The sequence below is a fragment of the Ovis aries genome, chromosome 9, assembly GCF_016772045.2.
Source record: "Ovis aries strain OAR_USU_Benz2616 breed Rambouillet chromosome 9, ARS-UI_Ramb_v3.0, whole genome shotgun sequence".
In the NCBI taxonomy this organism is placed as follows: Eukaryota; Metazoa; Chordata; class Mammalia; order Artiodactyla; family Bovidae; genus Ovis; species Ovis aries.
In genome coordinates, this window is record NC_056062.1 from 60808132 (window position 1) to 61096489 (window position 288358).

Consider the following 288358-nt stretch of genomic DNA (forward strand, 5'->3'; position numbering starts at 1 on the left):
TACCTTGGCAAAGCTTCAATGGGTTATGTTTATTTTATTTATTTATTAAAAATATTTTATTGGAGTATAGTTGCTTTATCATGTTGTATTAGTTTCTGCTGTACAGCAAAGTGAATCAGTTATCAGTTCAGTTGCTCAGTCGTGTCCGACTCTTTGCGACCCCATGAATCGCAGCACGCCAGGCCTCCCTGTCCAGCACCAACTCCCGGAGTTCACTCAGACTTGCATCCATCGAGTCAGTGATGCCATCCAGCCATCTCATCCTCTGTCGTCCCCTTCTCCTGCCTCCAATCCCTCCCGGCATCAGAATCTTTTCCAGTGAGTCAACTCTTTGCATGAGGTGGCCAAAGTACTGGAGTTTCAGCTTCAGCATCATTCCCTCCAAAGAAATCCCAGGGCTGATCTCCTTCAGAATGGACTGGTTGGATCTTCTTGCAGTCCAAGGCACTCTCAAGAGTCTTCTCCAACACCACAGTTCAAAAGCATCAATTCTTTGGCGCTCAGTTTTCTTCACAGTCCAACTCTCACATCCATACATGACCACAGGAAAAACCATAGCCTTGACTAGATGGACCTTTGCTGGCAATGTCTCTGCTTTTCAATATACTATCTAAGTTGGTCATAAGTTCTTCCAAGGAGTAAGAATCAGTCATACATATACATATATCCCCTCTTTTTTGAGCATTGCTTCTTATTTTTTTATTCAAATGCCAACAAGGGCAACCCAGATAGTAGGATTACACATCACCGTAACTTTGGGCTTTATATTTTTTTCAATGAAAATCTCCATAAATATTATTGAAATTTTAAAAATATTCTCAAGAAAACAACAAAAAAACAAAGGATAATGGGCAGCATGTATGTGGAAAGATTTAGTGGTTTATGGTGAACTATCATTGTTTTCAGTGTGTTGTGATCTATCAATGATCTTAGGGGGGGAAAAAAAACTTCTATTAAGTTTTGTAACCCACTTCCCCACTTTCCTGGTATTGTTTTGCTTTGTAAAGTTTTCTTGAAGGTTACCTATTTTAGGGAAATATTGTACCTTCTCTTTACTACAAATAGGCTGAAAAGAATGAAAAAGAGGTTACTATCAACTCGTATCTATATTCTGTTGATCTGCTTTAGGGATTTAGACATAGCCTAGAAGGAAATGGCAACCCACTCCAGTACTCTTGCCTGGAGAATCCCATGGAGGGAGGAGCCTGGTAGGCTACAGTCCATGGGGTCACAAGGAGTCGGACACGACTGAGTGACTTCACTTTCACTTTCACTTTATTGTTAATCACAGCCCACTTTCTGTTACCAGCAGTTCCCTGAGTCACCTCAGATCATCAGCCTGTTCATTAAATGTCAAAGAGTTTAAACATTTGTTCAAAGGCCATGTAATGAGGAGGGAAACCTACCCCCAAGGAGAAGCCACACACCTTCCTCTAAAGTGAAATCTCCACCATTTTTCCACCGCATACTGCTGGGTATCGACATGCTCCTACTTCCCTTGAGGAGTGAAGAGGTCTTTGAATGGGAATAGTTTCCGTTTTGCCCCCGAAGGAGAGGAGAAGAGGAGGAAGCGACATGTATTGAGGGATGACCATGCGCTATTGCTTGACAGATTTTTCACATCACTCACACAGCCACCCAATGAAGTGAGTGTTACTATTTCCCACTTACAGATGAGAAAACAGAATCAGAGAGGTTAAGGGACAATGTCAAAGTCTAACGGCCGTGGTATGGGTGCATCCAGGCTGCATTACTAAGCCTATGGATTCAGAGGCACCTGTTCATCCCAGCTGCTGCCAGTGGTCACGACCCGACTCTGTAGGGCCTTTGAGCTACCAGGCTTTGGGGAATGGTGAGATGCAGCAGGACAACAGGACAGGGCCTGCCCTTTCCTTGGACACAAGACAAGGGAGAATCCTCACTCAACCCAAGGGAGGTGCTAGTTAGATCCTCCAGTGCTGCTGCTAGAGGTCTTTCCCTAACCCCTTCCTTTTACAAAAGGAAGCTTGAGCCCCAGCCTGGGCCCAAGCTTAAGCTTGAAGCCCAGCAGGCTTAAGTGAATTTTACTCTTATTTCTTATACCCCCAATTTCTTCTTTCTTTTCTCTTTTTGTAGTTTTAACAAATGAGCTCTGCAGTGCAGGGGAATGGTTTGCCAGTGGGTTCTCTGTGGGGTATGTGGCCTCATTGTCTTTTAATCAGTTGATTGCCTGGATCTACTTTTGCATCACCCCATGATTTTCTCTCCAGTTTTCATTAAGAAATGAAACTTTAAAAAGGCTCATTTATTTTATCATATATATTCTCATGGTAAAAAGTTAAAAATATAAAGAAATGAAAATCAAAGTGAAATTCGATATAATTTCCCACTCTAGAAATAAAAGTGTGGTGTGTAACCTTCCAGATAGGTTACTGTGATATGGACAGACTCCATACTGAAGCCTGAGGCAAAAAAAATCAATGATACTCAACTTGACTTTGTTTACCATTTTGATATTCTGTTCTTGGATTTTTTTTGGCATTACTTTGATTTCTAAAACATTATATTGAAATATTATTTATCTTGATCACTGGACTTTTTGGTACCCCTTAAATTTTGCATCTGAAATGAATTCTACTGTTCTCCTGTCCAGCCCTGGCCCTTCAAATACAGACATTATTATTAAAAAGTGTTCTGGGGGGCTTGTTTTACAAAATAAAACAATTATACTATAATAAGATGAATTTATACATCTATATAGAACCTACTATATAATTCTGTAGAATCTTTGTGCTTGACATGTGTTAACACACTATTAACACACTATTATTGGACTCATAATAGTCCAATGGTGTAGGTATTGTTTATATCACTTCCATTTTGCAGATGGAAAAACTGAGGCATCCAGAGTTAAAGTGCTCAAAGCCACACAGACCATAAGTGCCTGCATGTGGATTTGGACTCAATTGGTGGGGCTCCTGAAGACTTCTCTGGTGGCTCAGATGGTAAAGAATCTGCCTGCAGTGCCAGAGACCCTGGTTCAATCCCTGGGTTGGGAAGATTCCCCTGGAGAATGGAATGCAACCCACTCCAGGAGAATCCCACGGACAGAGGAGCCTGGCAATCTACAGTCCATGTGGTTGCACAGAGTCGGACACAACTGAGTGCCTAACACTTTCACTCTCAGAGGGGCTCCTAGGGTGTTTGCTCTAACCTACCATGCACTTCTCTCTCTTTCTCACTCTCTCTGTCCCTTTGCGCACACCGTCCTGTCACCTATATACATTTATTTCTGACTGTATCATAAGCATATTTCAGTTTCAGTATGGAAGACACTACCCCATATTGAGTTCCCAATATAAATGGAAATAGCAAGAAAAAAACCTGGAACGTCTCTCCACAGCTCCTTGGCCACTCGTCCCCTTTAGGCAGCGGCGTGCCCCTCCAGCCCCTTGACCATCAAGACCACTTCTCTCAAATGGACTTCTGACCACTGTGCTTTGTGGCTTCGCCTCCTCTGTGCCCATGCTCGTATTCTGAAGATAGTTCCCTGGTGCCGGCTGTCTGGCTGCTGTGTACTCGGAGCAAGCCACCTCTTCACGAGCCCAGGGGAAACATTTGGAGCACAGATTGCGAAGCACCTGAATCCGAAATGTTTATTTCTTGGCTGGCTTTTATTTTCTTCCAACTATCAAAGGAACTCTGGCTGAAGTTGACACATTAATCACTTGTCTAATTTCATTTCTTAAAACCTAGTTATTTTTAAATGATAAGTAACATGATTTACTGCCCTTTTTGATTTAGAAACCTGTGCAAAATGTGGAGTGGTGCCTGCCTCTTTGTTAGCAGAGCCTTGAGATGCTTTTTCCTTTGCTTTTTTTTTTTTAATTGGTGATAATTAAGTGCTTATGCTTCTTTCATCTGAAATATACATGTTCGTTATTGATATAGTTCATGCACTTCAGAATCATTTAATTTAGATATTGGTTATTTCTAGTAAAAGGAGATATGGTTGGTGTTTCTAGATAAAGAGGTTAAGAGGAATATCCTGACGTGTTGTGATTATTTTGCAATAGGCTCCCTTTCCATTTGTGGGTAGTTAGCTAATCCTGTGAACAAGGTCACCAATTCAATTCCTAGAGGACTCAGTTCCACGGTCAAAGTTGTGCTCTGTTTTTGCAGTGTGGAACACAGATCACAAAGTATGTGTGTGTGTCCCTTCTAATCTTTCATCACTTCTTATGGTCTGACTAGGTAGCAGGCCAGGTCATATTCTGTCCCTTTAAGCCAGGGGGTAACGGCAAAGGCTGATAAGTTTGGGTGGATTACCATGGGAGAGTGCTTGGGATGGAGGTAGTGGGTAAGTTAGGGGCTAAATTATGCCCACCCTCCTCACCCAAATTCACATGTTGAAGTCCTACCCCCAGTACCTCAAAACGTGACTGTATTTGGAGATGGTGGTCTTGGGTGCGATGACGGGAGGGAGGCTCCAAAGGAAAGGGATATATGTATACTAACAGCTGATTCATGTTGTATGGCAGAGACCCACACAACATTGTAAAGCAATTATCTTCCAATTAAAAATAAATTTAAAAAAGAGGCAATTAAATTAAAATGAGACTACGACTGGTGTCCTTAAAAATATTGATCAGGACACAGACACACCCAGAAGGAAGACCAGGGAAGACACAGGTAGAAGACGGTTCATCTACAAGTGAAGGGGAAGGGCCTCAGAAGAAACGAACCCTGTCAACAGCGTGACCTCAGATTTCTAGCCTCCAGAATGATGAGAAAATAAGTCTCTGCTGTTTAAGTCACCCAGCCTGTGGTGCTTTGTTATGGCAACCCTAGGAATCTAATTCAGGTGGAAAGTGGGCAAAACAGGGTGGACTTTGGAAATGAGTTATATACATTTTTGGTAAGCCGGTCAAGTGAAAGGGCTCATGAATTTTACTGTCCCTATAATTTACCCACCTGTAAATAGATTTCCTGTCTTTGAGTTGTTGTGATTCCCCATGTTATAATGAAGTAGCTTTTGTAGCCTAAGTGGACTACGTGTACTAAGTGGTTGGAAAATCCAGTGAATCAGCTCTGAGGAATGGGCTGTGGAGGGCTGACGCCAGGGCTCTCCTTCTAAGGCTGCCGCTGCAAAAGAGGGCACCCCTCCTGTCTGAGCGGGAGGGGAGGAGAATCATGGCTCTCATGGGACAAACCTTGTGGGTTCAGCTTGACGCACATGGTCTCCTTTCGTTTTCACTACAGACTTGCCTGACATGTCATACTATTTTTATTTTACAAATGAGAGAATCAGGGGCATGGCAGTGATAAGAACTTGCGACTTAAATAGTTCTGCCTGTATGCAAACTCCGATTGCTTTTTTATTACACCATGATGCCTCCAATTTCTTATTTTTTTTTAAATGTTATTGCTTTGGTCCCTATAATGCTAATTTTATGTGTCAACTTGGCTAGGATACAATGCCTAGTTGTGTAGTCAACACGAGTCTCGGAGTTGCTGTGAAGGTATTTGTTAGATGTGATGAACATTGTAATCAGGGGATTTTGAGTGAAACAGATTACCCTCTCTTTATTGGGTGAGCCTTGTTCAATCAGATGAAGGCCTTAGAGCAAAGACTGAGGTTTCCCTAAGAAAGATAAATCCTGCCTCAAGCCTGCAGCATGGGTCTTCCCTGGTGGCTCAGTGGTAAAGAATCTGCCTGCCAGTGCAGGACACATGGGTTCTGTCCCTGGTCTGGGATGATCCCACATGCTGTGAATCAACTAAGCCTGTGAGCCACAACTATCGGGCCTCTGCTCTAGAGCCCGCGAATCAGAACAACGGAAATCAGGCGCCACTACTACTGAAGCCCGTGCGCCCTAGAGCCCGCGCCCGCAACAAGAAGCCACTGCGGTGAGAAGCCCGCTGCACCACGACTAGAGAAAAGCGCCCTCTCCCTGCAACGAGAGAAAACCCCTTCTCACTGCAGCTAGAGAAAAGCCTTCATAGCAACGAAGACCCAGCATGGCCAAAATAAACAAATAAATAAAATTATTTTTTAAAAACGACTGCAGCATGGTAAGCTGCTTGAGCTTCCAGCCCACTCGCTTGCTTTGTGGATTTCAGACACCGAAATGCAACATCAACTCTTACCTGAATTTCCAGCTTGTCAGCCTGCCCTATAGATTTGACGTTTGCCAGCTCCCACAAGCGTGTGAGCCAATTAAAAAAAATTTCTCTCTCACAGTTCCATTGGCTTGGTTTCTACAGAGAACCTTGACTAATACAAGTCTTTAAATTAAATTGAGCTTCAGCTTGGAAGGTAGGAAGTTTCACTGTTGTAAACAAACAATTCCCAAATCTCAGTGGGCTGGACTCAGTTAAAACTTTATTTCCCACATATCATGATTCAACAGAGTGTTGGCGGGTTGGCCATCTCTGTGGTGATTAGAGAACCAGGCTTCTCCCCAGTGGCCCTACCATCTTTCAGGGGTCCTGGGTACTCCCTGGATCCTTTGCATCTGGCTGGAAGGGGAGGCAGTGGACATGGAGGTCCTCACTAGGAATGTTCGAGGCCAGACACACACTTTCTCCGTATTCTAGTGTCCCAGAGTTCTGCCACATGACCACCCATGGCTGCAGGGACACTGGAATATGTCTTCCTGGGAGAGTCCAGAATGGAGAGCATGTCTTGGAGAGCACTGGGCTTTCTCATCACACTTGACAACTGCCAACATGGCTGCAGACACAATAAGGGTAGGAAAAAAATCAACAGAATGAATGGACACTCTTTTTGAAAGGGAACACAATGTTTCTATATGTCTATTATTTTTAAAGTTACTTTGTGGATTTATAATTTTAACATATGGGCTTCCCAGGTGGCTCAGTGATAAAGAATCTGCCTGCAATGCAGGAGATGGTGGTTTAATCCCTGGGTTGGGAAGATCCCCTGGAAAAGGAGATGGCAATGCACTCCAGTATTCTTGCTTGGGAAATCCCATGGACAGAGGAGCCTGGCAGGTTACAGGCCATGGAGTCACAAGAATCAGACATGACTTAGTAACTAAACAACAATAACAACAATTTTAATAGATAACACAATTCCAATCAAAATAACCTAGGATTCTTGCCCTGGGAATTTTCCCCAGAATTCATTTGGGAAAATAATGGAGCATATAACCAAAGACAACTTTGGGCAGGAAGAACAGTTAAAGTAGAAATCTGTTTCCACTAGATATTAGAAAGGATAGAGAATAACACATTGCACCTGAGATACCATTTAATACCAGATGGTAATGATCGGTGCTGGTGACCTTCTAGAAAAATGAATAAGTGCATTCTCTGCTGGTAGCATTGTTATCTCATACAAGCCTTTCAAAAAGCAATGTGAGGAGATATATGTTTATTATATATGTTTATCTGGAGACATAAAAATGTTCCTACTCTTGACCCAGTAATACTGATGCTAGGACTTTATTCCAAGGAAAAAATTCAGCTCAAAAAAAGCTAGATATAAGAATATATTCATTGTATTGTTATGCTTAATGGGGAAAAGGTTGGTGCTAAATTTACAAATACCTGATAGTTATTTTAATGAGAGTGCTCCTCTTTTTATAAATACCAGTGTCTCACCAGCCCCTGGTAGAATAAGAGCTGAAAAACAGAATTTGGCTTTCAATTGATGGGAAAAAATTGAGGTGGAGCATGGTTGTAATGGAATATCTGCTCACTACTGTGAAATCATATCGCCTTTGTAGATCTAAGCATAAGATTCTTTTTCTCTCCCTGGTCTGGAAAACACACCATGGTCATGATTAAGACAATTTTCTTAACTCTAAAAAGCCTCAATCCTGCTTGCCTTCGGAGATTCTCTTGGGGGAACAGAAAAGAAAAATGAGATGAAAGTGAAGCCCAGCCTCACTCATGTTTGCCCCTGGCAAACAGAGATGCCCCGGGAAGGAACCCAGGTGAGGATTAGATAGACCTGGGCCGTGATTTGTGTGTGTGCAGAAGACCCCAACAGTGAGAGAACAGTCTAGCTGCTTCCTGTATGTCACAGACATATCTGTGGCCTTACCCTTTGTCCTAAGATGTGTGAGGTGGGATGCTTGCGACCCTCTGCTGGGAGCAAAGAGACTCTGGTCCCCCTTCCCTCCTCCTCCTCACCTCTTGATGGAGCAGAGGCTAACATGCAGAGGGCAGTGGGGAGGGTTCTGAGTGCACTGGGACACCCTCTGCCTACAGGATGTCCGTGACAGTGAATCCACTGCTTGATCAACTCAGTCAGTTGATCCACTGATTGAGGTGCTGGTTGAGCAAAAGGACAGTGGGCGGGGAGGGCAGCAGGGAAGTCCGGGCCTTGCTGAGGAATGCAGGTCTCCCCTGGGGGCGTCTGTCTTCTCCACCATCTCCTGAGCCACCCCAGGGAGACCAGCCCCTCCGAACCCCCAAGGTTCTTTGCAGAGTCAACCAGGCAGCCCAGCTATCTAATACATTTTTTGAAAACAGGTCTCTCTGGAGAAGACACAAGTGGGAACAGATTTACCGAGAGCAATGGCAATAGAGACAGAAATCACAACAGCAAGCACAGTAATTATAGGATTGCCAAAGACACAATAACAGCTCTTTCCCAATGCCTCCCACTGTCCTGGCCGGACTCCCTGGTTCCCGGGCCCCGAGGCCTGTGCTCGTGAGGACAGCGGTCCCGCAGGCAGTGACAGGCCTGTGCCCTGACCCTCCTGCCTGACGTCCTGGGCCCGCGTGCACACACACACACCACACCCCCTCCAGCGGCGGTGGGAGCTTTAAATAAACAGGCGAGGGGAAGAGAGGGAAATAAGCAGCCTGTGTTCTCACACCGTACACAACAGGCCTCCTTGTGGCTCCAGGTCAGGGAGCTCCCCTCCCTGCTGCCCCAAACATTTTCTCTTCCAAGAAAGCACTTCACAAACGATACCTTGGACAACATGAGTAGTTTTGAGTCACCAGCCACACAGGGAGCTGGAGGTTGGGGAAAGTCCCTCAGTGCGGGTGGAGGCGAGCGGCCACTCGGAGGCCGGGACAGGGTGTCCCTGTGGTCTCCAGGGAGGATCCAGGTGCTGGCTTTCTCTCCTCTTCTCAGGAGAGGGCTGGCATGGTGGTGGGTCCTGGCCGCCCAGCCAGCCCAAGATCTACGTGGATGTCTTAGCTTTCCCAGTTTAGCCAGACAGTCTTTGTTCTCTCACTTCCTCTTTCCCACTTTTTATCTCTTTCTCCTTCCATCTTATTTCCGTTTGTTGAGTATTTACTGTGCACCTAATACTGTGCTGGGCTTCCCTGGTGGCTCTGAGGATGAAGAATCTGCCTACAATGCGGGAAACCTGGGTTCGATCCCTGGGTCAGGAAGATTTCCTGGAGAAGGGAATGGTAACCCACTCTAGTACTCTTGCCTGGGGAGTTCCATGGACAGAGGAGCCTGGCAGGCTATAGTCCATGGGGTTGCAAAGAGTCAGATGTGACTGAGCAACTAACACTTAACTTTCAATACTGGGCTGGACATTTAGGAGGCTGCAAAGCAAAAGGCATGCTTTCATCTTCCAAAGAGTGAGAGCCTTGTACCTGAGACGGTAACCTGCCCTATCTAGGAAAAAGGAGTCCTTGTTTGCAGGACTTCTCTGTCACAGATTAGTGGTATGACCTTGGGCAGGTCACAGAAAATTTTCTGACTTCAGTTTCTCCCACATAGGGGGTCATACAAGGTTATCCCATCCTTTCCTAAGCTCTATTAATCTTTTTGGTGAGCGTCAAATAAGTAGTTTGTTCACTTGGTGAAGAAAGCTGTCATTGCAGAGTTCCTAGAGAAGGCTTTGTGGAAGAGGTGCGACTTGAGTTAACTCCCAAACAATGCATAGGGAATAAGTGCAGAGAGAAAGATAACCTACACATCCAAGAGACTAGTGGTGTTTGGGAGGAGGAAGTCATGAGGAAGTTCTAGGTTAAGATGTGTGCGGAAGGAATTAAAAGGAAGGGGCAGAGGAAGCAAATATTGTGAAAGGCAGATCTTGGCTACAGGGTAATGAGAGAAAAAGTCACACCGAGTGGTGAATTGATTTTAAACACAGACCCTCTTAATCATGGTGGTATCACTGATGGAACTAGAGGACAGTTAATAGAGTCAGTCTGATGGAGCTGATGGAGAAGATGCTGAGTTAACTTTCAGATGCACTGAATTTGAGAGGACAACAAGACATCCAGTGGACATGTCCGAGGTGCAACTAGCCCTTCGGAGGAAGGTCATGAATTACAAAGACGGGAGTCGCCTGGTTAGAGGTTCATGCTGAAGTGATGAGACAGAATGAGAACTTTGACAAAGCGTGAGAAGAAGGAACAGCAGAGCCTTGAGGAATGAGATTTGGGGACTGCCCACCAGTCAAGGAGAAGCCAACCAAGGAGACAGGAAGAATGGGAGACAGGAGCAGAGTTAGGAGGGGGAGGAGGGGCCCGATTTCCAGGCAGGTGGGGAGTCTATCTAGTGCCACCCCAAGATAAAGGAGACCCTAGAAAATGCTGTGAGATGGCAAACAAGTGGTCACTGTTGAGCTTTCCTGGTTTTATTATTAATTCTGTCTCTTTTATGGAAATGTCTGATGGACATTTAGGAAGTTTGGTGGAATTAGTTGCTCTAAAGGTCTTTTTGCGTGTTCATTTATTTTTAAGAGAGAACCTGGAGGAAATTGAGTTGGAGCGTGGAAAACTCTTATTTTAAAATATTACTACTAGATTTATAGTCAGTTTAGTGTGACTCCTTCATTCCTTAAAGATTAATATCTAAGTTGAGACTAAAAAATATAAAATATTTTAACTTTGGAGGAGAGGGCATGTCCACTTTGGGTATCTGAATCAAATATGACCCATGTTGCCTAAAATACATACACACACACATACATATATATATATAAATTATCATGTGAATTTAGGTGTAGATTCCCAAAAGCCCCTATGAGACCACGTACCCAAGTGAAGAACTTTTAAACATGTTCCAGCTCCCTACATTATGTAACCTGAGTCCATTTTTCTTATTTAATAAAGACAATCCCTTGTACAATGAGGATTAAATGAACAAATACAAAGCACTCAGAACAAAATGTATCACATGGTGAGCATTCAGTAATTATCTGTTATGATTACATTATGTTCTTAAACAAAATTTCTTCAACAGAATGACTGTTCTCTGGACAAAGCTCTTTTTTCTTAAAAGATCCTTTCACTCATGTACTCATTCACTCATTTATTCATTCACCTGGTCATTTTCTTTCTTACTTTTTATTAGTATGTCTTAAGGCCTAGGAAGTAAAAAAAAAAAAAAACAAAAAAAAAAACCCAACTAAATCTCCAATGCTCATCACCAAGATGCTCTCAGCCTAGTGACATGTAAGCGGATGCTTACTTTCCTCCAAAGGTTTCAGCATCAGGGTTTCAAGTAAGGAAAGGGCAAAGAGGTAGATTTGGAGCAAAAGATACTTTCTTTGGGGAAGATTTTGGAAGAAGATGGGTGTAATATATTACACGCATTGAGATTTTAATGTGTTTGGAATGTGCTAACTTGGAATCAATGAGAGTGAAATTACATCTTAGATTGAATAGTAACAGGACCTTCTACTGTTATCAAGTGAAATTTATTACACAAAGTAACCCTATATAAGAACTAAGGAGATAGTTTCTTAGGTATTCTGTTGATAAGACTCTGGTTTTACTTCTGTTGTAGCCTCTTGAAGCATATTGTCATCTGCTTACATTGGACTATGATCTCTTGGAGAAGAGGGAGTCCATCTCATTCAGCTTTGTGCCTGTTACTGACTAATTGTATGTATGATTGCATTTAAAGGGAGAAGGAACTTTTCCAGTCATTCTTTAAGTCATTGTAACAGACTACATCGAATCATTAAGGTGTCTACCTGGCAAACACCTTGACAATCTATGATTTAATGTATTATTCTAGAAATTATTAAGATAACTTTAAAAATACTGAAAAGTTCAGAAGTTTCACTAACTCTAAATGACTTCTGCTGTTCAATCGCTCAGTCGTGTCCGACTCTTGGTGACACCATAGACTGCAGCACACCAGGCGCCCCTGTCCTTCATTATCCCTACCCGTTAGATTAAAATAAGCCTCACATTCCAACTTACTCTTTTAGAAAAGCTTTTATCTTGGAAGGAAAATGGAAGAAAAGCCTAAGAATTCACTTACCTTTGGTGTCTTTGGGGCTCATAAGGGGCTTCCTTAAACACTTTTTAAATGAAAATTCCTTTGAAATAGTTTCATGTACCACTTGAGTGCCATTATGTATTTTTTACATTAGGACTGAACAAGCTTCTGAATAGAAAATCAAACTGGGATTTGCTCCTGAACAATATGAGGGGAAAAACAGATGTTTTTTCATGATTGTATCTGGGTTTATTAGGAAAATGTACTTTGAGTTAAAACATTTTTCATAAGAACTAAAGACAAGGTGCCCAATTTTACTGAATAAGTAGAATGTGAGACAAAACCCAAACTTCTTGGTCTGGCTTCTGGGTCTGGATCGAGTGTCCAAGTTCAACTTACTGTTCTAATCTGTCTTTCCATGTCTCCCTAATCATATCCTCCAATCTACCCAGACATGTCCGTTTATGTTTCCCCAAACTCATGAGCTTCTCAGCCTATTCTCCCTAACTCTCACAGCTCACTGAGTTCCTCCCCTAGTCCCAGGAGTTGACATTCAGATACAATCCTTCCATCCTCTGAGGAATATTCTCACTCCTCACTGGAACCCTTTTGGAAATTATTCACCCACCCACGCTTCCTTTTTAATGAATGGTTATTGAGTGATTTCTCCAGGCCAGTCACTGCGCTAAGTGCTTTACAGGCATTATCATAACAACCCTATGAGGTAGGTCATGTTATTAGCCCCATTTTCCAGGTAGAGAAACAGGTTTTGAATGGCAAATTAATTTTCTAAAGATCACATAGCAAGGAAATGACAGCCAAGATGTCAACGCATTTCCAAGCGATAATTTGGTGTGAGAGGGTGGCACAAGGGGAGAGAGCCAAGGCAGAAATGGGGAAAAAAAAAAAAAAAGGATCCTAACATTGATCCCTGTGGACCTAGAATAGATTAGGTTACAGTACAATTACAACCCCGCCTTGGTCTCAGTAGCTTAATGCTGCTAAGTCACGTCAGTCGTGTCCGACTCTGTTCAACCCCATAGACTGCACCCCACCAGGCTCCCCCATCCTTGGGAGTCTCCAGGCAAAAACAGTGGAGTGGGTTGCCATTTCCTTCTCCAATGCATGAAAGTGAAAAGTGAAAGTGAAGTTGCTCAGTCGTGTCCGACTCTTAGCGACCCCATGGACTGCAGTCCACTAGGCTCCTCCATCCATGGCAGTTTCCAGGCAAGAGTACTGGAGTGGGTCGCTAGTGCCTTCTCCGCAGTAGCTTAGCTTAATGGAACGTGTCCTATTTCTCAGGCGACATGTGCAGTGCAGCCAGCAGGGGGCGCTGTAACCACTCAGGGCTTCTAATGACAGAGCTCCACCTTGATAAGCACTTGCCAGATCATGGGCGATAGGAGGAGACAAAGAGGTGAATTCTGGACCAGCGCTTGTTCACCTGGAAGTGACTTACACCACTCCGGTTGGCATTTCACTGGACAAAGCAAGCCATATGGCCAGCCTCGTATCAAGGGGGTGGAAAGTGTAATGAGCCATCTTTTTTGGAGGGAGAAGAACCAGAAGTAGTTGCTGCATAGGACCCAAACTACCCCGGTGCCTGGACAGGCTTCATCAGAGCGTGGATCCTAACTCAGCAATGGGATGGAGACAGACACAAAGGACAGTTCTTCTGTTGCAGACACAAGTGGGGCTACCACGTCCTTTTCCGCTCAGGGATCACTCATTCCAGTGGGGAAATGCAGAGAATTCACCGAGAAGATGTCCAGAAAAAACGCTATCATTTAAAAATACTACCATAAAAAGGATCTCCCAGACAACTGATTACGCAGACCAAGAGCAATTATGTGGTTGTGTGTTATCATGGGAAGCAAACTCCCCTCGTGTTTCTGTCCAGGCTTGGGACACACAAGATTTCGGCCCATTTTCATTTCCAAAAATGTCCAAATGCAAGATCTCTTATTCACAATCCACAGTTAATAAAACTTTATCAAATGCCAACATTAAAACCAATTTACCTGTTTCCCTTTAAGTATCATTTGTGGCTTTTTTTTTTTTCTCTCTACAAAGTTTGAATGAAGAACCCTCTTTAGTTTGATAAGAAAGCTTTCATTTTCAATTTGATTGTTGTAGTTCAGTCCCTCAGTCGTGTCTGGCTCTTTGCAACCCCATGGACTGCAGCACACCAGGCTTCCCTGTCCTTCACCGTTTCCCCGAGCTTGCTCAAACTCATGTCATTGAGTCAGATGATGCCATCCAACAAGGCAGTCAGGTGCTGGGACCACTGAGAGTGCCCCAAGGATTTGGCCCCCGCCTCCCCCAATTTGATTAATAAGTGCTTTTTCAGTTATGTTTCTTTAGAATTGGAAACTATATTATTTAGACAGTTTCTGATGCTTCCTGGCTTGTCATAAAAGTAAAAAGTAAATGGATTTGAATCCATTTTCTCCCCTTTTCTTCCTCCTCTCCTTTTTTTTTTTTTTTTAAATTATATTCCAGGCTCCTCTGTCCATGGAATTCTCTATGCAAGAATTTTGGAGTGGGTTGCCATCCCTTCCCCAGGGGATCTTTTGGACCCAGAGATCAAACCCAGGTCTCCTGTACTGCAGGCACGTTCTTCACTGTCTGAGCCATCAGGGAAGCCCCCAAATTAAGAAGAAAGTGGATTTGAATCCATCCTCCTCCCTCCCTTTTCTTCATCTCCTCTTTTTTTTTTCTTTTTTTACTGTTTACTTATTTGGCAGTGCTGGGCCTTAGTGTTAATGGGGATCTCCGATCTTCATTGTGGCCTGTAAGACTTTTTAAATTACAAGAACCTTTTTTCAGTTGCTCATACGAACACTTAGTTGCAGCACGTGGGATCTAGCTCCCTGACCAGGGGTCGATTCCTGGTCTCATGCATGGGGAGTGAGGAGTCTTAACCGCTGGACCACCAGGTACACTTCCCTTCCTCTTTTTTTTGTTCCCTCATCTCCTTCCCTTTCCTGGCCTCATGCACCTCCCCTCCTCACTCTCTCCCTCCACTCCTCCATCCCTCCCTATCTCTTATACAGTCGCCATTTACCAGCTCCAAATCCACCTTGTACAGACCAGCTCTTGTTTCTTCCTAAGGTCAGTGCGTCACATCATTTCCTTGTCTCTTCATGCCAATTTGTGTCCCTGGAATAAACTTCTACAGTGTCAAGTACTTTCTCTTCAGAGCTGTAATGGAAACGTATTTCTCTGATTATTTGCGGAGTTATTTGTTCGCCCTCTTTCTCCCAATAAAACTGTCAGCTCAGGCCCCAGGATCTCGTGTTTGTTTCTGTGTCTAGAGATCCAACCACTACACCTGGATTGTGGCAGGTGCTCTGGCACGGTTTGGATACCTATGTAGTCAGCAGTTTTCTTTCTTTGCCACCATCGTTATGTTTGGGTGACCTAGTGGCTTTTTTTGGAGGGGAGTTGAGACCTGCAGGCAAACTCTGATGGGCATGAAGAGACAGCAGAGAACCCTAGTAAAAGCAGAGCAGCAGCAACAGAAGTACCTCCCGGTGTTGATGTTTGTGAATAGTGGTCAAGAGACAGTTATAAGCTTATGGCTTCAAAACTCTGAAATTTAAAAGTGGCATTGATGGAATGGTACCTGGGGTGGGGAAAGAGGGAGAAAACCCCATTTTTTTCCCCACTAGTTACGTAAGGTCGTTTTCTGCCTGCCAGCACGTCTGATATGATAGTCTGAAAGCACCATTTTCTTGGTAAAACAAACACAGACTTCTCTTTAAAAACACCTTTTGATACTTTATGAGTAGGGCTGGTGTATGTAACCGATCAAGACCAACATATGGCTTATTATGACATTTAGCTGATTAAAATAGTCTAGACATAAACTTGAGATTTCAGAAATGTTTAAGTTAAGTAAGAAATACATTTTAATGTACAGTAGATGTGTACTTAGTCCGAGACCACCTGTATCCCTACAGGAATTACAGAGCAGGAAGTACTTTTGACTCAAGAAGTGTGTCTGAAAATTAAGGTTGTAAATTAACAACAGCTTGTCTATTAGATTATTTCGGCCATAAAGGACTCAGTATGTTTCAAAATGCTCGTGATTTTTCAATACATTTCTGCGGTTCGATTTAATAAAGAGTGATGCTGGGAATGGCTTTGGCTTGAAAGTCTGCAAAAGCACATTTTTAGAAAATCCCAGAGAATAAATAGTAGCTGCTAGTTAGGCTGTGGTAAAACACACCTGTGGCTAATGGAAAAGGAAAAGTTTGAGCCGCCCTTGGCAGCGGCCTTGGAGCCTGAGCCTCCCCGGGGGGTGGGGGGGCATGGGGGGAGCTGCTGTGGCTTCGTGGTCAGCGCCTGCCTGGCTTCAGCCCCAGTGCCAGGAGGGCTGGCGGGGGGTGGTGGGGGGGTGTGTCTCATCCTACCTCGTGGGCCTTGGGGATGGCAGCCATGCTCCCTGGCTTTCTGGTTTTTGTTTTCCTCACCTATAACTTGTGAATAATGAGGTCTAATTAATACACGGGGTGGCTGTGAGGATTAACTGGCTAGTGTTTGGGGCCAGGCACTTTGAAGTGAAGTATCTTATGAGTGGTTGTAGGGCAAACCTGAGGCTGGGTTTGGGCTGTGATCTGTGACTCTTTTTTCTGTCAGTGTGACCTCTTCTGGGTGTGTAGGAGGTGGGAGAGGTCAGGGAAAGACCTGGGGTGGGGTGGTCAAAAGACCTGGGTCTCTGGTTTTTTGAGAGAGAGAGAGATAGGGATTAAAGAAGAAAAACTAGGAGGAAACAGAGGAGGAGGGAGAGAAGTAAAGAGAAGAGAGAGTAAACACTTCTTAGGTCTCTGAGGGCCCAGTTCCCAGGTGGTCTCTGAGCTTGGGAAATACTGGAATTGACTGGGCTGAGGCCAGGGTAGAAGAGAACGTGGTATTTTTGCCTTTCTCCTGCAGCCAAACTATTAAGTTGGCAGGAAGACATGGAGCTCACACTGACCTGAAGCCCATTCCCTATGCTTGTTTGGCCAAGGTATTCATTCTGTCCTTGCATGTGAACTCTGCTAACCTTGTCCTTGCTGGAGCATTCTGTGGCCAGGATAGCGGCATGGTGGCCAGGAGAATAAAGGCCTTCTCCTGGTTTCTGAGTTACCATGTGACTCAGTGGTACTCTATTCTCCTCACGGGTTTCCTCCTTTGAGAATCGAGGAGGAGTGGATGAGATGGGGCAGTGTATCGGTTAGCTTTTGCTGCGTGACAAACCACCCTGAAACGTTGTGGCTTCAAACAGCTAACATTTATTTAACTCGCAGTTCTGTGGGTTGGCCTTTAAGATTGGCCTCCTCTGGATGGTTTTGCGGGTTGGGTCTGGGCTTTGCTGACCTCAGCTGGGCTTGCTCATGTGTCTGTGGTCAGCTGGGGGGGCAGCTGGGGCCAGCTGGCTCATGATGGCCATGTCTGGACCATGGGATGACTGGAGCCTTTCTTCTTGAGCTTGCTCATCCTCCAGCAGCCTAGCCCAGGCTGATTCACGTGGTGGTCAAAGTTTCTATAAAAAAAAGTGGAAACTACAAGGTCTCTGGAGACTAGGCTCAGAACTGGCATGTTGGAGGCACACTCTAGCCCAGATTGGAGGGCAGGGAAATAGACGAAACTTCTCAACGGGCACAGCTGCAGAGTACTGTGGCCAAAATTTTCTCCAAGCTACCACATCAAGACAATGAATAGGAATTAGAACTAATAAGTGAACAGCATCTATTTTTTTTTTTGAGTTCGGTTTTAAGAATTTGAGGTTGCAAGTTCTGGCTGGTGTTTTGCATTCGTTAATGTGATTTTAAATGTTTTCCCACCTTTTTGTTGATTTTAACCACTGTACTAGGCTTCTTTTGCTTCTACATCCCTCAGAAAGCAATGTTGAGTAGTTAATGAAGATTTTATGGGGTAATTTGCATATCCACAGGCCCGTTGAATAATGGACATTCAATAAATAACTATTGCACACAAAATTGATAATGTATTAATACACAGATCTTTTAAACATTTTTTGCAACGTAAAAATATTACCTATTGTAGAAATTTAGAAAAAGGATACAAAGAGATGGCAATAGAAATCATTTTTTACTCCATCACCAGTGGTAATTATGTATAATTGTTCATTTTTGGTTGTAGTTCCTTTAGGATTTTTTTTTTTCAGTGTATATGTGGGTACTTCTGCTGCAAACCTGGAATCACGCTGTGATGCTGTCTTTATAATCTCACCTTTCACTTTGATAAATCGACATTTACTGCCTCATTTTTGATGACTGCACAGTATTCTAGCGCACACATGCACCATGTTTTACTGACCCTATCTCCTCTTGCTGGGCATTTAAATATTTTCTGCCTTTTAAACACTATTTTTAAAAACACCAGATGAACATTTTAGTGTTAAATTCTTTGAAAATCTTTGTGGTATAAAAGAAGTGTATTTGGTCTTTGCCTCTGGCTCCTGGCACAGGACTCCTAAAAACCCTTGGAATTTCCTGAGGGACAGGAACATCTTTATTCGTAAGGTGGCCCTTTAAAGCACACTGGACTTTATGCTGATAAGGTGAGTTAGGATGGGGACCCTGCCTAGTTTCAGGATGGAGCTGTTTACCAGAAAGACCAAGTGATTAGGATGTTGGAACTTTCAGCCCTACCCACTGACCCCTGAAAAGGGAAAGGGCAGGGAGGACTGTGATTAGCTCTATGAAAACTCTTGAACAGTGAGATCTGATGAACCCCTGGATTAGTGAACAGCATCCCCATGTCAGCAGGGCGACACACCCTAGTTCCACAGGGATAGACACTCTTGTGTTCTGGACCCTTCTGGATCTCATCCTAGGTACTTTTCATCTAGCTGTTTATTGATAGGCTTAATGATATCCTTTGTAATATTTTAAGGATAATAATATTTTTACTAGATTAAAAGCTGGTAATCTAGTAAGCAGTTTTTTTTTTAATTTTTTTGGAGTTGTATGAGCCATTCTAGCAAATTCATTGAATCTGAGGAGGAGGTTATGCGACCCTTGATTTATAGGCAGTGAATCAGAAGCACTGGTAACAACCTGGACTTTTGACTGGCATCTGAAGTAGGGGATAGCCTTCCGGTCTAGAAGTGGTGTTTCTGTGTCAAAGGGTAGGTATGTTTTTAAAACTTTTCATTCATTCTAAAAAAACTCAAGAAAATTCGATCATTTGTTCACACATGACTTACCGATAAGAATGCTTACAATTCTTTGACCTACCACATTCAACACAGATTTGTAAATGGTTCTGAATCCTTCTGTGATGACTCTATATCTCATCGGAGGTTATACAACTCTCAAGATCAACAAAGTGCAGAGCTGGAAAAAATCCCAAAGGTCATTAAGTCTAACCCCATAGGCAAAGCTCAAATGCTCGGCACCTTCTCACTGCATTCACCATGAAGTATTGGGTTTAAGAAACACAACAGCCATAACATTGAGGTGTATCTGACAAACATCAGCCTCACTTAGAGCTGCTGAGCGTGACTGAGTTTCTGCTCTGTCTAGGGCAAGGGAAGGAGGGAGAACAGACTTCCAAATGGCCCTCCTTTCCCAAAAAGAGCAAAACAACTTCTGTAGCCCAGTTGCTCCAGTCTCCCAACCCAGCAGGCTAAAATCATTAGCAGAATCTCTGCTCAGGGCTGGGGGTTTGAGAGAAATTACAAATGGAGAGCTAGAGCATTCTTCTATCAGGAGGGGAAAATAATGAAAAATAAATTAAGCACATCTGGAACAAGTATAAGAAATATATTAATTCCACTAGAACTTTTCTGCCATCCTTTGCAAATTTTAGAAGCTGGGACACCAGCAATTCTTAATTCCCTTCAGCATTCAGAGTTCTAATCTGTGTCTTTTGGTTGGCATGCAGTTTGAGCTCAGAAAATGGACTTACAAAAGCAAAAACACAGAACCATCCATCCTTCAGTCCTACTTTTTCCTGGACTCTGCTCCTTCTTTCAAAGGGAGGAGAGATCCCAGGTTGGTAGGGACACGTGACACACTCCAGTGCATATGTGAGACTGCCCATTTCTCAACAGGTCAAGTGACAGGTTCACACCTGGCAATTGTTCATTACCTCTGGAAATCGAAGCATTTTGATGGGGCCAAACTTATTATCCTGACTCCTTTTCCCCTTACAATGAGTTCTCTTCTAGAAGACTCTCATCCAGTACACTTTTCTGATGGGTTGACCTCACCAGATACACCAAAGTAGATCTGAATCATGCTTGGTGGACATGATTTTGCCTCAAGCTGAGGACTCTGATGTTAACCAAACGTTTTTGACCCCATTCCCATTTTCCCCCGGATATCCCCACCAGCATTGCCTTAGGGGTTCTCTTGTTTTCTCAGGAAACTCACTGGGGGAATGGAGACTTGAATCACTTATATTAGTGACCTGCTTTGTTAACAGTCTCTCCCATTTTTTAAATAGCAAACATATAGCATAAACAGCAACCGCAGAATTTTATGTGATATATTTTAGGTGCTATGAGATTATCATCTGCTGACACTTTCTGATTCAGCATGGCTAAACCTCTGTCTGTGGTTTCTCTGTCTTACTTGAATGAGATGAAAAAACCCTTTTTGTTTTCTTAAATACTTCTAGGTGTAGTTCACTCAGACTATGTTCTATGGCAGTGTTATTATAAGATTATTAATCACAACAACAATAGCAGCATAATAGTGGCATCCCAACGCTCCCAATGTCCTAAAGTTTATTAACATGGAGAAGCTCTGGATCTGCCAGAGTTGGCAGAAAATGTCTCCGGGATTTGAAGATAAACTTTGAAAACATGGGAAGTGAACTTGGTAATGCTTTGATTAAAAATCTCCCAAGATCAGGGCACTTTAGTTGTAAAAAATGGCTGGAAAAATCTTTTTTTGAGGGGAATTTAGAGAACATATATGTGATTTAAAGGGCTTCTCTGGTGGCTCAGATGGTAAAGAATCCGCTTGCAGTGTGGGAGACCTGGGTTCAATCCCTGGGTTGGGAAGATCCCCTGGAGGAGGGCATGGCCACCCACTCCAGTATTCTTACCCAGAGAATCCCCAAGGACAGAGGAGCATGGTGGACTACAGTTCACGGGTTTGCAAAGAATCAGACACAACTGAGTGACTAAGCACAGCACAGCAGCATGTGATTTCAAAACCCAAGGCCTTGTGTGAACTGCCCATAGTGAAAAAGGAACAAGATAATGCAATAAACTGTATTTTAGAACTTGTTTTTCAAGAGGAAGAGGAAAAACAATTTTAATGAGATGAGGGGCTAATACAGATCCCAATAAAGACATATTGATATCAGGGAGACCATGTGCTTGCTATATATGCATATATATAACTTTGCTGTATGTGTGCTGTGCTCACTTACTCCCAGTTGTGTCCAACTGTTTGAGATCCCATAGACTGTAGCCCGCCCAGCTCCTCTGTCCATGGAATTTCCAGGCAAGAATACTGCAGTGGGTTGCCATTTCCTCCTCCAGGGGATCTTCCCGACCTGGGGATCGAACCCTCATCTTCTCCATTTGTAGGCAGGTTCTGTACCACTGCACCACCTGGAAAGCCCACTTTGCTGTATATCAAACTCATTTTTATAGGTTTTCATCCTGAATCTCAAATCATGTAACTAATAATTTGCCTGTTCATTTATGACATAAATTGTGATTCTTTTATTAATGAAAGGTAATGGAAAAGGAAAGAAAAACCCAAGGATGGTGTTTCCTGACTCTTCACTTTGGATGTTTTTCTCTCCTCTCCGACCCCTCAGGCACTTGGTTGCACTTCTTACATGGTAATATTCCCTCAGTTTTGTTTTAGGATTCGTTGAAGCGTGCATCTTGGCTCACTCCGTCTTTCTATCCCTAGCTCATAACAGCGTCTGGACACAGTAGGAATTAATGCTTGCTGAATGAAGGAATAGAATGGAGAAGGAAGGGCTACTAGCACACACAACTTAGCCAGAGGCAAGCTCTCCAGGATGTAAATAGGTGTGTGTAGGAGACATAGAACAAAAGAAATGAGAAGGAGGTGAAGTCGTGAAAACATCAAGTCCACACCTTCTCAGCTGTTTTTCAATGAACTCAGTTTGATTTAATCTGTCGTATATTAAACATCGTTAGTGGGAATGATTGAAGGCAGGAGGAGAAGGGTTGAATGGCATCACCGACTCAATGGACATGAATTTGAGTAAACTCTAGGAGTTGGTGATGGACGGGGAAGCCTGGCATGCTGCAGTCCATGGGGTCACAAAGAGTCAGACATGAACTGAACTGAATTGAGTGGTCTTCGCTGTGTGGAGTAAGCCTGTTAATAGTGACGCTATCATCTAGGAATGCCCAAAGCACTCACCAGAGTCTATACTAGTTTGAGCCCCTGGTGGACATCCCCCCACCAGAGCCAATGTTGTGGCTGGACCAACCCTGTGGTTCTTATTATAAATGCAGGACACACCTTAGCAACAACCATCAGGGAACTCTGAAGAACAAAATTTATTACTTGCAGGTTCTGGAGGGTACATGGCATGCCCAGGGGCCACACAGTGAAGTCATGGGTCCAGCAGGAGTGTGCCGATTTGAGGCTCTGTTTTTATTAGTGTCTGAGTGTGGGGTGTCTAGGGTTTAGCAGGTTCACTCTTTATTGGGAATTTAAAATATAATTGGGGCTTCCCAGGTGGTGCTAGTGGTAAAGAACTTGACTGCAGTTGCTGGAGACATAAGAGACGTGGGTTCGATCCCTGGATCGGGAAGATCCCCTGGAGGAGGTCATGGCAACCTTTTCCAGTATTCTTGCCTGGAAAATTCCATGGACAGAGGAGCCTGGTGGGCTACAGTCCATGGGGTCGCAAAGACCTGGACACAACTGAAATGACTTAGCATGTGTGTACCCACAAAATATGAGTGGAAATTAGGGAGGGGGAAGGGAGAAGTGGGATCATTCAAGTGGTCAATTATCTGGGTTACTAAGGGCTTTTAAAAAGGGAGTTTCATGGTGGGGGTGGCGTGGCTATTTACCTGGTTAGTTTGCTAGTAGATGGGTCCTATGGCTGGCAGGGTGCTTCTTTGAGATGGGTATCTTTGAACTGGATGCCTCAGCAATCATAAAGCTTAAAGTCAGGCCACAATACTATGGGGGAATATCAGTTCAGTTCAGTTCAGTTCAGTTTAGTCGCTCAGTCGTGTCTGACTCTTTGCAACCCCATGAATCGCAGCACGCCAGGCATCTCTGTCCATCACCAACTCCCGGAGTTCACTCAAACTCATGTCCATCAAGTCAGTGATGCCATCCAGCCATCTCATCATCTGTTGTCCCCTTCTCCTCCTGCTCCCAATCCCTCCCAGCATCAGGGTCTTTTCCAATGAGTCAACTTTTCGCATGAGGTGGCCAAAGTATTGGAGTTTCAGCTTCAGCATCAGTCCTTCCAGTGAACACCCAGGACTGATCTCCTGGTTGGATCTCCGTGCAGTCCAAGGGACTCTCAAGAATCTTCTCCAACACCACGTTCAAAAGCATCAATTCTTCGGCGGTCAGCTTTCTTCACAGTCCAACTCTCACATCTATACATGACCACTGGAAAAACCATAGCCTTGACTAGATGGACCTTTGTTGGCAAAGTAATGTCTCTGCTTTTGAATATGCTATCTAGGTTGGTCATAACTTTCCTTCCAAGGAGTAAGCGTCTTAATTTCATGGCTGCAGTCACCATCTGCAGTGATTTTGGGAGCCCCCAAAATAAAGTCTGACACTATTTCCACTGTTTCCCCATCTGTTTTCCTTGAAGTGATGGGACCACATGCCATGATCTTCATTTTCTGAATGTTGAGCTTTAAGCCAACTTTTTCACTCTCCTCTTTCACTTTCATCAAGAGGCTTTTAGTTCCTCTTCACTTTCTGCCATAAGGGTGGTGTCATCTGCATATCTGAGGTTATTGATATTTCTCCCGGCAATCTTGATTCCAGCTTGTGCTTCTTCCAGCCCAGCGTTTCTCTGCATATAAGTTATGTAAGTAATAAGTTATATGTACTCTGCATATAAGTTAAATAACCAGGGTGACAATGTGCAGCCTTGACGCACTCCTTTTCCTATTTGGATCCAGTCTGTTGTTCCATGTCCAGTTCTAACTGTTGCTTCCTGACCTGCATACAGGTTTCTCAAGAGGCAGGTCAGGTGGTCTGGTATTCCCATCTCTTTCAGAATTTTCCACAGTTTCTTGTGATCCACACAGTCAAAGGCTTTGGCATAGTCAATAAAGCAGAAGTAGATGTTTTTCTGGAACTCTCTTGCTTTTCCGATGATCCAGTAGATGTTGGCAATTTGATCTCTGGTTCCTCTGCCTTTTCTAAAACCAGCTTGAACATCTGGAAGTTCACGGTTCATGTATCGCTGAAGCCTAGCTTGGAGAATTTTGAGCAGTACTTTACTAGCGTCTGAGATGAGTGCAATTGTGCGGTAGTTTGAGCATTCTTTGGCATTGCCTTTCTTTGGGATTGGAATGAAAACCGACCTTTTCCAGTCCTGTGGCCACTGCTGAGTTTCCCAGATTGGCTGGCATATTGAGTGCAGCACTTTCACATCATCATCAGTAAATATAAAACCCTGTATATGTCCTCAAAGTACCCACAGTCCAGCAGAGTGGATAAGAGTGTCCACATTATTACAGGACATCAGAATTAGCTCTACATAAGAGGTTCAAGGCTTGGAGGTAGTGCAGAGAAAGGCATGACCCTATGATAGGGAGGTGAAGGGTCTGGAAATTTTCACAGACTCATCTCTTTGGGTTCTCTGGAAGTTTTCTAGGTAGGCAAGAAATATAGGTTGTGTGGTGTGTGGTAAACTTGTTCCAGGAGGAGTTAACAGAATAAAGAAAGGCACAGAATCATAGATCAGCATGTAGTGTTTGGGGAAATAAAAATAGTGGTTGGAACATTGAGTACAAGTTGAAGAATATCAAAAGATGGAGCTTGGGAGGAAGGGAGAAGTTGGAACATGAAAGCCCTTTTGCTTCCATAAGTAATTTAGCCAGTAGTTTTCAAATTGTTCTTCCTCTAAAGCAGGAATTTAACCTCTGTAAGCTGATATGACTCACTCTCTTTTCCTATATTGTGCTATAAGAATTATTTAAAAATCAATTTGTTCATCTTTTTCCAGGATAAAACTTCCCTGAGCGTTGGAGCTTCCCCTGTATCGTGTGCAGTCATGTGATTTCTCATCCCGTTTACTGGTCTTGTGGATGCAGGATAATCTTTAACTTCCTTTGTGAGAGAACTGAACTGTATATAAATTCCATAGACAAAAAGTGGTGATGCAGACAAAAGGCAAATTTGATGTTAAAATAGAATGTATGCTGTTGGCGGGATTTTAAAATGATACAGCCATTATGGAAAGCAGTATGAAAGTTCCTCAAAAAATTATAAATAGAAACAACATATGATTTGAGCAATCCCACTCTTGGGTATATGTCCAAAAGAATTAAAATCAGGATCTCAAAGAGATATCTGTTCTCTCATGTTCATTGCAGCATTATTCATAATTGCTAAGATAAGGGCTTCTCTGATGGCTCAGATGGTAAAGAGTCTGCCTGCAATGCAGAAGACCTGGGTTCACTCTGTTGGTTGGAAAGATCTTCTGGAGAAGGGAATAGCTACCTACTCCACTATTTTTGCCTGGTGAATTCCATGGCTAGAAGAGCCTGGTGGGCACAGGGTTGCAAAGCATTGGACCCAGCAGAAGCAACTGAGCATGCATATCAAGCAGATATACAACCTAGGGCAGGTGATTTATTCTGAGTCTCGGTTGCCTTGTTTGAAAATGAGGAATAAGAATACCTGGGACTAATAATATCTGTTTTTCATGCTTTAACGTGAGGGTGAAACACGAAAACACGTATGAACAGACTCAGTGTCCTCATGCAAAACTATAAGATAAGTTAGGAAATGCTAGTCTTCTTTGAAAATTCTTTGTTCTGTTTAAGGGTGGTAGTAATTGCTAACCATCTAAAGCATTTTTAAAAAGTGCTTGGCTGCTAGGAAATTACTAATTCTTATAAGTCTCTTCCTTTTTGTAAGTAATTCTAAGTCAAATAGTTAATTCTAGTAATCCAATTTGTTGTTGGATTACGTGTCCTGGAGAGAAAAGTAGAAAATCACCTAAATGATATAGCTGATTCACATTGTTGTACAGCAGAAACTAAGACAACATTGTGAAACAATTATGCTCCAGTTAAAAAAAAAACCCTATGATAAACTGTTATGGAAAAGCATTAAAAAAAGAAGGTATATTTAGGTGTAACTGAATTACTTTTCTGTATAACAGGATTAAAAACATTGTAAATCAACTATACTTCAATAAAAATAATTAAGAAAAAAAAAAGTTAGAGGTTGCCGGAGAACACTTTGTTGGCCATTCTGTTCACCTATCCATCCATCCACATTCATCATTTATCCATCCGTCCAGTAGGGACACACGCACACACACACACACAGAGCTCTTTTTCTCTATTTTCTTTACTGGAAGTTATTTCCTTGTGTTAGGTAAGATTTTGAAAGGCTCAGGAAAGAATTTTCGATAAGAGAAATAGCTGGAGAGGCTTTTGAAGGGACACAGAGTTGATTCTGTTCAGTGAAGGAGGGCTTTCTGACAATAGCTATGATGAGACTTGTCCTGATTCCCACCTCTCTCTGGCTTTGAAACCCTGGGCAAATTGCTTAAATTGCTGATCCTCAGCAATCTCCGTCTCATAAATCGGAATCTGGGTAGTAAAGCTATCTGAATGCTGTGGAGAGGGTGAACTGAGCTAGTGTGTGTGTGTGAAGTCCCTGGCAGAGGGATGAATATAGGTGCAGTGTCACTTTGGTACATTGGTTCGGTTCAGTCGCTCAGTCGTGTCCGACTCTGCGACCCCATGAATCGCAGTACACCAGGCCTCCCTGTCCATCACCAACTCCCGGAGTTCACTCAGACTCACATCCATCGAGTCAGTGATGCCATCCAGCCATCTCATCCTCGCTCGTCTCCTTCTCCTCCTGCCCCCAATCCCTCCCAGCATCAGAGTCTTTTCCAATGAGTCAACTCTTCGCATGAGGTGGCCAAAGTACTAGAGCTTCAGCTTTAGCATCATTCCTTCCAAAGAAATCCCAGGGCTGATCTCCTTTAGAATGGACTGGTTGGATCTCCTTGAAGTCCAAGGGACTCTCAAGAGTCTTCTCCAACACCACAGTTCAAAAGCATCAATTCTTCGGTGCTCAGCCTTCTTCACAGTCCAACTCTCACATCCATACATGACCACAGGAAAAACCATAGCCTTGACTAGACGGACCTTAGTCGGCAAAGTAATGTCTCTGCTTTTGAATATACTATCTAGGTTGGTCATAACTTTTCTTCCAAGGAGTAAGCGTCTTTTAATTTCATGGCTGCAGTCACCATCTGCAGTGATTTTGGAGCCCCCCAAAATCAAGCCTGACACGGTGTCCACTGTTTCCCCATCTACTTCCCATGAAGTGATGGGACCGGATGCCATGATCTTCATTTTCTGAATGTTGAGCTTTAAGTCAACTTTTTCACTCTCCTCTTTCACTTTCGTCAATAGGCTTTTTAGTTCCTCTTCACTTTCTGCCATAAGGGCGGTGTCATCTGCATATCTGAGGTTATTGATATTTCTCCCAGCAATCTTGATTCCAGCTTGTGTTTCTTCCAGTCCAGCGTTTCTCATGATGTACTCTACATATAAGTTAAATAAGCAGGGTGACAATATGCAGCCTTGATGCACTCCTTTTCCTATTTGGAACCAGTCTGTTGTTCCATGTCCAGTTGTAACTGTTGCTTCCTGACCTGCATATAGGTTTCTCAAGAGGCAGGTCAGGTAGTCTGGTATTCCCATCTCTTTCAGAATTTTCCACAGTTTATTGTGATCCAACTTTGGTATATATGTATGTCCAAATCTATGTCTGTCTATGTATCCATCTATAAATAAGATTTGAATAAAAATTACTTTAGCCTCTTCAGACAATTATTTATCATCAGTAAAATCCTAAGTTTTAGCATGAATTTGGTAGCAGTGCTTGCTTTTAAGATGGTCATTGAATTTACATAGAATGTGCTTGTATTAATTTAACATAATTGTTGAAAGCAAATAAAATTTATTTTTTTTCATAGTTCTCAAAGGCCCCTAGAAATACATTCTTCAGTTTATGAACAGTCAGTGTTTTGCATATGAGAACACTGAACTAAATTATTTTAAATTCTTCTTTCAGTAATAAGATGCTCCCTTTTTTCCTCAAGGGCCTGAGGTGATAGTGAAGGAAAAAACAAAAAAGAATAAAGTTCTTAGGAAAGTAGGAAATGAGTGTTCTGAGTAACATGTATTCACTGTCATGCTTGTTATCTTGTTTAACACTTAGGACAGTCTCTGAGAGAGGTATTATTATTTTTGTATCTTAAAAATGGCACAATTTGGGGTTTACATTGATAACATAGCTTGCCTTCAGTGAAAGCTAAGGAACTTGTATTTTAGAGAGGGAGACGGAGGAGGGAGGGGACATACGTGAATCTATGGCTGATTCATGTTGCTACATGGCAGACACCAACACAATATTGCAAAGCAGTTATCCTTCAATTAAAAATAAATAAATTTAAATAAAGAGCTTGTATACGATTGATGTGTTTCGTAACTTCACTGTTGCATTTGAAAAAGAAACTTGCATCGTGATCATTCACTCATGAGTTCGAGCAGCAAGTCTTTATTGAGAAGGCACCGTGTGCAAGGCAGGGAGAGAGTGCCAAGGGATGTGCTGGCTCTGTGTTCTGCCTTCCAGAATGCAAACGGAATGGAGGTCTTTAGAACTGCGTGATGTGGTGTCCTCACACAGATGCATTTGCCTTTATGAAATAGAAAGAAGGGATTGATTAACTTTAATAAAATTTTTGTTTTACATTGGAGCATAGTTGATTTACAATGTTGTGTTAGTTTCAGGTGTACAGCAAAGTGATTCAGTTGCACTTATATCCGTTGCTTTTCAAGTTCTTTTCCCATGTAGGTTATACAGAATATTGAGTAGGGTTCCTTGTGCTGTACAGTAGGTCCTTGTTGCTTATCTGTTTTATGTATGTATGTGTATATTTATTTATTTATTTTGGCTGTGCTGAAATAAAGATCCATGCAGCTTGCAAAATCTTAGTTCCCCAACCAGAGATTGAACCATGCACCCTGCGGTGGAAGCTCAGAGTCTTAACCACTGGATGGGCAGGGAAGTTCCTTGGTTATCTATTTTAACTAGGCTCCTCTGTCTGTGGAATTCTCCAGGCAAGAATACTGGAGTAGGTTGCCATTCCCTTCTCCAGGGTATCTTCCTAACCCAGGGATCGAACCTGGGTCTCCTACATTGCAGGAAGATCTTTACTGTCTGAGCCACCAGGGAAGCCCTAGTGTGTATAAGAAGGGACTGATGTATATCATGAAGGATGAGAGATGAAGAATCTGTGAAAGCAGAAAATGACATATTTTACTCAGTCCTGCAAATCTTATCTATAAAAGCACTATCTCCCCAACACTGTTCTATAATGTTGAAGATATCTGTCCTCTTGGCACCACTTTGTCCCTACATAACAGCACTTCATTGTTTTGGGGAACAGCTTCGTTCTCCCCCAACCCTAAAACATCTGCGTGTGATGAGAGCTGGCATGTTCTTACTGGACTCCACGTACTTGACCACAGAAATTGTCCTAGGAAAGACAGCTAGCCCAAACACAGTGTCTCGGCCTCACTTCCTGCCACAGGGAGTAGCCGAAGGCTGGCCATGTGATCAAAGCCCAGAGTCATCCTCTGGGATTTTGCAGCTTGAAACTAAGAGAATAAGGACCCTTTTCTCTCTCATGACAAAACAGGGAGAAGTGAGCCAGGAACTGCTTGCTGGTGGCCTTAGTTTCTCCCTCCTGAGAAAACCAGACTGAAGGAACAAAGCCATGACAGAGAGAAGCAGAAAGTGAAGAAAATGCATTTTAGAGATTTGCCTAAATCTGTGGTCCAGTGGTCAAAACTCTGAGGTTTCAATGCAGAGGGCGCTGGTTCTACCCCTGGTCAGAGAAGAATTACTAAGATCTTACATATCATGTGGCCAGTAAAAGTGAAAGTGAAGTCGCTCAGTTGTGTCTGACTCTTTTCAACCCCATGGACTGTAGCCTACCTCGCTCCTCCATTCATGGGATTTTCCAAGCAACAGTACTGGAGTGGGTTGCCATTTCCTTCTCATAGCTTTTAGAGGAGGATTAATGAAGAAATTATTTGCTCCTTTTCCTTTCAGATTTCTTTTTGATACTCCAAACACACACTCCAAGGAATTTTCCATAATAACAGCTTTCTCCTTCCCCTATCACCCTGCTCTCCATGTTGAATATTTCCCTACTAAGAATGTCCCGTTTGAAAAGTAGCATTGTTCCACATACTACTTTCTCAGGATCCAATTAGTTAGAGCCTGCTGACTGTGGGACTTGCTATGGATAATTTTAATGTATGACTTTGTGTTTATTTGCACTATGGGATCAGAAAATAAGCAGTTAGAAGATGTTTGCCCTTGAAACACATGTTAGAGAATTAACTGCTGGTTTGAGATGTTATCTGCCACATTGGAGCCCCAAACACATTTTATACCTGAGTTAAGTCTCTGAAAACAGGGTTTTGGTCACTGAAGCGCTGACCTGATGTTATCTCTGATAATATGCAGACAAGCCCAGCTCTCTGAGCAGAGTGAATTTACAGACCTCAGCGCAAAGAGCTGGGAGATAGTGGAAAGTTAGAAGAAACATTCTTTTAGGCACATCCGTGTCCACGCCCTCACTTGTATGAAGTAGTTGCATGGAGTCGTTTCCTTTTTTTTTTTTTTCCCTTTTGAGCCTGTTCTTCTTTTAACATCTTAATCTGAAAATTATACCATTCAAAATAAAATTCAGAAATCTATTCACCAAAACAGCAACACAGAGCCGTGATTGATGAGAAATCCGAAGGCCTATGTTTTGGTTGCAAAGTTTAATTCTAGGACTTTACTTTTATTTTATTTTTTACAACTTGTGTTTTTACTTCTTTTCCTTTCTCGCAGCTCTCCCCCCCTCAAAACTAAATTATATCTTAGGATTTTGAAATAGCTTCAAAGTGAGAGCCTGTGTTATTTAAAAAAAAAATAACTCCATCTTCTTTCTCTGAAGGTGGGGTGTTCAAGTTTATTTCAGGTTTTGAGGTGGGACACACCTCCGGGCCACAGGAGGGAAGATGCCCAACCGTCTCGGCAGTTGTATCCCTCCTTTTTGTTGTTTTGTAGATGTCCACTAGGACCCCGAGCTCTACTTCCCCTTCCCCATCGTAAGAACATGTGTTACCAGTGATAAGAGAACAGACTCTGTATGATTTCAATACCTTTAGACCATGAAATTTCTGCACCTTGTTTTATGCGCCTGGATATGTCCCAGTGTCTCCTGGTTTATAGTCTATGGGAACTTGACTAGAATTTGTACCTTGCTTTTATGTGAAAATTGTATAAATCTTAACTGTGTTGAATTACTTCATAGAGGTTTCCAGGTCTACTATATCCTTCTACGTTTCTGTCTGTTCATTCTATTAATTTTTGAGAGTTTGATACTTAAACTCCAACTAAAAATCTTAATTTATCTACTTACAAAATTAATTGTAATGCATAGTGGAACTGGGCTTTCCTGGTAGCTCAGACAGTAAAGAATCTGCCTGCAACGCAGGAGACCTGGGTTTGATCCCTGGGTCAGGAAGATCCCCTGGAGAAAGGAATGGCAACCCACTCCAGTATTCTTGCCTGGAGATCCCATAGACAGAGGAATCTGGTGAGCTACAGTCCATGGGGTTGCAGAGCTGAACACACCTGAGCAACTAATATCATAGTGGACCTATATGTAATTTTGTTCTATATTTTTCAAGTCTCCTGTTCGTGTGTTTTAATACTTTCATAATTGAAAAAAATAAAGTTTACAACTTATTCAGTGGGAAAAAAAAGAGCATGTGTTACTTTTATTCAACAGGACATATTGATCGGCCACAAGTGTGTGGTATCCGCTGCCTTTGTGTATTTTCATTAGCTTCAGTATTTTCACTCTGAATGGACATCTCTGTGACAGACACTTGCCACTCCCTGGGGACTGCCTGACAGGTTGGAAGAATCCTGCCTCACTCCTGACCCAAAGTGCTCCTCTCCTTGCTTCCCTGATGCCCACTGGAATTTTGCATCTTATGAGCCAGTCCAGCAGAAGCACCAACCAGCACCTCAGGCCTGGCAGCTGGCCAGAGGGGCTGAAGCCGGGCATGGCAGACACTCGGTTCCTTGGCAGCCACTTCCCACAGAGGGAAGGACAGCAACCACCAGCCTCCAAATGGGATTGTCCAAACAAATAAACAAACAAACAAACAAAAAATGCCAAATACAAACACAAGTGAAAGAAACCACACACACTCAGAAAGACACAAAGCGAAGACTCAAGAACGCCGCTGTCTGGGGCTTTCACCAGCCATGCGCCTGGTGTCCCAGAGAGCTGATGGGGAGGACGGGTGGTTTTGGGATTCCTGTGGTCTGAATCCACACCCTCATCACCAAGATGTGCCTGGAAAAAAGTGGTCACGGTACAGACCTCTGATTTATTTCCTGATAAAATAACCTTTACTCTCCGAGGCTAAATGTCCCTTCCCAGCTTTCAGAGAACCAGTCTTTATTCTTGTCCACCAAAGCCTTCTGCAAATTAGGTCATTCCGTCTGTGTCTGAGGACTCAGCTCCCACCCTGCCTGCCAACACTGCAGTGCTTTCTTCTACGTGCTTCCCAGGCTCCGCCAAATGTCGACGTGGAGGATGGTCACAAGCAATTAGAGAACTTCTTTAGGAGGAGGGAATGAGTTGCCATTTGGAGCCATCAGCAACAGCAAACCCCGCCCCCGCCCTTGTTCGCCATTGGAAATGGGTAGATTTTGATATGACATCACCTTCCTACCCAGTTCTCCACCTATTTTCATTTCTTTTAGGGAATATTTCACATCTAATTGGAAGCCTGTCCTGAATTATCTTGAAGCCTCAAAAGGTGGCTGGGGCTGGCTGGACCTCACAGTGCATTCCTGACCTCTCTTGTCATGTCAACACCCTTTAAATTAATGCTACTTACTTTCTCGTTGCAGGCATATTCCACATCTCACGAAAGGGGTGGAGATGGAAATTTCACTTGGGCAATGAAAAGTGTAGATGGTTTCAGTCCTTTATTGTGTCAGTTTAACCAAGTATAGAAACTTTAAGTATTACCATTGGGCCAGACATCTCTAACGACACCAGAGTATTTAAGCATAAGTACTTGAAAATGCAAGTTTCTGTGCCTCTTCCCTAAACGCTTAGGCTATTGTCTATCTATCAGTTACAGGAGAAAATTGCTAGTTTTATTATTTTTTAGAATTGAAGTATAGTTGCTCCATAATGTTGTTAGTTTCTACTGTATAGCAAAGTGAATGTCATATATATATACATGTATATATGTTTGTATATATATCTCACCTGTTTCTGGAATTTGCTTCTCATTCAGGTCCCCACAGAGCACTGAGTAGAGCTCCCCGTGCTAAAAAGTAGGTTCTCATTAGTTACCTACCCGGTACATAGCAGTGTATTTTTGTCCATCGGAATCTTCCAATCCATCAATCCATCGCCCCCACCTGCCTTGGTATCCATGTTTGTTCTCTATGTCTGCTTCTATTTCTGCTTTTGCTTTGGTTCGTCTGTACCATTACTCTAGATCCCACGTGTGTGTTAATATATGATTTTTGTTTTTCTCTTTCTGGCTTACTTCATTCTGCATGATAGTCTCTATGTCCATCCATGTCAAAAGTGCCATTTTTGATCTCCTGTGACCTCCTAGGGAGACTGAATCTTGGAGGGCTCTTTCCTAAGTGTTTGTGTAGTGTGGTACACATGTTTGGAAAGGCTAGGGTAAAGGGGAGGATAGATACTAGGACTGGGGTGATGATAGGGATCCTGGGATCAGAAAAGATATGTATCTATATATCTATGTACCATGTATCTATATCTCTTATCTACCTACCTACCTATCTACCTATCTATCTACCTATCTAGTATGGTATCTCAGAGAGGCTTAGGAGAGGAGGTGTGTTGAATGCATGAAGTTGTAGGCTCTGGGACATGTGATGTAAACTCTTTAACCTCTCACCTCCCACCTCTCTCCCTGCTTCCCATGAATTTTGTAGTAAAATTCACATGATTCACTAATATCCCTAGTGGGGGTTGGTTACTTGGCAGGATGTGAAGTGCTGTGAGTTTGGACTGCAGGATGAAGGCTGGTGTTCTCCGGCCCACTCCCTTCTCCTTTGCCTCTGTCTCTGCTCTCCGGCTCCCCGTTCAGCTTCCTCTCTCATCCCCTGTCTCTTTCTCTTCGCTGATTTAGAGGTTCTGGAGCATTAAGTTGCGTTCTTCTTTGTGCTGCATACTTCCTAAAGAGAATATAAATGAAGATCTCATGGCATGTAAGCTCATGTATCATGGACACCTTCACTTGTATTTCTAACAGGAGGGTAATAAATGACAAGAAAGGAGAGGCTAGAAAGGAGAAGGAGAGACTACAAAGAAGAAATGTGGTTAAGTTAGACTTTTCCCCCTCTTTTAAGCAGTTTTTGGAAGGAAATTGGTGGAAAGATGGCCGAGTAGACAGTGGTCGGGCGATTTGTACTATTGTGGAGTTACTCCTGGCAGAGCCAGTATGCTGGAGAAGGAACAGAGCTCAAGCAAGTGTGAGGAAGAGCACTGGGACCTCTGTCCTGCGGTGGCCCTGGGATGTGTCCCTGGCTCCACGTTGGATCACTGTGTGTCCACCAGAGATGCTCTTCGAGAGCTGGCTTTAGTGGGATCTCCCCATGGCTTCAGATAGTACCACAGCTGATCCTGGAGGAACTTCCAAAACAGAATCTGGAGGAGCTTCTAAAAAGAACCTAGAAGAACTTCCAGAATAGAGCCTGAACAAACTTCCAGAACAGACCCCAGGAGAGCTTCCAGAACAGAACTTGGAGGCAAGAGGAGAGGGAGCACTGAGGAGCAAGGAGACAAAAGATGACCTTTGTGGCTTGTCATTTTGCCTCAGGCATCATTAGTTGACATTAGTCTAGGCCCACTGACCACACAGTGATAACCTCTGTGTGCCTTTTTTGGAGGGGGGCCAGGAGAGAATGAGAGTCAGGCCAGCACTGAGAAATCTGGACTCAAAATCCCAACTTTTTTTTTCTTACTAACTGTGTGATCTTGGATCATTTAAGCTCTTGGAGCCTTAGCTTTGTACTATATATTTCTTTCAGTGAAGAGTTTCCATGACCTATTTCATGAAAAAGTGTCTCTGGTTCATAAATGAACATGTAAGTTCTGCCACAGTTTTAATAGGTTTTCACTATGTTAGGTTTTCCCTATGCTGATACAAAAGGAACTCCATGATAACAAATTACTATTACAATTTCATTACCAAAAATATCAGTAAATAATTCTCAGAGCTTTATTAAAGCTGGAAATCTGTATTATTTTTCCCTATGAAGAAAGACTTATTGGCCTGTGTTAGAAAATTGCTACTGCTGAGATTTTTTTTTAATAAAGCACATATTAAAAGAGCATGCTAATTACTACACGCTGAAACTCTGAATCTGTTGTACTTTGAACAAGAGAAATTGCTCAGATGTGCTGTAGAAGCAATCTTTTCTTCTCAATGTAAACAACTCCTGGCTTCAGAGCAGCATTTGGGCTGAATTGCTAAAAGCATCTTTGTTAATTTTTCTCTGCAGAGACATAGTTAATGAGAGCACTGAGGACTGGGGCTTTGACCAGGTCTGATGTTAACCCCACGAGGCTAATTTTGTATCTGAAAGCTCATTTCATTGGGTCCAGAATCTTGGGCCTATATTGGAGTCAAAGATATCACTTTGAGAGCCAGACTTGCTGTTTCCAGAAAACTGATTAAAGGAGAGCTTTAGCTAACACAATCCCCTGGTGGCTCAGAGGGTAAAGCGTCTGCCTGCAGTGCAGGAGACCTGGGTTTGATCCCTGGGTCAGGAAGATCCCCTGGAGAAGGAAATGGCAACCCACTCCAGTACTTTTGCCTGGAAAATCCCATGGACAGAGAGGCCTGGTACAGTACAGTCCATGGGATTCCAAAGAGTCAGACACAACTGAGCGACTTCACTCACTTCACTTAGCATGTTCTGAAAGGTTGGGGGTGGATTCGGAGGTTGTGGCCACTTCATGGCCTTGTTTGGATCTTTTGGGTCTTGTTTGGTCTTAGAAATGTGTGACTTTTTTTTTTTGTTTGTTTGCACAAGCTGGTTTGGAGGAAAATACAAACTCAGTGGCGTTCATTAACATTTTAGTAAGAATTCACTTAGATACATGGCTTGAGAAAGAAGGCCCCTAAGGAATGGGTCAAAGGAGAGATGATGTGGAAGGAGGGTCCCACACCTGGAGAAAAGCTTCAAGGGACAGGTGGGTGCACTCATTGGCCTGAGCACCATCATCACGGGACCCCCTTAAATCCTGGAGCCAGAGAACCTGTGTGCAAGGCACAAATTGCTGCTTTTTCCTAGGAAACTTTAGTAAGACACTTCACTTCTCTGGGACTTAGTTTTCTCATCTGTAAGGTGGAGATACTGTCTCCTCTGTATAACCTTCAGGGCGGTTGAGGACCTCGTAAAATGATTTATATGAAACTGCCTCAAATAATCTAAAGGACTAATCAGGCATGTTACATTTATTTGAATCGTAATAGTGACTGTTGGAAGTGATGAAAAATGGAGTGCTGTTGGAGACAAATCGCTTACTTTACAGTTTTGCTCTGGACTACAGCTTATGAATGCAGAAACTGTCTGCTCAATCCTTATCTATATGGAGAGTTTTATATCATTATGCAGATAAGAGGAGGAAAGTTAAAATGCATGTGCACAGTAGTAAAATGAGTCCATTTGTGGAATATTATTTTATTAAAAATAAATTTAATATATGAGTGGTTTGCTTTATTGCTAGGATATTAAACAACTAGTTTGGGTGATTTTTTTCTACCTCCCACCCCTTCCATGGAATTGATACAGTTTATTTATTTTGGCATGGGGCATACTCAGAAAAAAAATCACATGTGCCTAAGGCTGGCAGATTAGATTGGTCTGGGGTCATTTTCATTTTTCCGCTTTATCCTTCTTTGACTTGGTTGAGATATGGTTGATCTCTGGAGAGTGGGGCCACTACGGAAATAGGACAGACCTGCATCACTGGCTTGGTTCATTTATATCAACCAGATGAACTTTAACTGAGTGAACAAAAAGTACTGAAGACATCTATCTCTTTTGATGATTTGAATATGCACCTTCCTTTTGTTAGAAAGAAAGATCTGCTTTGATTTCCCAGGTGCAGGCAGAGTCATAGCATGTTTGACTAGTACAAATAATATACTCCAACCTCCTCACTTTATGTTTAGGGAAGCTGAGATATAGAAAGATTTAATAACTTGTTCAAGGTCGTGTTGCTGGTCGGTGGCAGAGCTGTAACTATAAGCTGAGTTCTTCCAGTCCTCAGTCAGGGTAACTTCTCTGACCCTCTTCTGCATCTAAGGGTGCAGAAGTGAGAAATATTTTTACCAAACAATTGCCACCTTACAGACTTACATACAAAATATATTTACTGGCTTTGATAATAACAGCTTGTACTTTTCAAAAGACAAGAATCCAGTAGACTTGGTTCTTTGAGGCTAGTCCCAGTCTGTGCCTTTGGAGGAAAAGGAACACATAGTATTCTTGGGTAGAGTAGCTGGTCCTCAGTGGACGCTCAACCAGTGCTTGGAGTTGAGTGTTTGGTCTGTGACAACGCAGGCCAGTGGTGATGCCTGCAGTGAACCCTTACATTAGAATCTCTGGGATGATGGTTAAAAGCACAGATCCTTGGGTTTTATCCCAGTTCTATTGAGTAAAGCTTACAGGGGCTATCACCTAGAAGTATGTACTATTAACACAATTCCTAGGTGATCTTTGTCTCCTAAAAATTATTGCTCTGAGATGTTCTTCATTATAAGTTCCTAAAGCTTCAGACCAATGCATTCCAGATGGACATGTAGTAAGAAAACAGTTCGATTTTTGTTTACATTTTTATATCTGAAAAATTAAGGTGGAAAGAAAGCTTTCCTTACATTTAATACATGGGCTGGCACTGCTTGCTTAGGTCATAGAGTCTCGTTTCATGAGTCACAGATGGCAGTCATGGTGGGAACCTGTCAGTGCATACAGACAGGTGACTTTTATTTGCTTCCCATGTATGGCCACAGAATTCACATTAATGGGGAGTTGCATCAAAGTATTTAATTTAATAAAGTTACATGTACATATACATGCATTTATAGAAAATAAAATGACTTCTATACGTATAATATGAATTTTGTGTGTCAACTTGGCTAGAACATGATGCCCAGTTCTTTGCAGTGATTTTGGGGCCCCCCAAAATCAAGTCTGACGCTGTGTCCACTGTTTCCCCATCTATTTCCCATGAAATGATGGGACCGGATGCCATGATCTTCGTTTTCTGAATGTTGAGCTTTAAGCCAACTTTTTCACTTTCCTCTTTCACTTTCATCAAGAGGCTTTTAGTTCCTCTTCACTTTCTGCCATAAGGGTGGTGTCATCTGCATATCTGAGGGTATTGATATTTCTCCCGGCAATCTTGATTCCAGCTTGTGCTTCTTCCAGCCCAGTGTTTCTCATGATGTACTCTGCATATAAGTTAAATAATCAGGGTCCACAAATTGTGTGAGCCATTTTCTCAAAATAAATCTCTTTCTCTCAATGTATTTTGTTAGTTCTCTGGAAAACCTTGACTAATACAACACAGTAGAAATTTAACATTTTTTATTGAGATGATGAATGCCCATATTTTGTACTGCAGAGTTTCAACAATTATCATATTACAAATTTTTTGTTATCAATTATAAAGATAAATTGCTGTTTGTTTTGTTTTGTTTGTTTTTACTAAGTCATATGAGTTTCAAATTTATATCAAGTTGCCCTCACTAAAATGCTACCAAAGAGATATTTTTGGAAATATATTTGATATGACCCTTTAAATAAGTGTTATTTATTTTGAAAGTAAATAAGAAATAACCTATTTTCAAAATAAATTCTTACCATGGAGTGTTTTAAAGATGCAAGTTTAGAAACTAGATTGTTTTTGGTATGTTTTTGTCTCCAAAATGATTATATGTTTTGTCTACAAAAATTCTTATACGTGCCTATTAAACAACATTTAAAACAGTTTTCTAACCTGCTTGAAAGTCTAGAGTTTCAGTGGGTTTTAAACCCATTTGTGAAACATAAAAATGAAGTATCTTCCAATTAGTTTGCAAACAAAAATGAGTGGCATCAGGGAAGATGGAAACTTACTAGCTGAATTTCAAGCAAAACCTTTGTATAATTAATACCATAAATAATAGTCATAGCTATACAAGTATAGTCAGTGATGCCCTTTTTCCACTGGGATATATGTATCTTTAGGAGGCATCATTTTCAGCAATAAATTAGGAACCCAAATACCCAGAACTGACAAACACATCATTGAATTGCAGTATCAGCAAAATTTTAAAAAGTAGTGTCAGATTCTCAGTCCCTTTGCTTGCATTAAAATATTAATAATAATAATTTGTCCTATTATTAAAATAAAACATATTAAAATACTATTTAATTTCTGTTTTTCATTATACTTTATAGAATCATACAACTTATGGGAGCTTCCCAAGTGGCACTAGTGGTAAAGAACCTGATTGCCAATACCAGAGACATAGAGAGGCGGTTAGATCCCTAGGTCGGGAAGATCCCCTAGAGGCAGAACGGCAACCCACTCCAATATTCTTGCTTGGAGAAGCCCATGGATAAAGGAGCCTGGCGGTCCATAGGGTAGCAAAGAGTCGGACACGACTGAAGCCACTGAGCAAAAACATGCAACTTATTTGTATAGGATGTAGTTCACAAGGATGTAGTTCATAAATAAATATATACATGTTGAAGTTGTGTGCTCAAAATCTATTTATGTTTGGAGTGAGGGATTAAAGAAGTTTGGAGTACAATGCTTATATTATTGACTAGTACATGTCTGAAGCACGCCCCCCAGTGGTGGGGGGAATGGTCACAGCCTCGTAGCTGCAGCTTTAGGGCAATACTTCCCCTACTTCCGGACAGGAAGTAAGGGAACAGTCTGTGCCCAGTGGAAAACCCCAAGGGGGTAAAGCGACGCCAAGGGCAATTATGCCAAGTGGAATCTGTCCAGGAGGCTAATACCCCTCTTCTTGTAGAAATACCCTGGGACTCAGAGAGGAGGAGGGAGGGAGAAGAACTTGGAAACCTATCAGGAAATACAGGAAATTTAATTTTAAAATTAGAGAAAGTTTTCATTTAATGGGATTAAGGAGAGCATTGGGTAAGTACTGTTTAAAAATGTAAAAACGTGCACAGCGTGGCTGCCTGCCAACAACCTATAGTAAGTATTCTCCCCTCCCCCTTATCTAAAATGGCTCTTTGTCTTTTTTTTTTTTTCTTTTTCCCTCTGAAATATTAAACTGTTTGGCTAGTTTATCCATTTTAGAACATGCTTTCAAATGAAAAAGATATAAAATGATAATGTGAATTTTTTTTTTTTTCTTTTTCTTTAGACTATAACATTAGTTCCAAGTTCTGAGGTCTGGTTAGGATTTGAAATAAAACGTTCCCTTCCTCAGTTAACCACGGTGTTTACTAAGGAAAAAAGAAACTGTGAGGACCAAAAACCAGATAGGGATGTAGCTAGTTTTTGTTTTTAATCTCTAATGCTAGAGTAATTACTGCCTATGAAGCGCCTTGATAAAGCAGATGTCTGCAGTTGCATCCTTCAGAGGGTCGTGGGCAGGGGATAGAGTTTTCAAAGAGTACATTGTATCTTGTTGCACAGTGCTCTCCTTCCTCTTGGCAAATGTTTGATTATCATGCAGGCAGTGGAGATGGGAGAGACAGAGATTATACAGGGCGCTTCAGGTAGCATTTCTCCTCCAGGACCTCTGTGCGTTTAAGTAAAAGCAATCGAAGAGATAGAAATAGCTTCTCTCATGCTTGTCTTTATATTTGGCAGATGGTGTTACACAAGTCAGAGTTTGAACCTTTTTAAGGCTTGTTTTTTTTCCTCCAAGTTCGTTTCTCAGGCTCTCTCAGCCATGAGGACTGGGTGAGGGGCAGCCGAGCTCTGCGTCCCGGAGGACCATAGAAAGGGCCGCTCTGCCTAGAGCGTGGCTTGCGGATTAGGAAGACACGGAGAAACACTGGTCATGTCCTGGAGGGGTGGGTGAAAATCAAGGGTAGAATTTAGTCTCTCTCTCAGCTTATAGGTAATGATCAACAGACTGCTTATCTCTACCTTCATAATATTTCCAGAAGCCAACCATTTTTCAACCTTCCACCATTACACTGCTGTCTGAATTTTTTTTCCCTCCATTTATTTGTGGCTGCGCTGGGTCTCCGTTGCTGTGCTGTGTTTTCTCTAGTTGCAGCGAGCAGGGGGGCTTCTCTTGGTGCAGAGCACAGGCTCTAGGGTGTGCGGGCTTCAGTAATTAACTGCAGGGTGTGGGCGTGGTAGTTGTGGCGCATGGGCTCAGTTGCTCCGCAACGTGTGGAATCCTTCTGGACCAGGGATCAGACCCGTGTCCCCGGCATTGGCAGGTGGGCTCCTCGACGGCGGACCACAGGAAGTCTCTCCTATCTGGACCAGTGCTTCCCCCACCCTCAGCGCTTTGTGGGCGCCACTGCTCTGTTCCGTGCCATCTAGGCTGCTAGCTTGGAAGCCCTCTAGAAGGCAAGTTCTTGCTCATTTGTGTGTTCAGTTCAGTTCAGTCGCTCAGTCGTGTCCGACTCTTTGGGACCCCATTAATCGCAGCACGCCAGGCCTCCCTGTCCATCACCAACTCCCGGAGTTCACTCAGACTCAGGCCCATCAAGTCAGTGATGCCATCCAGCCATCTCATCCTCTGTCATCCCCTTCTCCTCCTGCCTCCAATCCCTCCCAGCATCAGAGTCTTTTCCAATGAGTCAACTCTTTGCATGAGGTGGCCAAAATACTGGAGTTTCAGCTTTAGCATCATTCCTTCCAAAGAAATCCCAGGGCTGATCTCCTTCAGAATGGACTGGTTGGATCTCCTTGCAGTCCAAGGGACTCTCAAGAGTCTTCTCCAACACCGCAGTTCAAAAGCATCAATTCTTCGGTGCTCAGCCTTCTTCACAGTCCAACTCTCACATCCATACGACCACAGGAAAAACCATAGCCTTGACTAGACAGACCTTAGTAGGCAAAGTAATGTCTCTGCTTTTTCATATACTATCTAGGTTGGTCATAACTTTTCTTCCAAGGAGTAAGCATCTTTTAATTTCATGGCTGCAGTCACCATCTGCAGTGATTTTGGAGCCCCCCCCCAAAATCAAGTCTGACACTGTGTCCACTGTTTCCCCATCTATTTCCCATGAAGTGATGGGACCAGATGCCATGATCTTCGTTTTCTGAATGTTGAGCTTTAAGCCAACTTTTTCACTCTCCTCTTTCACTTTCATCAAGAGGCTTTTAGTTCCTCTTCACTTTCTGCTATAGGGGTGGTGTCATCTGCATGTCTGAGGTTACTGATATTTCTCCTGGCAATCTTGATTCCAGCTTGTGTTTCTTCCAGTCCAGTGTTTCTTCCAGTCCAGCGTTTCTCATGACGTACTCTGCATAGAAGTTAAATAAGCAGGGTGTACTCCTTATCTTCTCTCTGCCCCTTTTGAGATGATTCCCTGATCCTTAATGTCCTGCCAGTCTGGATTTATTTTTATGGTATCAGAAGGCATTACTGCTCTGAGAACTCACTTTGTTTCACTTTGAGGTTCTCAGCAAATGTCATTTCAGATGTTGCTTCTTTGCCAGTGCCTGTGGTCTCTACTTTGTGGAAGTGAAGTGAAGTGAAAGTCGCTCAGTCGTGTCCAACTCTGTGCAGCCCGATGGGCTGGACCCTGCCAGGCTTCTCTGTCCACGGGATTCTCCAGGCAAGAATACCAGAGTGGGTTGCCATGCCCTTCTCTAGGGGATCTTCCTGACACAGGGATCAAGCCCAGGTCTCCAGCATCGCAGGGAGATTGTTTACAGTTTGAGCTGCCTGGGAAGCCCCTCCTTTGGGGACTGCTGTTAAATACTGGAGACTCTCATTCTCTTTTCAAAAGCTCTTAGTTGTCCTAATTTTAAGAAAAGAAAACATTTTGTCTTTCTGTGTCATCTTCTGGGTGACTCGCTCAAGACCGTCTCTTATGAATGAATTCTCTCTTCAACTAGGAACAGTCCAAGGCTTATCCTGTGATGGCATTCTTATTTCAATGACCACAATTTTCATTTTTTAGGCTTCAGTGGTCCTTTTTCATAGCTTCTTACTCTTTTTTGATTTCCGGCTGCTTCTTGGGTCCTTATAGTTTTTAATGGACATGTTGGCGTCCATTTTCTTCTCTAATGTACTTCAATTTAAAGTCTTTGATATTTCTATAAAATCATTTTCATATTGGAGTACATTTGTATTCAAGTTATTTATCTGTTGGCTATCATTTTTGGCACTGTATTTCCCCACGCACTTTGAAAAATCTTTTTCTGTGCTCTTTCTGAGTAGAGGGGATTTTAGTTTGGTTTATTTCTCTCTCGTGGTTTTGCAGTTTCCTTCATTCATTTCTTTGAGTCCCCCAGCCATAGCCAGGCCTGATGAAGGCAGTTGCATGGATTCCTGCCTCATGGTGTTTTGTGAGTAAAACCATGTGCCCTAAGAAGATATGTTGGAATCCTAACCCTGGTTCCTGTGAGTGTGGTCTTACTTGGAAATAAGGTCTTTGCAGATGTAATCAAGATGAGGTCATCTAGTAGCTGATGTTTTGTTAGAGAGAGGCAGATTTAGACACAGAGACACTCACAAGAGAAAATAATTATGTGAAGATGGAGGCAGAGAGTGGAGTTATACCACCATAAACCAAGGGACTTCGGGGGCCACTGGAAGCTAGAGGAGGTGAGGAAAGAGTCTTTCCCAGGGCTTTCAGAGGCAGCAGACTCTGCTGACACTTTGGACGTCTAGCCTCCAACACCGTGAGAGAATACATTTCTGTTGGTTTAAGCCACCCCGGGTGATACTTCGTTATGACAGCCCTAGGACCCTGGGTTGTTCTTGGGGTGATGTTGGCAGTGTTGTGGCTCCATCGCAGGGGCAGAGGGTAGGTGAATTGGCAGCTGCTTCTTCCAACCTTCTTGGACTCACATTTGTGGATATGCACTTGCTCCAGAGTTTGGCCTGAACTGTTCCTTTTGTGCCTCCTCTGGAGTGAAGAGATTGAGAGAAGCCACTCTAGTCCATCCCTGACACCAGCAGTGAGCCTGACTTGTGATCCCATCCCCCTGTACCCCTAAGGAGACAAACCTCTACCTACTGCTGCTGAACCCGGATCCCACCAGACCTATGATTTCAGTCCCTCCTAGGACTGCATTTTGCATTTCTGCACCATCTGTAGACCACAGATATACAAATGTCTTTATCTTGTTTTTTAAGCATCTTTGCCTTCTTGATTTTCCTTTCTTATATTTTATTAATCATTTTATACATTTAGAGCACAGGCCATGATGAATGGACTTACCATGGCATCTTGACCAGAAATCTATCTTTAATGCATAGATTTTATTCCTTAGTAAATATACATCATTGGTTTTTGTCTGCTTGACAAAGATAACATTAGCGTAGTTCCATGTCATTATAAACTCTTTATGAACATGATGTTTCTTCTTTTTGTCTTTTGGCCATGCCATGCATCATGTGGGTTCTTAGTTCCCCGGGCAGGGATTGAACCCATGCCCCCTGCACTGGAAGAATGAAGTCTTGACCACTGGGCTGTGAGAGAAGTCTGGAACACAGTGTTTAATGCCTGTGTAATATTCCATCAAATGGAAGTGGCGCAGTTCTTTAGGGAGATACTCTAGTAATAAAAACCTTTGCCGTAAAATAACAGCTTAAAGAATCATTATAAGCATCTTAAAGCTGAAGTTGGAATGCCACGTGGCCTCTTTGGTGTCTGAGGCAGAGAGCAGGCAGTAAAGTTGAGTGACTAACTTAAGAGAAGTGTTTCTACTTGTGTTCTAAATTCCCTGAGCAAGGAACATTTGTTTAAGGGAGGCTTCACCATCCACTGAGCGGTGTGAGTGGCTTCCGTGGAATTTCATTTGGTTTCTGAATATAGCCTCAGGTTATGTGCTGCGAAGATAGTTTTGACATTTTAAGTGATGGTAACTTGAAATCAAAAACATTTTCCACCGTAGGTGGGAACCAGGCAACAAACAAACTGCCGTCTCCCACAATAGCCAGGATTCAGGGTCTGATGCTTAGAACTCTCTCCTGAGATTCTAACAGAGCGCCCTTGTGGGACTCCTTCGCCTCATCCTTCTTGAAAAAGGCACTGAAAGCACTTGGTTGTGTCTGGGAGAGCAATGTGAGTTTCCACCCTCCTCACAATAGCAACTGCCCTGGAAATGAGCGGCACTCCCCAGCATGCTGAACCCTCTTCATAAAAAGAACAAAAAAAAGATTAATTTATGAAACGTTGCACCAATAAGGGGTTTTATTGAATTGTACTGTTACCTGTTAGCTGAAAAGAACAATTTCAGTATCTAAAATCACAGTATTGCAAGGGTTGAGGGGGACTTAGTTGTACTTAGACCAGTTCTTATTTGATTCTTCAATCTCTTCTACAACATTCCCCAGAAGTGGTCATCAAATATTTGCTCGAATATCTTTAGCTATAGGGAAACATTACTTACAGCGGCAGCATATTCCACTGCCAGACAACCATAATTACTAGAAAATTCTCTATGTTGAGTAAAGGGCTGTTTCCCCCATTGTTTCCGTCCACAGCCACGTGCGTGCCTGCTCAGTCGCTTCAGTCATCTCTAACCCCTTGCAACCCTATGGGCTGTAGTCCGCCTGGCTCCTCTGTCCATGGGATTCTCCAGGGAAGAATACTGGAGTGGGTTGCCATGGCCTCCTCCAGGGGAATCTTTCTGATCCAGAAATTGAACCCAGTCTCCTACATTGTAGGTAGATTCTTTACTGTGAGCCACTGGAGAAGTCAAGACTTTCTTCCATTCAGTAGCCTTTAACTTATCTTAAAGACAATGGGCGTGGGCTCCTTGGACCCTCTTTCCTCCAGGTATTATAGTACATCTGTGTTTCTTCAACATTTTTCCTGTTTCTATAACTTCAACTGAAGAGATGATCCAGGTTGGGTCTGGAACTGAGGCCAGAGACGGTATCTTAAAACACAGTGGAAAGCCAGACTTGCCAGAGTCATACAAGGGCCCATGAGTGACAAAAGAGAGTTTAAAACCAGACACCATTAATTAGGAAGGAGTTCGTGCCAGGGAGTTGCTAGAGAAGCAGGGAGAATTCTCTCTAAAGGAGCGTTTAGCAGAAGAGTCGAGTCTACTATTTAGGGAGATGGCAAGTAGCCGAGGTGAGTTCCAGATAAAAGGATTGGTTAAGGCACAGGCTGAGAGCATCCAAGAGACCCTATAGAATCAGGGCAGGGGGGATGAGAGCTTTCTGGAGGCCGGACAAGATCCCACAACCCAAGAGAACAGCTCTACCTTGTGTTACTTGTCTGGCCTGCTTCTAAATGGGAAACACATGTGGCCTTTGATAATATGAGATGGCTTTGTGGCTCTTCACCATCCTCTGCTTTCTCCAGGGGACAGCCTTGAGTCTAAGTCACTTTGATTCACATCTAGCAAACAGCCTGTAAAAGAACATTTTGCCTTCTGCCAACAGCTGCGGCAAATACCGGAGCCTAAATCTGTGGCTTATTGAAGAACAGCTAGAGGTCGTTTTTATCGGCAGATTCATATCTCCCAGCTCCTTCCACCCTTACCTACATCATAAACACAGGTCTTAGAGAGATGTGGTCTGAAAGAATCTAAAGCTATTTGCCTTTCAGTTTGAAATAGAATTTTCTCCTGGTTAGAACCTCATGTTTTTGTAATTCAGCTCAGTTTCCTTCAAATTGAGGCCTGTGGATTTAGGCTACAATTGGAACTTCTCTCAATATCCATTTTTTTGGGTTGAATTTGCTCAGATCATGAGCTAAAGAATGTGAATTTGCAATTTTGCCATGATTAATCTGTCCCTCTGCTGGGCAGTCAGGTAGTTGTGGACTAAAACTCTGACTTCCAGCCAATGGGCTGGTTTTGGGTGAGTTCTCTAATCTCTTTAAGTCTCAGTTTGCTTATCTGCAAAATAGGAATGATCATGGCCTGTGGGATTTAAGTGAACTGATGGATGTAATGTGTTATACAATACCTGGCATAGAATACATGCTTTATATATGTAGATCTTAAATTCTAGCCCAAATCACAATAGTTTACACATAAAAATGTATATTTATTAGGTAATAAGTAAATGAATATCCTTCCTGACCAGCACCCATGATGAAAGCTGCACGTTGACCAAAAATGTCTCTATAATATTGTGAAAATGACTTATCCAGATTACAAGACCAGTCAGTGTAAATGAATTGGTCTCTCTAAATTAAAATTGCCTGTTAATAGTAACATCACTAACTGAGAGAATTCCAAGTGACAGGAACTATTCTAAATGCATATAAATATTATCTTCAGTTCTCACAACATACGTATGAGGTTGGTATTATTATCCTTTCTGAAGAAGAAGCTCAGTAAAGTTAAATAGCTTTCCCAAAGGATAAAAAACTAGAAAGTAAAGTAGCTGAGTTTGCATTTGAATCCAGATCTAACTTCAAAATCTCTTTTAAATCTCATGGAGTGGATCTGTGGGAAGAATTTGAGGTTTGCGTTTAGGTTGCTTATTTCTAAAAGAATGTGTCTTCTGGAGAAGAGGCTCCCTGGGCCATGGGACAAGCAATGCTGGATTCCAGGGTTAAGAAACAGTGAGCGCCAGAAGAAGATGGACCGGGCGGGGGTGGGGACAGTGGCGGGGGGTGGGGTGGGTGGATACAGGTCAGAGTCAGTGCAGAATGGCCTTGAAGCAGGTGAGAGAGAGCTTGTGAGTGTTCAGAATAGCTCTGCACTCCACTGTGAAAGGAGACCCAACATCAGTCAGGCATCTACAGGAGCTGTCGTAGGACCTGAGCCACCAGCACGCAAACTCCATTAAAGGTGGAGTCTTTGTGTTCATGCTATGAACTGTGCGTGGTCTAGAAAGAGCATCCAGTAAACAGACGATTGACTAAAAACATTTATTCTAATGCTTCGATTCTGAAATGGAATAAGTACCTGTTGCAAGACAAAGGCTCCAGTGCTCTTTGCCCCCTGTTGTAGGCACCCTTCTTAATACTATTAAGGAAGATAAAGAAGTAATGAGTGGTATCCACTCTGGCTTCAAGCAGAAACATCATGTGGGTATGATGTTTACCTTTACCATCTCTTTGTTAAGTTGCAGTTTTTAAGACCGGCCTTTATAAGGTGGTTTATTTCATGTCGAATCGTTGGCCTCCACAGTAGGAAAATCAAAACCAAAAATCAATCCCTTAATGCAGTGTATGAATTTAAGTCTTTAAATGGGAGCAGAGGGTTCTTTGCTAAAGTTGGAAGTGATTCAATCGAACTGGTGAATCTTTACCAGCTGAGCCACAAGGGAATCTAAGAAGACAAAATAAGCTAAACATGTTGTGATGCATTTCTTCACTGGAGATTTCTGCACTTGTCCAAAGTGTAGTTTAGAAACCCAGATATGTCTAGTTACATTAAGAAGAGTCAAATTCCACGTTAATTTCCAGAGTCTCTCTTTCTTAGGCTACTTAGCACTGGCCACCATCTCTTAAACAGCATTTCGTTTTCGTGTGTCCTTGGCCTGTCAGTGTTTCTCATTTATGCCTCAGCTTGGTAGGTTTGGAGTGGGGTGGGTAGGGAAAGCAGAGATAAAGGGATAGAAAAGGTGGTTTTTGATTGGAAGAGCTAGTTGGGCAGTTAGGTCCCCTTTGACCCTTTCGCTTTCAACCTGGGATCCTGTCTTTGATATCAAATGGCTCATTCTAAGCAACATCTGAATGTTATTGTTTAGTTGCTCAGTCGTGTCCGACTCTTTGTGACCCCATGGATTGTAGCCCCCCAGGCCCCTTTGTTCGTGGGATTCTCCAGGCAAGGATACTGGAGAGGGTTGCCAATTCCTACTGCAGGGGATTTTCCCACTTCAGGGATCAAACCCGCATCATTGCAGGCAGATTCTTGACCACTGAGCCACCAGGGAAGCCCAGCACCTTAATACTTTAACATAAATGTGTATTATAAATAGAAGAATTTTTTTTAAAAAAAATCTCTTTTGTTGTGTTTCTTAATAACAAAAGCCTTTTCCTTAATTTTTTTCATGCTCAACACACAATCGATGGGGCAGACAATGTAAAACTTTTTTTTTAACATTGTCCCAGGACATCACAAGGCAGGGCAGCTTGTCACTGGTGTATATTTAACTAGCATATTAATGAAGGGAAAATCCTCAGTATTATTGTGGTTAACACTGTTCTTTAAAGCTTCACAGCACAAAGCAACGTGTTTCACATTACTGTTTACCCCCTCGAAGGAAACGGTGGTTTTAAGGGGACATCGTGAGACCAATCTCATTATGTGCCACCAGGGCCGCTCACATATCTCCTGGAAATCTGAAATGCTTTAAAGGCATCCACATATTTCCATGGTGAGAATTTCCATGTGCAGTGCTGCCAAACCCTGCTCTATTTACAGAATGAGATTAATGATTTACTGGAGATCTCTGTTAATTACTAAAACAAATAACTTACCACCTTTTTTGGACAGGCAGGACAGTATGCCATCATGGATATGAGAAGCCTTTTGTCACCTACAGCTTTAGATGTTTCTATTTTTTTAAGAGCGGGACCTAGGTCTTTTATGTCTTTTATGACATCTGAGTCCCTCTGCCCAGAGAAGCTGGAGTTGGTGGATGGATGATCTGTTTGGGTGCTGAAATGGAGCAATAGAGGCCCTCATGGCCCACCCTGCCCACACCCTCTTTGGCATTCACCTGTATTCCAAGAGGCTGGGATGTCTGTACTGGGGCATCTGTGCACTCTCTGCTTGGGGACTTTTTTTCTTCTGGCTGCAGAAGTCCTCTTATGGTCTGGAGGGTAAGTTGAAAGTTCTAGGGAGCTGATTTCCCCAGAGGCAGCCTCAACCAAGGAAGAAGGAGGAATTTGTGGATAAAAGCCACAGCCTCCTTGCTCCTCAGTTAAGATAACTCTCAGGGAGAATGCTCCCTGTCTGCCAGGGTCCCGCATAGGATCAAGCCCCAGATGCTGCCTCTCCATACAAAGCGCTCTTTATGCTTCTTCCCTTTCCCTGCCCTAGTTCCCAGCTCATGACTGATGTTTTCCCAGCCACTCTCCTGGCACTTGAATCCCAGAATCTGTTTCCGAAGAAATCTAGAAATCCTCAGGAACATTTTCTGAAGTAATTTGGGGATTCAAGTAGAATGTATCGGAGTTACACTGAACCAGCCAGCCCAGACTGTCATGAAGAAATTCTATGACTCTGCTTTAAAAAAAATAGACTATATTTTTGAGAGCATTTTTAGATTTCCTAGTGGCTGAGATGGTAAAGAATCCACCTGCCAGGTAGGAGACCCGGGTTCAATCCCTGGGTTGGGAAGATCCCCTGGAGAAGGGAATGACAACCCCCTCAGTATTCTTGCCTGGAGAGCTCCATGGAATGGCAGGCTACAGTCCATGGGGTCGGAAAGAGTCTGACACAACTGAGTGACTTTCACTTTTCATATTTTACGTTCACAGAAAGATTGCACTGAAAGTAGAGTCTCCCCACTCTCAATAGCCTGCATCAGAGCAGCCCATTTGTAACATCAATGAACCTACGTTAGTTTGTCTTCATTACCCAAAGTCCAGAGTTTACCTTCAGGCTCGCTCTTGGTGTTTTGTCCATTCTGTGGATTTGGACAAACGTATGACAACCTGTGGTTCTAGTGGTAAAGCATCCGGCTGCCAAAGCAGGAGACGCAGGAGACCAGGTCTGATCCCTGGGTCAGCAAGATCCCCTGGAGGGGGGCATGGCGACACACTCCAGTATTCTTGCCTGGAGAATCCCCATGGACAGAGGAGCCTGATGGGTCCACGGGGTCATAAAGAGTTGGACACGACTGAGCGACTGAACATGCACATGTGTGCCGACCTGCACCCACCATCCTCCTTGCTTCTCCTTAAGGACTGAAAGCATGTTCTTTTTCAAACCCTAAATTAATATTTAAACTTCACTCCTTTAGCTTTCCATCCTGAGCTGCTGCCGAGTTGGGAGTGTCTGGTGGTAATTTGCCGCATTTCACGTGCGTGGCAGTGGAGGGAAGCCATCCCTCAGCAGGTCATTGGGGGCGGCTGTGCATACCTAAATGTGGAGGGGTCGTCGTCTGCCTTGGGATCTTCAGTTGAAAAGGGCTATGTAAATATTATCTATTATTATTGCTAATAATGACCCGCGGCTGTAACGGTGATAGAACGTGTGCACGGTGAGTCCCAGATGTGAACCTCCAGGGCCCTTGTGCTCAACGGTGATGTGAACTGCAGTGAACTTGTCTTGTCAGACTGCATTTCCACGTGGGGGACGAAATCTCTGTTGCTCAGAAATGGTGGCCTGTTGTGCTTTATTGCAACTCAGTCCTCATTTGCACTTCCGAGAAGTTTCCTCCCCGCTTTTTTTTTTTATGTAGAATGGAATAATCAGCTATAGTTCTTGGTGGGAGGTCCCCTGTGTTCTGCCCTAGATTTTCAATCTGGCTGTCAGGCCAAACCAGATTGCAGATGGGGAGAGGCTTGTTTTTTTGTTGTTTGTTTGTTTGTTTGATTGATTGATTGGTTTTGTTTTTTGGTTTTGGAAGGGGGGGCGTTGGCACTTTTCTATCTCTTTTTCTCCCTGTCCCCTTTCCTTTTCATCTTTTCTCAATCACAGTGCTTGCAGCTGCAGCTTCAAAACCTGAACATCCTCCCTGCTGGGCTACAAGCAGTGAATTATCTCCCTGGGTTGAAGGAGAAAGTGACAGCCTGGGACCAGCTTAGTATCTCAACAAGTTTAGTTTCCCAGTCTGTTTCTGTTCATGGTTTTTGGGAGCATTGTGGAGTCACAGATCTGTTTCTCTCTCATTTCCTCTTAAAAGCCCCTCTAGGTACTTTCCTGTGGTCCAGTGTTTAAGACTTCACCTTCCAACACAGGGGGTGTGAGTTCAATCCCTGGTCAAGGAGCTAAGATCCTACATATCTTGTGACCAAAAATCCAAAGCATAAGACAGAAGCAATGTTGTAACAAATTCAACAGAGATTTAAAAAATAGTCCACATCAAAAAAATCTTTTTAAAAGAGTCCCTATATATTTTATTGAAAACAGTTTTGATCGGGTAAGGTTGTGTTTGTCGGTTTGTTTATGTTATCAAACATCCACCTGCCTTACTGACTGTTGGGGCCACCTCTCTGTGTCCGGCACCCTGCCTAGCACTTGGGGAGGGCTCAGCAAATTCTTGTGTTGAAAGATCTAATGAATGAAAAGCAGAAAGGAATCCTAGCTGTCGAATGGCCCAGTGTTCTCCCCCTGCAGATGAGAAAAACTAAAGTTACTTGAGGACAATGACTTCTGAGAAGTTGCAGAACCAAGATGCAAACCTGGAGGACAGTGCTTTAAACCTGTAATGTGCCAGAGCGTATCATGCTCCTGGTGAATGGGGCATGGCATCAGGGTGTGATGATGAGAGAGTGTGGAGACCCAGACATGATCCCCATCTAGAGAAGTGTCTCCTACACTTGTCAAGCCTTGCGACTATTTTTCCCAGTCTACCAGGCTGCAATGGCTGGAGTCATGGGATTTTAATAGGCTCGTTTCCTGAGCAGGAGGAGGGCACCTCCATTGGTTTTCCAGGCCAGCTTCCCATCGCCTTTGCTTCCTAGCCAGCTGCATGTCCCATTAGCCATCTTTTAAACAAGCACCTTCAATGGCTGCTGATTTCCAGGCAGTTAGATTTTTATTGACGGCCTCGCTTCCTGATGTGGGGCTAATGTGTTCTAGACAAATACTGGTTTCTATGAAATATGGTTGGAGCAGTGGTCACCTGATCTGGGGGTAAGAACTACAAGCATGGAAGAATATTAAAAATAGTCTAAGGGCTGGCTGTGTGCAAGGCAGAAGTGGCTTCAGTAAGGCTACTTTATTGAAGGGAGGTGGGGTCTTGTGGGGTCAGATTAAGGACCAGGTGCCAAGGCTTAGAATGCCAATTAGAGAAAGAAAAATGTATTAGCCATGACTTCAGCCTGGCAGGCTCTAGACAGACATGTAATAATGACATTGCTGTACCCTTAAGCCAGTTACACGCTGAGGAAGTCAGTTCAGTTTTGGGAAACCATCCTTCTTTCAAGGTGGATTTATTTCCTTCTCTGCAGTGTTCCCCATCTATGAAATATTAATACATGCTTTTTAAAAAAATCTAATATCTGGGTCAAATACACTTTTAAAAGGGAGGGTTCAGTGAACTTAAAGAGCTTAAAATGGGGTTTTCATGGTTTTTCTACAGTAGTGCTCTTCTGTTCTTCGGGCATTTCCTCTGTTGAGTATCCTGGTCTTACAAGACCATGAAGCACTTGATGGGAGAGTGTGGTGGAGGATCCTTGTTCTGAGGAACACAGGTTTAGAAGCAACATTTTGGTGTCCTCCCGGCTTTAAGCATGCACCACTTGAATGTTTCCTTGGCTTCCTTGGATAATTTTTTCCTGCCTTGAGAATTGAATTCTCATGGAAACTTTTCTGTTGGGTTTGTCTTCCTGCATTTATCAGAATGAGCCATTCTGTAGTAGTCATCAATAAGACAGAAGCTTTAGACACATGTAAATATTACTTGGAACTTAGGGAAATGAACACCCAGGTAGAGTCACATAATTTGCCCAAAATCACATCTGTTTTATTTTATTTCATGTCATTTCATTTTATTTGCGAATATGACAGCAGCTCCATTGAAGATCTCCCCCTACACCTTTCATTTTCTTTTCCCCTGAAGCCTTTCAGAGCATCTTTGTGGTAATGTCTTCCCACTTTAGAACAGAGTAGGTCTGACTCTGGGGCTTCCAAGGCTGCACAGTGGTAAAGAATCTGCCTGCCAGTGCAGGAGCTGCAGGAGATGGATGTGGGTTTGATTCTTGGGTCAGGAAGAACCCCTGGAGGAGGAAATGGCCACCCGCTCCAGTATTCTTGCCTGGAAAAAATCCCATGGACAAAGGAGCCTAGTAGGCTACACTCCATGGAGTCACAAAAAGTCAGCCACGACCAAGTGCACACACACACAGAGGTCTGATCCAGAGGCCTGGGCGCTTTTGTAAACTCAGCAAAAGTGACACTTATTACTGAGGACTTTTTGATTTTGCAAAGGAGCTCTTAGAGTAAAGTGTTTTTTGTTTGTTTGTTTGTTTTTCACCCTAATTCCTTTTGCATCATGAGCAATGCAGAAACCAGAATTGCCGGAGAGGAGAGAGAGAGAGAACACAGAAAAGCTGGGCTCCTTGGAATAATGAGCCTACTTTTCCATAGCCCAGTTGCTGGGACCTGAAGACAGGAAAGCTTTCACCTGCATGATGGAAAATGCCAGGACATGGAGTTTTCCGTTCCATTCCTGCGTGGTGGGAGGCCCTCCCAGCATACACTTCTTTCTTGGCAGAAACAGGAAGAGCCTGAAACATGGCTTTTCAACTTTGTTATCAGCAGTTGTTTTGGGAGGCTGTGGTGAGTTTGGGTTTGGTTTTTCAAATGTATGATTGCCATCTTCCTGGGAAGGTCAGAGAGAGAGCTTCCCAGGGGCAGGGGAAGGACAGATCTGACATAGGTGTCTCTTCCTCCCAAGGAGGGGAAGCCCCGAAGGGCTCAGAAGTCCATCAAAGTGGGAATTGCCAAAGTGCATGGTCAGGAAACTTCTGGACAAAGTTTTGTTCAGAAAACTGGATTATAGAATGCCATTGATTTGGTATGTGGGAGCCTGGATGGGAGGGGAGTTTGGGAAAGAATGCATACATGTATATGTAGGGTGAGTCTCTTTGCTGTTCACCTGGAGCTATCACAACATTGTTAATCAACCATACCCCAGTACAAATAGAAAGTTGAAAAAAGATGCCATTGACTGAGTAACAAGGTTCAGCTTGCCAGGAGTCTATGACAGGCTAATTTTTGTTTTTTAAATTCTTTATTTATTTCATTGCACTGGGTCTTCATTGTGGCATGTGGGACCTAATTGCCTGACGAGAGATTGAACCTAGCTAGGCGCCCTGCATTGGGAGCGTGGAGTCTTAGCCACTGGATCCAGAGAAGTCCCCAGACAGAGTTATTTTGAATTGAAATGGCTTGTCAATGGCTTCTCCCATTGTCAAGAAAGTGGAATGTCTCAGATGTGTAGTAAATACTGCAGAGGTAGCTACACATGCTTTGTGCATGTACCTTGCCCATTAGCTAGCTCACTTCTGTGATAACCCTAGCACTTAGCCCACTGACTCACATGAAGTAGGGAATTAGTGATATTTATTGAATGAATGAATGAATAAAGTGATTGAAATTCTGATGTTGTAAATTCCCGGTTTAGAGATGGTTAAGTCAGCCCCAAAGCCTTTGAGCCTCTCTTTTCCTCCCATGTCTTCTAGTAAAAATCTGATAATTCATGGTGCTTTTGTTCAGTACAGGAATCTGGCAACCTTAGCATCATTGCAATTATAAAGATGAACTGGATGTTCCAAAGCAATTGAGAACAATGGTGAGGCCACAAAGGCCCCGTCTGTGTGACAGAGAAGCAGCTCAAGGGAAGGACCCTGTTGGCTGAACTTGCAGCAACTGTTTGATAAACTAGTTACTGGAGACAGTGCAGCCAGATGCTCGGGGGAGAAACTCTTCTGTGATGTGGTTTTGAGAACGTTTCGGTTTTTCATGGCACTTCCTCCTCTGAATTCCAACAGCACCTTCTTTGTACTTTGCTTATATCACCTCACTTGGGAAAGAGCAAAGGGTTTGGGGTTGGAATTCCTGGAATCAAGGCTGGTTGCTATTGACTGTCCTCTTCTTATCAGGTAGCGTTTTCCTAAGGATTAGATGAGATAAATGAGGAAATGCTAGTCATATCACAAAGCATCATGCAGATATTAGTTGTGATGGTGGCATCTCATTTTATATTTAATTTTGGGTAGGTTTGCTAGATTGTTCATTCCTGAAAAGCAGGAGGCTATGGATGATCTCTGTGTGTGTGTGCGTGTGTGTGTGTGTGTGTGTGTGTGTGTGTGTGAGAGAGAGTACCAGCAAGGGGAACTTAAATAAAATAATTGAAGAGTCAAATCAATACCTTGAGAGAATTAACAAATGAGTAATCCTTAAGCTGAGAGCAATCTTTCTTTTTCAATTCAAACTAATGATCATAAGGAGGGGTCCTTAGGAGATTGGGGAGGTTGGGGGGCATGTAGGGGTGGAGGAGAGACGAGGAGAGAAATGGCATCAGAAGTTTAGGACGGTCTCTGTCATCCCCTACTCCAGGGATAAACAGAAAAGGGAAGGCTGGGAGGAGGCCTAGTGGAGGGTTGAGAATGTAAGCTCCTTCTTTCATGGTGGCCAAGGGTGCATCCAAACAGGTCATGAATGTTAGCACTGGCTCAGAATCCCCAGGCTGAAAAGCCAGCGGTGCAAAACAAGAGGAATAACCTGAAGACTTGAAAGAACCGAAATGCCTAATCCCCATGGAAGTCTGATGGAGAGTTATAGGTCCATTGGCTAAGAGCACGTCTTACCTAGAGAAGAGGGGGACACCAGGAAAGGTAAGGAACTGCCATTGTTTGGCAGAATTTTATCTATATTTGAGGGCCAAATATGCATTTGGAAGATCTAGTGATTTTGCCAAACCATTTGCAGGGTCATATAGATATGTTTTAAATTAATTAATTAATATTTATTTGACTGCATCAGGTCTTAATTGTAGCCTGCAGGATCTTTAGTTGCGGCATGTGGGATCTAGTTCCCTGACCAGAAACTGAACTTGGGCCCCCTGTGTTGGGAGCATGGAGTCTCACTGGACCAACAGGGAAGTCCCTGTTTTTAGTTTAAATGTGGGTCACTGTGATGTGTGAAAGAGTTGGTGGCTTAAGTGTTCCTCTCATCTCGCAGGGCAGCCTGGGGATGATTTCATCCTTGTTGATAGTCACTCCCCAAAGCCCTGGATGAGGCGTTGCTGGCTTTGTTAAAGCATGTCCCGGCCACATCTGCTGACCAGCCCTTTCCTCTTTCCCTGGAGTCTTGTTTATGTACCTACTGCATTGTCCTTTGTGTCTGAGGTGAGTCCCTCTGCCTGGGAGTTCTCTCACTGCGGTTTTAGGTGTGGCTGCAGAGACAAAGATGAACATGACTCCTGGCTCCCTCCTGTGCTTCACCCGGAGGTAACAGGGTAACACCTGTGGGAAAGTCGTCAAAAGCTACACAGGACCCAGAAGGAATAAGTCCATCTCAATGATTCCCCGCTCGAGCTTTCATTCCGCTCTACAATCCTGGAACCCACTCTTCTCGCAAGATCATCACACTCAGGGTTTGGTCCCAAAGGCTAAACCTTCTCTTGATATGAATGCATTGAGGTTGTCAGCATTTGTTGTGTTGTTGCTATGTCCATTTGTGTGTTAAGTGAATATCTTCTCTTTAATTATAAGTCCACAGCCAGGAGGATAATTTTTGATTTGATCGTATCTATCGTAATGAGCTTGAGAGGAGTGACAGAGGCGCATTCATGATCGCATCCATGGGACCTGGGCATGGAGTTACTGCGCTGGTGCTGCATTGTTGCTCAATGAAGACTCAGAGGATAAGAAATTGAATGATGCCAGACTTCTAGGTGTGCCAGGAAAGTGAAAAATAGTGGTCATGAATCATGAATATGTTCATTAAAGACCAAGGTGGAAATTCACATGAGTACAGGGCTACTGATGAGCTGAGTTTCTGCTTTGCTCTTGAACTTTCTTATCTTTGACCTCCCCCCCATGTCAGCTGGTAGCACATGTAGGCTTGTGATTGCCGAGTAGCCAAAAGCAGGCTCTGAAGAGCTTATGTCTTTGGGAGACCAAGAAGGTTGTCCAGAAGTGAGTGTGAAGCCTTGAGACTGTCTTGGGCAACGTTTTCCATAGTTTCCCTGCTGGCTCAAGAGTTCTCTTGTCAGCTGTGTGTTTCCTTCTAATAAATCTGTTCATTATGTTGTGTACACATAGTTCTTTTAATTTCTGACTGGCTCAATTACTCCTCAGAAGGTTGTCTAATTTCTATTGTGAATTGTTATTGCTTTTAGAGAGTCTGGAACTCATTTGTGTCTACACCCTCTGTAAGCCAGTGCCACCCTGACAACACACCACTAATTTATGACTTTTTTTTTTTGTCAATGCCATCATGCTGAGGTCAGCTGCACCCTAGGCCATGGGCTATGTTCTTCTTTATACAAGAACTTAAGGAATATATTAGGGGCCCAGGAAGATAAGGGGAATCCTACAAATTCTGACTCCTCTCTCTATGTCCAGAGTTGGCATAAATGGGTTGAATGTTTATAATCAACAAAGCAGTCAAACCTAAAGGAAATCAACCCTGAATATTCATTGGAAGGACTGATACTAAAGCTGAAGCTCCAATACTTTGGCTACCTGATGCGAAGAGCCAACTCATTGGAAAAGACCCTGATGCTGGGAGAGATTGAGCGTAGGAGAAAGGGGAGGCAGAGGACAAGGTGGTTGGATGGCATCACCGACTCAACGGACAGGAGTTTGAGCAAGCTCCTGGAGATGGTGAAGGACAGGGAAGCCTGGTGTGCTACTGTTCCTGTGGTTGCAAAGAGTCAGACACAACTTAGCGACTGAACAACAATGTAAAAGAGTGTTAACACAAGGAGATTAAAGTATAACATTATAAGAAAATACTTTCTGAGATTATTCTAGGCACAGTTTACTTTATACCAATTAATACTGGAAAAATGACAGCTCACAAATATCTACATTTCGATCAGATTGAAATGTGATTTAGACCAGTTCAGTCTGACATATACTAACTGAGCACCTACTATAAACCCAGAAAGCTTTCTAGGCATGTGGTATGCAGAACTGAATGACAGAGGCCATCTTCAAAGACCTCATGAGAAGCTTTGTTCCCAAGGATGAAATATTCTACATGTAACTCTTAACATGGTTGTGAGGGAATCTAGTTTTCAGGTCAAATGTATGTCACAGTTGCTACCTTCCTTCGTTTTACTGATTATTCCTTGTGCTTAGTTGCTCAGTTGTGTCTGACTCTGTGACTTCCTGGACTGCAGCCCATCAGGCTCCTCTGTCCATGGGGATTCTTCAGGCCAGAATATGGAGTGCGTAGCCTTTCCCTTCTCCAGGGGATCTTCCCAACCCAGGGATCGAACCCAGGTCTCCCGCATTGCAGGTGGATTCTTTACCAACTGAGCCACCTTCAAGGATTATTCTTTTTTTCCCTCACTTTAGTGTTCTCATAGTTCCCATAAGAGCTACAAACTGTTTACCTGGCCTTGGTCAATCTCCACCTATTGTTTTTCTTTTCTTTATTTCTTTTTTTTTAAACATTCATTTATTTATATTTTACTGTGTTAGATCATAGTTGCAGCATGCAGGGTCTTAGTTCCCCGACCAGGGACTGAACCTAAGTCCCCTGCACTGGAAGGTGGATTCTCAGCCCCTGGACCACCAGGGAAGTCCCTTCTGCTTACTGTTGATTGACCTGAAGACTGCTTGCCTTTATAGGGGCATAAACATATCATTTTATATTAGGTTTAGAGAAAAGAAGAAGATGTATAGGCTTTAACTATTACAATGTCAGATTCAGCAATAACTTTTTTTTTTTTTAACATGTTTACTGCTGTCATGAAGGTCTATCCTCTTCTCCTCTAGTCTGAGTTTTCCTCCTTTGCAGATTCAGCCCAGATCGCAAGTGTTTTCTTGGGCCTTTCCTAACTGGCCCTGCAGGCCCTTTTCCAGCTCCTAAAACGCTGGTTTGTCTGACTGTGTTTTTGGCACTTAGCGTATATTTTATTGTCATCATCTCTCATCTCTGTTCTTCAATTAGCCCTGTGAGAAACTCGGGATGCGGCTGCGTTGTACGTGTGTTTGTGTTCTTTGCGCATCTGGCCTAGGACCTTGCACATAGTGTGCAGTTAATAAATAGCTCCTGTTTGTTCATTGATTTTGCTTTTTCCTACGTGAGGTGTTGGTTACCCAGATTAATTAACGCCCAAGGCAAAACATGTGAGAGCTACATGTGCTGGTCTAAGAAAAATAAAAATCAAAGCAAACCCTTGAAATCGGAGCGCCTAAAACCTCATCTTGATAAGAGAGAGAACAGTTTTATGAGCTCAGCCATCATTTAGGATTTTGGCTTCCCCTGCGTGAATTGGCATGGTACCACACCGCAGAAATGCTGGTTTACTTCTGAGGACCCTGAGCCGAGGGGCACAGTGCCACTCTCCCCTGCCTGCTTTTGTCTTTTTTTTTTTTATGTTTGGCAATTGAAGCTGATCCAAATAAAATGTTATTTGCAAAAAAAGTTAAAAGTGGAATGATCACTGAAAAGACATTCTTTGAGTAGGGACTATCTCTGTATTTCTTGTTTGGTTTTTACATCCAGATTGGCAAATTACTGGTTTATCAGTTCTTGGCTGTTCATCATGTGGCATCTTATTGGAACAATTAAAATGGTACAGAAAAGTCATGGCCGTGGAGCCCAAGCTGGGAGTTCCCTGGGAACCATTTAAGATACTTGGCAGATTATGCCCAACAGGCCTAGGCCATATGTAGGCAAATAACCATGCATTAAATAACTTTTTCAAATCTCCAAGTAATCTCTCTTGGACATCTTTTTTTCTTTTGTTTCCAAAAACACAAAAAGAAAGAGTCAGTGCCACTGAGCATAAATCATCTTGAGTTGCTCAAGGCTGACATAATGTGGGTCTAGGTTCAGTGCCCTGGAAAGATGGAGTTCAGTATAGCGGGAATCTCAGACTGGTCCCAACGTCCTCCACATATTCTAGCCAGAGTGAGCTGCTTCCTTCTGGTTCTGATATGTATTGTATACAAGTTTTTACCCTCTAAGACCTACACCTGTATATACATTTGACAATCTACAGAGAATCTTTTTATTAGGGTGGTGGGAAGAGAAGCTAAATGGTGAATCCAGTCACCCCCTGTATTATTTTTATAATTTTTACATTAGAGGAAAATGACAGTATTGTGATTGTTTTTGTCATACATCAACATGAATTAACATTAGGTATACCTATGTCCCCTCCCTCTTGACCACCCCCCCTTACCTCCCCACCCCGTCTCTCTAGGTTCTCACAGAACACTGACTTTGGGTTCCCTGTGTCATACATCAAACTTCCACTGGCTATTTTACATATGGTAATACATATATTTCAGTGCTCTTCTCTCATATCATCCCACCCTCTCCTTCCCCCAATGTGTCCAAAGTGTCTGTATCTCCTTTGCTGCCCTGCAGGTAGGATCGTCAGTACTATATTTCTTGATTCCATATATATGTGTTAATATACAATATTTGTCTTTCTCTTTCTGACTTCATTCACTCTGTATAATATAGCTACCTCCTTTAATACAAGTCCTCTTTCTACATCCTTGCTTTGAGAATTTTTTTAGAGTTGGAAAGCAGTAGGGTAGAATCCTAGACCTGTTTCTTTTCCAAGGGAAAAAAGCTCTCATGGAATCAGAGGCTTTGGAATTTATTTGTGGCCACAGGGATAATCCTTTTTATAGGAAGAATGAACCAGCAAATAATTCCCAGCCTCGAGCATGCTTATCTCTTGCCGAATCCCCGCCACCCCCCCCCCTTTCAAGTTAAATAGAGTGTTCTTTATTGAGAAATGTGTTTGCTTTTTCAGTGATTCTATCCTTGTGCCATTTTTTTTTTTCCTTTTTGACTTTGAGGTTCAAGGTTCTCATCTGGTGGAGACTTGGGTTATTACCAAGCTCATCCAAAGATATGGAGGCAAGATCTCTGTTAAGTTCAACTGCATTTGCTTGCCCACAAGTTCACATTTGCATCTTTGCCAGCCTTTGTTTCTTGGAAAGCGTTTTTCACACATGCTGAGCCTTGGTGGGAAAATATAAACTCCTGGCTTTGAAGGGTGCCACGTATGCAAATGTAAAAATGTGGTAGGATAAAATATATCTCTGTGCTGGGCCAAGGTTGGCTTTATGATTTCTCGTTTCAGTTGGCATCCATGCCTTTCACTCTTCTGAGAGATATAAGTGCAGCCCTGGGTGGGGTTTGTATGGATAGCATTACCAGTGGAGATCTATAATCTGAATCACCCAGACTTCTGAACTTCCATTTTGATCCTATAGGAGCCTTGAGCCTCATCTTTTTGTTTTTTTCTTTTTAAACATTTTGCTTGTCAGGAAGCAGCTTGACTGTCTCTGATGGGCTCCTCTTACATTTCCTTAGGGGTATAAAGGTTCTTTCAACACCAAAGGAATGGAACCTAGGAATGAAGCACGAAACAGTGGAAGCGGTTTTGGGGAACCTTATTTTCTTCCCAAGTGTAACTGAACTCCTGAAAGTATGGAGAAAGGAAAATAACTATTATTAAATGGTATACTGCAGTCAGGTATTTTCAAAAGACAAAGTGACCACTCAGAAACTTTGAGTCCTAGCCAGTCCTCTCAGGAAGTCCTAACAAGTGACTGAAACTCCAAGGTGGAGCCATGGAAAATCGTGGCCAAATAATGAAGTGTCACAAAAGATCATTTAAAGTAACCCAAAATGTTCTGAGATGAGGAGAGAATATTTTCATTCTACCAGAATAATTTTTCTGGTCATTGACTATAATGCTCCAAAGTATCTATATATTTAAGACTTTCTGTGTTATATTTGAATTATTCTCAGAATTGGGCCCTCCATATTAGTCTAGGCACTGGAGCCCAGTTCATGTTACTGGGCAGTGTGTGGGCAGCACAGATGTGTTTCCATGAAATCTGTACTTCAGAGTTAGTGGCATCACTTAGGGAAGGTGCCTAGCATTGTGCTGGGCATATAACAAGTGCTCAACGCAGTAGTTACTGTGTGTGCATATTCAGTCACTTCAGTCATGTTGATTCTTTGAGACCCCATGGACTGTAGCCTGCCAGGGCTCCTCTGTCCATGGGATTTTCCAGGCAAGAGAACAGGTGGGTTGCCATTTCCTCCTCCAGGGGATCTTCTCGACCCAGTGATCAAACCTGCATCTCCTGCACTGGCCGGCAGATTCTTTACCACTGAGCCCCCTGGGAAGCCCTGCAGTAGTTTCTTGTACATTTCAGAAAAAAAAATCTTTGTCATCCAGGAGCATATAGTCAAGTAAAGCGAACAGAAAAGAGACATGAAGCTATTATTAATAATGCAAGGCAGTGTATGGTTATGTATCTGTTTTTAGAGTCAATCAGACTGAGCTTTAGTCGTCCAGAGGAAGGAGACATCAATGTGGACTTTGGCAGTGGGAAAGGTCTTGTGGAGTAGAAATGACCTGAACTGGAACTGAAGTTAGGGAGAACTGGGACAGGTGAAGAGAAGGGGAATGAGAGGCTGGGAGTAAGAAAGTGATATGGCATGATGAGGGGGCAGTGAGCCCCAAAGTTGGTAGGGTAATGGACTAGATTTGCTCTTTTTTTTTTTTTTTTTTTTTACAATTTGGAGTATAGCTGTGCTACAATATTGTGTTAGTTTCTGCTGTACAACAAAGTGAATCAGCTCTAGGTATCCATCCACCCCGTCCATCTTTTGCTCGCCCTCCTACCCCATCCCACCCTTTGTGCTTTGTGCACCAGATCCCTAAAAGGAACAATATTTTCCTCTCTTGGTTAGTCATAGTCACATTTTTTTTCTTTGAATAGAAACGTAGGCTTAGCCTAAATACCTTGGATGAGGCTGAGGTACCAACTTGCCTGCCAACTATGCTTTAAACGGAGCAGCTTTCCTGGCTACGCAGACCAAGGCGAGCTATCAGGAGGAGATTGTGCGTGTAGATTTCCCAGAATATCTGACCATTGTCTGGGTCACAGAACTGATACTCCAAGTACAAGCCAGATCATTTCCATTCATGGACATAATAAGCGAAATGCTTCTCCGTTAGGTAAGTTGTTTGAAAATGCTGGTTCCTGAGCACACATTCTTAATTTTTTATAGGACAAATGTTGTATGCCCACAGCATAGGGTAGGATGTCATAAAAGGTTCTTGTTCGGAGTTTAATTATTGTACACAAGACTCCAGCAGAGTGATTTCAAAGCCTTTTTGAATGACAGAATATTCAGTTTTCTGAGCCCACAGCTGTCTAGTCTTATGCTTTACTGAGGCCTTCCCTTCCTCTATTTGTTGAAGATATAAAACCACATCTCAAAACCCATGTAAAAATACTATAAAAAGCATCCATGATTAATAGGATGTTTTCTACATTAACTGTCTTAACCAATTCTATTAAAAGAAATTTTAAAGAATATCTTCCCCCCTTTTTTCTCCTTCCAAGTTTTAGGGGATGTTCCAAATATGGATGCCGTCTGTCAAAATTCCCTCAAATTGACGGGGTGGCTTGATGACTGTGATATAGAAAGATAGAGGTTTCTTCTTGTTCCCCTCCACCGCCCCCCCAGCAAAGCCATTCAACAACTAAAAATGTGCCTAAGAATTTGGTACACTGATGAAAATGGAGGTCATATACTTTATCTGAGACTGTTTCCTTTTAAAACATGACAGGAAACAGTTAAGGTGCTTTTGAGCTTAATATTATTAACTCATTGTTTTGGATGCTCCTTTCTCAGGGACTGTGCCTTGTCTGAGAATCACCTCCTCTTCCTCTCTCTCTCAGTATTTTCTTCTCCAGAGTCCCCTATGCTAACTTTTCTGCAGATTTCATTTTACTTACGAGAAATTGAAATGATAATGTAACTGAGATGGTGATGGTCAGTTTTCAAAGAAGTAATCCAGCACGTTGATGAGAAAGAATCACCAGAACTCAAGCACTTGTAAAAAGCCTAAGATAAAAGACTCTTGTTTTCTTGGCAAGCCCGATAGATGTTCTGCAGTGACAAATGATATAACTGTTATCTTGACACCATACTCTCCCATGTTGAAGCTGTTTATGAGAAACAAACATCATATGAAAAACAGATTGCCAGACACTAAGTAAATCACTATAAAGGGTGGTGAGTCAAGTATTGCCAGCTTTACCCACATTGTCATTGTTATGATGTAACACATTCCTGGAGACTGATATTGTATCCAAATTTGGGCACAAAACCTCCTCTTGATCAGTTGGCTGAGATTCCCTGCAGTATAATATGTCACATACACACGGAGACACAGACACACACACACACACAGACTTGGATGCACACCCAACCTGAGTGAGGCTCAAAGGACAATCGGGAAAGGATGGAATATTAAAAAGGTGTGCAGAGATTATACAAACTGTAAATTTCAGCCCTTGCCCAGGCAATAAACCCAGTAATCCTCTAAGCTCCGCTAGCAGTGATTAATAAACAGTGGGTGTGCTAAACATATGGAAAAATCATCCCATCTGGGCCATTTAAAACTAGGACATAGACTTTATCTTTGTTTATTTCATCCTTAGCTAAAAGGCTTATTATGAATTGCAATAATCCAAGAAGCCAACCATGGAAGACAGACAAACTCTTTAGATAAAACCAAAAAAGCAAGTTCTGTAACCGAGGACCAGATGTATTTTTGGGTTTAGCCCTTGTACATATTTAGCCGAGCTTTTCAAGTGGTGAAGATTTGCATGTTTGTTTTGCAATACTAATGAATATGTTTTTGATTTACATTTTAGAAAATGGAAACTTTTATCTTCTTGGGGCTTTGTAACTTAATGACTTCCAGAGGGTGGCTCGGTGTCCTCTTTTAACCCTTCACCACGAGAAACATATCTTTTTCAGAGGCCCAGGGCTCTATCTTGCTGAATGAAACTCTGAAGATAATGTGGTTCTGTCTTTTGTTGCCGGAATGGCAAGGGTTGAAGAGCTTTCAGCTTTCAATCTAGTTAAAACGTATGTAAATGGCAAATTATTTTTAAACTGGCTTTAATGTGAATTCTGGGGGTATACAGAATGACTCCACAGATGATATTTATATGAGATGAATAAGGACAACTCTTTTGGAAAAACATTGCTTTGAGAGGTAAGATCTTGAGTATTGGTTCAATTTCCTTGGAGATAAAGATTGTTTTAGAAAGATGAGGAGAATGTCTTACTGAATTTTTTTACTTCTGGAAGATATCCTTAGGAACAGTTCTTTCTTCCTTTCAGTTTCTTTGAAGATGTTACGTGGAAAAATAAGTAAACACATTTTCCCCCCGGAGACTTCCTTTGCTTGTAATTTGAATTGGACAAGGACCTTATCAGAAATGGAAAATTTATCCTTGAGGGATAACAGAGTATTTTAGAATAAGAGATAACTAGAGCTTTGAACTCTTGTTATTTGACAAATTGGACCAAAGAGATAGCTTTTCTTCCAAATTCTTCCAGTAGTTTTTAAAAATAGACTGTGATAAAATAATAAGTATGCCCTTAAGAGCCTGTGTAGGGGCCATGAAATCTTTTAAATGCTTAACTTTCTGGGACAAACAAGTGAAGGTGTAGTATCACACTGAGCATGAAATGGGGGATGTTTTACATTAGTTCTACGTGATTAGCTGCGTTGAGGTTCAATGAAAATGTGCTAGGGAGGGCTGAGTAGTCCTTTGATAAGGAACCAATGGCGTTTTTATTATGTAATATCTGAAAGGCTTATGATCAAGAGTCCCTAAGCAGAGTTCTTCACATGGGAAATCATTTCACCCCTAGAGAATATTTTTCCCACCCAGACTCTCTTAATAACTAGTTTTAACTTTCCAGAACAGTTTTATAGTGTTGTATTAAAATTGGATACATATTTGCTGTGAGTTCTTGGTTAGCAGGCATTTTCTAACACAATTTACTTAAACCAAAAAAAGGTTGAAATACGGTGTAAGAATTCCTTATTTTCCCTTAAAAATTCCTCCAAAACTTTCAGTTCTTGTCTATTTTAAATCTGAGAGAAAAAATACTTAAAAAAACCCAACCTAAATGTATTTTAAAACTAGTCATTTTTCTCATTATTCAGAATCCAAGTCTAGATGGATCTTATTAAAGTGTGGTCTTAACTTAGGAGATCTTATTTTTAAAGTATTTATTAATAATTTAGCTCTTAATTTATCCTTGCTCTTCTTCTATGATAAAAAGGAAAGGAACAGATAACCAATTGATTGTGTAAACACTATGTGCCTGGAAGTTTGTCTTTGCTACTTTATGTTCCTACAAGTAGATCTCTTTACAGAGGAGAAAATCGAAGCTTGGAGAAGCTGACTAATGTAAGGTCATAGAATTAGGTTGATGCAGACCCAAGAATCAGAATCAGGTCTTTCTCCTTTTCAAAATGATTTTCACTGCCCAGCATCATACTGTCATAGCCCTTATATCTCAGAGTCACTGACCCCAAATCTCAGTTTTTGTTGGTGTTCCTTAAAATGAATGATTCCAGCAGACCAAGTACCTTGAGTAATGTAAATCTGCTTAGGCATAGAAACCCAGCTGCTGGTGGGATTGCTGAGTGAATGGTGTGGAACAGCCAGTGGGACAGAGTTGGGGAAGAAGACCAGAAGGAGACATGGAATAGAACAGTGGAAGCCTTGGCCAGTGGTTCCTAACCTTTGTGTAGGGTCATTTGAGATGGAAGTTAACAGACCCTGTCCCTAGAAAATTTGCTGAAAACCTCAGACCTGCTGAAGCTGCTGAGATTGGCAGATTCTATGCTGAGTTTTTGCCCTTAGTCCCTGATAGTCTAAAGCATGGTCCATGGACCACCAGCATCAGTGATCTCTTTAAGCTTTGACAAGAGAAGGATCTCAGGCCCCACTCAAGACCTATCAAATTAGAATCTGCATTTTACAAGATGCCCAGATGAAGCCAGAGCACATTACAGTTTGAGAAAGATTAGTCTAAATAGGCAGGAGCCAAGAAGGAATGAATGTGTGTGGCTGTTGAAGTGTCAGAGGGTGAAGATAGTGAGGACTGTGCTTAAAGAGGAAGAATGGGATAGAACAGGGTCTCAGATTTATCAGGAAATGGGCAGATGGCTGGAGGCTGGACCTGAAGCAATTAACTGTGAATGTTTCTCATCTTTAGTCATGGTCAGTGGGCAGGGGCCTGATTCTTCTTATCAACCACCTATACTTACTGAGTTTCAAATTACTAGAGTAGTTTTCACATAATAGCCATAAAGAAGTCTTAGTTTAAAAGGAAGAAATAGAAATGAGGAAATTGTTGATTTAACTATTAGTCAAGTAAGCTACTGAATTTTGAGTTTGTTTGATGATATTAAATCATTATTGCTAATGGATGGCTTCCGTATCCTGTGGAAAAGTGGTTTGAACTGTCTTCTTTTAGTGAAGAGTCTTAGATGGGTGTCCACACACTCCTTGCTGTTTTTGACGTATCCATGTGAGCCCCAGGAGAGAGCTGCAGGAAGTACAAGCAAGGGGTCTTGTACACAACACCCATCAGAGCATTTTGTGATAAGAGTGGTAGGTCTTTGTAGGGCCTGGCCCTGGCAAGGCAGCATGAAGATTCTTAATTAGAACCCTGCCCCCTTAACCCAAAATGAGAACCCGGGTCATATAGATGGTGGCCATAAAGATAATTTTGCTATGGATGGGCTTAAATCACTTCATTTAGTGGCCTTTAGACTTTATTTTTGGGGGCTCCCAAATCACTGCAGATGGTGATTGCAGCCATGAAATTAAAAGACGCATACTCCTTGGAAGGAAAGTTATGACCAATCTAGATAGCATATTAAAAAGCAGAGATACTACTTTGCCAACAAAGGTCCGTCTAGTCAAGGCTATGGTTTTTCCAGTGGTCATGTATGAGTGTGAGAGTTGGACTGTGAAGAAAGCTGAATGCCGAAGAATTGATGCTTTTGAACTGTGCTGGAGAAGATTCTTGAGAGTCCCTTGGACTGCAAGGAGATCCAACCAGTCCATCCTAAAGGAGACCTGTCCTGGGTGTTCATTGGAAGGACTGATGCTGAGGCTGAAACTCCAATACTTTGGCCACCTCATGCGAAGAGTTGACTCATTGGAAAAGACCCTGATGTTGGGAGGGATTGGGGGCAGGAGGAGAAGAGGACGACAGAGGATGAGATGGGTGGATGGCATCACCGACTCGATGGACGTGAGTCTGAGTGAACTCCGGGAGTTGGTGATGGACAGGGAGGCCTGGCGTGCTGCAGTTCATGGGGTCACAAAGAGTCGGACACGACTGAGCGACTGAACTGAACTGAAGCATGTGCAGCCTTAGCAAGTAGTCATTAACAGCTTTAGCCCCAAGATGCCTTTGTAATAGGACAGTGCACAAGTCTATAGCATACAGATGGCTGTTCAGTCGCTAAGTTTTGTCCTACTCTTTGTGACCTCATGGACTACAGCATGCCAGGCTCCTCTGTCCTCCACTATCTCCTAGAGTTTGCTGAGATTCATGTTCATTGAGTCTATGATGCTATATAGCTGATAACCATGTTCTATTACTTCTTGGGTGGGAGAAGGACTTGAGACCCATAAAATAGAGTAACTGAGTAAGATAAAGTATCTCTTGTGTAACTCTAGATGCAGTGGATTTCTGGGGAAGACACAGTAGGGTTTTCAGTAAGAAAATATTGGGTTGGCCAAAAATTTCATTCGGGTTTTTCTGTTACATCTTATGGAAAAATTCAACCAAACTTATGGCCAACCCAAATACTTTGGCACACAGTCATTGAGAACTGGCTATGCTGTAGGCCTTTTGCAGGTGCGTGTGTGCTAAGTCGCTTCAGTCATGTCCAACTCTTTGCGAGTTTATGGCCCATAGCCTGCCAGGCTCTTCTGTCCATGGGATTCTCCAGGCAAGAATATTGGAGTGGGATGCCATGTTCTCCTCCATGGGGTCTTCCTGACCCAGGAATCGAAAGTGCGTTTCTTGTCTCTTGCCTCGGCAGACAGGTTCTTTACCACTAGCACCACCTAGGAAGTCCCTGTGTAGGTGATGGATGTACAGTTATGACAAGGACATGTTCCCTACCCATATGAAATTGTAGTCCCTACCCATATGAAGAGGAGGTGCTATGGCAGCGGAGGGGTAGAGTGCCATGAATGCATGCTGCAAGGTGCCTTTACCTAAATTTGTTGGGACAGTGAAGGCTTCCTGGAAGGAAGTAAAGGAAGTGAAAAAAGTGACATCTAAGTTCATGTTTGAAGTGGTAAGGGGTTGGAAGGTCCAGGGAATGGGCTGTGCAAAAACCCCAAGGTGAGAGATAAGATGGTGCATTGGACAACAAGAAACATGCCAGCACCATTAGTGTCTTGCCTGGGGATCTGGAATAAAACATTAGAGCTTAGGTCTTTTAGGTCAACCAGTCTCAGCCCCTCAAGATGTCGTATCAAATGATCCCTCATCTCCTCTTCAGCACCTCCTGTGATGGAAAGCTGCCCACTGTAGTCCTTCCATAGGAAGAAATGGAATCCATTTTCTCTTTTCATCACTGGTCCTAGTTTTGCCCTTCCTTGTCCCCTGGACAATTGGAAACTTCTCTAGTGTTTAGCAGTCACTGGTCAGGGTACTCAACACCCTTTTGGGGACTGCATTGCCAAAGGAGACAAGGCAAAGTCCAACTGGACACGTCACACATGTAGCAAATACTTGCACTTCATGCATTCAAATCTTGCAATATCCCTAAACGGCGATTTTATATAAGCTCCCGGTAAATCATGATATTTCACGGGGGAGGTGGGAGGAGGCCAAATATTTGGCTTAAAGAGCTCACATTATTACGATTATATTAAGGATTCAATTTTGTGCAAGCCTTCCTGTAAATTTCCCCTTCCCATCCACCAAGTTTCATACCACGCCACTGTTGTGCTGGCTTGAATTGTCAGCACACCTGTACTTTTTTAATGATGACGGCTAAACCTCAGTGCCAGCTGGAGGGAAAGGTCACATTTCATGGTGGTGTAATTGGAGAACTGTGTTTCTTAGGGATAGAGGTAGCAGAGCCTTGTTGGAAAGTTTGAGAACATAGACCTAGTCTAAAGCCACTTACCTTTGGTAGTGAATCACTTCTTCAATAACTGATTGGACCTCAGGTTTTTTTATTGTGACTGCTCCCTCATATAGCTAGAGGATTAAGTGAGCGGTCAGAATTAGATATGTCCAGAAACCAAAGTAGAATCTGGGTCATAAGAAGGGAGAGTTGCAGGTAATTGGGTCCAGTGTGTAATATAGGGTCCATAATACGCTTTCACACCTCCTGCATTTATGATTGAAAGGATGATTTTCCTCAGCAACTGGCCCTGAATCATCTTTATTAGTTAAAGCCCTGTTTGCTATTCTAATAATAAAAAAGGAACTTTTATTTATTTCTATAGCCTGCCTGTTCCCTAATGCAGAATGTTGATGGAATACAGACGTGGGTAAGCATTGTCATAGTGCCTTTTGGACTGTAGAAGAATGTCCTTATAAGAAAAGATTGCATATATATATAGTCACAATGCCTGAATTGTACACATGAACTTAGTTTCAGAGGAAATGAGTGACATTGAAAAGATGAAACATGCATAGCATTTGAGTTTAGAAAATTTTAGTTTCCTTTGCAGCAACACAGTGAAAATATCCAAGATCTAAGCTTAAAATAAAACTTGGCTCTAAGAGGCATGTGTAATAAATTAGCAGATTAAAGTTGTTTACACCTTTGGCATTTTTAATCTCATATTTATGCTTTAAATAGCTTTCCTGGCAATTATATACTAGTTTTTTTTCACTATATAATTCTGAAAGTTGCATATTGGACATACTTTTGATAATTACTTCAACCATTTCTTTCTGCCTCTGACTGTAAGATGACTATTAGCTAATGATAATAACACACACAATATTCTCACTTATGTTTAATTTACTTTTCATATGAATAAATATGAAAACATACTTTTCATATAAGTAAATAAATTTTGTAAAACTATTTCCTGTTTCTTTTGAAAATGCCTTCATGAGGTGTTACTTAGATACTTTGAAATAATAACTATTTAAATTAATTCAACACATTTGAAGAAATATTTATGTGAGCCTCTGGTGAGTTAGACATGGTTCTACATCCTGGACTGCAGTGGTTCCCAATCTTTTTGGTACAGGGATCGGCTTCTTGGAAAACAGTTTTACCACAAGGGTTAGTTTTGGGACAATTCAAACATATTACATTTATTGTACACTTTATTTCTATTATTATACATCAGCTCTACCTCAGATCATCAGACATTAGGTCTCAGAGGTTGGGGACCCCTACTGTAGAGGATATCAAACCGAGGAAGACCTTCTTTGGCTCCACATGGGGCCTTACAAGCTTGTAGACAATTTAGGACCCAAATGACTATGATGGAAGGGCTGTGAATCAAATTCACAGCACAGTGAATCCAAAGAAGGAAAAGGTAAAATAATTATATGTTACAAATAGAAGATTTTTTTTTAAAATTTTGGGATATTATCATCAGATACATTTTTTAAAATATAAATTTATTTATTTTAATTGGAGGCTAATTACTTTACAATATTGTATTGGTTTTGCCATACATCAACATGAATCCACCACAGATATACACGTGTTCCCAATCCTGAACCCCCCTCCCTCCTCCCTCCCCATACCATTCCTCTGGGTCATCTCAGTGCACCAGTCCCAAGCATCCAGTATCATGCATCAAGCCTGGACTGGCAGTTCGTTTTATATATAATATTATACATGTTTCAATGCCATTCTCCCAAATCATCCCACCCTCTCCCTCTCCCACAGAGTCCAAAAGATTGTTCTATACATCTGTATCTCTTTTGCTGTCTCACATACAGGATTATCATTACCATCTTTCTAAATTCCATATATATGTGTTAGTATACTGTATTGGTGTTTTTCTTTCTGGCTTACTTCACTCTGTATAATAGGCTCCAGTTTCATCCACCTCATTTGAACTGATTCAAATGTATTCTTTTTAATGGCTGAGTAATACTCCATTGTGTATATGTACCACAGCTTTCTTATCCATTCATCTGCTGATGGACATCTAGGTTGCTTCCATGTCCTGGCTATTATAAACAGTGCTGCGATGAACGTTGGGGTACATGTGTCTCTTTCAATTCTGGTTTCCTCGGTGTGAATGCCCAGCAGTGGGATTGTTGGGTCATAAGGCAGTTCTATTTCCAGTTTTTTAAGGCATCTCCACACTGTTTTCCATAGTGGCTGTACTAGTTTGCATTCCCACCAACAGTGTAAGAGGGTTCCCTTTTCTCCACACCCTCTCCAGCATTTATTGCTTTTGGATCACAGCCATTCTGACTGGCGTGAAATGGTACCTCACTGTGGTTTTGATTTGCATTTCTCTGATAATGAGTGATGTTGAGCATCTTTTCATGTGTTTGTTAGCCATCTGTATGTCTTCTTTGGAGAAATGTCTGTTTAGTTCTTTGGCCCATTTTTTGATTGGGTCGTTTATTTTTCTGGAATTGAGCTCAGGAATTTTTAAGGAAATACATAGAGATCTTTAAGAGCAAGGGAATCAGATCCATTTTAAGGGTGGTCAAGAAAGTTTCTTTAAGAAAGTATCTGCATGGAAAAAGATACTCCAACTTTTCTTGACCTCCCCTAAAATGGATCTGATTCCCTTGCTCTTAAAGATCTCTATGTACTTCCTTAAAAAAAAATCAGCTTTATTGAGGGATAATTCATATACCATGACATCCACCCATTTAAACATCCATCCATCTGTATGGTTCCAGGTGTGTGTGTGTGTGTGTGTGTGTGTGTGTGTGTGTGTGCACGAGAATGTATGCCTGTATGCACTGTGTGCACTAGACTAATTTAGGTTTGGACTTCCTCTGAGCCTACCACTCTCCCTGAAACCCTCTCTGGTTATAACTCTTTTTCTCTATCACCTCTTGGACCATTGGACCTGGAGGTGCATCTGGGTATCTCCTTAGTTCACAATTTCCACTTCCACACCATTAATTCTCCCTCTCTCTTCCCTAAATCCCTGCAGTTTTGACTCCCTTGTCATCAGACTATCCTAGCCACCACCTTCTTGTAAACCCCTGATCACTCCTGTTCATTTGTTGAAGACTTGAACTCCTGTTGGCTGTCATTCTCTCTTTTCTTAATTCTCCCTTAATTTAATAACCAGATGCTTCTTCTAACATCCTAGCCACTCAATTCCTTGACCTTTTCTCCAGCCATCTCATCCTAGCACTTTTCCTCTAAACCACTCCTTCCCATGATTCTATTCTAGGATTTAGGCTTCCAGTGACCTGTCCATAATTTCAGTTTCAAACATCCTACCATCTGACCACCAGTTCCTATCTTTTCAGCTTAATTCCTCTGACGTCTGATGCCATTACTCCTTGAACTCTCTGGGATCTGCAATCTATTGATCTTAACCACATTTCCCCCCTACCTCCCTTCTAATCCTAATTCCTCTTCAAACCCATGCATCTTACCGCCTTTTCCCTTACCCTCCTTTCTAATCACTTTCCTCTCTTCCCATCTTAAATCCTGTGCTCAGTCATTGTAATCATACGTTTGTACTTACTCTCAGTTCTCTTGCATTTCTGGCTTCCTTGAGCTAACTTGGAAAGAACCTATCCTTGATTAAATCCAACTCTGCCTATTGGACGCCTATACCCATGCATTGAATGTGGCTGGAAAATACACACACACACACACACACACACACATAACTGGTCTTACTGTTAAGCTTATAGCCATAAACCTTATGTGAATATGTAATACTTCCCAATGATCATACTACATTTTCTTACTCTTCTGGACAACGATTTTATCGTCCTTTCTTTCCTTTTCAAACCTCTAGCATCTTCATGTCACCAGAGATGACTTTGCTTCCTACTTTTCTGGAAGCCGAGAAGCAATCAAAAGATAACTTCCCACAGACTACCACCACCATATTTACCTGCCTCTCAGCATGTGTACCAACCTATTCTGGCATCTCTGCTGTTAGCATAGAGAGGAAGTATCTACACTCCTATCTAAAGACAGCCACTTCAGGTAGTTTTGGATTCCGTAGCCTCTTACATTACTGTACGTCATTGCTCCACTAGTTTTCTTTCTCATATCATTGTTTTCTCCCCTCTCTTGGGTTATTCCCATCAGTATACAAGTATACTGCTATCTCTCCAATAAAAGCCTCCATCGTGCCACAGAAACTGTTGTCCTCAAAATGGCCAGTGTCCCTATATTGCTAAATCCATTGGTCCTCTTCCAGTGCCCATGCTTACACACAGTGGTCCCTTGCCTTTCCTTGAAACAGTTCCTTCACTTGACTTCTCAGATCCTGCTCATCTGTGGTCTTTATACCACTGATAGCTCCTCCTGTTACCTTTGCTGCCTCTTCATTATCTCCCCAGCATAGAATGGGCTCAGTGCTTGTTCCTCTTCTCAGTAACCCACATCCGTTCTCACTGCTCCCATCCAGTTTCATCACTCTCACTATTGCCAATCTGCAACTGCACCGTCTCCGCGAACTCTAGATTTATACGCTCAGCTGACTCTGGGCATCACCTCTTGGTGATGCCTAATAGACATCTCAAATGAAACATTGCTGAAAGTGCACTCCCCAAAGTGCTGCACCTTCCCTCTCTCCCACCTTGGGAAATGACAGTTCCATCTTTCCAATTGCCCAGGCTGAAGTGCTTGGAATCATTTTCAGTTCTTCTCTTTCTCTCATACCCCATATCCAATTTGTCAGCAAATATTACTGGCTTTTCCTTCAACACATAATGAGAATCCTAATACTTCTCCACCTTCACCTCTGAAGGTGATGGTGCAAGCCACCGTCATCTTTTATGTAGATGGTTGCAGTCACTGAACCCTTGGCTTCCACTCTCACCTCACAGAGAGATTTCTTTAAATTCTAAGATGATGTCACTGCTGTTTTCAAAAATTCAAGTTTCTCTGCATCTGATACAGAAGGAAAGCTACGGTTCTTAGTGACCCACAAGACCCTACTCAATCTGCCAACTCCTGCTCCACGTTTACCTCTGTGATTGCTGCTTCTCTGCCCTCACTTTCTCTCTTTCAGCCACACTCTAGGAACTTTAGATTTCCTTCTGACTCAAGACCTTTATTCCTATAGCCCATCTTCCTAGACCATTCCTTTCTCTCATTCCCCCCTCACTTCCTTCAGATCTTTGCTCCAACATCATTTACCATATGACCTAGCAATCCCACTACTGGGCATATACCCTGAAATAAACCATAATTCAAAAAGACACATCTATCCCAGTGTTCATTTGCAGCACTGTTTACAATAGCCAAGACATGGAGGCAACCTAGATGTCCAACAGCAGATGAGTAGATCAAGTTGTGGGACATATATACAATGGAACGTTACTCAGGCATGAAAAAGGAATGAATTTGAGTCAGTTGAACTGAGGTGGATGAACCTAGAGCCTGTTATAAAGAGTGAAGTAAGTCAAAAAGAGAAAGACAAATATTGTATATTAACACATATATATGGAATCTAGAAAAGTGGTATTGATGAACCTTTTTGCAGGAAAGGAATGGAAAAACAGACATAGACAACAGACTATGGACACAGTGGGGGGAGGAGATGGTGGGACGAATTAAGAAGGTAGCATTGACATGTAGACGCCACCATGTGTAAAGTAGCTAGCTAACGGGAAGCTGCTGCATAACCCAGGAAGCCCAGTCTGGCACTCTGTGATGATCTAGCAGTGGTATGGGGGTGAGTGGGAGGGAGTCCCAAAAGGGAGGGGATATATATATACACACACATACCCACACATACATACATATGTATTTATTCACACACACACACACACACACACACTTATGGCTGGCTCAAGTTGTATGGCAGAAACAATACAACACTGTGAAGCAATTGTTCACCAATTTAAAATGTAAAATAGATGACCAGTGCAAATTCGATGCATGATACAGGGTGCCCAAAGCTGGTACTCTGGGACAACTCAGAGGAATGGGGTGGGGAAGGAGGTGGGAGGGGGGTTCAGCATGGTGGGATACATGTATACCCATGGCTAATTCATGTCGATATATGGCAAAAACCACCACAATATTGTAAAGTAATTTGCCTCCAATTTAAATAAATAAATTTAAAAAATAACCTCTCAGATCTCTAGCCCTATCTCCTGTTTTATTTCTTTCCATAGTCTTTAGTTCATTCTAATATATCATATAATTTGGTTTAAAAAATCTGTGTGGATTACCAAATTTCCCTTGACTAGAATATATACCCATAAAGGCAGAGATTCTCCTGTTTCATTCATTGCTGTAGTCTCTAGAACAGTACTGCCTAGATAACTACTCAGTAATATTTGTTGGGCAAACGGATGGAGCCCACGTCAGCTTGGCTGAGACGAAGCCTAGCATGGCGACTTGAAGGTTTGATTATTTTTGTAGGTGCTCCCTCCAAGGGCATGATTTTCAAAGCCTGCATCCCTGCTGAACTTCTTCCCATCATTTTCTCTGAGGACTATTCAAAGGAAACCAGATATAATCTGACTTCCGGTGCCAAGGGGGAAGAAGATGTGGGATACTAGAGGAGGGTTACAGCGATTGAGCGAGGCAAAGGAGGAGAGAAGAGCAGGTCCCAAAGGAGGGGCTTTGTTTCCCTGGAGACGGGCTGACGTGTGAGTGGCTCCTGTTCAAAAGATCAACCCAAGCCCTCCTTTCAACTCAGGACCTCCACATCTCCACTCACCTCCACTTCCCCAGGCACCCCAAGTTTGTCATGCTCGCACGAGAGCCTTTTCTCATAGTTGTAAAGTCAAGCTTCTTCATGGGTGGTGGGAGATGGGAAGGAAGTGTAAATCATTTTTACAGAATCGTTCTGAAATTCTTGCATGAAAGGTGCTAAACATGCAAACTGTTAGATTTTATTTTTAAATTGTGCAAGCTATATATTTCCCCCATTAAGTGTTCACTTGCCAGTTATCCTCTTTCTGCTTGAAAAAAATAAAATTTTATCGCATGCAATTACTGAGATAAATTTAAAATAGAAAAAGGTATTCTTTCTTGCTCCTATGAGATGCTTCCAATCATTTAAAGGATAATATTAGCCATAATGGTTTCTGTATCATCATTCTTAATGTAAGTATTGTTCAGTTATAGACTATGATCTCTGAATCAAATAAGAGTTGTTGGGTGTGAGAGCAGCCTGTCTCTCCCCTAACTTGTCATATTAAGTTGCTTGACTTTTCCAAAGCCAAAATACTTTCCTACCATCTTTAAATCATCTTAACGTATTTTAATTTAAAAAGAATAATTCTCCGACAGTGGGAAAATTAGTCCCCCTTTCAACACTTAAGGGGCCTCCCTGGTGGCTCAGATAGTAAAAATCTGCCTGTAATGCGTAAGACCTGGGTTCGATCCCTGGGTCAGGAAGATCCCCTAGAGAAGGGAATGGCTACCCACCCCAGTATTCTTGCCTGGGAAATCCCATGAACAGAGGAGCCTGGTGGGTTGCAACTCCATGGAATTGCAGAGTCAGACACGACTGAGCGATTTTCACTTCCTATTAAGAAGATCCTGGAAAAAAAAAAAAAAAGAAGATCTTGAACCCCATCTAATTCATCCTGCGGTTTCTTGACAGTTTTTCTTGCTCAATCATCAGTGGAACCCTACTCAGAATATGAGCACCCCTTAAGACTAGGATGCAACTGGGGCATTTCTAAGGTTGAGCTTTGCAATAGAACAGATGACTTTCAGCCCATTCTCTGTCACTTGCTATGTGGAGGATCTTGGGTGAGATAACTTAATCGCTCTGAATCTCTGCTGTGGAACAGAGGTAATAATGCATGCCTTACATTGTTGTTAAAAAATGAACACACTTCAGCTGAAGACTACTGGGAAAACATCTGTAGTTACGCAGGTTGGGTTTATTATTTGTTGCACCGAGGAGAACACACACTTGAGGCAAATGTGGGATTGCTCAGTAGGAGGGCATTAGGAAGAAACTGTCATAGAATTGGGGCTTTAAATGGGTGATCTGGGGAAGGGTTCACTCTGGATTATATGTTGTCAGAAAGCAGAGATAATACACAGTGTGACTATGTGGCTCAATGCAGGGAGCAGAGACCAGTGTGAGTATAAATCTGTGATGGGTAAATACATAGCAGGCTCTCCTTTGGGGATAGAGGAGGATGTTGTTATTTTTAGGGTTGCACAATGACCTTGCTTTTGTCTGCACTTGGATGAAGTTGTGAAGTGGCTTTGCTTTGTCTCATTTTATCATGGTCTCCCAGCAACCTTGTCTGAGGTTGGAATTCTGTAAGATGGTTTATGTCTAATAGGAGAATAACAAGACCTTGCTCGGAGAGCCAGGCCAGCTTCTGAATGTTGGAAGTTGCATATTTTTCCTCTTTTTTAAACATAAACCCTTGGCACAGCATCTTGCCCCCAAGGATTCAATACATTGTGGCAATTTTCATGGTAAGAATCTAAATTACACACTCAGCCTTCTCAATTCCAGAATAAACAATTCCAGTTCCTTCACCTGAGCCTCAGGGTACTGGAGAGTAATAAAGATAACTGCTATTTCTTTAAACCCTATGCCAGCATCATGCTAAACACTGTGAGTAGATGATCATGTGTAATCTTTACCATAATCTGGTAAGAGCGGTATTATTATTTTTCACATTCCACAGATGAGGAATTGAGTTTTATAGGTGAAAAGACTTCCCCAAAGTCACACATGCATAAGAATAAGTGAGGGGATGAAAGATCCTGCCCATAGGAAATCTTTCTTTAGAACTCAGATTCTTTTTAAAAAAAATTAATTAGGCTGTGATGGGTCTTAGTTGTAGCATATGGGATCTGGTTCCCAGACCAGGGATTGAACCCAGGCCCCCTGCATTGGCAGTGTGGAGTTTTAGCCACTGGATCACCAGGGAAGTCCCTAGAACCCAGACTCTTAAACCTTATGTGATGCTTTCTATTTCCCGACTCATTGTGAATGCTCCAACCCGAAGCTTCTCTAGTACCAGTTACATTTCTTATTCCTCATCTGAATTGCAATTAACATCGTATTTCTCGCTCTTATTTTCCAAGGATTCCTTTCTAGTATCCATTAGCTGATAGCAAAGCATGCAGCTTTAATTCAAGACAGCCGGATTATGCCTTCAGCATTAATTGAGGGACAAATCTGGTAGTTTTATATTGGAAAATTTTTAATCTCCTTGGACTGGAGGAGAATGGCGATCCTAGACTGTGCATTCAAAACACATTATGGTCCCCATGCTACTTTTTCATAAACGAGTTTACAATGTTCAAGCATAATGGTTTTGGGAGTTTTAACAAAACGGCAACACAAGGCAATATGTACCAGGCTGGAATTGGCATTTGCTCGGCCTTACTATAATGTTGCTGTATCAACATAGAGTTGATGAGAATTCTGGCATTCACGCTTACACGCATTCTATCTGCCTCTTAGAGCGCTTTGTGGAAATAGAGATCTCTGCTATAGCAGAGAGTTGGAAGAAGAGAATTAAAATATTTTGAGCCTTCACTCTGTGCCAAGAATTGTCCTAGGTACATTACATGAGCTTATTTATTCTTCGTAACAACTAGGAGAACTGTCTGTGGCTCAAGTCACCATTGCCTCACCCTGGGTTACTGCATATTAGCTTTCTAATTACTTCTTTGCTCTCGCTTTTGCCCTCTTATGATTGAATCCAAAGCTAAAATGATATTTTAAAATTGCAGTTTGGAAGCCATTGCTTTCCTGCTTAAACACTCCCCCTGGCTTCCCATTGCCCTTGGAATAAAATCCACATCCTTACCTTGGTGTCTAAGCCTCCTCTGGCTTTGTCTCAGTCGCTGTGCCCCTTGCTCACCGTGCTGCAGTCACACTGGTATTCTCTTCTTTAACACCGCAAGTGTGTTCCTGCCTCAGGGCCTTTGCACCTGCTGTTTTCCATGCCTGAAGTTCTCTGCCCCAGTTTTCTCTGTTTCCGTGTTTTCACTGAGTTTTTAGCACAAATGTAATTTTTTTTTCAGTGAAAACTTCTGTGATTATAGAATTTGTAGTAGTTCTGCATTTCCAGCCATTCTCCAGTACACTGCCATGTTTTTCTTCATAGCGCTTCTCCCCAGCTGAAATCATATTCTTCATTCATTTCTTCACCTGATTGTTGTCTGTGTCTCTGCCTTTGAAAGTGACTTCCAGGCTAGCAAGCATCTTGTTCACCACTGGATCCCTGGAACCTAGTTCAGTGTTGATTGAATGAATATACCTTTTTACAGATAAAGGAACTGAACAACCTCACTAATAATCACAATAGCAACCACAACCACCATTCCTTGAGGGCCTTCAAAGTGCTAGATGTTAAGCAAAGAACTTGAAAAATATACTTTCACTTCTTTATTGAATCTTCAAAGCTGCCCTCTCAGGTATGTACAGTTAGCTCCACTTCTCAGAGAAAGATGCTGAATCTTAAAAGCTAGAACATGGTCAAGCTCACTCAGCAGGTGATGGGTACCTAGAGTGACACTTGCTTGTCTGATTTTACTGTTCTTTATCCTGTAGCGCGTGAGAGAGCAGGGCTGTATCAGGAACACATGCAATGTAGGAAAATTTCCCTCTGCAGTGAAAAGACAGATGAAATCCCATTTTCTGTGTGATAGGGATGTTGTGGCACAGAGCAACGATACATTGCAGAAAGTATTTTATGCAAAGGGACCAAACGCTCTACAAGCCAAGTTGGCTGGGCCTAAGTGGAGGAGCAGGACCCTGTGTATGAAGCCAAGCTGGAACTGGTTCTAGACTGATGACAGATGAGTTGGTGTAAGACCATGGCCATCCCAGGCCCTACTGAGCTCCATGTGTGTGCAACTGAGAGCAATGGTAACCCACCCACTGCCTTATTGAGTGCCAGTTGCCATTAGCAAAGCAACATGCTGAGACTCGCCTAGGAGGATCATTTCAAAAGTTCTTCAGCAACAATTTCCCGAGAGTCCAGGTTCCTTTCTTCAGGAAAGTGGGACTATTTGGAGGTTTCCCCCTCCAAAAAAATTTATAGTTGACCTGTTGGGGCCTGATGTGGCCTCACTAGCCCAGCATATTTATTCTGCCGGATCTTCAGGGCACCTAAACCCTATCTCTCAACTCCAGGGTCTAATTGCTTCTATCCTTTGGACTTTGACCTGGGCCTGAATCTGTCTACAAAATCCTAAACTCATCTTTGGTTAGTTTCAGGGTGACTCTGGTGGATGCTCTGAAGATACAGATCTTGTTGGAGGCTGTGGGATGTTTGACTTCTGGGCTGTACAAAAATAGAGAAAAAACATCATGAAAAGGCTGAGGAAACCTGAATAAAGTCTGTAGATTACTTAATAACATCTTATCAGTGTTAACTTATTGGTTTTGACAAATGTATCCAGGTTATGCAAGATGTCAACCTCAGGGGAAACTGGATGAGGGGTAGATATGTGGGAACTCTATACTATTTTGTAATCTCCTGTAATTAAAATTTTTTGAAATAAAAAGTTTATTAAAAAAAAAACAAAAACAAGACACATTGTAAAGCATGGCATGCTCAGAAATGAGAAAGGTGGAAAAAAGGAAGAACAGGTAGGAACTGCTTTTGTGAAAAATGACCACGTTTTCTGTGTCCTGTGTCCCGTCCTTCAGATTGTCAGCGTGTGACCCCAGGTTTTAAATCAAAGGGGATATGTGGAACTGTACAACTCAGGAATTGTGTGGCAGTCTAGAGGAGGGAAGTTAGAGTCTCAGTTCGTTTGGGATGCTGTAGCAGAATCATGGTTTCTCAGGTGGCGTTAGTGGTAAAGAACCCGCCTGCCAATGCAGGAGATATACAAGATACGCGTTCAATCCCTGGGTTGGGAAGATCCCCTGGAGGAGGGCATCTCCACTCCAGTATTCTCGCCTGGAGAATCCGCCTGGACAGAGAGCCTGGTAGGCTGTGGTCCATAGGGTTGCAAAGAGTTGGACATGACTGAAGTGACTTAGCATGCGTGCATTCAGCAGAATACCTGAGTACCTGGCTAGCTTATAAACAGCAGAGGCTTTTTTTGTTTGTTTGTTTTCTTAGAGCTCTGGAGGCTCAGAAGTCCAAGATCGAGGTATTAACCAACTAACTCAGTGTCAGGTGGAGACCTGACTGGTTCTTGGGTGGCCGTCTTCTTGCTGTGTCTTCATATGGTGAGAGAGGTTGAAGGAACTCCTGGAGTCTCTTTTATAAGAGCATGAGTCCCATTTATGAGGACTGTACCTTCATAATCTAGTCACCCAAAGGTTCTGCCTCCTAATACCATTATATTAAGAATTAACCTTCACTAGATTATTTCAATATTTTTCCAAATTTTATGAAAATGCAATGATATAATATGTGCTTTTCCTCCTCAGCATGATTATTTTGAGATTCGTCCATGTTGTTGTGTGTGTCAGTCACTCAGTCTCTTCAGTTGTGCCCGACTCTTTGTGATCCCATGGACTGTAGCCCACCAGGCTCCTCTGTCCATGGGATTCTCCAGGCAAGAATATTGGAATGGGTTGCCGTGCCTTCCTCAAGGGGATCTTCCCGACCCAGGTATTCAACCCGAGTCTCTTACTTCTCCTACATTGGCAGGCGGGTTCTTTACCACTAGTGCCACCTAGGAAGTCCTGTTGTGTGTACCAGTGGCTTATCTTTTTTGTTGCTGCGCAGTATATTGTCTGGTTTTGCCACGAACTGTCGCAGAGTCGGACACGACTGAAGCGACTTAGCAGCAGCAGCAGCAGTGTGTTTAGCTACTGATGCATATTTGTGTTGTTTCTAGTTTGGGGCTATTACAGAGAAAGCTGATATGAGTTCCTATGAAAGGAGGGATGGAAAATGAAAGGAATTTGCCATTACCAAGGAACATGAAGGTTTTGAGAGTGATGGATATGTTCATTACCTTCATTATGATGTTGATTTCATGTATGTATACATTTGTCAAAACTTGCCATATTGTACACTTTAAATATGTATGTCACAGATGTAGAAAACAAACTTATGGTACCAAGGGGGAAAGAGGGGGAGGAATAAATTAGGAGATTGGGATTGAGACATACATACCACTATATATAAGATAGACAACTAATATGGACCTACTGTATAGCACAAGGAGTCTACTCAATACTCTGTAGTGACCTATATGGGAAAAGAATCTAAAAAAGAGTGGATATATGTATATGTGTAACCGATTCTCCTTGCTATACAGCAGAAACTAACACAACATTGCAAATCAACTATACTGCAATAAAAATTAATTAGAAAAAAAGAATTAACCTTCAACATATGAATTTGGGGGCTTCTCTGGTGACTGGTAAAGAATCCGCCTACTATGAGGGAGATGCAGGAGACATGGGTATGATCCCTCGGTTGGAAAGATCCCCTGGAGGAGGGCATGCCATCCACTCCAGTATTCTTGCCTGGAGAATCCCCATGGACGGAGGAGCTTGGCAGGCTACAGTCCATAGGGTCACAGATTTAGACACAACTGAAGCAACTTAGCATGGCACAGCATATAAGTTTGGGGGACTGGGAGGGGGCACTGACATCCAGTAACTAGATGAAACAGTTACTGACTGAAAACATGAAGGGGCCAAAAGCGTGGGTAAGACAGCAGGCATCTTGACTCTTATCCTGGGCTTGTTCAGGAAGGCGATGGTTTGGGCAGCAACTAGCTTGAGAGACAATGTGGTGACTTGTCGTATCACTAAAATTGTTGACATAACTTCATCATACTAAATCCACTCCACTTATGTTTATTTTAGTCACTTTGACATGATTTGTAACTTGGGAAAGTAAAACCCCTCCAGAATAGCTATCAGTTTTTGGGGGGAGGGGTGCATGGACAATTTATGCATCATCTCAATTATTATAACATTCCTGCAAGGTCAGTGTTTTTATTTCCACCTAAGGACGAGGATACTGAGACTTGGCCAAAGTGACACTATCAATTAAGGGGAGACCTGGGATCAAATACAGGTTTGTTCAGTTACAAAGCTTGTATTCTAGCCCTTGTACTTAAGAACTTTCCTCTTTGAGCTGCTCTCCATAAGCCAAATATTTTTTTTCCTGCAGTGCCTTTATATAATTTAAATTATACCCTATAGGTTGATGTTCTCTTTCAATGGGTTGTCTTAACCTGTATCAGTTGTTCTCAACACTGGCTCTACTAACATTTTGTACCAGATAATTCCTTGTTCAAGGAGGATGTCCTTTGTATTGTAGGATGTTTATTGGCATCCTTGGATTCATCCTACTAGATGTAAGTAGCATCTTCACACCCCCAATTGTGAACATAATAATTGCTTTTAGGCATTGCCAAATATTCTTTTAAGGGCAAAATGTCCCTGAGTTGAAATCACTGATCTACAAAATTAAGCGATATACTTCTTGAAGGTCAAATCTCAGTCATGTCCAACTCTTTGCAACCCCATGGACTGTAGCCCACCAGGCTCCTCTGTCCATGGGATTTCCTAGGGAAGAATACTAGAGTGGGTTGCCATTTCCTCCTCCAAGGGATCTTCCCAACCCAGATATTGAATTTGGTCTTCTGCATTGCAGGCAGATTCTTTACTGCCTGAGCTACCAGGGAAGCCCTTTATTTTATTGGGGCTCATGGGAAGGGCACGCAACCAGATGAGTCCATTTCCAAGGCTTCCTGGCTGCTCTTTGGGAACTTAATCATGAAAGTGCTCTCCACTAGTGAGTTGGTTCTTTCAAGAATAAGCCACTTTAGTAATGAAACCAAAATGGCCAGGAAAGAGCTAAATACTTGAGGTGACTTTCTCACTTATTACTTCATTTATTCCAAATGTTTAAACAAGGTTTAACAGCAAGCTTAGCATGAGCTGACTGAGCTGACACCAATTGTATTGATAGCAAAGCCATAGCTGACATTCCCTGGCTGGGGCATCAGAGCTATGAAGACTGTGAGATGAGTTCTTTATGAATCAGACAGAAGGGCTTCCATATGCTTGAATGTGGTGCGGGTGCATGCATGTGTCTTTGGGGCTAGGAAATGGGCTCTTCTAACTTCCCTTTTTCACGTTTGAAATTTTATTTATTTTTAATTAAAGGATAATTGCTTTACATTATTGTGTTGGTGTCTGCCAAGCATCAACATGAATCAGCCATAGGTGTACATATGTCCCACCACACTATCTCAGCATTCCAACAAGCACTCTGTGTGTTAATTTCTCTTGCTAGCACCCAGCAAGACTCTAAGGCTCTTTGGAAAAGCCTTAACTGTTAATCAAATCCAATTTCCTCATGTGTCAACAGTCTAACCAGGCCCAGAATAATGAAGACTTTTGCCTGATGTTTATGGAATATCCGAAAAGGACAGCTACTATTTACTGAATTAACTACATGTTGAGCAGTTTACCTACATTGTTCTAATTTTTTCAACAGCTTTGTAAACTAGCTATTATTATCATCACCATTTTACACATATGCACATGCATTAAATAAAATGGCCCAGGTCCTAGAGCTAATGAGTTCATGAGCTTGGATTTAAACCAGGTCACATAGCTCCAAAGCTTCAATTCTGTTGCCCCTGACCTGTATGCTTGGCATCCTGATTCTCTGTTTCAGCTTAAGTCCTGGCCTCATTGATCCAGATCCCCTTCTTTCCCTTCAAGCATAGGGAAGCCCTTCTCTCATGTTCCCCTGAGTCATACAGCAGATTCCCATTGGCTATCTATTTTATATTTGGTAATGTTTGTTTCCATGTTACTCTCTCCATACATCCCACCCTCTCCTTCCTCCCCCCATACCGTGTCCTTAAGTCTGTTCTCTATGTCTGTGTCTCCTCTCTAACTTCTTGATTTAGCCAGAGAACCCATACATTGAGATTCTTCCATGTATTTGAGAGAAGGGTCATGCTGCTAATAAACACATTAAATTCACAGGATTACATGATTTTTAATTTTTTCCTCAGTTTTAAAATTCTAATGAACATATATGTGTGTATATATACATTCATTTAGTGTGTGTGCATGTTTATATAGTGTGTATATACATAAAGAGTGGGTTTATGTATAGTGTATATATATATATATATATATATATATATATACAGTATGTATGTGAATATAGATGTTTGGACACATATATGCAGTTAACATTTACTGAGTGCTTTCTGTGTGATACAGAAAGAACTTTCCGTGGAATATTTTATTTAATCTGCACAAAATCTAATGAAACAATTCCTGTTGTTATCCCCACTTTACGGCTAGACTGAGGCTTAGCAAGATTAAGTCACTTGCCAGTGTTACATAGCTAATAAAGAACTTCAGGCCAGATTTGACTGACGTCAGAGTTTGGACTTCTTCCTCCTCTTTTAACTAATTATCTGTTCATCTACTGTTATATTGCTTCTCTCTCATCTTAATATTCTGAGTGGAATTCAGTGATTGAAAACCATAAATAAAATATTCTAGATGCTAATCCTTACCCTTAGCCATCCTGTCTATTTTAAATTCATAGTTGCTTGTGCTGGTTCAAGGTGGATGGATTTGATTTCCACATTAACTGTGTTATGTGTGTTTATTCTAGTTTTCCAGCATAATCTGATCACTTAGCAAATAGTCATGGAATAGCTATTATGGGGCAAGCACTGGGTTAGATCCTGAAAGCATGCTTGTATGGAATTCATACTAGAGTAATGTGCTGGTTATAGGGTATTGATTTTTAAACAATTCAAAATAAAAGTTAAAGCAATATGACAAAATAATAAATTCTGATATGGGATCTAGTATATAAAAATCAATGAAAGTGAAACTACAGGGGTGATTGAAATAGAGGCAGGAGTCTAGAAACCTGCTCTCAGGGCCTAGCCCCCAAGGCATCTTTGTAGAACCCCCAGGGTGACCAGTTTGAAAACCACAGACCTTGTGTAAGGTATGCCATTCTTGGGCATGCCATACTTAGACATCAGCTGTCATTGGATCTTCTTGGATCTCCTCATAAATATCTGGTGAGCGTTGCCCTGGAGGCCAGGACTATACAGGTGATGGTGATATGCAGTCCCACCCTTGAAGAATTTGTTCTTTTTTATTTTAGTGAAAAATAATCTTCTTAATAATTATTGCTGCGTCCTAAAGAAGACTCTTCTGAGTCCCTTGGACTGCAAGGAGATCCAACCAGTCCATTCCAAAGGAAATCAGTCCTGGGTGTTCACTGGAGGGAATGATGCTAAAGCTGAAACTCCAGTACTTTGGCCACCTCATGCGAAGAGTTGACTCACTGGAAAAGACTCTGATGCTGGGAGGGATTGGGGGCAGAAGGAGAAGGGGACGACAAAGGATGAGATGGCTGGATGGCATCACCGACTCGATGGACATGAGTTTGAGTGAACTCCGGGGATTGGTGATGGACAGGGAGGCCTGGCGTGCTGCAATTCATGGGGTCGCAAAGAGTTGGACACGACTGAGCGACTGAACTGAACTGAACTGAACTGAATTAGTGTTACTCTTCAAAATCCTGAACTGAGGTCAATTATGCTTCAAGACACTTACGGAATTGCCTTTAAAACTCTTTTCTGAGAAACTTTGCCTTTTTATTTTATATTCACACCTTAAATTAAAAACATTCCTTAGTGCTGGATATTTGCCATACCAGATCCCATCAGTATTATTTTAAAGATATAGGATTGATTAGACATCTTTGCCTCTTTATTTTTCAAGACTGTTTCATCAAGAGCAATGTCTCTTATATTAATTAACATTTATACATGTACATGACATGTATAAATTGCATCCCAGACCCTTTCTGAGTATAGACTTGTCGAGGTTACTCTCATGTAATCCTCATAGCAGTCCTATGTGGTAAATACTGATAACGTCTCGATCTTAACAGCTTTTTCAAAAGCACAGAAAGGTTGTGAAACATGTTGAAAGTTACAAAACTGCTAATGGGGGCCATCAGAATGTGACTGTAGAAAGAGTGACCCCATAACCTCACTCTTGTTCACTCCACCTTCTCTGCAATAGCCGAGGATTGTCTGAACCACAACCACAGCTTTTGGCCTGTAGATGCATCATTAAGTCACCAGCCAAGGTGAAATTGATTTTCAAATAATCGACAGTTGATTAATATTATCAAGTTGATAATATTCTTATTACCTTACAATGTGTTCTTACAGACAAGAAAATAAGTTCTTACACTGTGTTTCCTAGAAATGAAATGATGGGATTCCCTAAAACAACCTGAAAGAGCTTTGGATGCGAGTGAAATGCCAAAAATATTGACGAAGCCACCGTCTCAGTGGTTACCCTGTCTATTCTAACGCAAATTTCCCTTCCTCCCAACTCATGACATTTCATATCTCTCCTCTGTATTTAATATTTTATGTTTTCTCCTCAGTACTTAATGCTCCCTAATATGCTATATATTTTGCTTTTTTGCATCTTGCTTGTTGACAGTGACCAAACAGACGTAAATTCCTTAAGAGCAAGATGTTTTGTCTCTTTTGAGCCCCATTATATCTTTGACACCTAAAATAGTGCCTCAGTTCAGTTCAGTTCAGTCTCTCAGTCATGTCTGACTCTTTGCAACCCCATGAATCACAGCACGCCAGGCCTCCCTGTCCATCACCAACTCCCAGAGTTCACTCAGACTCACGTCCATTGAGTCGGTGATGCCATCCAGCCATCTCATCCTCTGTAGCCCCTTTTCCTCCTGCCCCTAATCCCTCCCAGCATCAGAGTCTTTTCCAATGAGTCAACTCTTCGCATGAGGTGGCCAAAGTACTGGAGTTTCAGCCTTAGCATCATTCCTTCCAAAGAAATCCCGGGGTTGATCTCCTTCAGAATGGACTGGTTGAATCTCCTTGCAGTCCAAGGGACTCTCAAGAGTCTTCTCCAACACCACAGTTCAAAAGCATCAGTTCTTCGGCGCTCAGCCTTCTTCACAATCCAACTCTCACATCCATACATGACCACAGGAAAAACCATAGCCTTGACTAGACGGACCTTAGTCGGCAAAGTAATGTCTCTGCTTTTGAATATGCTATCTAGGTTGGTCATAACTTTTCTTCCAAGGAGTAAGCGTCTTTTAATTTCATGGCTGCCTGCTAGCAAAGTCTCAATAAATATTTGTTGAAAGAATGAGTGAGTGGATTGCATGCCTCCGTACAGGACTCAGCCTCGGCGTATTTCATTTTATCCTCATCTTCCGCTGCACACACAGGATTGAAGGATGGCAGTGACATGGGGTGTGACTTAGAACCCAGTTCCAGTTAGGTTCTGTGACCTCCATAGACCATCAGTCCCCCAGCCCCAGTTTCCACAAATGTGATGTGAAGATGATTAATAGCTGATTGTTATGAGAATGGAGTTATTTAAAACTCTTGCCAAAAGTATGCGCTTAATTAATAGATGCTGGATCTGAAGAGAGACTCTTGTAAGGGTATTAAAAGCTTCTCTCTTTTAGAAAACATTGATTTTAGCTGATGGATAAAAGCTAAAGGCAGTGTGATATTTTTATTCTCCTAAGGGGGCCCTAAAACATTTTAGCAATTTCCCTTCTAGCAAATGCCAGAATAAAAACCGGCTGTTTGGCATACCCCCTACCCCCTTTACTCAGGCCCACATGAGCCTGGTGAGCTCTGGGGAATCCAAAACAATTTCATAGAAGCTTGGGGATTGCAGGTGCCTTGTGGGGGCTTCCACAACCTGTGGAGGCCAGAAGAATATGGAGCTGGATGCCAGAGGACCCAGGTGATGCTCTTGATGGAGGTAGCCATGAGTGGGTTGTGAGCAACCTTTCCTTAGCAATTGCCGAGCAAGGCTGCATGTAACAGCAGATTTTTATAATTCCTGTACATGCAGTGGTAGTATTAAAAATGGAAACCCCCATGAAATCCATCAGGATGCAGACAGTGTTCAAGGTACAGAAACATAATGGGTCATAAGACCCCATGTTTTCAAATGAATCTATTTCATTCCTTTGTACAATGCTGGTGATTAGTTATGAATTATGGAGCATACTTAAGGAGAACCGTTCTTGGTGGAAGACTCTATGAACCGAAAAATGACAGTGGCGGGGAGAGGAATCACTGTGGAGGTGAAGCTGAGAAAGTGGTTTTGTTTATGCGTATGAGGAAATCACCGGGAGCCTTCCTCGTTGTGATAAGAAGAATGAAGGGCATTTATTAACCCCCACCGGGCCAGACGAACAGAGTAAACTTGATTTCCTTTGGTTCTAGAGGAATAGATGACTTTATACTGCTGTCCTGAAGGACTGTTTGTTAGCATCTTTGAGGAAGGGCTTTCAAACAGTAAAGGTGACAATGGGAGGATGGACATAATTAAAAACAATAGAAGTATCCTCTTTTCAAGAGAGTGACAACAGAGCCATTTGAAAATACATTTAGCAGCCTGTCTTTAAGATGTCTTTATATAAAGTAATGCAAAGTAGAGCAAGGGATTGAAATTACAAATACACCAGGAGAGTGTTTCCAAGATTGCTCTGTCTCATTGCATTTCTCTTGCAAATGTTATGAGAAGAATAGTTGAATAAGGAAGGCACAATTCCAGTTCCCCACAAAAAGACTATAGGTTGATGACCATCACTTGTTTGTGGGTGTGGACCTGGAGAAGGTACAGAAGAGGATAGAAGGAAAAGCATTTCAATAGGAATCAGAAAGTCTAGGTCCCACCTATTCTCAACAGCAGGTGACCTTGGCCAAGTTTCTTGATTGTTCTGAGTTTCAGTTTTGTCTTCTATAAAATGCCTAACCCACATTCCACAAATAAATTTCAATAATGTACTGTCTATGAAAGACACCAAAACGTTCTAAAGTGAGATACAGATACAGAAGAGAACAATATTTTTTTAATATGTTTTGGATCCCAATCATCTCTAGCTTCTGCCAACAATTCCCGGGGACCATTTACCCAAATAGAACCATTGATGGGGGGAAGGAAAGGACAGGACAGGGACCTGAGCTTTGAAGGTACTGAGCTGATAGCATCGAAGAAGAGAAGGAACAGGCTGAAGAGTGGCTTGCCATCACTGACAGCTTCATGGTGGATTCCTCCTTCTTCCAGCATTCGTTTGTATTATTGTTTCATAGTTAGAATAGGAAAAAGGAGTCCAGAATGGCAGTGGCTAAAAGACAAAGAAGGGAAAAGCCCGCGAAAATAGAACAAAGGAAGATCCGAGGCCTGGCATGAGGACCGCAGGTGGAACAAACAGCACTCCTGGCTAGCCCAGTTTACACAGGGCAGGCCTGGGGGAGGAGAAAAACATAGAGAAAGAGGAGCCAAAGGGCCGGGGGTCTCTCTCTCCTGCTCTCTCTCTTTCTTCTCTTTGGGTCTTTTGCGTCGTCATGCCCTCATGCCTCGAGGGTGTATTTTCCTTTATTTTCTAAATAAAACTGAGCTGCAACACAGAGCTGTTTAACACTGATCTGTTTGAGAGCTGTGACATGGTCTGTCCGAGGGCTTTAACGCCGGTCCGTCGCTTCAAATTTTTGTTGTGATGAGACAGAACCGAGGAAATTACACGCTCCCCTGACAGAACACTTTTGCTTTTGTTGGTGATGAGCCATTATCTTTTTACATTGTAAGAGCAAGTGCCGAGGTCCTCATGCCAGGCCTCGGATCTTCCTTTGTTCTATTTTCGCGGGCTTTTCCCTTCTTTGTCTTTTAGCCACCGCCATTCTGGACTCCTTTTTCCTATTCTAACTATGAAACATATGGAGACATCTTTGGAACAGTAATATAAAGAAGGGAATGGGCAGGAAGCTATATTGACTGAGTATGGGACTGGTACTATACAGACTGGCCATTTGAATGGCAAATATGAGTTTGGTTAGCCCTCATTCATCATCCACCAGAGAGGGCCAGCCAGTGATGCAGAGGGCAGTGCACCCTCTGGGAGAGAATGCTGGCTCCTGCCATGCTCCTGGGTACAAGGCTGAGGCTGTGGCCTAGGGACAAGGGGACCAGCCAAAGTCCTGAGTGGTTTCATCTTCCCCAGGCTCAAACCTCCAGCTGGAGATTGCTGAACCCTGCCTGTGTGTCCTGTGTACACCAACCGGAGCTCATAAGCATCTCTAAGAAAACAAAATCTTTGCTATCTTATGAATGAAAGCATTCACAATGATATACTTTTTGAATGGATAAAAATGAAGATATTGTATAGAATATATAACTATGAGATAGAACCAAATGAAAGGAAGGGGATAAGAAATTCTGGATAGTGATTTCCTCACATGGAAGACAGGAGGGACAAATGGGGAGGGAATACTTAGATGTGAGTTACTGTAAATCTTTTAGTTCTGTAGTTGAATGTTGGGGTTAAGGGAATTCATGCGTCATTAGAAGAAACCACCAATAACAGTAGATGAAATAGCATTGTATGTGACAAGGATGATGGCAGGTTATGAACTGAAGGTTAGGGTTGATGCAATTCTGTGCACCTGATTACTCCAAATATAAACAAAGAAACAAACAGAAGGAAAATCAATGCAGTGAATGATCGAATAGATGAATGCACTCTATTTACAGCTCTTGTAGCATGATAGTTTTTTATTCTAGTGACTGATCAGATGACAGTGGTCTTTCCTGGTGTAATTCATTCGGGGCAGGCAAAATCTAATTTATGAAGATACTGACATGAGGAAGGATGTTGTGATTAAAGAATAGGGCAGTTCTAACCATACTGAAAATGTTTCGTCTGTACTGGAATCCTGACCAATCTTTGGCTCACTTTCAGGGTCCCAGAACCACAGCTGCTGATGGCAATGAGTGACATCAGTGGACAAGACCACCTGAAGACATGAATGTCAGCTGCAGGTCCAGTTTTTTTTTTTTTCAATACTGATTTCTTAATGCATTACACATTTAATTAGCTCTACAAGGAGACAGACACTGTTCTATTTCTTTTTAGGCTGAAATGACCCAGATTTCACAAGTGGGTTTGTTCCCTTAGTCCTGTTGGAGTAACATATATACAAACAATTCTTATCTAGTAAGGCTCGCAAAGATCGGACACAACTGAGTGACTGAACTGAAGATGTGAAATACATCATAAACCAGGTGAAGGATGCTGATGAAAGTCTAGAGAGGAAAGATGAGTAGCAAGGATGAGGGAAGTTCTCAAGGAGAATGTTAGGTGATTTGGGGAATGAATGCATTTTGGGATTTAATCCAGCTGAACCCATTTTTATGATATAGAAATGACTGGGCATCAGTTCCTTCAAATAAGTAAGGATTGTGTTAGAAAATCAGGTGAATGTTAGGGTACAAGAAAGACCTGGTCCCCAATTCTCTGAGCAAGGAGGAGACTTCTGATAGTCAAGACATAATTTCCTTTTACTGTAAATTTGTATTGATTCTTTTCTACTTGTTTTTTTTCCCTGTGGTTCGCTTACTCCTCCCTCTCCCTGCCCCACTTCTTCTTCCTCTTCTTACTGCATTCTTAAGGACCAAATAGATTATTTGTGAAACTGTGATTGGCCCAGGATTCATCTGAGATTCTCAAGAAAGTGAATCTACTTTGCATGAATTTTAAAAGGTATTTTCAGGCAAAACTGTGAAGAACTTGGCTGAATTATCTAATTTTAATATTTTGGCACATTTCACAAGCAAATAAAGGTCTCATTTTCATATACACAGAGTCTCTCTATATAAAATTCTACTTGTCTGTATATAGACACACATATGTGTATATCTATAAATGTATGTGTAATAACTGAAACTTTATTCTGGCAAGTAGTAGTATGCATAATATACTATAAGAGCAGTATTGCAGTGCCAGCTAATGTTTATTTTTGAATAAATCTGTGCAAAAGCAGCCAGTTATCTCTTTGGGTTAAAAAACATTGACATGTGTGTAAGATGACCAAAACAATCATGCTTTAGAAAGGAAAGAGCTCAAGGAACAAATATATACAAGACAGAAAATTCACTATAGTTCCATAGTTTACAGTTTTGGAACATCTAGCAGGTTATAGTTTATTAAATTTGGAAAAAGTTGGAGAGAAATTTGGCAGTTATCTGATGGAGCAGGTTTTGTGATTTCTCTATAAAAGTAAAGAAACTTCCATTTGATATATTGCTCATTTCTTTGTTGATTTTACTGAAGCTATTATTTATCTAATCTCCACAGAATAGTGTCCATTTAGACTAAAAAGCTTGAAGAATTTTATTCATATTTAACTTTTCTCTCTTTCTTTCTTGCCTTACCTTATTTAAAAGTCACCACAAGTCAGCCAACTTTTTTAACAAAATATCTTCTTTAGTTCAGAGTGTTCCCCGTGAAACAAGCATGATTAGAATCATCAATCATACCAAAGGCATGAGCATAATTCTACCTTTGGTGACAAGTGATAATTTTAATTCTATTTTCTTTATAACATGGCTGCTAAATAATATGAATACATTGTAATCAACATGGTACTTTGGTAAATCTGAAGTCAAATTTTTCTCCCCATGGGCAGAAATCACTATTTTTTTTAGTGTTAAAGGGCTATTCAGTCAGGGATACTTTGTTGATATTTGTGACGTTGGGGGACACTGAGGACTATTCTAGAAACTTGGGTTTGTGGTAAGGTCTTGAAAATAAGGTTGAGGGATAAGCCATCCTCTGATCCTCACTTTGGTTGGGATCAACCCTTGTCCAGACATAAAGTCATCTGGTAAGGGCTGTGGTGAGAGCAGCAGTGGAGCTGGGTGGGGAGATGGGCACTGTCCGTCCATTGCATGAAAATGACTGGCTCACCTGTACCACCCTTCCCTGGTTCCTCACCTTAGGTGGGGGAGTTTCTCCTCCTGTGGGTGAGTTCCTTCTCTGTACTGATGCTCTGCAATCTGCACTTTGCCCTGAGAACTGATTAGATAAAGAAAAATACTTGGGCTGAACATTTTCCCACACATGACTAGTACATTTAAAAAATCCTCTGAGTCATAGGGACCTTGCCAAAGGAAATCACTTTCCCACAGAGTGAAGTCAGTAGATCCTGATAGAGCTTCATTAAGATAAACAAGTTGGAGTACCTCAGTCACAGGGCACTGTCACTCTTGGACTATATCAATATAACAGGCAGGCAACTATTGTAAGGAAGACAGAAACTGATCTGAGTGTGGACAAGGCTCACCACATCTTGGAGCTTGCTGATGATGGCTTCATTTAGGTTTCAAGGGCAGAGATGAGTTCCAGCCACAGCTGCCCGCCTTTGCTCCTGAGTTCTGTGGAGTGAAAACAGTTCAGCCACCACTCTCACCAGTAGGCAAATGGCTCAGAACTAGGAAGGAAGTTTGGCAGTGGTGAAACATGCAGGGAGAAATTAATAAAAGAGTGAATCAGTGAGCCACATGGGTCAGTGGGAAGCTGGAAGGAAGATGAGGATAAAGAAATTGGGGGCAAGTTCATTCATTCATTTAATCAGCAATCTTTCAGTAAGCCATTCCTAAGGTTATCAGACACCAGTAAGGACAGCCAGTTCAGAGACAAATGAGATGGATCTAGCCCTTTTGGAAATCAATCTGGTGGCTTTAGTGGGAAAAATGAGTAGGTTGAAAGAAGACTGGCAAATATAAAAAATGGCAATATAATGTGGATATGGGCTATGTTGGGGCTTTTCAGGGTGGCAGAGATGATGAAGATCAGTGGGTGATTGAAACTAGTTCCCAAAAGGGATGACATCTAAGCTGACTTCAGCTGAGGTCAGGTGAAGGGTGATGGTGGTGGAGTCAGGGGAAAAGAACAGAGCATCGTTTATTGAGAACTCACTATGTAACAGGCAATATGTTAACCATTTTATATGTGTGACCTCATTTAGTCTTTATAGTAACACACATAACACAGGTATCACACATCCCATTTTACAGAAACAAAATTGGGTGTAACTATTTGAGGAACTTGCCCAAGTTCACACAGAAAGTAGGGAAGGTCTGTCTGGTTGTAAAGTGTGTGCCCTTCACATGATGTCATTATACAGAGGCCAGAAATGTGATATAAAGAAAATACTAGAAAGGAAGTGACCAGCATATTAGGTGTTTTGACTCATTCCTGCCTGACTTTTCAACTTCTGATCTGTTCTAGCTCCACACAATTTCCCCCAGATCCTGCATTACTGTAGAAGCCACCACATTATGGATCTGTGTGGGCAGTGGTCTCCAAACTGACATATGACTGTTTATTTAAACATTATATACATATTCCCTGGATAACATATTGCATATGCTTTAAAACATAGGCAAAGTGAAAAAAAAAAGTTTAAAGATTATGATCAAACATACCCATTCTCAGGTTTCCTTAACGCATCACCTGCTAGAGTAAATGGATTCGTTTGCAGACTCTATTCTAGACCACTCTAGACAGATCCTCTTTCTTTTATCTCTACCGAGACCTTCCTTTTCCTTTAACAAAGGTATGGTTACATTTATTTGCAAAATCATACGGGCTTGAAAACTAAAAATTATAATAAACATAAAGCATAAATCTCTTAACCTGACTTAACCAAAGTCCAATAATAACTAGCTTGGCCAAGGTAATTTACAGGAATAAATCTGGAATAAAGATTCCAGAACCTTATTCCTTTTCTGAATTTTAGACTCTTTGATAGATAGGGTGGAGGGAAGGAAAAATTACAGATGGTGGAGGTCTCATCAGTTATACCAGCTATGCCTGTCTACAATACCTACTTTCAGTTAACACTTGTGTGTTCTGCAAATGTTTTGAGATCTATACTTTTCTGCTTGTTTTCTTTACTCTTGGTTTTCTAAGTTCCTCTTTTGAAAAATTCCATTATAATCTTGCTAAAATTAATAGCCTAGGGGATTTCTTCTACCATGATCAGCAGGGGATGAGCAGAAAGTCAGAGACATTGACTGTGCTGATAGCAGCAGCCAGTTTGGTTCAAGATGGCAGGAGCTATAGGCAGACTTGGAGCAGATTCAAGCAGGCAAAACCTGAGTGAGGGCATGAAGCAAGCTGATATGGCCACAGGGCTTTCTCTCTAAGCATCCTAATTTTGTCAGAAATCCTGGTTCATCCTTGTTCATCAATTTGCATTCCCTAATTATCCCCCATAATTTCTGGAAGGCAGCATGTGTGTGTTAGTCGCTCAGTCATGTCTGATTTTTTGTGAACCCATAGACTGTAGCCCGTCCAGTTCCCCTGTCCATGGGATTCTCTAGGCAAGAATACTGGAGTGGGTTGCCATTTCCTTCTCCAGGGGATCGTCCCAACCCAGGGATCAAACCCTGGTCTCTTGCATTGCAGGCAAATTCTATACCATCTGAGCTACCAGGGAAGCCTCGGAAGGCAGCTTAGTGGAAGGATGAAAATTTGGATTTCAATTCTAAGAAAGCGTTTTTGTTGTTGTTGTTGTTGAAATTGTAATTGAAGAAATTCACTTGATAGTTTTTCATTATTAGGCAGTTAAGAACATATAAACAAAGCTGAGGATCAGAAAATTCTAAAGCAATCATTATTAAAATGAACAAAGATGTTTATGAAATCAGACAAGCAGTTAGAGGGAGTGAAATGATTAGTTCTCTGCACGTGTAGTCATCTTTTATATCTGAGGATGAAGAAGCAGATGGTCTTGTTATCAGTTTGCATGTTTGTCTGAAAAAAAGCAAACACCACAGGTGTAAGACCCACATTCCTTTCCACATGGCACGCATGTGAGAGTCTGGCTCTGAGTCTGTGATTATAGATGCTGCTTACAGAGCTTGACATGATTTCACTGCCTCCCAGAGTGCACCGAATCCTTGAGCAAGACACCACCCCACTTCTAGTAGCCACACTCTATATTCATTTGTCCAAGAACTTGTTGATGTTGCCCTTAGAGGAGCCCTTTAATAATTATTTGGCTTTATTGATTTATCAGAAATAATTATAGAATGATTACATTGCCAGCCACTGTGCAAGACACCTGCTTGTATCGACAACTTTTTTAGTGAAGATAATTAAGCACACATAACCTTGATTATTATATTTGTATATCCACCAAAGCCTATATTTGTATATCCAGTATTTGTGTATCCACCAAATATGATTTTTATACATCATTTGCAAATACTTTTAGAAGAGAGTTCTCTAAGATGACACCTCATGATTATAATTCAAACTCAGGCATCAGCAGCACAACAGTACCTGAGATTTGGAACAATGAGTGTATTCTTCTGGAAGGAAAATATACAAGATGGCTGCCCATATGCCAAATCCAGCTGGCTGATGTATTTTTCTTTGTGTGTGTGCATGTTAAGTCACCTCAATCATGTCTGACTCTGTGCAGCCCTATGGACTGCAGATTCCTAGGCTCCTCTGTTCATGGGATTCTCCAGGCAAGAGTACTGGAGTGGGTGGGCATTTCCTTCTCTAAGCGTGTGTGTGTGTGTGTGTGTGCGGTATCTTGAGTATTTGTAGACAGAACATTCTCTAGTTTTCTACAGTCTTATCAATCAGCCCTTGTTTTAAATTTTTATTTATTTAGCTGCATCGCGTCTTTGTTGCATCATGCAGGACTATCAATCACTCTTATCTTATTCCTGCTTGATTCACATGTTTACATTAGTTCACTGGTCTATGGGTCTTCAACTCTGTCAGTTCTGATAGACACAGCAGTTGGTGGGAAGGAATAGGAAAAAGCAATAGGAACAGATAGGAAGAGTAAAAGAGAGGGCTGGACCTGCCTATAGGGGATTACATAATGCAGAGGACAGGGAAGCCCAGGCTGAGTGCTCGCTCTAGGACAGATTCCCCACGAACAGTACAGGGCATCAGTATGGGGAGAGAGGAAGAGACTAGAGAGACAGTTACTGATACTTGTTAGGTATCACAGTCCAGGCATTTAACCCTCATTCTCCCTTTTAATAAACCTAAAAATCTCCCACCAACTGGGTATTCATATAATGAAATTACATTCAAAGATAAGGAAGTTTGGAGGTTAAGTAATTTGCCCATGATCATGAGAACTAGCAAAAGTGTGGGGTCTCAAACCCAGGACTGTGTGACTCCAAGTGTGACATAATCCCACTTTTCTACAGCACTAACCATCATACACTATACACACAGACACACAGACACATGCACGCACACACATAAATGCATGAAAGTGAACACGTAGTCACTCAGCGGTGTCTGACTGTTTGTGACCCTATGGACTGTAGCCCACCAGGCTCCTCTGTCCATGGGATTTCCCAGGCAAGAATACTGGAGCTGGTTGCCATTTCTTCCTTCAGGCCACCTTCCCAACCCAGAGATTGAATCTGAGTCTCTTGCACTGACAGGTGGATTCTTTACCTCTGAGCCACCTGGGAAGCTCGTATTTAGCCGCTAAGAATATGAACCCCTCAGATATAGAAATACAGGTTAAAGAGCCGATCCATTTGAGTTTGAGAGAGGGTTACTCAACATCTACAACATGAAATTACAGGCTGAATCCATAGTATATCCCTGATTCTGATTTTTAATCTAAAAACAAAGTTAAAAATGAAGCAGCAGAGGAGATAGGTCATGGCTTTGATTGAGGTATTTTCTCAGAAAAGCTGCTGATAGTTTAAGAGTGGAAAAATGATCTTTGAGTGATCTAACCTGGGTTGTCAGGGACAGAGAGAATGAGTTAGTTAATCATATCAAAACATCAATGTAGGGGCGAGGATGTCTGATGAACAAACCCAGAAAGAAATGGTATAAAAAATGAGAAAAAAAAATAGGCTCCATTAATAAAACCATAGGATGATAAAATTATGTCTAAAATTGCAAAGATAGAGAAATTCCTTTTGATGCATGGTTAATAAGGCACTGTGATAAAGAAACATATAAACAATTAGGAAATAATTGAGCGCCTGTAAAAGTAGCTCTTGATAAAAGGTACTTAAAAAGCCCACTTAGCATGTTTGGACATATGTACAAGTGGGACATATGTGTTTCTATAAAGATGTTGGTGACAACGGTAGTTAGCAGTGGTTGTGGGCCTCTGAGGACTATTATGAAAATCCATAAGAAGTGGGAAGTGGTAGCGAGTTTGTTTTACTGGTGGGCTTTATAGTAGCCCAGGAACCCATGAAAAGCCTGTTTTCCATCAAGCATTCCTTCTGATAAGTTAAGTGACTCGAGTAACCCCCTTGTGCTGGATGGTCTCTGCTTGCCCTCCAGATCCGCTTTCCGTCTCCTTCCCCCAGCTTTGTGCCCTGGGAGCCTGGCCTGTATGAACAGCATCTGATAGCTTGCTTTCTGGCTTCTAGGGCTTGGCCCATGGAGGCAGCAGTGTGTGAGAGAGCAGGAGAGAGAGGGCAGCAGCAGTGAGAGGGCAGGAGAGTGTGTTCAGGGAGTTGATTCCTCTGGTTACCCTCTACTGGGTTGTCCATTCTTTGTTTCTCTACCAGGGGGGACCTCTGTTCCTGTGTATGAAGGAGAGGACTGTGGTTTTCATGGCTGGAAACAAATTCATGCCACCACCCAAGGGTGGCACAAGCTGTTGTGAGTTCCTGTGGGCTTCACATTAATTCTTCCTGCATCTTTGCATCACATCCCTTTCTCAAAGTGCTCCTCAAGTTCCCTGTTAGAGTATGCCTTGAGAGTGCCTGTTTCCTGACTGATACATCACTGAGCTTCAACTCTGACCTTTGCACGGTGGGTTTTTGAAGGTCAGGTGACTTTATGAAGTTCTTCCAAAGGCTACAGAAATAGTTTTAAGTAGCATTTCAAATTAGAGTAATTAAAGTATTACAAATAATATTAACCAAAACGCAAATATGGAAATTGCTTTAAATGAGAAGAAAGAAAAGCCATAGGAGTGTTTATATTAGAGTGTCTGCAGAATGGACTGTCACAGGAAGGCCCCAGGAGGACTCCAGTGGCAGAATTTTCCTGATCCCTTTAGTTCTCTTTTCATAGATTAATGTTGGGTTGGCCAAGAAAAGGCTCAGGGTCAGGCTTCAAGGCCATGCCACGGGGCAAGGCCAAAGGTAAGGTTCTGGGCAAAAAAAACTTCAAATAACTCACACTTCCTATGGATAGTGGTAAGAACCTGTGTGCATGCAAATTGTGCGTGCTCAGTCTCTCCAGTCCTGTCTGACTCTTTGTGAGCCCATGGACTGTAGCCCACCAGACTCCTCTGTTCATGAGATTTTTCCCAGCAAGAATGAACCCCAGGAGACTGAACCCATGTCTCCTGTGTCTCCTGCTTGCAGGTGGATTCTTTACTGCTGAGCCACCGGGGAAGTCCCCCGTGTGCATACACAAAGTCTTATTTTGGAAATATTTTTCATTTAAAGGCATCCCTAGAAAAGGCCTTAAACTTATGTCTCAGTACCAGGTCAACACACTCAAGTTCATGCCTCATTTGAAGAGCCCGGCTGAAAAACTGCATTCATTTTCACATGGGGTGGACAATGGTGACCTCAAATTGTCTTCAGTTGCTTTCATTCAGCAGGGTTCCAAAAGCTTTCCGCTGGAAACAGGAGAATGGGGAACACACAGGTTTTTTGAGGTGAAACAACTTCAGAATCAATGCCAGCTGTTTAAGGGCACATCACAGATCACAGCACTGCTCAATGAGAGAGAAATGAGGTCTGGAAAGAAGAGTCCCCTCTTTTCCCAACCTCTGGAGCTATAGACAGAATCAGACAAATATAGCATCTTATGAATACTTAACTGGTCCTTGGCCAGAGCACCTGGGCCTATACCTCTTTTCAGTGCTTTGGGTCACTACAGTAAACCCCATAAATGGCCACTTCCCTGTTTCTGTTCCCTCAGCCCCAGCGTAATGTAGTATTAGTTGCTCAGTCATGTCCAACTCTCTGCAACTCCATGGAGTACAGCCCACCAGGCTTTTCTGTCCATGGAATGCTCCAGGCAGGAATACTGGAGTGGGTTGCCATTTCCTCTTCCAGGGGATCCTCTGGACACAGGGATCGAACCCAGGTCTCCTGCATTGCAGGCAGATTCGTTACTGTCTGAGCCACCAGGGAAGCCCAAATTACCATCAGCCCCAGGGAAGACCTCAATTCTGGCCGCTCCCATTACATCACAGGGTGGCCCCCGGGTTTTGTTTACATATAAGGCCCCATGTTTAATATGCTGAGCTCTGTGTAATGCTCTCACTAGGAATCATTAAATATAAAATGTCAATTTCCCTAGTTTAAAGGCAGCCATAAAAAGGAAAATCCAGTTGTGTTTTGAATGCGCTGAGTGAAGTTGCTTCCCCAGGCAAAGAATTTCAATGTCTCAAGATTTTCAATCAACTATTTCAATAATAGTTTAATTATTGCAACATGTAGGAAGGCTCCTGGAGAAGCAATCCATCAGTGTTACGAGATGGCCCGAGTCAGGCAAGGCCTCATTAGCTTCCACTATTTTTCACACAACAGGGAGGCCAGTGGGCAGACATTAAAATCCTAGGGCTCATTCCAAAAGAATCATAATAAGATATATCCTCTAGGAGCCTTAAATTCAATGCCTTCCTCAAGGGAACAGGAGGCAGACCAGGGAGAGAAAATTTGTAAAGGTTTTTAGGTCTTATAAACACAAACTATATGAATAATAGCATCAATGTTGGGAACCACGTGTGTGTGTATGCTAAGTCTCTTCAGTCGTGTCTGACTCTTTGCGACCCTATGGACTGTAGCCCACCAGGCTCCTCTGTCCTTGGGATTCTTTAGGCAAGATTGCTGGAATGGGTTGCCATGCCCTTCTCCAGGGAATCTTCCCCACCCAGGAACTGATCCCGCGTCTCCTACATTACAGGCAGATTCTTTACTTCTGAGCCACAGGGGAAGCCCATTGGGAATCATACAATCCCATATATCCATATATATATTTTTTTCCTCTTCTGGAGAAACAAGGGCATAAAAAGGCAGAGAAATTGCTAGTTATCGAACAGAAATAGTGTTACATCCAGCGTTTCCTTCTCAGAGGCAGTGTTAGCTCTGTATCTTTCCAAGTCTTGCTGGCTTGACAGAATGCTGCTAAGAAATGAACAGTCTGTATGCAGGCAACGTTCTAGCTATAATCTTGCATTTAGTAGGAAAATAAGAAATTGCTTTTGCATGATTTGGTAGCCTCTGCCATAGTATCGTATTACTGAAAAACATGGTATAGTTTCCTTTTCATAGCCCCAAATTGTCTTGTTTAACAATTTAAGGAGGAATTTAAACTAGGTCTTAACTCAAAGTTAAAACAAATATTAACCTAGTTATGATTTAAAGCCAAATAATCTGTCCTAATGCATTTCCCTTGCGGGGAGGTACAGGGCAATTTAAAGAGATCTTACAAAAATAATAAATTCTACCTAAGGGAAACGGAAATCTACGATTCTTTTAAAAAGTGATTCCCATTTTCAAGGAGCTGAGTGATGGGGTCTCCCTTTGGCAGACTCCATTAGCGACAGGACCTGACATGGTAGAAGCAGCCCAACAGAATATGTATATTTCTTGTTTTGATGTAATCTGAGATTTTTTTTCTCTTTGAACAATAAGCGAATCAAGTCACGACCGAATGGATATATTGCTCTGGTATTTGAATGTATTACAATTTATGGCAGTGTTTACTTCAGCCCTTGGCTTGCTGACACTACAATTATCTTAAAGAGAAATTATAAAATTAGATTAGATATACTTCAACAAGTTTATCTCTAACAATAAATATATACAAATTCTGAAATGAAATACCCTGCAATTTTCAGCCAGTGCTTAGCATAATTACACATTCTGTGGTGATAACACATTCCTTTCTTTTATTGTGCCACAAGCTGGTGAGATACCTCTACAGCGCATGTTAATGCTAATTAGCAGATAAAGTGTAAATGTGAGGGAGCCTCGAATTCTGTTGCTTTGCCAGTTTGCTCCTGATTGGAAATTGCGGGCCGAATCTCCGCTCATTCCGGCTCGGTCTATTCAGGCATTGCCTGAGCTGTCTCTCTGCAGTGTGTTTTAATCCATCAGATCTGTTCGCCGTTGAATGCCTCACTGTTTGTTTTCAATTCAGCAGACTCAAACAGTTTCCTCTATAACTGCCTTTTATAATCAATCGTAGGAGAATTTTGACTCTGCAGAACAATAGGTGGGAATGACATGTTTATGCCATGCTCCTTCATCCCTGTCGAAGAGGTGTTTTTGTTTAGCTGCTAATAAAGTGGCATTTTGAAACATGTTCCCAAACCAAGAGGGAGGGAGGGAGATTGTGTACAAGCTTTGTTTCCACATTTGCATCCGGAGCCCTCAGCCTGGAGGGATGTGCTCAGAGAGTTCAGTTACAATGAGCCTTCAGAGGGATGCTAATATTTGGGGGAAGAGGGGTGTCCACCCTGTCCTCTAGGGTGGCAGAGACCAAAAAGGTGTGGTCGGCAGTTTCCAGAGTTCAAGTTCAAGTTCACATTTAATACTTATCTGTTGATTCTATGCAAAGCTTTAGGCACATTCCATGACCTCTGCCTCTCTTCCGGCCCAGCTCTACCTTTGAAGTTGTGGGAGATCCTGTAGGAGGAGTTTTGGCTTTGAGCTGTTGGGCTTGATTTAATTCAAATTTACATTCTTGCCTACAGCAAATACCTTTGGGTTTCATCAATTAGAATATGCTCATCAAGGCCCTTCCACACTTTTTAATTTCTACCCACCTTTTTGATTTCTACCTTTTTTTCAATAAAAAAGTCTTCCCTGCGACTCCCACCCATCTGTGTGTCCTCAACTCTGGCCCTGTCTGCTAGATGCCTATTGAATTCCTAACTGACCGTGTGTGAACCACCAGGGTCCCAGCCATGAGCATGATGTGTCTATCAAGCACAAAAGACCTAGAAGCAGTGGTTCAGGAACATTTGGAATCCACTTGTGTGTGTTGGAGAGCACTGCCACTTCTTCCATGTCTGGATAACAATGGGTGAGGGTTACCAAAATGATATGATTGCCTCTCAAAGTAACTATGATGTTAAATATTTCTGCAAGATAATAAAAATGACTGTTGCACCATGATGTTTGCATTAGTCAGCTCAGGTTGCCATAACAAAACACCGTGGACTGAGTGGCTTACACAGTGGGAATTAGTTTTCTCATTAATTTCTGGAGCCTGAGAAGTCCAAAATCAAAGTGCCTGCAGATTCAGTATCTGGTGAGTTCCCTCTTCCTGGCTTGTAGTTAACCACCTTCTTGCTATGTCCTTACATAATGGGGGTGGGGGAATGAAGGAAATGGGGTGAGGGGTGAGAGAGAACTCAGAGGGTACTCTCATGTGTGTCTCTCTTTTTGATAAGGACACTAATCCTTTCAGATCAGAGCCTTACCATTATTATCTTCTTTAACCCTGGTTACCTTCAGAAAGGCCCAACCCCAAATACAGTCACACTGCAGGAACATCAGAATATAAATTTTGGGGGGAATGCAGATATTCAGCTCAGACAATGTTTCTTTAAGCACCAAAAGCACAGAGGAAGGAGATAGTAATATAGACCCTGAATACAAAAAAAACTATTTTTCTGGACATGCGGTGAGATGTTTAATAGTTTGGAGTTATGTTTCTATTTTTACTAAATTTTAAAGGAAAGAACACTAAGTTTTATCTTTATTAAAGTTCTAATGTCTTTTAGAGAAGATTTTTGAAAATATCATCAAGAAAAAGAAAGAAAAAATTGTCTCTAGAAAACTTGGCACCCAAAGAGATTAACTGCTAAGATTTTGGTGAATATCTTTCTAGAATTTTCCTGTTCAAACATACACATGTGCACATACACACACACACATACTATGCATTCTGTCTTTCACTATGGATTCATGTTGCATTTGCATTTTAGAAATCTGCTCTTTCCCTCTACCAATATATCTTGAATATTTTTCCATGTCATTAAATGTTCTTTTATAACATGTGTTTCCATTTTTTTTAAATGAAAAAAAAAGTGGTTTCTGCTGCAGGATTTCATGGTCAACTTGTTTAAATTTATGGCAAGAACATTTTTAATTGAAAGTGTATCAGAATGACATGCCCAGTCCTGGAGAGGAAGTAGAGCAGTGGGGAGGGAAAGAGTGTAACCCGAGGACCTGGAAACACACAGAGGACCAATCACCATGCAAATCAATACTCTGGGATGTGCAAAAGTCACTGTGCCCCAGTTTCCAGCAAAATTCATCCTGTCTCTTGAAGACATTATTTGCAACATGCCTGGAACTCAATAAACTTTGTGTTCACTGATGGGATATGAAGTTGATTTAATAACCAAGGACCTGGCAATTGATTCAGTGGGCGTAAAAAAAGCTGATCCTAGAGTATAACAAATGTGTGAATCTGTTGGATTATATAGGAAAGTAGCAATCAGCTGCTGTTTAAATACTTGTAGGGATTACTTGCCATCTCTTAAAATCAGTTTCATAAAATCACCTTGTAAATTTACTTTTTGAACAGCCCCTGTGTGTTTGATGCAAGAACGTTGATTTGGTGATGGACCAGAAAGTGACTTGGTAGGAATGTCAGTGAGAGGAGAGCAGACAAGTTGAGGCTAAGGCTATCTTTTGGTTTCAGTTCAGTTCAGTCGCTCAGTCGTGTCCGACTCTTTGCGACCCCATGAATCGCAGCACGCCAGGCCTCCCTGTCCATCACCATCTTTTGGTTTAGAAAGTGTGAATAAAGACATTAAAATGTAGGCAAAAGAGAAAACCAGAGGTGAAGGAAGAACTGGGAGTCTGGTTAGTATAATTTAGGAAAGATGACACCCAATGGGCTCTCCAGTCATGTGTCTGGAATATCTTATCCATTTGGCAGGGGTCAAATTCTTTTGAGATCATGACAAATGGTGCACGTTCAGCAGAGAGGAGTCTGAAATGGTGAAGAGTCTGCAAACCATGGTATATTAAGAACATTTGAAGAGCTGTGTGCATTTACTAGGTAGAAAGGAGAGCTATAGTCAGCTACGTGTACTTAGTTTGAGGTCTGATGACGTGTGTGCATACATTTATTCTGTTTTACAACAGATGGCTCAGGAGTTTCTCATGTTGATGTGGTGCTGGCTGGTAACTGTTCTAGGGTGTTTGAGGCAGATCGGCGCTGTGGCTTGTTGTAGTAGAAGATCTATGTGTGTGCGTGTTTGTGTTAGTCACTCAGCCGTGTCTGACTCTTTGTGACCTCACGGACTGTAACCCATCAGGCTCCTCTGTCCATGAAATTCTCCAAGCAAGAGTACTGGAGTGGGTTGCCATTCCCTACTCCATACAGAAGATCTCTAATATTCTTTTTAATTGGAGGCTTCCAGGGCCTCACCTTCCAGCGGATTAGCTAAAAGTTCTTTGGTAGATATGGATGTGAAAATCGCTCAGTTGTGTCTGACTCTTTGCGACCCCATGGACCATACAGTCCATGGAATTCTCCAGGCCAGTGGGTAGCTTTTCCCTTCTCCAGGGATCTTCCCAACCCAGGGATTGAACCCAGGTCTCCCGCACTGCAGGCAGATTCTCTACCAGCTGAGCCACAAGAGAAGCCCGACAAGCCACTAAAAGTTAGGGTTCTTCTTGCATAGTAGGGAGCAGTTGCTGGGGGGAAGGTGCCAGTCAGAGGCTCATCTCCCATTTCCCTTTTAAGTGTGGCCACATGGACTTCTCACCAATGGAAGGAGACCAGAAAGAATGGTGTTCACTTCTGGGTCAGGGTCAGGGTTTTTAAGATACAGCCTGGGCTTCTTTGTTCTCCATCTGCCTGCCTGCCAGTTGAATGCAGAATCCTGCAAGGCCCAGGGGATGGTGAACTACAGATGGAGGGAGCAGTTCCCTTAATCACCTTCATCACTGAGTAAAACTACGTACCCATCAGAAACACCAGCTCTGGACTGTGATGTGAGAAATCAGCTTTTCAAGTGTTAAGCTGTTAAAACTGGGGGGTTTATTTGTTTCAGAAGCCCACCTAATGTTTTCATCTGGGCCTATTCTGGGTGGTCTCCTGTACAAACAAGGATAGAGAAAACAGATCAGACTTCAAATAGAATAACTATAGAATTAGCATGGGGATTGTACCTGGACCACTGAACATAAAGAACTTTGCCTAGGGCCAGAGGGAGATGAGGAAGATGAAATAATGATAATAATATAATTCATCAGAATTATTTAATATAGTAATAAATTTAATAATAATAATTATTATTATTATCAGTTAGTATGTGCCAGCACTGTACTCTGTAAATTACATTTGGTCCTCACAATAGCTCTATGAGATTACCAATCCTTTCCCCATGACAAAAATGAGGAAACTGAGATTCAGAGAGGTTATAGAACTTGCTCAAGGTCACCCAGCAAGTACGTGTCTAAAGCAGGATTTGAATGGAGTCTGTATAATGGCACCATTAAATTCTGAGCCTATGACTTAAAGAAGAAAAATCCTTTTAAATCCTGAGGTCACACTAGCACTGGAGGGAGAAAAACAAGCAGGAACCTTTCTGTTTTGCAGAGATATTGGAACTCTATGCCATGGTGCATCATCAGTCTCTTCAGCTAATGTAAGACTGCTTGCTTTTTTGGTTTTCTTAAAACATGGCTCCAGCAGAGCATCCTATGGGCACATGAAATGCAAATTCAACTGGAGCTTTGCAGTGCATTCTAGAAGGGAACTTATCTGGATTCCTTTCACTGAATACCAAGTGTAAATCTCAGCCAGAAACTCTGCCTCTCACTGCCGAGGATTCCACACAGAATCCAGAATATTCCATTCACCTGACTCTTCACTACGTGTCTTAAACCTGGAAGAGTGATTCTCTTTGTGTGTTGAATTGTGATGAACCATACAACTCATGTGTGTCTGTAGTATTGCAAACCTGTGATGTGTCGTTGGCTTCTAAAGTTCTCTTTGCTGTCCACCTGAAACTACCACAACATTTTTTCTTGGCTCTGCTCCAGGATGAAATAAAAAGTTTAGGGAAAAAATAAAAGCTCAGATGAAAGGCCCCTTTTCTTACCTGCATTTAACTGGCTGTTTCTCATCATTTAACCGGCTGGATTCTCATCTCAGATATATAGATTGGGTCATTTTGTTATTTTGTTCCTGGATTGTACCAGGCACTGGAGAAATCTGTATAAAGTTGCTGCTGAATCAAATTGAAATTTCCTGAATCTGAAAAGGCATAGGAACCTACATATTTAATAAGCTTCTTATGCATATAAAAATTTGAGAATAGTGCTTTAGACGATTGTAGAAAACATATTTCTATAAAATCTGAGTCTTTCTGCTTAAACATACAGATAATATGATATTTTCTGAGCATCTTTCTAATGATCGAGTGAATGCTTCTATTACATTTACCAGGTCTAGAGCTCTGTTGTAGGAGCTCGAGATAAAACACTCTCTTGATGCTTTTAGTCTACTTTGAGAAGCAAAGCCAGCATTTATAGTGCAGTGCAGTAAATTATTGCTATGTTTTGCTCTGGTCAATCTAATAAGTTCCTTGATTTCTGCCACAGTACCCTGACTTCCTAGTTAAAAGTTCCATTACAGATAAAGTGTTGGTCGCTCAGGCGTGTCTGACTCTTTGCAACTCCATAGACAGTAGCCCACCAGGCTCCTCTGTCCATGGAATTCTCCAGGTAAGAATACTGGAGTGGGTTGCGACCCCTTTCTCCAGGGGATCTTCCTGACTCAGGGATCAAAATCGGGTCTCCTGCAGACTCAGAGAAGACTTTAGAGGGGTGAGTATTATCTCAGGAATCTTTTCCAGGGTTTTTCAGCCCTGGATGTCTGTTAGTGTCACCTGGCGAATAAAGAGAATCTTAATACAGCCTGGACCAATTGAATCTGAGTCTCTGGGTTGGAATCAGTGTTTTCCCTCAGGTTTTACTTTCAGTTTCAGTCTTAGCAGGAGGTTTCTCTCTGCCTTCCTGAGGATCTGTGCTTTGGGCGCTATGAGGGTGCCTGTTTCCCAGAACCATCCACCATCAGCGGACCAGGATTTTCATTCAGATCTGATATAAGGCCACATACTTGGCTTCCCATCTGGGAGGCGAGGTTCAGCTCTCTAATTAGGCTTCCCCCACGTCAGCTATTGTATCTCCTTGTAATTATAACAAGTTGGCACGGCTTGAGTTCGGGCAAGCCCATGAGTGATGTGGGCCTGTTTTCTGACATTTAAATTAGAAAAATAAATTTGCGGAGAACAGAATGTAGGGACTACCAGAGAGCCTTGGACCGAAATGTCTATCTTTAGAAATATCATTTCCTATTTGTTTGTATAAGCATTTCAGGAAGTCTTAGGTGTTGGGATGATGAGAGAGGTGTAAAGCAATTCCACCAGCCACCCACAGGTAAGATGTTAATTACGTTGGGTGAGAGCCCAACACCAGTTGAAAACTAGATCCATGAATACGAAGACGGGTGATTTTCCACTGAGAAAATATTTTTCCATTCTGGGGGTTAGGCTGCCGACCCAAGACAGTGATTTAATAGTAGGGCCATTGAGCAGATCTTCCATCTCCTCTTTGCCCAGGACTTTGCCAAAGTCCAGGCTAAGACCAGTGACAGAATCTCTGGCGCGGAAATGCAGGCTCTAACGTTCTCCATTGTTTGCGCCTTCCTCCAGATGCCGGTCCACTTCGGCCTGGGTGGTCCAAGCTTGTGCTGCAGGCAGCTGCGGAGGTTCCAGCAGGCTGCAAGCCTCTGACGCAACCTTCCTTGTGAGGACTGATTGGCCAAGAGCTGGCAGCCAGCCACGGGTGCTTCTTTTTTTTTTTCCCCTTCGCAGCGTTTGCACTTTTATGTCTAAGCTGCTACCTCTGCTGAGCTGAATGGAAGCAAAGTGTTTGAGCTTTGTTTCCTAAACTGAGAAAGGTTTGTGAGAATTGGATTTCTAGTAGAAGATGATGACAGTTTATTAGTTTTTCTGGGGGGCATTTATAGATTCAGGTATCTCAGCATTTAGGGATTTTTAAATTTGTACTTTTGATTCTTAGAGTATCACTGATTAAAACGATCTAAAGGATAATACAAGGAGGCACTTTGCTAGTTATCTTTTGCCTTCTGCATCACTGGTAGAAGACTCAAACATAAATGGAGGAGTTAATTTAAAGGGAGCCCCACTTCGTTTTCAGGGACAAATCAAAATGATCACCCCAGTAGTCTTGTCTTTACAGGCTTCCATTATCCATTGACGATATTTGGACTTGAACCAAGGGAGGAAGAAATTGCTTTTTGTTGAGTGGCATCCATGTTCCTAGCGCTTTCAATGATCTGGACCAGCTAATGCTCACAGCAGTCCAATAAGGCAGGCACATGTCCTGATTTGACAGCAGGAGGAATTCAAGCTCAGAGAAGTCAAGCAGTCTGGCAAATATTACAATATAGGGACACCAGGAACTGAACCCTAGTTACTGAGATTCCAAAGTCCATGCTTTACCATTGTCTCCATTTACCTGCTTGGCCCAGTTGAATTGGCAGCTGATAATTTGAGAGGCTGGGGTTCAATCCTAGAATCAACTTAAATAGAAGGACTGCTTTGAACCAGGAGTGCTTGTTGTCTTCACCACCAAAGGGTGGAATTGAGTTATATGAAAGAGGTGAAAGTGTTAGTAACTCAGTTGTGTCCAACCCTTTGCTACCCCATAAACTGTAGCCTGCCAGGCTCCTCTGTCCATGGGATTCTCCAGGTGAGAGGGTAACAGGCAGGAAGGCCAGGGGTCTCCAAATGGAGGAAATAGCCTGCAAGTGTCAGACATTTTTATCTCCCTTAAGCGGCAGGAGGAAACAAACTAGTGATATTTTTTTCCTTCTCTATACAAATTTAAAAGGAGGTTTCTCTTAAAATTCTGTGTTGCCATGACACCTGGTTTCACCTGAAGTTAACCAAAGCCTTTTTCTTATGGAGATGTTTATCTTAAGCTATGCTAATGTACTATGCATTTACCCCAAACTCTGTCTTCAAGTCGGTTCTGCCTTTTGGGCTCAGAACCTACTGGATAAACCAGTATGTTATACTCCGATATTGTTCCTCTAATCTATGTAAATGACACTATTTGTATGGTGCTCTGCCCTGCTTCAAGATTCAAGTTAATCCTTTTATGGCCCAAGATAAACCATTTGGAGCCAAGATTATCCCGAAATACATCCTATGGGTGAGGGGCCTGGTGCCATTCTAAGTTTTGAGACATTCCTTTCTTTCATTAACAGACTGCTGGTGACTATATAACATCCAGCTGAAGACTAGCAGCGGGGTACTTTTTCTGCCCCCTTCTGATGCCTATGTCAGAAGCTTTCTCTATCTCCTTTATACTTTAATAAAACTTTATTACACAAAAGCTCTGAGCGATCAAGCCTCGTCTCTGGCCCCGGATTGAATTTTTCTCCTCCAGGGGCCAAGAATCCCGGTGTTGTGATTCAACAACAACCTTTCACAGGCAAGAATACTGAAGTGGGTAGCCATTCCCTTCTCCAGGGGATCTTCCTGACCCAGGGATCAAACCCAGGTCTCCTGCATTGCAAGCAGATTCTTTACCATCTGAGCCACCAGGGAAGCCCTATGAGAGTTATATATGTAGTCACATACACACATATATAAAATATATGGTAGATGCTCAGTGATTTCTAATCAATTAAACACTTTTTAAAAAACCTGAACTCTTACAATAGTGTTCTTTAAGAATGTAAAATTTTATTTCAATTATGCTGTTTTTTCTTTTATAGTCTTTGAATTATACTTTGAAGAAAATGAGAGGCCCTAGTGTCTGGTTCTAAGTGGTAGAACCACTTCAGCAACTTAAGCCCTTTTTGCTGCTCATGAGGAAACCAACTATTGGACACGTGCCTCCAGGGGAAAAACACAATTTATGTCTCACCTGATTCAGAAAGCCTTGTCTTGACATTCAGAAGCAAACTGGTGAAGTCCAGGCACTGTCATATTTGGTGAGCTCTGTTAAAATGCAAAACTTGTTTAAGGAGACGCTGCTTACACTAGAAATGCCAATAGCCAATGGATATAAGGCCAAGTTTGTCAAGATGCAATGTTTTCCTGCCTGATTTTATGGAAATGCATTATACCACATGTCTCAAGGATTGTAGAACCTATGATGGCATTGGATACCTAAATTATATCAAACTGCTCTGGCCTAAGAGCAGTTAGGAAGTTAGTTAGCAGTTACTTAGTGGAAAGTATAAGGTAACAGAGTAATTTAAATTATTAGTCTTTTCTGAGAAGCAAAATAATCAGTCCCTTTGTATAGTATTTTTCTTTTGATTAATCTCATGAGATATGAAAAGGTAGTTATGGTAAAGATACTTTTGCAATTCATTGAAACAACTTCTAACCTCATTTTATAAACTATTTTTTTTTGCAAGAATATTTAAGAGATCATAGAGGAGTACCTTTATAATAATAATAATACAAACAAAAGATCTTTTTTGTATCAATTACCATTATCAAAAAGAACTTTATCTGAATTATTTCAGAGGTGGATATTTTAAATCTACATCACTGTGAATATTGCATTTTGAGAGGCTTAAGATCACATAGCCAGGAAGATACAGAAATGGGTTTTGAGTTCAGGTTTATCTGAGAAACAAGTCCATGGCAGGCTCCTATCTGCTGGAAACACTGCTTCCGGTGATGGAATGAAAACTTTTTGGTTAGTGTGATATCCTTACTATTGTCTTTCCTGAAGTATTAGCATGCTTCTGGTAGATAGGAACTACATTTCTCTAAACATTAATTAGTTTTGTATTTATTAGTTAATTACTTGACTCTGCATACTGAGGGAGGCTGTTTGGATAAGGACACCCTATTGTATTTGGTAGAGGACAAGCAGATCCAGAAACCCAAATAACACTTGGTAAAGGTATGATCAGATCTTAGGCCAACTAGGCAATACAGGCCATATATTTAGGAGGGGAGCTATGGTGACCAGAACCAATATAAGATGTCCTAATTCATGACTAACAATGTGATGACCTGACTTGAGAATGTTTTATGGAGAGTTTTCTTTCTTGTGTTGAAGTTTGGTCTAGTTCTGTGTGATGTTGGGTCAAATTTCAATATCTGTAGAATGACATGGTAAAGAAGAGTAGGGAGTCCAGAGTAAAACTGCCTAGGTTTGAATTTTAGTTCCATCATTTACTATCTGAACACATTCCTTTAACTCTCTCTGTCTTGGTTTTCTCATCTATAAAATGTGGATAATGTCCATCTCACAGAGTAAATGGGGAGGCGAAAGTGAGATGATCTTGACGGTTATTTTTGCCTAACACAGGGCAAGTATCAATGAAAGTTGACAATAATTGTTAAAACTATATTTCTTTATTATTATAGTTACAGAGAGTGTCAGATGAATATGGTGATTCCAAAGTCAGCTGGATGTTTCTAAGCATTATCGTCACCAGATGTGGGAAACTTAACAAATGATTTTTCTCCACTATAGAGAAATGTCAAAAAATCAGAGTCTGGCATGAAGTTCCTGCTTCTCTTACAGGAGCTCAAAACTATACCCGTTGTGGCTTACTTTCCAATTTGCATTTCCTGACAGGTTTGGTGTGTCGGAAACTATGTCTTCCTGTGTTTCTCCCTTATTCTCCTGCTATGACCAAACTCACAACCTTTCTAACACCAGATGTTTAAGGTTTTTTTTTCCCCACACCAAGCAGTTCTCTCTGATATTAACTGGGTGTCCTACAAGTCAATTCAATTCTGACACTAACCAGAGTTAGTACAGATCCCACATGTGAAGGGCTTAGCCCCATGAGGCCACCCCTCACTTCAGATACCAATCCCATGTCACCAAGTTTCCCACCACGTCTGTTCAACTTGGCTACAAATTTGAGATTCCTATGACCCACCTCCTTGAATTTGATCAGAATCTTCCCTCAACTTCTGCAAGGAGTTGGTTCTAGGAATCCCTGTGGATACCAAAATTTGTGGATGCTCAAGACTTTTGTATAAAATGGCATAGTATTTTCATATAATCTATGCATATCCTCTCCCATATTTTAAATGGTCTCTAGAATACTTTTCAATGTAAATACTATGTAAATACAATGTAAATGTATGTAAATATTTGCCAGCACTTAACAAATTCAAGTTTTGCTTTTTTGAACTTCAGGATTTTTTTTTTTCCCTGAGTACTTTCCATCAGTATCTGGTTGAATCTGTGTATGCTGAACCCATGGACTCAGATCCCATGATAAGAAAGGGCAACTGTATTTGCTAGAACAAACTCATAGAAACACTTACTTGTATCAGTTTATTGTATAATAAAGGATAGGATAAAGGACAGAGATGGGGCTTCCCTGGTGGCTCAGATGGTGAAGAATCTGCCTACAATACAGGAGACATGGGTTTGATTCCTGGGTTTGGAAGATCCCCCGAAGAAGAGAATGGCAACCCATTCCAGTATTCTTGCCAGGGGACAGAAGAGCCTGGTGGGCTACAGTCCATGGGATCACAAAGAGTCAGACATGACTGAGTGACTAACAAAGGACAGTCTGGAACTATACAGGGTGAGGTCTGGAAGGGTCCAAAATGTTGGAACTTCTGTCCCCATGGAGTTGGAGTGTGCCATCATTGGTTTTACTCACCAATCTGGAAGCTTCTTTTACCCCATACTATTGGGATTTTTGTGGAGACTTCATCATTTAGGTGAGATCAATTACTATCTCCACTTCCAGCTCCTCTTCCCTCTCTGGAGGATGAGGGGTGGTGCTGAAAATTCCAAGCTTCCAACCATAGCTTGGTCGGTGACCAGCCTCCATCCAGGAGTGCACCAAGAGTTCCTACCTCATTAGAGCAGAAGACACAGCCATCACCCAGGAAATTCCAAGGGATTTATGAGCTTTGTGTCAGGGACCAGGATCAAAGATTAAATGTTAGAACACAAGATTCTCCTAGCACCACTATTGATGAAACTTTTAGTTGCTTTTTGTCAGGAACCAGAGAGGGGGCAGTGGTGGGGGATAGAGACCTGTTTGTGTGTGTGTGTGTGTGTGCGTGCATACCTGCACATTTGCACACGCTTAGTTGCTTAGCCATGTCTGACTCTTTGTGACCCCATGGACTATAGCCCACCAGTCTCCTCTGTCCATGAGATTTTCCAGGTAAGAATACTAGAGCAGTTTGTCATTTCCTTCTTCAGGAGATTTTCCTGACCCAGGGGTCAAACATGTGTCTCTTATGTCTCCTGAATTGGCAGGTAGATTCCTTACCACTGCACCACCTGTGAAGCCCAGAGAGACCAATATATTAATATATTTCTAATTATTTTACACTGGGTCAGGCTCTTTTTTAATATTAGTAGCCAAGTGAAATTCTGTATTCAGTTTCCAGGTCTCTGTTGTCTGCTTTGCCTTATTTCCTGTTGCCATGCTGTTGCGTCTCTAGTTCATCTTACGTATAAATTCATTCTCATTGGTGTCAGATATTTGTTCCTTTTTGACACCAACAGAGCACACACCTTACTGTGGATGTATAATGACTTATTGCACAGTCAGAGAAGTTGCGTACCAAAGTAACTTGTTTCTTGTATTCTCCATAACCTAGTTTAATTCTGTATTCAAAATACTTTATTTTACTCTATCGAGATGCTTTCTTTCTTCCATGCCCAAATCCATTTTAGGGTCATTTTGTGCATTTTGGGGAGCCATAAATGGTTTTAAAAATGTTCAGTAGAATTTCATTTATTTTGATTCTTTGAAAATTGAGCAACACTAATTCTTCAGCAGTTTCCAGAGTTGAAGTATAGTGCTTAAAAATAATTTTTCTAAAAGTACTTTATAATTTGGACCTGTCTGGTTAATACATGGTTCCTTTCCCTTTTTTTCCCCTCTTCATTTGAGTTAATATAATTTATTTTATGTCTGCTTTGATGATAGATACATATATGTTAAAAGATATTATCTTATCCCTCCTTATATTTTATTAGTGTAGATTGTTACTAATAATAATCACCAGCATATATATTGAAAATATAGCTTGCAAGTGCATTTGCCTACGATGTTGTTATTTCCATTTAGCAGATCAGGAAATGACATTAAGTGAGAGAAGACTTGCAAACGGCAGGGTAGTCATGTCAAGCTGCTAACTCCAAAATATTAGATTGGCCAAAAGGTTCGTTTGGGTTTTTCTATAACATCTTATGGAAAAACCTGAACAAATTTTTGGCCAACCCAATACATTCTTTTTTCAAAATACCACATTGCTTTTTTGAGAGTTGCTATAGTTACATATAAGTAAAAACAGGTGAATCTTATGGAGAACTATGAAATCAAGATGACCCATTTATCTGATTCCTTCCTTCATAAAAATGTAACATGCGTTATGGGGCTCACATTGCATATGGTGCTAAGTATATATATACTTGTATATATGTAACCATGTATATGAGGTTAGTTATAACCTTGCTTTTATAGTCTTAAGATTGAGTTAAGTATATATATACTTGTATATATGTAACCATGTATATGAGGTTAGTTATAACCTTGCTTTTATAGTCTTAAGATTGAGTATTAATTTCTCCTCCCCCTTCCTTTGGTTTTGATGTAGTGGAGATCAGTGAAATTGTAGTCTGTGATCTCCTGTGACTTTGAGCAATTTTCCTGACTTTTCTGAGTTTGTTTTCCTTTTTGGATATGATCCACAGTGAGTAGCCATGATGATTTGATACAGTATATAAAATGCCATGGAATGTGCCATACAAAAGTCATTTAATAGTATTATTACACTCTTATTGTATGCTACCTATGGGGTCAATTTATAAGAATTTGGAATTAATTTGGCTTCCCAGGTGGTGGAAGTGGTAAAGAATCTGCCTGCCAATGCAGGAGACATAGGAGACATAGGTTTAATCCCTCAGTCAGGAAGATCACCTGGATAAAAAAATGGCAACCTACTCCAGTATTCTTGCCTGGGAAATTTCATGGACAGAGGAGTCTGTTGGGCCCCAGTCCATGGGGTCACAAAGAGTCAGACATGACCGAGCATGCACATGCTATGGAATTAATAATTTTAATGTTAATCATAGAAGAATTCATTATTCTTTACCAGCTGAACCACAAGGGAAGCCCAAGAATACTGGAGTGGGTAGCCTATCCCTTCTCCAGCGGATCTTCCTGATCCAGGAATTGAACTGGGGTCTCTTGCATTGCAGGTGGATTCTTTACCAACTGAGCTATCAGAGAAGCCCAATCACAGAATAATTCATTGCATTATTTCAAGTTTGAATATCATTCTAGAGCTTTTGGCTTAAAGGAATCAGAGAGGCCTTCCAGTGAGCTATTTAATTAGTTGACTAATCCCTTAAAAACTATCATCTGTATTTTAGTTTAAATGAAGAAACTGAGCTCAGAGAAGTGAATGATTTGAAGTCACAGAGCAAGAAAGTGAGAGAAAACAAATGTAGGTCTCCTGATTCCAGATTAGTGGGCAACATCCTTTTGAAATAAGCGTGGATTTGGAAAGCAAGTGGTACTCACTACATAAGCTGGTTCAGAGGTAACTCAGTTAATATGTTCATATTCAGGCATTTTACACCTATTCCCAGGGTGGTGGGTCTCATAGGTGTCCCACATAGAAGGTTGCTATTTTAGAGACCAAACCATTTCCCAGATACATTAACCTAGACACTCTGGTCCACTCTTGGCCACTGTAATTACTTCCTGAGAATCAATTCCCAATATCAAAGGGTTTCCTAAACCTGACACCAATTATCTGAAGACGGTGTAAGCGGTGTTAGCACCTTTCTTTTCATATTTAGAATAGAGAAGTGGTTTCACATAGAATTCATACAACTAGCCTGAAATAAATTTTTGGATTCATCCATCAAAATTCAACTATGTATGGAAACTGTTTATGCAGGTGACCCAAGGATTTGACACAAATAGCTTTAGGAATCTCAATGCAGAAACTCTCATGCATGATTTGTTTTCTCTGTGTTTTCAACAAATAAATAGGAAGTAATGCCCATTTGATTCTGTTTATGTTGAGGCCAGATTAATAAACCTGATAAGAAAGAAGGGATTTATTTAATAACACTCAGGAGCTTGGTGCTGTTTCACCACAGTTGTTTAGCACTTCTTACTTGTAAGATTTGTTTGCATCTTGGGAGTCCTCTTTTCAGCATTCTTGGAAACTGATTCTGTTACCACCACAGTGATCTCCCTTAATGATGGTGATGAATGTTTATTCATGACATCCATCACTGGCTTTAAAATTTTCATAACAGGTATGTTTGGTATTACGTGTGTCTTGAATATGTGTCAGGATTAAATGTAAGAGGCATACAAAATAAGAGTGATAAACTTTTAAAATGGTGATCACTATGAATGGCTTCAGTCTTTTAGACAGTTCTGTAAAAAGTTTGTCTGTGACAGGTGAAATTCCAGTCAACTGAAAAAGGTGATTTTTTAACTCAGGTACTGTGGGATATATCTTAAAGGTTTTTTTTTTTTTTTTCCCTCCACAAATCTTTGCAAAGCTTGTGAGTCTGTATGGGGGAGAGAAATATCTCCATAGAAAACATGTTCAAATGACAGATTTTTATGGTCTAGACATTCCAGAATTTCATAAGATTTACAAGGCTCCAGTAAAATGTGGTAGAAAAACTCATAAAACTCCAGTGGCTTGAAATGAAACATTTTCATGGAGTGGAAATCAACCTGCTTTGATTAAAACACAGTTCAAAGTGAAGTAAACCCCCGTGATGTAACAGATTTAGTTAAAATACTGCCTTTTCAACATCTTCCACCATCCCTTTCCATTTCCTTCTCATCAGTGGAAAATGGAATAGAAAGACATTGTGGACATGCTCAGTTGCTCAGTCATGTCCAACTCTGTACAACCCTATGGACTGTGGCCCGCCAGGCTCCTCTGTCCATGGGATTTTCCAGGCAAGAATACTGGAGTGGGTTGCCATTTTGTCCTCCAGGGGATCTTCCTGACACAGGGATTGAACCCGTGTCTCCTGCATTGGCAGGTGGATTCTTTACCACTGAGCCACTTAGGAATCCTATATGAAGAAGTTGATAATTATTTATTTATTATCGTTATGATCCTGAAACAGTGTCCTTGTTATTAGGAAGGAATATTGCTTCCCAGTAAAGGTATCTTGGCAAACACATTCCTGTGCACCCATTCATGTATCTTTCAGACTTTCACTCAGAAGAGAAGCAAAGTATAGATCTCATCCTTCAACTTAGGGAAGAGTCATCTACACCCAACTTAAAGGTAGTTTCTGTGTTGGATCACAGGTGCATTCCCAGCCAAGCTGAATCCTTTCCCACTGAGTTTATTGTGCGCTGTGAGTTTGGAAACAGATGTAGGGGATGCAGTTGGTTTTGGTTCTTCTTGGTCAAAGTCTTAAAAGTTTTCCTCTGGCGGGGAATGGTGTGTGTGGGTGGTGAGATACAGATCTTTTAGTCTTTTTATGTCTTCTTCCTTGGTTGATTTTTTTTTTCTTTGTTTGCATTTCTACAGAGAAGATGTTATGGCTAAGAGGCTGAGCCAAGAGAGGTGCCAGCAAGTGGTTTAGTAGGCTGAGGAGGAAGCTTGTCAGTACATTTAGGGTTATCAGGAGCTTGGTGCTGTTTCACCAAAGTTGTTTAGCCACAATAATGAAGATTTCAAGAAATCATGGTGTGCCAGAATGCCAGTTATTTAAGGAGTGAGATATAGTTTTCTAATAAGCAGATTTCTCTTGAATGTTAGCCATGGCTCTCCATTCCAGGATCATAGCACTTGTCAAATCAAATCAGTAATCCTAAGGTTACTGCTGAGCACAGAATAGGAGTACAGGAATACCCATGGTCTACACTATGGTTCTGCCTTTAATTTGTTTTGCTTTTGCTTCATCTGGTGTGGTATCAAGCTCTGTTTGTAAATTCAGCTTTAATAGAAATGAGTACCTGTATCTTCTTATGTTTGATGCATAGATCTACTCTTCAGAAACAGGAGGAAAAGAGATGTGATTGTAACTCTAAAACCCCAGCAGTAGACCACCAAGCTTGTCTATGCATTGACACCAGCTTGAGGTGGCTTATTTATAGAATAATCACACATCAACTAAAGCTTTTCACTATAGCACTGTGGATTGAGTTCATCTAGAAGAAGGAAATGAAAATAATTATTTGTTTGCTTTGATTATTTTTTTCTCATAAATGAAGTGTATGACTCCTAGTTGCGTATCATAAAAAAGAGAACAAGGGAAGTCAAAGTCAATATACAAATGGTATTTTTGGCTACTGTTGTGGGGATTGCTCCAGCCTTGAAGACTCTAGGGAGACTTTGTAACATACTGGAAACTAGCCACGCTTTGGAGAAAGACAGAGATAGATTCAAATGAAGATTCTGCCCTTAATAAACTGCTTCCACTTAGGGAAACTACTTAATCGCTCATTCTGTTCATTCATAAGATTGTTGGGAGATGCATTAAGATGTTGTATCTGAATCTTCTCCTACAGTCTCTGGCACTGTAGTAGGTGCATAAAACATAAAAGCCACTCATTCAGTACACTCATTCATTGCCTGTACTATGAGAGTATATGCTGAACCATGCACTAGGTACTGGGGCTAACAGCATGAAAACAACACAATCCTTTGCCTCCAATACTAGTGAAGGAAAGAGACACATGAACAAATAATTATGGTGTTGCTGGTACTGCTAAGTCGCTTCAGTCTTGTCCAACTCTGTGCGACCCCATAGACAGCAGCCCACCAGGCTCCCCGCCCCTGGGATTCTCCAGGCAAGAGTACTGGAGTGGGGTGCCATTGCCTTCTCCCACTTACAGTGTTAAGTGGGACCAAAAAAGTATAGCTTAGGGAGACCAGATGAGGAAATCATTGCCTGAGGGAAGCCCAGAAAGTCTTTGCAGGGAAGAAAAAAACTTGAGTTGGATTTCACAAGATGGGAACTAGCTTGCTCTAGGGTAGAAGACATTGTAGAATGGAATGGTATGGAATATTGGAATTCCATACTGTTGGAATGGTATGGGGTATTTAAACACTATGTAAAGGGTCACCAACAAAAAATATAAAATGAGTTTCTCAAAACTCTGTTGAGGCCAACCTGATACTCATACCTCTTTATAGACCAATATCTATACCCCATTTTGGTTTTATAAACTTTAAAAAAATTTTTTAATTTTATACTGGAGTATAGCTGAATAACAGTGTTGTGATAGTTTCAGGTGGACAGCAGAGGGACTCAGTTATAAATATGTATGTGTCTGTGCTACTATTTTCCCGAAAACTTAAACTTTTGAACTGAATGATTATGTATGACATTTTATTTCCATCCCCAAACATGATTTCTGTAGGCATCAAGGAACTCTTAATGAATGATGATAAAAATGATAAAGATGTATTTAATTTAATATGGGTGTACTGGATATAGCAAAGATTCAACAAAAAATTTGTATGCATACTTTATTTAATTTGCATTCATTGTAATGCAGCTTAAATGAATTCGAGACCCCATGTTTACATAAATGTGATGTTGGAACATTTAAGAAAAGGCTTCTTTTTGTATATTAAATAGCACTTCCTAATATATCAATGTAAATCAATACTTCCTGTTTTGGGATAGTTTAACCTGACAAGATTATGGCTTTAAGATCTTTTAATCGCAAAGGAGGAACAAATATGTATCAAGCACTTAACATTTGTTAGATACATCATGGTATCCTTCAAGCTTTTCTACACTCTTGACAGATATAAGGAGCAGTCATTACTGTTTGCCTACCGACTTCTACATGCCTCATTATTAACAATACTCTGACCTCTTCACATGTGTGGTGGTATAGATCCCTTTCCTAGACCTTGGGGGTGAATTCAGTCATCCCCAATGGACAGCAAAATTCAATCATAGCATCATGTCCTTTTACCACTGATTGGTAAAAGGTCCACTTAGAAGTGGACATATGACCCAGTTCTGGTCACTGGGACCTGAATTGACATCCGTTGGGTGCTTCTGGGTAATATTTTCCTCGTAGTGAAAAGGCAAAACTGCATAAGGGAAGTACTTCCCACCCTGTTCTCACTTTGGATATTTTCATGTGAGAATATAGTTTTTGGAAACACTTTAGCCATCTTGAGATCATGAGAGGGGAACCAAGACAATTGCAGAGACCAACTCAATTTCTGAATAGTTGAGATGCAGAATCAACCCTGGAGCTTACTATATCTGGACTGTATGACATAATAGAAAAATAAGCTTCAATTTTTTGAGCCAGTTGTATTTAGTTACTTGCATCCCAAATTATCATGACAAATTCTATCTTTTTATTTTACAGGTTAGGTCACTAAGGAGTAGGAGGCCAAATCATTTATTCAAGATCTTACTGATATCAAGCAGGGAAGAAAAAACGGGACTGTTGAAATTCAAAGTCCAATCTCTGTGTCTTACAAAAAACCAGAACTTGAGTTTTAAAAAATGTCTTTCTTTTCCTCACATATCGAATTCTACTTCATTCCATTTTCTCCCCTCAGGAATTTTCAGAATTCATGCCTCTGGTCAAGCAGTAGGGTAATCAAGCAGTTCAAAAACACATGGATGTTCCATTAACCAACTTTATAGTAGCCAATAATGACAATTAATTGACAGTTTGATTTATGCTTTGTGCTACATGCTTTCCATACATCATTTTATTCTTGCAACAACCTTGCGAGGCAGGTTGTTTTAGATGAGGAAAATGCATTTCTGAACAGTTAAACTACAGGCTCCAAATCATACAGCTCATAGTAGCAGAGTCAGGATACGAATCCACTTTTACCAGTGTGTTTAACCAGCATGCTGTACTTTGCATATGCCTATAATTCTGCTCAACATAAGCCATCTGAAAATCCTGAGAAGAAAAGAAGCAGTTCTCCAAGCTTCTTTTTCTGCTTTTACAAGGCAGCCCCACTGCCAATAGATGTTTCTGCAAGAATACATTTTACTTTTGCCAAGACAAAAAAAAGAATTGACTTAATATGGTGCCCAGCTGTTTGCCAATAAAGTATAGTATCTTAAGGTTGGAAGAGATGGTAAAAGCCATCTTGTCCAGTTTTTCCTTCCCAGATTGTATCTTCCCAAGCAGAAGTTATTCAACCTTTGTGGAGAAACTTCTACTGATCTTGTAATGGCTCACTTTGGCATCGCTCCAGTTGCTAGAGAATTCTTTCTTTTAATTGATTTTCTTTTTCTGGTAGCACCATTTTAGAGACTCTAGGTCTGTCTTCTCTACTGGCTTTGGCATCACAGAGATCTGGATTGCTCGCCTCCTGACATGGACTATTGTTTATCCTTGCTCAGTTCATTTGCTTGTTAGTAAGATGGGCAAGAGTGTCTCTTATCCATAACAGTCTAGGGTCAGAGTGGGGATTAAAGGAAAAGCTCATGTCTCTAGGGTACACATTCCCAAGGGAATCTGAGTGGTTTGGTTCAGTGCTACTTTAGGGGCAAAGTTTTGAAACAGGTGGCTTCATAGGTCACTGGGCAGGAGGTAGGTTTGCCTGTCTTTGTGTTAGCTGGCCTGTGGTGCTTAAGGACCAAGTGTGACATGACAGACTGTCCTGTTTTGAGAGTACGCCCTGAGTGTACCATGCTTGTCAGGTTACCTCCAGCAGAGGGCTGCAGACATGTCGGACAAAGAGTAGAGTCCTGTCTGTGACCCACACCTAGTTTGGTATATAAGTGCTCAATAAATATTTAGTTCACTTGACTCTTTCTTATTCCACATGCCAGCCTTTCAAGTTCTTAGAGACAATGCTCATTCAGCTCAATTCAAATATCGCCAAGGGTACTGTGCTTGTATGTTGCTGACTCTGCTGCGACTCCCTCAATGCGTGGTTCACACCTTCCAATTATTTAGTCTTATTCTGGAGACCTTAGGTAAATGATAGATTCTGAGGAGGAGAAGCCTTCAAAGTCTGACAATCTGATTCCAAAATACCACCACACTGACATTTTTACTCTTCAATGAGGGAAGCAGAATTATGTCACCAAGTTATTTTTGGGCCCCCTCTCAATTTCTAACAGCCTTCATTGGATGGTGAAGGGCTGAAACTTTTAAATCTAATAGAGGTTGCCCTGGGGGTACCTTGGAAGCTTTTGACTGGCTTTCGACCTGTGTACATTTTGTGCATCGTTGAGACCTGTGTCTTAAGTTAGCTCAGCTTCCAGTCTAATTGTCATCAAAGTTTAGTGTGCATAAGAATCTCCTGGGGACATTTTGTAGATTACTAGACTTCGTTCCCCAAGTATTCTGATTTATATGGAGCTTCAGAGTTGACTTTTAAAAAGAACAATATTCTCCAAGTAATATCATCATTTTGAGAAGCATGGAGCTAAGGTAAATATAAAAGCCCTTAGATTATCAGTGCAATGATTTTCCATGAGTGTAACCTTGCTGTGGGTTCGGCAGGGACCATCTTCCTGGATTCAAATTTGGGGCTTTTATTTTTTTCCTTGTAAGAAAATATTTGCCTTTCACCCCAGTGTTGACCCTTACCTTATAACCGCTTCCTTCCACCTCTCTCTGAAACTACGAACCTGGTGCTGAATCCCAGTTTATTATGGCTGGGTTCATGTTCTCTGTATTCACTTTAGATATGGATTTTTAAAATAAGGAGCAGGTAACTGGTGAAATGAGGATGCAGAGGCAGAATGTGTGATTTGGTGCGGTATCTTCTGTGTGATAAAACTAAATCAGAAACAAAGTAATTGAACCACTGGCCCCATCCCTACAAGTTGTTTTCCTTGAATTTTTCTTCACTACTCAAATTGCTCTTTGGATTCCTAGCTCATTTGGTCCTTATTCTTGGTTTTCTGGCTCTGGTTATTGACTGTGTAAACTTCTGTTTCTGCCTCTCTGGCCTGACCCTGCACCACTTCTAGACTACGTCCTAGTCTGATATTCTATCATGTATTCCTACTGAAGACTGATATAATGATTATAATATGGTAGCCCGGCTGTATTATATGCTTCACATTCACAGCAAATGTATAAAGTGGGTCTTATTTTTATGCCAAGCTTTATTTTATTTCTTAAAAAATATTTATGTATGTGTTTATTTGGCTGCACCAGGTCTTAGTTGCGGCACACAGGATCTTCCGTCTTCATTGTGGTATGTGGATCTTTTTAGTTGTGGCATTGTTGTTGTTGTTTAGTCGCTCAGTCATGTCTGACTCCTTGCGACCCATGGACAGCAGCACACCAGGCTTCCTTGTCTTTCAACATCGCCCAGAGCTTGCTTAAACTCACGTCCTTTGAGTCGGTGATGCCATCCAACCATCTCATCCTCTGTCGTCCCCTTTTCCTCCTGCCTTCAGTCTTTTCCAGCATCAGGGTCTTTTCCAATGAGTCAGCTCTTCACATCAGGTGGCCAAAATATTGGAGCTTCAGCTTCAGCATTAGTTCTTCCAATGAATATTCAGGATTGATCTCCTTTAGGATTGACTGGTTTGATATCCTTGCTGTCCAAGGAACTCTCAAGAATCTTCTCCAACACCACAGTTCAAAAGCATCAATTCTTTGGCGCTCAGCCTTCATTATGGCCCAACTCTCACATCCATACATGACTTTGACTATATGGACCTTTGTGGGCAAAGTAATGTCTTTGCTTTTTAAAAGCTATATTTGTCATAGCTTTTCTTCCAAAGAGCAAGCATCTTTTAATTTCCTGGCTGCATTCACCATGTTGTGGCAAATGAATCCTTAATTGTGGCGTGTGGGATCCACTAGTTCCTTGACCAGGGATTGAACCTGGGCCCCCTGCATTGGGAGCGTGGAATCTTAGACACTAGACCAAGGGAAGTCCCTTCAAGCTTTAAATAAAGAAACCGAGGTTAGAGTTATACAGCTGTTAAGTGACTGAGCCAGAATAGAGATATAGGCAGTCTCATTCCTGGAGCTGTGCTCTCATCAAGACATTACATTGTTCTTTCCCGTCTCTACTGCACCCACCACTGCTTAAGCAAGTGTCACCAAGTGACAGGGAAGTCTCCAAAAATGCTTCCATTTTCTTTGATGTATAAGATAAAGTATGGAGACGGGATGAAAGTTCCCAATATTCTTTTTTGGAACTCCTTGAGCAGCATCAACTTTCAACAATTTTTTCCCCACAAATAGCATTTCTAAAGTCATGACATTCCCTGTTATCTCATCCCAATGATTCTGGGAGTGGGGGTGGGGCTTCATTGCATTTTATCAGTGGCGCCTTTGTTGCACAATTTCCACTTTTGCTCTTGAAGATACAATAAAAGATTTATGCCTGATGGACTATGATGTGGTTTGCATCTAAGAGAAAAACAATTCCTTCCCCCAAAATACCATATCCCCAAATGATTTCATAATTGCAAACAGTGTTGACGAGCTCTTTGGCTTAAATCAGTTTATAACATATTTGCTGTGTTTTTGTGTAGATATGTTTTGATGTGCTTGCTAAGGAAAAATAATTAAAACCCCTCTGCCATTTCTAATTGAGAAGAAAGAAATGTATCCCATTAGTTGATGTCTACCATAATAAGATTTTTTTTCTCCCTCATTTCATTCCAGATTTGTTTCAAGGATTAACTTGCGTTAAATGGTTTCAGGTCTGAACGTCAGCCGTGTTTCTCATTATTGGAGATCAAAATGGCTTAATTCCCTTTGTGTGTTGGTGCCACTAAAACACAAGGGAATCTTAAAACTACAAACTTCTGATAGAAGCACCACATTTTCCTAGTCAATCTGCCCAGCAGAGCTTGTTTGTTTCTGCATTTACTGCTGGAACCGTCATGTGTGCTGACGAATTTCGGGGTTCTGGTGACATGCATAACCGAAGCAAGACTTAGTGAACCTAGTTACTCTTATATTTTCAAATACGTTGATGTGAACTTTGCTTTCTAATGTTTCTTGAGTCAACTATTGTCTTTGATCCTTAAGCAGAATGTGGCTGTCCATTTGATGGAATGGTAAGGACTAAATGCTGTGTGCTCAGTCGCTTCAGTCGTGTCTGACTCTTTGCGATCCTATGGACCGTAGCCCATCAGGCTCCTCTGTCCATGGGATTCTCCAGGGAAGAACACTGGAGTGGGTTGCCATGCCTTCTTCTGGGGGATCTCCCCCACAGTAAGAACTAGCATCTATGTTAATCCAGGGGCCTCAGGATTTAAACAGACCTGACTTTAAATTCAGATTCCACCATTAGCTATATAGCCAGCTCAATTAAAAAACTTGCCTCATCTGTAAAATGGGGCCAATGAAATACCTATTTATTGGCTGTAGAGTGGCATACAAGAGAGAATGCAGAAACATTGCTGAGCCAAGGAGCACGTGTTAAGTGCCAGTTAGCTGTATTTTTACGTTACCCTCTTGTCTTGTTTGTCGCTCAGTCATGTTCGACTCTTTGCGACCCCATGGACTGTAGCCCATCAGTAGCTCCTCTATACATGGGATTCTCCAGGCAAGAATACTGGAGTGGGTTGACATTCCCTTCTCCAGAGGATCTTCCCGACCCAGGGATCAAACCTGGGTTTTCCACCCTCCGGTAGAGTATATTACCCAGGAGGAGGTGGAGTCTCACTCCTCATCATATCTGGGTTGGCCTCAGTGACTTGATTAGCCAACAGAATGTGACCGAAGGGACATTCTGTGACTTCCAAGGATGAGTTACAAGAAGCCTTGCAGCTTTTGTCTGGGTGTCTTGGAATGCTTGCTTGCTTTGAGGAAATCAGCTCTATGCTATGAGAAGCTCAAACCACATAGAAAGGCCAGTGATAGGAGCCCAGGTTGACAGCCTCAGCTGAACTCCTGATTGTCAGACCAGCCATGTGAGTGAGTCATCTCAGATGTCCAGCCTTGGAAAGGCAAGAGCTGACTCCAAAGACTTTTGGAGATTCGTTTTCAGTTCTAGCATTTCATTGTGACCTTGCTAAACTTGGTTATCAGGTTGATTCAAGCTAAACAATTAGACCCAAAAGGAGACTTGATGGGGCACAGGGACATAAGAGCAATACATAGTACCTTTTTCCTCTGAACCAATGGAGAGAGAGTACTAAGGAGGAAGGGTGATGAAGGCCAAAATAGCACTTTCACGACTGAAGAAACTGAGAATGAAGACCATGGGATGTGTCTATGGCTTCCTCATGGGAACCCCAGAAGGAACTAGGTTTATCTTTTCAGCTGGCTTAGGGCACTGACCTCACTCTAGAGGAACAAAGGAACCTGACAACCTGCCCCCAAGAGGAGATAACTGGAGTCTTCGCGTTCATTCCAGACTCACCAGTCAAGGTGAAGGAGGTGGAGAGGAGCCAGCAGCATCATGCCAACGACTGCCCTCCACCTGGAATGAAACATCAGGAATGGAGGTTCTTCTGACAGAACTGACCACCTCAAAGTTCAAGAAATAAGTGACCCAGGTTTTATTTTGTGAAGACACAGTTTGTGGTGATAGAGTCAGCCAGAGAAATTTTGCTTTACTTGTAGGTTAAATTGGTTTTCATCAATGAACTCATTCTTTTCTTCTTAGTACAGAGAGCCCTTTTAGCATCAAGTCCTATGCACAAAGGTGGTCTTAAGTAAAGAAGCTTCCTCCAACCATTCTCTTTTCTATCTTTCCCAAAGTACTTTCAATTTATGACCCCAACAATGAATTTTAAACTGCTTCAAAGTCTTCCACCTAAAAGAACTGATGGAATGATCTTGGCAATCACGCCGAACAATGAGGGTTCAATTTTGGCTTGTGCTTAGTCACTCAGTCATGTCTGACTCTTTGCGACCCCATGGACTGGAGCCCATTAGGCTCCTCTGTCCACGGAGATTCTCCAGGCAAGAATACCGGAGTTGGTTGCCATCCCCTCCTCCAGGGGATCTTCCCAACCCAGGGATCGAACCCAGGTCTCCCACATTGCAGGTGGATTCTTTACCGTCTGAACCATAAGGGAAGCCCCAATTTTAGCATGCCTTACCTTTAAATAGAGATAGGTTGTTTTATTACGAGACTTTGCAAGTCCTTGTCCAGTTATTTAACAAATGTATGTCCTTTTCACCAATGGAACCTAACTAGGGAGTGTAGATAGCCAGGTGTGAGCCTCAGTGACTACTCTTCAGACAGCCTAAAGCAGGCGTTCAGTTGACCAGGCGTGGAGATGGCAGGCAGTACAATCAGGATGCAGACATTCTGACGTGTATTTTCCAGTTGTGCTTTGCAGGAGGTCTGAGCTGCAGGCACACACACTCACACACACACACACACACTTTCAGAGCCTTAGAATTTCTCATGTACTAATGTCTAGTCAAGGCTATGGTTTTTCCAGTAGTCATGTATGGGTGTGAGAGTTGGACTGTGAAGAAAGCTGAGTGCCGAAGAATTGATGCTTTTGAACTGTGGTGTTGGAAAAGACTCGAGAGTCCCTTGGACTGCAAGGAGATCCAACCAGTCCATTCTAAAGGAGATCAGCCCTGGGTGTTCTTTGGAAGGAATGATGCTAAAGCTGAAACTCCAGTACTTTGGCCACCTCGTGGGAAGAGTTGACTCATTGGAAAAGACTCTGATACTGGGAGGGATTGGGGGCAGAGGGAGACGGGGACGACAGAGGATGAGATGGCTGGATGGCATCACTGACTCGATGGATGTGAGTTTGAGTGAACTCTGGGAGTTGGTGATGGACAGGGAGGCCTGGAGTGCTGCAATTCATGGGGTCGCAAAGAGTCAGACACGATTGAGCGACTGAACTGAACTGAACTGAATCTCTTCCTTCCTATGTTTTCACTTGGAGGATCTCAAGATCCAAAGTCCTTACATCTGTGCTGACTCTTCTATTACTTTATTGGAGTGCTGTGTTGTTACTTTTTAATTTTTAAAACTCTGTGTCGAATGCTGCAACTAGGCTCTGAAACCTGCAGGATCAGGACTAAGATTATCTCATTCATAGATGTAGCCAGCACCTAGCACAGTGTTTGGCCCATGGAGGGCTCAGAAGATATTTCCTTGAATTGAAGTGAATGAGTTTGCTTCCCAAGACAGAGGAGTGCAGGTACTTTGGTTTGAGGCTCTACATCCAGCCATAATCTGCAGTCTCAAATACGGCTTTCCATGGCTTCTAGGATCCCCGAGGAATTAATCACACTAACCTTATTTGGAATAATTTCACTGCCAATACACAAGAGCAACCTAGACTTGAGGCTCTCAATACTTCAATGAAAAGAGACTCATTACATCACTCCTTGAAGTCTCCATTATGGTCAACCTATGTGACTGGTTCCCAATCCTTCAAGGGGAATAAAATTGAGACTCAGACATGAGTAAGAGGCACCCGACAAACTCATTCATCAAGATAAATAATATCTTAATGCAATAATTTGAAAAATCAAAATCAACACAGACATTTCATAATAAACAAAATATCAAAATTCTAAATCAGGACCGTTTCAGTATTCTTGGTTTTCCTTTTGCCTCTGAAAGGCATTAATTTGTTGCCTCATTCCTCATTGCCTCTTGCCATGGAGCTGAGAGAACCAAAGGGAAACCTCCTTGGATGTGACTTTTCTGATTTTTCACCCCTTGATTTTTTTTTTTAAACTATATGGGATGGGGGGAGATGGTACGGGTTTCAGGTAAGTACCTAAGTGCATAAACAAAGTCTTAAAAAATAAGATGTTGTCAAATATGAAGTGTGTGTGGGAGAAAAGATTTAGCAGGGAAAATGTTGCATAGTTAATAATGGAATAACAAAAGGCTGAAATAAAAAACATTTAACTGCATTGAACAATACGGCTGCTGTATTTATTTCTCAGATGAATTTGTATAGTTCCACTTTTATTTGGAATTGATTTTTTAAAGGGCTTTTTCTTAAATTCCTCTGAATTCCCATTAAGCAGTACATGCAGAGTTACTTTAAGGGAGAGCAAATGTGGTTGAAATCAGCCAGAGCTCCAACTGAGCCTTCTTCCCTACTGGAAGAGCTTTCTTCATTTACATAGGAGAACCTGGAGCCAGAAGGGAAAATACAAACATGGAATCTCCAAGAGCCTTTTGGAAACACGGCAGAAAAACACATTGCTTTAGCAGAGAAACCGAGTGGTTTTTGAGTTTCCTGCAAAGCAGCAGCTTTAGGGCAAGAGTGACCTGGAGGAACACAGTGGCCCTGGCTGGAAGCTTAGGGGCTGCTGTATTTTTGCAGATTGTGAATGGGGTGTGTATGGTGGGGGGTGGGGAGTGGGATTGTGCAACTGTGGCAAAGCATCTTGAAACTTTACAGTTTCATTTGTTTCCGAATGGGAAAACAAAGTGCAGAAGAAGCCTTAAAGAGAAGGGAAAGCAGTTCCCCCCCACCCCCCCCTTTGGCGGCACAGCTGCCACTGTAGCGCAATATTTCCAAGTGTTTCCTCTGCATCTTTACCTGGTGCCAACGCTCTACCACGGAAGTAGAAGAGAGTGCTTGGTGGCATCCGAATCCCAGTCAGAACGCTGAGTTTTCTCTGGCTCCTTTTGGAGCAAAGGGTGGGTCCGATTCACTTAGAGATGTCAGAGACCTTCCCTGTCTACCTCCCATCTTCCAGCTCTGGTGGTACAGGCTGTAGGCATGCTTTCTTGCTGCACTGATGGTGGGAAGGTGTAGAAGCTGGGCTTGCTGAGTCTAAAATGAGGTGCAAGTGGACCCCTGTACCAGAGATTGAATTTTCTATTTTTAGCCCCCAGGCCACAGAAATGCACGGAGATGCCAGGGTAACCTTTTCTGTGGAGGAATCATCTCATGGTTGGTTGCACAGTTAAAATCATCTAGGGAGCTTTAAAAATACTGATGCCAAGGCCCCACTTCAAACTTGTTAAATTAGATGCCCTCAGGGTGGTAATCAGGCATCCAAATTTTTCTAGAGCCCCCCAGGTGATTGTAATGTGCAGCCAAGTTTGAGAAGTCATGACCCAGAGTTCCTGATCCCACTGACAGCCCTTTTCTGTCCTCTGAGTCCACTCTCCATCCAAAGAGCTCTGTGATCTCCATCTGTGGAAGCTGAGACTCTTTCAGTTCAATTTGGTTCAATTACAAACGATTCAATCTAATAAATACTTATTCATCAGCCTTCTTACCCTTCATTTCTGATTGTGTCTCCCAGGAGAGTGGTGAGAACCATGTTTCTCAAATAACATGGAGATGCTTCACTTCATCTCATTTTTAAAGCCATTAAAAAAAAACTGTTAAACACAGATTACACATTTTTAAAAATTATGCCTTGGGTTTGGATTTTTTCCCTGAGACTCGGTGGTCTGAACAGGTTCTGTTTCCATGTATGTAAAACATCCATCTTTTTAAACATTTATTTTATTTGGTCATTCCTCATGGCATGCAGGATCTTAGTCTCTGACCAGGGATTGAACCTGTGTCTCCTGCCCTGGGAGTGCAAAGTTTTAACCGCTGGACCACTAGGGAAGTCCCTCCATCTTCTAATGTGTTTCCGTATTCAGTGCATGTTCTAAAGCACCAAGGTGCTGAGATAAATAAGACAGAGTACTTAGCTTTCGAAGAGCTCCCAGCTAGTGGGAGACAAGAGAAGTGAACAAGAAATTAAAGGACTGTGAGCTGCTGCAGCTAAAAGAGGAATGTATCAAAGGATGGTTCAGGTGAATTCAGAAGAAGGAATTGTGCCTGACAAGGCAGAAAGGCTCACACAGGAAGCAAAAGGGAGCAGCCATTCTCCACAAAGGATTCAGGCAACAGGAGAAGCACAGACACTTTTTGAAGGTGAGAATTAAATGTTTGGCTCCACAGGAAACATAGGAGGAGACAGAGAAGGAAACCAAGGACTCCCAACTCTGTGGAGCTTGATCTGTTGGAGTTTAACTTTTCTAAACCATTCTTCTCTCATGGCTGACTTTTAAATCAGTATGTTTGCAGCTCTACTTGGGTGTGCAGTGGTAGATGGAACATGCTACATGGATGAGACCATGCTGGTCTGTTGCTGGGAAGTGATGGACAAGACTTTGAGGAAGAGCTGAGAATTGAGGCTCCGTATACTAACTGTGGAACCTTGGGCAAATTCCTGAAACCCCTATAAAATGAAGGTTCTCCTGCCCACCTTGTACGGTTTTTTGTTTGTACTTTTGTTTTTAATGCAAACTTAGTGTATTAGGTATCGTGGAAAGTGCCTAACAAACTGCCTGAACTTAGGAAATGTAATTCCCTTTGAATTTATAAATTCCCTTTAATTTTCCTTGGTGTATATTCATACTTCCCATCACACCTTCTTCCCAGGTACATACTCAGGGAGACCATCACCCGGCTGACGATGAGAAGGGCCTGCCTTTGGACAAACAATATAAAATGTGTTTTAGGGAGTGGTTCCTAAATCACCAGCAAGGAACAAACAGTTCTAGAAAGTTCTTTGTAGACTTGTTAAGTGTCTGATAGGTCCACTCTGCAGTCCGTTGTGTCTCTGCTTCCAAAGCTAAAACCACCGCAAAAATGACCAGGCTCAGTCCGTCTGCGGCATCAGATCTGATGTCTCCATGGCTGGTCACCATTCTTCCTTATATTTTCTGAAAAGATTTATTTATTCATTTATTTGGCTGTACTAGGTCTTAGTTGCGGCACATGGGATCTTTAGTTGCTATATGTGGGATCTAGTTCCCTGACCAGCAATTAGGCCCTGGCTCCCTGCATTGGGAACGATGAGTCTTAGCTACTGGACCACCAAGGAAGTCCCAGTCTTATATTTTAAGATATGTTGAGGAGAATGATATTTGAGAAAAACCTTGAAGAATGCATGGAATGTCTTGTGGCTGAGCATAGACATTTCAGGTGGTCAGATTAATAATATAAGTAATGGTATAGAAATAGAGGTAGGAACAGAAAGTAGTAAAACAGTTGTTTTGTTGGAATATAAGTTCTGTGTACAGGAAAAGTAGAGGGATAAAACTAAGGCTGAGGCTACAAGGATCCTCCTTAGAGAGTCTGCTTTGAGAATGAAAATTCAGAACATTTATGTATTGTATAATAACAGCATAAAATAGCTGACATCTCTTGAAGAACTTGACTCCAAATTTCTTTTAGAATAATTTACCTCCCCTTTTATCCTGTTCTCTATCTTTCTTTGTTTTTATTTATTTCTTCCCTTGTGTCTTACTGAAGGCATTTGTGGTAAGGTCCCAGTCCTGGCTTGCTGTGTGCTCATCTGCTTCTGATGCCTGTTCTTGCTCCACGTAAAGTCACAATCTGTTCCTGGGAGAACACATTCATTTGCACAATAACCAATTGTAATGTGAAAAAGGAAGGATTATAACATCAATTGGGGTATGAGCGGCTGGCATGGAAGAAGTCCAGCAAGGCGCAGATCCTGTTTCTGTACATATGTCCTTAATAATAATGAAGAGGTAGGGGGTAAATTCTACTTGGAGAGAGCAGAGTCATTTCTAAATAGCTGGTTTTCTGGGGGAGTGCATGTGATGTCAGCAATTAATTCAGGCCCTCAATTCTTTTTTTCCTATAAAAATCCTATTTTAGTTGTGGTATCTTTGACGCATCTGCTGGCATAAGCAGGATATAGGCCATAAATAAAAATTCAAAAATATCTCTTTCTTGTAGAGCTTGGAAACAGAAATTGGGAAATTGAAGGAAACCTACATGGTATCCAGAAGGACCCGGAGATTGTTTCTAATATGAAGGGCAGTGAAGTCCATGTTAAGGCAGGCCCTGGGGTGGTGATATGGAGTGGGGGTGGGGGGTGGGGAGCGGAAGATGACTCTGACTTGAGTCAAGCCCAGGATTTATAACTGGGCAATTTCAAATCCATGTTGGAATCTTTCAGCAGCAAAGGCATTTCTGGAAGAAATGTAAGGCAGAGCCCAAAATGAAGAATTTACCCAAGAAGGACAGTAAAAACTTTAGCTTCAAGATACCGGTAACAAACGATGGAAGATTGACAGGAGCAGGTATCATGAAGTCCTTTTCTGGCAACTTTACTTAAAATGAAGACCAGTGGATTGTAATTAGAACTCAGGTGTCCTCTTTAAAAAAATAAGCAAAGCTACATCCAGAACAATAGGTTATTTGAGCTGAGAGGGACTTAATTGCACGTTGAAGCCAGCCTCCAATTTTATGAGGAAATTGATGTCCATTGATCACGTAGCTAATTTCTGTCATAGCCAGGGGCAGAATTATGGTCTTGTAAGAACTTTGTCCATGTTATTTTAATGCCCAGCACTCTCTTTATACATGATCCCAAGAGCATCCTAAATTTTGCTGGGTGAGTCCCACAGTAGGAATAAGGAAGAATGGGTATATTTCATGACCACTGTGGAAAATTTGACAGGTCGGTGTAAACTGCTGGGAAGGACAGGTAGCCAAAAATCACAGAGAGGGTCCAAATGGCTCTGTGGCCAGTTCAGTCCAGTTTTTCTGGTCAGCTTCACGACTTGGGGGAAATAATAAGGCTATTTGGAAATATGGAATGGAGTTGAGAATTTCCTTAAAAGCAGTGGAGGGAGATACTTCTAAGTCAAGGCAGTAGGAATGAAGGGGATGAGACCCAGGTACCTAGGAAGGGAGCTCAGGAAAAAAGATGGGGAAGCAGGTCCCAGGCCAGCCAGTGGCTCCGGAAGGCAGGTGGTGTTGCCATGATGATGCTAGTGGTGAAAGAGCGTTTGAGAAACTGCATATTTATGAATCTTGGGAAGGGGGACAGACAGGAGCATCTGGGGGTGAGATAGGCTGTGAAAGCTGGAGGCGTCCTCTGATGCTGACAAAACATCCCAAACTCCAGCCATCAGTCATGTTGCTGATTGATGCGATACGCACTAGGATGTGAACTTGCTTGTGGGATTCAAGTCCAATGATTTCTTACTAATTTCTGGGGGGGTGGAGGGGGGAGGAAATCAAGGTATTAGAAGTCAGAGTTTTTTTTTAATAAGGCAACTCATCAACTGTCCATAAATGAATTCTATTTAGTGAGGGAGACACATCGAGAAAATACAAAGCTGGAAGAATTTCTTTTTTCTCACTCTTAATACATAGCATGTAAAAAAATGCATCTGCTGAGACTTAGAGAACGAACTTATGGTTGCCGGGGGGTGGGGCTGGGAGTGGGCAAAGATGGGGGAAAGGGATAGTTAGGGAGTTTGGATGGACATGTACACCCTGCTATATTTAGAATGGATAACCAACAAAGCCCTATTGTACAGCACAGTGAACTCTACTCAATGTTTTGTGGCAGCCTGGATAGGAGGAGAGTTTGAGAATGGATACATGTATACTGAATGGATAATGGATACATGTATGGCTAAATCCCTTAACTGTTCACCTGAAACTGTCACAACATTGTTAATTGGCTGTACTCCAGTGAAAAACAAAAAGTAAAAAAAATTCCTTTGCTAAAACCCTTCAGGGAGCTCAAGACTTTTAAGGTCATGAACCACTTGTCTCCTTGCATGACTCTGCAATCAATCTTTCTCTGCTCAAAAAAAAAAAAAAAAAAAAAAGGGTCTGCTAATATCATTGGTTCACCACAATAACAAGCAATCTTAATATATAATTGTAAGACTGATAGTAATAATAAAGTCATCCTCAGGGATCCATGTATCAAAAAATTTCCCAGAGAATATGCTGGTGGAGAGGCTTTCCACAAAAATATTAATAACAAAGAGCCTGAGTTCTAGAATGGTGGTTTTTATGAAGATGCTATTAACTTAAGTTCTAACCTCTGCACAGTTGCAGAGAGAGAGATGGAATTCTCAGCAGTTAGTGTTATTGGCAATGATCTGGGGCAGTAGTAACGTAGCATGGGTCAGTGTGGAAGGTAATTAGAATGAGGCAGTGATCAATAGACGGCGTCCATGAAGGATGTAAAGAGAAATATGACCTGGATTCAAGCAGCTGCCTTCATGTTATGCTAAGGGTTCATTCAATACTCTAGAGAAGGCTAATTTAAGATAAAAACATACCTATACTATATTGTTTCTCCAAAGTATTTGTTAGCATTATTAAATACACAGTTAGTGCAATAAATAATTGTTTATTTCTTAATTTTTTTTGTTGACTTCAACAAGAGCTTCATAATTTTATTTATACATATCTCAATCTGACAAACCCAAGTTTTGTCTTTGGGGGGTGTGTATGGAAAAGATCATAGAAATGGTAACATAATAGTAACATATTAATTACTCAGTTAATGAATAGTAACAAATTCATAAATATTTAGATCTGTTTCACATTAAGGGACTTTCCAGGTGGTGCTAGTGGTAAAGAACCCACCTGCCAATGCGGGAGACACAAGAGATTCGGGTTGGATCCCTGGGTCCAGAAGATCCCCTGTGGGAGGGCATAGCGAGGATCCCATGGACAGACGAGCCTGGCAGGCTACAGTCCAAAAGGTTGCAAAGAGTTGGACATGACTGAAGTGACTGAGCATGCATGCATGTACATTAAATATGGTCAGGAAACTACCAGCATCTGTATCATATATGTATCATATGAAAAGAAGCATCGGTAATGACGACTCAGTTCCTTACCTTCTCACCTTTGAATATTATCCAAATTATGATACTCAGAGGAAAAGTTAGGAAAAAATTAAAAAACATCACAAATCTAAATTTAGTCATTTTCCTGAAGTCAAAGACATTGTATTTTCATGATCTCTTCACCCAGTAAGTAATCTTTACATCCCCTCAGTGTACACTTTTGGATTGTCACCATCGAGCTCTGAGTTGTAAGAATGCCTATCAAAGGCCAATTAGAAATTTCCTCAAAGCCAAGTGGATCGGACAGGTCCTTTAGTTCAGTTGTAGATGCCCACTGTGGGCAGACTGAGGAAGCGGCCCTCTGACCAAGGATGTGCTTTATCAAGGCCCAGGATGTGAAAAAAATTGCAATTACACTTTCCTACCACTAGATGATATGCACGTACAAGGAAGATGGGAACCCGCCTGCATTTCCTTTCTGCATCAGTGGCCACGGTGCTGATAGGTAAGTTAGGGTATCCAGAATTCAATTCCAGATGTTACTAGAAATAAAAGAAACAAATGTGAATGCAAAGAACTGCCAGCATTGATCAGCTAATAAGTGTGATCACTCCAAATTTATCAAACACTCATCCTTTCATCCAGCCATCAAAATATCACCTATAGGCCAAATTCAGTTTACCACCTCTCTTTATAAATAAAGTTTTATTGGAACACACTCATGTTCATTTGCTTAGGACTGATTTTGCTCTATAATGACAGAGGTGAGTATTGAGACAGAAACTGAATGACTTGTAAAATTTAAACATATTTCTATTGTGTCCTTTACAGAAAAGTTTTCCAACGCCTGATGTTAACACATAAGGTCATACCAACTCATTTAATCTTTACAAGTCTAAGGAATGTGTTATTACTATTTGTTTGACAGATAAAGAAAGTGATTAAGGACACAGTGAATGAATCCTGGTACATACAGTAAATGACTGTAGCAGACATATATGACCAAGACAGTGAGTAGTGATGCACGCCATGCTCGATACTGCGGGGTTTGCATAACCAAGACAAATGACAGTTGGCGTCAAAGCTGTGGGGAACCTAGAAAGAAGAAATTAAAATTACTGCAAGGTCATGCTGGCCTTCTGTGTGATCTACAGGTAGAAATGTCACTGGGATGGAGAAGCTGCCCAGGAGAACTTTCTCCCAATGTGACACTTATTCAGACATATTTTAAGAAACTATTTTGACACAATAACTGTAAGACTGAAGATGACTCATCACATGAAAACAGAGCTTAATTTGTGATTGAAACATCAGTGGTCAAGTGGAGAGACACGGGGAAAAGGCTGTCAAAGGAAGGTTTCTTAGTGTCCTAGTTTCCTCTCAGTCTAAGGTGGTATTTTCTCCTTCAGTGCTGGCAATACCTGGGCCCTCAGAATGTCTGCTGGAGATGGTGGAAGCTGGGATAGGGGCTGGGGAGCAGGGTGCTTTAGAGGGGCCATGGAGCAGGGTGCTTCAGCTTTAGAGTTTCCTAGATTCCTAGTCATCATCAAGGATGTCTTTCCCAACAGTTTATTATAATGTGCAGTGAAGTATTGGGATAACCCCTGGTGGTTCATTCTACATTTGTGATTGCTGATCTTTTTTTTTTTTTTTTTCCTCCTGAAGTTGGGTAACTAATTGCCTCAGAGTCATACATAATGAGGAGGAAAGGGAAGAATTAGGAACTGGGTGAGCCAACTTAGTCCTTTGTTCCGCACGAACAGATGGGGCCATATTGTCTAGGCTCCAAGGGTTTTCTACATGGACATGCCCCAAGCTCCTGCTTTCTTCTTCCTTTGCTCTAAGAATACCTCTTTATTATTCTTCTACCTTGTGATATCCTTTTTCCCTTAGGATATATACCCCACATCCCTACAGAAAAGGAAGCCCTGCTAGACTGTTCCTTCCACTCAGTCTTTGTTGACTCTAAGAAAGGGCAGGTGCTAATGTTTGGTGCCTCTTTGGGGTGAGGTGGGGGTATGGGTGGTGGACGGTCAGGAACAGGGAGCAGGAAGGAGACACTTTGAAGCTTTGCAGAGGGATGTGGGGAAAGAGCACCATCTTTGATTTCAGGGAGCTCCTGTTTCCTCATTGAGTCTGAAATAAAACTTCCTCTGGTAATAATTACTTTTTCTTCTAAAGACCATCCTATCTGAGTTACACAAGAAATTCATATTCCTCCTAATAACATGGCTTGCAACCCACTCCCCATGCCTGTGTTTGTAAATGATCATCCCAGCCTCCTTACACCAATGGAGCCTGTGTCCCTGTTGTCATTACAGGATGACTGTCCCCAGTCCAGCTCCCTTTGCTTTAAGACACAGGTGTGTATATACATAGGTTCATATGTATGCAAGTATTTATGTACTTAGAGTTGATTTTGGTCGGGACAGAGTATTTGGGATAGTGTCAAGCTGAAATTGATAAAGATAATCTAAGTAATTGGAATTCAGGAAAAGGCAGAGTGGTCAGACATGATCTTTTGAAAGTTAAGTGAGTCAGGGTCTGTGGGAATTTTGGATACGCAAAGGAGGGGGCATTTTAGACTATGAGGTGGAGAGGCAGGGGTCTGGGCTTGAGTGTGGACAGTTTGGGAGAAGATAACTCTGAAAAGGCCTGAATTTAGGAGTTCAGGACTATCAGGTTAAAATTTGAACTTTAACCTGTAAAGAACTCATAGTCCTGTAAAGAACCAGGAGAATTTGACTAGAGGAGTATCACTGACTATGAACTTTTCAAGGGTAAAACCATTATGTTTACCTTTTCTCATCTGTGTTTAGCTAAGTGACCACTGACATGTGGTCAGGTTTCAACCAATTTCAAGCACAGCAGTGATATTTTAGGAAAAGTAATCTGGGGACTAGGTATGGAATGGATTGCAGAGTCAAGACAGAAAATAGAGAAAGAACAGGAGTGAGTGCAAAGACATACACATATTACTTTCTTTTATGAAACAGTCCTTGTAAAATGATCAAATTTAAATTCTTATTGCTAGTCCCACAACTATAGTTGGAAATTGCTAAACATGAATCAATCATCACAACTGTAATTGTAACCAGAAATAGGAAACGTTTCATAAAAAGTCTGTTTGTTTTACTTTTGACTACGTGGCTATGTCTTACTGTGCCCAGTTTAGGATATTTCACAAATGCATCATGGTGAAAAAAATTAATCTGGAAAGTAGATTTTCTGTTTTCCTCAATCACAATTTTCCCCAATTAGTGTGAGTAGTTATTTAATAAATATTCTTTTATTTTTATTCATACCATCTTCAGATCTATATCTGGGAATTAAAAATGTTTTTAGATTTACTTTGTTATTAAATGAAAGATAAGAAGAAAGGATTAAGTCTGAGTTATCAAAATTGGTTTTCTTCAATTCTTAATGCCTTAGTCTGCCCTTGATATTATGTTGATGTGTTTCATTAGAAGGACTCACTTAAAATCTGTGTGTTATTGGGTGGAGAAATCAGGGCCAACGTCCATCCCTGGTTACGTCAAGTAGTGTCAAATTTGGCTTGCAATTCTCACTTCCTGTTGATTCCAAGAGAAGAGCTGCAGTTGGTGTCTGACAGTGAAAAACACGAAGCTCTGACACCAGGCTGAATTACTAATCACTACATGTCTTGTTCAGCCTAACCACTTTCCAAGCGATTAAATGAATCGGCCAGGTCAGTGACTCAGCTTCCGAGGGGGTGGCCAGCAGTCCAAGCTGATCTGCACATCCCTGCTTCCACTTCCCAAAGTCTGACCCAGAGCTCCCTCGGAAGGGTGATTTCCCCTTTGGAGTTTGTCTCTCCCGGGACTGAAAGACGGACACAAATGATGAAGTGTACAGTCTACTGGAGAAGGGCCATCTCACCATGAGTCTTTGGCGGGAAAGAGTTGCAAGAATGTCATCTTTCATCAGCTGGTGTCACTCTCTGGAACCAGTCACAAGTAGCTGGGTGTGGTAGGGTGAAGTTGTCTGAAGTCTGAATGGAGAAAAATATATTGAGGAGGAGACATGAACTTATTTTTTCTCTTTTGGCTTAACTGTCAGCAGATACAGTATCCCCTTGTTTGTTTCAGTAACTACCAAAGGCTCCTGAAGACGTCACTGCTTTAGAGTGGTATATTCACTCGTCTGGTTTTCTAAGTGATTAGCTGAACTTTGCTGCTTTTATGAAGCTTAATGTCCAGTTACCATAAAAAGCAGCACATGGTCAGTGGTGGAAATAGGGGTGGGATTGTAGGAGCCTCTTGGGAACACAGTTCCTGGAACTCCCAGCCTCATATGCAAATTAGATTAAACTGCTCTGTGGCCAGGCCGGGACTCCCAGAGCAAATAATTCCCATTCCCACCTCTTTTCTTAGCATTGTCTCCTGTGGGAATAAAGAAATCACTTTCAATTTATTTCAGCTACTGCCTTGATTTAAAAAAGGACATCACAGGCCTGACTGTGTCCACCTTGCTTAAGAAAACTTCTTATCAGTCAACCTCTTACATATTTGAAAGGAAAAGATTTAGAGATCTTTAGGAGAAAATACTGTAAGTCAAAAAGTCTTATTTTCTCAGAAAGAAAGTAGTCTTTTGACTGGCTGGTGCCACCACCTCCTTCAGGCGATTTTTTTTTTTCATTTTTGGCATGAAACTTTTAGTCATTTCTCATATTCCCTTTGTTTTGATTAGTTACTGTCTGATAACTTGACAACACTTAAATGCGAGAGCTTCAGAAGGGGAGGGTGGCAGGGAGGAGAGACACCCTCCAGCAAGCAATACTTGCTTGAAAACTTTTTTCCTCCCTTAAACATGATATTTCTCAGCTACGAGACCGGAAGGTGAACTGGAAGAATACATCCAAAACCACAACCTGGACTCTCTGAGAGTGGCCATTTCAGAGTTCTCTGGAAAGAATGGGAGAGCATGTGCATACCAGAGAGCTCCCGTGAAAGTCAGTTCTTTCCCGGGACACCCCAGTACTTCGGCCTTACCCGCACAGATGTGCTCTGATCCCTGCAGAAAGCATCTGCTTGTTCTATTTGTGGGGAAAAGAAGCATGTATTTGTGAGCTCGGCAGAAGCACAATTTTTTTTTTTTGGATCTTCGATGCCATTAGGTTTTTAGGATTTCACATTTTGGAACAAAAGAATATGAGTTGCTGGGGATTCTAGATGCTTTGTAATTCCCTCTCCTGCTCATTTCTTTTTCTTTTTTTTAAGTTCTAAAGGTCTGATTCATTTATCACACTGTTTTAAAATTTTTATTTCGTTTATTTTTGGCTGCACCAGGTCTGCATTTCTGTGAGCATGCTTTCTCTGGTTGTGATGATCAGGGGCTGCTTTCCAGCTTCAGTGCACAGATTTCTCATTGCGTTGGCTTCTCTTGTTGTGGAGCACGGGCTCTAGGAGTGAAGGCTTCAGCAGTTGCAGCACTTAGGCTTGGTATTTGCAGCTCTTGGGCTCTAGAGCATGGGCTTAGTAGTTGTCACGCACAGGCTTAGTTGCTCGAAAGCATGTGGATCTTCCCGGACTAGGGATCAAACCTATGTCCCCTACCCTGGCAGGCGGGTTCTTTACCCACTCACCCACCAGAGAAATCTTCTGTTCATTTCTCATCTGCTTCTCCTGGCTTTGAATTTCACAGAGATAAAATCAGGGCAGGAGATATGAAGAGACTTGCGCAAGAACATAGAGCATTTATTCTTGGTTTCATTCATCATTACTGATTTGTTTAATTATCAACCAGACGTTTATTGAGGATCTCTTATGTCCCAGGCACATTCTGGGACCCAGTAGTGGGCAAAAATGTCACCATTCTTGCCCTCCTGTGTTTTATAGTTTATTGGGGGAAATATATACTAATAAGAATAATCACCTCAAAATATAATGTTTATCTGTAACAGGTGCTAATTATTGCCCTAAGAGCACAAAATAGGCACATTTGAGCTGATCCAAGAGGTAACAGAAGGTTTCCTTGAAGAAATGAGGATGCTTCTTAAGTGACCTTTAGGAAGGATGAGTAGGACCTAAGAAGGCCCATAAAGGAGGGAAGGGTCTTCCTGGCAGAGGGAAGGTTGAGAAAAGACCCAGTGATGAATGGAAACATGAGAGTATGAAAATCAGACAGAGGGTCAACGTGACTGAAGTGAAGAGGGCGGGGGAGAAGGAAGGAGATGGGGTGACTGCCGAGTTAAGAGCCAGACACGTGGTAAATTATGGCTCATTTTGAGCTCTGCTTTAGGGTTACTGGGAAGGCCCAGTCGTGAGCAATGGTTGGGGGCAAGACTGGATGAGGAAGATCTTGGGAGGCTACTGCAATAATCCAGGCAACAGGTAATGGAAACTTGTTCTAAAGTAGTAAGTGGTGCGGACTTAGAGAACGAACTTATGGTTGCCAGGGGCTCGGTGGGGAGGGGGTGGGGGGAAGTATGAGGGTAGGGATAGTTGGGGAGTTTGGAATGGATATGTACACACTGCTATATTTAAAATGGGTAACAAACAAGGACCTATTGTATAGCACAGGGTACACTCTGCTCAATGTTATGTGCCAGCCTGGATGGGAGGGGAGTTTAGGGGAGAATGGATACATGTATATGTATGACTGAATCTCTTTGCTGTTTACCTAAAACTACCATGACATTGTTAATTGGCTGTACCTCAGAACAAAATTAAAATCTTTTTTTTTTTTTTAAAGAAAGTAGTAAGTAGTGGAAGAGAGGGGAAAGGAGCAGATGCATTCAAGAGGTATTTAGAATGTGAAAATGACAAGATATAGGGAGCGAGGGAAGAAGTGGGGGCAAGGATGACTCCAGCTTCTGAATGGGACTAAAGGATGGATGATGGTTTCATTCATCAAAACAAGGAAGTCCAGAAGGTAGGAGTAAAGGAAACATGGTAAGTTTATTTTAGGAAGTGTTGAAGTTAGATGGTAAGTTGTAGATTGACTCTATGAGTCTGGCCCTGGAAGGTAAGTTTAGGCTGAAGATAAAATATTTGTGAATGAGTTGTTTATAGTTTTGACACTGATGTGATTTATTTCTCTTCAGTATCTTTCCAGGACAACATTTTTATAAGTAGAGATAAATCAAATGGTCTCGGACACTGCTGCTGCTGCTGCTGCTAAGTTGCTTCAGTCTTGTCCGACTCTGTGTGACCCCATAGACGGCAGCCCACCAGGCTTCCCCGTCCCTGGGATTCTCCAGGCAAGAACACTGGAGTGGGTTGCCATTTCCTTCTCCAATGCATGAAAGTGAAAAGTGGAAGTGAAGTCGCTCAGTTGGGTCCGACCCTCAGCGACCCCATGGACTGCAGCCCTCCAGGCTCCTCCATCCATGGGATTTTCCAGGCAAGAGTACTGGAGTGGGGTGCCATTGCCTTCTCTGTCTTGGACACTAGGCTAAGTGAATTACTGAATGACTTACTTTATATGGCAGGGATTTGAGGGGCTGCTGGGAGGCAGGTCTAGTGTGGAAGAGTTAGAAGATAATATGATCGGAAGTATATCAAAAGCTACTCCTGTGTGCAAATAATCATCTTTCCTCCGTTGACCTGCCAGAGGACCTAATATTGCTCGTGATCATGTTGCTCTTTAAGGAGTTCTCATTTTATTTGGCTTAGAGCGATAAAACTTTAGTAAAAGTTGCCTACACCAAGCTTCTCACTCGAAACAAGTCTGCTTTACAAAACCTCTAGACATAGAGCCTCAGCTTGACCATGTTTGTGACAGGGAATCCAATATTTGACAAGGCAGTGCAGATTTTTAGTTCTGTCCCCCAAATTCTTCCCTGTATCGATTTTCCCATCCAGGATGACACACAACAGTTCTCCTGCTCTTCCACAGAGCAGGCAATCAGCTAGCGTTAACCCATCCATCATCGCTACTCTCAGCTCAGCTAAGAGTATGAGAGATGAATGGTTTAGATTCAACTACCACTGAAGCCCTTGGAGAGACATCATCTCACTTAGAGTCACAACAACACTTTGAGGTTTGTTATTATTCATCTAGAAAGAAATGAGGAAACATTCTCAGAATTAAATGACTTACCCAATGACATCACACAAGAAAAAGCAGAGGCAGGATTTGAATCCAAGTATTCTGACTCCCAGTCCAGAGTCCGACCCAAGCTGCCTTGATAACTTGGATTTGAATTCTGCTGATTTCTAAAGGTAACACATTAGCTAGCACTTAGGGGCCTCCCTGGTGTCTCAGACAGTAAAGAATCTGCCTGCAGTTCAGGAGACCCAGCTTCGGTCCCTGGCTCAGGAAGATCCCCTGGAGAAGAGAATGGCAACCCACTCCAGTATCTTGCCTGGAGAATTCCTGGTAGGTTACAGTCCATGGGGTAACAGAGAGTTGGACATGACCGAGCAACTAACACATTCACTTTCCTTTCAGTGAATGATCAATGGATAGCCCTGAGATGGTGCTTACCAGCTTGACCCTTGTGGACCAAATGATGTGTGCCAGGCACTTGACCTTATAACCTGTAGTTCTTTAGCAGCTGGATAGAACACTCATCTTCACTTTTTTGTTTTTTTTTTTCAGATTTCACTCCTTGTTAGTTAAAAAACAGTGAGGATGTATCCCAAATATATTTATACATGTATCTCTCGATTCAGTACAAATAGAATACAATTAATTTTAAAAGTTATTTCTTTTTTAAAAAAATTATTTATTCATTTTAGGCTGCTCTGGGTCTTTGTTGCTGCACACAGGCTTTCTCTAGTTTCGGCAAGTAGGGGTTACTGTTCCTGCGGTGCACGGCTTCTCACTGCAGTAGCTTCTCTTGCTGCAGAGCACACGTTCTAGGTTCTAGGTTCTTGGGGCTCAGTTATTTGTAGCGCATGGGTTTAATTGCCCCATGGCATGTGGAATCTCCCTGGACCAAGGATCAAACCTGTGTCCCTTGCATTGACAGGTGGATTCTTAACCACTGGACCACGATAGGAATCCTATGATTTTAAAATATAAGTTAAAAAAAAACCCATAAAAATATAAATGGGAGTCCTAGGATTTTCTTTTCTTATCCCAGTGAATTATCTTCATGGTTCATCGCAGGCTTCTCCTGCTGGAAGGACCACTGAAAGGGAGGCAGGGGCCAGGGCAGGAGGGGAGCCCAGTGTGACAGGTATGGCGAGTCAGATTGCAACACCTGGGGAGTGTCTGGAGTTTCCCCTCTGTGCGGCCCAGCTTCCGCTCAGTTTCTGCTAAGATCCCTCTGGAGGTTCATGGGGAGTGAAAGGGCTTATTGCTCCGGTCTGCATTGTTTGTCCTTGGCTTTAATTGCCACTTGTGTCCTGGGCTGTGTGGCAACAGCACTAACAGCTGACATTTGCTGACAGCTCACCATGTGCCACTGTGTGAAGAGATTTACACACACTACCTCATTGTCCTTGTCACACCCCTGTGAAGCTCTGCTATCCTCATTTCACAAATAGGAAAACTGAGGTGTGGAAAGCTGTGACTTCCCCAGGGGGAGCATGTCTAGTAAGTGGCACAGCTGGGATTTGAACCCAAGTCTGTCCTCCACGAAATCCTTTATTCGAACGTGTTTTCCTGTGCTTTGCCAGTAGGATTCATGTTTAGATTGCCGACAGCTGCCTGGGTGTATTTCCAGCACTAACAGTGACTCAAATGGGAAGAATCACCACTTGTACAGGTGTGGATAAATGAGAAGAAGCCCTCAGGTTTACAGTAGTGGAAATGCGCCAGCTGAGCCACAGATGAACTTCTCTAACCAAACCTGAGTCCTTTATTTCCAGATAGCTTGGCTCTCATGACTCCTGGCTTCTGGTAACAGATATACACTGAATACTTTTCTGGAGAAATTTGGAGGGTGTAGTTGTTGTTTAGGGCACCTGAGTTCCATTACAGACTATACATGGTTCAACCTTATATTTAACAGTTTGACTTTTTTAAGAGAGAGAGATGTCGAGGGATTTTTTTTTTTTTCTAAAGAGAGAGAGATGTCAAGGGATCCAGGAGTTTTCTTCATTATCTGTCAGAAGGCCTCAGGCTAGTGGAGTCAGATAGACATGAGTTCAAATCCTCACTCTGGTGTTTATAAGCTGTGAGAACTTTGGCAAATTATCATTCTTCCAATCTTAATTTCTACATCTTTGAAGAGAAGATAACAATACCTGCTTCAAGGTGGTGTTGTGAGGGTTAAATTGTACACACACACACACACACACACACACACACACACACACACACAGTGCTTGGTGCTCAGTAAGTGCTCAACAGTTGGTAGCAAGTGTTGTTCAGTGGCCCTGCTTTGTCTAAGAGGCACTGAATGACTGTGGCATAAGTCTGTGTGTTCTCCCGTGCTGTGTTTGTGTGCTTAGTCGTATCTGACTCTTTCCGACGCTTTGGGCTGTAGGCCACCAGGCTCCTCTGGCCATGGGATTCTCCAGGCAAGAATACTGCAGTGGATAACCATTTCCTTTTTTCAGGGGATCTTCCTGACCCAGGGACCAAACTCGTGCCTCCTATGTCTTCTGCATTGCAGGCTGATTCTGTACCTGCTGAGCCATCAAGGATATCCTGTTTGAAATGAAAAAGTTTTTTTTTTTTTCTTCTGAATCTCCTCAGTAACTTGCTTCCACAGAAAAAGAAATGTTTCCATGAAGAGGAGCAAGAACTGGAGGCATGATGGCTGGAGAAGGCGGCTCCGAGAAGAAAAGCATCTGAGGGGCCCAGATGCAGGCCAGATGCTGCACATCTGTAGAGGCACACTGGGCTCACTGACTCGTGTGCCATGATTTCCATCCATGTGGGCATGAAGGATACTGACTGATCTCACTCCGATTATTGAGAGTGACTTCAGGGCTCTGGAAACAGAGGCTGGGACTCAAGGGTGGTCTTGACAATCCTCCCAGTTGAACAGAAGGGTTTCTGGAGCAGCTAGGCTCTGGTGACACATGTCTACTTCACAGGCCTTGCCTGGAGCCACCCTCAGAAGAAGGCTCAGCAAAAAACACCGAAGGGACTTCAATGGGATGTGGTTTTCAATTTCTGTCTTGGCAGAAATCATCTCTAGCGACTTTTATTTGCTGTTATTAAAGTTGATTCTGATGTGATCTTCACTGTAATGATCCTTCCTACAATCACGTTCCCTTCAGTCAGCCTGTTATGGCCTGTTTTCTAGTCGGAATTTCACAACACTGCTCCATGTTCCATTTCATGCTTTTCAAAAAATATAAATACTTTATTTATTTGTGTAATTGAACTACAGTTGATTTACAAGTTAGTTTCAGGAGTACAGCATAGTGATTCAGTATTTGGTACATTATACTTCATTTTAGGTTATTAGAAAATAGTGGCTTTAATTCCCTCTGTATACCCTTATTGCTTATCTATTTTATATATGGTAGTTTGTATCTGTTAATCCCAAACCCCTAATTTGCCCCTCCCCCTTCCTTGTCCCCTTTGGAAACTGCAGGTTTATTTTCTGTATTTGTGAGTCTGTTACCGTTTTGCAGTCATTTGTGTTACTCTTTAGATTCCACATGTAAATGATAATATTCAGTATTTGTCTTTGACTTCTTTCTTTTTTGTTAGTTGTCTGTGTTATATACAGTAGTATACATATGTGTATGACTTATTTCACAAAGCATAATATTCTTTAGGTCCATCCCTGTTGCTGCAAGTGGCATTATTTTGTTCTTTTTTTCTTGGCTGAGTAATATTCTATTGTATATCTGTACCACATCTTGTTTATCCATTCATCTAGGACACCTAGGTTGCTTCCATGTCCTAGCTATTGTAAACAGTGCTGCTATGAACACTGGGGTACATGCGTCTTTTTCAGTTATGGTTTCCTCAGGGTATATGCCAGTAAAGGGATTGTTGGGTCATATGGTAGTTTTATTCCTAGTTTTTAAAGGAAATCTCCATACTGTTTCCATAGGGGCTGTACCGATTTACATTCCCACAAAGAGTGTAGGGGAGTTTTCTTTTCTTCACACTCTTTCCAGCATTTATTGTTTATAGATTTTTTTTTTTTTTACGATGACCATTCTGACCAATGTGTGGTAATACCCATTATAGGTTTTATTTGCATTTCTCTAATAATTGGTGATGCTGGCACTTTTCATGTACTTTTTGGCCATATGTATGTCTTATCTGGAGAAATGTATATTTAGATCTTCCACCCATTTTTAATTTTTTTTGATTGGAATGTTTGTGTTTTTGATGTTAAGCTGCATGAGCTGTTTGAATATTTTGCAGGTTAATCCTCTTTCAGTTGCTTCATTTGCAAATATTTTCTCCCATTCTTAGGGTTGTCTTTTTGGTTTGTTTATGGCTTCCTTTGCGACACAAAAGCTTTCAAGTTTAATTAGATCCCATTTGTTTACTTTTGTTTCTATTGTCATTTAAAAATTTTTTATTACTGATGCAGCTTCCTTTATGTTTCTTTTGCTTAAAGTTACTCAGTTTCTCGGATCTATGAATTTATAACTTTCATCAGATTTAGCCATTATTTCTTCAAATATTTTACTGCCTCCCCTTCTTCTGAGACTCCAGTTATACATATGTGAATCCACTTAATATTGTCCCATAGTTTTCTCCTCTTTCCTTTCCCCCATGGTGTCTTTTCTCCTGTATTCCATGTTGCATGCTTTTTTTGTCCTATCCATACCCTCTACTTCTGCCCTGTCTAATCTGCTGTTAATCCCACCTGGGTTATTTTTCATCTCAGATATTGCTGTTTTTAATTTCCACAATTTGTATGTTTTCATACTTTCCACATCATCTTGAGCATAGTTACAGTTTTCTCTGCTTTTTGAAACATAAGAAGTCCATTTACTATCGCTGATTAGCATCCTTGACTTTTTTTTGCACTCTTGATTTTTATTAAGTCTATCATGTGTGTCATTTCTGAATCTGTTTCTATTGATTGCTATGTCTTCTCATTATGAGCCATATTTTTTCTGTTTCTTTGCATGACTAATAGCTTTTAAAATGATTTTTGATTTAAAGTACATTTTGTGAATTTTCTATTGTTAGTTGCTGGATTTGTAAAATCGCTTTAAACATTATAATTCAGGGCTTCTTTCTAGGACACAGTTACTTGTCAGTTTTGCTAAGGGAAACCTAGAGCAGTCTTTGGTCTAGGGTTAATTTGGCCATACTCCTGAGACAATATTCTCTGAGGACTCTATTTAATGCCCTGTGCATTAGGAGTTCTTTCTGCTCTGGCTCGTGAAAGTAGCAACTCTTCTTTATACTGTATGCTCCCTGAAGTTGTTATACTTGCTCCCTTTCTTTGGCTTTTATAGTTTTCTCACATGTGCTAATCAAGAGTAAGACTTGAGGGTCACTCTCTGCCCATGTCCAGAGTTTTTTCAGTGAAGCTCTCCCTTCTCCAAAATACAATCTGCCTTGGGGTCTCTGAATCTCAAACTCTATTTCCTCAGCTGGAGACTGCTTCGGCTCTGTTTGGGTCCTCGGTCCCTAAGCTGTGGTCAATAAGTGTTCCCCAGGTGTTACACTGGGTGACTTGCAGGGCTTATCTTGTTTGTTTCCCTTCTCTTAGACCTGACTATCCTACCAAACAGTTGTCCAGTTTCTGAAAACGGTTGATCTCCTATTTTGTCTGATTTTTTAAATTGTTTAAGCTGTTTAATTCTTATCAGCAAGCCCTGGATCCTTTGTTATGGACAGAATTTTGACAATTATTGATTTAAAAAATCAGAAAGTGAAAGTTTGGTTTGATCTTTATTTCTTTGACTACTGGTAAGGTTGAATTTCCCCCAAATACATTTTGTTTATATTTCACAAATTTATTTATATTTCAGTGTTTACAGAAACTACCCATTTTCAATTTTTCTATTGTGTTTTCTCTGTGCCAGAGGGTTCCACATTGAAAAATTTAGTTCCTACTGTAGTTTGGATAGGTTTATGGGACAACTGGTCATGCCTAAATTACAGTGCTCTTTCTCTCTGGCAATTGGTAATCTCTTTTCAGATGAAGGACTTTTATGCCTTGAAGTTTTTTAAGAGAAGCTTTTGTTTTAGTTTGAAATATTTAAGGCTAGAAAAATGCATAAGCTATTGACTTTTCTTTCCATTACATTTCTACTCAAGATCAAATGCCAGGAACAATGCCTAATCACTGAACTTGATTTCTTTTAATTAATTTTGGTTCTGAAAGTATATTGGCAACTAAGTCTAAATGAAAGGGAGATGGAAATATATCATGTAATGCATCCAACATATTAAAGAGTGATTAATGAATGCTCTGCTATTGAAGTCTTTTGGGAAGAACTGATAGATGAACTAAGGACAAATGGAAACTTCACTAAATGCAGTTTCACAATTTAAGCACCAGCCTAAATCTTATCTGAAGGATGTTAGTGGATTTATTGATGTAGAAAAAGTCATTGAATTATCATTACTCAAAACTGCCCTTGATTACGCTGTATATGAAATTATCATCATTATAATGACTTTTTAATTTACTATCATATTAGGGTCAGCCACTAACTTTTTTGTTACACAATGATTTGAACTCCTGATTTTGATCACATCTATCTATAACACACAATTTAACTGTCTCTTCTGCAAAGTCCAGAAATTATATTTTCCCTTTTTAATGTCTCTTCAAAATAAAATTATCTTCTGAGTTAACAATTAGGGTAATGCAATTTTCCCAGCTTGTATGCTGGCTTCATATTAACATCAAGATCAGACAACTTGCAATTTTCATCTGCACAACACAGTACAGTTCCCCAGTATTGCCTCCTTTTCATTGATAGCTTGTTGTTGTTCAGTCACTCAGTCATGTTCAACTCTTTGCAACCCCATGGACTACAGCACGCCAGGCTTCACTGTCCACCATCTCCTGGAGCTTCCTCAAACTCATGTCCATTGATTCAGTGATGCCATCCAACCATTTCATCCTCTGTCGTCCCCTTCTCTTCCTGCCTTCTATCTGTCTCAGCGTCAGGGTCTTTTCCTATGAGTTGGCTCTTCGCATCAGGTGGCCAAAGTATTGGAGCTTCAGCTTTAGCGTCAGTCCTTCCAATGAATATTCAGGGTTGATTTCATTTAGGACTGACTGGTTTGATCTCCTTGTAGTCCAAGGGATTCTCAAGAGTCTTCTCCAACACCATAGTACAAAAGCATCAATTCTTTGGTGCTCAGCTTTTTTTATGGTCCAGCTCTCACATCCATACATGACTACTGGAAAAACCATAGCTGTGACTAGATGGAATTTTGTCGGTAATGTCTCTGCTTTTCAATACACTGTCTAGGTTTGTCATGGCTTCTCTTGCAAGAAGCAAATGTCTTTTAATTTCATGGCTGTAGTCACCATCTGCAGTGATTTTGGAGCCCAAGAAAATAGTCTCTCACTGTTTCCATTGCTTCTCCGTCTATTTGCCATGAAGTGATGGGACTGGATGCCATGATCTTAGTTTTCTGAATTTTGAGTTTAAGCCAAATTTTCATTCTCCTCTTTCACCTTCATCAAGAGGCTCTTCAGCTGCTCTTCACTTTCTGCCATAAGGGTGGTGTCATCTGCATTTCTGAGGTTATTGATATTTTCACTTTACATATTGTTTATTTTTTGTGGGTGGGGGGAGAGAAAGGTGCCAAGATATAACACACTTTTCTTATCTTTTCAGTTCAAGAGTTGGATCTGGTTGCAATATAGATGGAGATCAACGTATCAGCTCTTTTACTGATAAAGTAATTTGGAGCATGTGACTTGTATGCTTTGGCCAAGGGAGTTTGCTAATATTTCAATCTTGATAGACAGACTCCATCCACTTCCCCTTCAGTCTCTGACACAGCAGGAAAAGTTCATATCACATTTGGCAGGAAGATAATTAAGATAAGAGGAGATAGGAAAGAACTGAGAGAAGCATGCTAGTTTTCATCCCAGAGCAACTGTTTACCACTGGTTACTTAATGGCAACCCACTCCAGTATTCTTGCCTGGAGAATCCCATGGACGGAGGAGCTTGATGGGCTACAGTCCACGGGTCGCAAAGAGTCGGACATGACTTAGCGACTTCACTTTCACTTTCACTTAACCCTCATGGGGCTTCCCTAGTGGCTCAGTGGAGAATCTGCCTGCCAATGCAGGAGACATGGGTTTGATCCCTGGGTCAGAAAGATCCCCTGGAGTAGGAAGTTCAGTTCAGTTCAGTCGCTCAGTTGTATCCGACTCTTTGAAATGTCATCCTATTCCAGCATTCTTGCCTAGAAAACTCCGTGGACAGAGGAGCCCGCCAGGCTATGGTCCATGGGGTTGCAAAGAGCCGGATACAACTTAATAACTGAGCATATATACACTCACTCACCTCCATAGCCTGTTCCCTTATCTGTGAAACGAAATTATACTACCTGCTCATCTTACCTGACCAATATGAAAATTCAGTAAGAAGACAGTTGATGAATGTGCATTTAAAAAAAGTAATTTATTCCTAAGTGTGTTTCTAGTGGCCAGTTGTTGCTAAATGACAAAAATCTGCTTGAAGAATAAAATGGCAATGTAAATAATATCTGCTGCCCTTTCTAGATGTCTTTTCATATCAAGTCGCTGTGCTAGGGGCTTGACAGGCATTCTCTCTACATTCTCTCAACAGATATTCTCTTTAAATGCTTTTTATTTTTATTTATTTATTAAAATTTTTTAAATTGAAGGATAATTGCTGTATAATATTGTGTTGGTTTCTGCCATACAACAATATGAATCAGCCATAATATACATATATTCCTTCCCTCTTGAACCTCTCTTCTACTCCCTGCTCTCCCATCCCACCCCTTTAGGTCATCACAGAGCACCAAGCTGTACTTCCCACTATCTATTTTACACGTGGATGCACGCACGCATGGTCAGTCATTTCACTCATGTCCGACTCTGTGTGACCCTATGGACTGTAGCCTGCCAGGCTTCTCTGTCCATGGGATTTTCCAGTCAAAAACACTGAAGTGGGTTGCCATACCCTCCTCCAGGGGATCTTTTTGATCCAGGGATTGAACCTATGTCTCCTGGGTCTCCTGCATTACAGGCAGATTCTTTGCCGCTGAGACACTTGGGAAGTCATTTCACACCTTGTACTGTATATATTTCAATGCTGCTGCTGCTAAGTCACTTCAGTCGTGTCTGACTCTGTGCGACCCCATAGACGGCAGCTCGCCAGGTTCTCCCATCCCTGGGATTCTCCAGGCAAGAACACTGGTGTGGGTATTTCCATGCTACTCTCTCAATTTGTTCTACCCTCTCCTACTTCCGCTCTGTCCACAAATCCATACTCTATGTCTGCATCTCTATTCCTGCCCTGCAAATAGGTTCATCAGTAATGTTTCATATTTTCTGTATCAATTCATCATAAAAATTATAGTTGCAAGTCATTCTTATCCTCAGTTTACAACTTGACAGAAACTCTTCTTTTCTTCTCAAAGAAATGTTAAGTTTTTGCTTTAACTTCTTGCAAAACTTTGCAAGAATTTGTTGCTTTTGTTTCTTGGAAAAGGAAATCTTAACAACCCTAGACCTCCGCAAGAGAAAAGGGGAGCAGAATCTTGCTCTGTCTTCTCATCACTTAAGTTTCCACTGAAGACAAAAGTGCCTGTAATGAGTATACGAAGTGGGCTTTGGGAGCAAGATGACTGGAGGAGAGAAGCCATGTCCTGTGACAGCATATGTTCAGTGAAAGCAGAGAAGTCTCTCCCCTCCCATCTGTCCTTCTTCACTGTTCTGTTCGCTCTCTCTGCCTCTCCTCCACCTGGTTTGCTGGTCCTGGCTCTAACCCACTGGAAGCAGGAGTCCTGAGCCTTGGCCATATCTAGCTTCTGGCTGCTCTCACCGTGCATCTTCTCTGTTTCTCTGTTCATTTCTCTCCTCTCACCCCAGAATTGAGCCCCAAGTTACACTGCCCAGAAGGGCAGGACAACCTCTTTCTTCTTCTCCATTGTGCTTGGGAGAATTAAATACAGTAGATGTATTCCATTCTGGCTTTGTCTCATTAAGAGGTCTCTATGGATTAATTCCCGGGAGATCGAATGTCGTTACTTTACTGTGGCAAAGTGAAATTAGTGCAAAGTAACAAGGAGCCAGATTAATGCGACCCCAGGAAATAATCCATAAAAAACTTATGAGGCCTTTAGCAGACTGTAAATTGGATTTCAGACAGGGTCAAGGGAGGGGGAAGAATCATGTTAAAATCAACCAGTTTGCAATGAATAGAGCTAATATTTTAGCACTTCCAAATAGAAGAAAACACCAGAGTAAATAACTCTGAGAACCCAATGGCAATATTTTCTAACATGTGTAAATAATTAAAATTGTGATTATAATCCTAACTGAATTTTTCTTGCTTTATGGCTGCTGGGAAGTGTATTGTTCATTCAGCAGCACAGAACTGTAAATCAAAAGAACAAAGGAGAAGGAGAAGGCAAAAGAAAGAAATGAAAAAGAAAAATATCTTGTCTGGGTGATCAGTTGTCTGGTTTAGTCTGTAGGCAGGAGAATATGTGGTCTTCAGCCTTTTGCAACAGAGTAGTCAGGCTTTGCAAAGATATATCCCTTCACAGGTCATAGCAGTTGTAGCAGAGCCTGAACAGCAAATAAACAACTCATTAGTTATCTCTACAGTGTTTTTCTGGGATTAAAAAAACTGACTTTGAAAGAGGGAGAAAATGGTTTGGAATCTGATAGGATACTGATTTTTCTTTTCTTTTCTTTTTAGCAGTAACAAGAATGGAGATGTGACAGGCACTTGGTAGTTTTACCCAGAAATCCTATGTCATCAGGTGTTCAAGAAAAGATATCATGGATATTTTATAGAAATAGTAAAAATAATTCTAAAATGTATTTAGAACTGCAAAAGACCCCAAGCTGCCAAAGTAATTTTTAGCAAGAAGAACAAAGCTGAAATCACCACACTTCTGAATTTCAAACTATATTACAAAGCAATAGTAAGCAAAATAATATGGTACTGGCATAGAAACAGGCATATAGACCAATGAAACAGAATAGAGAGCCCTGAAATAAACCACATGTATATCATCAATCAGTCTTCAACAAAAGCAGCAGGAATGTACAATGAGAAAAGAACATTATCTTTAATAAATGGTGTTGAGAAAATGGAATATCTACATGCAAAAGAGTGAAACTGGATTCTTTACAACATAAACAAAAATCAACTCGAAATGAATTAAAAACTTGAACTTAAGACCTGAAACTGTAAACCTCTGGAAAAATGCTGTTTGACATTGGTCTTGGCAATAATTTTTCAGATATGACACCAAAAACACAGGCAACAAAAGCAAAAATAAAATAGGGTCACATTAAACTGGAATGTTTCTGCACCATGGTGGAAACAACCCACAAAATGAAAAACCAACTTCTGCAATGGAAAAAAAAATGTTTGTAAACCATAATCTGATAAGGGGTTAATATCTAAAATATATGAGGAATACAGCTCAATAGCAAAAAAAACACACAACAACAAACAACTGAAAACAAGCAAAGGACCTTCTTCAAAGAAGACAGACAAACGCATGAAAAGGTGCTCAACATTACTAATTATGAAGGAAATTAAAATCAAAACCACAATGGGGTATCACCTCATACCTGTTAGGATGGCTCCTGACAGGATGCTGACAGGATGTGGAGGAAAGGGAACCCTTGTAATGCTGATGGTAATGCTGATTAGTACAGCTATTATGGAAAGCAGTATGAAGGTTTCTCACAAAGTTAAAAGAAGATCTACCACATGATCCAGTAATCCCATTTCTGGATATTTACCCAAAAGGAATTGAAATCAGGATCTTGAAGAGATATCTGCACTTCCATGTTCATTGCAGCATTACTTAAAATAGCCGAGATACGGAAATAGCTGAAATGTCCATTGATGGATGATTATATAAAGAAAATGTGATATATACATGCTGTGCAATATTGATCAGTCTTTTAAAAAAGGAAATCTTGCCATTTGCAACCATATGGATGAACCTGAGTAGCACTGGTAAGGGAAATAAGCCAGACACACAAAAACACATAGTATGATTTCACTAATGTATAGAATCTAAAGTAGCCAAATTCATAGAAATGGAAGGTAGAATGAGGTTTCTGGGGTCTACAGGGAGGAGGAAATGACCATTAAAGGATACAGTTTCAGTTATGTAGGATAAATAAGTTCTGGAGACCTACTTTATAGCATGAGCCTATAGCCAACAATACTGTATACTTAAAACTGCTAAGAGAGAAGATCTCATGGTAATTATTCTTCCAACAAAAGTGGGGAACGATGATGGTGATGGTTTCTTCAGTTCAGTTCAGTTCAGTCACTTAGTCACGTCCGACTCTTTGTGACCCCATGGACTGCAGAGCATCAGGCTTCCCTGTCCATCACCAACTCCCGGAGCTTACTCAAGCTCACGTCTGTTGAGTAGGTGATGCCATCCAACCATCTCATCCTCTGTTGTCCGCTTTGCCTCTTTGTCCTCCTGCCTTCAATCTTTCCCAGCATCACAGTCTTTTCAAATGAGTCAGTTCTTCACATCAGGTGGCTGAAGTATTGGAGCTTCAGCTTCAGCATCAGTCCTTCCAATGAATATTCAAAACTAATTTCTTTTAGGATGGATTGGTTGGATCTCCTTGCAGTCCAAGGGACTCTCAAGAGTCTTCTCCAACACCACAGTTCAAAAGCATCAGTTCTTGGGCGCTCAGCTTTCTTTATAGTCTTAACTCTCACATTCATACATGACTACTGGAAAAACCATAGCTTTGACTAGGTTTCTTAGGTATGTGCTTAACCCCACACTCATCAAGTTGTGTACCCCCAATATGTGCAGCTCTTTATATGTTAATCACACATAGATAAAGTAGTTAAAAAAAAGGATGCCACGGTATCCTTGTTGTGTCATGTGCCCTGAGACCTTTGAGTCTGTTCAGATTAATGCATCTCTGCATTTCCCCAGAGCCTGATTCTTATTGCCTTTGAAGTCACCCCACATGCACAATGAACTGGTTCAGGGTCAGGTAATCTCAGGCATCCTGGTGGGGATGAAAGGATGTGGCAAGAAAGAAAGTTAGGTGGCTGGTTTGGCCACCAGGAAACCAGGCCTATCTCAGGGAAGCATGTCAATGAGTTGAAAGTTCACAGGGCACCCAGGCACAAAGGCCAAGGATGCCCTGTAGGCTCCCTTGATCCTGGATGAACTGCAGACTGGAGCTGTCAGTACTACCTGGTAATCCAACAAGTGTCTGGGCAGGAAATAAGAGGCAGGTTTCTAGTGTGTAAAGGGATGGAAAAGTTCATGCCCACCTGCCCCACCATACCTGCCTATCTTTTCAGGTTAAATGAGAATTTATACCTTCCCTTAATATTTGCTTAATGCAATTTTAATATAATCTTAATTTTTGATGGAATTTAAAAAAGGCTCTGAAAGTATCTGGAACAATAAATAGGTAAGAATAAGGCAATTTTAATAAATAAGAGTAATGAGGGATAGTTATTCTGAAAGTTAACAACACATATTATGAAACTATAATAAGTAAAGGTCTTCCCTGGTGGCTCAGTGGTAAAGAACCAACCTACCAAGCAAGAGATGTGGGTTTGATCCCTGGGTAGTGAAGATCCCCTGGAGAAGGAAATGGCAACTGACTCCAGTATTCTTGCCTGGGAAATCCCATGGACAGAGGAGCCTGGTGGGCTACAGTCCATGGGGTCGCAAAGAGTCACACAATCGTAGCGATTAAACAATAACAAAGGCAGAAAAATGGGTTACAATGGAATGTTCAAATCCAAATTATAGAATATTTGAAGGCTTAACATGTGGTAAATCAGGTAACTCTAATTATATGGAGGGGAGTCATTTAATTAATATATTGTTGGGGGGAATTGCTTTGTCAATTAAAAATAAGTTAATATTCTCAGCTGTTATACAGAGCAATGTTCCCAGAAAGCATATGAGTGTGTGTACATATATATGTTATGGAATGACTTGTGTCCTCCCAAAAGACATACTGTATTTAGAGCAGCCCCCGGAAGCCAACACTATATATATAATTATGATTTTTAATGGTTGATTTGCACATTGAAATGCTAAAACTGGCTAATATAATTTCATGAGGAAGCTTGAGTGGTACTTTGCTTTAACAGGTTTTAAAACATTTTTTAAAGCAGTGATGATTAAAGCAAAAAGACCAATAGATGATTTAAACAGAAAGGGAATTCATTGTGTAAAGAATATGGGAGGAGAGTAAGGACGAAGGCAAGCAACTCAGTTCTTTTCCATGTGAACCAACCCAGTCCAAGTTTCTTCAGAACATGGTGCCTGGGTTCTGTGAGCTTCCTGAGGGAACAAGGAGGAAGTGTGTGATTTTTTAAAATTAGTCTCAGAAGTCATACAGTGCCTTTTCTGACACACTCTGTTGGTCAAAGTAGTCACAAAGACCTGTTCAGACTCAAAGGGATGGAACATAGACTCATCTTTTTTATTTTTAAATTTATTTCATTGAAGTACAGTTGGCTTAACAATGTTGTGTTAATTTCTGTTGTACAGCAAAGTGACTCAGTTATACACATCTATTCTTTTTCATTATGGTTTATCACAGAATATTGAATATAGTTCCTGGTGCTATATTGTTGTACCTCATTGTTTATTCATTCTATGTATAATAGTTTGCATTTGCTAATCTCAAATTCCTAATCTATCCCTCTCCATCACCCACCTTGGCAACCACAAATCTGCTCTCTATGTCTATGACAGACTTCACTTCTTGATGGGAGAATGGCAAAGTTCTAGGAACATGCGTGCAATGGAAAGTACTGTTGCTACTGTCATAGGAAAACAGTCGGCCACAGATTGGGACTTGGGAAATCTTTGCCCTTTCCCTATATAAACTGTATTGGCTATAATTGGCTTTGCTCTTTGGGCTTCTTGGATTGGTTCTCACATTTGGGCCTCTCTGAACTCTCACTTTGTGCCTTTTCACACTGTTTATGGGATTCTCAAGGCAAGAATGCTGAGGTGGTTTGCCATTCCCTTCTCCAGTGGATCACATTTAGTCAGAACTCTCCACCATGACCAGTCAACTTGGGTGACCCTACACGGCATGGCTTATAGTTTCATTGAACTAGACAAGGCTGTGATCCATGTGAACTCTCACTTTATCTTTATATTTGCTTCCTTATCATTTTCTTGGGGCAAAATTCCTGGACCCTGGTGATCACTTTATTTTGTGAGGCATTTTGGGGAAAAAACTGAAGTTGATTTCCGACGGGGTTAAAGTGGTTGTAGAATTAGATCCAAATATAGCATTATGAAAACTCACACGTAGGACACATAAAAAACTGTTTTTGATAGTTTCAGATGATATAAATATAAGGAACTGTCAAAGGAATTGTGTGCATGCACACAGCCACATAAACAACCTTCTAGGTGTTTCTCGGTATGGAATGGCTGCAAGAATCTTGACTTTCTCTCCACGCTGTTTTGGGGGTTCAAGGCAAACTCTATGCCACAAAACCTAATTCATAGCCATGCTAAATCAGTCAACTAGAAATACTGCATTGATAGCTCTATGACTTTAGCCTTGAAAAATTCCTTTTGTTCCTTCCACCCCTCCAATGCTAACATCCTGTCAACTATAGCCTCTCTGGGGTCCTCAGATAGTGTAGAAGGAGAAAAGATAAGTCTATCTCATAGAGTCTGAAGAAGCAGAAAAACTCAACCTGTATCATGAGAATCAGCTAGACCACATAGCGTCTCAAGTTAAGTTCAAAGAAGCAAACTTGGAGAAAAGTAAGAATTTTCATTGTTCCTATATCACTATAGCAACCATATCCTATAACAAGTAGCTGCTGTTATCAGAAAGGAACTTGCAAAATAACTTTCACTTCTTTTTTCTTTTTTTTTTTTTTTTTACTTTATTTTACTTTACAAAACTGTATTGGTTTTGCCATACATCAACATGAATCCGCCATGGGTGTACACGTGTTCCCAATCCTGAACCCCCCTCCCACCTCCCTCCCCATACCATCTCTCTGGGTCATCCCAGTGCACCAGCCCCAAGCATCCTGTATCCTGCATCGAACCTAGACTGGCGATTCATTTCTTATATGATATTATACGTGTTTCAATGAAGTTCTGATAATCCCACACAAGTGATTTCATGGCCCATAATATGCATGGGTAATTAGCACTTGATAACAGTTATTTGGATGAAGGAAAGCAAATTTTTGATACCAGAGATATTATGCAGTCCTTTCCATGCCTTAATACCAATAAATATAGTCAACTCAGCCAATGTGCAGATGAGTCAGAGTTTCAGTTCTATTTATTTTTTGCTTCAATCAAAAAGGAATGAAAATAGAAGTACTACAACATTGTAGATAATGGAAGAACCATTATACAAAGGCGAAAGGTGTGTGTGGCTAGTGGATGCTAACACGGTCTCAGGACTCACACGGTATCGGCACTTGTAGAGGATCAACATCCATTCACTGAATAGTGAAATTAAAGAAGGAATTGGGATTATGTTAAATAATGACCTAGAACCAACTGTGTAGAATAATGGATGCTCCGGCACTGAGACATTGCTATGTGAAGCATTAAGGTATTCATTATGATGGCATTCTGGTCTTCACTTGGTACTTTGAGGGAAGGTTCAGTTTGAAATCCTTCCCTTGAGTTCACTATTCTGGATAGATCAATGAGTTCTAAAACGACTGCCAATCCTATTTGAGGTTTAACTTCGAAATTCTCCTTTTCGGTTTAGAAGCCGCCAGACATTTTGGAGTTTGTTCTATTTTATTTATCTGATGCCTCCACGGCCAATTTCAGGTAGTTTAGCAAACACATTTTGGAATTGAGTGAAGGAAGTTGTTAAGATTATATTTCAACTTGTTTCTAAACAGAGGGTGGGGCAATGCAATCTCAGTCACAATAAAAATGATGAACAAAGTCCTTACCCAGGGCTTTCCCAAGGCACTTGGGACAGTTTGAAGACAATAATTAGTGCTTGTTAAAGTCCTATGGGGTAGGAAGGGGGCAAGGATTATTAACTTGTTTTATAGGGGAAATGAAGCAAGAGAGCTTTAATAAACTCCCTCATATCAAGCAGTAATTATGTAAAAGAATAAAGTGTCAAGCACCAAACTCCTTTTTCTCAAGCCCTTGCTCACCACAGCACAAGTAAGATTGCTCTTGAATTGTGATCTCAAGTGAATTTCAGCAAGTCTCACACTTATCTCTTTCACCTCCATACCTTGTGCCTCAGATCAGGTGTTCTGAGCTCCTTTTCCATTGTGTGAACCCCAGCCCTAGACTTCCTTTCCTCTCAACAGAAGAAATTACTTTCTATTTCTCAGAGATCCTTGAAGCCAAAATCGGTGAACTCTCAATCTCCTTTCTCTCTGACATAAAATTTATTTTTTACGTTCATCCATTTTCTGCTCACTCCTCTTCCTTGTTTCAGAGTCTCATCACCTTTCAGAGTCAAGTCCATCCATCCTTCTCTGGATTCCATGAATTACAGTCTTCTGGCAGGGCACTGGACAGCAGGCGATTTTCTGCTACTTGCCAGCCCCGCTCCCACCCCTTGCCTCATGTCTTAATCTCTCCTCCTCCCTTAGCTCTTTCCGGTCAAGCCAACATCAGGCTCAAAACTCTCCTTTCCTTGAGCCTGCTTTTCTTTCATGTGACTTCCCCATCTCTCTCTCTCCCTGCGATTGCTAAAATTCTGAAAAGAGCAGCCTGTCCTTATGCATTCTTTGCACTGATCATTTGGACTGCTCTTGTTTTCATGGGAGATAGCAGGAGCTTTGAAATCAGACTGCCAGGGTTCAGTCCCAGTGAAAGACTGTTATCACTACTCTGCTGTTGACTGGGGAAAAGTGATCATTCCTTTAATACTGCCTTTTCAAGCACCAATTTATACAGTTTCACAGTTTATAGGAGCTTGACTTGGAAAAATACTTCATTTGCTTTTATTTTCAAATTTGAGCTCCTGTCTGATAAGAAAACTTGTCTTTCCTATAAAATTGAACTTGTATTAATGTACTGTTAAGGAAAATGACTTACAGTTTTTAAATTTAGATTTTAATTGGGGATGAGGAAAAGAACAACCATCATGCAAAGTGAAAAATGTATCTATGCATAAAGGTTGGTTACCATTCATAGCTCTTCAGCCTTTTCTATTAAAAATCTCTGTATGAACAGAATGGGATGGTCACTCTATCTGCCGGGAAGCAATTTTTCTGATGTTAAGGTAAGAATAAGGCAGTTGTACTTCACCAGTTACCTGCAGTTCTACTCATTTCTTTCCTATATGTGGCTTAACATCACTGACTTGACGGATGGAAGAGGTCTAATGTATCAGGGAAATGGTTGTACAGTAAGAAATGTGCTCTGAGTAAGGGGAGAGACAAGAAAAAGCAAAGGGCTAAGAATAATTATGGTATTAGTTCTTTGGGCAAATAAAGCACCGTGATGCTAAAAATGAAAGCACTTGTAACAAAAGATTGTCCATCTGAAGATACCAAAAAAATAAAAAAATAAAAAAGGAAGAGGACTTTCTCTTTTCACTGTCTCTAGCTGGTGGCCAACAGACAGACATCCATCTCATTCATTCAATAAACATTTATAGAACCCTTTCTAAACTAGACACTTGGAAGGCAGAAGTAAACAACACAGCTCTTGTGCTGAAGGAGTGCATGATATAGCGCATGAGACAGATAGTTTATGGGACTTCCCTGGCGGTCCAGGGGTTAAGACTCCATGCTTCCACAGCAGGGTCATGGGTTCAATCCCTGGTTGGCAAACTAATATCCTGCATGCCACAAGGCAAAGAAATAAATAAAAATTGATTTTAAAAAATCTATGATGAACCAAAAATCAAAATTAAAAAAAAGATAGTTTGTGGTGACAAACACAGTGATCCAGGTTTCCCTGAAGGTGTGATGAACTGATACTGACACAAGAAGCAGGGCAAACACCCTGGTGGAGGTGCAGACAGGGCCGTACTTGGGAGGAGTAAGCCTCGCGGAGGAGCGGGAGTGGAGAGGCATTTGGGCAAAGATAGAATGGGGAAATCTGGGGAGTCAGCAGAGGGGAGGGTACAAGATAGGGATCAAAATTTAAATGATGTTGAAATAACACCAGTGGCAATAAAAATGGGGGTAAAAAATACAAATAAAGAATTAAGCTTTGCAAATAAAAGATTCTGGCTTGCAATGGGAAATGTAAACCATGACTTAAAACCCCCTGGGAAGAGGACTGTAAACCAGACTGTGTGTGGGTCTGAGTGACCTTGACCAAGCACAGTAATTCTAAGAGCCTCAAACTCTTTAAATGGTCTCTCAGGCTCCAGATTTCCGTCCCAATTTCAACTATGCCATGTTCTTGTGTTTCATGGGAAACCATTTCTACCTATGTTTATTTCATCTCTGTTTCTCGTGCCCTGCTGCAGTGCAAGGAAGACTAGATATGCCCAGTCATGTGTGAGTTTGGTTTGGTCTTTAGACATTCCTTCCAATCACAAGGATAGAAGTGAAATGCTCTAGGCCGTGCTTGCCTTGTAGGAAGAAGTGCAGAGTGACTCTATTTCCACCAGGCTCCTGGAATTTTTCCTGAAGAAGTTATGACTCGTGGAAGTGACACCTGGTGCTTTCATGATCTCAAGTGGCTCACCTTTGTTAAAGAACTTTCACAATTCATTGCCAGTTTCAACTGGCAGTTTTACAAAGAAATAGGCAGTGTTTATAAAGAAACAAACATTTTAAAAAATCAGTTTTATAGGATGTGGAGCAACTTTTCATAAAGTTCTTGGCGAACATTTTTAAACATGGCACGAAAAATTAAAAAAAAGTGCAGCTTCTGCAGGGGTTATTTCTTTCCTTTTTTTTTTTTTTAAATGTTGTGTATTTGTTCTGTTGAAAGAAAGACTTAAGAACAAAGTGAGAAAAGAAGCTGTATTTCCTCAGCCCTTGTTATGTTCCACTTGTTTACACATTTGTTATTTCACATATGCAACACATCCAGTTAGGCAGCAAGTATTATTACTCCATTTTCTAGAGAAGGAAGCCCCTAACCAAAAAGATCAAATAATCTGCAGAAGAGCAGAGAATCAGTGAAAGAGATGGGATTGTAGGTCTCACCCACCTGAGTCTAAAGCCTCAGCTCTCCACACTACACCAAGTTACAGCAGTTGAGGGCTCCTTATGCTCATAAGACCCTATCCTTCCTCCCTTGTCATGACAAGTGTTATTCTTTTCATTAAAGTCAAATATACACACAGAAAAGTGCTTGTACCTTACAGGTATAGTTTAATGGATTTTTTCACAGACTGACACATTTCCAAACAAGTTAGCTCCCAGATCAAGACAGAAAGGATCAACAGCATCCCCAAAGTCCCATCACATTCCAGCCCAGTTGGGAATCCCCACATCTAGGGTAATCACTATATCCTGACTTCTACCATAGAGAGATTTCCCCTCTCTCTGTATTATACACCGGGATGCCTACAGTGTTCTGATTCTGGCTTTTTTCACTCAGCATTACGTTCCTGAGATTCACTCACAATATTGCAAATCACTGATGACTGTTCTCACTGCTGCATAATATTGCATTGGGCTATTACACTGCAATTACCCATTCTTCTGTTGCTGGGAAATTGAGTCCTTTCCTGTTTGGTGTTTGTAGTACACAGAATAATGGTTCCTTCAAAGACGCCCACATCTTAATCCCTGAGAATGTGTTACCTTAGGGAGCAAAAGGGACTTTGCACATGTGATTAAAGATCCTGAAAGGGGCAAAGTTTCCTGGATTATCCAGGTAGGTTTAGTGTAAGCACCAAGGTCCTCATAAGAGGGAGCCAGGGATTCTCTGGTGATCCAGTGGTTAAGAATCCACCTGCCAATGCAGGAGACATGGGTTGGATCCCTGGTCCCCGGGAGGATCTCACAAATGCCAGGGGGCAAATAAGCCCATGTTCTACAACTACTGAAGCCCAAGCACCCAGAGACGGTGCTTCGCAAGAAGAGAAGCCACGGCTATGAGACTTCGGTGAACAGCAACAAAGGCCCAGCTGCAGCCAAAGAAAAATAATTAACTAATTAAAAAAAAAAAAAAAAAAGCCAGGGGAGGCAAAATCAGAGAGAAGATGTGATGATGGAAGCAAAGTTTGGAATTTGATGTATTTTTTAAAAACTGCTGGAGCCCAGGCCAGTGCCTGCTGGCTTCCAGTCTTGTGTCCCACCCTGCCCGCAGTGGGGCTTACCTGGTGGGTCAGACGTCGCCCACACTGCAGGAGACGCGGGTTCGATCCCTGGGTCAGGAAGATCCCCTGGAGAAGGAAATGGCAAGCCACTCCTGTAGTCTTGCCTGGAAAATTCCATGGATGGAGGAGCCTGGTGGGCTACAGTCCATGGGGTCGCAAAGAGTCGGACACGACTGACTGGCTTCACTTTCTGCCCGCAGGGACCCGGGGCACAGGTGAAAGGTCACTCAGAGCCGCGCCCTGCGACCCTACGCTGCTGCGGCGCATCCCGGCAGTCACCGCGGCGACCGGGCGGCAGGAGCCCTGCGCGTGAAGTTTCATGTTTTCAGCGCCGGCCCACCAGCCCGCAGCGGTCATGGTCGTGCTAGGCCTGAAATGCGTTTTGAATGTGCAGTCTAAGGATGGCATTCGGCTCCGAGAAGCTGGAAAAGGCAAGTCAATAGACTCACCCTTAGCTCCTCCAGAGCTTGACACCTTGATTTTCTCCAGTTAACCCCCCTTTAGACTGCTGCCCTCCAGGACTGTAAACTAGTACATTGGTAAGGCTTTAATCCGTGTGGCTCATGGTCGTTTGTTCCAGCAGCAATAGGAAATGGATCCAGGGCCATTATGGGTAGAGTCACCATGAACGTTTAGTACATGTAGTTTGGTGAACATACAAACACATTATTATTGAGTATATACATCCCGGGGAAGTGTATATTGTGGAGTCACAGGATATGCATGTTTCAGCTTGAGTAGATAATGTCCAGCGTGTTTCCAAAGTGATTATACCGATATATATTCACCACTACAAGAGAGGGGAGTTCTGGTTAGTTTAGGTCTTTGCCAACACTTGAGGAGTTTGCTTTTTTCATTTTAGAAATTTGGGGAGTGCAGTGGTATCTCTTTGTGGTTTTAATCAGCAGTTCCCTGATGACTGATGAGGTTCAGTGTCCTTTCCAGTACTTGTTGGCCATCTGAATTTTTTTGTGAAGCGTTTTTTCAAGTCTTCTGCCCATTATTTTTCTCCCTACCGTCTGATTGTTTTGACTGCAGAATTACACTCAGCTCTGCTTTCCTGAAACTGTACTTAATGCTTCAAAATGAACTTTCCCTGTTCTTTCCTATTTTTCTAGCTCTCATTTCTTTAGTTGCCCCAGGAGACATGCATCATGAGCTGATTCAGATCCAGTCATGATTCACTGTTCAAAGTTTGTGAATATCTCTCTCAGAGCTTTGCCATTTTGAAAGAGGAGTTTTGGTCTAATTTCTTGACTGTGCCAGTGTTTATGCAGCCTCTTAACCTAGGCTTGCATGGTTAAGGCCGAGCAACTCAGCCTTTAGACCACTTGAGGCTTTCTATCAAATAGCAGAGTCTGCCACACAGTCTGTCTTCTCTGTAGCCAATTTTGACTGTTGGCAAGAAGTTAGAGAAAGCTCAGGGTTTTATGGAATTCAGGCTTGGTGGGCAACACTAGTTTAATTGTTGTCCTTTAGTTTACTTCTAAGGAAGGACGTACTATTGCTTGTGCTGTCTTTAAAGACGGAAACTTTAAAACATTCCGTATTTGTTATTTAATAGACACATTGCTCTTCATAGGTGCATGCTTTTAAATTAATTTTAAATTAACAAAGAACATTAACTTCTTTTTGTATACAGTTCTGTGATTTTTAACACATATAGATTCATGTAAGCATGGCCACATTTAGGATAGGGTGGAAATTGCTTACCCTAGACAACTTGCTTTAGCTGTGCCTTAAATGACATCCTTCTCTCTCCTGTAACCTGGCAACCATTGATTTGTTTTCCATCTCTATAGTTTCTGTCCTTTTGAAAATGTCATAACATGGAGTTTTACAGTATGTAATCTTTTAAAACTGGTTTCTTTCATGTAGCATACTCCCTTTGCACTTCTTGAAGTTATGGCATGATTCTTTTAATTGATCCTTTTATTATTTCTTTTTTATTTTACTATTCAATTGTAAGGATGTACCAACAACTTATCTATTTAACTCTTGATGCGCATTCGTGTTCTTTCCAGTTTTTGGTAGTTTTACCGCTCTCAGCTTTTCTGTACAGGTTGTCGTGTGAATATAGTTCTCATTTCTTTAGGGTAAATGCCCAGGATGAGTATATTAACTTTATAAGAAACTGTCAAAATGTACAGTTTGCATTCCTGCCAGTAATGTTTGAGTGTTCTAGTTATTCTACGTGTTAGCCAGCACTTGCTATTGTCAGTATTTTTAATTTTTGCCATTCTAATAAGTGAGTGATGGTATCTCATCATGGTTTTAATTTGAATTTTCCTAATAGTTAATGATGTTGAACATCTTTTCATATGATCATTTGCCATTTCTGTATCTTCTGTACATTTTGGTGAAGTGCTGTTCATTTTGCCCATTTTTAACAAATGAATTGTCTGTTTTCTTACTAAGTTTTGAGAGTTCTTTTTGTATTCAGGATATAAATCCTTTGTCAGAAATATGACGTATAAATATTTTCCTGCAGTTGGTTTAATCCTCTTTAAAAGTGTCTTTCACAAAGAAAATATTTTAATTTTGATGAAAACAAATTTATCATTTAAGAAATGAATAGTACTTTCAGTGTCATACTTCAGGGCTCTTTGCCTATCTCCAGACCATAAAGATTTTCTTGCAAGTTTTATAGATTTACATTTTATTTAGCTCTATAACCCATTTGAGTTAATTTTTATATCACATGTGAATAAACTTTCATCTTTACATTTTTTGCTCATAGATGCTTAATTGTTCCAAGATCTTTTATTGAAAAGAGGTTTCCGTAAATGTTTTTGCACCTTTGTTAAAACAAGCATGTTTTTGAATCTGAGTTCTCCATTTTTTCCCCATTGATAAAACCCTTTAATTGTTTCCCCAATACCATACTCTCTTGCTTATTGTGGCTTTATAGTAAATTGTAAAAACATTCCTCTTTCTTTATTCTTATTTTCAAAATTGTTTTAGTTATTCTAACTCTATTGTCTTACTATATGAATTTTAAAGTCAACTCGTTTATATGTAAAAAAAAAAATCCTGCTGAGAGTTTGATTAGAAATGACTTAAATCTGTTGTTTAATTTGAAGGGAACTGACATCTTTATTGAGTCTTCCAATTCATGAATAATGGTATGACACTATTTATTTATTTATTTTGGTCTTCTCTGATTTATCTTACCAGCATTTTGTATTATAGTTTCAATAGTATAGTATAAAGATACTTTATGAATTTTATAAGTTTATTTCTAAGTATTTAATTCTTTTGGAGTTGTTATTAATGGCATTTAATTTTTTTTGTTTTCCAACTTTACATTGCTAGTATACAGAAATAGAATCAGTTTTTGAGCATTGATCTTGCAGCCTGTGACCTTGATAAAGTCAGTTAGTAAATTCAGTCGCTCAGTTCAGTTCAGTTCAGTCACTCAGTTCAGTTCAGTCGCTCAGTCGTGTTTGGCTCTTTGCGACCCCATGAATCACAGCACGCCATGGACTACAGCACTCACTCCAGGTTTCCTGTCCATCACCAACTACTAGAGCTTGCTCAAACTCATGTCCGTTGAGTTGATGATACCATGAAACCATCTCATCCTCTATCATCTCCTTCTCCTCCTGCCTTCAGTCTTTCCCAGCATTAGGGTCTTTTCCAGTGAGTCAGTTCTTCACATCAGGTGGCCAAAGTATTGGAATTTCAACTTCAGCATCAGTCCTTCAGTGAATATTCAGGACTGATTTCCTTTAGAATTGACTGGTTGGATCTCCTTGCAGTCCAAGGAACTCTTGAGTCTTCTCCAACACCACAATTCAAAAGCATCAATTCTTCGGTGCTCAGCTTTCTTTATGGTCCAGCTCTCATATCCAAATATGTCTACTGGAAAAACCATAGCTTTGATTATACAGACCTTTGTCAGCAAAGTGATGTCTCTGCTTTTTAATGTGCTGTCTAGATTTGTCATATATTTTCTTCCAAGGAGCAAACGTTTTTTAATTTCATGGCTGCAGTCACCATCTGCAGAGATTTTGGAGCCCAAGAAAGTAAAGTCTGACACTGTTTCCATTGTTTCCCCAATTTGTTAATTTTAGGAGTTTCTATTGATTTCTTGAGATTTTCTGTTTGGACAATTATATATTTTATCTGTCTAGGAACAGTTTTATTTCTTCTTTTCCAGTCTGTGTGCCCTTATTTCTTTTCCTTGCTTTTCTGCACTGGCTGGGACTTCCAGGATGGTGCTGAATAGGAATGATAAGAGTGCATATCCTTCTCTTGTTTTTGTTCCTGATCTAAGAAGAAAAGTATTCACTCTTTCATCATTAAGTGTAATGTTAGCTGTCAGTTTCTTATGCATCCTGTTATCAGGTTAAGGAAGTTCCCTCTGTTGCTAGTTTGTTGAGAGATTTTATCATTAAGGTTTGTTATATTTTGTCAAATGATTTTTCTGCACAGTTTATATAATTGTCTCATCTTCCTCTTTAGATAGTTAATGTAGTAGATTGAATTGATTTTCAAATATAGGACCAATCTTGCATTGCCATGATAAACTACACTTGGTCATGGTATGTTATTCTTTTTATATATCACTGGATTCAGCTTACCAACATTTTGTGTAGGATTTTTACATCTCTATCCATGAGGGATATTGGTCTTTAGCCTTTTGTGCTGATTTTATTTGTTTTTAGTATCAGAGTAATGCCAGCCTTATAAAATGTATTGGGGAATGTTTCCTTAATTTTCTGAAGCCATTTGTATTGAGTTGGAGTTTGGTGGAATTGACCAGTGAAAGCATTGAGGCCTGTATTTTTCTCTTTTGAAAGTTTCAAATTACAGGTTCAATTTTGTTTACAGTTATAGAACTATTTTGGAGAAGGCAATGAATGGCAACCTACACCATTATTCTTGCCTGGAGAATCCCATGGACAGAGGAGCCTGGCAGCCTACTGTCCATGGGGTCTCAAGAGTCAGACACGACTTAGTGGCTAAACCACCACCACTGTAGAACTACTTAGCTTATTTGTTTTATCTTGGATGAGCTTTCATTTTTTTGGAATCTTGAAGAATTCTATATAAGTTGACATTTATATACATAGAATTGTTCATAATCTGTCTCATTTTCTTTTAGTAGCCATGGACCCCACAGTGATACCTCCTATTTTATTCCTGATATTGGTCAGATGTGACTTTCCTCTCTTTTTGTCAGTCTTGGTAGAAGGTTATTAATCTTATTGACCATTTCAAGTGACCAACTCTTGGTTTCATTTATTTTCTCTATTGATTTTCTGTTTTCAGTTCTACTGATATAATTTTATTGTTGTTAATTCCCTTGTTCTTTGCTTTCCTTGTATTAAGTTGGAAGTTTAGATTATTTATTTATAATATTTATTCTTTCCTAATATAAGAATTTAGTTGTATATGTTTCTCTCCAAGCACTGCTCTAGGTATATTACACAAATTTTGTTATTGTTATATTTTCATTTTTTTTGATTCAAATATTTATAATCATTTCTAATTTTCCCTTAGACTCCCTTTTTGATCCATGGCTTTTTTTGAAATTTAATTTTAATTTCCAAGTGTGGAAAGACTTTCTTGTCATATTTCTGTAATTAATTTCTTTTTTTTTCTTTTTTATATATTGGAGTGGAACTTTACTTGTATTTGCAGAGAATTTTGCAAATTCAGTTTGGAATTATGCAAAACTCAAAGTTCACTCTAATTATTAAAAAAAAGTTTCTAGCTTAATTCAGTTAAAATCTGAGGACACACTGTGTGATTCCAATTCATTTAAATTTATTAAAGTTTATGACCCAAAGTATTTTCCATCTTGGTGAAAGTTACATGTGAACTTGAAAAGGACTGTCTGTTTTTGAAGACATTTTTGGCTATGTTCAGTTCATTTCAGTTGCTCAGTCGTGTCCGACTCTGTGACCCCATGAATCGCAGCACGCCAGGCCTCCCTGTCCATCACCAACTCCCGGAGGTCACTCAGACTCACGTCCATCGAGTCAGTGATGCCATCCAGCCATCTCATCCTCTGTCGTCCCCTTCTCCTCCTGCCCCCAATCCCTCCCAGCATCAGAGTCTCTTCTAATGAGTCAACTCTTCCCATGAGGTGGCCAAAGTACTGGAGTTTCAGCTTCAGCATCATTCCTTCCAAAGAAATCCCAGGGTTAATCTCCTTCAGAATGGACTGGTTGGATCTCCTCGCAGTCCAAGGAACTCTCAAGAGTCTTCTCCAACACCACAGTTCAAAAGCATCAATTCTTCAGTGCTCAGCTTTCTTCACAGTCCAACTCTCACATCCATACATGACCACTGGAAAAAACTATAGCCTTGACTAGATGGACCTTAGTTGGCAAAGTAATGTCTCTGCTTTTCAATATGCTATCTAGGTTGTTCATAACTTTTCTTCCAAGGAGTAAGCGTCTTTTAATTTCATGGCTGCAATCACCATCTGCAGTGATTTTGGAGCCCCCCAAAATAAAGTCTGACACTGTTTCCACTGTTTCCCCATCTATTTCCCATAGAGTGATGAGACCAGATGCCATGATCTTTGTTTTCTGAATGTTGAGCTTTAAGCCAACTTCTTCACTCTCCTCTTTCACTTTCATCAAGAGGCTCTTTAGTTCTTCACTTTCTGCCATAAGGGTGGTGTCATCTGCATATCTGAGGTTGTTGATATTTCTCCCGGCAATCTTGATTCCAGCTTGTGTTTCTTCCAGCCCAGCGTTTCTCATGATGTACTCTGCATATAAGTTAAATAAGCAGGTTAACAATATACAACCTAGATGTACTCCTTTTCCTATTTGGAACCAGTCTATTGTTCCATGTCCAGTTGTAACTGTTGCTTCCTGACCTGCATATAGGTTTCTCAAGAGGCAGGTCAGGTGGTCTGTATTCCCATCTCTTTCAGAATTTTCCACAGTTTCTTGTGATCCACACAGTCAAAGGCTTTGGCATAGTCAATAAAGCAGAAATAGATGTTTTTCTGGAACTCTCTTGCTTTTTTGAAGATCCAGCAGATGTTGGCAGTTTGATCTCTGGTTCCTCTTCCTTTTCTAAAACCGCCTTTAACATCTACCATTGGGTGGAGTTCTCCCACAACTAGGTTCAGTTGGTTGATGGTGAAGTCAATTCTATATCCCTGCTGATTTTCTACCTACTAGTTCTGCCTACATGAAGAAGAATGTCTTAAGTCTCTAGGTAAATTGTGGATTTGCCTCTTTCTCCTTTTCATTCTGCCAGTTTTTGAAGCTAGAGGCATGCACATTTAAAATTGTTATTTCTTCTTGATAAACTAATACATTTATCATTATGTAATATTGCTGTAGGTGCATGGTTTAACTTAATTTTTTCATCTGAATATGGAATCTGAGAAGAATAAGTCTAGGGCATCATGGCTTCTTGAATGTAGACTCATTCCTGAATACACTGGCTGTTTCTATAAAGCTGATTTGTAAAGGTCTTGACTCTTTTGATGTTAGTTGAGGCAGTAGCACCTGCTTGGCTATGTCTTAAATATAGAAAAGTTAGAAGATCTTGTCATCGAGAATCTTCTAGGGCAGTGAGGTCACAGACATTTGCCAGGACAAACGGGTTACTGGTTTTTTCTCTCAAACTGTAGGGGAGAAATTGTGTTTTCAAAAGACTTAGTTTCAGTTGATGGATTCTGAGTGGGTGAAGACTACCCAGGATTCTTGTCCAAGGTTTTTCTGCTTTGGTTTTCCTTCATCTCTTGTCTCTGAGAAGAGAGGCATAGTTTCTATGAAAGAGAAAATATCTATCTGTGAAGTGAGGGAAACCAAACCCAAGAAAGGTTTTTTTTTGTTTTTTGTTTTTTTTTTTTTTTCAATTTTTCCCCAGCAACCTTAAGTTTTGGTCACTCACTTCCACTGCATTTTTGATAGACTAATGATCTGATGGTATGTGGCAAATACAACAGTCTCCAGCCTGTTCACTTAACTCATGGCTCAGCAGTGGAAATGACACAGTGCCAGTGGTTTCTGAAACAACCTTTCCTTGTTCCCAGTCTGCGTTTGGAGCAGGAAATGAACCATCCTGAAGAGCAGTATGGAGATACAGCGAGAGGGTAGGAAGGGAAGAAAAAGGAGAAAAGTCTCTGAAAACATTTCTCTTGCTTCTTCTTATATCTATCAGGTTAATTATGCTTCAACTGAAATAATGGATGGTCACCAAATTGAATACCAGCCTGAAACCCATTCTCAGCATTAAACACCATGGATTAGCTGCTTAAATGGTGAGCTTTAGTTTATAGCATCAGCATAGCCCTCAAATGAGTTATGGATTTGTACTCACTCCAGAACAATCTATTACTCTCCACATAACAGAAAATGCCATTTATTGCAATTTGTGCAAACTATAAATCAACACATTATTACTTAGAGGTATGTAAGCTGTGGCTATACTGCATACTCCTGCATTTGGTAATGGTGTGTGTGTTGGGGGTTGGGGGGGAGGAATATAGATTTTTTTTAGTCTCCATCTGAATATTTGCAAAAATTCTTAGGAGAATTAATGGTGACTGCTGTCTCCTTATATTGCAAAGTGGCCTCTCTGTTCAAGTGTTCCTCCAGGTTTCAGATACTGACCAGTCTTAAATAATCAGTCTTCTTGGAGAAATTGATCATATACACTCTTTGAAGAAGGTAGAGTCTTTTTTGCAGAGATTCCAGCCCTTGGCTATACACTAGAACCACCTGGGAGTGGGGCAGACTTTTGGAAAACATTGATGCTTATGCCAAACCCCGAACCTTACAATCAAAATTTTGGGTGACATCCAGACTCCAGACATTTTAAAAAGCCATCCAGATAATTTTAACGTGCAGCCAGGGTAAAGAACCTCTGCTTTACAAAATAGGAAATGGAAGAAAACTGAAGATGGAGAGGGAGGCTAGCTGGGAGCTGTAATTTTCTCAAATCAAGGTGGAAATGCATCTTGGGGATTTCAGAGACAGGCAAATGCACAGGATGCTGCTTGTAGTATTTCTGTGTACACCCTGCGGAGTGAAAAATATACAGTTAAATGTTCCTGATAAGAAGTAAATGAGTGATAAATCCTTATGTTCTGCCTCAAAAATGCAGATAACGTAGAGAGACCCAGCATGTGTAAACAAGCATGCACCAATCCTGCATAGAACTTTTTCCCCTTGGCTGGTCCTTCACACAGTGCCTCCTGACTCTTTTTATATCATGGTATCCTGAGAAAATAATATTTGATACGGATGCTGAACTGAACAACTGAGGCTGCAGCCTAGCTGCCCCAACAACTGAGGAGTCAATATCTGGTGGGAAACAGGGTGGCATTTTGTCTCTGAAAGACTGGAAGATTTGCAAGAGTTTCTAGGTATTTTCTTTCTGTTTCCTCTTTCTCTCTTTCTGTTTTCCCTTTTGTGGTTTGATGATTTCCTTTTGTTTTATGCTTTTGTTCTCTTCTTTTTGTTTTCTGTGAATCTGTTGTGTTTTTGATTTGTGCTCTTCTTAAATCTACTTGCTTTAGACTGGTAGTCATGTAGGCTCAAACACATTCTAGGAAAAAGAACTACATTTTCTTACGCTCCTCCCAAACATTTTATGATTTTGATGTCTGTTTTTGCATTTTTGTGCTCATCCTTTTGCTGTTCATTGCTTTCACAGAAATTTTTTGATTTTTAAAAAATCTTTGTACCAGCTAATTTTAGTGATTTATTTTCCAATTATGATTTTCTCTTTCCTATAGATTCTTCTTTTCTATTTAGAGAAGACCTTTCACTATTTCCTTCAGGATAGGTTTAGTATTGCTGTATTCTTTTAGTTTTTTCTTGTCTGAGAAATTCTTTATCTCTACTTCTATTCTAAATGATAATCTTGCTGGGTAGAGTATCCTAGGTTGAAGATTTTTTCCATTTCAGGACTTTGAATATATCTAGCCATTCTCTTCTGGCCTGAGTGTTTCTGTAGAGAAATCAGCTGATACCCTTATAGAAGTTCCCTTGTAATTAACTGTTTTTCTTTCACTGCTTTTAGAATCCTGTCTTTAACTTTTGCCATTTTAATTATAATATATCTTGGTGTAGGTCTGTTTGGATTTATCATGTTTGGGATGCCCCGTGCTTCCTGTACTTGGATATCTATTTCCTTCTTTAAGTTTGGAAACTTTTCAGCAGTAATTTCTCTAAATACATTTTCAATCCTCTTTTTCTCCTTTTTTCTTTCTGGCACACTTTATATTATCTCATAGGTCTCTTATATTACTTACTTTCTTTTTTTTTTTAAATTTGGTTTTATGTCTGCTCTTCTTATTGGGTAATTTCCATTATTCTATCTTCTGGATCACTTATTCATTTTTCTGCATTATTCATTCTGCTATTCATTGCCTTCAGCTCAGCTTTCATCTTGGTGAATGAGTTCTCTAGTTTTTTAAAAATTTTGTTGAAATATAGTTGATTCATACGGTGTTAATTTCTGCTGTTCAGCAAATTGACTCAATTACATATATGCATATTCTTTTTCATATTCTTTTCCATATGTTGAATATAGTTCCCTGTGCTACACAGTAAGGGTATACAACAAGCTATATACTTGCTGTTTATTCATCCTTTATATAGTACTTTGCATCTGCTAATTCTAAACTCTCTCCCTCCCCCCACCCCACAACCACAAGTCTGTTCTGTATGTCTGTGAGTCTGTTCTTTTTCGTAGATATGTTCATTTGTGTTATATTTTAGATTCCACATACAAAAAATCAAAACAGGAGTTGCCTTATGATCCAGCAATCCCACTTATGAGCACAATATCCAGACAAGAACTATAATTAAAAAAGATACATGTACCCCAGGGTTCATAGCAGCACTATTTACAATGGCTAAGAAGAGAAACAGCCTAAATGTTCATATATAGAAGAAGATGTGTATATATATATGTATACACACATTATATATATGTATACAGATTATATATATGTATACACACATACAGTGGAATACTAAATCATAAAATAAGGAATATCAGCCATAAAAATATGAAATAATGCCATTTGCAGCAACATGATGGACTTGGAGATCATCATACTAGGCGAAATAAGTCAGAAAGAAATTCCTCTAATTTTTCTTGTTTCCTTTTATAGTTTCTAGTTGCTTTTTATAGCAGTTGGCATTTCTGTGAATAGTCCTTAATTCATTCAGTATATTCATGATCTCCGTTTTGAACTTAGTGTCTGTTGGACTGAAGAGACCTGTTTTATTGTTTGCTCTCTCAGTGGCATTCTCTTGACCATTTCATTGGGAGTAGTTCCTCTGCTTCCTCGTTTTACTTATATTTCTCTTGCTCTGTGAGTTTAGAAGAAACAATCATCTACTGTGGTCTTGGAGGACTATTTTTGTGTGGGAGTGTCCCTGTGTAGGTTGTGTGGGTTTAATATTTTTGGTATGAAGGGTGTTTTTAGCGTGGATGTCTGCCACCTCTTTCCTCAGTGTCTGCTGGCCGTTATTCCCTTGATAGGAGGTGTGACTGGTGTGGGGACTAGGGACTGCGCTGAATGTTGCGTGGGGCCTCCCCTTTGCTCTGTGGGTGATACTGCCCTGTCAGAGGCCAGTCTGCTTCCTGGCTGTTGCAGTAGGAGCCCCCAGATCCACTTCTGAGCTATGCTTCTTAGCTGTGGTGGGAAGTAGGTGGGATTGAAGTGCTCCCACTGGGAGAGGAGCCATTGAGTGGTCCTCTGCTGGAGCTGTCCACCTGTGAGTGTGCTCTGTTGTGTCACTTGTCACGTGTTTCGTGGGCTCACAAAGCACACTGCTGTTGGCACCATGCTCGGCCCCACTTCAACCCTGAGGATGCCAGCAATCAGCCCTGGTGTCCCTCAGATCTTGTTTTCCTAAGGCCACCAGTGCAGATCCAGTGAGTCACATGTGACAGTGAGCCTGCACCCAGTGTGGGAACCATGGAGAGGGCTCCACCCTGGCCCCAGCTCAGGCCCTGTGTGCATGTGTTCATGCGTGCATCTGTCCACAAAGCCCACCACTGCGAAGGCCTTGGAGCTGGCCCAGGCAGCGGTTGGTGTGGAAGCCTGCAGAGAAAGAGGCTGCTTTGGTGGCCCTGCTCCCTCTTGGCCACTTCACAATGGCACCTTGCTTCCATGGTGGCGTCAGCTTCCTCCATGAACACCTCCAGCTGTGACCTTAGCACACTCCTGCCCCTTCAGGCTGTCTCTGGGCAGCCAGCAGCAGTCCTGTCTCTGGGCCTGTCCTCTAAACCCTGTGTTTCTGCCCCCAGCCCTTGCCTGTACCAGTGGACATGAGTCTCACGCTGGGGGGCATGGGGTGGTGAGATGGCCGAATGTGCAGGTCTCATCCTGCCTGCCACCGCAGTCCTGTTGTCACCCTCTTCCCTGAGCTTCTGAATGTCCCTTTCTGTCCTGGCTGGTTTCCCTGCCTATGAGGGAATTCCCAGGAACCTTTCCTCTTTTTCAGCTCCCTCCCAGGGGTGCAGGTCCCATCCCACTTCCTCTTTTTTTCCCCCTTTCACCTACCTGGTTACCTGGAGACTTTTCTTGTCCTTTCCAGTGTTTGAGGTCTTCTGCTAGTGTTTGATAGGTGTTCTCTGAGAGTTATTCCATTCTTAGATGTATTTTTGATGTATTTGTGGGAGGGGAATGAGTTCCATGTCTCTCGACTCTGCCGTCTGGATTGGAGTCTCCAGGTATTTCTTGACTCAAGACTATTTTCATTTTACCTGCAGCACCAGCAAGACACTGGAAGCCAAAGAGATGGCTGCCAGTACCTTAAGGTAATCATAAGAGCTACAGTTTGCCAAATGAACACCATGTGCATCTACTGGGTTAAAGTGTTTCTTTTCTATCAGCCTCTGTTTTCCTAACTACCTTGTAAGATAGGCTTTATATATCCCCAGTTCCCATTTTCCAGATGAGAAGTCCAAGATCCAAGCGATAAGTGATGAGCTGCGCTCACATTCCTACCCAACATCGTGTGCCCCTCATCTCCATTCTCTCCATTCTCCACCTCCAGTTGTTACTTACTGGATTTGCTAGTGGCAGAGACCAGTAAGGAGTAGTCTACCCCAGGTTTTAGCCACCTGGAGTTGTCCTCCTTTTCATTTGTGATTCAGACACTGCCTTTTCTTTGCAAGCTTCCCTCACCATGAATTGGTTGTGAACCATCTCCTCCACATTAGAATCCTGGAGCATTTATAATCTCCATGGATGCCTTAATCATAGTAGGGCTCAATAGATATTGGTAATTAATTGATTTTCCAGAATTTAATGATTTTTTTCCCTTCAAAGAGTGGAATGAAACAGGGTAAGCAGTGTACTGTCCTGGAAAGCATGACATTTTGAGACAAGACAGATCTGGGTTCTAGTTCTGGCTCTGACATTAATCAGCTGTGTGGCCTTAGGAAGGTCCTCCATTTTCTCATCTTTAAAAATGGCACAATAATATTACCTTGCAGAATAATCATAAGATAATGATAGCATTATCTTATAGAATTATAACCATTATCTTACAGAATAAAGTATTTAGCATAGAACTTGAAATTTGTTGTTAGGAATGATATAATCATTGTCTTACAGAATAAAGTATTTAGCCTATTGTTGCTAGGAAATGGCAACTCTTTTATCATTATTATTATGTATTAAAATTGGTTGCCATTATTATTTTTTATCACAGTTGTTGTAAGGACAATGTCAGGCTGGAGTCTGTTAAAATGAGAATTTGTGTATTTATGTTTTATACCATGCTCGGGGACAAGTGTTGGCAAGACTGGCAAGGGGCTGGTGGCAGAGCTGGTGGTGAGAACCATTGGGTAGAGGCTGCAGAGAGTCTTGTTAAACGAGGTCCATCCACTCAGTTTTAAAAACCCTTGATGGTCAGTTGGATGAAGCGTAATAGCAGAGCACTGGATGGGGAGTCAAGACAGTCAGACTTACTCCCTGGCTCTGTCACAAACCTACTGTGTGACTATGGATAACAGCCAAATCCAGGTATCAGGGTGGGCCCAGTCAGTTCAGGAAGCTCTTTCCTCTGAAATCTGCTTAAAGATGCTTTCCTCCTTTGTTCTCAGAGAAAACAGAAAAGACTCCTTGAGAATGAGGAGATCATTCCCTTCTGTGACACAACAGTCATGCAAGATTTATTAGGGAATTAACCTATGCAAAAGCCTTTCCTTTGTGCCTCCATCTCACATTCTCCTCTCTCGTAATCTGCAACTTACATGCTTATTTAATTATCATCCAAGTATCCAAACAGAGATACTTTCGACAGAGAAAGGGAGTGCTACTAACAATTAATTTGGAACAGCAGATATTGACTGGGATTTTCATACACCAACCAGGATGTAAGTCACCCTGCCCGTGACACTTTATTCTGCCTCTCTAGTCACACCTGTGAAAGTGCTCTCTCCAGAGCAGGAGGAGCGTGTCTGTCTTCTCCCTACATTGTCAGCACTCTGTACAGAGTCTAGGATGTGGTGGTGGATGCTCGATAGATATTTGGTGAATGAAAGAACTTATGAATGAGCTAGTTGCGGGACACATTGGATGACCTTGAGCAAATTGCTTCAGCTCTTGGTGCTGCTGGAAAATGAGCAGGAGACCAGTAATCTTCAAGGTCCTTCCAGTCTCCCAGCCTCTGTCTCTTCCTGTCTTGGGCAGTTTCTGCTTCCTCCTCGCCGCTCCTCCCCATCCTCTTGGCTGATGGAAATAGGTTCTGTGAGCACCAAAGCCCTGGTCCTGAGATGGGGCTGCTGATGAGACAGCTGTCGATGCCATCCATTCTCTGTGCCAGGGAAAGGTCTCTTCACATCTGCGGGAGTCTGAATGGCAGAAAGGAGAACGAAATTAAGAAAACTGTGCCTGTGCCATTCTAATTTATGGTTAGTTATTAAAAAAAAAAGGCACAGAGAGGAGGCTCCATGGTGCCAGGTCACTGAATAAATTGGTGACCGGGATAGGAAGAGCCTCAGACGACTATTTACTCAGGGAGCTCTTTCAACCTGAGCTGGGGGGCTCTGAGTCCAAGGAGCTGCTCAGCATAAGCACAGGGCAGCTTTCTTGTCAGCCTCAGCCCTTTCAGGGAACCAGAACTGCAGTCATATTGAATCATGAACTAGATTAGCCACATTAGAGGTTTAGCTACAATATATTTCAAACTTAAAACACAGGCTGTGGCAGTGGTATCAAAACCTGTAATTTCTGATGCAAATGAACAGCATGAAAAATGGCCCCTGGCTACTGGGATAGACAGAGGAATATGTGAGTGAAATAACATGGCAGTTATGTCAAAATTGGAAGAATAACTATATTCCAGAATAGTAAATTATTATCACGACCTGACTGGTAGAGTAACCCAGAAGGTAAGAGAATGTGTGTGTGTGTGTGTGTGTGTGTGTTTTGGTACCTGGATAAAATTACATTGTCAATTTTGTTTAGTCCCTCTTTAAAACCTGAACATTCATTTTTGAAAATATGTGTGGAACATAAGGTGACATTTGGGAAAAAAGCATAATTTTCAAAGAATACTGATCCCATTAGTTCTTTTATTACAGATGCCGAGGAGTTTAACTTTTATAGTGTTTCAAACACATGGAAGGCATAAAATGGACTTTCAACTACCTCGAGTTTTCAACAGTGTCTCAGGGAAGTACCTGAGCATTACAAAATGTTTTTTTTGGGGTATGCTATAGCATCAGGTTGCATGAGCACAAGTTCATGGAATCAAAAATCTCTCCCTTTCAAGTCTGAGGGCAATTTCTTGTTGGTTGAGAGACCTTATGCTACCTATGTAATTGTACTGAGCCCAGCTTTTCTTACCTTTAGAATGGGGATAATAATACCTTTCTTACAGGGCCTCATAAAGATTAGAAGTGACAATATGGGTGAAGTATTGATATTTGGCATAGTACCCTTCTTATAACTAGACACTCTGTGAAGGAAGACTGATATTATCATTATGATTATAATTTAATTCTGATATATGATATAAATCTTTTGAAATTAATTAGTATTTTGAAGTTAATTATTAATTTACTCAGAGGTTAAAGCAAATATAGTGACTTTAGTGTGTTGTTTTACATACTTAACTTTTTTGCATGTTTTGACTCTGACAGTGGGTTGTTTATATGGTGGGTTAACTCATCTTTCCAAAGTTAGCACTTAAAAAATTTTTTTTAATAGAGTAAGCTATAGAATTCTCCCAGTCTGATGGAAAATACAGGTATATTTCACCTTTATTTATTCAAATGTTATTACTAAATATCAGATATTAAAATATAAAATATGAGAATATTTTATATTTTATAAAAATGTTTTAAAATTTTATAAAATAAAATGTCAAGTTTTATATCCAGCATTAGCTTTAAGTAGTCTTACACACACACTTTAAAAAAATTAATTAATTTATTTCAGTTGGAGGCTAATTGCTTTACAATATTGTGGTGGTTTTTGCCATACATTGGCATTAATCAGCCATGGGCACACCCAAGTCTTATTCAAGTTTTATGCCCAGTGTTAGCTTTATTTTATCTACACACACACACACACACAAATTTATTTTGAGATTGCGTATCTGTCCTAAAGAGCAGCAAATCATATGAGCAACAGTGTGGCTGAGTGCGGAGCTTTGGAGTCATACAAACCTGGGCTTGATTCTTGGCTTTTTTTCTTCCAGCTGCGTGACCTTAGATTAAGCCTCTAGGAGCCTCAGTATTCCTTATCTAGGAAATAAAAGCAAAATCTACTATAGAATTATTTAAAGATGAAGGGAGGTTCTGCTTGGCATGTGACAGTCTACATAATAGTGTTTGTTATTTAAAAAGTTATATGGGGCCCAAAACTATAATTTGATCAGAGGGAAGAGATATTTACAGGGTTATTTCATATATGGAAATCATGTAAATATCCAAACAGTTCTTTTAAGGTGTTTAGAAGAATGGATATAATTTCTGTGTAGTCAGTGGGATCTTTTGGGTCATTTTCATAACTGGATGGAATTATTCTCTTGGTGTTACAACATATTTCATAGTTCTCCAAACCATGACAGAAGAGCAAAAGGGAACATTATACATAGTACACATAATACTGTATTTAGGAGAGGTGAGACCAGATAGATTTAATTTTAAAAGAAAACTTACTATTTACATTACCAACAGGTAAGTGTGGTCTTGGGTTAATATTATAGCTAAACCTAATGTGATTCAGTGCAGTCAGTGTCAAAGCATTTTTCACAACCATTGTTTCAGCAGGAAAATGTGAGTATGATAAAGAAGTGCGACTAGTATTGGGAAATGTGAGGAAAGCTAGTAAAAAATAGATGGTTTGAGTGGACATTTTTGTAGAGCAACATATGTATATAGATATGGTTTGTTATCTGGGGATTTGAAAAGTGGTCTACTTTGTCATTCAATAATTTTGGTTGTGGGTCTCTTATTTCTTTTGTTAAAATCCCTCAAATTCAGCAATTTGCACTGGGTTTCCCCCATGGTGAATATAATGCATTGCCATAATTCAAGTCATATTCAGTCAACTCAGGGGTTTCAGGGAGCCCATACATTTCAAATTTATTTCCAAGGTCATGCCATCCCCTATGGCAAGTGCAAAATGCCTTTGATGTGGAAGGCACAACATCTGTGCAGACAGACACACTTAACTCATACAGTGCTTTGATTTCACATTTTGGTTGCTAGGTAAGGTCTTTTGAACCCAAATACGTTTACGTTTAATGTTAAGTCACATCAAACAATTAGGCAAATGAGCCTTGGAAGTGGAAGAGATGGCACCCAGGCTAAAAAGTCAGTTCCGGGACACCTGACAAGGAGAAAGAGGGACTCCTGGGCTGTTGTTACCACTGTCAGCTCGGGTTAAATGCTGGTAGTAACTCAGAATCAGCTCCTGAAACACATGTTCCACACTACACTTCTGAGCTCCCAAATCTGCCTCTCCTCTTGGTTTCCCAGTTCAGTAAGTGGCACCAGCATCCACTCAGGTGACAGTGCCAGAGCTCTCGTGGCATTCTTAATCCGATTCGCTCCTTCATTTCCATCTCCATCTTCAGTGGATCTCCAAGATTGGTTAAAGTTGTTCACATCTGTCTAGCATTGCTTTGTTCTTATATCTTGCTTGGATTATCACTACAGTCTCCTTATTTCCTTCATGACTAATAAGCTTGCTTCACTAATTCTTTTCTAGTCTATAGTCATGATGAAATCTTTCCTGTTTTGGCTAAAATCCATTCTTCTTTGGGGGCTTATTTAGGATATAATTTTCTCTGGAAATTGTAATTTCCTACCCTGATTGGCACTCTAGACTCCAAGCCAAGACTGAGTGAGTGGGTCCACCCCTGCACCTTGTACTCAATTTCTGCACAAGACTTCTTTGCTATTGTTGTTCAGGTGCTAAGTCATGTGTGACTCTTTGCAACCCCATGGACTGCAGCACGCCCGGCCTCCTTGTCCCTCACTATCTCTTGGAGTTTGCCCAAGTTCATGTCCATTGAGTTGGTTTTGTTATCCAACCATCTCGTCCTCTGCTGCCCTCTTCTTAGGTGTATCTTGCTGCTGCTGTTGCTAAGTCACTTCAGTCATGTCCGACTCTGTGTGACTGAGGTGTATCTTAATTCCTGTGCCCTGGTCCACATCACCTATTGACCATAAACTCCTCAGAGCAAGGACTTGTTCCAGGACCAAGAGAGAGGGGCACATATTCAGTGTCCAGCAAATATCTGCTAAATAAGTAAATGTTTTTAAATCTTCTACTCCCTCTCCCTGTAATTAAGCACCAGACCTCAACATAGGTTTATCCATATGTATACATCTGTGCTGGGTGTAGGAAAGATTCCTTTATAAAATGCCTTTGGAAAGCTAGGTTATTTTGATGGAATAAAATATTATTAAAAGATATTGGAGCATGAAGTTCCCTCTCTAGTCTTCAGATACTGCAAGTGGAGCAGAACTGATGTATAGCTTCTTGTAGGGAATAAGCAGGTGGAAGAAGTGCTGGGAAAGCAGGCCCAGTGGAAAGGATGCTTTATGCACACCTTCCTTTCCTCTTCCCAGTTTATAGATCTTTTCTGAATTGTGGTTATTTCTCTGGGTGAGAAGGGAATTCATTTGTCTCATACACCAGTAATTTTCAAGTGCTGTCCTTTATACAAGCCTGGATAGGCACCAATGGGACCATAAGAGAACATGGTTTTTGCCCCAGCAGATTTGGGAAGATTGAAAAGATGAAATTTCAATGGAAATGCCAATTTAAAAAAAGAGTCAAATGGCATTTCTTTAGGTGATTGTGACAGTTGAGGTGGGAAATGCTGAATAGAAGAGGTGCTACTTGGTAACAGGGCAGAAATTGTAAGTTCTTCAATTCCTACTCCTCCACTGCCCCCCATAAAATGAGAGCAATTTGAGTCCCAGAAAAAGTATGAACTTGGAGCCACATGAATTTGTGACTGTCACTTTTTGGAACCAAACTGTAGGACATTGGGAAGGCTATTCAATCATGCTGATCCTAAATTTTCTTCTTGCAAATGAGGATAATACATAACTTTATTGTATGCAAAAATAGAGGAAAACAATGGAATGGGAAAGACTAGAGATCTCTTCGTGAAATTTGGAGATACCAAGGGAACATTTCATGCCGCATGGACACAATAAAGGACGGAAACAGCAAGGGCTTAACAGAAGCAGAAGAGATTAAGAAAAGTAGCAAGAATACACAGAAGAACTATATAAAAAAGATCTTATTGATCCAGAAAACCATGATGATGTGGTCACTCACCTAGAGCCAGACATCCTTGAGTGCGAGGTCAAATGGGCTTTAGGAAGCATCTCTACAAACAAAGCTAGTGGGCTGATGGAATTCCAGTTGAGCTGTTCCAAATACTAAAAGGTGATGCTGTTAAAGTACTGCACTCAATATGTCAGCAAATTTGGAAAGCTCAGCAGTTGTCACAGGACTGAAAAAGGTCAGTTTTTATCCCAATCCCAAAGAAAGGCAATGCCAAAGAATGTTCAAACTACTGCACAGTTGCACTCATCTCACATGCTAGTAATGTAATGCTCAAAATCCTTTAAGCTAAGCTTCAACAGCATATAAACCAAGAAATTCCAGATGTACAAGCTGGATTTAGAAAAGGCAGAGGAACCAGAGATCAAATTGTCAACATCCATTGGATTATAGAAAAAGCAAGAGAATTCCCAAAAGACATCTACTTCACTTCATTGACTATGCCAAAGCCTTTGACTGTGTGGGTCCCAAAAATGGTGGAAAATTCTTAAAGAGATGGGAATACCAGACCACCTTACCTGCCTCCTGGGAAATATGTATGCAGGTCAAGAAGCAACAGTTAAAACTGGACATGGAACAACAGACTGGTTCCAAATTGGGAAAGGAGTACGTCAAGGCTGTATATTGTCACCCTGCTTATTTAACTTACATGTGGAATACATCATGTGAAATGCTGGGCTGGATGACTCACAAGATTGCTAGGAGAAATATCAACAACCTCAGGTATGTAGATGATACCACTGTAATGGTAGAAAGAAAAGAGGAACTAAGGAGCCTTTTGATGAAGTTGAACGAGGAGAGTGAAAAAGCTGGTTTAAAACTCAACATTAAAAAAACTAAGATCATGGCATTTGATCCCATCATTTCATGGAAAATAGATGGGGAAAAGTAGAAGATTTTATTTTCTTGGGGTCTAAAATCACCGTGGACAGTGACTGCTGCCACAAAATTAAAAGATGCCTGCTCCTTGGAAGAAATGCCATGACAAGCCTAGACAGCATATTAGAAAGCAGAGGCATCACTTTGCCAACAAAGGTCTGTATAGTCAAAGTTACGGTTTTTCCAGTAGTCATGTATGGATGTGAAAGTTGGACCATAAGAAGGCTGATCACCAAAGAATTGATGCCTTTGCACTGTGGTGCTGGAGAAGACTCTTGAAAGTCCCTTGGACTGCAAGGTCAAATCAGTCGATCCTCAAGGAAATCCACTCTGAATATTCATTGGAAGGACTGATGCTGACGCTGAAGCTCCAATTCTTGGGCACCTGATGTGAAGAGCCAACTCATTAGAAAAGACCCTGATGCTGGGAAACATTGAGGGCAAGAGGAGCAGAGGGTGGCAGAAGATGAGATGGTTAGATAGCATCATTGACTCAATGGACATGAGTTTGAGCAAACTCAGGGAGATAGTGAAGGATAGAGAAGCCTGGCATCTGCAGTCCATGGGATTGCAAAGAGTCAGACATGACTTCACGACTAAACAAAAACATACTTTATTAGGTTATTGTTATATAAGACCACATATAAATTAAAATAAATCCTGTAAACTTGTTTAGCATTATTTATTTAAATGTCAGGGCTCACAGTGTACCAGAATTGCTAACTGCCTAAGAGTTAGAGGAAAAACTCAGAGGAAACTCAAATTTTAAAGTAATATTTAAGTACCAGTTGTCCAGGATCCAGGCGGCAACTTTTGTGTGCAGAAGAGGTAAGCAGGATAGAGCCATCACATAAGGGGACTGGAAGCCTTTGTGGGGGCAACCAGGAATATGATGACCAGGACATACGCCAAGTCAGGTACTACCAGGACTGGCCAGGAATCTAGGAAGAGAATGATTTTATGGAAGAACATTTGGTTTATTTCCAGCTTTGGGCTGTTGCAAATAGAATTGATGTAAACATTCATGTGCAAGATTCTGAGCATAGCTCTTAAGTAATCTTCATTTCTCTGGGATAAATGCGTCAGAGTGTTACTGATGAATCTTATGGTAGTCGCATGTTTATTATTTTAAGAAACTGCTGAATTGTTTTCCAGAGTGGGTATAAATACATCCCAAGGGTATTTTACATCCTTGCCAGCAATGTCTAAATGATCCATTTTCTCCTCATCCTTGCCAGCATTTCGTATTCTCACTGTTTTTTAACTATTCTGTAAGCATGTAATATTTCATTATTTTTAAAATTTTCTTTCCCCCAATGTGTCATGATGTTGAATGTCATTTCATGTGCTATTTGTTATCTGTGAATTTTCTGTGCTATTTGTCATTTTTACTAAAATGTCTCTTCATGTCTTTTGTCCATTTTTTATTTGGATTATTTACTTAATGTTGAGTTTCGCGAGTTCTTTAGATACTAGCCTTTTCTCAGACTGTAATTTGTCTTTTCATTTTTTTCACAGGGTGTTTCAAAGAGTAGAAGTTTTACATTTTGATGAAGTCTAATTTACCTTTTTTTTTTTTTCATGATTTGTGCCTTGTTTTGGTCAAGTCTAAGAATACCTATCCTAGCTTTGTATACTAAATGTTTTTAAAAGTTTTATAATTTTACACTTTATAGTTAAGTCTGTTGTCCATTTTGAATCAGTTTATGAAGTGTGAGACTTAGTTTGAGGTTCAAGTTTTGCCTTTGGATATTCAGTTGCTCTAACAAATGTATTTTCATTTGTTGAAAAGACTTTTTCTCATTCCGTTACTTTTGCATCTTGCTTAAAAATTACTTGGGCATATTTGTGCGGGTCTATTTCTGGTTCACTATTCTCTATATTAGGCATATTTCTGTGAGTTTATTTCTAACTATTCTATTCTATCGATCTGTGTAACTATCCTATGACAGTACTGTAGAATCGTGATTATTGTAGCCATATGGTAGGTCTTGATTTTGGGTAGATGGTTTCATTTCACTTTATCCATATATTTCAGAAATGTTAAAAATTTCAATTTATTTGCCTTTCCAAATAAAATGTAGAATAATCTTTTCCATATCTACATAATATCTTGCTGGGATATTGATAGAAATTGTGTCAAATCTGTGTGTCTTTTAGGGAGAAGTATATTTTTGCTATGTTGAGTCTTCCAATATAGGAATATAGTTGTATCTTCATTTATTTAGATCTTCCTTGGTATATATTTCATTAGCATATTATAGTTTTTAGCATATAAGTCCTATAAATGTTATGTTAGATTTAATGTAAGAATTTCATTTTTGAGTGACTATAAGTGTTTATCTTATAATTTTAGTTTCCCTGACTTTGTTGCTAGTATATAGAAATAAAATTAATGTTTTTGTGCTTAACTCATGTCTTGCTGAAATTACTTAATAGTTTATATGAGGTTTTGGGGTAGATTTCTGGGGATTTTCTATGGAGACAGTGCTATCTGCACTTAAGGGCAGATTTACTTTTTCTCTTCTGATTTCTATGCATTTTATTTCCATTTCTTTTCTTACTGCATTGGCTAGAACTTATAGCTGTATGTTGAGTAAAGGCAGTGAGAATAGACATTCTTGTTCATTATCATAGGGGAAAAAGCATTCAGAGTGTTACTATTAAATATGATGTTAGCTGTAGATTTTTTATAATGCACTTTATGAAATTGAGAAGACTTCCCCTCTATTTCTGTTTTTGTGAGACTTCTGTCATGATCTAGTGATCTAATGTTGAATTTTATCAGATCCTTTTTTCTGCATCAATTGATATGACCATGTAATTTTTCCCTTTTAAATGGTTAGCTTGATGGATAACATTGATTTTCAAATATTGAAATATGTAGTCTTGTATTTTGGAATAAACTCTGTTTGAGTATGGTATGTAGGTCTTTTCATATATTGCTGAATTTTGTTTGCTAACATTTTAAAAAGAATTTTTGTATCTATTAGTTAGGAATATTTCTACTATTTTTGATGGTTTTGATATCAGGATAATATTAGTTTCATAAAATGAATTGGGAGGTATTCTCTTTCCTATTTTCTGGAAGTGATTTTGTTGAACTTGGTTAAATCTTTTTTAATGTTGGAAGTATTTTCCAGTGAAAACTTCTGGGCTTGGGGATTTCTTTTTTGGAGACTTTAAATTATGAATTTGATTTCCTTAGTAGTTATAAAGCTATTCAAAATATTTCATGTGAGTGAGCTGTGGTAGTTTGTATTTTTCAAGGAATTGGTTCATTTTATCTCGGTTGTCAAATTTATGTGTTTAGAATTTATAATATTTTCTCATTATCCTTTTGATGTCTGCAGATTCTGCAATTAGGGCCTTTTTTTTTTTTTTCCATTCTTGAGATTGCTCAGTTTTAGTTCTCTGTCATTACTCCCCAGGATAAGGGAGGTGAGAAGCCAAAGTTCCCCACTTGGTTTCCACTGACACTTTGGCAGAGATCTGATGGGGATGAAGTTCCTGGCCCTCTCTTCTGCCCTCCTCCATAACACCTTGATGAGTGGATGGTTTGTGAGGGGTGAGGTGCAGTCAGGTGAAGGCAGATGCCTAGGTTTCCTGTATTGACCTTTGTGGCCATGGGTGGAAGTGGGAGCACTCTTTCCCTTTCTTATTTGGTCTATGTTTGCCTGGAGTAGATTGAGTTATTGTCTCAAATTTTTCTGTTCTGCTAGGATGCCTTTTTGACTAGACAGAGAATGTTTTAATTTTTTTTTTTTTCTGAACCTGCAGGTATTCCCGGATTGCCAGCTTCTTCAGCTGTTAAGTCTGGGGTATGTGAAGGAAAATGAAAACCCAAGTAACTCACCACTGTCCCCTTCTTGTGTTCTGAGTTCCCTTGTTGGTCTGCTTTATTCTTTCTGTATTTCAGAGTCTATTATGCTTGTTTTATATGTAAAGTTCGGGGCTTTTAACTGTGCTTAGTGGGAAATTGAGAAAAGTGCTTTTACTCCATCTTCCTGGAAATGGAAGTTAAATAGTACTTTTTATTATCTTTCTTTTAACTGTCGGTGCCTACTGGTGGGTATTTAATGATCATTAGGAGAGACAATGATGGAGAAATTGTTTTAAAACTATAAAGCAGAAAATAAAATTAATAGGTTGTTATTTTCTATTAGTTTTTAATATTATAGAAATTATGAAAAGTTCTGTTTGTCACTAATGATGGTGGGTTTTAAGTTTGTTTTTGTTTCCTCAGTGAAATTAACTAGTGAAGTGAAATAGTCATGATGGAATAGCACAAAAGGAAAGAAATACCTTACATAGACATAGATGAGCTAATGCCAGAAAGACTGATACCCACTTCAAATTACACGGTAAACAGGAAGTCCAGGAAAAATATGCTTAATGAGCACTGTTCCTTTAGAATTAAAGCAGAATTATTACTTTTGTATTACTATAGATCTGCTTTCTATTTCATCAGAAAATGTCAGAGACTGCATTATTGTGAAGAGAGCATGTCACCAAGGGGTGGGTAGTGTGGTGACCCAGGGGGTGCTTTAACAGGTCAGTATATCACATGGCTGAGACAACTGCTGAGAATTGCTATTCTGTTGAGAAAAGAAATAGAGCAGGTTTAACTTTGTGGCATAATTTTATTTACCTGAATGGTTGTCTGTAAAGCAAATTTTGGTGAGTTGGATTGCATTGTTTCATTTGATTCTATTATATATTTAGAGATAAATCCTCAGCATATATAGTAGTTATATCAGAGTCTAAAACTGCTTGCAGGAGACCCTTTCCCAACCATACATGACCCATTCCTGTCTTGTAACATTCATCTCACAGAATCTGGAATACCTGGTTCTGCAGTCTTGTTTCTATCCTAAGTTAAATATTTTCTTTGAAAATCTGAGCTTTAATTTCATGAAGCCAATTTTCATTTTGTAGTGTGTTCTCTTGACAGAAGCACATCCTTGAAGTATTTGAAGCACCATAAAATGATTTTATGCTGTCAGACATTTTGGTTCAATATTAGTGTCTCTATTTTTTTTCTGCTCTTCTATATAGTTCACAGAACCACTCAAGACAAGCATCTTCAGTTCTTTCTTGCCTTTCATCGTCTTTGCCTTCTTTTTTTATATAATTTCATTCATTTATTTTTGGCTGTGCTGGGTCTTTGTTGCAGTAAGCAGGAGGTATTCTCTAGTTGCAGTGCCTGGACTTCTCATTGTAGTGGGTTCTCTTGTTGTGGGGCACAGACTCTAGGCCGTGTGGGATTCAGTAGCTGCAGCACGAGGGCTCAGTATTTGTGGCTCTGGAACTCTAGAGCACGGGCTAGTAGCTGTGGCTCATGGGCCTAGTTGCTCTGTGGCATGTGGGATTCTTCCGGATCAGGGATAGAACCCATGTCTCCTGCATTGGCAGGTGAATTCTTTAGCACTGAGCCACTAGGGAAGCCCTGTCCATAACTTCTTTCTGCCTCTTACCTCCTTGGTGAGTTAGTGGGCTTTTTTTTTTTCTCCTGGAAAATTCATAACCCTGTTCCCCTTGATGCACTTTGCATTTCACCATTAACAAATGGACCTTCATGATAAGGAAGGTGTCACAGGCATATTGATTATTACCTTTTCCTGAAGATATAGGCTTGGGTTCTCTTCTTGGCCTCTATAAAGCTAGCTCCCTAGTCATGATTCAGAGTGTTGAGCAATCATATAAACGAGCAGCATGAAGTAACTGCAGCCGCATTCTGAAGTTAATACTTTAGCTCATGTGACTTGTTGCATAGTCTAACAGGCCAGTTACGGTTATTCTCCCTGCCTAGCATTTTCTTTCACACCTTGTTCATCTAGGTTAAATGTTCCCTTCATAGGGAAGTCATTGCCTTTGTTAGGTCATAGCATTTATTATTTCATTCATTCAATCAAAAAATTCATTGTGCACCTATTATATGCCAGAAGTGATTCTAGCTTTGTATACTACAGCACTCTGCCTGTCCCTCTGTTAATAATTATTCAGATTCATATTCATCTAATAGCTATTGAATACCTGCTGCTTGACAGGCTTTATGCTATGTAAGTTCCTGTGTATTGTGGGCATTTTTGCTTTTAGTTGCTTCTTTGTACAGATTGTATAATTCTTAAGAGACTTTTAACTCCTAGAGGGTAGAAGTAGTGTTACATACACTTATATTGGTGTTTTACCTGAAATAATATCTGGTATGTAGTAGGTACTCAGAATATATTTGATGGATGAATGAATGGATAAAAAATTATGCAGGGCTGACTACGGTCGTAGAGAAAGGCATGTGTGTCATTGCACGTGAAAAGGTAAGGTTGTCTCTGCTTGTGGCATCTGTGACAAGTCGATTCCATCACACGCAGATCCAGCCAAACTGACTCTCTTTGGGCATAGAAATGTTTTCCCTCAATCAGATTCTGTGCCGTTTACCATATACAGCTTGATGCCAAAGTATGCTCCCCTGATGAGCGTGACATTTTATTTGCATACACATAAGCAAGTTCAGAGTTTAATTTGGAAGTGCAACCCCACTAAGAGTGCATGTGTCTATATTTAGAAGCTTTGTTTGGATGGGCACATGGGGGTGATCTAGGACATGAAAGCTTGGAAAAATGGATAAAAGCTAGTTCTCCCTTCACTGCATTTTTGAATGAAAAAGTGTAACCTTTAATTACTCTTTGACCTCTTTTTATTTTTGTTCCAGAACATTCTCCAAGGCCTCTTCAGTTCTTTTGTCTTGATTTTTATAGATTGGTCATACAGTGTTTCCTTTGGTGTTTAAGAAATGTTTTCTGGTGGTTAGGTAGAGTATGTTTGAAGGGAATTTACTGGTGGTCAGTGAGTTATGTTTGAGGGTCATTTGCAAGAATCGACATGCCCAGATTACTAACAATTAAGAGAAATCACCCTGTCGGGACCCTTCAGGTGAAATTCAGTGTTTACCAATCCATCGAGGTAAACTTTATGCTGCCTCTAAAAAAATGGGCTTCCTTTGTTTTCTGATTTCCTAAAAAAAAATGTCATGAATGTGGGGGGTGAGAGGTGGGGTGTGGAACAAGAGGTTCCCTTTTGCTTTTTTTAAAAAATATAAATTTATTTATTTTAATTGGAGGGTAATTACTTTACAATATTGTATTGGTTTTGCCATACATCAACATGAATCCGCCACAGGTATACACGTGTTCCCCATCCTGACCCCCCTCCCTCCCCATACCATCCTTCTGGGTCGTCTCAGAGTTGCCTCTATCCAGAAAGTGAGGCAGCCTGCTCTTAGTTTGTTGGGTTACAAGTATTTCCTTTGTTGGCAGGAGTTGAAAAATAAAATAAAAAGAACAAGAAGAAGTCAAGTTCTGTTTCTCATATCCAACAGGGCTGTGTGGTGTCCTTATTTAATGGATGAATATATACCTCACAGACTTCTTATGTACAGAGACTTGACGTGGGTAATGAAATAGGAAACTCAAAGCAAACACCGAGGGAAGGAAATGGCTAGTGTAGTACAGTCCCAAACACCTCCCAACTATTGCCTGCATTTCAAGGCAGTCAACAGAGAAGGCAGCCTCTTTCTCTTTCAGGATATCTATTTATTTTGCAATTAACCAGGAAGAAGAAAATTTTTCTGAACCTTTTTTGATTGAGGGCTTGTCATTTAAATAGAAGTTACTGCTTTCAGGATTAAGCCATTGCAAAGAAATGTCACAGTGTTTTAGTTGTATAAAATCTGGGATGATTTATACTTACACAAAAGATTAACCCTGTTAGTTTGTGCTGTTTTCTTTTTCTATGCCAACTTCATCATACACAGAAACACCTGAATTCTGGAATATAGAGAGTGAAAACAGACATATATTCACATATACCCAAGGACCCTTGAGGATGTTTTTCTTCTTTTATTCCTATGAAAAGTGATTTATAACCAAACCAAGGAAAACCTCAAGTTACTGGTGTAGTGAGATTTATTATTACTACCCAAAATCAAGTAGGTTGGAAGGATTATATTTGATGCCAAGGTTCATCCAAATCACAGTGGTTTGGAAATCACCTTAAACTTGGAAGTTTTTCTTCTTTTCCATTTAAACCAGCATCTTGTATTCACTCTCATCTGTAGAAGCTGAGATAATTTCAGTAGGGCTTTTGTTTTGTAATTTTATAGCCTACTTCAATTGTAAGATTTGGCTTGCAGAACTCACTGTGGAAAGCTTCCAGTTTTCTGACTTTTCCCACTCTTCTACTGAGATATATATATATATAGATATAGCTATAGATATATGTATATATATATAGATATATTTTACATCCATGTATGTCCCTCAGGAAATATGAATGAAGTTGGTTAATTGCATTTATTATTTAGAAGACAATAATTATAATAGCTACTTTTGTATGGTGCTCTAGTTTCCAGGGCACTTTCACATAATTATATCATTTGATCCTTAAAATAGTCCTTTGATGTCAGCAAGGAGGATATTATTATCTTTATATTAGAGAGGAAGCAGGTTCAGAGAGGTTAAATGGCTGGTCTGAGGTCACATGATTAGTAAGAAGAACCAGGATTAGAGAGTGTGAGGTCAGAGTCCACAGATGCTCAGGAGCCACCATATTTCTCCACTCTGCTTTGGACTAGAACCCAAACAATAAAGTGATTTTCTCTAGAAAGGATCCTTATTGCATAGTATCAAAGTATACACTGTTGAAACTACCTCAAATATACTTATAAAGCAGTAGAACAGTGACTATGAGTAGAGTACTTAAGATTTTAGGGTGCACCTTTAGGTAATTTTTTTTTAATTGATATTTTTTAAAAAATGTTACCTTTTTTTTTTTTTTTTCATTTCTTTGGCCATGCTACACAGCATGTGGAATCTTAGTATCCCAACCAGGGATCAAACCCACACACCCTGTATTTGAAGTATAGAGTCTTAGCCAGTGGGCCACCAGGAAAGTCCCACATTTACAGAATGTTAGTGAGGAAGCGTTTACTGTAGGAGACAAGTGTGGAAATTATTGCTTGTGGATACTGCATTTGAGCCCTCTGAGAGGCAGACACCACGCGAGGATTAGGTGTATAAGAAGTTCATTAGGGAAATGCCTGGGAAGGAAGAAGGGCAGGCAGGGAGCTGGAGGAGGTAGAAAATCCTTCAGATCGTGATGCAGGTGTGACCCCTGGGAAGGAGAGAAGGAAGCTGGGTTGATGGGTGGACAGGAAGTCTCAGACGATAGCCCAGTTGTAAGGAAGTTTGCATTCAGGCTGACTGGGAGCCCTCAGGCCAAAATTTCCCATAGACGGGTCCTCTATCTTGCAGGATGGGGTCTGTGTTTGTAACCCTGCTGGGCTCAGCCACTGGCTGGGAGTGACCCATGGGAAGCATGATCCCAGCATGAACACGGCGGTGTATTCAGAGCACAGCAGCTGCGGCTAGTCTGTCAATTATATTCTCTACAGAAGGAGATCTGAGGGTGTGCTTTCATAGTCTCCATGGATGTGTACAACACTCATTTCCCATCTCTTCAAGAGTAAGGAGTAAACAAAAATACAGCAAAGATTCTTGGCAAAATGCAAGAACATTAGGGATAAAATTAGATGCTCCATTATTATGATCAACAAACTGGCCTGTTAATATGAGGGAAGGTTAGAAGAATTCTGGAACACTTAAGATTTTGGCTTTTCAAAAGTTCTGTTTGTAATCCTTTTTGACAACCAAACCGTGTGCTCTGTGAAGGCAAGAGTGGTGAGATTTTTTTTTTTTTTAACTAATAAAAGCACAGTGCCTGATCCATAGTAAATGCCCAGTCAATTGTTGTTGAACTGTTGAATGTACAGGTAATTACAATTAAAGGGAAGGGGCATATTGTCATTTCTAAATGTTCCATTTCTTCAACATGTGAATGATACCTGAAAGTGTTTCTTTATTAAGCTTGTTACCAGTGTTAATAAGCAAATAAGTTCTTGGAGTGGAGGTGAGTGCAGAAATTGTGGCTCTAAGAAATCATTAAGGTCAACCTCCCCTGGTCTGATACCTTGGATCTTAGGTCTTGGGTACAGGTCTTGACCTGATATAGCCCTTCCCTTCTGCTGATGGCCTAGTGTATTTGTCTAAAATGGTTTGTGCTGTCTTAGCATCCTTGTTTAGGCAGAGGCACTAGGAATGGCAAAGGGGAGATGAAAACTCTGGATACACAGGTGAAGCCATTCTGCAGTTGCAAAATCAATAGTAATTCAGTACTTAAAAAACAATATGTTCATGACTTTCAGGTCATGTCAAGGTTTATTTGTGTGGCCTTTCAGTGCATGTTTCTATAAATAAGACTTCTGATTCCCTAGGCCCTGTGAACACCTATGATTCTTCCTTTGTCCCATATCCAATTAGTCAAGGAGTAAAGCCAATTCTTTTGTCTTTTATCTGTTAAAATCTTTTCTTCTGTTTTAGGAAGCATTATTTAAGCTTCCTGACTACTATGAATAAACTTGGTGGATTTCCTTACCGCCAAGAGCTATGTGTACACATGGTTCTCTGGATACTTGGGTTCTGCAGCACCAGGTTCAACTAATATTTAATCAAAAATATTTGGAAAAAATTTTCAGAAAGTTACAAAAAGCAAAACTTAAATTTGCTGTGCATGGTCAACTAAGTACCTAGCACTTGCATTATATTTACCACTATTTATTTAGCATTTATATATTTTTTTATTTTTATTATTTTTTAGTGATTTAATGTTTTGTTTTGTTTAATTTTTATTTTTACTTTATTTTACTTTACAATACTGTATTGGTTTTGTCATACATTGACATGAATCTACCATGGGTGTACATGTGTTCCCAAACATGCATTTATATTATATTGCTAAGTCACTTCAGCTGTGTCCAATTCTTTGTGAGTCCATGGACTGTAGCCTGCCAGGCTCCTCTGTCCATGGGATTCTCCAGACAAAGATACCAGAGTGGGTTGCCATTTCCTCCTCCAGGAGATTCTCCTGACGCAGTGATCGAACCCACGTCTTTTATGTCTCTTGCATTGGCAGGTGGGTTCTTTACCACTAGCACCACCTGGGAAGCCCTGTATTATAATGGGCTTCCCAGGTGGTGCTAGAGGTTAAGAATCCTTGAGCCAATGCAGGAGATGTAGGTTTTATCCCTGCATACAGAAGATCCCCTGGAGAAGGGCATGACAACCCACTCCATTGTTTTTGCCGGAAGAAATCCATGGATATAGGAACTTGGCAGGCTACAGTCCGTGGGGGTCACAAAAAGTCAGACTTGATTGAGTGTCTGAGCAACAACAACAGGTATTATAAGTAGTCTAGAGCTAATTTAAAGTATACAAGAGGATGTGTGTAGGTTATATGCAAATACTATGCCTTTGTGTATGGGGGACTTGAGTATGTTCCAGTTTTGGAATCCAAGGTGGTCCTGGGGCCAGTGCCCTGTGCATGTACATAGAAGTGTCACATGTACTGTGTACTTGGACTTTAGTCTCAAGATCTGCCTCGACCTGGTAGTTGACTTTAATGCACATCATTTACTCTCTTTCAACCTCAATTATCTCATTCAATAAAAAAAATGAGGATCATAAGGCCTGTCCAGGGGATAGACGTGGACTTGAAGTGAGATAGTGCAGAGTAAGCAGCTACTGCAGCCCCTGTAGATGATGGTTTCTCCCTGCAGCCAGGAAGCCCAAATGGCAGCCCTGACACTGCTGTCTGGTTCATCTTCTAGAAGGATTTCTTCACCTGTAACTGTAAGTCACCTCTGTCCAGACTAGCTGTCCTCTTTGCAAACATCTCTTAAGGTGTGAGGTCAAGGAACCTCAGAGCAAATTTCAAGGTTATCAGGTTACTATTCAGTGTCTTCTACAAGCTGTTCTTTCCCTAATATGTTAATGAAATCTTCTATTATTTACTTAAAGAAAACCTCTTACTCCAGTTGAGAAATAAACTGATAAAAATTTACTCATTTTATGCCACATGTGAGCCCACCTCTGAACCCTAGCAACACCTCTGAAGAACTGAAGTTCCAGTTTCTCCAAACACCCCAGTTTACAACCCACAGTGATCCTAATCCCATTGCTTAGCAGGTGATCCAAGGGACTTACAACAGAGGTTGAGTTGGTTAGATGGCATCACCGACTCAATGGACATGAATTTGGGGAAACTCCGGCAGTTGGCGATGGACAGGGAGGTCTAGTGTGCTGCGGTTCACGGGGTCGCAAAGAGTCGGACACGACTGAGCGACTGAACTGAATTGAACTGATTCCACTGTGTGGGTATAGCACAGTTTGTTTACCCATTTACCAGTAGAAGAGTATTTAGGTTATTTCTAGATTTTGGAAATTATGACTAAAGCTGCTTATAAACATTTATGTACAGGTCTATGCCTCATTGTAAGTTTTAATTTCACTTGCATAAATAACTCAGTTCAATCGCTCAGTCATGTCCGACTCTGCGACCCAAAGAATTGCAGCACGCCAGGCCTCCCTGTCCATCACCAACCCCTGGAGGTCACTCAGACTCGCATCCATCGAGTTGGTGATGCCATCCAGCCGTCTCATCCTCGGTCGTCCCCTTCTCCTCCTGCCCCCAATCCCTCCCAGCATCAGAGTCTTTTCCAATGAGTCAACTCTTTGCATCAGGTGGCCAAAGTATTGGAGTTTCAGCTTCAGCATCATTCCCTCCAAAAGAAATCCCAGGGCTGATCTCCTTCAGAATGGACTGGTAGGATCTCCTTGCAGTCCAAGGGACTCTCAAGAGTCTTCTCCAACACCACAGTTCAAAAGCATCAATTCTTCAGCACTCAGCCTTCTTCACAGTCCAACTCTCACATCCATACATGACTACTGGAAAAACCATAGCCTTGATTAGATGGACCTTTGTTGGCAAAGTAATGTCTCTGCTTTTCAATATGATGTCTAGGTTGGTCATAACTTTTCTTCCAAAGAGTAAGCGTCTTTTTTAATTTCATGGCCTCAGTCACCATCTGCAGTGATTTTGGAGCCAAGCAAAATAAAGTCTGACACTGTTTCCACTGTTTCCCCATCTATTTCCCATGAAGTGATGGGACCAGATGCCATGATCTTTGTTTTCTGAATGTTGAGCTTTAAGCCAACTTTTTCACTCTCCTCTTTCACTTTCATCAAGAGGCTCTTTAGTTCCTCTTCACTTTCTGCCATAAGGGTGGTGTCATCTGCATATCTGAGGTTGTTGATATTTCTCTCAGCAATCTTGATTCCAGCTTGTGTTTCTTCCAGACCAGCATTTCTCATGATGTACTCTGCATAGAAGTTAAATAAACAGGGTGACAATATACAGCCTTGACGTACTCCTTTTCCTATTTGGAACCAGTCTGTTGTTCCATGTCCAGTTGTAACTGTTGCTTCCTGACCTGCATATAGGTTTCTCAAGAGGCAAGTCAGGTGGTCTGGTATTCCCATCTCTTTCAGAATTTTCCACAGTTTATTGTGATCCACATAGTCAAAGGCTTTGGCATAATCAATAAAGCAGAAATAGATGTTTTTGTGGAACTCTCTTTGCTTTTTTGAAGATCCAGCAGATGCTGGCAATTTGATCATCTGGTTCCTCTGCCTTTTCTAAAACCAGCTTGAACATCTGGAAGTTCACGGTTCACGTATTGTTGAAGCCTGGCTTCGAGAATTTTGAGCATTACTTTACTAGTGTGTGAGATGAGTGCAATTGTGCAGCAGTTTGAGTATTCTTTGGCATTGCCTTTCTTTGGGATTGGAATGTCAACTGACCTTTTCCAGTCCTGTGGCCACGGCTGAGTTTTCCAAATTTGCTGGCCTGTTGAGTGCAGCACTTTCACAGCATCATCTTTTAGGATTTGAAACAGCTGAACTGGAATTCTATCACCTCCACTAGCTTTGTTCATAGTGATGCTTCCTAAGGCCCACTTGACTTCACATTCCAGGATGTCTGGCCCTAGGTGAGTGATCACATCATCGTGATTATCTTGGCATAAATAACTAGGAATGGTATTAATATTTTGGGTTTGTATGCTAAGTGTATGTTTAACTGTATAAGGAACTGTTTTCTCAAATGGCTTTATCATTTTCTGTCCCACCAGTAGGATGTCAGAATTTAGTTGCTCCACATCCTCACCAGCACTTTTTATGAAAAGAGTACTTTTCACATAATAAGCACTGAATGTTTTGAAAGAAATTTTAATCTCTGTTGCTTACATTAATTCCAATGCTCTTGCTATGACCACTATCTCAACAACCTCTCTTATGAGTTAACTAACTCCTGAGTATGACTCAATTTCTTTCTGGAAGCCAGAGCACCTTTTCATTAAAAACACAATATTGGGTTTGGCAGTAAAAGAGGCCACATAGGTTTTATGCTTCATTAAAACAAGACTCAAAAACCAAACACAATAGGCTGGGGGATGGGGATTAATAATCTTTGATTTCTAGAGAGTAAAAGAATCCTCTATATTAGTTCAGTTGAAATGGGATCCGGCCTTAGCTCACGGCACCGGCCCCGCCCCCGCCCCCAACCACATATTTTTCGGTTGCCTGATTGGACCATCCAGTGTTTCCCTTGAGCGGGATTGTTTCTGAGGCCAAGTAACTGCAGTGAGGGGAAGGTGGGCAGAGATACATAATGAGGCTCTAACTAGGTGCTAACAAAAGGCTAGAGCCAAGAAGAAAGAATGTGGAAATGTGATAATGAAGACTTGGTAGTTAAGTTTCAGGGGAAACAGAATCCTTAAGAAGCCCTGCCCTAAGAAGGACCTTTACGTGTAGCAGAGGTTCCTGTATGTGAGAGTCAACACCAGTCTGCTGGAATGAGTTGGAAAGACATGTTGAGGGAAGGCTCTTGTGACTTACCTGTATTCATAGTCATAAGCAAAACACAAATGAATTCATAGAAACCAGTAACCACTTCATTTATTTATTTAAACTTTTAGTTTTGTACTGGAGTATAGCTGATTAACAAACAATATTGGGATAGTTTCAGGTGGACAGTGAAGGGACTCAGCCATACATACACGTTTCCTTTCTCCCTCAAACTCCCCTCCGCTCTGGGCTACTACAGCACTGAGCAGAGTTCTCTGTGCTGCACAGCAGATCTTTACTGGTTATCCATTCTAAATGACAGCAGTGCGTACGTATTGATCCCAAACTCCTTAACTTTCCTTTCCCCCTTTTCTTCTCCCAGCAATCATAAGTTCTTTCTCTAAATTTAGAGTTCTTTAAACAGTTGTGAGTCTGTTTCTGTTTTGTAAATAAGTTCATTTGTATCATTTCTTTTTAGATTCCACATTTAGAAGGGGGTGATTGCTTGGCGCAAGATATGGGCAGAAAATTGAAAACAAAGCAGAACCAGAAAACAAATACAAGCAAAACCATCTTTTCTGTCTTTCTATAAACTTCTCGAGTAATCTTGAGCAATTTTCACCAGGTTTTTGCTGTGCCAGTCATTCCCCCATGAAAAGAGATGGGAAGTATTAACTGATTGCTTCATTCTAAAAGGAAAAGAAGCTTTAACAGGTTTAACACTGTAACTATGGTAAATAGAACTAGAAAGAAAAGAGGCCAAAGGGTGTAGCAGGTAGAACTGAGTGGGGATTAGAGAACCTGGGGCCAAGACCTGAGTTTGCTACCAACCAGCACTGTCACCTTGGGAAACCCTTCTTAACCTTCCTGTATCTGTTTCCTTGTGAATAAAATCAAGGTGTTTGAGAAGCTGCTTTTTAAGATTTTTTCTAGCTTCAAGACCCCATCATTCTAAAGAATAAACAGGATGCACAAGATTGGTTTTCTTTTGGGTAATATTTTTCTATGGCTTTTGGCTAGAGAAGTAGGAGGTAGTCCTGGTTTCCATTGCTTATGGTGATGGGAATTCACATATGAGAACTGTCCCTTTAAATTGTCTTAAAATTCTGATGCAAGTTTCATGGACATTTGGGAGTTGTGAATCTTTGTAATTATTTCCTAAAGAAATTTCAGGTCTCCATTGTTTTCTGTGGGCAGATCAGCCCAGGCAAACCACAACACAACCATCTTGAGACTTAACTGGAATGCTATGCTGAAACTATTTTCCATTTTCATTATAGCTGTCATAAGAATAGATGTGCATCACGGCAATTTTAGTTTCTCCTGTTCCTTATTGCCTCGTATGTTGTGTGAATTACAGGGGTATGTACTGTTTCCCATATGCTCTGATTTGATTTACTGCTCCTTCCAGTTGGGCTTTTACTAACCTGTGAACAAGGAAGGCATAACAAGCAACTGAAACTAATGATGTGGGAAAGGTCAAAATAGTACCGAATTGGGGATAAAGAAGTGTCAGAAAGCGTTGATGACGAAGTTGCGTTGATTGCTGCTGCTCTCTGGGCCTTCTCCCTCCCCCTGCCTTTCTTATATGTGTGCTCAGTTGTGTCCGACTCTTTGTGACCCATGGACTGTAGCCCACCAGGTTCCTCTGTCCATAAGATTTCCCAGGTGAGAATACTGGAGCGGGTTGCCATTTTCCTTCTCTGGGGGATCTTCCTGACCCACGGATTGAACCTGAGTCTTCTGCGTCTCCTACATTGGCAGGAGGATTCTTTAGCACTGAGACACCTGGGAAGCCTCTTCTCTTCCCCTGTATGTGGATAAAAGCTGCAGAGGCAAGAATGTGGGGATCGGATCCCAAGAGCAGTGACTGGGATCTCCTGCATGGTCGAGAATGGGACTTGGAAGACACAGTGAGGTGTCTCCCTGTTATTAGGAAAGGTACCTTAATGAAGGGGGTCAGAGTCTGTTATGTTGACATCACTGCCAGAGGTATAACAGAATGGAAAGGGAGACAGAGAATAAATTCATTCCCATTTGCTTATGGCTTAATGACCACATCAAGCTATATTCACTGAGTTGCAGACATCAAATAAATTTTTACTTACAACACTTTAAGTTGTAAAATGTATGCCATTTTGTTATAGATAGACTGATCAAATCAATAGTTAATTAAGTGACATATCCTTTTACTGAATGACATTGGAAAAACCAAATGAGTCATATTACATAAGAACATTACAGATTTTCTTTTTCACCTTGAGGCATATTTTTTAGATATAGTAATAGACAAGTTATTATAATGAAAGTATTGATTGGAATTATGGCAGGATGTAGTACAAGCCACAGGCTAGGCATTTACTTATTGAATAGAACCTTTTCTGATACAATCTACCACCTTTCAAAAGATAAGCTATCTTGTATATTTTTGCCTTTTCTGATCTTAATTAGCAATGTAGTGGAAAGAATCCTGGTCTCATAGCTATTACTCTGTTGGGGTTTTAGATTAGTTATTTTAACTCATTCAGAACTGACTTTTATCATGTACAGTAAGTCAATGAACTGTGGCTCCCAGGCCAGATCCAGCCTGACACCTGTTTTCGTAAATAAACTTATTGGAACACAGCCACTGTCATTCATTTTCATATCATTTGCGTTTGCTTTCACCTGCAATGGTTAAATTGAGTAGTTGTGGCAGAGACCAATAGGGCAGGCCAAGCCTAAAATATTTACTGTCTGGCTTTTTAAGGAAAGTGTTTGCTGATTCCTGATACGATGTAAGAGACAATGGGTCACCAATTTTCAATACTTCTGAAACTTGTGAGACCCATTTTTTTTACTCTAATACACAAAATAGACAAAAACAACATTTCTGTGGTTGAAGAACTGGTTGGGACTGAAGGGATCCTTCCAGTTTGGCTCTTCAAAGACCCCCAGGGCTCCAATGTAAAAAATCCTTTGAAGAAATCATCTCCAAGGTATTTTCAGCTCTGAAACTATACATATAGTTTCTTATTCTTCAGCATATGTGGAAAAGTAGCTTCAGTGATAGGTTTACCTCTTGTTTCTGGCCTTCCACTCTAAGGTTGTGACAAGGCTTCATTTGTCTTCAAGCCAATTTCAGTTGGTAGGACTGTGGGGATTGTACAATACAATATATGCTGTGTAACAAATCTTAAAGTCTTCACGTTTCTTAGAAAACTTTTGTATACTGATACAACAGGAACAAAGCTACACTTTAAAAACAGACCCTAAGGGTAGAATCTATCAAAGCCTAATGTCTCAGCTGCGACATGCAAGTTTTCCTTTCAAAGCGTGGACCAATGGGTAAGTTGTTTGTTTCCATCTACTTTATGCCAGCTTTTCTGATGATGGAGGCAGCAGAGAATTGAATGTGGTCTAACAGCATAATAAAATCCAATTCAGTTGGTGTTTATGGAGTGCCCACAGGGTGTGGGCTATTGTATTTGATGAGATAAAGACCTCTGTGATGCTCATTTCCTCAGTAGTGCATTTCTAAGGCCTATTTTGCCTTCCCAAATAACCTGGAAACTTTCAGATCATTGGAGAAAGTTCCCAGTAAGAGAGATGTCCTTATTCCTTGACTTTTTTGTATGTGAAAGAATGAAAATGTAGTGAGGTTAAGGGTAGCTGGGGGTAGAGGAAAGGAATTAATAGCTATGGACTACCTGATATGTGTCTTTTGTTATACTCTCATAAATTTTTTCTTTTCTTTCTCATAACTATTTAGAGAGCAGGAATTAAATCATATAAATGTGAAAATAGTGACTTCCCAAAGTTACCCAACAAATAAGCTGCAGAACAAGGATCCTAAGTCTGAATGCTTAAATATATCCAATTGTAGTGTCCATTAGCTCTGGTTCAAACATTTAAAACACAGTATGTACTCAGGTCCGACTCTTTGCGACCCCATGAATCGCAGCATGCCAGGCCTCCCTGTCCATCACCAACTCCAGGAGTTCACTCAGACTCACGTCCATCGAGTCAGTGATGCCATCCAGCCATCTCATCCTCTGTCATCCCCTTCTCCTCCTGCCCCCAATCCCTCCCAGCATCAGAGTCTTTTCCAGTGAGTCAACTCTTCACATGAGGTGGCCAAAGGAGCAACTTAACTGACCTGATGTACTCATGTAAATATCCATATGATTAAATAGATCAACAACCCTGTAACAGTTGGAATTGTCATTCTGAATGCGTAAGAGAGCATTACTCTGCATAGTGAGTGGTCTGTATGACTTGAGAAACATTCTTAGTCTTCAGTCCAAATAGATAATAGGGGACTATCTCAGCAAGAGGTCAGGAGTAAAAAATACATCTTTCTCTTAAGACCAGGAGTAGGCACTCCTGTTCTTGAAATGGCCAGACAATATGTGGGTCACGTGGTCTCCGTCCCCTCCTCAATTCTGATGTTGTATCGCGAATGCAGCCATGGCCATATCTAAACCAATGAACATGGCTGTGTTCAAATAGAACTTTGTGGACAGAATTTCATATAATTTTCAGATCATCACATTCTTTAGAGTTCTGTTAATCATTTAAAAATGTAAAAAACGCTGTTAGCTCACAGGCTCCACCAAAACAGAAGGCAGAGTGGATCTGGTCTACGGGCCTTGTTTGTCAGCGCCTGCTTTAGACCAGTGTGTCACAATCACTGTGTAAAAATCAGTGAGAAAGCTTATTGAAAATTATTCCTCAGGCTTTACCTCTAAAGATTCTAATTCAGAAGGTCTGGGCTGAGGTCTGTTACATGTATTTTTCGAAAATCCTATAGAGACATACCTCGTAGATACTGTGGGTTTGGTTCTAGATTATGGCAAAAACATGAATATTGCAATAAAGTGAATCACGTGAATTTTTTTATGTTCATAAAAAAATCACAGTACATTTGAAAGTTACATGTACATTATCCTTTAGTCTAGTAAGTGTGCATTATGTTTAAAAAATGTTTGTGCTTGCGTGCCTAGTCATGTCCAACTCTTTGTGACCCTGTGGGCTATAGCCCGCCAGGCTCCTCTTTCCATGGTATTTTCCAGGCAGGAATACTGGAGTGGGTCGCCATTCCCTTCTCCAAGAGATCTTCCCACCCCATGGATGGAACCTGCATTCCCTTGGCTCCTTACATTGGAAGGCAGATTCTTTATCACTGAGCCACCTGGAACATACCTTAAATAAAAGCTCTTTATTGCTAAAAAATGCTATCATCTGAGCCTTCAGTGAGTAGTAGTAGTAACAGCAAAGGTCACTGAACACAGCTTACAATAAACATAATAATAATGAAAAAGTTTGAAATGTTGCTCAATTTACAAGGATGTGCCCCAGAAACACGAGGTGAGCAGATGCCTTTGGAAAAATGAGACTGATAGAACTGCTCGATCCAGGGTTACCAGAATCTTCAATATGTAAAAACACACAATATCCGTGAAGCACAGGAAAGTAAAATGCAATAAAATGAGGTATGCCTGTTGGTGATTTTGTTGGCAATGTAAGTCAGGTTTCCAATGGAAATAGAAGCACACTAAAATTAGAACAACTCACCAAGTTTTATTTATGAGAACACTAATTAGAAAGACCTGGGTGGGGTATAGGTGAGCCATAAGGAATAATGCAGGAACCCAGGACTAGCAACAGAAGACCTGTTACCACTAGGCCTGCAAGGGTCAGGGGCAAAAGGGGCACTGGAATCCAGAAGGGGAGAGTCGGTGGAGAATCCACTTAGATGTCTGTGGTGGTGAATGAACCATCACTCAGAAACAGCCTTGTAGGAGGGGAGCTGGGGCAATAATACGCTAACTTTGCCTTTTCCCTTTCTTAATTGTCTGGCAGGGGCCCTGTTGATCAGACCCAATCAGAAAACAGGGAACACTGGAGCCCTGTTGATGCCGTCCATACTAGTCATCCTCCTGGCTTAGGGCAGACTGGAGAAAAATGAAGAGTAAATCTGAAGGGGCAAACGAAAGACACCGTGAAGAGTGATACAGGCATGCTCAAGAACTTTGGCCTTGTCTCTCCTCATATTCCATGGATAATACTTTTAAACACAACTCTGTGTTACTGCCCAGGCCCTCAGGTAGTCATGGCAGACCATAGCTGACTCTACTAACTCCCTTGATTGGCTGCCAATCATTTGGAGGGACAATTTTGTCACATGCTCTGATGAATACACTTAGGATGAAAGTAAGTGTCAATCTCAGGCATAGGAGATACCCACCTGCCCGCTCCCCTGCCTCCCTCCCCACCCCCGCCCCCCAGCATAAGGCTTCCCTTGTTCTCCCTCTTCTCTCCTCTCTGCACAGCATTTACAATTTTTACCACACTTCGGCCAATATATCAACAGTAGGGAAACCAGTATGGATCGCATCAATTAGGTAGACCTTCTCTGATAGCTCATTTGGTAAGGAATTTGCTTGCCATGCAGGAGACCCTGGTTTGATTCTTGGGTTAGGAGGAGCCACTGGAGAAGGCATAGGCTACTCACTCCATTAATTCTTGGGCTTCCCTTGTGGCTCAGCTGGTAAAGAATCTGCCCACAATGTGGGAGACCTGGGTTGGATCCCTGGGTTGGGAAGATACCCTGGAGAAAGGAAAGCTACCCACTCCAGTATTCTGGCCTAAGAATTTTATGGACTTTATAGTCCATGGGGTCGCAAAGAATTGGACACGACTGAGCAACTTTCACTGATGAACACATGAGGGTTCGGGTGTATTTGAGATGTCTCTTGGTTCCACAGACTGTGGCTTCCCTGGTGGCTCAGCTGGTAAAGAATCCGCGGCAATTGCTTCAGTCGTGTCTGACTCTGTGTGACCCCAGAGACGGCAGCCCACCAGGCTCCCCTGTCCCTGGGATTCTCCAGCCAAGAACACTGGAGTAGGTTGCCATTTCCTTCTCCAATGCATGAAAGTGAAAAGTGAAAGTGAAGTTGCTCAGTCATGTCTGACTCTTAGTGACCCCATGGACTACAGCCTACCAGGCTCCTCCATCCATGGGATTTCCAGCAATATGGAATACCTGAGTTCAGTTCCTGGGTTGGGAAGGTCCTCTAGGGAAGGGAATGGCCTCCCACTCCAATATTCTCGCCTGGAGAAATCCATGGACAGAGGAGTCTGGCAGTCCTACAGTCCATGAGGTCACAAAGAATCAGATACGATTAGTGACTAGCACTTTCACTTTCATTTTTAGTCCCACAAAAGGTGTAAAATTGACCCACATAAGAAGTTGGTTGAATGGTTGGGGTCTGGGACCACAGATTCCAATGTCAGCAATAGGTCTTAGCTTCTGGTTTCCCTTCTATTGATATATTGGGGGAAGTATGGCAAAATTTGTAGGTCTTGGGCAGAGAGGAGAGAAGAGGGAGAATAAGGGAAGCCTTGTGTGTATGAGGGCTATTTCCTAAGCCTGAGATTGAGACTTACTTTCATCTTAGGTGTAGAGGGTTATAACAAACACCTGTCGATTAAAAGGATAAATCATTTCTTGTTTGAGCAATAGGTAGTTAAGACTGGAAAAAATTATCTAATGGTCAGAGGGGCAATATAAAATATTAATAATACATGCTATAATCTATTATATGCTGATATATTGAAATCTCCGATATTACCAGAGAGGCTAGAAGGTATGGGAGACCAGTGATTTGGAGTAGAGAGACACTTGACATAGGATCATGATGACTAGGAAAGACTTCTGGATTTGGTTGTTAAAAAATTGATAGTGACCATCCATATAGTACAATTTCAATGGACTCAAAGGAAAGAAGCTAGACTTACATGGTTTACAGAGAGAGGGGGAGGAAATGCAGACTCCTAGGCCCACAGACCTAAAAGGCTTTCATTGGATCACACACACCAGCATCCTGAGCAAATTCCACCTGACAAGATGGCCAGGAAAGAAGACCGCCAGTTTACAATTAAAAATGGCAACGAAAGTTTTAGGAAACTTTCCAGTTTCTAGAATTTAAACTTAGTAGTCGTCATCCTTGAAGAAGATAATTCCTGTAAAACATGTCCACTGAAAAGTATAGCTCCAGTTTACTTGCTAAGACCTTCTCATTTTCCAGGAAAATGATTCCATCGCTGAAAAGTCCTTTGCATGCTAGGAGGTGCTGAAGTTGTAAGGTACTTTTCTACTAGTGGTTTCATCTTTGTTTGGTAGACTTTATTTTATAGAAAATCCTATTTCTTAATTCTTTCATGTTTCTCTATAGTGCCTATATTTAGTAGGACTGTCCAATCTGGTTTAGACAAAGAAGAAACGGAAATAAATATAAGCTAAAGGCTGAAAGCTAGATCTCTTGAGTTGATTTGGGTTCTTAAGGGTTTTGAGGCTCAAAGGCAAGAGCAAAGAGAATTTTTCTTTGAGAAGGCGCCACTGTGGTCTAAGACATTTTACATATCCATTTGGCTTTTGCTATTTGCATAATAACCATCCATTTATTTTCCCATTTGTCTAAATTTGCACATTCATATGGTTTATTTTATACATAAGAAGACGTCACTCCCCCTTACCCTCCATCAGTATGAAGCAATGAAGAAAATCTGTTTGCCAAATGAAAAATTTGAGAGATTTTTCAAAAGGGGCATTAATGAATTGGTGGTAGCTCTGGAAAAAAAAAAAAAAGAATGGCAATTTTCAAATTAGTAAGTTTCCTCTTTGTTCTTCTCCAGAAGATTTTAAATGGATTATCCTAAACTCAAGCCAGAATATCCACTTTTCTCTTTAATATCCTGATTGTCTAATAAGTCCTTGCTCTATTACTTATTCTGCTGTTCTAGCCTTGCATTTTCAGGCAGAGCCACTTCCATGGGAGTGGCAGGACAGAGCTCCAGTATTTCAAAGGAGCTCACATGTAAAGTTTGGAAAACCAGTTCTGCAGAGAAAGAGCTCCTCTTTTATTACTCTCTTCATTGACACTTAGGCAGAGTTTGAGAAATTATTAGACACTTTCCACTTGGATATTCTTAGATAATAAGATAAAGTATATAGTTGGAATTGGCAGTGAACAGAAAAAATAAAGAAGTAACTAACTGATCAATCACCAGAGTAGCTAATTACCCCAAAATAAGTTTCCATTTTCTTTGATGAATTCTGTCTGGTTCTGGCTGTCTGTTTAATTACAGTGTATAAATCGAAACTAGCTCCTAAGAGGTGAGAAGGCACTAGAAATGCTCTTATAAAATGTTCTATGAATTCTATCTGTTCCTTAAATCATGAATTGCTACTTAATCACAGGTTACTTTTGTTCAGCATTATAGAAAAAAATGACATAATAACCCTTTGGAAATTGCTGAGACTGCTTATTTTGAAATATATATATGAAATAAAATATCTTTCCTAAAGACATCTTTAAAACCAAAGATCTTTACTCTGTTGCTTCATTTAGTTTTTTTTTTTAATTAAAAACATGTTGTTTTATATTGGCGTCTGGTTGATTAACAATGTTGTGTTAGTTTCAGGTGTACAGCTAAGTGATTCAGGTATACATGTATCTATTCTTTTCAAATTCTTTTCCCATTCAGTTTATTACAGAATATTGAGCAGAGTTCCCTGTGCTTTACAGTAGGTCCTTGTTGATCATCTAAATAGTAGTGTGTGATTTAGTCTTAAGAATACCCCCTGTCGCAATCCTCAGTGTTCTGTTTGATAATCAGGATTTTTTTGTTGTTTTGGGCTTCCCAGGTGTCACAGTGGTAAGAAATCTGCCTGACAATGCAGGAGACACAGGGGACACGGACTCAATTCCTGAATCAGGAAGATTCCCTGGAGTAGGAAACCAGTATTTTTACCTCGAAAATTCCATGGACAGAGGAGTCTGGTGGGCTACGAGTCCAGGAGGTCACGAGTTGGACATGACTGAACACATTGTTTTGGTTAGTTTTCATACCTATAGTTTGTATTTTCCTCAAACTGTTCTGCCACTTTTTCTAGGTTATTCTGTAAGTTACTATTAAAATACCAAACTTTAAAAAATATTGCTATAATATTAGATCACCTCATAACTATAATTGTCTTCCAAACTGAGTATTGCCAGTCAGGGGAGCAGACATGAGAGTGATGGGAAAAAGAATGAAAAAAAACTTAGAGAAGATCACATTTACTGTTGCACCCACACATTAAATGACCTTATTTTATATTTTAAAATAAAAGCATAGTTGATTTACTATTCTCTATTGGTTTCTGGTATATAGCAAAGTGATTCAGAATATATATATGTATATATACATGTATATATGATGTATATATACACAATATATATATACATGTATATAAGTATATATCTATATATGTATATATTTATGTATTATGTATATATACATATATACATGTATATATAAATATATATGTGTGTGTATGTATATATGTATAGACATATGTGCATATATTCTGTATGTCTATATATACATATATATGTTCTCGGGGCCTAGAAATTTAAATGGTTCCCTTAACACTTTAGTTTTTGTCATTTTTAAAAAACCGTATTTTAGGAGTTGTGGATGAAATGAGAAAGAGAGCAGGAGGTGTGGAAGAAACTCTGGTAGACTTCCCACCTTCACAGAGGAGCATGTCAATGAATAACTTCAAACACGCACACAAGCACAAAACAAAAAACCTGGAATGATGTTCTGATTTCCTATTTCTGTTCTTCCCATATTCTTTGATGTACGTTGTCCTTCCACAAATGCTTTCTGAAATTCTTATCACCTTTATATCCTCAGAATGTAGAATGACATGCCTACAAGACAAGACAGAAGCCATGAGTAGACAGGCCAAGCATGGTGAGTTCCAGAGACAACCCCCCCCCCTCCCCTGGCCCCCAGGAAGCAGCAGCGATTTGGGAAGAGTGTGGGCTTGGTGTTCCCAGATCTCTGTCTTTTCCAAGAAAATCTGGAAATCTGGATTTTTTATGTGAAATTTCTTGAATTTTGAATGCTGGGAACTAATTCAGTTAAAGGAAAAACATTGCGTGGGCCAATGGCACACACATGCAGGCCAGATTGAGTCTTCAGGCCACCACTTGGCAACCTCTGACAAACATAGTATTATAGGCTTTGGATAGATCCCTGCTCTTGTGACTTCAGTGCCACCAGGAAAGGAGAAATTGCCATTCATAGGCTTTGATTTCAGTATGAGAGGAGAACGAAACTGACAAGCTCAGACACACATTTATTTGCATGAAAGAGAAACTAGAATTTGCATCAGACTCTAGTTCATTGTCTTAGTGAGCAGAGAAATGTGGGGATTATATATCTATTTAGTTTTTTTTTTTTCCTCCCAGGAGCTTTTTCAAAAAGTCTTCATAAGCTCATGGAAATATTTTCTAATTTTACAGTGACCTTTGATTTATATATTTTTAGTTTTATATTGATGAACTAGGATCAGTCAAATATACTTTCATCTATTTTAACATATATAAGTAAGGCTAATTATATACTGTGGAATTTGCACAGTGTAAAAGTCTTGGCTAATGTCATCATTAACCAGAGCGAGACTCTGTGTGTGTGTGTGTGTGTGTGTGCAGTTTATACATGTTTTGGTTCAGAAGAAAGACAGTGATTAAGAGAACCAGCTTTTGGTTGAAACTTATGAGTAAAAGGTAATTAATAACATAGCTTTGGAATGAGAAAAACTTGAGTTTTAATCCCATTTTTGTTTTCACAATATGTCCTTGATTAAGGAACCTAATATCTTTAAGCTTCCGTACTCACCCTGCACAGTGAGTATGATTCACCATTAGCAGCAGGACTTGAGTGCTTTGCAGCTCCTGGATGGACAGAGACTTGGTGAGTGGTTAGATGAAGGCTCTGTTTCAGGAGCAGTTAACGATGTGGGGTTGGTAGGTGGAACCAGATCATGGAGGAGCTTGAATACCTGTGAGAAGTTTGGTGTCTGGTGTCCAAGTGTAGAGACAAAGTTGGAATCTAAGTTTGTAGATGAGGGTGAAGGATAAAAGCATTTGAGTAGGAGGCAACTGAGAGAGAGAGAGAGAGAGAGAGAGAGAGAGAGAGAGAGAGAGAGAGACCTTTAAGCAGACACATTTAGCACCAGAGTCTGGGAAGGTTCCGTCTTGCAGTGATCCATGGGAGAGACACTGTATGTCAAGGTTAGACCGTGGTTGTGGAGACAAAAAAGGAGAAATGGGTGTCAAAGATGTCCCTCTATGTGACTTTCACATGAATAGACTCAACATGAAATGCAATTCCTGTGTTTGTGAAAGAGCTGCACTGCAGCAATGATAAGAATCCCAGAATTATTTTAAATGGAATTTATGGTTGGTAAAGGCTTTCCTGATAGCTCAGTTGGTAAAGAATCTGCCTGCCTTGCAGGAGACCCCGGTTAGATTCCCGGGTTGGGAAGAGCTGCTGGAGAAGGGATAGGCTACCCACTCCAGTATTCTTGGGCTTCCCTCATGACTCAGCTGGTAAAGAATCCTCCTGCAATGTGGGAGACCTGGGTTCGATCCCTGGGTTGGGAAGATCCTTTGGAGAAGGGAAAGCTACCTACTCCAGTATTCTGGCCTGGAGAGTTCCATGGACTTTATAGTCCTTGGGGTTACAAAGAGTCGGACTTTCACCTCACTTTATGGTTGGTAAAAGAGAAAAGAGAGTTTCAGGACTGAGAACTGAATAATGTCTGAGGTGAGGAATCGAGATGGGAAGATATGCTAGAGGAAATGGAGAAGCAATAAGGAGTTTTGAAGAAGAAGGAAAGTATTCTAATAATAATGGGTCTTTTTTGTTTCGGGCATTTGAATGTAGTCTCACATCCCTTATATTTTTAAGGATCTTGATATGATAATTCACATCTCACTCATCTTCTAGGAGTACAGCAGTTTCCCTCTCATTGCTCACAGGCACTGGTTTAAATGCCATGTTAGGATCTGTCTCTGCTCACAGGTTTCCGTCGTGTGGCTTCATATTATGTCTGTCTCTGAGTCAGTGTGGTATCATATAGGTGAACAAGATAAAAAAAACCAAAACCTAACCACGATCTGATGTAAAATAAGATACTTCATTTCCTTGTGCATTTAGTATGTATCTAATATCAGCAAGGAGATGGATATTAGATACATACTAATATGTATGTATCTACGTATGAAAAACTGATGTTTCTTCCTTAATGAGTCATATGATTTTTTTCCCCTTGATTAGTCATATGAGTCTCATCTTGTTTAAAATACTGCTATCCGCTCTTACAGGGCTGGGGCCTTCTTCTGTTGTTGCTTCTACTCAGTAAAATTTTGTATTATTCCTTCCAATTTTGTCTCATGAAATATGAAATTGAACTGTGAATAGGTTTTTTCCTAAATTTTAAATGGTATTTTTATTTATTTTCCAACTGAAGCATGTCCTTATCACTAACTCTGTTATCTCCTGTCATACTTAGAACAAACTATAATAAAAGATGAGGTAAAAATTTGCAAATGGGCAACTACCCTGGTGGTCCAATGGTTAAGACTTTACCTTCTGATGCAGGGGGTTCGGGTTCGATGTCTGGTCTGGGAGCCCAGATCCCACATGCTTCATGGCCAGAAAAGCAAAATATCGAACAGAAGCAATATTTTAACAAATTCAATAAAGACTTTAAAAATGGTTCACATTAAAAACAATTCTTTAAAAAATTTTTAAATGACTGATTAGTATTTTCACGGAGAAGGCAATGGCACCCCACTCCAGTACTCTTGCCTGGAAAATCCCATGGGCAGAGGAGCCTGGTGGGCTGCAGTCCATGGGGTCGCTAAGGGTCGGACACGACTGAACGACTTCACTTTCACTTTTCACTCTCATGCATTGGAGAAGGAAATGGCAACCCACTCCAGTGTTCTTGCCTGGAGAATCCCAAGGATGAGGGAGCCTGGTGGGCTGCCGTCTCTGGGATCGCACAGAGTCGGACACAACTGAAGCGACTTAGCAGCAGCAGTAGTTTCTGGATGTTTAAATTTTTATTTAATATTAGTTTATTAATTAGCATTGTTCATTCATTTACTCTTCTTTCTGGCCATTTTAAATATAGCTAGATTAGGTTACGCTTTCCTCAGGCTTTCTTTCACATCAGCTTGACATTACTCAATTGATAATGCGAGAAATGAGGCTTTATAGCACTCCCTTCCTTTCTCTGTCTACTCAGCTTTAATTTTATGTTCTCCTATTTTCATGTATATTTCTGTTTCATTTTCAAATGTCTCATTTGAAAAAAAAATATTTATTTGGCTGTGCCAGGTCTTATATGTGGCACACAGGATCTTTGATCTTTGTTGCAATATGTGGAATATTTAGTAGCAGCATGTAGGATTTGTTTTTTTTTTCTTTTCAATTGTGGCATATGGGGTCTAGTTCATTGACCAAGGATTGAACCCAGGCCCCCCCACTCCCTACCCCCAACCCCTGCATTGGGAGCATGGAGTCTTAGCCACTGGACCAAGAGTGAAGTTGCCTTAGATTTTCAAAAGAATTTTTTTTGATGCCATGTTGATTTCCTTTCTAGTGTCTTGAGGCTTGCTTTCCTTTCCTCCTTTCCTTTAATGTGATTGAATTTAAGTTCCTGGAGACTGTTTTTATGTGCCCCAAAGCTCAAGTTAGCACAGGTGGGCAATGAATGCATTCAGCACACAAATACTTAGGATGTTTTGAGTGTGAAGCACCTAGTTAGATGCTGGGATACAAATTCAAATAAGATGTTGCTCAGGGTCTCTGCAAACTGAAAGTCCAGTAGAGAGACAGGCACGTAGATCAGTGGTTGTATACAGAATGATAAGAGGTCTTCTTGAGAGCTACAGATGTTGGGAGTTAGGAAATGCTTCTTGGAAGAGGCAGCGCAAGTTGAATTTTGAAAGAAGGGTTCAGTTCAGTTCAGTCACTCAGTTGTGTCTGACTCTTTGCAACCCCATGAACTACAGCACCCCAGGCCTCCCTGTCCATCACCAACTCCTGGAGTTCACCCAAACCCATGTCCATCAAGTCGGTGATGCCATCCAACCATCTCATCCTCTGTCATCCCCTTCTCCTCCTGCCCTCAATCTTTCCCAGCATCAGGGTCTTTTCAAATGAGTTAGCTCTTCACATAAGGTGGCCAAAGTATTGGAGTTTCAGCTTCAACATCAGTCCTTCCAATGAACACCCAGGACTGATCTCCTTTAGGATGGACTGGTTGGATCTCCTTGCAGTCCAAGAGATTCTCAAGAGTCTCTCCAACATCACAGTTCAAAAGCATCAGTTCTTCAGCGCTCAGCTTTCTTTATAGTCCAGCTCTCACATCCATACGTGACCACTGGAAAAACCATAGCCTTGACTAGATGGACATTTGTTTGCAAGTAAGTAGGTATAATTATAAGTGATAGGACCTAATCTTAACTTGTGTTAGTGGTTGAAGAGATGAGGGGAGGAGGACAAGAGGAATGTTAGGAATACAGGCTCTGTAAGACTTGTGACTAATAGAATGTGGAGTGGATGGAGAAGAAGGGGTGGAGAATGCCTCAGAAATTTCTTCCCTGGACTGTTGGGTAAGGGTTGGTACCTGTTTGGCAATGTAAGAATTAATGGAAAAGGAATAAGTTTAGAAACAAAGAGAGAGGATGATTCCAGAAATGGCCATTGCTCCTCTGTCTCCACTTCTTAATAGTCATTCTTCCTACTGGCAGAGTGTTTAATAACTAGATGGGATATTAACATAATCTTGGACTCTGATGAAAACACGTGGCTACCTATTTATATATTACTTTCCTCCTGTACCTTACCTGTTTTAGGAGAAGGAGGTCAGAATTGAGATGAGCAGCAAGGGATGGAGGGGCCCAGATCTGCTTCAAGGAAGGACTTGCTGCCTCAGCCCTCAACATCTGGAATGACTGAGCCTGATGGGGATACAACATTTGAGGCATTTTGTACCATGGGAGACACTCTGATGGAAAAATTCTTGCTCTCGAGAGCTCTGCTAGGTTGAGGAAGGCTTTGTGGGATATGCCACACAATTTGATTTCTCCCCTGCCCCATTCTATTTCTTTTTTTCCCCCTTCCTAAGTGTGATTTCTAAGAAAAATCTTGTACCCCAAACTCATTCTTAGTGATTGCTTTGGAGAAGCCAACTTGTAACACAGTGCCATGGAATTTTCAGAACTCTAAGCATTTTGGAGATTGCTCGAGTTCACTTACCCACTCCAGTGTTCTTGTCTGGAGAATCCCAGGGACGAGGGAGCATGGTACGCTGCCGTCTATGGGGTTGCACAGAGTCGGACACGACTGATGCGACTTAGCAGCAGCAGCAACAGCAAGTTCACTTTCCCCCTGGAATTCTAGAAGGAGAACGAGGTCAATGAATGTATCCTAGAATATAGCAGGATAAGGGACCCAGTTGTTACTGGCCTGATAGGATGAGGGGAGATTGCCTTAGCTTGGGAAGATATGAATCTGAGGAAACAAGTGAGCCGTTAATTTTATAATTGGTTTAAAGATACTTCCGATCTCCAAGAGGATTTTAGTTTAAAACCAACAGATTGCAACAATTGTTCTAAATGGGAGCTTCCTTCAAATAAATAATATCAAAGAAACCATGGGAAAGTTTGAAACAAGTTTAGTTGCTGTGAACCAGAACACTTTAATCTCTTATTAAATGAGTGCAGTGTGATAATAATATAATGATACCTCCATTTAGATAGCATATTTATTTTCCCCAGGACATTCTTAAAGTACTATAATATAGTCTTTTCTTTCCCCTTACTGCTAACTTTTCCTCAAATGGAGGAAGGAAAAATAAAAGTGATTGAATCTTTAATCGCTAATGGTCGCATTTTTTTTTTTATTCAACTGCTTCCCCAGTCCACCTGTGTTAGAGCTATAGAATACTAATAGAAATTATTTTCCTTCCCGTCCCTTCGAAAGCCTAGGGAAGGCTTTAGGAATAAGAAATTGGATGGTTTGTATGAACAGAGCAATGAAAGGTTGTAGGGATAAGGAATCTGGCTACTGAATAATCTACAAACAACAATCTACCCCTTGATCATCAGACATTGACACTGAGTCCTAAAGTTTTATTCTAATTGTTGCAAAGCTGTCATTATTGACAGTATATCTTAGTAGTGTGCTCAGTAGATATTCTGCTAACATATTACGGATACTATTTTATTTATTCCTCATGATATTCCTGGATGGTATTTTTTCTCTTATTACATAGAGTGAAAAACTCAGGCTCTATCCCCATCCGAGTGGTTGAGTAAGAGGTCCAAGGTCACAGCTGGTAAGAGGCAATGCTGGGGTTTGAATCCAGGAGATATTTCATTTTGAAGTTGGACCTTCTAACCACATTGCTTATTGCCTCCCTAAAGTGGAACTCTGTTATCGATAGCTGCTATACCGACTCTACAGTTGGAACAATGGAGTGTGTGTATGTGTGTGTTTGTAGGGTTGGGAATTGGAGGGGAGTCTACTGAAATAGCCCCTGAGAGTCCGGCTTGCTGAATGTGCTTAAAACAAAACAATTTCACCAGCAAAACCTCAGGCTCCTATTGAATATTCTGTGTTCCCAAACTCCCCCTTCATGGAAATCTTTGGCTTTCCCAGTACAACTCAGGGAAGATTTGACATCGTCAAGGATGACATCAAAAAATAAAGGAACAGCAAACCATAAACATTGCACAACTATGCTAATTCTTGCCCCAAAGGGAAGACAACAGGAAAAACCTAGAGTTTGCCAAATGGAAAAACAACAGAACTGGTAGAGACAGAAATGTTAATTCAGACTTCAAGATGATAAAAGACTTGTTATAAACAATGGGAATTGGAAAAAAGAAAGTTGCACTCAGCCAAATCCCTCAGATATGTGTAAGCAGCTAACTCCCACTGAGATAGATGGATGCATCAGTTTCTTCATCTAATGAAGACTGTTTGACTTTGCATGTTCACTGCGCACTCTGTATTAAAGTCTTTTTCTGGTTGGTACTGATGAAGCAACTCATAAAAATGTCAAGTGCTTACACTGCAAGCAGGGCAAGAAGGGGCTCACAATGGAAAGCACATGGCTCAGTTGTCTTGGGTTCAATACATCCTCTCTTAGCTCCTCATGGGAGGGAGGGAAGCATATGGAGAATGGCTGACCCTATTTTTGGATTCCTGCTGGGCCATTATTATTACATGTTTGTTCAATATTGTTATCCTAGGAGCAATCTTCCCTAAATTGCTACCTTCTACATCTGATATTATTTAGAACAATATCCAATTAGCCACATTTCTGCATGAAGAACTTTTCTTCAAAGCAAACATGATAAACTTTGGTAGCATGGTACCCCTACAAATAATGCTTGATTGAGGCTGCTTAATTTAGTAATTTATTTATCAGCTTAAAATGATCGCAGTCATCTTTGCATATGTCAACATCCATTTGTTTTGTGAATATATTGGGGTCAAAATCAGCTTCTCATTCATAGGAATACTTATCTGTACCCACAGATGCATCTGAGTGTGCATTTGATGTTGCCTCATGCTAATCCATAAAGAAAAATATTTCTCCTATTAAATTGCTTTTATATTTTTACTGGGAGATATGTGAATTAGTATTGTTCTGATGTAATTAGTTTTGTTTATTTTTGTCTCTCCAACCAGATTTTAAACTCTTAAGCATAGAAAACAAAATTTCTATTTCTTTTATAACCTTGTCTCTTTTCCCTATCCCAGTCATCAGTAAATACTTTTAAAATTTTGCACCTTACAGAAATAGGTGCTAAATAAATGTTCAATAAATAACTTGATAGATTTGTATATTCAGGAAGCAACAAAATAGCCTTAGAGGCATAGTCTAGTTCCAAGTAGGTTGAGTCTTAGAAACCAAAGGAAATCCAAAAAAGGGGATATATATTTATATGTATATGTATAGCTGATTCACTTTGCTGTATAGTAGAGACTAACATGACATTGAAAGGCAACTATACTCCAACAAAAATTTTAAACAATGAAAAGCAGTTTTGAACTGTTGAAGGATATTGATTGCCAAGCATGGTTCCTCTGGTATTCCCCATTCCCAGCAGAGGTGTAGGTGTCAGAAGAAGCACGCTTAGCAGCATGAATGGAGGCGATGGGACCTATATTGGTGAGTCCATAGAATAGGTGTTCTCCCAAAACTCTTTCCCCTAAGTGTCTCATGATTTTACTTCTGACATTTCAATTATGTGTTTTTCAATCATGCCTTGCCCCTTCTGTTGACTTTTCATTACCATCTTTTCTACTGTCATGTCTTATATTAGTTTACATCTGAGGAAGGTTGTCTTTTTTGTCGTGTGCCTTGGTGAGAAAGTGTTTCCTTCCAGTCCCATCTCAGGGGTCTCCCTATGGTTTTGGCTTTCCCCTGGAATTATGAAAAGTGCACTCTGAAGCTGAAGTTGTGTATTTTAGAATGCATATGCCACACACCTTCCATTCCTTATTAAAGCCACCCATGCCATCCCTTCTTAAAATGAGCTCTTCCCATTTTCAGTAACTTCTGGGTAGGTCCATTGGAAGATGGTAGAGAAAAAAAGCATGGGTACAGCCAGCCTTTGCTGATTGATTATTTCATACTTGTGAAACAATTTTCTGTACCAATTATGTCTTTGCAGATGACAGAAGCCATTTAGTCTAATGACCATAATAATTAATTTTCATTATGAAGCAGATTGGTTAATGATGCTGAAGCCTAGATTTCATTATGGAACTAAAACGTAAAACTTGCCCATACTCCCAGAGCATAACTTTCAAGTTTGTATATTCAGGGAGTAAATGCAATCATTTCCTGATAAAGTCAACTGAGGCAAATGTAGGGTGAAAGTGTGAAGGGCTGTAGCAGAGGTTTTTGTTTTTGCATCAGTTGTGATTCTCAGGGGCTTCCCTGAGAGCTCAGTTGGTAAAGAATTTCAAAGTGGTTTTCCTGACCAGTGGCATCAGCATTAGTTAGAAATGCAAATTCATGGACCTCACCGAGAGCTGCTGAGCTGGAAACCCTGGAAGTGTGGGCTCCACAATCTGCACTTCTTCCAGGTGGTCCTGATGTGGCTACAGTTTGAGACGTATTGGTTTAGAGAACAAAGGAAATGTAGCAACACCGGCTTTCTTGTCTTTTTTGAGTCTCTTGTTTAAGGTATTGGGGGTTACAGATCTTTCCATATTTGGAAGAACCTCAACCAAAAAACCTGAAAACAATATTTGATATGCTAGAGTGAATTGTCTACCATTTGGGATATTAGACAAGCCAGAAATTAGGCAGAGATTTGTGACTCGGGGCCAAGGGACTCCCCTAACCACCAAAACGTCCGTTAGCTGTACTTCAGTAGACCTATGATTCCAGTGACATTGTAGGCAATTTTTAGTATATTTATTTACTTTTTGAACAAATATAGAGCAGCACTTTGAGTCAAGACCTGTTGGAGATGCTAGGGTTTTCAGCAGTGGTCAGAAAGAGAAAATCTTTGCTAACAGCTGAGGTTGTTCTTTTGGATGTATGTCTGACTCAGTCACTTCAAATGAAAGTCACGGTTATATAACTCCTAATGCTCTTCAGAGAGAGAAAAGGAGCAAGACAGTTTCCTGTGTCAGCTGTTGTCCGTGGTGACATAATTTTGAAACCCATTGATGGAGTGCTTGTTATGGTCTGTCTCCTAGCTAAGTAAATGACCCAGATTTTCTTTCTTTAAAACTCATTTTTGTTTTTGGTGTTGATCAGAGTATGTTAATACCAGTATGGGAGCCCTAAGGGACGGCAGTCTTGTCACCCTTGAATTTTCCTGGAGCAGTACTTGGTAACGGTAGATGAACAGCAAACATTTGTTCAATGAAAGAATGGAGTAATTTCTGTAAGTCATACAGCTAGCGAATAACAAACCTGGGGGTCGAATGCAGTCTGTGTGATTGCCGAGCGTTAGCTACTGTGCTGCACTGTGAGTTAACCTGAATGGAATGAAGGGAAAAGATGAGAATAGGAGGTTGGACATAAGAAGGGCCTGTGCGGAAGAAGCAACTCCGCTGAAGCTGTTAATAAAGAAAGCAGAATTAACAGGTCTCCTCTCCTCACGGTTGAATGTGTCTTAGACTTTTTGGGGCTAAACAGAAAACTATAGCAATGCCAATTCACTGCCCTCTAAAAGAGCACATTGGCAGGACTCTCATGGAATAATTAGTCAGCAATACAATAAATGAAGTGTGATGGCATCTCATTTCATTCTGTCTACTCCAGAGCTTGCCCTCTTTGGAATCGCAAACACGAAACTTGAAAATTACAAATTTCCATGTTGGGAACTGAAATTATATCAGTATGACAATGACCCTCATGCTAGTTTTAATTGGTTTCAGTTAATCCAAATGGCCACTGTTTCTATTTACTGAAGCACATTGCTCAAATATGCGGTATTGGATGTATTTGTGGATCGGTCTCTCCCGCCCCTTCTTTCCCTCTTCTTTTTTTCCCCGTCTCTCCCTCCTGCTTTCTTGCCCTTTCTTTCCCTTTCATTCTCCCCTACCCTTCTTTCTCTCTTACTTGTAAAATGTATTTTTCCTTTTCCTAGTTGTCGTTGTAACCTTGTAACATTGATGTGGATAATGTAGATGGGATTGTACTGACTTTACACACCAGAAAAACGAAGTCATCACTGACATTATGTAATCTGTGAATTTTGTGGTGAGGATGGAAAGAAACCCGCATTTCCTAACTTCAAATGCCTTCATGCTTTTTGATACAAGTCCCAAAGGAATATCTCAGGTTCGACCTCAGATGGTGATCCACAGAATATGATGAATAACGATGCATTTACTAAGTGAAAGTGAAAGTGTTATTCGCTCAGTTGTGTCTGACTCTTTGCGACTCCATGGGCTGTAGCCTGCCAGACTCCTCTGTCTCTGGAATTCTCCAAGCAAGAATACTGGAGTGGTAGCCATTCTCTTCTCCAGGGGATCTTCCCAAGTCAGGGATGGAACCCGGGTCTTCTGCATTGCAGGCAGATTCTTTACCATCTGAGTCACCAGTGTATAAGGGAAAGAAAATGAAGGCTAGCTTGAAAGCTCTAATTGACTTGTAGTTTAATTTAGGTAGCTCACTTGTCTGTTCATCTATTTTATGGGACTATCCTCATATATCAGGGTTTTGTATAGTGTTTGTGAACCTGTCCTGATAGGAGGAAAAAAGTATGCTTGGGTCTTGGGGGAAGATACACTGTTCAGACTCTGTGGTCAATGAGGAACCTTTAGTTGGAACTGTTTCATTGGAGAACTGTGGTCTCCTGCCAAGAACACAATCTCCAAATGTTTAAAATGTTATTGTTTTAAAAGTTTTGGTTTTACAAAAGAAGAAGAAAAAAAGGAGGGAGTTCTTGTCATATTTTTTCCCCAGAGTAATCAGATTACCAAAGACTTCTGATTATAGGTCAGCCGGCGCCAACTCATTTTCTGGGGAACATGCCTTTAGATCAGAAGATAACTTCTCTCAAAAGATGCTCTAGGAATGAACAGCAAAACAAGCTTATGGCTTCTCATGTCATAAGCATTGTCATTGTCCTGATCCTAACAAGGCTAAGATTTTTATAAGTAGGTCGTTCTTGTTGGAGACAATGCCCTTGTTTGGTTTGGGGGGAAACAAACAAACCTATCAAATAGCCGAGACACTTAAGAGTGGACCATTGCGTGCGTGCTAAGTTGCTTCAGCTGTGTTCCATTCTTTGTAGCCCTGTGGACTGTAGCCCACCAGGCTCCTCTGTCCATGGGATTCTCCAGGTAAGAATACTGGAGTGGGTTTCCATGCCCTCCTCCAGGGGATCTTCCTGACTCAGGGATCGAACCTGCATCTCCTGCAACTCCTTCATTGGGCAAGCAGGTTCTTTACCACTAATGCCACCTGGGAAGCCCAAAGTGGACCATCAAAGGTGCAGAATGGTTGTATTTTAAACCTGTTTTAATATAAAGCATCTGTGTTGTCAAGGAACCTCACTGATTGATAGGCAGGTGGTTACAACATCAACTCTAATTAAAATAAATGTTACCACTAACGTGAAGGGGAGTTAGCATCATTACCATCTCTTATTTTTCCTCATCAGCCTCCACAAAACAGAATGAGAAATGACAGTCTCACTTCTGCCTGGTTTGGAGGCAGGGTTAGGCAAAGTGGTGAACTTCTGAGCCAAGGACTTCACTGTAGTCCTCTACTCTTTCAGCCCAAGGGGCTGAGCTGGAAGGGAGCCCTTGGTCATGAAGACTGTCTGAAAAAATGGGTATAGATGATCTTATTTACAAAGCAGAAACAGAGACACAGATGTAGAGTGGGGGGGGGGCACTCCGCAGAAAGAGAGGCAGTGGAACTTCCCTGAGCAAAGCCAAGGGGTCCCGAGGAGAGGTGAGCCTGCTGTCCGCCAACCCAGCCCCTTGGCGAGCAAGAGACAATCAGAGGAGACAGGGGTTCCCTCTAAGCAGTTCCGCTTTATTGCCACAAGCTCTTGGTTTATATAGGCAAGCAAGGGGGTTTTGCAAGGGTTGGACCAATCATGTTAAAAGTCAAATTGTAATATGCCATAGTTGCACCAATCACGTTAAAGGTCAAATCTTAATATACCATAGTTGCACCAATCACCTTAAAGGTCAAGTCATCATGTGCTTCATTGTAATAAGAGTCTATGGTGATCACGCCATAGTTGCACCAATCACGTTAAAGGTCAGGTCGTCATATGCTTCATTGTAACAAGAGTCTATGGTGATCATGTGCTGTCCACGTGCTCGGAAATCAAGAGAGCCAATCAAAAGTTTTAACAAACTTAGGCCACGCCCTCATCTGGTCCGCCAGGCGCCATCTTAGCTCTAAACCGCAAAGCTAGCCCTTCTTTTTTCAAGGTTTCCCATTTAGGGCCCCACAGTAGAGAACAGATGAAAGATTGGAATTGAGATGCATACAATACTGTGTATAAACATAACTAACACAGACCTGCTGTGCAGCACAGGGAGCTCTGCTTGGTGCTTTGTGGTGACCTAACTGGGAAGGAAATCCAAAAAGAAGGGGTATATGTATACAGGTGGCTGATGCGCTTTGCTGTACAGCAGAAAGTAACACAACATTGTAAAGCAGCCATTGTTGTTCAGTCACTAAGTTGTGTCCAACCCTTTGTGACCCCATAGACTGCAGCACGCCAGGCTTCCCTGTCCTTCACTATCTTCTGGAGTTTGCTCAAACTCAAGTCCATCGATTGGGTGAGGCCATCCAACAATCTCCTTCTCTGTCACCCTCTCCCCTTCTCCTCTTGCCCTCAATCTTTCCCAGCATCAGGGTCTTTTCCAGTGAGTTGCCTGCTTGCATCAGGTGGCCAAAGTATTGGAGCTTCAGCTTCAGCATCAGTCCCTTCCATGAATATTCAGGGTTGATTTCCTTTAGGATTGACAGGTTTCATCAGTCCAAGGGACTCTTAAGAGTCCTCTCCAGCACTATACTTCAGTAAAATTTTAAAAATAACAGAATGAGAACTGAAACATGACCACAGATAGTTCCACTGTTGCTTAGTATAGAGGCAGGGTTAGGCAGGCAAAGTGGTGAACTTCGGAGCCAAGGACTTCTCTGTAGTTCCCACTGTTGCAGCACGAGGGGTGGAGTTCCAAGGGAGCCCTTGGCCATGAAGACTGTCACTCAAGTCTAGTTCAATGATTGGGCATAAAGCCCCAGGTGAGATAGGAATGCAAAGAGCTGCTGGAGTTTTCATTAGTTACTTGTTAAACCCAGCCATGCTACAGCTTTTTTCTTCTTTCTTCAAGCATTGATAGACTTAAGAATTATTTGCTTAGTGCTGAAATTTTTAGTTTTGGCCCAGAGTAGGATAATACTCCTTCGATATCCTCCTGCTGGTGGGTGGGTGGGCAGGCAGGGGGGCATCCTTCTTTGCCTATCTGGCAGCCCTATTGTGAGTTATATTTATTGACTGGAAACTTGGCAAGTCTAGTATTTTTTCTTGGTAATAAGACACTATCCTCAATTTTTTTTTTTTACACACAAGACTCAACAGCAACCAGGTGGAACATACATCATTAGCTCACTGAATAATGAATATATTTTAAACCTTGACTTAAAGCTGTTCATTTATAGTATATTAAACCAAAGAAAGAGTTTAATGTAAGCCTAGCTTTCTGCAGTAGAATTAACTAAATCAAAATGAGACTTTATAAATTTGGGTGTTGTTTTTTTGGTCAATTTTATTGAAACTCATTCAACTTTCCAAGAACTAAAAATTAGCTTCTTGTCTTGACTGTTTGGAATTACTTACTGTCATCTGTTTCAGACATTAAAGGATGTGATTTAATATCAGCAATAAGGCCCTTCTTCCTCATTTGGCAGGTGTTAATTATTTAAACACTACTCATTTTAATTTGTTTCCAATCACTCTTTTGAGTGATTTGCTTTACAGGTTTCATTATGTGCATTTCTTGAAAAATAAAATGAGAAGGAAGGCAAGCTGTAGCCCTGGAACTGCACTGTGCAATCTATCTACTGATAGGTGGGGTGAGGCAAGGCTGTATTTCATGTATTATGATCTTCATGATCTCTGCTGATGGAATATAATACACAATACATCATTTTTATCTTCTTTATAATAAAAAGTTGCTCTAGGCACAAAGCCCTCAGGTTCCTGCATGCTAATGATCGCGGCTGAAGAAAGCCTTTGCATTTCCTGATCTGTCAGTCAGGAATGAGCCACAGACAGCCCGAGTGACTGAAAATATAGGAGGGGTATTTCTCCCAATGAAATCACTCCTTTCCTGTGTCTTAGGTATCATCTTCTTTGTCAGTTCCTGGTGCTTTGTTCTCTCCAGCTAAACTGGCTGCTTCTCCTGTGCTAAGTTGGCTTCCCTGGTGGCTCAGGGATAAAGAATCCATCTGCCAGTGCAGGAGATGCAGTTCAATTCCTGGGTCGGGAGTACTCCCTGGAGAAGGAAATGGCAACCCACTCCAGTATTCTTGCCTGGGAAATCCCATGGACAGAGGAGCCTGGTGGGCTACAGTCCACAGGGTCATAAAAAGGTCAAACACGACTTAGCAACTGAACATCAAGTGCTTGTAAGGTGCTGGTCAGAGCTTCCTCTGCTTAGATGGCATGGCTGTGTGTGTGCTCACATGGAAAATCGGTCCTGTGCTGGGCAGAAATAGTCGTGTCACTTAAGTCAGGTACTTGTCTAAGTGCTTGACAGAAAACTTTCTCAGAAGACTTCCATCTAAATTTGAAAAGCAGAGGAATAAGGAGAAAAAGAAAAAGATTTCACAACCCCTCTGGGAAAGGAGAAGCTGACAACCCCAGGTTTTTTTTTTTTTTTTCAGTTGTACACAGCAAAGTAATTTTATCTCAGTGTGAAATGGAAAAGGTGGGTGTTTGTTTAGATTGAGGCCATTCGGTAATGATTTTAACACTCATTGCAATCTCTGAGCCAAGTATTCCAGGGACAAAGTCTGTAATGAACACTTATCCTCCCAATTAAAATTTCAGTCCCAATGAAAATGTTACCTGATATCCTCCCCTTATTTTCAGTTTCTCTATCTTTGCTCTGTTTTTACCTTCATGATTGGTGGCCTCGTTCATCATTTTTCCAGTGAAAATTATTCTTTCTTTGGCAGCCAGCAATGAAACCAAACAGGCTGATCTTCTTGCTTAAAAATCAGGTTCATCAAACCCACTGATACTTCAGATTTGAAATCTAGAAGATAGGATTGGATTCCTCGAAGAAATAGCTTCATTTTCTTGACAGAGTGGGAGAAGGAGTCATTATGTCTTTGTAAATAAAATGTTAACAAACAAAAGCCTTAAACGTTTCAGACATGACTCAGTTATCTAACTTAACTGTTATTCTGAGAGCTGTTTTCCAAATCTCCGAGACTGCTTTCGTTTTGGTGAGAGAGGGAGGGCTGTGGTCGAAGAGGCGGTGGAAGTGTGGAACGTGAAGTGCACTTTGTAAGGAAAAGCACAGTAGCCGCCTCGCTTGTCATTCTTTGCCAGGTGCCCACTGAGCCTGTGAAGACGCTATGTGTGACTTCGTTGGAAATCATCAAGGATTTGGGGGGAGGGCAGAGGCCCAAGTAGATGAGGCAAGAATGAGAACTGAGGTCTCTGAAAACGTTTCAGTGATTGCTCTTTTGTGTATTTGTTTATTCAACAGTTGTTAACAGAATGCACATTCTGCATTATGGTGGGGGGTGTGGATGGAATACACGTTTATGCGAGAGGGGTCACAATCCAGTGGATCACAGCAACCTGTGAGCAGAGAATATTCGTTAGTGTGTCGTGTGAGCCATACACTCGGTGTTCCAGATGAAGGAAGAAAAGAGAGAGATTCTGGGGAGTTTGAGAAAGCTTCCCAGGGGAGGTAGTATCTGATTTAGGTATTGAGATACTGGGCTTCCCAGGTGGCACTAGGGGTAAAGAAACCACTTACCAATGCAAGGAGCAGCTACCCCATGTCTGTGGTAAGGAGTAGTGGCTGCTCTTTCCTGGAGCACCCGTGAAGAGATACCCCATGTCCAAGGTAAGAGAAACCCAAGTAAGACAGTAGGCACTGAGAGAGGGCATCAGAGGGCAGACAGACTGAAACCATAATCACAGACAACTAAGCAATCTGATCACACGGACCATAACCTTGTCTAATTCAGTGAAACTAAGCCATGCCATGTGGGGCCACCCAGGATGGGCAGGTCATGGTGGAGAGGTCTGACAGAATGTGGTCCACTGGAGAAGGCAATGGCAAACCACTTCAGTATTCTTGCCTTGAGAACCCCATGAACAGTAGAAAAGGCAAAATGATAGGATACTGAAAGATGAACTCCCTAGGTTTGTAGGTGCCCAATGTGCTACTAGAGGTCAGTGGAGAAATAACTCCAGAAAGAATGAAGGGATGGAGCCAAAGCAAAAACAATGCCCAGCTGTGGATGTGACTGGAGATAGAAGCAAGGTTTGATGCTGTAAAGAGCAGTATTGCATAGGAACCTGGAATGTGAGGTCCATGAATCAAGGCAAATTGGAAGTGGTCAAACAGGAGATGGCAAGAGTAAACGTCGACATTCTAGGAATCAGCGAACTAAAATGGACTGGAATGGGTGAATTTAACTCAGATGACCATTACATCTACTACTGTGGGCAGGAATCCCTCAGAAGAAATGGAGTAGCCATCATAGTCAACAAAAGAGTCTGAGATGCAGTACTTGGATGCAGTCTCAAAAATGACAGAATGATCTCTGTTTCTTTCCAAGGCAAACCATTCAATATCACAGTGATCTAAGTCTGTGTCCTGACCAGTAATGCTGAAGAAGCTGAAGTTGAACAGTTCTATGAAGACCTACAAGACCTTCTAGAACTAACACCCCAAAAAAGATGTCCTTTTCATTATAGGGGACTGGAATGCAAAAGTAGGAAGTCAGGAAACACCTGGAGTAACAGACAAATTTGCCTTGGAGTACAGAATGACGCAGGGCAAAGGCTAATAGACTTCTGCCAAGAGAACACACTGGTCATAGCAAACACCCTCTTCCAACAACACAAGAGAAGACTCTACACATGGACACCACCAGATGGTCAACACCGAAATCAGATTGATTATATTCTTTGCAGCCAAAGATGGAAAAGCTCTACACAGTCAGCAAAAACAAGACCAGGAGCTGACTGTGGCTCAGATCATGAACTCCTTATTGCCAAATTCAGACTGAAATTGAAGAGAGTGGAGAAAACAACTAGGCCATTCAGGTATGACCTAAATCAAATCCCTTATGACTACAGAGTGGAAGTGAGAAATAGATTTAAGGGACTAGATCTGATAGATAGAGTGCCTGATGAACTATGGACAGAGGTTCGTGACATGGTACAGGAGACAGGCATCAAGACCATCCCCAAAAAAGGAATGCAGAAAAGCAAAATGGCTGTATGAGGAGGCCTTACAAATAGCTGTGAAAAGAGGGAAGTGAAAGCAAAGGAGGAAAGGAAAGATATACCCATTTGAATGCAGAATTCCAAAGAATAGCAAGGAGAGATAGGAAAGCCTTCCTCAGCAATCAATGCAAGGAAATAAAAGAAAACAATAGAATGGGAAAGACTAGAGATCTCTTCAAGAAAATTAGAGATACCAAGGGAATATTTCATGCAAGGATGGGCTCAATAAAGGACAGAAATGGTAGGGACCTAACAGAAGCAGAAGATATCAAGAAGTGGCAAGAATACACAGGAGAACTGTACAAAAAAGTCTTCACGATCTAGATAATCACGATGGTGTGATCACTCACCTAGAGCCAGACATTCTGGAATGTGAAGTCAGTTGGGCCTTAGAAAGCATCCCTACAAACAAAGTTAGTGGAGGTGATGGAATTCCAGTTGAGCTGTTTCAAATCCTGAAAGATGATGCTGTGAAAGTGCTGCACTCAATATGCCAGCAAATTTGGAAAACTCAGCAGTGGCCACAGGACTGGAAAAGGTCAGTTTTCATTCCAATGCCAAAGAAAGGCAATGCCAAAGAATGCTCAAACTACTGCACAATTGCATTCGTCTCACATGCTAGTAAAGTAATGCTCAAAATTCTCCAAGCCAGGCTTCAGCAATACATGAAGTGTGAACTCTCAGATGTTCAAGCTGGTTTTAGAAAAGGCAGAGGAACCAGAGATCAAATTGCCAACATCCGCTGGATCATGGACAAAGCAAGAGAGTTCCAGAAAAACATCTGTTTCTGCTTTATTGACTATGCCAAAGCGTTTGACTGTGTGGATCACAATAAACCATGGACAATTCTGAGAGAGATGGGAATAACAGACCACCTAAACTGCCTCTTGAGAAATGTGTATGCAGGTCAGGAAGCAACAGTTAGAACTGGACATGGAACAACAGACTGTTCCAAATAGGAAAAGGAGTACATCAAGGCTGTTTATTTAACTTCTATGCAGAGTACATCATGAGAAACGCTGGGCTGGAAGAAGCACAAGCTGGAATCAAGATTGCCAGGAGAAATATTAACAACCTCAGATATGCAGATGACACCACCCTTATGGCAGAAAGTGAAGAAGAACTAAAGAGCCTCTTGATGAAAGTGAAAGAGGAGAGTGAAAAAGTTGGCTTAAAGCTCAACATTCAGAAAACGAAGATCATGGCATCTGGTCCCATCACTTCATGGGAAATAGATGGGAAACAGTGGAAACAGTGTCAGAGTTTATATTTTGGGGCTCCAAAATCACTGCAGATGGTGACTGCAGCCATGAAATTAAAAGACGCTTACTCCTTGGAAGAAAAGTTATGACCAACCTAGATAGCATATTCAAAAGCAGAGACATTACTTTGCCAACAAAGGTCCGTCTAGTCAAGGCTATGGTTTTTCCAGTAGTCATGTATGGATGTGAGAGTTGGACTGTGAAGAAAGCTGATTGCCAAAGAATTGATGCTTTTGAACTGTGGTGTTGGAGAAGACACTTGAGAGTCTCATGGACTGCAAGGAGATCCAACCAGTCCATTCTGAAGGAGATCAGCCCTGGGATTTCTTTGGAGGGAATGATGCTGAAGCTGAAACTCCAGTACTTTGGCCACCTCATGTGAAGAGTTGACTCATTGGAGAAGACTCTGATGCTGGGAGGGATTGGGGGCAGGAGGAGAAGGGGACGACCGAGGATGAGACAGTTGGATGGCATCACGGACTCGATGGACGTGAGTCTGAGTGAACTCCGGGAGTTGATGATGGACAGGGAGGCCTGGTGTGCTGCGATTCATGGGGTCACAAAGAGTCGGACACGACTGAGCGACTGAACTGAACTGAACAAAGCTACTTAGCACAGTGCATGCAATGAGATACTGAGTAGACATTCATCTGGTAGCCTTGATGATGTGATGCGTTGGGGATACTGGTGGAGGAGGGCATTCCAGGCAGAGAGGACGATGGAGCTTGGGAGAGCATTGATGAAAATGTTAGAGAGGGCTCAAGTGGTGCAAGTCTGTGCTAAGAAAGTTAATATTTTCTTTCTCCCAAAGTGAATGATCATCCAAAAGGGAGAGGAGCAAGGATGAGTGAACATTACAGGGGTTTTAGAAGATCATTGTGATGACTGAAAGGAAGAAATATTCAGAAGAAGAAAGAGAATGAAGGTGGGAGACCATTGAGGAGAATTAGAGGAAATCTGGAAGCAGATAGTCCTGACTGAAACTGAGGCATTGGCAGTAGGCGCTAAGTCCAAAAATGTGAAGGATCTGAATTGTATCTTACTTGAAAGTTAACAAGTTCATCTGCTGCAGTTTCACAGACAAATACTGACAGAAGAGAGAAGACCCAGGATTAGTGACAGATGCTTTATTACAGCAAAATCGATAGCCAGGGCAGCATCCTAATGTGTTCTGTACACCAGGGTGTCCAGTTCTGTCCACAGTGTGACTAGAGCAGGGGGTGTTACCGTCATGTGTAATGGGGTGTGCCACAGGGGCGGACCCCGACTTTGAGGACACTGAAGTTTGATAAGGTCCCTACCTTATCTTTTAATTTCATGGCTGCAGTCACCATCTACAGTGATTCTGGAGCCCAAAATAAAGTCTGACACTGTTTCTGCTGTTTCTCCATCTATTTCCCATGAAGTGATGAGACCAGATGTCATGATCTTCATTTTCTGAATGTTGAGCTTTAAGCCAACTTTTTCACTCTCCACTTTCACTTTCATCTAGAGGCTTTTAGTTCCTCTTCACTTTCTGCCATAAGGGTGATGTCATCTGCATATCTGAGGTTACTGATATTTCTCCCAGCAATCTTGATTCCAGCTTGTGCTTCTTCCAGTCCAGTGTTTCTCATGATGTACTCTGCATATAAGTTAAATAAGCATGGTGACAATATACAGCCTTGACGTACTCCTTTTCCTATTTGGAACCAGTCTGCTGTTCCATGTCCAATTCTAACCGTTGCTTCCTGACCTGCATATAGGTTTCTCAAGGAAAGACCAACCTAGATAGCATATTCAAAAGCAGAGACATTGCTTTGCCAACAAAGGTCCGTCTAGTCAAGGCTATGGTTTTCCAGTGGTCATGTATCGATGTGAGAGTTGGACTGTGAAGAAAGCTGAGCACCCAAGAATTGATGCTTTTGAACTGTGGTGTTGGAGAAGACTCTTGAGAATCCCTTGGACTGCAAGGAGATCCAACCAGTCCATTCTAAAGGAGATCAGTCCTGGGTGTTCCTTGGTAGGACTGACGCTAAAGCTGAAACTTCAGTACTTTGGCCACCTCGTGCGAAAAGTTGACCCATTGTAAAAGACTCTGATGCTGGGAGGGATTGGGGGCAGAAGGAGAAGGGGACGACAGAGGATGAGATGGCTGGATGGCATCACTGACTCGATGGACGTGAGTCTGAGTGAACTCTGGGAGTTGGTGATGGACAGGGAGGCCTGGCATGCTGCAGTTTATGGGGTTGCAAAGAGTCGGATATGACTGAGCGACTGAACTGAACTGAACTGAACTATTTTATTTTTCATCTCCTTTCCAGAGAGAGATTATTCATTATATATCAGGAGAGGGAGGAAAGCCCTCTGTAGGTTTGTATCCTGGGATGTAAATAAATGCCTCTAGAGAGAGGCATCTCTAAGTCTATCCCTATCTTTCTAAGCTTTCAGCTTTTAAACCTGTCCTTTGCTCAGAAGACCCACTGCGAACAAATGTGGCAAACCCATAGAGGGTTGTTTCTCTGCATGGAGTTGGAGAGGAAGGGCTGAATCACTGAAATTTATGATGCATTGTCAACAAACAAAACAAATCTCTGGAAGCCGATAGATGGGGCAGTCAGAGATTGGGGAGTGAGGCTGAGTGAGACTTAGGTGTGACTGAGATTTCTGATTGGATAGATCCAGTAGGAAATAAGGGGTAAGAGAGGAGAAATTTGCCTTTTTATGTTGGTGGTCGTGGAAGAGGGTTGCCAGTACACAGCATAAATTAAATGTTTAGAGGTTGGTTTGTATGAATTGACTGTATCTAAAGATACCATGGGGTTCTCTGAGAAGTGACTACTTTTTTGCATCATTTGCTGTTAAATAGTAGGACAGGAAAATACAAACAGCAGGCAGCCAAAATTTCACATCTCATGTGGACCCAGATTATTTTTTGGAGGGGAGGGTAGCTAGTGGTGTCCAGGCCTACAGGAAGGAAACAGCTGTATATTACTTAACTTCCATTTTGAGAAATGGGCTTCAAGGGATGCTTGAGCTTGCCTAGGATAGAGCACTTGAAACACCTTCCATCTTTCAAATTGTCACAGAGCAGAGTAGACCCTTGACAGGCTCTGGACAGGTGAGAAGTCAAATCGCACAGAGTGGGAAGTGCTCAGTTCTTTCAAAGCTTCTCATGAACTGCTGTAATGGCAGAGACTGGGAATCCTGGAATGCGTTTTTCATTTTTATGGAGAGGATACACAGCAGGGTGTGGTGGGGTGGAGAGTGCTGGACCAGGAGTTGGAAGTTTAGAGTGACAGTCTCAGCTGCATCACTGACTGTTCATGGAGGCCTGAGAATTGCTAGGCTACCTGACTCTTTCATCATCTTTAAAATGGGGAGAAGGGTGGGACAAATTGCAAAAGTAGCACTAATACAAGTCCATTACCGCATGTAAAATGTATAACCAATGGGAAGTTGCTGCGTAGCACAGGAAGCTCCGCCCAGTGCTCTGTGGCAACCTGAGGGGTGGGATGGGGTGAGAAGTGGGAGGGAAGTTTAAGAGGGAGGGGATATATATGTATACTTGTGATTGATTTACCTTGTTGTATGGCAGAAAACCAATACTGCATTTAAAGCAATTATCCTCCCCACTTAAAAATACATTAAAAAAAATAAAATGGGGAGAAGACCATCTTCTCTGTTTTGCTGATCAGATGAGAATATTTAATAAACTGTGACCATCTTACAGTTGTAATTATTATCATAGTTATAACCATCACCATTGCATTTGAATCTGCATCCTACAGACATTTAGTGAAGATGCTTTATACATATGAGGTATTTGAAGTCAAAGATGTTGATGCTCATTTTTTCTTCTTTGCTCTCTCTATATTAGGTACTATTTTTTCCACTTTCCAGAGCTTCTGGCATGGGTAATCATGGCTTTTTATGTGTGTATGTGCCTTCCTGTGTTATGTATGGAAACTTTTAGAAAGCTTGTACTTAAACCAACGTAAGGCAAATAGAAAACTGCATTGTAATTAGATAAGAAAGCATCTTATCATCCCTTCACTGGGTTTAAAATATGAGAATTTCTTACGGAAAAAATTAGAGGGTGTGTGTTTGTTTTTTTTTCCTGGTTGAGGTCTACTTTTAAGGAGAAGCTTTCTTTTTCTTTGGCATCTATGGGCTTCCCTGGTGGCTCAGAGGTTAAAGTGTCTGCCTGGAATGCTGGAGAACTGGGTTCGATCCCTGGGTTGGGGAGATCCCCTGGAGAAGGAAATGGCAACCCACTCCAGTTTTCTTGCCTGGAGAATCCCGGCCGGCGAGCCATCCGCCCATCTTCCGCCATCCGTCCTTGACAGATCCGTCTTCCATCTCAAGTCTGACCCTGAGGCTCGACATCCTGGGGACAATGCTCTCCAGCGAGGCGGCCCAGACACTGACTGCACGCTGCCACCGGCTGCGGCTCAGGGGCGAGGGCGGGCCTGGTAGGCTACAGTCCATGGGGTCCCAAAGAGTTGGACACGACTGAGCGACTTCACTTTCACTTTAAGGAGAAGCTTTCTTTTTCTTTGGCATACACGGTATTTTAAATACAATTTTATTACCCATAGTGTCAAATAACTGTATATTATCCAACTTGCAAAAGGTATTCTGCCTGGATTGTTATTAAAATGTCAATTATGATTACATCATTCTAGGACTGGATATTTAATCTGAGAAAATAAACTAAGCAGGTACCCTCCTCCTGCATTATAGGGCTTTGGGTTCTAACTTCCTTTCTGGTGTATAACTACTGGCTGCTAAATACATGAGACACTGCTTGATCCTAATGTAATATATCAAATCCTTGTTATAACTTGTCTTCAAAAGTTCACATGCTTTTCCACTTTAGTCAGTTTTAAACATTACAAACTACCCTTTATCTTTAATCATTGCTCTTTTATATACTAATTGCATAGGCCAGGCTGGGTGAGTTTATAATTTTGCTACTGCTTGACCTTTTGAATCTGTGCATTTCATTTCAGCCTTGAGCAAACTAGTGAAGATGAGAGATGGAGGAAAGTTCTGTTTGGCTTCCCAGGTACAAGAGGTGATATCTAGGGTAGTTTTATTCCGATGCCTGGAGATTCCAAGAATGGGGAAAAGGTTGATGAGAAGACATGGAATACTTTTTTTCAGAGAGGTATCAAGAGACATGTTAGTATCCTAAGGATTCTAGGAGATCCTTTCATCCAACATGACAAAGAAATCAATTGACTGGATTTGTGAAAGCAGCTTTTTATCAGGAGCAAAGGTGGGTGAAATCCTCTTCCAAGTGGAATCCCATATCATCTTTGCTCCCCAGGTTGGATTCCTCCCACCCGAAGTTTGAGAAAGAGCTCCAAAGAGGAGAGAGCCAAGGGGCAGAGAAACGTCGACTTAGGGAAGAGGTGTTAATGGAATTTAGCTCAGATTTCATTTCATGGAAAAGAGATCAGTGAGTGTTATGATCTCCTAAATGTGACTAGATTGCTTAAGAACTGGTGAAGATTTACAAACTCCTTGAGTTATTTCCTCTGAACTGCAGTAGATTTTTGTACAATTCTCCCTGTTTAGGGCAGGCTCGGTTGAGTAATAAATTGGTGATTTCGCACTGTTCTGTTTCACACCTGTTAAGAGTTAATAAATTGCAAAACACTTTCCAAATAATTTAGATACTGCCCTGCTTTGGACATTACAAACAACAAATTCTTTACACTTGACTAGTTGGTGGAGTTGCGAGAATAATCACCCAAGTTCAAAACACCTGGAATCCTCATCAACTCTTGGGAAACACTGCCACCATTGTCCTTTGGGTGGGTTGAGCTAATTGTAGAGTAACTGTGCAATAACCCTTTATTTGAGACTAATAAACTCATAACATCTTTAGAAAGTATGGTGCTTACCCATTGGACTCTGGCATATACTCAATAATGTCTGCATTTAAAAGGGAGAGAAATGGAAACTTTCTTCTGTTACTAATAGAAGAAAGCATCTATTTACATTTAATGGCTGTAGCCACAATATTTCTTGAGCGAGATTATGCAGTGTGTGTGCGTCTGTGTATGTGTGCATGCACACATGTGTGGACGTGAATGAGTGTGCAGTTCCGTAAAGAGAAAATACAACTTGGCAGGTCTGGAACCTCGAGGTTCAGATGTGCACGGGAGTGTGTTTGGTTGTAGTGAGGACAGCTTGTCTCCAGCTCATTTCAACACAATAGGCAGGAGACAGCATAGCTGAGTTTCCCCAAATGGCTAGTGCTGTAGCTTATCCTTTTCAATGTCAGTGGATTGATCGATCATTAAGATGTCTCTAGTTTTTAAAAAGAGACAGCCTACTGACAAGCAGAATGGCTTTTTTTTTTTTTTTTAAATCTCAATTGAGAAAAAAGCCAGACAGACTTAAAGAAAACTATGTAAAATACTGTTCTGGAGAACATTACTACCTTTTGCTAATCTTTTAATTCTGATAAGTAGCAATGATTTCATTGGTGGGCAAACCTCACTTGTGCAAACCTCTCCCGTCTCCTTAATGGGATCTCTTCAGTCTCTGATGTCCACTGGCCTCTGTTGTCTATATCGCTCACGTGCCAGTGTCTTGTTATGACTGTGGTTCATCATTTAAATATTTTGCTGCAGTTTGACTTTGGCTCAGACGGTAAAGCGTCTGTCTATAATGCGGGAGACCTGGGTTCGATCCCTGGGTCGGAAAGATCCCCTGGAGAAGGAAATGGCAATCTACTCCAGTACTATTGCCTGGAAGATCCCATGGTCAGCGGAGCTTGGTAGGCTCCAGTCCATGGGGTCGCAAAAAGTCGGACACGACTGAGCGCCTGCACTTTCCTCTCCTTGCTGGTGAGTTAAAGCTTATAGTCTAGTTGGGGGTAATATTCTTGCGCCTTGTGTTTGCTTTGCACAGTAACTTAAACAGGGTAAGTGCTAAAAAGTGTGTTTGTTGACTTCATTCCTGGAGAATAACTTCAGTAGAGTTAAAGAAGCAATTTTGCTCCTTTCCACAGCAGTAAACAGCCATTAGTTTGTTATTGTAAGGTTGCCTAAGGCCCAGTTTTCAGCCTAAAAGTGAGTGTGAGCCCTCTATCAAGAACACAGAATTATTTAACACAATAAACATTTGGGTGTACATTTGGCCTAGAGGAAATTTGTTGTCTATCTGTATGGCCCCAATTCTTCACCTAATGACTTATTCCTTATTCCCTGTGTTTATGTTCCTGGTTATCAAGGAAATCTAAGTCTAATGTAAGAAGGCAGAAAATGCACTCTAAATGTAGACTAATGGTGAGTAAAATGCAGGGATAATTTTGAGAGTGTCTCTTAGGAAAATATCAATAAACATTCTGACATGAATCCAGGGCTCCAGGACTTAGATCTTGGGGTGAAGGCTTATACTCAGCTCTATAAACAATTAAGATTACAGGTTGTTCGAAGCATTAATGTCCCGTGTGCTTCTGCTCACTAGTCTGCCTACAGTGAAGAGATTACCACCATTCGTATGCCTCACCACCCTAGGAAGTTTAAAGAATTCTTAATCAGCCCATTTCATGTTTTTAGGCTAATTCCATTTCCTCTTCTGAAGGCAGAAAGAAAAACATCAATGCTTAAAAAACAGTTTGGAATTCTTGCTTTTATCTTAGCGTATGTGATTATTAATGGGTATTTTAGAAGTGTTTTTTTATTTGGAGGTTCCACCCCTCCTTTTTTATTTATGAATCCTGAAGCTGCACCCAGTAAGCCTTCTCTCCTTCCTTCCAGACTCTTCCTTCTTGCTATTTCAGACCCTTAGGCAAGCCTTTCCTCCTCCTTCTGTATGCTGCAAAGTAGAGAAGCTAGTTTGAGGCCTGTAACTTTCTGTATATGTCAACAGAAGGGATCCAGATTTCTCTTACATGCTGGCACCCATTGGTCCATCCATTTCACTCCTTTCTGTAACAATCCACACCCCCCAAAGTCCGTTGGCACCTCTTTCTTTGAAACCAAGGCCCAAGGAGGTCAGACAGCCTCTCTTGCTTTGCCAAGCATCACTCAACTTTAGCTGAAGTAATGTTTACATATATGATCATTCCATGCCATTTAAAATATGTAATGGATACTGCGAAAACAATAGGCATATTCAAGCTACAACGCTGTGCACAAGTGGGAGAAATATTCCAATATCCTATCAGAGCCTAATAGGTATAATTTTGCTCATGATAGAGTCATCTGCAGCAACTTTCCCAGACTGCTGGGTACAACAAAGAAGCAGTTGTCAACCTTTCAGAATCAGATGTTAATGATATTTCGTGTCTTTGTTGAGTCTGTGGAAAGCAGCTACTGCACCTAGAAGGGAAATGACTTCCATACCGACCGCCCTCAGCCAGAGTCCTCGGGACGGGAGAGCTGGATTGAGTCCATATTTACATTTCAGAGAGAGGTGTGAAAGAAGATTTCAAGACAGAATTGACTGAGCTGCCTCCCACTTGCCTTCCCCTTCGTTCAATCTTATCAATGCTGTGAGGGGTCTTATTATTTTCAACATATAGAAGGGGAAAATGTAATGTAAACAAAAGGCCGACGTGTTTTGGCAAAGGAGAGAAGTTTTTCTGCATTTCGTGTATTTTTGGAAAACCCTGAAATCCCAGAGTCATACATCTTCCAAAGTTTGGAGGCGCGTTCGTCCAGGCATCGCCTTTATTCAGCAACTTGGAGAGCAGTAGCTTTGCCGTGTCTTTTGTAGCAGGCGGCTGTTTGCTCTTTCTCTCCTGGCCGGTTATAAAGAGCTGCAGCTGTCAAACACTTTGTTTTTCACGTCTTCCTAAAGGCCCCCCTTTCATGCTCTTGCAGTGGGCCTTCACTTCAACAACATTCTATTTTCATTTGTTTTATAAAAAAGTATTAATTCTAAGTCTCCTCAAAAAATAAAGCCTCTTAATACTCTGTTCCAGCTGCTGGGAATCCAGCCACTCTGTTTGAACAGATGCATATAATTTTTTACAAAACAATTTTATATTGGAGTATAGTCGTTTAACAATGTTGTGATAATTTCAGATGGAAGGCAAAGGGGCTCAGCCTTACGTATATAAGTGTCCATTCTCTACCAAACTCCCCTCTCATTTAGCCTGCCTCATAACAATGAACAGAGTTCCCTGTGCTGTCCTTGTTGGTTGTCCATTTAAAAAATAGCAGAGTGTATATGTCCACGCCAAACTCCCTATCTCTTCCCTCCATTCTTTGCCCCTGACAACTATAAGACCACTCTCTAAGTCTGTGAGTCTGTTTCTGTTTTGTAAATAAGTTCGTTTGCAGATACATGTAATTTTAATTTAAATCTTTTTTTTTATTTTTATTTTTTTAAATCTTTAATTCTTACATGCGTTCCCAAACATGAACCCCCCTCCCACCTCCCTCCCCACAACATCTCTCTGGGTTATCCCCATGCACCAGCCCCAAGCATGCTGCACCCTGCGTCAAACATAGACTAGCGATTCAATTCTTTTAAATCTTTAAACTCTGTACAGCTAACTATTGAGATTCTGACAGAACTCTGAGGGTCGGGTTCACTCTGTTCATAGGAAAACCACAGGCCCTACTACCAATCTTAAAAGCAGAAACTATACCATGGTCTCTTTTGAAAACCACGCTTATTTGAAATTCTACTTTCACAATGATGGTGATATGTCTTTCAGTGAAGACCTTCTGACAGTTATCCAAACTAAAATCAGGGGATATTGTCCCTGTCATGTGCACCCACTTATGAAGACTATGTCAGCTCATCTCTGTAACTGTGAAGATTTTTTTATATAAATTAAATCACAAGCTGCATGTCTGCCAATATGGAACCTCTTATGTTTATATATATACTCCTGTCAGAATTCCATGTAAGTCCCGAGATACTCTATGGACATGATTGTGATTGTACAATGTGTCAGGTAAGACATTTTCCAGATTTGGTCAATTAACAGGACTTTGGCATACCTAATTCAATCATCTCAGTCATTTTGAAGTCTGTTTCTGATTGCCATAGCTTAGTGTCTTGCTACTCTGAGTATTTTGTGTGAACCGGCAGGCTTGGCAGCACTTGAAGCTTCTACAAATGCAGAATCTTAAACCCCAGATAAGATGGACTGCATCAACTACTCTGCTGCTGGCCTGCTGACTGTGAATGAATAGCAAGGACTTAGTGGATCCTAAATTAGGTGTTCAGGTCATTTTGAGGTGAGACAGCTTTGGAAGTATGTATGCATTTTCTTGTGTGTGTGGTTAGGAAGGGATTATTTTAAATATGATTAAATCACGTAGTAAACATCCTCTAAGTTATATAATTTCTCAAAAAAATTTTTTTGAAGAGTATGCTCTTGGCAGAATCTGACTCATTGATGTATTAATTTTTGAATTCCTAATGATGGCTGTTGGAAAGAGTATGTAAAGAGTTTGGACATTTACAATCAAATATTTCAATGCTTTAAATGTGATAATTAAATATCACTGGGAATCTATAATAAACTATTGTAATAACAGTAGGTAATATTTTTACAACACTTGGTATAAGCTAGGTGCTCTTCTAAGCATTTTACACATATGAACCCAACGAATCTTTCTGACAGAACCCCATGAACAGTATGAAAAGGCAAAAAGATAGGATACTGAAAGAGGAACTCCCCAGGTCAGTAGGTGCCCAATATGCTACTGGAGGTCAGTGGAGAAATAACTCCAGAAAGAATGAAGGGTTGGAGCCAAAGCAAAAACAATACCCAGCTGTGGATGTGACTGGTGATAGAAGCAAGGTACGATGCTATAAAGAGCAACATTGCATAGGAACCTGGAATGTGAGGTCCATGAATCAAGGCAAATTGGAAGTGGTCAAACAGGAGACGGCAAGAGTGAACGTCGACATTCTAGGAATCAGTGAACTAAAATGGACTGGAATGGGTGAATTTAACTCAGATGACCATTATATCTATTACTGCGGGCAAGAATCCCTCAGAAGAAATGGAGTAACCATCATGGTCAACAGAAGAGTCCGAAATGCAGTACTTGGATGTAGTCTCAAAAATGACAGAATGATCTTTGTTTCTTTCCAAGGCAAACCATTCAATATCACAGTAATCCAAGTCTATGCCCCAACCAGTAACACTGAAGAAGCTGAAGTTGAATGGTTCTATGAAGACCTACAAGACCTTTTAGAACTAACACCAAAAAAAGATGTCCTTTTCATTATAGGGGACTGGAATGCAAAATTAGGAAGTCAAGAAACACCTGGAGTAACAGGCAAATTTGGCCTTGGAATATGGAATGAAGCAGGTCAAACACTAATAAGAGTTTTGCCAAGAAAATGCACTGATCATAGCAAACACCCTCTTCCAACAACACAAGAGAAGACTCTACACATGGACATCACCAGATGGTCAACACCGAAATCAGATTGATTATATTCTCTGCAGCCAAAGATGGAGAAGCTCTATACAGTCAACAAAAACAAGACCAGGAGCTGACTGTGGCTCAGATCATGAACTCCTTATTACCAAATTCAGACTGAAATTGAAGAAAACAGGGAAAACCACTAGACCATTCAGGTATGACCTAAATCAAATCCCTTATGATTATACAGTGGAAGTGAGAAATAGATTTAAGGGACTAGATCTGATAGATAGAGTGCCTGATGAACTATGGAATGAAGTTCGTGACATTGTACAGAAGACAGGGATCAAGACCATCCCCATGGAAAAGAAATGCAAAGAAGCAAAATGGCTGTCTGAGGAAGCCCTACAAATAGTTGTGAAAAGAAGAGAAGCGAAAAGCAAAGGAGAAAAGGAAAGATATAAGCATCTGAATGCAGAGTTTCAAAGAATAGCAAGGAGAGATAAGAAAGCCTTCTTCAGCGATCAATGCAAAGAAATAGAGGAAAAGAACAGAATGGGAAAGACTAGAGATCTCTTCAAGAAAATTAGAGATACCAAGGGAACATTTCATGCAAAGATGGGCTCGATAAAGGACAGAAATGGTCTGGACCTAACAGAAGCAGAAGATATTAAGAAGAGATGGCAAGAATACACAGAAGAACTGTACAAAAATGATCTTCATGACCCGGATAATCACGATGGTGTGATCACTCACCTAGAGCCAGACATCCTGGAATGTGAAGTCAGGTGGGCCTTAGAAAGCATCACTATGAACAAAGCTAGATGGAATTCCAGTTCAGCTGTTTCAAATCCTGAAAGATGATGCTGTGAAAGTGCTGCACTCAATATGCCAGCAAATTTGGAAAACTCAGCAGTGGCCACAGGACTGGAAAAGGTCAGTTTTCGTTCCAATTCCAAAGAAAGGCAATGCCAAAGAATGCTCAAACTACTGCACAATTGCACTCATCTCACATGCTAGCAAAATAATGCTCAAAATACTCCAAGCCAGGCTTCAGCAATACATGAACCATGAACTTCCTGATGTTCAGGCTGGTTTTAGAAAAGGCAGAAGAACCAGAGATCAAATTGCCAACATCCACTGGATCATGGACAAAGCAAGAGAGTACCAGAAAAACATCTATTTCTGCTTTATTGACTATGCCAAAGCGTTTGACTGTGTGGATTACAATAAACTGTGGAAAATTCTGAAAGAGATGGGAATACTAGACCACCTAACCTGCCTCTTGGGAAATCTGTATGCAGGCCAGGAAGCAACAGTTAGAACTGGACATGGAGCAACAGACAGGTTCCAAATAGGAAAAGGAGTACGTCAAGGGTGTATATTGTCACCCTGCTTATTTAACTTCTATGCAGAGTACATCATGAGAAACGCTGGACTGGAAGAAACACAAGCTGGAATCAAGATTGCCGGGAGAAATATCAATAACCTCAGATATGCAGATGACACCACCCTTATGGCAGAAAGTGAAGAGGAACTAAAAAGCCTCTTGATGAAAGTGAAAGAGGAGAGTGAAAAAGTTGGCTTAAAGCTCAACATTCAGAAAACGAAGATCATGGCATCTGGTCCCATCACTTCATGGGAAATAGATGGGGAAACAGTGGACACAGTGTCAGAGTTTATATTTTGGGGCTCCAAAATCACTGCAGATGGTGATTGCAGCCATGAAATTAAAAGACTCTTACTCCTTGGAAGAAAAGTTATGAGCAACCTAGATAGCATATTCAAAAGCAGAGACATTACTTTGCCGACTAAGGTCCGTCTAGTCAAGGCTATGGTTTTTCCAATGGTCATGTATGGATGTGAGAGTTGGACTGTGAAGAAGGCTGAGCGCCAAAGAATTGATGCTTTTGAACTGTGGTGTTGGAGAAGAGTCTTGAGAGTCCCTTTGACTTCAAGGAGATCCAACTAGTCCATTCTGAAGGAGATCAACCCTGGGATTTCTTTGGAAGGAATGATGCTAAAGCTGAAACTCCAATACTTTGGCCACTTCATGTGAAGAGTTGACTCATTGGAGAAGACTTTGATGCTGGGAGGGATTGGGGGCAGGAGGAGAAGGGGACGACTGAGGATGAGATGCCTGGATGGCATCACTGACTCGATGGACGCGACTCTGAGTGAACTCTACGAGTTGGTGATGGACAGGGAGGCCTGGAGTGCTGCGATTCATGGGGTCGCAAAGGGTTGGACACAACTGAGTGACTGAACTGAACTGAACTATGAGAGGTCTTATTATTGTGCTCACTTCTCAGGTGAGAAAATTGAGGCATTGAGAGGTAGCACCTTGCCCAAGTTCACACCGTTAGAAGGTAGAGGAGCTGTGATTGCTCTGATTGCCTTTTTTAAACACTAGATAGCAATGACTTCCAGCTGGGATGATCTTTCAGAGCCCAGTGCACTCTCTTGTTTTACCTGTGAGAGGAATAGAATTCAGAAAAGCCATGGGACTTGCTTAACAATGCAGATAAATCCGTGGCAACTGGACATACATCTCAGCCCCTATATAGATTATGGACTTCATAACCTCCTGGGAAATAGGCAGGTACCTTGATGTCAAATGGATGACAACCCCGTTTTGCCTCATTGCTTCAAGGGAATAGATTGGCCTAAGTACACGTGATAGCACTCCCACATTGGATGTTCCTTGTGTGGCAGAATCTCTCTTTTTCATGCATCTAGTCCACCCTCTCCAGATGTGTCCTGCTGCACTAATCACTCTGATTTGCATTATTCGTTGACATGTCTCCTCTACACCTAGGTTTCAGTGCTGAGGCCATATTTCATGCTTCTTTATGACCTTAATTACTACCATGGCTTATGACACACAGTGAGCCCTGAGTAGAGCTTTGTTGTGTTGACAAATGACTGTCCCTCACTGCTGCTTCAGGAATGCCGTCCAGATGGGTGTGAAGCCCAGGTGGCTTGGGCAGGAATAGAGGGGACTAAGTTCAAAGGTAAACCTGGGGGGGAGGTATAATTTCATGGGCTACTGGTGGTGTTGGTGGTGATTTGTACATGGAAGAGCACAGTTTGCTGTTTAGGTGGTTGATTATATCTTTCCTGTATCTTTTCATGTTTGTATTTTGTACTTTTTTTTTATTTGTAATTCTCAAAGTTTTCTACGTACAATGGATGTGCGTACTAAGTTGCTTCAGTCATGTCTGACTCTTTGCGACCCCATGGGCTGTAGCCAGCAAGGGTTTTTGTAAGGGATTCTCCAGGCAAGAATATTGGAATGGGTTGCCATGCCCTTCTCCAGGGGATTGTCCCAACTATATACGGTACCTGACTTTATACCACATGTGGAGAAGAGCTGGTGAACGCTTGTGGGTATCAAAATGAAATTGTTGATTTGCACCTAGGAGAATTTACAATATTACTTTTCTCTGGGAAATATTTCCCTTGAAGATTTTTATTTATTTAACTAGAAAAATGAAGTAAGCACTAGATGAATCTGCTGTTCAAGGTCAGGGGAAATTTTTAAAACATAAATGTTTCAATTTTTACTAGCCCATGGTTTTAAAACAAGGTCATAGTTACTTTTAATGAACAAGTAAGTCCTTGCTTGTCTGAAGAGTCTGTGGTCAGAGTGTTTCCCAATTAGTTTTAGAGGTCCCCAAAGGGTTGCTCCATGTGTCCTCGTAAACCAGTCTGGCAGCTGTAGTTGTCACTCGGCTCCTTATTTTCGTCTTTTTTCCCTCCTACTCTAACTTGTACTTATCAACAACCGCTGTCTGCCAGGCCCCTATGTGAAGTGTTCATTGACTTGCTAACTGTAAAATGTATTAGGAAAAAACAGGAAAAGTCATCTGAATGAGAATCTTAGCCTATCAGATTAATCTTTAAAATTAAACTATTTTGAGTTGATTCACATGTATTTCTAAGAAATAATTCAATGAGGTTAATGGACCCATCACCTAGTTTTCCTCTGTGGTTAACGTCTTGCAAAATTGTAGTATGTTATCACAACCAAGATATTCATATCGATAGTTATACAGTGAAGACACAGAACGTTTCTGTCACCAATTCTGTCTCCTGTGCTGCCATGCTGTAGCCCCATCCATTCCCTCCAACCCTACCAGCTTCTAAACTCCTAGCAGACGTTAATCTGCTGTCCATTTCTGTAATAGTTTATATTGTGAATGACACATACGTGCAAACATTTAGTAGATAGCCTTTTGAGACTGGCCTTTTTCACTCAGCACACTTCTCAGAAGATATATCCAGGTCATTGTATGTGTCAATATTTTATTCCTTTTTAATTGCTGTATAGTATTCCACAGCATCAATGTGCTGTGGTTTAGCTGTCAATCACTGAAGAATATCTGGGGTGTTTCTAATTCTAGTCTATGACAGATGAGTCTGCTGTGAAATTTGAGTACAGGTGTTTGGGTGGACATAGTTTTCAGTTTGAGGGTATAAGTGCTAAGGAATACAACAGCTGTGTTATTTTATAGTTACATATTTTATTCTTTAAGAAACTATTTTCCAAAAAAAAGAAACTATTTTCCAGAGTGGACTTTTCATTGAGTATAGGATACTGTCAAGGAAGTTCTTTTAATTCATCCATTGAGCAACTTTTGGTTACTTCTATTAGGTCTTCAGGACTTCTGATGAGAAATTTGCTCCCCTTCCAGTTATTGGTAAGGTATTTCTCTGTCATTGCTTGTAAAATTTATTCTTTGTTTTTAGTTTTCAAAAACTTGATTCTGATGTGTCTTGATATGAATTTATTGGGATTCATCCTATTTAAGATTCACTTGCTAAGCTAAGTCACTTCAGTCGTGTCTGACTCCATGGGACCCCATAGATGGCAGCCCACCAGGCTCCCCCGTCCCTGGGATTCTCCAGGCAAGGACACTGGAGTGGGTTTCCATTTCCTTCTCCAATGCATGAAAGTGAAAAAGTGAAAGTGAAGTCGCTCAGTCGTGTCCAACTCTTAGCGACTGTTAGCCCGCCAGGCTCCTCAGTCCGTGGGATTTTCCAGGCAAGAATACTGGAGTGGGGTGCCATTGCTTCCGGTTACATGTGCTTTAATTTGCTTCCTGGGGGTCCTGGAGGCTGCTCTCCAGGCGGAGGCGCTAGGCTGGGCTCTCCTGCAGCGGGCCCCCCACGCCAGCCCTGCAGACCCTCGGGGTCTGGCCGAGGCCGTGGCCACGGCCCTGGCCGTGTCCTCCTCCAGACCACCCATGCCTTCCACGAGCTCCTCGTAGGTGATCTCGGCAAACGGCCACAGCCCGAGCAGCTCCACCTTGTTGGCCTGCTCCAGCACCTCCTTCTCCAGCAGCCGCCTGCCCACCTTGTCCACCTGCTCGCGGCAGCATGTGAGCAGGTCCAGGGTGCGCGCATGCGCGGAGCCCATGAGTCGCCGCACCTCCTCATCTATGAGCTGGGCCCTGGCCTAGCTGAACGGCTTCTCCACCAGCGCCTCGCCTAGCCGTGGGAGATCGAAGGACGACCTGGCCCAGCTTCTCGCTCATCCTGAACTGCACGATCTGGGTATAGGTGCTCTGGGTGACCTTCCTCAGGTCGTCCTGGGCCCCCGTGGTGACCTTCCTGAAGAACAGCTGCTCAGCCACACGGCCGCCCAGCATGGCACACATGAGGTCAAGGAGCTGCTCCCGTGTGTACAGGTACTGCTCCCTGGGCAGGCACTGGGCATAGCCGAGCCCCTTGCCCCAGGGGACGATGGACACCTTGAGCAGGGAGTCTGCGTGTTCCAGGAACCTGCCCACCACCACATGGCCAGCCTCGTGGTTGGCCCCGGTCATCTTCTCGCCAGGCTGCAGGACCTGTGTCTTCTCAAGGCCTCCAATGACCCTCTCAATGGCCTGCTCAAAGTGCTTCCCAACAGAGGGGTTTAGGTGGTGGGCGGCGATCAGGGTGGCTTCGTTGCAAACATTAGAAATATCAGCACCTGTGAAGCCTGGAGTGAGGGCCGCAAGATTCTTCTCCAGGGCATCCTTGCTGAGGCTCTTGTCCAACTTGAGCGGATGCAGGTGGACCCTGAAGATAGACGACCTGCCTTTGATGTCTGGGGGGCCAATGTAAATCTGATGGTCGAAGCAGCCCGGCTGCATCAGGGCTGGGTCAAGGACGTCGGGGCGGTTGTGGTAGAGTTGAATCTGTCCATCTCCACGAGCAGCTGGTTCAGGGTGTTCTCCTGCTCACTCTGGCCTCTGAAGTGCCCGTGGTCATGCTTCCGGCCAATTGCATCAATCTTGTCCACAAACAAGATACAGGAAGCGTTTTTCCAGGCCATTGCAAACATGTCACAAACCTGAGCTGGGCCAACACCAACAAACATCTCCAGGAACTCAGACCCATTCACAGTGATGAAGGGCACACTAGCCTCCCTTGCGGTTGCCTTGGCGAGAAGCGTCTTGCCGGTACCGGGAGGACCTGTGAGCAGGACTCTCTTTGGAATTTTGGCCCCAAGGTCCTGGTACTATTTGGGGTTCTTCAGGAAATTCACAAACTCCATGATCTCCAGCGTGGCTTCTTCGCAACCAGCCACGTCTGCAAACCGCACACCGATGGCATCCTTGATGATCTTGGTTATTGTCTCACCAATGCCAAAGAGGCCCCCTCCTCACCCACCACGCCCAGCCCCCATCGGACCTCTCCTCATGGCATAGAGGAAGATGCCAATCAGGAGAAGGGTGGGCACCAGGCTTCGCAAGAAAGTCCCATCACTCTCGGTGGTGTAGACCATGGCTATCTGGTTGGGGGGCTTGATGCCTAGCTCCCATTGGGCGGTCTCCAGGTTGCGCTCGAAGTTGTCCACACTGCCAATGCTGAACCATGCATACTTCTCGAGTGATGTCCCAGGGGCAGGAATAACATGCACGAATTGCTTATTCACCACTTCCAGCCGATCCACCAGACGCCTCGCCAGGTGATACTGCACGAAGTGCTTCCAAGTGATTTCCTTCCCAGGATCTCGGAAATAGAAGTAGAGAAATCCTGCAGCGACACCTGCCCCCAGCACAGCCAGACTGCGGAGATCCTTGTCGTCCCAGGGCACCTTCCCCTTCTGCATTCGTTTCCACCAGGCCAAGTCATCCCGCTTTCCTCCTCTCTTCCCCCCGTCTGCTCCAGGACCAGCATCCTTTGGTTCACTAGTTCCTTTGGGTTCCTTTGGGTTTCCCTAAGATTCACTTAGCTTCTTGAGTTTGTAAATTTATGTCTGCCATATTTGGGCAATTTTCAGCCATTATTTATTTGAATTATTTTTAGCCCTGCCCTTTTTCTCCTTTTCTTCCGAGTCTCTGATGACATAAATGTTACATCTTTTGTTATAGTCCCACAGTTCTTCAGACTCTGTCAATTTTTTCAGTCTATTTTCTCTCTCTCTTTTCTTTTTTTCCAGATTGGGTCATTTCTGTCTTCCAATTTAGTGATTGTTGTCTTTATCTCTTTCATTCTACTCTTGAGTTCATCTATTCAGTTATTTATTTTGGTTCTTGAAATTTTCAGCTCCTAAACTTCCATTTGGTTTTATTTTTGTTAACTATTTCTTTGCTGAGACTTTCCAGTTTCTTTCTGCTTCAAGTGTACAAGTATAACTTATTTTATTGTGCTTTGCAGATATTGTGTGTGTTTTTTTTTTAATAAGTCAAAGGTTTGTGGTAACTCTGCGTTTAGCAAAACTATGAATACCAGTGCCATTTTCCTAACAACATTTGCTTGCTTCATGTTTCTGTGTCACATTTAAGTAATTTTCACAGTGTTTCAAATGTTTTTGTTATTATTGTATTTGCTATGGTGATCTATAATCAATAATTTTTGATGTTACTACTACAGCTTGCTGAAGGCTTGGATGATGGTTAGCATTTTTTAGCTGGAAAACACTTTTTAATTAAGGTATATACATTTTTTAAAGACATGATACTATTGCACACTTAATAGAATACAGTCTAGTGTAAGTAGAACTTTTGTATACACTGAGAAACCAAACTTTTATATGCACTGAGAAACAGTTAGAACTGGACATGGAACAACAGACTGGTTCCAAATAGGAAAAGGAGTACATTAAGGCTGTATATTGTCACCATGCTTATTTAACTTATATGCAGAATACATCATGAGAAACACTGGGCTGGAAGAAACACAAGCTGGAATCAAGATTGCTGGGAGAAATATCAACAACCTCAGATATGCAGATGACTCCACCCTTATGGCAGAAAGTGAAGAGGAACTAAAAAGCCTCTTGATGAAGATGAAGGAGAAGAACGGAAAAGTTGGCTTAAAGCTCAACATTCAGAAAACGAAGATCACGGCATCTGGTCCCATCACTTCATGGGAAATAGATGGGGAAACAGTGGACAGTGTCAGACTTTATTTTGGGGGGCTCCAAAATCACTGCAGATGGTGATTGCAGCCATGAAATTAAACGATGCTTACTCCTTGGAAGGAAAGTGATGACCAATCCAGATAGCATATTCAGAAGCAGAGACACTACTTTGCCAACAAAGGTCCGTCTGGTCAAGGCTATGGTTTTTCCAGTGGTCATATATGGATGTGAGAGTTGGACTGTGAAGAAAGCTGATTGCCGAAGAATTGATGCTTTTGACCTGTGGTGTTGGAGAAGACTCTTGAGAGTCTCATGGACTGCAAGGAGATCCAACCAGTCCATTCTAAAGAGATCAGTCCTGGGTGTTCTTTGGAAGGAATGATGCTAAAGCTGAAACTCTAGTACTTTGGCCACCTCATGCAAAGAGTTGACTCATTGTAAAAGACTCTGATGCTGGGAGGGATTGGGGGCAGAAGGAGAAGGGGACGACAGAGGATGAGATGGCTGGATGGCATCACTGACTTGATGGACGCGACTCTGAGTGAACTCTGTGAGTTGGTGATGGACAGGGAGGCTTGGTGTGCTGCAGCTCATGGGGTTGCAAAGAGTCAGACATGACTGAGTGACTGAACTGAACTGATTGACTGAGAAACCAGAATATTTGTGTGACTCATTTTGTTGCAATTGTCTGGCAATTAACACACAAGTATCTGAGGTATGCTTGTATTCATAATTGTGCATCAGAACATTTTTAAGGTCCTTTAAAGATCTTCAGATAATTCTAACATCCCTTTTGTCTCAGTGTTGGCATCTAGTGATTATCTTTTTTCATTCCCTCTGCGGTATTCATGATTATTACTATGACACGTAATCCTTAGTTGAAACCTGGAAATTTTGGGTTATAAGACTCTGAATCTTATTTAAACCTTCTGTTTTAACTGGATTATTTTGACTCTCCTCAGCAGGGAAAGAGGGAAAAGGTGCCACCCCTTACTTGTTCTGTGAGTGTCGAAGTCCAGGTTATCTACTGGCCTCCGTTGACACTTGAGCAAGGATGGGGACTCTTCTGGATATAAGTGAAAGGGATCGGGAATTCCTGTTGCACCCTAGATTTCCATGATAATTCCCTGGCCGGCAGAGGTCAGAGTTCCTCATGATTTCTTGCCGCCTGGTTTCCACTGACGCCACTGGGTAGGCAGTGGCCTCATTACCACTGGGTGGTGGTCAAAGTCCTGATTCTACTAGTCATCCTGTGTGTTGCAACACCACTCCAATGGGAAAGAGGCAAGGTGCCTCTTTACTCTCAGGTGGGGATGGAAACAGCCTCGTTTCTAGGCCTTTGCTGGTTTAGGTGGGGATGTGGGCACAATTTTCCCCCCTGTGATGTTCAGCAGAAGTAGAGAGACTGTTGTCTAAAAGTTACAAACTTTATCTCTAGGCTGCCCCTTTGTAATCTTTTGGCTAGAGAGAGAGTTGGCTTTGTTGAGGTTTTCTTTGTTTTATTTTTTAATTGGTAGAAAGTTGCTTAACAATGTTGTGTTGGTTTCTGCTGTATAACAACACGACTCAGTCATAATGATATATGCGTACCATAATGATCTGAGGATATATATATCCCTTCCCTCTTGAGCCTCCCTTCCCTCCCCTCATCGCACCACTCTGGGTCATCACAGAGTGCCAGGCTGGGCTCCCTGAGTTATTTAGCACCTTCCCACTAACTTCCTCGATCTGTCCCACCCTCACCTTCCCCTGCTGTGTCCACAAATCTGTTTTCTACTAGGCTCATCAATATGCATTTTCTAGATTCCTTATATATGCATTAATATATAATACTTATTCTTTTCTTTCTGACTTGCTTCATTCTGTGTAGGAGGCTCTAGGTTCACTCACCTCACTACAACAGACTCAGATTCATTCCTCTTTGTAGCTGAGTAATATTCCATTTATAAATATACCAGAACTTCTTTATCCATTCATCTGTCAATGGACATTGAAGTTGCTTTTATGTCCTGGCTATTGTAAATATTGCTGCAGTGAACACTGGGTACATGTGTCTTTTAGAATTGTGATTCTCTCAAGGTATATGCCCAGTAGTGGGATTGCTGGCTTATATGGTAGATTTATTCCTAGCTTTTTAAGGAACCTCCGTACTGTTTTCCGTAATGGCTGCATCAGTTTGCATTCTTACCAACAGCGCAGGATAATTCCTGTTTCTCTACATTTTCAGTGTTTATTGTTTGTAGATTTTTTGATGATGACCATTCTGATCATTCTGGTGTGGGGTGATACTCATAGTTTTGATTTGCATTTCTCTAATAATGAGCTTCCTGAGAGCTCAGTTGGCAAAGAATCCGCCTGCAATGCAGGAAACCCTGGTTTGATTCCTGGGTCAGGAAGATCCACTGGAGAAGGGATAGGATCACCCACTTCAGTGTTCTTGGGCTTCCCTTATGGCTCAGCTGGTAAAGAATAATGAGCAGTGTTGACCATCTTTTCATGTGTTTATTGGCTATCTATATGTCTTCTTTGGAGAAGTGTTTGTTTAAATCTTCTGCCCATTTTTTGATAGGGTTATTTTTCTGATATTGAGCTGCATGAGCTGCTTGTATATTTCGGAGATTAACCCTTTGTTAGTTGCTTTGTTTGCAATTATTTTCTCCCCTTCTGAAGGTTGTCTTTTCATCTTATTTATAGTTTCCATTGCTGTGCAAAAGCTTTTAAGTTTTATTAGGTCCCATTTGTTTATTTTTGTTTTTATTCCATTACACTAGGAGGAGTGTCAGAGAGAATCTTGCTGCAATTTACATCAGAGTGTACTGCCTGTGTTTTCCTCTGAGAACTTTATAATCTCTGACCTTACATTTAGGTCTTTAATCCATTTTGAGTTTATTTTTGTGTGTGGTGTTAAGAAGTGTTCTAGTTTCATTCATTAAATGTAGCTGTCCAGTTTTCTCAGCACCACTTATTGAAGAGGTTGTCTTTTCTGCATTCTATATTCTTGCCTCCTTTGTCATATAAGTTGTACATAGGTGAGTAAGTTTATCTCTGGGCTTTCTACCTTGTTCTGAAAGAGATGGGAATACCAGACCACCTGACCTGCCTTTTGAGAAATCTGTGTGCAGGTCAGGAAGCAACAGTTAGAACTGGACATGGAACAACAGACTGCTTCCAAATAGGAAAAGGAGTACGTCAAGGATGTATACTGTCACCCTGCTTATTTAACTTCTATGCAGAGTACATCATGAGAAACGCTGGACTAGAAGAAACACAAGCTGGAATCAAGATTTCTGGGAGAAATATCAAGAACCTCAGATATGCAGATGACTCCACCCTTTTGGCAGAAAGTAAAGAAGAACTAAAGAGCCTCTTGAAAGTGAAAGAGGAGAGTGAAAAGTTGTTAAAGCTCAACATTCAGAAAACGAAGATCATGGCATCCAGACCCATCACTTCATGGCATATAGATGAGGAAACAGTGGAAATGGTGACAGACTTTATTTTTGGGGGGCTCCAAAATCACTGCAGATGGTGACTGCAGCCATGAAATTAAAAGACACTTACTCCTTGGGAGAAAAGTTATGACCAACCTAGACAGCATATTAAAAAGCAGAGTCATTACTTTGCCAACAAAGATCCATCTAGTCAAGGCTATGGTTTTTCCAGTGGTCATGTATGGATATGAGAGTTGGACTATGAAGAAAGCTGAGCACTGAAGAATTGATGCTTTTGACCTGTGGTGTTGGAGAAGACTCTTGAGAGTCCCTTGGACTACAAGCAGATCCAACCAGTCCATCCTAAAGAAAATCAGTACTGAGTGTTCATTGGAAGGACTGATGTTGAAGTTGAAACTCCAATACTTTGGCCACCTGATGCAAAGAAGTGACTTATTGGAAAAGACCCTGATGCTGGGAAAGATTGAAGGCAAGAGGAGAAGGGGATGACAGAGGATGAGATGGTTGGATGGCATTACCAACTTAATGGACATGAGTTTGAGTAAACTCTGGGAGTTGGTGATGGCCAGAGAGGCCTGGCGTGCTGTGCTTCATGGGGTCACAGAGTCAGACACGACTGAGCGACTGAACCAAACTGGACTTCTACCTTGTTCCATTTGTCTATATTTCTGTTTTTGTGCCAGTACCATACTGTCTTGATGACTGTAGTTCCGTAGTATAATTTGAAGTCAGGGAGGTTGATTCCTCTATTTTTCTTTCTCAAGATTGCTTTGACTATTCAGGGTCATTTGTGTTTCCATACAAATTGTGAACTTTTTTGTTCTAGTTTTGTGAAAAATGCCATTGGTGATTTGATAGGGATTACATTGAATCTGTAGATTGAGTAGTATAGTAGTCATTTTCACAATATTAATTCTTCCAATCTGAGAACATGATATATATCTCTCCATCTGTTTGTGTTGTATTTGATTTCTTTCATCAGTATCTTATGTTTTTCTGCATGTAGGTTATTTGTCTCTTTAGGTAGGTTTATTCCTAGGTATTTTATTACTTTTTGTTGTGGTGGTAAATGGGAGTGTTTCCCTAATTTCTCTTTCTGATTTTTCATTTTAGTATATAGGAATGCAAAGGATTTTTGTGTATTAATTTTATATCCTGTGACTTTACTAAATTCATTGATTAGCTCTACTATTTTTTGTGGTGTTTTTAAGGTTTACTGTGTATAGTATCATGTTACTTGGAAACAGTGAAATTTTTGCTTCTTTTTTTTTCCAATCTGAATTCCTTTTATTTCTTTTTTTTCCCCCTCTTTTTGCTGTGGATAGGAATTCTAAAACAATATTGAAATAGTGGTGATAATGGACACTCTTGTCTTGTTCCTGATCTTAGAGGAAATGCTATCAGTTTTTCAGCATGAGAATAATGCTTGCTGTGGGTTTGTCATATATTGCCTTTATCGTGTGGAGGTAGTTTCTTCTATGCCAGTTTTCTGGAGAGTTTTATCATAAATAGGTGTTAAACTTCGTCAAAAGCTTTTTCTGCATCTAATTGAGATGATCGTATGGTTTTTCTTTCCATTTATTCATATGGTATATCACATTGATTTATTCATGTACACTAAAGAATCCTTGCATCCCTGGAATAAACTCCCCTTGATCATAGTGTATGATTCTTTTAATGTGTTATTGAATTCTGTTTGCTAGAACTTTTTGTTGAGGATTTTTGCAACTATGTTCATCAGTGATATTGGCCTTTAATTTTCATTTTTTTTGTGATATCTTTGTTTGGTTTTAGTATCAGGGTGGCCTAGTAGAAGAGACTTTCTTTAAAAAAAAAAAAATTATATTTCCCTGGTGGCTCAGAGTTTAAAGCATCTGCCTCTAATGTGGGAGACCTGGGTTTGATCCCTGGGTCAGGAAGATCCCCTGGAGAAGGAAATGGCAACCCACTCCAGTATTCTTGCCTGGAGAATCCCACGGATGGAGGAGCCTGGTGGGCTACAGTCCACGGGGTTGCAAAGAGTCAGACACGACTGAGCGACTTAACTTTCATTGGTGTTTCTAGATTGTTAGCATCTTCAGTTCCAAATCTGGGTATATGAGGCAAAAGAAAGCATAGGGAGCTCACCACTATGCAATTTCAGAGTCCTTAGCTACTCTGCCTACTTCTATCAGTCACTGTTTTCTTATGTTATATATATGTGTGTGTGTGTGTATACACACACACACACACACACACACACACACACGTTGTATTCTGTTGTTATTTGTGGTCGTGGGAGGATTACGGAAAAGTGTGCTCACTCTATCTAGATCATAAATTTAAAAAACTATTCATTCAGCCCATTGGTTTTTGGTGAATTGGATTTTGGCCAGCTGATGTTTGCTGAGTTGTCCTAGAACTGTTAAATCAATAGAATTAGCAGGGAAAACTGGGTGGAAAAATTTGTAAGCAGATTGGAGCTGTGCTCTGATATCCTCAGTTCTTCTTGAATGGCCACTGAAAACTATAATAGCATGTCTGTGAGTGCTTAGTTGTGTCCAACTATTTGCTACCCCATGGACTGTAGCTGCCAGGCTCCTCTGTCCATGTAATTTTCCAGGCAAGAATACTGGAGTGGGTTGCCATTTGCTACTCCAGGGGATCTTCCTGACCCAGGGATTGAACCTGCATCTGAATACTTAATATTTTTTATAGCAATTTCCTGTTTAAAAATACTTTCTTAAATATATGATATGTATAAATGATTTATATTAAAATATACCAACTATCTCTTTGTGAGAAGTAACTATAGTTTAATAATTTAATAGTTTTAAGAGTAATTAAGACAAACCATAGGTTCTTAGGTGGATCCTTGGGAATAAGAAAGGTTCACATAGTTAACAAGATGACTTGCTGAGTTAAAGTTAAATGCTGAGTTACTGAGTGAAGGTGTAAGTTGCTCATTGTCTGACTCTTTGCGACCTCATGGACTCTACAGTCCAAGGAATTCACCAGGCCAGAATACTGGAGTGGGAAGTCGTTCCCTCCTCCAGGGGATCTTCCCAACCCAGGGATCGAACCCAGGTCTCCCACATTGCAGGCAGATTCTTTACCAGGTGAGCCACAAAGGAAGCCCAAGAATGCTGGAGTGGGTAGCCTATTCCTCCTCCAGCGGATCTTCCCAACCCAGGAATCAAATGCTGAGTTACTAAAGCTAACTGAATTACTGAGATTTCCTTTCAAGGGTAACCAAGCCATTTGTGATATTAACCTTTCATTTTCAAAGGCTGCTAAACTTCATGCTATCTATGGTAATGATTCAGAATCTTAGAGTTTCACTGTACCGCCACACGACTCATCCTTCCTTGAATCACATCACACCATAGATTTCAAAGCAGCGATGCATCAACTAAGTTCAGTGCACTGTCTGGCGTATTTCATGCCAAGGACTTAAAAAAAATTTGAGAAATCATTTAAATCAGTGGATTGAAGAATTTTTAAGGGTAATAATAAGGATTTCTGTCTTATTCCAAAAAAGTTGAGTAATCTAGAAATAATCAATCCACGTTCCCTTCGCCAAATGCAGTTTCAAATTGAAGTCTGGTTAATTCCAACTAGTCTCATTTGTTCTACCTGTAGGTTCTTAAATGATTGAATTAACCTGATACTTTTCAAAGATCAGTGGGCCCAATTGAAGTAGGCCCATTCCTATACCTGAGCTTCCCTGGTGGCTCAGCAGTAAAGAATCTGTCTGCAACGCAGGAGACACAGGTTCGATTCCTGGGTCAAGAAGATCCCCTGGAGGAGGATACAGCAACCCACTCGAATCCCACAGACAGAGGAGCCTGGCAGGTTACAGTCCACAGGGTCGCAAAGTGTGGGACACAACTGGAGTGACTGAGCATGTTTCCATGCATTCCTATATCTACAGTAATAGAAGAAAAGAATATGCTGTAGGATATCCAGAATTGTATCCAAAAATGTTTTTGCATTTAAAATAACTATATTACTTATGTTTCAAGCTTTTTATTGTAAGAACTAAAACCTGGAATCAATTTATCATCTTATTTGGTGGATTTCGTAATTATTTAAAGATTGTCTCATCTTTATTAGTGCATTTTAAATGTCAGATACTTGCTTCAATGGACAATGTGTATAAGATATGTCATATTTTATTAAATGAGATTATAGATTAGACTCACATCATAGGAGAAATTAATACTTGTTGGCCACTATATGGTAAGCACTGTGCTAAGTGATTCTCAAAATCGCCTCCCATCATCTCCCCAACTAACCTAATTTTCAACTTGGGTAGAAGGAGACTAATGAAAGTTAAGTGATTTATTCAAAATCCTCACACACAGAAAACTAGGAGCACTAGTGCCCACTCAAATCTGTCTATTTTGGAAACCAATACACTTCCTTTAAACCTTGCCTTCTTTATTTATCTTAATTTCCCCTTTCATTTTAGTTTACTTGTTTACAGTTTTTCCTTTATCAGTTCTACATACCAGTTATTCTTTTCCATGAGCCATCTTTTGTGAGTCAAGACTGTTTTTCCTAGAAGGCAATTTGTATAGTAAAAGTTGAGGATATTTTCTGACAGATCTTACATTACTTTTTTTTTTTCTACCATTGTTCTCCAGAAAGCTCCCTATACATTTCATTCCTTAAAATCCTGTGAGTTTGAACATTTCTGTTCTCCCTGTCATCACTGCAGCGTCTCAGAAAAGAATCTCATTCCATATGCTTTCAGGCGCTCAAGGAACCAAAACATGAAAACCTGGAATTTGTCATTACCCATTTGGCCTCTGGTCCATCAAATCCAGTAGCTTGCCTCCAGGAGAGATCAGTCCTTGACTCCTCAAAAGAATCTCTTCCCTCTCTTATATACTTGGTTAATTGGAAAAGGCTGTTTTTTAGGTAAAAGATTCTGCTTCATCTGGATAGCAACCAAGTCAGCCATATGGGAAGGAAAATAATCTAGTGAGTTGCAAAATAAGAAATCATGGTCCATGTGTTCCCCCGGATGACTTTCTATGGGATATGAGGCTCCATCTCTTTGAGTTTCAGTTTATAGCTCTTTAAATGGGGATATCCTTGGCTCCATTACTAAGATTTGAGAATATAATAAATATGCACATGATAATTAAATCTCTATACCCAGTGAAGGAGCTCTTTTGGAATTTTCCCCCTTTCTGACCACCAAGGAATGTTATTTATTTATTTATGCGTGTCTGTCTTTGGTGTTGCTGGGTCTTCATTGCTGCGTGTGGGTTTTTCTCTAGTTGCGGCAACTGGGAGCTTTTCTTTATCGTGGTACATGGGCTTCTCACTGTGGTAGCTTCTCTTGTTGCAGAGCTTGGGCTCTAGAGCATGTGGGCTTCAGTAGTTGTGATGCATGGGCTCAGTGGTTGTGGCTTTGGGCTCTAGAGTGCAGGCTTAGTAGTTGCACACAGGCTTAGTTGCCCTGTGGCGTGTGGAACCTTCCCTGACCAGGGATCGAACCTGTGTCCCCCATTGGCAGGTGCGTCTTAACCACTGGACCACCAGGGAAGTCCAAGGAATGTTAAATCAACTGATCCAACACTGTTTACAAAGTTAGGAATTTTGCTTCTTCTCATTTCATGCACCAGTCTATTTGTGAAAATGTGTTGAGGACCTGAAAGTCTTGAATGATGGTCTTGATGCAGAAACACATTGGCCAACAGAAGTCACTGTTTCCTGTATTTGCTCTTCTATTCCTATGGATATGTCTTAGACTTAACTAGCTCACTTGACCATGAAACACACTTCAAAGAAATATGGCAGAGTCAATGACAGGGTAAGAATGAAGGTATTAGTCAAATTAGGAGTAAGAATTCTATTTATCTATGCATTTCTATGGTAACTTTTTCTTTAGTGAAAGAAACACCAGAGAACAGCTGTATACTCTCTGCCTAAAAATGAAGCCTATGAAAGAAAAGAGGATCTGGAAGAAACTCTGGTATCAGACCAGGTGACCACGTGAATTATTCAATAGGTATTATATGTTGTCAAGAAATCTTCTCCTTCCAGAAACTGAAAGGAAAATAGCCTTAGCCTTTTATGAGAAGTGGGAGAGATTGTCAAGCAATGCAGTGGATAAATTGAGGACTGTTACATCCAGTCCATTCTGAAGGAGATCAGCCCTGGGATTTCTTTTGGAAGGAATGATGCTAAAGCTGAAACTCCAGTACTTTGGCCACCTCATGTGAAGAGTTGACTCATTGGAAAAGACTCTGATGCTGGGAGGGATTGGGGGCAGGAGGAGAAGGGGACGACAGAGGATGAGATGGCTGGATGGCATCACTGACTCGATGGACGTGAGTCTGAGTGAACTCCGGGAGTTGGTGATGGACAGGGAGGCCTGGAGTGCTGCGATTCATGGGGTCGCAAAGAGTCGGACATGACTGAGCGACTGAACTGACTGAACTGACATGTGTGTACAAATCAAGATATTAATAAAGTGCAAAAAATGTTATTTCTTTCTGGAAACTACAGGAGTCTGAAACTATTGTAGTTGTCATTCAAACACTGAAACTGTGTAGGTGATTCAAAGTGGTAATGTCAATGAATTCATTCAAATTATTTTCCTATAGTAATTCAGCTTTAAGAAATGTCAGGGATTTTGTAATCTCCGAAGTGGCCTGTGTCAGTCTGTCTTGTTACTTATATGATGGTCATATTCTCCTAAATACAGTGTGAAATTCACTCCCCTGGAGAATGGGATAACTCTTTCTAGAATGATTTAAGTAAGAAGAAAGAGAGTTAATAGACTTAACTCTCTTATGTTAATACATAAGGAGATACAGAAAGTAAGTTTTTGTATGTTGATTCAGATATTGCTATGAGATTACAAATACAACATGAAGGCCATGGAGGGCTGGTGCCTACTACTACTGGCCATTTTGCTGGCATGTGAGTGACCACTGAAGGGGTTAATGAATAGCTGCAATTTGAAATATCACATTTATGTGATTTAATCACCTTTAAGTACCCAAAGAACAATGAAAAGATTTGGTTCATCTACTGAGGTGTTTCATGTAATAAAACATTATGATAGACTGAGGGGTATTGGGTTTTATAGTGTCTTTATACTAAACATATCACATCTGTCATTTCTAACTGATAAAGCTTTAATTACTCAGGTTAGTTAAATGTGAAGTGATGATCTAATGGAGCTTTACACCTGATAATAGCTGCATAGAAGAGAAAATACGAATAACAAGGTCCTTGCTCTATACATAGGTGATAAGCAAGACCATATCTTGAAGTTTTAAAAAATTTTAATAAAGCAATAACACTTTATTGATTTTATCTCTTTTCTTTGACATCATTACTTAGGGCAAACATTCTGAATGTGAGTTTGTAAGATGTTGAAATGAACATGGAAAAATTTTGAAATTGCATCAGATTGACAAATTTAGCTCAAACAACTATGGAGTACAATATGAATATATTAGATGTTAATTAATTAATTAGACATTAATTCATTCTATGCTCTTGTAGATAAACTAGTAAACTCACATAATGGTAGCCAGATCATACAACTTTTGGAAGATAATTTGGAAATATGTGTTTGCTTCCAATTAATTCCACTGCTGGGATGTTATCTTAAGAAAACAGTCCAATATATATGAAGAAAAGCTGTACCTTCCAGTATATGCATAACAGCGTTATTTATACTGGTAAGTAATTGGAAATAAAATGTCCAGAAATAAGGTAGCTGATATTATGGCACGTTACATAACTATTAAGTTCATAATTATGGAGTCTATCAGCATGAAAAATGCTTATGTTATTTTCTCAAAGAAGACATCGAGATGGCCAACAGGCACATGAAAAGATGCTCAACATTGATAAATTTTAGGGAAATGCAGATAAAAACCACAGTGAGGTATCACCTCACACCAGTCAGAATGGCTGTCATCAAAAAGTCTGCAAATAAGAAATGCTGGAAATGGCATGGAGAAAAGGGAACTCTCCTCCACCATTGGCGGGAATGTAAATTGGTGCAACCACTATGAAAAACAGTATCGAAGTGCCTTAAAAACTCATAGAACTAAACTAAATAGAGCTACTATATGATTTAGTAATCTCGCTCCTGGGCATATATCTGGAAAAGATGAAGACTCCAATTTGAAAAGGTTCATTCACTCCAGTGTTAATGACAGCACTATTTATAATAGCCAAGACATGGAAATAACATAAATGTCCATCAACAGATGAATGGACAAAGAAGATGTGGTATATTTATATATATGTGTGTGTATGTGTGTATATTAGCCATAAAAAGAATGAAACAATGCCATTTGCAGCAACATGGATGGACCTAGAGAATATCATACTAAGTGAAGACAAAGACAAAGATTATATGATATCACTTATATATGGGATCTGAAAAATAATGCAAATGAAGCTATTTACAAAACAGAAACTGATTCATAGACATAGAAAAGAAACTTATGGTAACTAAAGGGGAAAGGGAGGTAGGGAAGAGATAAATGAGGAGTATGGGATTAGCAGATATACTCTACTATATATATGAAATAGATAGGAACAAGGATTTACTGTATGACACAGGGAACAATATCCAATGTATTGTAATAACCTGTAATGGAACATAATGTGAAAAATATAACTTTGCTATATGCCTGAAACTAACACAGTATTATGAATCAACTATATTTCAATAAAAAATGCTTATGTCATAATGTTAAGTGAAAAAACTTAAAGAAAACTCCATACATGATATTTTAATAAATTTTTTGTGTTTACTATTTATAGTTTAAAAATATTTGAAACAGAGCTACAAGTAAGTTAAGTTTATGCACAAGAAGGCAAATCTGAAGGAAACACATAATTGTGTATTTGGGGGGATTGTTCTGTTTTCCATCTTTTATAATGTGTTTTAATTACTTTTATAAAACAAATTATGATTGAAAAATAAATCCTACTCCATCCCCATCCATAGGGAGAAATTTAGAGAGAGGAAATTATAGAGCTGTAAGAAGAAGGAAAATTAAAGAAGGTCACGTTGAAAGTTAATGACAAAATGGTGAATGAAGAAATATATAGGCATGAGGAAAACATTCTGGTGGGATGTTAGGCAAATCTGGACAGATACATCAATGACTTTGAAATTCACAGCAGATAACTGAAATCTGATGATCAGTTACATGGGGAAATTGTTTTTTAAAAAAAGCAGCTAAAATATATGGTGGAAACATGATCTGGAAAAAAAAATTCAACAGCATGGCAAATGGAGAGATGAAGGACAACAAATTACCTTGAGTTGCATCCAGGTTCTTGGAACAGTCTCACAGCATCATCTACGAATTTTGGTGAGTAGCAAGTCAGGATATCAATACTAAGGACTTGGGTCAAAGTTGGAAATCGTCCCAAGGAAACTTGGCTGAGCAGGAGACTATGCAAAGAATTGAAGATCAGTCAGTTTGGTCGCTCAGTCGTGTCCGTCTCTCAGTGACCCCATGGACCTCAGCACATCAGGCTTCCCTGTCCATCACCAACTTCTGGAGCTTGCTCAAACTCATGTCCCTGAAGTCAGTGATACCATACAACCATCTATCTCATCCTCTGTCGTCCCCTTCTCCTGCCTTCAGTCTTTCCCAGCATCAGGGTCTTTCCCAGTGAATCAGTTCTCTGCATCAGGTGGCCAAAGTATTGGAGTTTCAGCTTCAGCATCAGTCCTTCCAGTGAATCTTCAGGACTGATTTCCTTTAGGATGGACTGGTTGGATCTGCCTGCAGTTCAAGGGGCTCTCAAGAGTCTTCTCCAACAACACAGTTCAAAAGCATCAATTCTTCAGCGCTCAGCTTTCTTTATAGTCCAATTCTCACATCCATATATGACTACTGGAAAAACCATAGCTTGGACTAGATGGGCCTTTGTTGGCAAAGTAATGTCTCTGCTTTTTAATATGCTGTCTAGGTTTGTCACAGCTTTTCTCCCAAGGAGCAAGTGTCTTAATTTCATGGCTGCAGTCACCATCTGCAGTGATTTTGGAGCCCAATAAAATAAAGTCTGTCACCGTTTCCATTGTTTCTCTATCTATTTGCCATCGAGTGATGGGACCTGATGCCATGATCTTACAATTCAAAGAATTGAAGATAGAAGACTATTTAAATAAGTTTAGAAGACTATTTAAACAAGTTGTAAAATGTTGAGCTGAATTGGTGGCCACTAGTGAATGGAATATTCATATTATGCCATTATAACTTTTAGAGGGGAATATTATACAAAAAATAAAACAAGCTAACTTTGAGTTGACGTTGGCAGTAGACGCAACATTGATTGCGATAAAATGTGGTTTGAGAATCCATATTGAGAATCCAACACATTGGTCTTGTGTTTTAAGCTTTCATTTATCTGCCACATGTATCCACATATTATTAATAAATAATACATATGTATTTACATATGCATATAGAGGAACATGTTTGTTGAAAAGGTCAGTTGATATAAGAATAAATGTTGCATTCTGAAGAGGAATCATTTGGTCATCTGATTAACTGTTCCCCAATAGTAGGAGTGTTTTATTGTATTATACTTGCTTTTTATGTCTCTGTACTGGGAAACTCAAAAGTTTACCCTTGAGTTTTACCCTAGTCTTACCCTTGCCTGCATTTTCTTACCTGTCACTTACTGTTTACTGCTCTTTATTTTTTCTTGAGAATTCCTGGATCCTTTTCTTGTGTGGGGGGTATGGGGAGTAAAATTGCTTTACAATATTGTGTTAGTTGCTGCTTTACAGCAAAGTGGATCACCTATATGTATATGTGTATCCTCTCCCTCTTGAACATCCCTCCCACCCCATCCCACCCCTCTAGGATGTTTACTGCTATTTAATTCTCTGGAATTTGGATTCCATTTTCCAGGATTCATTAGTGGCTTTAAGAAATATTCATTACTTACAAATAGCCATTGGCCTTTCCTTTATCCCTCTACTTTTTTACCCCCACATTCACAAGCCTTTGGTTTCCTTTAGTAACAGTTGACTTTTTCTTCCAATTGAATAGAAATAGCTAAAAGCTACTGACCATTTAGTCTGTGCCAGAGACTGCGCTAAAAGCATCATTACGTGCTACTTCAAGTTTTTTCTCCCAGTTTAGAGCAAGGGCTCCTTTAGTGCTGGGCTTGGGTGGCGGGAGTTAACTTGATTCTCTTCCATCTGGAAATCAATGGCAGGTACAGTTTCCTAACATGAAAAAAGCAGAGGAACTTGTTTTCACAGAGGCAGTCATTTCAATTAAGTACAGTGGATATACTCTTTACTGTAGAGCCACTTTTGGAAATTATGAGGAAAGAGCATCTTTTCAAAGAAGATGCTTCTGACTATAGCACTTGTCTCTTTGTTTCTTTCCCAGCTCATTGCTAAGTGAACTTCTGGTCATCTGATAAAGATTTTGGCCCAAGCTATCCACTTATCTGTCCACATTGGTAATATTAAATAAGGAATTATCCTTGTGTTGTGTAGACCTGAGTAAAAAAGTATCTTCGAAAATGCCACAAAGCATCCTTGTTATCCCATTGGTATAGGGAAATTTATTACAGGAATGTAAATATCATAAATATGGAAGTTTTGAAAGTTATGAAACAAAATATAGAACAAATAATATAACAAATAATTGTTTATATAACATATCAACATATTTTTAATATAATATATAAGAAAATATAGCAAAAAGAGGTTTCTTTGTATCCACTTCAGTGAGTTCAAAGTTTGAATTGAAGAAGGTGAAGGCAGAAAAGAAGAAATGATGTTTCATCTAAAGGTACATTCCAGGATGGTTTTTTCTTTTTGGCTGTGCTGTGCAGCTTGAGGGATCTTAGTTCCCTGACCAGGGATTGAACGTGGGCTCCCTGCAGTGCAAGCTTGGAGCCCAAACTGCTAGACTGCCAAAAATTCCCCTCCAGGATGATTTTAACTCAGTCTCTTATTTCTGCCTTTCCTTGCTTCCCAGTTTTTGCAATCTCTCTCTTCTTTCTTCCTTTTCTCTTTCCCCCTTCCTTCCTTTTCTCATCTTTAGATACCCTTGTAGAAGTTGGGATATAGCTACTGTGCCGTGACAATGGCCAGAAAGAGGAAACAGAGGTGCTTTCAAACCTCTTTTCTCCTCCTCCCTTCCTGCAAACATCACGTTGACTATGAAGAACACACACACACACACACACACACACACACAGCACACACCCACATGCAACCAGAGTGTACGTGTGTGTGCGCACACATATACACACACACCCAGAGCAGAGTTCCTGAAAATTGCTGCCAAGTGGCCGCTGCCCAGAAGACTTGAATTTCTGGCACGAGCCAGAATCGATGACTCTGGCCAAGTGATTGTTGCTGAACTTACCTGTGTCGAAAGGTCAGCCTTGCGGTGCGAAGGCTGGGCACAGTCACTGTAGGCAAATTGGATTGTGTATGGAGGCCCCGAGGCTTGTTCTGCACTTTGCAACTGGTCTGGCAGGCTCCTCCACCTCCTGGGTCTGCCACAGGTATGGGAAACACCCAGCAGTCAGGCGGTCAGGAAGCTCTGCCAAGGTACAGTATCACCCACCTTTGTTTTACACACAAAACCTACAGCAATGGCCACATTTTTAGCAGGTGAATGTCCAGGACCCTGTGTCCTGATGAGAAAGCTCTAAATCTTTGCATGAGGCATTTATTTCAACACTTCAGCTCTGAGATCGCGTATTATTTAAGTGGATCCTGTACTAACTTGTAACTAAAATATAAATGTTATCAATTTGAGAAAATACCAGTGAGTCACGGCACAGCTTAGACATTGTTTTGTGTACAGATTGGTGTGTGTCTGTGTGTGAGGGAGTGTGTGTGTGTGTGTGTTTGTGTGTCTGTGTGTGTGTGATGGAGGGCTGTTAGATTAAAAAAAAAGAACTATGAATTATCTAAAGGATACCACCAATAATATTACTTAACCATTGACCATTTTTGTCCCTCTATTCTTTCAAGTGAAAAATGGATAAAAGAAAAATACTATCTAACTTAGAGTCAGAGGCAAGGGTGACATCGCAACTTCTTTTGTTTATTAACATGGAAGTCATCAGATGGGAAGTTTTTCAACTTCCTGTGGCTGACTCAGTGCCCAAGGAGCCACCCTTTCCCCCCTCCCACTTGCTATTATGAAAGATGAACCTGCCCTCTTCCTTCTGTCTTCTAAGCCTAACTCTTCTGCCTTTCTTCTAGGTCAGGTACCCTTTTACATCTTCGGGAACCATGTTCTATTACAGGGTTCCTCTTCTGTAATTCAACAAGCTTCTTCCCTTTCGTATTTAAATGTGATCGAACCTTTCACAGGGTTTTCTAGGTGGCTCAGTGGTGAAGATTCCGCCCGCCAGCATAGGAGATGCTTAAGACTCAGGTTTAATCCCTGGGTCAGGAAGATCCCCTGGAGAAGGAAATGGCACCCAGTCCAGTGTTCTTGCTTAGGAAATCCCATGGACAGAGGAGCCTGATGGGCTACAGGGATGGAACCTGGATCTCCTGCACTGTGGGAAAATTCTTTACCGTCTGAGCCACCAGGGAAGCCTCCAACTTATATGAAAACCTCCCTCAGTCCCACAGTGTCTTTCAACTCTCTCTTATCTTTCACTATCAAACTCATTTGAATGCTGATACCTGACATTCACTACTTTCCTTCCCATTCTGTCCTCCGCTCACTGGGTTCTTGTGTCCACCATGATCATTAGACCAAAATTGCTCTTACTAATGCGTTCCATGACTCCTAATCCAGCCAGACACATTTAATACTTATTTGATCATTCAGCACTGCTTAATCTTACAGACTGTTCCATCTGAGGTAACTCTTCCCTTGGTGTCTGTGACATCACTCTTCCGTTGGGGTTTTCTGACTCTCCCAAGAAACCAGTCCTTCTTGGTCTTTGTTGCTTTTAGAAAGATAATTCAGGCCGATTGTCAAAGATCCAGTGTAATGGTTTTAATTTTATCTCCACAATAAAAAGGTTAAAAGACTATCAGTGCATATCTGTGGGATGATAATAAACTTTTGAGCATCTATTTTAAAGCTATCTTATTATTGTCATTACTTTATAGTGGTGGACCTAGGAGGGTCTATGACTCTGGGTTTACTTTTGTCCCTGTTTTTTTCCCCCAGGAAATTCTGAATGCATCCTCTGTTGTTTTTGTGTAAGTGGGATTCTTCATGGCACCGTCACAATATCACCCTTAATTTCACTTAAAGGTATTGTAATAGCATCGGTATGAAGTATCCATTGTCACTAATCAGCTTACATTTCTTGAGCACCTGCTATGTGCCAGGTATTTGACATTTCTAATTATGTCAACTCCCTTCCGGTTAAAGATATAATATGGAAATAATGATTAACAACTGCTTGTTCTAGTCCTTACAACCTGTCTTCTAAGTTATATATTCTTATCTCCTAGCATCACGTTATCAAAGGCAGGACTCATACCAGGTCCCCCTGAATGCCCGACTCCTGTGTTCTTTCCACTGCACATACTTAAATCCTTTGCTACAACCCAGTGTCCCTGTTCACAACACCATAGTTGAAGATCATCTGCATATTAATAGTTAAATGATGAGTTCTTTTGGGGGTCTTTCCTATTCCAAAAAAATCCTGTAACTTACTGTGAGAGGTGAAATCAACATTGAAGCCCTCAGACTCCCACCTTTTTGGAGTCACCAGAACTATTTCTCAGATTCATTTTCTTTAGATTTTCTTGCCTGCTGGATTGGTTGCTGGTTGTTGAGTTTGACCTGTCTTGGGTCAAGTCACATCCGGTTCATCTTAAAGAATTCCTGTAAAAAAACAGCACACATCTTGACTGTCCATGTGAGGGCTTGAAATGAAAGTGAGATAGAAAGAAATGATGCATGGGGCCTATAAGAGAAGAATAGATAGAACGAATGGGTTCTAAGTTACCCATAATTGGCTGGAGGAGGGGAATGGTTTTGCCTCCCTCTTCTCAGCAGTTATTTGATAAAGTTTGGAGACACTTTTGGTTGTTAGAGCTTGAGGAGTGGGCACTGCTGCTGGCAACTAGTAGGACGAAGCCGGGGATACTGCCAAATGTGGTAAAATGCACAAAACACTTCTAAACTTCCTGCTCTGGACAAAGAATTTTCATGCTCAGAATGCCAACAATTCAGACGTTGAAGAAATTCCTCTGTAAAGAAAGAAGGGAAAAGAGAGAGAAAAGGTGACTTGGCAAATCTGAGTCTCTGTGACTGCAGACATGGAGATTTCATCGAGAGCAATTAGAAGCCCAGAAGTTTTGCTGAATTATTGGATAAGGGGATGAATCATTCCAACCAGCTTGAGCTTGAGGTTAATGTGAGAGAGACAGCTGGCAGAACCAGTAGGCAGAAACACTGTTAAACTGAAGTGAGTGGGAGAGGAAATATGGAAATAGAAATAATTCACCTTGGGGTGATGGTTCAGGACACAAAAGGGGTTGAAATGTTCAAAGATATGTGGGAAAAGAAGAGTAAAGACATTTTACTGGTATGTTAGAAACATAAATCCTTCACACAAATAGTGAATTTTTCAGTAATATACAGTAAAGATTATTCCTGCTTTGCCCATCTGTTTCAACATGAGGAATCAAAATTTGAATACCAACCTTTCTAAAATAAAGGTTCCTGGAGAGATTTAATTTTACTTTTAACAGTTTACTTAAAAAAAAAATACACCTCATACCACTCTTTTCTATTTGAAGTAGAGGTTATCAAACTTAGTATTTATTTTTGCTTAGGGTTTACAAGTTAAATTACCACGTGTCAGTAGCGAGAGGGATTGGAGTTATTTTTTGCTGTAACAGAAGATCAGAAAAAAGAATGTCCATAAAGAGAGGTGTAGCTAGGATTTTTTAGTGTGTCTGCTCTCTGGCAAGTTTTCAAAACACTTAATAGTTTCAGCTTATAATTGCTAAACATGGAAACATTGAAACACCACACCCTTGTGTTAACTTATAATGAATAGTGACTTTAGCACAAACACATATTTTGTGAAAGCACACAGAGACAGCCAGCCACACCTGTCACGTTATTAATCAGCCACCATCTCTGGCTGCCCAGTCTTCCTTTGGAGAGATTGTGGGGGAGCAGGCTCCTATATTAAGCAACGTGCAGCTGACTTAGTTTAATGAGCAGGCTGAGGATCACTCAATTGCATCCCCTCCTCTCTCCAAGCAAGACCCGTAATCATATTAAGAAGTTCATATTTATGCATACATGTGTACACATTTATCTGATCTTAGAAAACTCCTATGTTGTTTGGAGATGTTGCTAATGAAGAATCAAGTATAGGCACCTGGCATACCCCCGTGATTCTGCAGAAGGATGTATTGGCAACAACAAGGCCCTCCAAGGCCTTCAAGTTCAATGAGATCTGGAATTTCCCAGATTGGAGGAACCAGTTCGGCTCTTCTTGCCTGCGTGTTAGGTCACTACAGTCATGTCCAGCTCTTAGTGATGCAACTCTATAGACAGTAGCCTGCCAGGCTTCTCTGTCTCCAGGCAAGAATACTGGAGTGGTTTGCTATGCTCTCCTCCAGGAGATCTTCCTAACCCAGGAATTGAATCTGTGTCTCTTATGTCTCTTGCATTGGCAGGTGGGTTTTTTTTTTTTTTTTTTTTAACCACTAGTGCTACTGAGGAAGCCCTTGGCTCTTCTTAGCTCCCTTATAAAAATGTCTTGAATTTGTTGCTTGTGTCTTGTGAGTAATTATGGCTTCATCTGCTCTGTCTTTTGAATAATATTTACAGTTTTGCTAGCCGTGGCCTTAAAAATAATCTTCACCTTATTATTCAATGAGATGTCTCATCATGCTGAATAAGGCATGACCCACACATGCTAAGAATAAACTGGATGGTGCCAAGAAATCTTCCACCCACGTAACTGGAAATGCATGGAATGCAGAACTGGAGCCCAGCTGCAACACTGTCTGCAGAGATGGCTCTTCAGTAGGTAGAGGAAGCCATCTACTCCTCATTCATTAAAGGGGCCTGGAAATGTCCATGTGGAAATTTTATTTCTCCCTCAGGCCTGCTGTTGTATCTGAAAGTCTCACCATTACAGCAACTTCTTATCTAAGACATCATTTCAGTAAAAGTATGTTTCAAACACGTAGAAATATCCTACAAGGGTATTTCTTGTAGGAACAGTAAATTCAACTGAAACTTATTTTTACTCTAACATAGATAGGTTTTCCTTATTTTCTAATTTTGCCACTCTTTCTTTGAAAGTAGAGAGCCTAGACAAAATAGAAGTTAGGACGATACTTGATCCAGCAGTGTTTAGGCCTAATGGGCATTGGTAGGGGGACCATTGTACTGGTGGTGGTTGGGCAAGAGTGGAAAAAGTTTCCTTTGGGGCAAGAGAGCCGTCTCTGAGATACTGACTTTTGAGACCTCTCCCTGGAGACACTACTATGGGTCATTTCTTATAATAGCAACATAAATAATGCATCAATAACAGTAGCCTCAGTTATTCTTCACTGGGTTCTGGGACCTCAACTCTAGGCATCATGTTCATTGAAAGTGAAAGTGTTAGTTGCTCAGTTGTGTCCTACTCTGTGTGACCCCATGGACTGTAGCCTACCAGGCTCCTCTGTCCATCGAATTCTCCAGGCATGAATACTGGAGTGGGTTGCTGTTTCCTTCTCCAGGGGATCTTTCCAATCCAGGAACTGAACCTGGGTCTTCTGCATTGCAAGCAGATTCTTTACCAGTTGAGCTACAAGGGAAGCCTCTGTCTTCTGGATTTTTTGTTTGTTTGTTTTTTGTTTTTTGAGGATCAGGTGAAATGGAGAATTATCTTCTAAATTTTTTTCTTTAATGTATGGTCTATTGTATTCATATCACAAATAACTAGGGAGGCAAGCTCTGTTCCTTGCTGGATTGTGAGGCGGTTGAGCCAGGGATCGTTTATAATGAGTCTAACTTGTCCACCGAACACAAGAGACAATCAATAGACATTTATTGAGTAAGTGAATTTGGTCATGGGTGACTGAGGAGTAAGCAGTCTTCTTTTAAAGTTTACAAACACAAGATTAAATTATGTCCACCAAAATCAGTTTTAGGGGCCAGGAAGTAACATAAGTACTTCTAAAAACATGTTTTTTTATTAGCTAAAGTTTTCATTAGTTGTCCAATTTTTATCAAGATCACTAATTTTCTTGTGACTGGATAATTGAATTTTATTGTACATCCTCAAGTGACATAAGGGTGGAAAAAAACTGTGTATACATATATGTATGTATTTATTATAAATATACTTTTGTTTTTATATATATTTTATATATAGTATATATTTTATAAATATATTATTTTTTTTGTTTATATCTTTGAGGGCCTATAATTGTGAAACTTCTGCCAAAGGGGAACATACCATAATGCAAGCACCATATGAATGAGGAAAACAAAATACTTGCCAATTTATTACTCAAGATATATCTGAATAAATGATATGAATGGATGTGCAGAGCTATAAATATGTATCCTACAGATAGAAAAACCCAATGAATAACTTGAAGAGAGGTGCTATAAGTGTGGGAAACGTACCACATATGTCCCTGGAGATTTAACATGACACATCAGAGAAACACGTGGCTGCTTTTTGTGATTCTGGAAACCCAAAGATGTGCGTGCGTTTCTCCATTTCTAAGTTGCGTGTGTGTGTGTGTGTGTGTGTGTGTGTGTGTGTGTGTGTGCTTTAATGATCCCAGGCTCTTTAAAAAATTTAAACAAGATGACTATGTCCCTCCACATATTTATACAATTTTAAACAAGAAATCATGCTGTTTTAGGGAAATCTCTAGAGGACCAGTGGCTAGAACTCAGTGCTTCCACTACAAGGAGCATGGGTTCAGTCCCTGATCAGGGAACTAAGATCCTACAAGGTGTGTGGTGTGGCCAAAAAAATATTTTTTTTAATATTTAGAGAATGAGCTTATGGTTACCAGGGGGAAGTTTGGGGTGACTGGGGAGGAACAGTTAAGGGGTTTTGCATTGACATGCCCACACTGCTGTATTTAAAATGAATAACCAACAAGGACCTGCTGTATAGCACAAGGAACTCTGCTCAATATTATGTAACAACCTAAATGAGAAAGAATTTGAAAAAGAATAGATACATGTGTGTGTAGATATATATATATATAACTGAATCACTTTGCTATACATCTGAAACTCACCCAACATTGTTAGTCAAGTATTCTCCAATATAAAATTAAAGTTAAAAAAATAGCTCCTAAATACAATATTATATCTAAGTAGCAATAAAAAGAAGTTGCTTAAAAAGAAATGATGTTGTTTTAAATTTCTCAAAATTAAGTATGAATTGGAAATGTAAAATACTTCTGAAGTGGTGAAAAATTTGTTGGAGGAAATCATCTTGTCCCTGCAGTTTTCCCCTTCCTTTTATCCTGGGAGCTTGTTTTAATAACTTTGTTAAACCAAATCAGTCAAACTCTGTGTGTGTGTGTATGTGTGTGTGTGTGTGTGTGTGTGAGAGAGAGAGAGAAAGTATATCTCACTTTGAATTAGATTCCCTCTTAATATAGCATTCCAGATAACCCCTATCACCAAACTGGAGCAGCATGTGAGTTGAAATCAACTTATCATCTGTATTCTATATAGTCATAAAAGATTTTTTTTTTCTACTGTCATGAGAGAAGTCCTCTGAAAACCAGCTTTAAGAAGCCTTAACAGCAGGACATTGCTCTGATTAATCTTTTAACTTGTCCTTTTTTGTAAGGCACCTCATAACTCAAAGGTATTGTCCCTCCCAGAAGTATCTGCATTTTAACAGACTTCCTAAAAATACATGTCTTCAGAATCCCTAGATGTAGGTTTCTAATGGTGAGTTTCCAGGCATCATGATACATAATGAGAAAACTTGGATCTCCCGTGATGAGACAAAATGCTCAAGGGGCCTGAAGTGAACCCAGTTTAGTGGCATTCCTTGTCTATTTGCAGGAGCAAATCTTCTCTGCAGAAAAGTTTCCCCCATTCTTAAGAAGGATTACAGAACTTTTGCAGTTAAGATCAAGGAGTAATCTCACGTGTGTGGGTGCATGTCGTTCAGTCATGTCCACCTCTGCAGTCCTACGGACTGTAGCCTGCCAGGCACCTCTGTCCATGGGATTTCCCAGGCAAGAATACTGGATGGAGGTGGTTGCCATTTCCTCCTCCAGGGAATCTTCCCAATCCAGGGATTGAACTCACGTCTCCTGGATTGGCAGGTGGGTTCTTTACCACTGAGCCACCTAATCTCATAAAGATCCCTATATATATGAGGAACTAGCCACTTTGACTTAGAGATCTAGGGCCAAAAGATGATAGAGTTAGTACCTTGAGATATTTACACTTTTCAAATACGGAATATACACAGAGAATATTACATAAAATGTTACATGTGGCAACTCTACATATAATGACTAAAGATGTAAAGGCTGCAAAAAATTTGCCAATTAAAATCGCATTAGGAAAGAATAAGTAAAAATGTAAAAGGAAAAATTCTAAATATGAAAAACATTGTTGAGATGATAATGAAGTGAAACTCAAAAGATTGTTAGGTAGCGTATTAGAGCCAAGGCTAGAAAGAAAAGGTCTAACAGAGAATGGAAGAGGGGTACTATTTAAAGATACAGTGGATGTGAATTTTCTAGAACTGATGAAAAATCATGAATCCTTAAGATTTTGGAACCACCCTGTTCCCTAAGCAGGATAAAGAAAAAGAAATTCATGCTTAGACATGATGTGAAATTGCAGAACATCAAAGACCATAAAGATTTTTAAATTGACTAGAGAGAAAGAACAGTTAAAGTGAAACAGTAAAGGCATTGTCTTACATTTGAGCAACTTTGTCTGGCTTAAAAGTAGTTGGATTCTCATATCTTCTCATTCAATCTCTCTTAATAACCCATGCCATGTAGCTTCTGGAAGACTCCACTGAGAGAGTGAGTGAAAAAGGCCACATTTCCAGAGCTCTTATGGAAATAGTTTTGAGCTCACAGACATATCCCTTGGTGGGGCTTCCCTGGTGGCTCAGTGGTAAAAAATATGCCAGTCAACGCAGGAAAGGTGGGTTTGATCCCTGATCTGGGAAGATCCCCTGGAGAAGGCAATCCCCACTCCAGTATTCTTGCCTGGGAAATCCCATGGACAGAGGAGCCTGGCAGGCTACAGTCCATGGGGTCGCAAAGAATCTGGCATGACTGAGCAACTAAAAAACAGTAACAAAAATCATTTAATTATTGCTAAACTTGTAACATAAATACTCTCAGTATCACTCTTTTTGTAGTTAACAAAATTGAGGCCTGTAAAAGTAAAGTACTTTGTCTAAGGTAACAAAGTTAGGAAATGATGGAGTTAAGAACTAAACCTTGCAATCTGACTCCAGAGACTGAGTGAGAAAATGAGGTATCTAAATTTAGAAAATAAAAATGTAGAGATGGGCATAACTTTGCTGAGGCATTAGGTATTAGTGTGTTAGATGCACTAATATCTAAACAGTCCCTTATTGACTCTTTGCAACCCATGGACTGCCACATGCCAGGCTTCCCTGTCCTTCACTAACTCCCGGAGTTTGCTCAAACTTAGTGTTCATTGAGTTGATGATGCCATCCAACCATCTCGTCCTCTGATGTCCCCTTCTCCTGCCTTCAGTCTTTCCTAGCATCAGGGTCTTTTCCAGTGAGTTGGCTCTTTGCATCAGGCGGCCAAAGTACTGGAGTTTCAGCTTCAGTATCAGTACTTCTAATGACTATTCAGGGTTGATTTACTTTAGGATTGACTCTCAAGAGTCTTCTCCCTAGTATAAGCTTAGTTTAAGACTCGATACAGAGGATTTATCAAAGCACCAAAGAATTGATGCTTTTGAACTGTGGTGTTGGAGAAGACTCTTGAGAGTCCCTTGGACTGCAAGGAGATCAAACCAGTCAATCTTAAAGGAAATTAGTCCTGAATATTCTCTGGAAGGATTGATGCTGAAGCTGAAAAACTCCAATATTTGGCCACCTGATGAAAAGAACTAGCTCAGTGGAAAAGACCCTGATGCTGGAAAAGATTGAAGGTAGGAGAAGGGGACGACAGAGGATGTGATGGTTGGATGGCATCACTGACTCAATGGACATGAGTTTGAGCAACCTCCGGGAGTTGGTGATGGACAGCGAGGCCTGGCGTGCTGTAGTCCACGGGATCGCAAAGAATCGGACATGACTGAGCAACTGAACTGAACAGAGTATTTAAAAAGGCTGTATTCTTATGGCATTTAGAGTCTTGTGAGAATAAAAGGTTTTAGGAACATGAGAAATATATACCTTACAGCACAAATTGGTGCTTTCAGAGTTCTAGGTGCTTCTGGACGATGACATTATGGAGTGAGTTGTTTGGGGACATGGAGGAAAAGGATTTGGGTATGTCTTGGAAGATGAGCAGACTTTGAATTAACAGGTAGTAGAAGGGTGTTTCAGTGGACATATGAACAATAGGAGAAAGACAGGATGATCATGACCTATAAAAAGGGACCGTAATGAAACTTACTGAACTTACGTACATAGGGGAAGTGTGAGTCAGGCAGCACCCAATTTTGGATGAGACTGTGGAAATCCTTGAATATTAAGTTTGAGATGAGCCTCAAAACTGAGAGAGAGAAACCAGTTTGGGCAAACCAGAACAGTGCTGTAAAAGTGGCGAATCATCTAAGGAAATAATCATCAGACAATGCAAAGCGGTATGATGTTGTAGACACCACATTTGAAAAGTGATAAGCCTGTTACATATGATACATGAAATGAAAGATGTTTTAGATGTTTTCAAACTTCATGTCGGTTGCATCTTGTAACCCGCCCCCCCAGCCTTCATCTTCGGGCAGATAACAGAACAGCTATAATGAGCTCCTGTCTGTGTGGTCTTCTGCAATTTTCCCCCCTCTTCTTCTTATCAGTTCTCTTTATATTCATCTGGTCACTAAATTTTCCTGTGTGTCTTTGAGTTGTTTCATGTCGCTGAAAAATGCTTGATGTTGCTGTCTCCAGGAAATAAGTCCAGTGTGGTGAGGAAGCAAACACACTGAAAACCTGGAATAACAAGACCTCTTTTCTTTTGTGGTCGCTCTATTGATTACACATGACCTGAATCAGCTCTTTATTCCTCAGTCTTTTCATCTCTGACCTGAGGAGAGCAGCCACATTACTGCTAGATAATGCTGAGAAACAGTGACACTTTCTGATAAAGGAGGCTTGTTAGAAATCACTGACTAAAATCTTAAAACTTTCCACTGCCATTTTAATTTAAGCAACACTGTGCCATACGTTGTATTTTAATTACTAGCTAGGTTTCTAAATGTAGACTGTAATTTGATAAAATATCTGTAATGTAGGCAAGCTAGTATAGCTAAATACCCCTGCCATGTGCTTATACATATTGTATGTATACGTGTGGACCATATGCACACATATGGTGATTCTCTATGTGGCTGTAAAACTTGGAACTGTATTTGTAGCAGTTCCATTTGTGGAGGTTCAGAACAGTGTTTATAGGAGTAAGAAAGATAAGAGTAGGAATAGCTTTGGCAAGAATCAAAATCTACAAATTTTCTTCCTCAACCATCCTAATCACATACATTCTACCCGACTCTACTGGTAGGAAGAGTTAACATGGATATAGTACTTTGAGTTTATGAAACACCGTTGCATAATTTCCACTGGGACTGTGGGGCAGTTAACTGTGGGAACAAGGCCAGGGTAACGATAGCGTGTGAGTAATGGTGGGGGAGGTATGGGTTGAATCTGAGCTGGACAGCATCTAGGTCATAGGACAAGTATTTGGGGATGAGGTGTTTGGCCTTTATCATAAATGCAATGGGAAACCTCTGAAAGGTTTTAAACAAGAGAGTGACATGAATTCATCTCTATTTCTGAAAGTTTCATAGGTTGCCACATGGAAATAGATTCTAGGAGGATAGGGTGTCAGAAAGTTGCTAAAGTTGCCTGGTTGAGAGGTAGTGGTGGCCTGGGGTGGGCTCACCCTGAAGTTAATGAAGCTTATGCTCAGGGCCCCTTGCTCAGAGAAGCCCTTTTTCAGCTGGGTAAGAACCTGCACAAGGTATTCATGATTTCCCCACGTATTTGTGATATTTGCAAAAATAATGTATTTTGCCTGTTAACTGTTTCTTTCCACTCCTTTCACCATATTTCCACTTGGGTGTGGTGATAGAGGCATGATTGTGTGCGTTTTTAGGATCTATCAGGGAGAAGTTGAGTTAGGCTTATGTCATTTTAACTACAGTTTGGAAAGGTGTTTTGCAGTGGTTGCATTACACAAATGAAGCCTTCTTTACTTTCATAATCTTTATACTTATTGGAGAGCTAAAGAAATACAGATTAAAAACTATGAGATATGAAATCAAAGTGATAAAGATTAACTCTAAATTCACTAGAAATTTTTATGACATCTGGAAGTGAACTGTATAACTCAATTTTTTAAATTTCATTAATTTATTAAGGAGACATATTATGAGTGGAATTGAGAATTTGTTGATTGTTTGATAACCTAACTAACGGAGATAAATGAGTCATGTGAACATATTAAGAAAATATTTAAATTTCTTGCTGTTTTGACAAGGTGAAAATACATAAAACTCATACTACACCATTCCACCATTCTCAGTTAGAGCATCAGCAACATACCCATTACTATATATAAAATAGATAACCACTAGTGTAAAGCACAGGGAACTGTACTAAGTACTTTGTAATGGCCTGTATGGAAAATAATCTGAAAAAAGAATTGACATATGTTTATGTATGATTGATTCTCTTTGCTGTACACCTGAAACTAATGTGATATTGTAAGTCAACTATACTCCAATAAAAATTAAAAAAAAAAAAAACCAGCAAACTGTTCAGTGAGTTTTGCTGATTCAAAGTGTATTTAAGATTAGTCATCTACATAGAAAAACTTGAAATGCTCTGAAATCTTACACCTCACCTACAGAAGAAAGTAGAAAGTGATTTTTCCAAATTTGACAGAGACCTGATTTATGGAGCACTGCAATAAAGTGTGGTGATGATGAAATAGAAATTTTAAGCTCTCAGTAATGATCCTCTACTCGCTAGACGAAAAGCTAGATTATCCACTGTCTTTATGAAGAAGGATTCCAAAAATTGTTTTCATGCAGAGGTGATCAAAGAGTATGGAGCTAAAAACATGTTGGAAAATTAGGCAAGTGTGTGAACATATCACTAAAAATAGTATGTCATTTTTCTGAGTTTTATAGAGTTTGTAGTATTTTTTCAGTGTTAAAATTTATTTCATATGTGATTTCTTTTTTAAAAATTAATTTGTTTATTTTAATTGGAGGCTAATTACTTTACAGTATTGTAGTGGTTTTGCCATACACTGATGTTAATCAGCCATGGGTGTACATGTGTCTTCCAGCTTGAACCTCCCCCCACTACCTCCCTCCCCATCCCATCCCTCAGATTGTCCCAGTGTACCAGCTTTGAGTGCCCTGTTTCATGTATTGAACTTGGATTGGCGATCTATTTCACATATGGTAATATATATGTTTCAATGCTATTCTTTCTAATCATCCTATCCTCTCCCTCTCCCACAGTCCAAAAGTCTGTTCTTTACATCTGTGTCTCTTTTGCTGTCTAGCATGTAGGGTCATCATTACCATCTTTCTAAATTCCATATATATGTGTTAATATACTGTATTGGTGTTTTTCCTTCTGACTTACTTCACTCTCTATAATAGGCTCCAGTTTCATCCATCTCATTAGAACTGATTCAAATGCATTCTTTTTAATAGCTGAGTAATATTCCATTGTGTATATGTACCATAGCTTCATGTGTGATTTCTTTGCTCATTCTAAACATATGTTTATTTTCCCTATGATTTTGTATTCATAACTTTGTGTGCCTTTTCTTTAAATATGGCTTCCCAAATTGGATAAGCCTTGGACCCTATAAGACCTGGATTTCTCTCTGACTTAGATGGTGGCTGTAAAAATGGAGAAAATTGGAGATATTTAGGGTGGGTTTTGAAGGCAGAATTAATGCTTTTAAGATAATTTTATTCAAAGGTAAATGTATTAAAATGAGAAATAAAGTAGCACCTCTAAACAACTTGGGTCTGGTTAACTAGGATTTGAATCTAGGTATTAGGCTAGAATGCATCTGTTCATTGTCATATTTGAATCTTCAGTTTCCTTAGGTGGGTTTTGAGGATTCAGTTAGATAACACTGACAAAACGCTTCATGTCATATCTGACATGTTGTTGAGTGTGCTTATGTGTTGCTGTTTTTAAAATGATAGGAGGTTTACTCTTTCTATATATATATATATATATATATATATGATGTTTATTTTTCTGTCCACTTCCCAGTCTCTCTGCAAGAGTCAGACCATTCTGCTTAGAGCTTTCTGATTTTTTTGAGGGACAAGGGAATCCCTCTTCATTGCTCCTTGCTGCTGCTGCTGAGTTGCTTCAGTCATGTCCAACTCTTTGCGACCCCATGGATTGTAACCTGCCAGGCTCCTCTGTCCATGAAATTCTCCAGCCAAGAATACTGAAGTGGGTTGCCATTTCCTACTTCAGGGGATGTTCCTGATCCAAAGATCGAACCGAATCTCCTGTGGCTCCTGCATTGCAAGCAGATTCTTTACCGCTGAGACACCAGGGAAGCCCTCCTTGCTCCTTACTTGGCACTTATCAGCCAGCCAGCACCCAGTGTGAGGAGTGGTGCTCAGAAACAGTGGATCCCTTTGTCTGACTGGTCTGTGGAACATCAGTGGCAGAATTACTTGGGGATACCTGGACATGGGGCAGAAACTGTACTTGCTTCAGTGGGGAGTGTTGGCGGAACCTTCACAGTTTTAAGAGGCAGAAAAAGAGAATCATACATTTTCTAATGATGTAAGAACAAGGTAAACTCGTAGAACTCCAGAGCAATTATAAAATAATCTGAAATATCTAGTTTAGATTAATTTAGACAGATTTAAAATGATGAATGAGGTGGGATGGGTCTAATTCTCAAAGATTCTACATAGCAAGAATATTCTGAAAATGATTTGTTACTGAAACCTATTTCAATGCCTGACGACTCTTTTGAGATCCCTCTGGACTTCTCAGTTACTTCTGTAAAACTTATCTTGTCACAGTTAAGTGGGAATAATGACTTTTATCTCTTTGGGAACTAAAATTGCATTAATGTTTTTATTTTCTAAGTGTTAATCATAATTAGTTCCTGCTTTATCCTAACCCTCCCTTTATAAAGAAATTTTTATTTCTAATTCTGAGATGAGAGAATTGAAGCCTTTTGGATATACAGGTACATGCTTAAATGCACTCACAGGCTGTTTTGTCTTGAGGGGTATAAGAGCTCTAAACATGAGGTGTTTTGTTATGTTCGGTTCTGCGTCCGGGTAGCCAAAACTACAGCTTCTGTTCTCCCAGGTCACCACATCCTTAATTGATCATAATAAATCCTTTAGGCCCCCCAGGAGTTTGCCAGAGAGATAGCATTTACTCTGTTTGTTCTTTCATTTGCTGGTATTCTGCATATTTGGACTTCTAAATTAGGATGTGCCTGCTAGAGATTTCAGTTTTAACTTGAATTCTGCGCCTTCATTACTTCTCTACCTCTTCCTCAGTGAGTGGAACAATTTTTTTTTTTTCCTATGGCAGATCCCCATTCCACACTACCAGAGCTTCAGTTCAGCTCTGGGAAGAAATGTATACCAACAGTGACTTCTTTCCTTTTAGGTCTCCTGAGTGTAGCACTTGAAATTGTATAAGATGTAGGTGAGTAGAAGAGAGAGGAGGATTGTAAGAAAAGAGAGATGATTCAAAACTAAAGAAGGATTCAGTCAGGATTGAGATTTTGGGGGGTAAAATCGAGTTTTTTTTCTTTCTGTATAATTCTGTTTAAAATATATGATGATGCCCTCCAAGCCCATCCATGTTGCTGCAAATGGCAAAATTCTGTTCTTTTTTAAGGCTTAGTAGTAGTCCATTGCGTGTGTGTATGTGTGTGTTTCCATGATTATTCATTCACCTGTTGATGGACTTTTAAGTTGCTTCCATATATTGGCAATTGTATGTAATGCTGCTATGAGCATTTATCTTTTCAGATTATTGGGTTTTTTTGTGTGGGGGATATATGCTCAGGAGTGGAATTGCTAGGTCATGTGGAAGTTCTATTTTTAGTCATATGGAAATTCTATTTTTAGTTTTTTTGAGAAACCTCCATATCATTTTAAATAATATAACAAACTAGGGAATATAACAAAATAGAAGCAGGCACACAAACATAAGGGATAAACTAGCGGTTACCAGTGGGCCAAGGGGTGGGACAGTGTAGGGGTTTGGGACATGGGAGACATAAACTATTGGGTGTAAGATAGGTTCAAGGATACAATACAGGGAATATGGCTAATATTTTGTAATAAGTGTAAATGAAAAAATAACCTTTAAAATTATATAAAAATAAAATAAATCGAATCAACAACAGATTTGAAAGCAAAGAATATGATGAGATCAAATGACAAGATTTTATAGCCTTAAAAATTAAACATTTCTCATTCAGATTTTATGGAAGACAAGAAAGTTATCTTAGGAAGTGAATGGTTAACTGCTGTTTTTAAGCTGAAGTACCATTTAGTTTATGAACCAATTCTGTATGAGCCTTTTATTTCTTATAACTGAACAGAATAATTCTTACTCCAAACTTCTAGTGAGATTATGTTTTTTCTTCTTCCCATGCCCCTCTCTAAAAATAAATACATATACATATCTATGTAAATATTATTTATACATGCCTTTACAAATATGCTTGTATTCACATAAAACATGTGACTTTTTCTTTAGTGTGATATAACTACAATTGAGAAAACCCCAACAGGATCACGGAGTGTTGTCCTTCTTTATAAACAATCAGTAGGCCTAGTCTGGTAGCTCTGTTTGCAGTCTCCATACTGGCCCATGAGGACATTAGGGAAGTCAGAAGTCTAGATCCCAGTGACAAATGGCTTGCCTTCCACTCTGATAGTCTTGGTTCACAGTGGGCACTTTAGGTGAAAGTAGAAGCGACAGGAGGGAATTCTGGAATCAGCTTCTCAAACCTTGCATCACTTCCTCCACAGGAAACAGTGGAAGATCCTTTCTCACTGCTTCTCCTCTGATAAAATGCCTAGTGTGAGAGTAATATTTCAATCTCTTAACCCCAATAGGAAGAGGGAGGGATGGCTTGATTATTGCATAGTTCAGCATTTGTTTCTGCTTTGGCTCTGCCTCCCTCTGCCCCCTCTTGGCAACCTCCTCAGGACTAGCTTCTCCTTCCAAACATTTTTGAGTCAGACCTATTTATTGAAGAACATGCCCAGAAATCTGATCCTGTAATTACTCCTAAAATTATCAAACTTGTTCGTCCTACACCCTCTTTTAGCAGCTGTTTGAGGTAGAAGCAGTGACTGGCCTTTGATTAAGCATTAAGGTTTTTTGTTTGTTTGTTTGTTTAAATGAACAAATAAATATGCATTTCCTTTCACATCATCAGTAACTTGGTTTGGTTTCAAAGTGAAGGCTGCTCCATGACTCCTGTGACTGCATTTAAGCAATTAGGAGCTGTCTCCACCTTAACATTTTATCCATTAGTCACTGTTGAACCTTTGTCGTTACTTGTTAGTCTCTGAGAAAACGTACACTTTAGTTCATGGTGTCTACTCATTTTCTCCATCACTGTGATAAGATTTTCCTTATTCATGGCCAATCTGGCAGAATGGAAACATTGGGATTGGGAAATCTCACTGACATTGCTTCCCTGTGACTCCAGTCAAGATGAAAATGGAAAGTGAAAATCTGGATGATTATAAATGATGAGATATTTTTTCAAATATCTGGAGATTGACATCATAGCCCCCAAATTCTCAAATTCATGGTCCAGTAAAAATAATTGAGTAAAAAATGTGAACGGCTTCTGTAGGACTGCCTGTTTTTACTTTTGTCAGTTAAAAAAAGGACCAAACTCTGCTTACTTTTGCAGCCATTTTATAAATGAGAAGATCCATATATATCAAAAAAGGGTGATATCTCAGATTAAAAGAGAATTCTTTTAAATGAATCCATTAAACTTTGTTGAAAACACAGTGCCTATTTTTCTCGTTTCACATCAGACCTGTGAGAACACTGTATTCTAGCTCAACCTGTCTGAGACCTAATTTGGGGACATAGCTCAGCTTTTGTTTGGATGCCTGATATTTCGACAATACAGACCACAGATGTGTATCAGTGTAGGAGTTTAGATGATGTGTTTTCCCCCTTTTATCAGCACATAGGGATGGTTGCTTTCTATCTGGAGAATTTTGCCTAATGGGTACAGACTCTTGTAGATGGCTTTTAACTTCATGTTATTTTTCTGGAAGGATAAGTCCACTTTGCTTGTGGGCTTAGTGAAGATTTATCATAGTGAAACGGGATCAATCTTAACACTTATATGGAGTAGACAGTGGCTTATATGGCCTGATTTGTGGAGTGCTGAGAAAGCTTGGAA

At 41.0% G+C, this 288358-nt stretch overlaps 1 long non-coding RNA gene and 1 pseudogene across 1 annotated transcript in view; one reads left to right on the forward strand and one right to left on the reverse strand.

Moving 5' to 3' along the window:
- The window catches only part of LOC132657224 (uncharacterized), a 13538-nt gene extending 7316 nt beyond the window's left edge, over positions 1–6222 (forward strand). Inside the window, exon 2 of the long non-coding RNA XR_009595074.1 lies at positions 1–6222. This exon is cut by the window's left edge and continues 3832 nt beyond it. This is a non-coding gene — a long non-coding RNA (uncharacterized LOC132657224).
- Positions 6223–248372: 242150 nt separating this feature from the next.
- LOC101121356 (AFG3-like protein 1) lies at positions 248373–253160 on the reverse strand (annotated as a pseudogene).
- Between the last annotated feature and the right edge of the window lie 35198 nt (positions 253161–288358).